The sequence below is a fragment of the Cherax quadricarinatus genome, chromosome 98, assembly GCF_038502225.1.
Source record: "Cherax quadricarinatus isolate ZL_2023a chromosome 98, ASM3850222v1, whole genome shotgun sequence".
Classification (NCBI taxonomy): domain Eukaryota; kingdom Metazoa; phylum Arthropoda; class Malacostraca; order Decapoda; family Parastacidae; genus Cherax; species Cherax quadricarinatus.
The window spans coordinates 4,759,683-5,006,768 of NC_091389.1; the positions used below are offsets into that span (position 1 = coordinate 4,759,683).

At 42.2% G+C, this 247,086-nt stretch overlaps 3 protein-coding genes across 11 annotated transcripts; 2 read left to right on the forward strand and 1 right to left on the reverse strand.

The window, feature by feature from the left end:
- The first annotated feature begins 3,462 nt into the window (after nucleotides 1–3,462).
- LOC128702549 (peroxisomal trans-2-enoyl-CoA reductase) lies at nucleotides 3,463–138,881 on the forward strand. Of its 9 annotated transcripts, none has more exons than XM_070105260.1 (10): nucleotides 3,488–3,572; nucleotides 21,117–21,219; nucleotides 23,938–24,050; nucleotides 50,251–50,355; nucleotides 78,157–78,280; nucleotides 89,741–89,901; nucleotides 90,415–90,539; nucleotides 102,089–102,250; nucleotides 118,685–118,799; nucleotides 137,319–138,866. In XM_070105260.1, the coding sequence occupies exons 4-10, from the start codon at nucleotides 50,253–50,255 to the stop codon at nucleotides 137,399–137,401; spliced, it is 873 nt and encodes a 290-aa protein (XP_069961361.1). In that variant the 5' UTR covers nucleotides 3,488–3,572; nucleotides 21,117–21,219; nucleotides 23,938–24,050; nucleotides 50,251–50,252; the 3' UTR covers nucleotides 137,402–138,866. The 9 variants fall into 9 exon arrangements, with proteins under 9 accessions (XP_069961356.1, XP_069961362.1, XP_069961354.1 ...); XM_070105258.1 differs by lacking the exon at nucleotides 23,938–24,050 and adding an exon at nucleotides 31,769–31,913; XM_070105259.1 differs by lacking the exon at nucleotides 23,938–24,050 and adding an exon at nucleotides 31,769–31,822.
- LOC138855515 (mucin-2-like) lies at nucleotides 96,847–99,715 on the reverse strand. Its single transcript, XM_070105231.1, has 2 exons — nucleotides 99,560–99,715; nucleotides 96,847–99,501 (listed from the first exon to the last, which is right to left on the reverse strand). Exons 1-2 carry the CDS (start codon nucleotides 99,713–99,715, stop codon nucleotides 96,847–96,849), a joined length of 2,811 nt encoding a protein of 936 aa, XP_069961332.1.
- Nucleotides 138,882–224,313: 85,432 nt separating the features above from the next.
- On the forward strand, nucleotides 224,314–231,777 carry LOC138855520 (zinc finger protein 271-like). Its single transcript, XM_070105262.1, has one exon. It carries the CDS (start codon nucleotides 226,288–226,290, stop codon nucleotides 227,377–227,379), a length of 1,092 nt encoding a protein of 363 aa, XP_069961363.1. The 5' UTR covers nucleotides 224,314–226,287; the 3' UTR covers nucleotides 227,380–231,777.
- The last annotated feature ends 15,309 nt before the right edge of the window (nucleotides 231,778–247,086 follow it).

Sequence of the window (247,086 nt, forward strand, 5' to 3'; positions counted from 1 at the left end):
TATTGGGCGAAATGCATTTTGTTGATTGGGCTTAGGAATTGGAATGATGAGGCTGTTGGTCCAAGATTGAGGGAGCTCCCCAGTTACATAGCTCATGTTATATAATTCAAGTAATGGATTACCTGGTACTCGACACAGCAATCTGAGTATGTTGTAAGTAATACCATCCTCACCAGGCGACGTGGAGTTGCCCTTAGTTAGTGCTGCATCAAGTTCATAATTAGTGAAAGGAATGTTGCAATCATCTGCCTTGCTGAGCATAAAGCAAACAAGTCTCTCCCTTGCATCATATTTGTCATTTAATTTCGCCTGTGTGGTACTGGGAAGATTGTCATAGCTAGATGTAGCAGCCCAAGCACTGACTAACTCATTCGCCCTATGCAAGGGATGAGGGTGCGCGATCTGCCCAGTTCTGTTACCCTTAATTCTATTTATGTCCCTCCATGCATTCAGTAGTATGGGAGTTTTGTGACTTTTGTGGAGGATCTGCAGATGGTCACTACTTAGTGTCGTTATATTATCTCCTTGTTCCTGATTCTGTGTCGCTGTTGCTTGTTATGTTGCTGTTCGGCTTACCATTCACTTTATTGCTCAAGCAAGCTGTTCTGATTGCCAGGTTGGTCAAGAAGTTAGTTTATGTGAAGACTTTTAGTCAGTCACTGGTTAAGTCTAGTCGAGTCTTGAGACATAGCAAACTACTTAGAGCACTTACACACACACACAAACTTACTTGTACATATATGTATTATGTTATTAAATTGTTAACAATGTACCAGACGGTACTTAAAAGACATAAAGATGTGATATGTGCCTTCAGCACAATACTACTGTACACGAGAGAAGTGTAGCAACTTGTATCCTATATTATTATTATTATAATCAAAAAAGAAGCGCTAAGCCACAAGGGCTATACAGCGTATCCTATATTATATTCAATTGATTACTATAATTTACTTTGATCTTATACGCCTAGACAACTTTATTGTTATAAATAAACTTATTAAAATTTTAATTTCTTTAGTTAGTAGCCTACCAGTTGTAATCCTGAAGCACTATTGAATCTTATTAAATTCTACTGGATAATTGGACCAGGATACTGACTTGTTACAAAAACCCAGTAACAGGCTGGATGCTAGAAGGGCAGTCCTTTCTAGTATTCACTGGAGATCTCTATGGTAATTAGATATCGCGTTTTTTTGTAACAATTGCCAAGTTACTATTTCCATCAGATTCACCCGAATTGCTATTAGGAATCCAAACAAGATCCTAGGATACGAGATCGGCAGATTACTCAACTCGACAACCCACATAACCAAAAAAGTAAACCTAGGGAAAGCCCACCTTGGCCAACTTTATGGATTCAAAGGAGCCCCTCCCCACATCAAACTACACCTGTACAAGATGATGGTCAGACCTCTGGGGGAATACCCCTGCATACCCATGTCGCTCACAACCAAAACCAACATGCTAAAACTCCAAAGAGTCCAAAACAAAGTCCTCTGCTTCATCACCAACACCAGACTCAGAGGACCGACACATACAACAGAGAATCCCCGCAATGTCCGGTTAGATAAACTCACGAAGAGACAACTATATGACATGCAGGAACTCTATGTGCCCGACAGAGAGAACCCTCATCAACCAGTGAACATGACCGACTGTACCATCAACACCCCTCCCCACAGAGAGAACCCTCATCAACCAGTGAACATGACCGACTGTACCATCACCACCCCTCCCCACAGAGAGAACCCTCATCAACCAGTGAACATGACCGACTGTACCATCACCACCCCTCCCCACAGAGAGAACCCTCATCAACCAGTGAACATGACCGACTATACCATCAACACCCCTCCCCACAGAGCCCAAAGAATGACCTTCCAACAAAGAGTTCGACGCTTCATCCACAAGAACTTCCCTCGACCGAAAATCTTAAGCGACCTCCCCGCAGAAGATGATTGGAAACCTCCGGAACCAATCTATGTCCAGTAACAGGGACTAACGCTCCCCATCTCCGGGTGACCCACTTCTATCAACCTACACCACACAACTAACCTTGTTGCACCTACAACTACCCTCTAGTAGGACACCACCTCAGTCACTGCCTCGCCGGCCAACTCCAGGTCAGCAACCTCCATTAAATGCCTGGCAACCTCCGCCTGCAGCTGCGCCCTTCTGACCAACCTCTTGCGAAAAAAACAACAATTGTAAGCAGTATGCTTCCTGCCAATTCATTGACGCACTGATATAACAACAATATAGGAGTGTGCAACTGATGGGTAGGAGGTATACCCCACTCACAAAACCAACCTCTTTACAAATTACTCATTATACTCACACGTATATTCAAATTACACCAAAGTGGATAGGCCACTACCCTTTTATAACCCCACCTACCCCTCCTCCCTCCCCTACCTTCCCTACATCCCATCCTTACCCATCCTTCTTCCTCCCATCTTACCAAAGCTCTGGTCAGATTATTATAATCAATGGGGAAGCGCTAAACCCGGAGGATTATATAGCGCCTTGGGGGGAGGGATGTGGAAGGCATTCAGGCTTAATTCGGGGAACTGGAGCACAGATCCAATTCCCTAAATCAAGAGCCCCCACCAACATCAAGGAATCTTCCTTGAGGGGAGCTCTGGTCAGAACCTCAGTTACCATGGCCAATATTTTTTTTTTTTTTTTATTCGCCGGTATTCTCCCGGCCCGGGTCTTTTCCAAGTAGTGGTGACCCGGCCTTGGCTCCCTATCTGGGGAGTGTCTCGAGACTTAAGTCTCCCATGGGAGGAGGTACAAGTACCTCCTCATCTTTGGGACCAAGTGTCCCCAGGCCTAGCCACATTCCCCGCCCTCACGGGGCTCGTAGGAAGAAGCTAGGCCTCTGGTCTGCCATCTACCCCGCCTCAAAAGGGGCTCGTGGGGATGGCAGCCTTATGAGCTGCAGATGGTAGCAAGCTCAGCCCTCTCTTGACCTTAGTAAGTAAGTAAGTAAGTAAGTTTATTCAGGTATACACAAATACAGTTACATAGAATTATCATACATAGCAGCATATGTGTAGAGAACCTGGGATAACCCAAAAAAGTCAGACAGAGTGACTTCAGAGTGACCTTCATGGCCAATACTGATTATCTTAGACTAGGGTCAGGTGACTGATTACATCAAACTATGTCTCTACGTTATCTGTCTTATCAACTTATCGGTAGTTTGTACCATTTATAAAGTATTTATTGAAGCTCTCTTTTACACTCCTTGCCATAAACTTAAAAAAAATATTATTGGAAAAATAATATTTTTTCGTTCAAATATTGCAAAAAAAATTTAAAAAAAAAAAAGAGAAAATACAAAATGCGTCTGTAATTGAACTACTGATGTATGAAGAAACATGAAATGTGTAATTTATGAAAAAAATAATGATAAAAATCACACTTGAAGTAGAAGTCGTGGACAGTTTGAGCATTCGGACACCGGCGCTGGTGGATGTAAACAAACCAGGTTTTGTTCTGGTTTCTGGTTTATATTTAGTACTTGTGTGGTTTTTTTTTGTTTTATTTGCTGCCCAGGCAAGGTAGGTGAAGCCTCACTTCACAAGGTACGTGAAGCCTCACCTCACAAGGTACGTGAAGCCTCTCCTCACAAGGTACGTGAAGCCTCACCTCACAAGGTACGTGAAGCCTCTCCTCACAAGGTACGTGAAGCCTCTCCTCACAAGGTACGTGAAGCCTCTCCTCACAAGGTACGTGAAGCCTCTCCTCACAAGGTACGTGAAGCCTCTCCTCACAAGGTACGTGAAGCCTCTCCTCACAAGGTACGTGAAGCCTCTCCTCACAAGGTACGTGAAGCCTCACCTCACAAGGTACGTGAAGCCTCACCTCACAAGTGAAGCCTCACCTCACAAGTTACGTGAGGCCTCACCTCACAAGGTACGTGAAGCCTCACCTCACAAGGTACGTGAAGCCTCACCTCACAAGGTACGTGAAGCCTCACCTCACAAGGTATGTGAAGCCTCACCTCACAAGGTACGTGAAGCCTCACCTCACAAGGTACGTGAAGCCTCTCCTCACAAGGTACGTGAAGCCTCACCTCACAAGGTACGTGAAGCCTCACCTCACAAGGTACGTGAAGCCTCACCTCACAAGGTACGTGAAGCCTCACCTCACAAGGTACGTGAAGCCTCTCCTCACAAGGTACGTGAAGCCTCTCCTCACAAGGTACGTGAAGCCTCTCCTCACAAGGTACGTGAAGCCTCTCCTCACAAGGTACGTGAAGCCTCACCTCACAAGGTACGTGAAGCCTCACCTCACAAGGTACGTGAAGCCTCACCTCATAAGGTACGTGAAGCCTCACCTCACAAGTGAAGCCTCACCTCACAAGTTACGTGAGGCCTCACCTCACAAGGTACGTGAAGCCTCACCTCACAAGGTACGTGAAGCCTCACCTCAAGGTACGTGAAGCCTCTCCTCACAAGGTACGTGAAGCCTCACCTCACAAGGTACGTGAAGCCTCACCTCACAAGGTACGTGAAGCCTCACCTCACAAGGTATGTGAAGCCTCACCTCACAAGGTACGTGAAGCCTCACCTCACAAGGTACGTGAAGCCTCTCCTCACAAGGTACGTGAAGCCTCACCTCACAAGGTACGTGAAGCCTCACCTCACAAGTGAAGCCTCACCTCACAAGTTACGTGAAGCCTCACCTCACAAAGTACGTGAAGCCTCTCCTCACAAGGTACGTGAAGCCTCTCCTCACAAGGTACGTGAAGCCTCATCTCACAAGGTACGTGAAGCCTCACCTCACAAGGTACGTGAAGCCTCACCTCACAAAGTACGTGAAGCCTCTCCTCACAAGGTACGTGAAGCCTCACCTCACAAGGTACGTGAAGCCTCACCTCACAAGGTACGTGAAGCCTCACCTCACAAGGTACGTGAAGCCTCACCTCACAAAGTAACCAGCAATATTAAGAGCTATTTAACTGGGTATAGTCAGTAGTTTATCTCTCGGAACTTGTTTAAGTGGGTAAATAGGTAAATTGGTATGTAAATAGGTAAGTAAATAGGTGAGTAGGTAAATAGGTAAGTAAATAGGTGAGTAGGTAAATGGGTGCGTAGGTAAATAGGTAAGTAAATAGGTGAGTAGGTAAATAAGTAGGTGAATGAGTACATGAGTAGGTAAATAGGTGAGTAGGTAAATAAGTAAATAGGCAAATGAGTAGGTAAATGGGTGAGTAGGTAAATAGGTGATTAGGTAAATGAGTAAATAGGTGAGTAGGTAAATAGGTAAGTAAATAGGTGAGTAGGTAAATGGGTGAGTAGGTAAATAGGCAAGTAAATAGGTGAGTAGGTAAATGGGTGAGTAGGTAAATAGGTGATTAGGTAAATGAGTAAATAGGTGAGTAGGTAAATAAGTAAATAGGCAAATGAGTAGGTAAATGGGTGAGTAGGTAAATAGGTAAGTAAATAGGTGAGTAGGTGAATGGGTGAGTAGGTAAATAGGTGATTAGGTAAATGAGTAAATAGGTGAGTAGGTAAATAGGTAAGTAAATAGGTGAGTAGGTGAATGGGTGAGTAGGTAAATAGGCAAGTAAATAGGTGAGTAGGTAAATGGGTAAGTAAATAGGTGATTAGGTAAATGAGTAAATAGGTGAGTAGGTAAATAGGTAAGTAAATAGGTGAGTAGGTAAATGGGTGAGTAGGTAAAAAGGTAAGTAAATAGGTGAGTAGGTAAATGAGTAAGTAGGTGAATGAGTACATGAGTAGGTAAATAGGTGAGTAGGTAAATAAGTAAATAGGCGAATTAGTAGGTAAATGGGTGAATAAGTGAGTAGGTATGTCAGGTAAATAGGTGAGTAGGTAAATAAGTGAATGAATAGTTAAAAGGTGAGTAGGTAAATAGGTGAGTGGGTAATATTATTTACTACCAGTACATGTACAAGGTACACATGTACAAGGTACACATGTACAAGGTACACATGTACAAGGTACACATGTACAAGGTACACATGTACAAGGTATACATGTACAAGGTACACATGTACAAGGTATACATGTACAAGGTATACATGTACAAGGTATACATGTACAAGGTATACATGTACAAGGTATACATGTACAAGGTACACATGTACAAGGTACACATGTACAAGGTACACATGTACAAGGTACACATGTACAAGGTATACATGTACAAGGTATACATGTACAAGGTACACATGTACAAGGTATACATGTACAAGGTATGCATGTACAAGGTACGCATGTACAAGGTACACATGTACAAGGTACACATGTACAAGGTATACATGTACAAGGTATACATGTACAAGGTATACATGTACAAGGTACACATGTACAAGGTATACATGTACAAGGTATACATGTACAAGGTATACATGTACAAGGTACACATGTACAAGGTACACATGTACAAGGTACACATGTACAAGGTACACATGTACAAGGTACACATGTACAAGGTATACATGTACAAGGTACACATGTACAAGGTACACATGTACAAGGTACACATGTACAAGGTATGCATGTACAAGGTATGCATGTACAAGGTACGCATGTACAAGGTACGCATGTACAAGGTACGCATGTACAAGGTATACATGTACAAGGTATACATGTACAAGGTATACATGTACAAGGTATACATGTACAAGGTACACATGTACAAGGTATACATGAACAAGGTATACATGTACAAGGTATACATGTACAAGGTATACATGTACAAGGTATACATGTACAAGGTATACATGTACAAGGTACACATGTACAAGGTATACATGTACAAGGTACACATGTACAAGGTATACATGTACAAGGTACACATGTACAAGGTATACATGTACAAGGTATACATGTACAAGGTACACATGTACAAGGTATTCATGTACAAGGTATACATGAACAAGGTATACATGTACAAGGTATACATGTACAAGGTATACATGTACAAGGTACACATGTACAAGGTATACATGTACAAGGTACACATGTACAAGGTATACATGTACAAGGTACACATGTACAAGGTATACATGTACAAGGTACACATGTACAAGGTATACATGTACAAGGTACACATGTACAAGGTATACATGTACAAGGTATGCATGTACAAGGTACACATGTACAAGGTACACATGTACAAGGTACACATGTACAAGGTATACATGTACAAGGTACACATGTACAAGGTATACATGTACAAGGTACACATGTACAAGGTACACATGTACAAGGTACACATGTACAAAGTATACATGTACAAGGTACACATGTACAAGGTATACATGTACAAGGTATACATGTACATTGTATACATGTACATGGTATACAGACCATAGTTGACATCAGTTTACCTGGAGAGAGTTCCGAGGGTCAACGCCCCCGTGGCCCGGTCTGTGACCAGGCCTCCTGACGTACTACTACATACAAAGTCCCTTGTTATGCTGAGCATTTCCCATAAATTAGGTCAGTTTTAACTTCTAAGGTTCAAATAAGATATTACAGGGACCGTAATGGAAATAAGTCAGTGACTTTCGGGTTATCCTTGATAATCTACACATGTGCTACTAGGTTTATTCAAGTATATGCAAATACAGTTACAAAGATTATCAATGGTCCTTGTGATAATTATTATTTATATTTAAAAGTTAAAAACAGGTAACTTAATTATGTAAAGGTACTTACAATAAAGAAAATATATTAGGGGAGAGGTAAAATTAGTTATTTTTGTACAAGAAATCACTCACCCTGGTTGCTTGGTGGCTAAAGCTCTCGCTTCACACACGAAGGGTCCAGGTTTGATTCCCAGTTGGGGTGGAAACATTTCAACGTGTTTCCTTACACCTGTTGTTATGTTTACCTAGCAGCAAATAGGTATCTGGGATGTTAGTCGATTGGTGTGGGTCGCATCCTGGGGGACAAGATTGAGGACCCCAATGGAAATATGACAGTCCTCGAAGATGAACTGACTTTCTTGGGTTATCCTGGGTGGCTAACCCTACAGGGTTAAAAATCCAAAGAATATCTTATCCTCCCTTTCTGTAGCCTTATTCATGGGGTAAATTTTGGCTCTCTTCTTGAGCTCGCTTATGCTATGACAGGCTTTGACATGTGCAGGAAGTCTATTCCACTCTTTAATTGCTGTATAGGAAAATGTCATTGTAGCCTGACCACTGACTCTAGGTGCTGCAGAATTGTTCTCAATGATGCAATCTCCTCAACAAGACCACTGGACACTCGTGTACCACAGGGTAGCATTCTTGGGCCGCCTCCCTTTCCTTTTATACATAAATTATCTTCCAAGCGTATCACAACAACTTACGCCTATTCTCTTTGCTGACAACACAACTTTGGTCATCTCCCACCCAAATCTAGCCTCACTCAACACTATTGTTAACCCGTAAACGGTCCAAGCAGATCTACGTTCACATGTGTAGCGCTACAAAAGTAGATCTACGTTTTTTTTACATATTTTCAAATATAACAAAAAAAAATATATCAAAGTTTTTTTTACACATTTTCAAATGTAAAAAAACAAAAAGAAGATCTAATTTTTTTACATACTTTCAAATGTTGAAAAAACGTATATATACGTTTGGACCGTTTACGGGTTAATGAAGAACATGCAAAAATGTCAACCTGGTTGACCATCAATAAACTTAACATTTAAAATAGACAAAACCTTTTACAGTGGACCCCCGACTTACGATATTAATCCGTTCCAGAGAACACATAGTAAGACGAAATTATCGTAAATCGAACTAATTCTCCCCTTAAGAAATAATGGAAATCAAATTAATCTGTTCAAGACACCCAAAAGTATGAAAAAAAAATTTCTACCACATGAAATATACATTTTCCTACACACAAAAAGAAGGATACATGCACAATATATATTATGCATGTACTAGTGTACTAAATGAAGAATAAATGACACTTACCTTTATTGAAGATGCAGCAATGACTGATGAGACACTGTGTCCTGGGAGTGCCTTTTCCTCCTGAGTACTGTAGGTCCTGTTTGGTATTTTCTTCCAGAATAGACCTTATCACACTGTGTATGCCACTATGATACTTAAATCTCTCAAACCAACCTTTGCTGGCCTTAACCCTTAAATGGTCCAAACGTATATACAGTGGACCCCCGCATAACGATTACCTCCGAATGTGACCAATTATGTAAGTGTATTTATGTAAGTGCGTTTGTACGTGTATGTTTGGGGGTCTGAAATGGACTAATCTACTTCACAATATTCCTTATGGGAACAAATTTGGTCAGTACTGGCACCTGAACATACTTCTGGAGTGAAAAAATATTGTTAACCGGGGGACCACTGTATATGTTTTTTCAACATCTGAAAGTATATGTAAAAAAATGTAGATCTTCTTTTTTGTTTTACATTTGAAAACTTGTAAAAAAAACTTTTATCTACATTTTTTTTGTTATATTTGAAAATATGTAAAAAAAAGTAGATCTACTTTTGTAGCTACGAATTTGAATGTCGATCTGATTGGACCGTTTAAGGGTTAAATTCACCAATATGAGCACTAGTTCCAGGCATTTTTTCCTGTTCACCTGGGTGTTAGTCGGCTGGTGTGGGTCGCATCCTGGGAGACAAGATTAAGGACCCCAATGGAAATACGTTAGACAGTCCTTGATGACGCACTGACTTTCTTGGGTTATCCTGGGTGGCTAACCCTCTGGGGTTAATTGTTTCTCGGTATTCTCGATAAGCCCATGGTGGCTTATTTAGCAGTTGCAAGCACTAAAAACACTGGAATAATACAAAATTTATTGAATGTATGCGTGCAACCATCCGCCCTGGCTTGTAAACAATGTCACACTAACTCAGCTGAGGCGCTCAGGCCAGACGGACCAGACGGCTGCGTTCAGGACGAATGATATAAGTCGAGTTTTTCAACAAAGATCGGGGTCAATTTTTACACTGACAAGCATCGTAAGTCAGTTTCTTCGTAGGTTGAGGCCATTGTAAGTCGGGGGTCCACTGTACATTATGTTTGAGAGTAGAGCAAGTGAGGTTCAACTAAACATTATGCTTAACAACACCATTATTATTAATCATAATGAGGGAAAATTCCTGGGTCAGCACCTTGACAGCAACCTGAAATTCAACACCCATATCCGACGCATAAAAGTTGATAAAACAGTTGGCATCCTCTCAAAGATACATTACTACGTACCACAGACAGCACTACTTACACTACGGTATTCACTGATCTACCCATACCTCACCTGTGCTATTTGTACCTGGGTTTCCACAATGAAAAACTATCTGAAACCAATAATAAAAACAAAAACCGCAGTGCGAATGATCTCACAATCTACTGCTAGGCAACCCTCCCCCCCCCCCTCTTCAAAGACTTAAACCTACTTACTATGCAAAACATTCACTCGTTCTCTTGTGAAACCTACATTTACAGAACAGTCAATTCTAATATAAATCCCGACCTGAAACGCTCTCTTGACAGTTGCAATAGGACTCATAAACACAACACTAGGCACAAAACCCTCTGTGATATTCCTCATGTAAGGCTAAACTTTTCAAAAATTCAGTGTACATAAAAGGACCCAAAATCTGGAACTCTCTGCAAGAAATCTCCAGAACCACTGACTCGTCTAGCATTTTTAAAACTACAGTTAAAAAACACCTTATCTCCTTAACCTATCCCAGCCCATCATCAATACATATGTAAAATCTATACTACATGTATTTGCTCAGTATCATGAACATAGGTAAAACTTTCTCATCAATATATACTTATTCTCAGTATCCGTATTCATCTCAAATATTAATCACTCCATTGTATCCGCCTATGGTTAATAATCAAAATTGTACGACTTCTCTACAAGACTTATTGAAGCCATATAGCATTACCTAATAGAATTCTCAATACTCTTGCATTCATTGTAACTCATCTAATGACTGTATGTACTGTTATTGCCTTATTAGTCTTAAGTTAATTATAAGTTTTCCCGAAATGCTCTGGATACAAAGTGGCTTTTGGCATGTACACTCACCTATTATATTCCTTTGTACAAACATGTTTCATGTCAAAATGACTTAATTATTATTATTCCCCTAGTTCTATAATTGCATTGGTTCTCACCTTTAACCCTTAAACTGTCCAAACATAGATCTATGTTTGCACGCGTAGCGCTCCGAACATAGATCTATGTTTGCACGCGTAGCGCTCCGAACATAGATCTATGTTTGCACGCGTAGCGCTCTGAACATAGATCTATGTTTGCACGCGTAGCGCTCCGAACATAGATCTATGGTTTTTTACATAAGAAACAATGTAAAATCGAACGTAGATCTATGTTTGGACAGTTTAAGGGTTAATATAAAGATTTATTAAAAAGTTAATCACACTTATCTTTTCTAGACTTAAGTAGTTATGTACTAGGATTAGTCTGACCACAGGTTCAAACCCCACCCGTGGTATGCTTTGGTTAGGATTAGTCTGACCGCGGGTTCAAACCCCACCCGTGGTATGCTTTGGTTAGGATTAGTCTGACCGCAGGTTCAAACCCCACCCGTGGTATGCTTTGGTTAGGATTACTCTGACCGCGGGTTCAAACCCCACCCGTGGTATGCTTTGGTTAGGATTAGTCTGACCGCGGGTTCAAACCCCACCCGTGGTATGCTTTGGTTAGGATTAGTCTGACCGCGGGTTCAAACCCCACCCGTGGTATGCTTTGGTTAGGATTAGTCTGACCGCGGGTTCAAACCCCACCCGTGGTATGCTTTGGTTAGGATTAGTCTGACCGCAGGTTCAAACTCCACCCGTGGTATGCTTTGGTTAGGATTAGTCTGACCGCAGGTTCAAACCCCACCTGTGGTATGCTTTGGTTAGGATTAGTCTGACCGCGGGTTCAAACCCCTCCACTGGTATGCTTTTGTTAGGATTAGTCTGACCGCAGGTTCAAACCCCACCCGTGGTATGCTTTGGTTAGGATTAGTCTGACCGCAGGTTCAAACCCCACCTGTGGTATGCTTTGGTTAGGATTAGTCTGACCGCGGGTTCAAACCCCACCCGTGGTATGCTTTTGTTAGGATTAGTCTGACCGCAGGTTCAAACCCCACCCGTGGTATGCTTTGGTTAGGATTAGTCTGACCGCAGGTTCAAACCCCACCTGTGGTATGCATTGGTTAGGATTAGTCTGACCGCGGGTTCAAACCCCACCCCTGGTATGCTTTGGTTAGGATTAGTCTGACCGCAGGTTCAAACCCCACCCGTGGTATGCTTTTGTTAGGATTAGTCTGACCGCAGGTTCAAACCCCACCCGTGGTATGCTTTGGTTAGGATTAGTCTGACCGCGGGTTCAAACCCCACCCCTGGTATGCTTTGGTTAGGATTAGTCTGACCGCAGGTTCAAACCCCACCCGTGGTATGCTTTTGTTAGGATTAGTCTGACCGCAGGTTCAAACCCCACCCGTGGTATGCTTTCGTTAGGATTAGTCTGACCGCAGGTTCAAACCCCACCCGTGGTATGCTTTGGTTAGGATTAGTATGCCCGAAATGCCCCAGCACGATAGTGTCTTTCTTTGTACTTAACTAATCAAAATTGTAAATACACATTGTAACCATGCAAAGAAATAAAATCTTTATCTTTTATCTTTATTGATGAAATGTTTCATCATCCAATTTCTTTATCTGTCTGTGAGGGAAAAGTTCAATAGATAGGAGTAGCGATATAGTAACAATAGTTTCATTGCCGGCTACTTGTTAAGGTAGGGTAAGTCCAGCTCCCGCTATCCCCCCCCTTTTTCCCCCTCCCCAAAAGTGATAGTTTGATTGCCGGTTGCTTATTAAGGTAGGGTAAGTCTAGCTCCTGCTATCCCTTCCCCTCCTTCCCCCCCCCCCCCCGAAAGGTGATGTGTGGGGCTCCGGTCCAAACAGTAATCACTAGACTCACAGCTCCCAGCACTACTGTAAGTACATGCCTGCCTTGTATTCTAGTGGATTTATTGGTTAAAAGCTCCACTTTTGACCAATAATAAACTTAGTCCTTTCAGTCTTGCTCTAAGTTGACTGTTGTAATAATCACCACATCTTTTAGGTATTGTACTTATCATGGAGAGTGATTTCTTAAGCAGTGGGTAACCTGTCTATCTTTCCAGCTTGGATGACAGAGAGGGTCACCTGCCAATCAACGAGTAGAATTGAAGGAGAAGGACTAACGTTCTGAGATGTCCCGAATTTTGATCCACTTACCTGTTTGTGTATGCAAGTAGCAGGATATAACCCCTCATCATTGCAGTGGAGAAAACCTGCTTTCCTGTCATCTGGAAGGATTATTGAAAGCTAGAAAATCTGTGAAGAACGAGCCGGTGGGTTGTCATCAACACCTGCGACCCCCCCCCCCATCATCAGCAACAGCTACGATTTCAACAACAATGCGTGTCACCAACACCAGACACCCACGTTTTATATTAGCGTTGAATTCAGTTATCATTTATATTTTTCATTTTCTTTAATGTAGGATTAATACTTCATATTTAAGTTTACCTGGAGTTTACCTGGAGAGAGTTCCGGGGGTCAACGCCCCCACGGCCCGGTCTGTGACCAGGCCTCCTGGTGGATCAGAGCCTGATCAACCAGGCTGTTGCTGCTGGCTGCACGCAAACCAACGTACGAGCCACAGCCCGGCTGATCCGGAACTGACTTTAGGTGCTTGTCCAGTGCCAGCTTGAAGACTGCCAGGGGTCTGTTGGTAATCCCCCTTATGTGTGCTGGGAGGCAGTTGAACAGTCTCGGGCCCCTGACACTTATTGTATGGTCTCTTAACGTGCTAGTGACACCCCTGCTTTTCATTGGGGGGATGGTGCATCGTCTGCCAAGTCTTTTGCTTTCGTAGTGAGTGATTTTCGTGTGCAAGTTCGGTACTAGTCCCTCTAGGATTTTCCAGGTGTATATAATCATGTATCTCTCCCTCCTGCGTTCCAGGGAATACAGGTTTAGGAACCTCAAGCGCTCCCAATAATTGAGGTGTTTTATCTCCGTTATGCGCGCCGTGAAAGTTCTCTGTACATTTTCTAGGTCGGCAATTTCACCTGCCTTGAAAGGTGCTGTTAGTGTGCAGCAATATTCCAGCCTAGATAGAACAAGTGACCTGAAGAGTGTCATCATGGGCTTGGCATCCCTAGTTTTGAAGGTTCTCATTATCCATCCTGTCATTTTTCTAGCAGATGCGATTGATACAATGTTATGGTCCTTGAAGGTGAGATCCTCCGACATAATCACTCCCAGGTCTTTGACGTTGGTGTTTTGCTCTATTTTGTGGCCAGAATTTGTTTTGTACTCTGATGAAGATTTAATTTCCTCATGTTTACCATATCTGAGTAATTGAAATTTCTCATCGTTGAACTTCATATTGTTTTCTGCAGCCCACTGAAAGATTTGGTTGATGTCTGCCTGGAGCTTTGCAGTGTCTGCAATGGAAGACACTGTCATGCAGATTCGGGTGTCATCTGCAAAGGAAGACACGGTGCTGTGGCTGACATCCTTGTCTATGTCGGATATGAGGATGAGGAACAAGATGGGAGCGAGTACTGTGCCTTGTGGAACAGAGCTTTTCACCGTAGCTGCCTTGGACTTTACTCTGTTGACGACTACTCTCTGTGTTCTGTTAGGAAATTATAGATCCATCGACCGACTTTTCCTGTTATTCCTTTAGCACGCATTTTGTGCGCTATTACGCCATGGTCACACTTGTCGAAGGCTTTTGCAAAGTCTGTATATATTACATCTGCATTCTTTTTGTCTTCTAGTGCATTTAGGACCTTGTTGTAGTGATCCAATAGTTGAGACAGACAGGAGCGACCTGTTCTAAACCCATGTTGCCCTGGGTTGTGTAACTGATGGGTTTCTAGATGGGTGGTGATCTTGCTTCTTAGGACCCTTTCAAAGATTTTTATGATATGGGATGTTAGTGCTATTGGTCTGTAGTTCTTTGTTGTTGCTTTACTGCCCCCTTTGTGGAGTGGGGCTATGTCTGTTGTTTTTAGTAACTGAGGGACGACCCCCGTGTCCATGCTCCCTCTCCATAGGATGGAAAAGGCTCGTGATAGGGGCTTCTTGCAGTTCTTGATGAACACAGAGTTCCATGAGTCTGGCCCTGGGGCAGAGTGCATGGGCATGTCATTTATCGCCTGTTCGAAGTCATTTGGTGTCAGGATAACATCGGATAGGCTTGTGTTAATCAAATTTTGTGGCGCTCTCATAAAAAATTCATTTTGATCTTCGACTCTCAGTCTGGTTAGCGGCTTGCTAAAAACTGAGTCATATTGGGACTTGAGTAGCTCACTCATTTCCTTGCTGTCATCTGTGTAGGACCCATCTTGTTTAAGTAGGGGCCCAATACTGGACGTTGTTCTCGATTTTGATTTGGCATAGGAGAAGAAATACTTTGGGTTTCTTTCGATTTCATTTATGGCTTTTAGTTCTTCCCGCGATTCCTGACTCCTAAAGGATTCTTTTAGCTTAAGTTCGATGCTTGCTATTTCTCTGACCAATGTCTCCCTACGCATTTCAGATTTATTGACTTCTTTTAGCCGCTCTGTTATTCTTTTCCGTCGCCTGTAAAGGGAGCGCCTGTCTCTTTCTGTTTTACATCTACTCCTCCTTTTTCTTAGAGGAATAAGCCTTGTGCATACATCGAGTGCCACCGAGTTAATCTGTTCTAGGCATAAGTTGGGGTCTGTGTTGCTTAGTATATCTTCCCAGGTTATATCGGTTAGGACTTGGTTTACTTGGTCCCACTTTATGTTTTTGTTATTGAAGTTGAATTTGGTGAATGCTCCCTCGTGACTAGTCTCATTATGTCGGTCTGGGGCTCCACGCATACATGACTGAACCTCAATTATGTTGTGATCTGAGTATATTGTTTTTGATATGGTGACATTTCTTATCAGATCATCATTGTTAGTGAAGATGAGGTCTAGTGTATTCTCCAGTCTAGTAGGCTCTATTATTTGCTGGTTTAAATTGAATTTTGTGCAGAGATTTAAAAGCTCGTGTGAGTGTGAGTTTTCATCAGAGCTGCCTCCTGGTGTTATTACTGCAACAATATTATTTGCTATATTCCTCCATTTTAGGTGCCTTAAGTTGAAATGTTTGTCAGTTTTTATTCTTTTTCTATACATTAATTTTCCTGAGGAGGAGCCAGCCTTGGTAATACTGGCTGAAGTTGTTACAGGGCTGAGTAAGCCTTCACACTGTCCAATACATAAAAGACTGGTGGAAGATGAGGAGGAGAACGAGGTAGCGAGTCCCTTAGTCTGGAAATGTGTTTCAGCCATTAATCTTGATAAAATTACAGTATATGCAGAGAAGGGGCATATACAGGTACCATCTGACTTACGACAAAGCTTGGTTCCGACCAACCGGTCGTAAGTCAAAATGAACATAAGTCGAACCTTACTACTGAATATCAACAACACTTGTAATACAGTGGACCCCCGGTTTACGATATTATTTCATTCCAGAATTATGTTCAGGTGCCAGTACTGACCGAATTTGTTCCCATAAGGAATATTGTGAATTAGATTAGTCCATTTCAGACCCCCAAACACACACATACAAACGCACTTACATAAATACGCTTACATAATTGGTTGCATTGGGAGCTCATCGTAAACCGGGGGTCCACTGTAATTTTATTTTATTGTTTTATTTTGGTATTTCATTTTTTGCTTTACTTTTTATGCTGTTAGTACTGTATTTTATACTTTAAGGTTTAGGATAAACACTGTGTACAAAACAAACAGTTGTTTATTTCCCAGAAATTTGGCATAAAAAACATGGTCGTAAGTCAAGTGGTCGTATGTCGAGCAGGTCGTAAGTCGGATGGTAGGTGTATACTGCAGACAGGCGAGGTGAACTAGTTGGAAGTGGCATTATGCTTGGACAAAATCCACTAGTGAAGTGGATCATGCCTGTAGGTTAGTCAAGTCTTGAAGATTTCCCTGTATGAAGATTCCAAGATATTGCTGTGTCTGACAGATATTATTATATAAATGATTTAGAAAACCAACAGGTTGATGAATGAGACACTTGGGCAACACTTGGGTATCTTATTGATGAAGCATCTGGCTGGCAACACATTTCCTCAGTAAAGATACCTAAGTGTTCCAGAAGTGTTTTACAAGTGTTCCAGAAGTGTTCTACAAGTGTTCCAGAAGTGTTCTACAAGTGTCTCATTCATCAAGATAAGTTTTATTCAGGGAGCTACAAATATTTTGCAGGCAGTAATGCAAATTTATACATTAGAACTGCGAGAAAATAGATATTTTAGACTTTTAACAATGGTATTATGTAGAGTTATGTAGATTCATTATGTAGATTTAGGCAAGTCAAATGGTATGGCTCATATTATGTAGATTATGTAAATTTAGGCGAGTCAGATGGTATGGCTCATATTATGTGGATTTATTATATAGATTTAGGCGAGTCAGATGGTATGGCTCATATTATGTAGATTTAGGCGAGTCAGATGATATGGCTCATATTATGTAGATTTAGGCGAGGCAGATGGTATGGCTCATATTATGTAGATTTAGGCGAGGCAGATGGTATGGCTCATATTATGTAGATTTAGGCGAGGCAGATGGTATGGCTCATATTATGTAGATTTAGGCGAGGCAGATGGTATGGCTCATATTATGTAGATTTAGGCGAGGCAGATGGTATGGCTCATATTATGTAGATTATGTAAATTTAGGCGAGTCAGATGGTATGGCTCATATTATGTAGATTTAGGCGAGTCAGATGGTATGGCTCATATTATGTAGATTTAGGCGAGTCAGATGGTATGGCTCATATTATGTAGATTTAGGCGAGGCAGATGGTATGGCTCATTTCCATATGATGAAAAGGGTGAATGTGTTGGTGAAACAGTGTTGGTAAAAGATTTTGTAATGCAGGTTGGCCATCACTAATCCGGCAATCAGTAATCCGGCACTAATTATGGCTAGCATAATTTCAAATTTCCGTGGTTGCCACACTAACCTGCCGCTACTGTTTGGTGGTGTTGCTTGCTGCATAAGTCAGTTTCTTTTTCTCCATTTATTGTTATAACCTGCTCACTTTTAGCCCTAGCCATGGTTCCAACGAATAAAAGAAATGCTTCTCGTTGTGTAAAGTACATATACTATGCATTGTCCAAGAAAGATAAAGTGGCTTTACAAAATACACAAGTAACCTGCACATAGAGAGGAGCTTACATATAAGAGAATAGGTCTGTGTGGTAAGTGTGCACTATACAGTGGACCCCCGCATAACGATCACCTCCAAATGCAACCAATTATGTAAGTGTATTTATGTAAGTGCGTTTGTACGTGTATGTTTGGGGGTCTGAAATGGACTAATCTACTTCACAATATTCCTTATGGGAAAAAATTCGGTCAGTACTGGCACCTGAACATACTTCTGGAATGAAAAAAGTTCGTTAACCGGGGGTCCACTGTATTAACCCTTAAACGGTCCAAACAGATCGACGTTCAAATTCGTATTGCTACAAAAGTAGATCTACTTATTTTTACATATTTTCAAATATAACGAAAAAAAAAAAAAAGTGGATAAAAGTTTTTTTTACACATTTTCAAATGTAAAACAAAAAAAAAAGATTACATTTTTTTACATACTTTCAGATGTTGAAAAAAACGTATATATACGTTTGGACCATTTAAGGGTTAAAAAATCCTGCAATACCCAGTAAATGAGAATAAAAGGAGACTGTGCTTTTGGTGTAAAACACCATTTTTGCAGTGTATTTTTATATGGTTTGTATGGTTGTATTCTCGGTTTTTTGGTTTCACTTGATAGAATGGAAGATATATTACAGAAATAGATATACAGTGGACCCCCGCATAACGATTACCTCCGAATGTGACCAATTATGTAAGTGTATTTATGTAAGTGCGTTTGTATGTGTATGTTTGGGGGTCTGAAATGGACTAATCTAATTCACAATATTCCTTATTTAAGGGAACAAATTCGGTCAGTACTGGCACCTGAACATACTTCTGGAGTGAAAAAATATCGTTAACCGGGGGTCCACTGTAATTTTAATTGGTTCCATGCTGGAAAGTACCTTAAATTGAGCTCAAAGTAGCGGAAATTCTACTTTTGCAGATTTTCAAGAGTAAACAAATGACGTGACCATCCAGTATGTGTCCGGCTAGCCAGTCTAATATGCAGTCACAAATGTGTTGACATTATTTATACAATTATTACTATAATGCAGTAGTCTGCATAACAATAAATCTTCTAATTTTTTGTGTGAATAAAAATTCAAAATGGAAAGCAAGAGTAATATAAGAGGGACCTGGAGACGTGATTAATGAACAGAGAAAATGTTACTTTAGTGCCAGGAATGTCTGCACTGTTTATTCTGGATCCTATTTTAAAATTGGCATCTCTTGAAATTTGTGTGAAATTGGCCAAATTACTGATTTCTGACCACTTTATTGGGTAGTTGAAATAGGTAAATGGGTGGTTTCTTGTACTCAGTCGACAGAAAGAATACTAGTGAAATAACTATGACTTGAGCTATGGAATGGGCCAAAAATAGGGCGTAAAGCAGTGGAAATTGCTGATGCATAAATATCGCCATTGGGTTAAGTGTATTCTAACCCAACCACTCTGTAACCCAGCAAAATAACTAATCTGGTATCCTACAGGTCCCGGTGATGCCAGATTAGTAATGGCCATCCTGTACTTCATTTCTCTCTTATTTCCATTAGTAATGGAAGCAGCATTTATTGTTTACATGCAGTCATCTACGTTCAAGCAAAACTTAACATTGCAGGACCTTGCCGAGTTATTATTTTTTTTATTATCACACTGGCCGATTCCCACCAAGGCAGGGTGGCCCGAAAAAGAAAAACTTTCACCATCATTCACTCCATCACTATCTTGCCAGAAGGGTGCTTTACACTACAGTTTTTAAACTGCAACATTAACACCCCTCCTTCAGAGTGCAGGCACTGTACTTCCCATCTCCAGGACTCAAGTCCGGCCTGCCGGTTTCCCTGAATCCCTTCATAAATGTTACTTTGCTCACACTCCAACAGCACGTCAAGTATTAAAAACCATTTGTCTCCATTCACTCCTATCAAACACGCTCACGCATGCCTGCTGGAAGTCCAAGCCCCTCACTCACAAAACCTCCTTTACCCCCTCTCTCCAACCTTTCCTAGGCCGACCCCTACCCCGCCTTCCTTCCACTACAGACTGATACACTCTTGAAGTTATTCTGTTTCGCTCCATTCTCTCTACATGTCCGAACCACCTCAACAACCCTTCCTCAGCCCTCTGGACAACAGTTTTGGTAATCCCGCACCCGCACCTTGCCGAGTTATTCTGTATAAACCACACGAGTTTAACCCTTAAACGGTCCAAACAGATCGACGTTCAAATTCGTAGCTACAAAAGTAATCTATTTTTTTTTTACATATTTTCAAATATAACAAAAAAAAAATGTAGATAAAAGTTTTTTTACAAGTTTTCACATGTAAAACAAAAAAGAAGATCTACATTTTTTACATACTTTCAGATGTTGAAAAAACGTATACAGTGGACCCCCGGTTAACGATATTTTTTCACTCCAGAAGTATGTTCAGGTGCCAGTACTGACCGAATTTGTTCCCATAAGGAATATTGTGAAGTAGATTAGTCCATTTCAGACCCCCAAACATACACGTACAAACGCACTTACATAAATACACTTACATAATTGGTCGCATTGGGAGGTGATCGTTAAGCGGGGGTCCACTGTATATACGTTTGGACCATTTAAGGGTTAAATATACATACTGTTACTCATTAAATTTACTCGTCAGACATAAAACAGTTTGCTTGTCTGTTTTTTTTTTTTTTAACACCAGCCATTGCTTACCGATGTTGAGCAACCCTGAAAAGAAGAAACACTTCTTTGCACATTTAGTACATAAGAGGCAACTAAAAGGCCTCAGGAAAGGTCACCGAAATGCTCCCAGCATTTTATTTGCCTCTTATGACAAGCATGACGTACGGAGGAAGGATTGATTATATAATTATATTTTACAGAACTGGACTATCACACGTGGAAAGAAGGCATCATCATCATCCTATCTGGATAGAAACTTTTAAACTTGTTAAGAGGACAACTTCAGGAAGCCAGATTTAGCTAGTAAGTTCTAACATTCTTGTAATCATTTACAGCCTCTCCTCACTTAATGACAAAGTTCCGTTCCTAAGGCCACATCAGCAAACAAATTTGTTGCTAAGTGAGGAGCATACTACAATGGTAATAGGTTTGTGTGAACCATCTTTGATATTGTTTTAATGTCACCTTTGCACTGTTTATAACATTTCTGGTACAGTGGTACCTCAAGTTACGAACTTAATTCGTTCCAGACGGCTGTTCGAGTGCCGATACCAAACGAATTTGTTCCCATAAGGAGTAATGTAAATTTAATTAGTCCGTTTCAGACCCCCAGAAATACACTTACAAAAGCACTTACAAAAATACACTTACATAATGGTTCGAGTTGGGAGCTGTACGAAACTCAAGGTACCACTGTATGTTATCAAATGTTTATACAGTAGTGTACTGTATATGTATCGAAATAAACAATAGAGCAGTGGTTCCCAACTCGTTTCAGCCCATGGATCAACCCAATTATAAAAATATCGTGGACCATTTAATTTTTTGAGTAATATGTAAAGGCAAGTTATGTAAAATAATAAATATCTAACATTTTGGTCTGAAATATATTTCATACAAACAATTTACTGGAAATAAATGAATATATATCTAACATTTTGCTGTGAAATTTATTTCTAACGAACATAATTTTGATATTATGAAGTACACAGCCAACATTTTTCTTTGAAATATGATTACAGTGGACCCCCGGTTAACGATATTTTTTCACTCCAGAAGTATGTTCAGGTGCCAGTACTGACCGAATTTGTTCCCATAAGGAATATTGTGAAGTAGATTAGTCCACTTCAGACCCCCAAACCTACATGTACAAACGCACTTACATAAATACACTTACATAATTGGTCGCATTTGGAGGTGATCGTTATGCGGGGGTCCACTGTATTTCACTTTTCGTTGCAACCAGACTTTTGGATTCTCTTCTCACTGACAAGCTTATCAATGTTTTGAGTGGTACTTGATAATGCACAATGAATATCGCTTTCAACTGCAAGCCGATTCCTCTGTTTGAACTTAATTTGCAACAAACATGAAAATCCACTCTCACACTGGCCCAAAATTTTTCCATGGTAGACCACTGGTACACGTCTTTAGCTGCCAGATCATTTTTCAGGTCCAAGAACTCCTCCTGCATAGTCTCTGAAACACCATGAACATCTGTTACGAATGGATTCCTGATGAAAGAAAACCATCCCTTTTCATGTCTACCTCCGGAAAGTATCGCTGAAATTCATCCCACAGCTTTTGTAAATGCTTGAGAATACAGTGGACCCCCGCATAACGATTACCTCCAAATGTGACCAATTATGTAAGTGTATTTATGTAAGTGCGTTTGTACGTGTATGTTTGGGGGTCTGAAATGGACTAATCTACTTCACAATATTTCTTATGGGAACAAATTCCGTCAGTACTGGCACCTGAACATACTTCTGGAGTGAAAAAATATCGTTAACCGGGGGTCCACTGTATGTACCTGAATGGCTCCCTTTTTCCCTAACATGACATCCACATAAGAAAATTGAACAAAATTTTTACCTTCGACTTCCGATCCAAAATTCTAATTTCTCAAGAAAAGCCTTGATGATTCCTTGGCGAGAGAACAGATTTGCTCCTTTCCCTTGCAGCTGAGGATTCAGTTTGTTAAAGATACCAAAAATATCGACAAGGTTTGCTAGTTCTAATTCTGACAGTTCTAGCATATTTGTAAAACCTTCTTTCCCTTAAGACTGGAGAAATAGAATAAATTTTTCTCTCAATTCAAACATTCTGTTGACTACATTCCCTGCTGACAACCACCATGCAGAAGCATAGAACAGCAACACCTCAAAGTCGGAACCCATGTCCTGGCATAATTTTCTGAACAGTCTGGTGTTTACTGCTGACAATTTGATGCAATTAACCACCTTCGCCAATCCTTTGAAAATGGTGTTTAGGTGATCAGGTAGTGTTTTTGATGCCATTGACTCTGTGAATGAAACAATGAGCTCCAGTTATCAATGGAGCACGCTGTTTCACCAATGCCTGAAAGCCTGATCTTGAGCCTAGCATCGCAGGTGCACCATCAGTGGTAACATCCACCAAATTTACCTAATCCAGACCATTTACCTCAAAGAAATTGTTAATAATTTCTAACTCATCCTGAGCCCGTGTGGTATCATGAGTCTTACAAAAGAGAATCTCGTCTTTGAAGTTTCCCTCATCCATGTATCATGCAAATACCAATAGCTGAGAAGACAGTTGATTCATCCAGGTGTATGGCAAACATGGCTAAACTGATGTTTAGTGAGATCTCATTTATCAGTCTCGACACTGCATCATTAGAAACTGATATCTTTCAGCTTCCGTGCTGTGTCCTCGCCAACAACAAGCTTCACCATTTCTTTTGCACAGGGTAGCACAAGCTTCTCTACAATCGTATGAGGCTTCTTGGCTTGTGTGACTTTGTATGCAACAATGTGTAGGAAGCGAGCACTGCACTGGTGGTTCTTCATGGAATGTACTTGTCTCATCAAGGCATATAAAGTGCTAACTGACGCTCGAAATAATCTTTATCCTTTTGCGACAAATTGGGGTGGCACTTTTTGAGATGGAGTTTAAGCTTAGCTGCTTCAGTGAGTCATTCCTCAAAACTTTGAAACAAATAACACTGTGGTAATTCCATGCCATCTTTTTTCTTGACAGGTGAAGCCGAATTTAGTGTAGTTCTGTGAATGCTTGCGCTTAACATTCATTCCTGCCATTGCCATATACAGTGGACCCCCGCATAACGATCACCTCCGAATGCGACCACTTATGTAAGTGTATTTATGTAAGTGCGTTTGTACGTGTATGTTTGGGGGTCTGAAATGGACTAATCTACTTCACAATATTCCTTATGGGAACAAATTCGGTCAATACTGGCACCTGAACATACTTCTGGAGTGAAAAAATATCGTTAACCGGGGGTCCACTGTATTTATATCTGTGGACAATATAACGAAATACATTTATTATATGTCGAGTTTGGGATTAATACTATATGAAAAAGCAGATGATAATACACATGCAATAATAAAACACCACCAGTTTCACAAACAGCATAAACCAGCACAACACAGCACACAGCAGCACAACACAGCACACAGCAGCACAGCACAGTACACAGTAGCACAACACAGCACACAGCAGCACAGCACACAGCAGCACAGCACAGCACACAGCAGCACAACACAGCACACAGCAGCACAGCACAGCACACAGTAGCACAACACAGCACACAGCAGCACAACACAGCACACAGCAGCACAACACAGCACACAGCAGCACAGCACAGCACACAGTAGCACAACACAGCACACAGCAGCACAACACAGCACACAGTAGCACAACACAGCACACAGCAGCATAACACAGCACACAGCAGCACAACACAGCACACAGCAGCACAACACAGCACACAGCAGCACAGCACAGCACACAGTAGCACAACACAGCACACAGCAGCACAACACAGCACACAGTAGCACAACACAGCACACAGCAGCACAACACAGCACACAGCAGCACAACACAGCACACAGCAGCACAGCACAGCACACAGTAGCACAGCACAGCACACAGCAGCACAACACAGCACACAGCAGCACAACACAGCATACAGCAGCACAACACAGCACACAGCAGCACAGCACAGCACACAGCAGCACAACACAGCACACAGCAGCACAGCACAGCACACAGTAGCACAGCACAGCACACAGCAGCACAACACAGCACACAGCAGCACAACACAGCATACAGCAGCACAACACAGCACACAGCAGCACAACACAGTACACAGTAGCACAACACAGCATACAGCAGCACAACACAGCATAAACCAGCACAACACAGCACACAGCAGCACAGCACAGCACACAGCAGCACAACACAGCATACAGCAGCACAACACAGCACACAGTAGCACAGCACAGCACACAGTAGCACAGCACAGTACACAGCACAACACAGCATACAGCAGCACAACACAGCATAAACCAGCACAACACAGCACACAGTAGCACAACACAGCACACAGCAGCATAACACAGCACACAGCAGCATAACACAGCACACAGCAGCACAACACAGTACACAGTAGCACAACATAGCACACAGCAGCACAACACAGTACACAGCACAACACAGTACACAGTAGCACAACACAGCACACAGCAGCATAACACAGCACACAGCAGCATAACACAGCACACAGCAGCACAACACAGCACACAGCAGCATAACGCAGCACACAACAGCACAACACAGCAGCATAACACAGCACACAGCAGCACAACACAGCAGCATTACACAGCACACAGCAGCACAACACAGCACACAGCAGCACAACACAGCACACAGCAGCATAACACAGCACACAGCAGCATAACACAGCACACAGCAGCATAACACAGCACACAGCAGCAGAACACAGCACACAGCAGCATAACACAGCACACAGCAGCATAACACAGCACACAGCAGCATAACACAGCACACAGCAGCATAACACAGCACACAGTAGCACAACACAGCACACAGCAGCACAACACAGCACACAGCAGCATAACACAGCACACAGCAGCAGAACACAGCACACAGCAGCATAACACAGCACACAGCAGCATAACACAGCACACATCACAACACAGCACACAACAGCACAACACAGCACACAGCATAACACAGCATACAGCAGTGCAACACAGCACATAGCAGCACAACACAGCACACAGTAGCCTAACACAGCACACAGTAGCCTAACACAGCACACAGCAGCACAACACAGCACACAGCAGCATAACACAGCACACAGCAGCACAACACAGCACACAGCAGAACACAGCACACAGCAGCATAACACAGCACACAACAGCACAACGCAGTACACAGCAGAACACAGCACAATGCAGTACACAGCAGAACACAGCACACAGCAGAACACAGCACACAGCAGCATAACACAGCACACAGCAGCACAACACAGCACACAGCAGAACACAGCACACAGCAGAACACAGCACACAGCAGTATAACACAGCACACAGCAGCACAACACAACACACAGCAGAACAACACAGCACACAGCAGCCTAACACAGCACACAGCAGCACAACACAACACAGCAGAACAACACAGCACACAGCAGCACAACACAACACACAGCAGAAAAACACAGCACACAACAGCACAACATAGCACACAACAGCACAACACAGCACACAGCAGCACAACACAGCACACAACAGCACAACACAGCACACAACAGCACGACACAGCAGCACAACACAGCACACAACAGCACAACACAGCACACAACAGCACAACACAGCACACAGCAGCACAACACAGCACACAACAGCACAACACTGCACACAACAGCACAACACAGCACACAGCAGCACAACACAGCACACAACAGCACAACACAGCACACAACAGCACAACACAGCACACAGCAGCACAACACAGCACACAACAGCACAACACAGCACACAGCAACACAACACAGCACACAACAGCACAACACAGCACACAGCAACACAACACAGCACACAACAGCACAACACAGCACACAGCAGCACAACACAGCACACAACAGCACAACACAGCACACAGCAGCACAACACAGCACACAACAGAACACAGCACACAGCAGCACAACACAGCATACAACAGCACAATACAACACACAGCAGCACAACACAGCACCCAACAGCACAACACAGCACAACACAGCACACAACAGAACACAGCACACAGCAGCACAACACAGCACACAACAGCACAACACAGCACACAGCAGCACAACACAGCACACAGCAGCATAACACAGCACACAGCAGCACAACACAGCACACAACAGCACAACACAGCACACAGCAGCACAACACAGCACACAACAGCACAACACAGCACACAACAGCACAACACAGCACACAGCACAACACAGCACACAGCACAACACAGCACACAGCAGCACAACACAGCACACAGCACAGCACAACACAGCACACAGCAGCACAACACAGCACACAACAGCACAACACAGCACACAGCAGCACAACACAGCAGCATAACACAGCACACACAACACAGCACACAGCAGCTTAACAACTGACCAGAAATATTTCACACTAAACTAATCCTCCTTCCAGCTTCCTTTTATATTACATTGTACAGCAGAAAAACAAATCAGCTTCCACCACACCTGTAAAACACTGCAGGACGAAAGACACAACTAATCAGCTCAGCAGTTCATGCCTACTGCACTAAACAACAGGAATGACCCGCGCTTTCATGCATGCACACAAACACACGTACACGACGTCACAAACCAATTGCCTCAACACTCAAGGTTTAAGTGATATCGCTTATGCATTTTGACTGTTGCTGCAGCTAACTCAGGCGAATCCATTATAATACCAGTCTCACCTGTTCATGCTGGTCAATGTGCATATTGCTGATCCACACTTTATTTTCAATAAATTTAAGACTGTATGCGCCAGTCTTCAGTTTATTACCAAATACAGTGGACCCACGGCTTATGATATTATTTCATTCCAGAAGTATGTTCAGGTGCCAGTACTGAACGAATTTGTTCCCATAAGGAATATTGTGAATTAGATTAGTCCATTTCAGACCCCCAAACATACACGTACAAACGCACTTACATAATTGGTCGCATTGGGAGCTGATCGTAAACCGGGGGTCCACTGTACGTATAGTGAATGTTCTGTGGACCACCCAAAATGTCACCATGGACCACCATTTGAGAACCACTGGAATAGAGGAAATCAGCTCTAATATACATTATTTAGGTATGCATACTGGTCAGAGAGCCTGTTGTAAGTCTGAGTCGTCGGTAAACAAGTACGTCGCTAAGTGAGGAGAGGCATTATTGTTCCTGCAATTTATGTAGATACAGTGGACCCCCGCCTTACGATCAGCTCCCAACTCGACCAATTATGTAAGTGTATTTTTGTAAGTGCGTACTTTTGTACGTGTATTTTTGGGGGTCTGAAACAGACTAATCTAATTCACAATATTCCTTATGGGAACAAATTCGGTCTATAACGGCACCCGAACAGGCCTCTGGAATGAAATAATATCGTATACTGGGGATCCACTGTATTTGGTTATTTTATAAATTACATAGTATCAAAAGAAAGAATGGTGTCCAGCAATATTCAGGGAACTCTGTAGACTACATTATTTTGAGCATCTTAAGATAAAATTACAGATATACAGTGGACCCCCGGTTAACGATATTTTTTCATTCCAGAAGTATGTTGAGGTGCCAGTACTGAACAAATTTGTTCCCATAAGAAATATTGTGAAGTAGATTAGTCCATTTCAGACCCCCAAACATACATGTACAAACGCATTTACATAAATACACTTACATAATTGGTCTCATTGGGAGGTGATCGTTATGCGGGGGTCCACTGTAGTATTATTTTCACTACCTTTGATATACCTTCGAAGAGTTTCAAGAGTTTCACTGCTCTCGGAGCCCAGCCATGGGCCATGCTTATCTGGTGCTTGCCTGGTCAACCAGGCTGTTGCTGCTGGAGGCCTGCTGCACCACATATCCATTACATATCCAGGTGCCAGATCAACCAGGCTGTACTCACTCTAATTAGGTGAGCACAGCCTGGTTGATCTAGCACCTGGTGAAGATTTTGTCCAGTTTCCTCTTAAAGGAATCTACACTTGTTCTAGCTGTGTTTCTGATATCTTCTCGTAAGATGTTGAATAGTTTGGCATGTACAGTGGACCCCCGCATAACGATTACCTCCGAATGCGACCACTTATGTAAGTGTATTTATGTAAGTGCGTTTGTACGTGTATGTTTGGGGGTCTGAAATGGACTAATCTACTTCACAATATTTCTTATGGGAACAAATTCGGTCAGTACTGGCACCTGAACATACTTCTGGAGTGAAAAAATATCGTTAACCGGGGGTCCACTGTACTTGCTGTACACCCATCTGTATGTGGTGGCTGGGGTCAAATTTCCACTACTGAGACCACTACCTCTGAGTAATTGAAGAAAGTTGTCATTGTGATACATTACCTCAGGATTGTACATTCGTGCAAGTGAAAATAGTACAAGCGGAAATTGCCGTAAAGTGAAACCCTTTTTTTCCCCTTATAAATGCATACAAACACTAGATAACAAGTTTACACTAACATATATTAAGTTAGCAATAGAACCAGACATCAAAACACAATAAAAATGTACAATACAGACATAGTGCACTCATTACTTACCTTAAAATATTTGTAGTCTTAATCTAGGATGAGACAAGTAGTATTTATTGTAAGAAATCAAGTGTGGTATGTATGGTAGTCAGCCGGGCTACCATACCAGGCCACCCCACCTACATATAATATTCTATTACATTTAAGCATCCCAGAGCGATAAAATGCATGTACAGTTCACTCATTACTTACCTTAAAATATTTGTATTCTTAATGTAGGGTCAGAGGTGAGCAAATGATATAAAACGAACAACTGAGAGAGAGAATGAATACGTGAGAGAGTACAGGCGCAGAGTTATGTAAACAAACCAGGCGAACGTAAGTTTTGTAAACAAAGTGTACACGTCTGGTTTGTGTACAAGTTACATTGTGTACAAGTTGTCTCTACATTGATACGGTAGAATAAATAAAGAACACTCCCATTCTCATGTAACACCATTATTACAATAACACCAATTGGTTTTACATTTGGTGTTGTAATATAAAAGTTCATGATACATCATACACATTAAAATAAATTAATCTTTAATATTATATAAAAACAATCTTTAATATTATATAAAAACAATCTTTAATATTATATAAAAACAATCTTTAATATTATATAAAAACAATCTTTAATATTATATAAAAACAATCTTTAATATTATATAAAAACAATCTTTAATATTATATAAAAACAATCTTTAATATTATATAAAAACAATCTTTAATATTTTATAAAAACAATCTTTAATATTATATAAAAACAATCTTTAATATTATATAAAAACAATCTTTAATATTATATAAAAACAATCTTTAATATTATATAAAAACAATCTTTAATATTATATAAAAACAATCTTTAATATTATATAAAAACAATCTTTAATATTATATAAAAACAATCTTTAATATTATATAAAAACAATCTTTAATATTATATAAAAACAATCTTTAATATTATATAAAAACAATCTTTAATATTATATAAAAACAATCTTTAATATTATATAAAAACAATCTTTAATATTATATAAAAACAATCTTTAATATTATATAAAAACAATCTTTAATATTATATAAAAACACAATCTTTGGTCTAGAGGTATTTTAACACATACTTCTTTCTTTCTTTCAACACACCAGCCATATCCCACCGAGGTGGGGTGGCCCAAAAGGAAAAACAAAAGTTTCTCCTTTCATATTTAGTAATATATACAGGAGAAGGGGTTACTAGCCCCTTGCTCCTGGCATTTTAGTCGCCTCTTACAACACGCATAGCTTACGGAGGAAGAATTCTGTTCCACTTCCCCATGGAGATAAGAGGAAATAAACAAGAACAAGAGCTAGTAAGAAAATAGAAGAAAACCCAGAGGGGTGTGTATACATATGCTTGTACATGTATGTGTAGTGTGACCTAAGTGTAAGCAGAAGTAGCAAGACGTACCTGAAACCTTGCATGTTTATGAGACAGAAAAAACACCAGCAATCCTACCATCGTGTAAAACAATTACAGGCTTACGTTTTACACTCACTTGGCAGGACGGTAGTACCTCCCTGGGCGGTTGCTGTCTACCAACCTACTACCTAGGTTTAACACATACATGTTACAATAATAAATTATTAGCATCTTAAAATAATAAATAATAATTAATGACCCTACACAGGGTACAACTTTCTTGACACTACTGTGTTACTATATATATCTATGCTAAAATAAGTATAAGTAACATTTGTACAATAATAAATTATAATCAACTCCGTGTCTCACGACACCCTAATGACGCTCTCTGTGTCACACGACACTTATCCGAGTTGTGACGCTCCTTCTCCACCATGTCACTTGACACCCTTTTCTCCGTGTAATGACGCTCTCTCTCAATCGTGTCACTTGACACCCTTTTCTCTGTGTCACACGACACTCCTGTTCTCCGTGTCACACGACACCCTTTTCTCTGCGTCATACACACTTTCTCGCCTGTGTCACACTTAACACCCTTGTCTCTGCGTCACACTCACTATCACCAGCATAGCGTCTTTCTTTCAGAGGCCAGTCACATGACACTATTCAGCGTACACTACAATCGTATCTTCTTCAGTGTCACACGACACCCTTTTCTTCTCAGTGCTCCACTACGGTCCTATAGCTTATTTCAGTGTTACACTCCGTCATACTTCCTTCAGTGTCACACTACGGTCCCAGCCCAGTTCAGTGTCACACTCCAACCTTTTCTTCATACAGTGTCACACTACAACAGCATCAGATGATTCGGCCCACAGTTGACCAGCGTAGGCGGTGAGTCCGCAGACATCACCTACAATTGTACAACCTGGTAGTCCTGTAAATACTCTCTAAGGCCAGTAGAAGTGCACCGTAAGATGGTCTGGTGAGTACTGTCTACCGCCTTCAAGAGTAGCTGACACACCGCAAGGTGGTCCGGTTAATTACTAGCAGAACACACTATGTTTCAAGTTCACTGAATGCAGCCGTCAAGTAACTGAGGCCATCAGACTAAGTGAACTGCAGTAAGCGCTTCTTCTAAAACCAGTAGAAGCCAGTAGAATACTCTCTACTGCCAGTAGATATGTACCGTGAGGTGTTCTGGTAATTACTGTTTCTATGGCCGGCTCAGCAGTCCCCACTCTGTCTGACTTTTTTGTGTTATCCCAGGTTCTCTACACACATGCTGTTATGTATGATAATCTATGTAACTGTATTTGTGTATACCTGAATAAACTTACATATGAAAGGAATAATTTTCTACAGTTTTTATTTATTTATTTATTTAATAATTTGAACATACAGAGGTACAAAGAAATACAGGTAAGAGCAGCATGCCAAAGCCACTTGTATGCATAGCATTATGGGCAGGCTTAAAATTAACTTAAGATTAACTAAGCAATGATGTAATCAGTGATAAAACATTATTGTAAACAGATACACCTACCATCCGACTCACGACCGAGTTCGGTTCCGAGAAACCGGTCGTAAGTCAAAATGGACCTAAGTCGCACTTTACTACTGAATATCAGCATCACATTTTTGTAATGACTTTATTTTATTGTTTTATTTAGGTATTTCATGTTTTACTTTACTTTTTATGTTGTTAGTACTGTATTTTATACTGTAAGGTTTAGGATAAACACTGTGTACAACACAAATAGTTGTTTATTTCCCAGAAATTTGGCATAAAAAACACGGTCATAAGTCGAGTGGTCGTAAGTCGAGCAGGTCGTAAGTCGGATGGTAGGTGTAACAATAAAGCACAAATGAGTATTACAAAGACAGGTCATATGGTTGCATGCACAAAGTTAGATTGGGTCTTAGGTTTAACATTTATATGATATAATTATGAGAAACATTTAAGATATACAATTTATAAGGTTCAGTTATTCAGTATTTATTTGGTTTTGAGTGAGTAAGTGATCTTTGAGAAGAGACTTGAATTTATAAACAGGTAGTGTTTCTTTTATATTTACAGGTAATGAATTCCAGATTTTAGGGCCTTTTATGTGCATTGAGTTTTTGCATAGCGTGAGATGGACACGAGGAACATCAAAGAGTGATCTGTGCCTTGTGTTATGGTCATGTGTTCTGTTGAGGTTGGCAAGGAGATGTTTGAGGGGAGGGTTAATATCAGAGTTAAGTGTTCTATGTATGTAGTAGGTGCAGTAATAAGTATGGATGTTTTGTATGGTGAGTAGGTTTAGTGTTTTGAATATTTGTGGAGTGTGCTGCCTGTAGTGGGAATTTGTTATCATTCTGACTGCAGCCTTTTGTTGGGTAATTAATGGTCTGAGATGGTTTATTGTTGTTGAGTCCCATGCACAAATTCCATAGGTGAGATAGGGGTAAATAAGTGAGTGATATAGGGCCAGGAGGGCTGACTGTGGAACATAGTACCGTATCTTCGATAGTATGCCTACGGTCTTGGAAATTTTCTTAGAAATTTGTTGTATGTGTGTATGAAATTTGAGTCTATTATCAAGGTGGATTCCTAAGAATTTTCCCTCTGTTAGCTTTGTGATAGGTGATCCGTTTATCATTATGTTAAGAGGGACATCTGTAGCTCTGTTACCAAACTGAATGAAGTAGGTTTAGTCAATGTTTAGTGTAAGTTTGTTAATCCTCATCCAGGCAGATATTTTCAGTACTTCGGTATTTACAGTATTGGCTAGCATGACTGGGCTCGGGTGAGAGAAGACGTATGTAGTGTCATCTGCAAATAGTGTGGGTTTGAGTAATTGCAAAGCATTTGGTAAGTCATTTATGTATAGGAGAAAGAGAAGAGGGCCAAGGATACTTCCCTGTGGGACACCAAATGTAATTGGTTGTGCGGAAGAGTTTGCCCCATTTGCGTACACATATTGGCTTCTGTTGCTGAGGTAAGACTTTAGGTAGTTGAGGGAGTGCCCTCTTATACCATAGTGTGACAATTTTACGTGGAGCAAGTCATGGTCAACTGTATCAAAAGCTTTACGTAAGTCTATGAAGATCCCCAGTGGGACTTCTTTTTTCTCTATTGCAGTATATATGTGTTCTAGCATGTGTATAATAGCATCATTAGTATTTTTATTAGGCCTGAATCCAAATTGGCAGGGGTTGAGTATGTTGTGGGAGATGAGGTAGGAGTAGATTCGTTTATGAATTAATTTTTCGAAGATTTTTGAGAGAAGGTGTAAGTTGGATATTGGCCTATAGTTATTCAACTCTGTTTGGTCTCCTCCTTTATGGATCGGGGTGACCCTTGCTATTTTGAGAACTGTAGGGAAGGTGGAGGATTCTATGGATTTGTTAAAGAGTGTTGCAATGATTGGTGATAGCACTTGTGACACTTTTTTGTATATAAAGGGTGGTAAGGTATTTAAATCTCCTGCCTTGTTTTTCAGTGCGTTGATAATAAGGAAGACTTCGTATGGGTTAGTCGGAGCTAGGAACAGTGTGCTCGGGTAGTTGCCAGTGAGGTAGTCATTTGGTGGGGTATCTGAGCTTGGGATTTTATTGGCAAGGTTTTTTCCTATAGTGGAGAAGAAATCATTGAGTCTGTTTGCTGTTTCTGTTGGTGGGAGTTGGGGTTAATCTGATTTTGCAAATTTAATTTCACTGTTTCCCACAGTAACACATTTTCTCTGATGTTGGACTAGAGAAAATGTTATTCTTGCCGTCACTCATAAAAGTCTGGCTCCCACATCTCACATTTATGTTTATTTATTCTATTGTGGGGTGTATTTATCATCTTTATATGTTATGTATCGTGTTTATATAATTTTGCAAAAAATATCATGGATGGATTAATGAAAATGTGCATATTAACATAATATACAACATTTAATGAGACTTGGTGATTATTATTATTATTATTTCTAATATGGCATCATTTGTGCAAGTCGTCTGGCTACCACATCTCATATTTATGTTTATTTATTCTACTGTGGGGTGTATTTATCATCATTATATGTTATTAATCGTATTTATTATATAATTTTGAAAAAATATCATAGATGGATTAATGAAAATATGTATACAGTGGACCCCCGAGTTTCGTGATTAATCCATTCCAGAGAGCCCGCCGAAGGTTGAAATTCACGAAACTCGAAACCATTTTCCCCCTAAGAAATAATGGAAATAAAATTAATCCGTTCCAGACACCCAAAAATATTAAAATAATTTTTTTTTTTTCAAATTAAATAAAGATTTACATAATGAAAACAATCAGAAATCAAGTACATGCAGTTAAAAACAATAATAATAACATTACACTTACCTTTACTGAAGACTTCTGCATGGATGGGAGACGGTAGGAGGGGATAGGAGGAAGGTGTACACTATTTTTTGGAAGGAGAATCTCCTTCCATTAGGACTTCAGGTATGAAGTCCATATCTGGGGTTACTTCCCTTCTTCTTTTAATGCCACTAGGACCAGCTTGAGAGTCACTGGACCCCTGTCGCACAAAATATCTGTCCAGAGAGGTCTGTTTCTGGCGTTTCTTTAAGATTTCCCTGAAGTGGGACACAACACTGTCATTGTACATGTTGCCAATACGGCCTGCAACAGCTTTGTTAGGGTGAAGTTCATCCATAAATGTTTGCAATTCAGTCCACTTTCCACAAATGTCCTTAATCTTTGAAGAAGGCACCTTCCTCCATCTCTCTTCCTCCTCCTCTGCAGCAGTTTCCTGAGCTGTGATCTCTTGCTGTTGCAGATGAAGGTCTTGCAGCTCTTCAGTGGTTAGCTCTTCCCTGTGGTCCCTCACCAACTCTTCCACATCCTCACCACTCACCTCCAACCCCCGGGACATCCCCAATGCCACAATAGTTTCCACAACTGGCATAGGTTCCTTAGGATCAGCCACAAACCCTTCAAAATTCCTCTCTTGTACACAATCTGGCCACAAATTTCTCCAAGCAGAGTTCAAAGTCCTGGAAGTCACTTCCTCCCAACACTTACCAATAAGGTTTATGCAATGCAGGATATTAAAGTGATCTTTCCAGAACTCTCTTAGGTTTCAATGATTTTCTTCTTGAATTTGATCGTGTTCCTCACTTTCTTTACCAAAGGGCTTGCACTAGCTTTCCTTGGGCCCATGGTGACTTATTTAGCAGCTTTAATCACAAAAAACAATGGATTATTACGTACGAACCCGCGGGGTGGTGGTCACGTGTTGGTAAACAATGGCACACTGAGCGTGAATGGCGTGGGAGACTGGCTTTGTGTGCATGGTGACGGGCGGACAGGTACCGGACGGTCGCCGAAACACGAGTTTTTTCACGAAACTCGAGGCCAAATTTTTCCAAAAAAGCTCGCCGAAGGTCGAATTTCGCGAAAGTCGAGGCCGCCGAAACTCCAGGGTCCACTGTATTAACGTAATATATGACATTTAATGAGACTCGGTGATTATTATCATTACTAATATGACGTCTCAAGACATAAGACACACTGATTTTAATGTGTACCTGCATGCCAACACAGTATGTATGTTTACTTAGGTACAGGTATGCATAAGTATAATTATCAGAGTATATATACAATATGAAATAACTTTTAAAAACACTGGAAATTTTGGAGTTTCCAGACTTAGTGCTTACGGATCTCACAGAGAATGTAAACAACCCGGGTGGGGCACGGTGACCGTATTAGAAAGTCAGGTGGGGGAGCCGTATAGCGTGTTTTGGTCATAATTTGAAAAGATTGTATTAGCGGAACGCCAAAGTTTAGAGGGACACACAGTTTCATATCTGCGCATCTTCGGCAAGGCAGTGATAGTGTAAATAATGGTGAAACTGTTTATTTTTTTGGGTCACACTTAATCGGTGGGAGATGGCCAGCAGATTTAAAAAAAAATTGCATTATCATATATCTCTAGCATGACTCCAGTCTGCAGTGATATATTAACCCTTAACCCTTTCAGGGTCCGTGCCGTAGATCTATGGCTTTACGTTGAGGGTCCAAGCCGTAGATCTACGCCATGAGCACGGCTCACTCTGATAAGCTGTGAGCAGTAAATTTGGGCCTAGATATGAGAGAAAACATCTATGTGGTATGTGTGCACCACATAAAACAAATCCTGCAGCACACAGTGCATGAGAGAAAAAACTGAGATCGTAATTTTCGATTAAAACAGCGACTTTGCAGTGTTTTTTCGTATGTTTTTTACAGTTATATTTGTGATTTCTTGGTCTCATTTGATAGAATGGAAGATATATTACAGAAATAGAGATGATTTTGATTGGTTTTAGCACCGGAAATGGCTTGAAACTGAGCTCAAATTAGCGGAAATGTTAAATTTTTGCCGATGTTCAAGAGTAAACAAATGACCTCACACGTCTAATACATGCCAGCTGGTGGGTCTAATATATGTTCACAAATGTGGTGATATTATTTATACAATTATTACAATATTGCATGACAGTAAATCTTCTATTTTTTGGTCTGAATAAAAAATCATTATGTGAATTAAAAATCAAAATGGAATTCATTTGTAAAGCCTGAAAACATAACTAATGAACAGAGGAAATATTAGTTTAGTGCCAGGAATGCCCGCATTGTTTATTCTGGATCCTATTTTGAAATTGGAATATTTTGAACTTTGCACTAAATTGGCCAAATTACCAATTTCCAATCACTTTATTTTGTAGTTGAAACAGTTGACTTGGCGATTTCTTGTGCTCAATTGATAGAATAGAAGTAGTACTAGTGAAATAGCTAAGAATTTGGTCGACTGGAATAATGTAATTGGCCTAAAATGGGAGCCAAATTTGGCAAAATCGCCGATTCATAAATATCACCGACACATTAAAATTCGCAAGAGCATAATTTCGTCAATTTTCCATCAAATTTCGTACTTTTTGTTTTATTACCTTCAGAAAAAGATTCTCTACCATTTCATAAGAAAAAATAACAAAATTATTTTGTGAAAATTCTTGGACACTGGTACGCACTTTGAAATTTGGCCTCTGGACCCTGAAAGGGTTAAAGTGTCCAAACGTAGATCGACATTCACGTGCATATCGCTCCGACCTTTATTTTCCCCATGTGAAAGTATATATAAAAAACGTAGATCTACATTCAGAGCCCCCCGCACATGAACGTAGATCTACATTCGGAGCCCCCGCATGTGATTGTAATCTACGTTTGAACAGTTTAAGGATTAAAAAGAATATTAATTCATCTGCAGTCTTTGAGGAAACTTTTAAGATAGTTCACCAGGATCAGTGAACTGTTTGGTTTTTATCAGTGTAGAATCCATTTTGCTAGTGACTATGTAATATTTTCCTCATGTTCTCTAAATGTATGAATTGCTTGAATTTCATTTGTACCTACCTGTGTAAAAAAGACAGTTTAATAAATGTTCATAACTGAATATATTCCCAGTCATTATGAACGAGTTGATGCAAGTTCTGTTGATCTGTCCTTTTCAGAATCTTAGACCTGCACATCTGGAAGAAATATGCAATGTTGAAGTAACCTTATATTTCCCTACAGTTTTAGCATTTTTTTCACTGTTGATTTATATTTACTGGTTCATAAGCCACCAGTAATTATCTTTTTCTCATTAAAGTTATGCTTTATTCTGTTTATACATTTAGTTATTGTAATATAAAATATTCCTGTGATGAATACATACTGTTTGGGAAGTGTAATGTATTGTAGTACTGTTAATCTTCTGTATTATTGTTTTTCAGAAGTGACTATTGCAGGAATAAGAGACTGGTCACCCCAGTGAACACTAGCTCAGTCAATTCCTTAATCCTAAACAAAACTCTGTATTTTTAACCTTACCTGTTAAAATTTTTCTAAAGTATTATTAATGGGAATTGTATTTTGGAGGAATTTTAAGGTTAAAATAATCATTGTACGTATTTTATATTAGGAAAGGAGATCAGTTACTTACTTACAATAAATATACAGTGGACCCTTAGCTAACGATAGTAATCCGTTCCTGAAAGCTCATCGTTGGCTGAAATTATCATTAGCCGAATTAATTTTCCCCATAAGAAATAATGGAAATCAAATTAATCCGTACAAGACACCCAAAAGTATGAAAAAAAAAAATTTTACCACGTGAAATATTAATATTAATATACACAAACTGACACTAACCTTTATTGAAGATCTGGTGATGATTGATGGGATGAGAGGAGGGGAGAGTGTGGAAGTTGTTAATGTTTAGAAGGGGAATCCCCTTCCATTAGGACTTGAGGTATCAAGTCCTTTTCCGGGGTTACTTTCCTTCTTCTTTTAATGCCACTAGGACCAGCTTCAGAGTCACTGGATCTCTGTCACACAACATATCTGTCCATAGAGGTCTGTACCTCTCGTTCCTTTATGACTTCCCTAAAGTGTTTCACAACATTGTCAGTGTACAGGTTGCCAACACAGCTTGCAGTAGCTGTCTGAGGGTGATTTTCATCCATGAAGGTTTGCACTTCAAGCCACGTTGCACATATTTCCTTAATCTTTGTAGTAGGCAACTTCTTCAATTTCTCTCTCCCCTCCTCCGAAGCAGTTTCCTCAGGTCTGGCCTCTTGCTGTTGAAGATGATCTAGCAGCTCATCAGTGGTTAGTTCTTCATTGTCCTCCTCCACCAAATCTTCCACATCATCCCCACTAACCTCCAACCCCAAAGACTTCCCCAATGCCACAATTGATTCCACAACTGGCATACACTTCTCAGGGTTAGCCTCAAATCCTTCAAAATTCCTTTTGTCTACACATTCTGGCCACATTTTCTTCCAAGCAGAGTTCAAGGTCCTCTTAGTCACTCCCTCCCAAGCCTTACCTATAATGTTTACACAATTGAGAATATTAAAGTGATCTCTCCAAAACTCTCTTAGAGTCAAATGAGTTTCTGTGGTCACTACAAAGCACCTTTGAAACATAGCTTTTGTGTAGAGTTTTTTGAAATTTGCAATAACCTGCTGGTCCATGGGCTGCAGGAGAGGAGTGGTATTAGGAGGCAAAAACTTGACCTTAATGAAGCCCATGTCCCCAGAAAGTCGCTCTGCCAAGTCTGAAGGATGACCAGGAGCATTGTCTAATACCAGAAGGCACTTAAGGTCTAATTTATTTTCCAGGAGGTAATGTTTCACAGTGGGGGCAAATGCATGGTGTAACCAGTCGTAGAAAAAGTCCCTAGTGACCCATGCCTTACTGTTTGCCCTCCACAGCACACACAAATTACCCTTGAGGACATTGTTTCTCCTGAACACTCTAGGAGTTTCAGAGTAATATACCAATAAAGGCTTCACTTTGCAATCACCACTAGCAATAGCACACATCAACAGAGTAAGCCTGTCTTTCACAGGCTTATGTCCTGGGAGTGCCTTTTCCTCCTGAGTAATGTAGGTCCTGCTTGGCATTTTCTTCCAAAACAGGCCTGTTTCGTCACAATTAAACACTTGTTCAGGTTTCAGTCCTTCACTGTCTATGTACTCCTTGAATTCATGCACATATTTTTCAGCCGCTTTTTTGGTCCAAACTGGCAGCCTCACCATGCCTTATCACACTATGTATGCCACTATGATTCTTAAATCTCTCAAACCAACCTTTGCTGGCCTTAAATTCACTCACATCACCACTAGTTGTAGGCATTTTTCGAATTAAATCCTCATGCAACTTCCTAGCCTTTTCACATATGATTGCTTGAGAGATCCTATCTCCTGCGATCTGTTTTTCGTTTATCCACACCAATAACAGTCTCTCAACATCTTCTATCACTTGCGATCTCTTATTCGAAAACAAAGTTGCACCTTTTGCAAGAACAGCTTCCTTGATTGCCGTTTTCTTGGCCACAATAGTAGCGATGGTTGATTGGGGTTTGGTATACAACCTGGCCAGCTCCGAGACATGCACTTCACTTTCGTACTTAGCAATTATCTCTTTCTTCATTTCCATAGTAATTCTCACCCTTTTTCCTGCAGGGTTGGCACTAGAAGCTTTCTTGGGGTCCCTGGTGACTTATTTTGCAGGTACAATCACTGAAAACGCTGTGATAATATGAAATGTTCCGATTGTATGCGTGGATATGACTGCACTCGCTGGCTTGTAAACACTGGCACCCACGGGACAACTGACGCACACTCAGGCCACACGTGGACGCGTCTCGAATGAATCACATTGGGCGAGTTCTTTAGCGTTAGCTAAGGCAAAATTTTTGCATTAACCCTTTGACTGTCGCGGTCGTATATATACGTCATGGGAGATACCGTGTTTTTGACATATCTATACGCATAAATTTTAGCGGCTTCAAATCAAGCGGGAGAGGGCTGGTAGGCCTACACGAGAGAGAATGGGTCTCAGTGGTTGGTGTGCACCCTGTGAAAAAAATCTGGGACTCAGCGGTGCATTGTGGGAACGCCATCTTGGTAGTCCATTTTCACCATGCCTCGCGGTAAGAAGTTCCTCACTCCTCGGCGGATTGGAGGTCTTTTGTTCCCAAGTGATAGCTCAAACAGTGATGATAGTGTCAGTGAAAGTGAATTTCCTGGTTTTGAAGCGGGTGTGACTGAAAAAATTACCCAGGATAACATAATTAGTGATGAAAACCCAGATGACACACAACCTTCCACCTCTGGTGCTGGGCCGGCTCGTTCATATTCACCTGTGCCAGGACGAAAGAGGAAACTATTTGCCCATGTACAAGACTCAGATGTGAGCAGTGCAAGTGATAGTGATAGTGATTTCAAGGTTATTGAAAGCAGTTCTAGTTGTGACAGTGAGGGTGAATATTCCCCAGTGAAGCGGCAGTATATACGACGTCGCATGCGGTCTGGTAGTGTGCCATATGCTCTACCAAGAGGAAGGAGTACATCTCGGAGCACATCCCGTGGCCCTACACCACGTCCTGATAGTGAAGATGACGATATTGTTACGATGGGTATGAATGATGCAAGTGAGGCAGCAGGCGGTGGTGGTGATAGTGATGGTGGCATGAGTCATGTGACACCAGCAGCAGGCCACGCTAGTGCCCGCGCTGCTGACTCTGCACAAATACAACCAGCCTCACCTGACCCCACACTCCCACAACCACAACCACAACCTGCACAACCACAACCACATTAGAATATCCAGAACGCACCAGCTGACCGCATCTGGGATTGGCAGCAAGATGACGAGTTTGTTCCCAATCCCCATGACTTTGATGGAGGACAAAGTGGAATACGGCCATCATGTACACTTGGGAACAATCCCACTGAACTGGAATGCTTTCAGTTGTTCTTCGATGAACCCCTGATGGACATTATTGTCAGGGAAAGCAATACATACTATGAGTACACCATGGCAAACACTATTCTGTCACCAAGATCACACCTACACCAGTGGAAGGACACAACTGTGGCAGAGATGTATCTGTTCTTTGCCACAATAATGCTTATGCCACATGTGTATAAGCATAGTGTCAGCACATACTGGGCGACAGACCGCCTGATTTCAACCCCTGCTTTCAGTGACATTATACCAGTGACATTATTTGTGTTACTGTTATGTATGTTACACTTTTCAGACAAAACCAGGCCTGACAGAAGCGACAGGTTATATAAGATCAGACGTGTGTTTATGTACCTGAAACAAAAGTGCTGTATGTATTTTTATCCCTTCAGGAAGCTTGTTATTGACGAGTCTTTGATTTTGTTCAAAGGAAGACTCTCATTCAAGCAGTATATACCAAGCAAGAGGAAACGCTTTGGTATAAAGTTATTTGTTCTGTGTGATTGCAAAACTGGTCTGGTTTTGGATATAATTGTGTACACTGGCGGTAAAAGAATGGAAGATACCGGAAAGTTACTGGGTATCTCTGGTGATGTGGTTAGAACAATGATGGAGCCATATCTTGGTAAGGGGCATATTTTATATACTGACAACTGGTACACAAGCCCTATACTCAGTGATTTCTTGCGAGTGAACATAACAGATGTGTGTGGCACAGTGTGTGGAAATCCTAAACATATGCCTAGGTTCGATGCTGGCAGTCGTAGAGGTGAAGTGCAGGTGTTTGCTGTCAATGACATCATGGCATTTCGGTGGCATGACAAACGTAATGTCACACTGCTGACATCAGTTCACCGACACGAAATGGTAGACACTGGCAAGCAGAATAGAGAGACCAATGAACCCATTGTAAAACCTGCAGCTGTGATGGATTACAACCTCAATATGCGCTTAGTGGACAAATGTGACATGCAGATTGGGTTTGCTGACTGTGTTCGCAAGAGTTATAAGTGGTACATAAAACTGTTTTTCCATCTTCTTGACATTTCCATGCTGAATGCTTATAATATGTATAAGTTGAAGACCAAGAAGAAACCCAAATATGGTGAATTTTGTTTGTCAGTCATCAGACAAATAATATTCAAGTACCAAGAAACAACACCTGCAATAGACCAGCGCCCATGAAATTATCAACACATGTCCTCTCGTCTGAGGCCTGGTGATCACTACCCCATACCACTGCCTGCTACTACTGCCAAGAAAAATGCTCAGAAGAGGTGTTTTGTCTGTGGACATACCACAAAACGCCCACAAAAACGCAGAGACACTCGTTTTATGTGTGAGGAGTGTAAGACACCATTGTGCTTATACCAATGTTTCAAAGAATTCCACAAGCTGCAGCAGTTCTAGAAAAGTGTCCAGTGATTGTACATATGTATATATATTATAAAACAATCGTAATAAACATTTGTTTACATTGTTTGTGTTTTACCAACATTATAATGATACGAGTGTTTTTGCTATAATTGTGTTACATTCAACGAGTGTATATTTGAACATTGCACAATAATTTGGTCTCACAGGCCACAAAAGTTATGTGAAAAAATAAAATAGTGAAAAAAAACAAGAAACCATCGAATACAAGTAAATCAAAGTTTACCGGGTGAGCGGCAGTCGCCGCTGTTGCCGCTCGCAGATCAATTTCGGCAAACTTCAGGACTCTATATCTCAGTAAGTACTGATGGGAATTTTTTTTTTTTGGGACTAAAATAATCAATAAAATAATCTTAACATTTTCATAAGAAAAAATAATTTTTTTTTTTTCGAATATTTTGCGACACCAGGAGACACTTCAGGATTGGGCTTTTCGACAGTCAAAGGGTTAAAATGTATCGTTGGCCGGATTTAATGTTAGCTGATGCCATCGTTAGCTAAGGGTCCACTGTATTCACCGCTCACTACAGGTCGGCCATCACTAATCCAGCATCATTGGGACCTGTAGTATGCCGGATTAGTGAGTTTGCCAGATTACAGAGTGGTTAGATTAGAATACACTTAATTAACCTATCAGCAGAGACTCCACTACACTTTCCTCATTTTCATCACTGCTTTCTCCTCCACTGGCTTGCTGCTGTGGATTTACAACCATCTGCACAATTTCTGAGTCAGTATAATGATGAAATTTGTGCTAATCGAAATTAGTGCTGGATTACTGATGGAACGGATAACTGATTGTCGGATTAGTGATGGCCAACCTGTATTAGCCAAGTATGAAAATATTTTAAAGCAAGTAGTGTGTGTACTGTACAATGGAACCTTAAAAATCGAACATATCACATATCGAATGTTTCGAAAATAGGACCATTTTTTCGGACAAACTGTGTCCCTATTATCGAACGCGCCCCTATTTTTGGACCGCTGGGTACGGGACCTGTCTGCCACCCGCTCTGTCCGCGTCCCCGCACAGGTGCCGTGAGCAGTCTAGCTTTGTTTATGCTTGAGTGAACACTAACCTGCGCTCTCATTCACACATTTTACAATTATTTCATTGTGTTTAGTGCTTGTGGGACTGTGAAATAAGCTGCCATGGGCCCAAAGAAACTTGCTAGTGGTACCCCTGTGGTAAAGAAAGTGAGAAACACCATAGATGTGAAAAAGGAAATAATACAGAAGTATGAGAGTGGTGTGAGACTTGTTGAGCTTGCCAGGATGTATGGGAAAAACAAGTCGACCATCGGTTCTATCCTGTCAAAGAAAGAACAAATCAAGGAAGCTGATGTTGTGAAAGGTGTTAATATAGGGAGTGGATGAGGTGCCTTCTTCAAAGATTAAGGAGATTTGTGCCAAGTGGAATGATGTCCAAATGTTTGTGCAGAAGTACCACCCTGAGCAAGCTGAAACAAGTCATCTTTGCAACAAGTTCAGTGACAGAACCATGTCCCATTTTAGGGAAATGTTAAAGAGGCGCCAGAAACAGAGGACTGTGGACAGTTATTTTGTGAGACAGGGGTCCAGTGACTCTCAAGCTGGTCCTAGTGGCATTAAAAGACAGAGAAGGGAAGTAACCCCAGAGAGGGCTTTACCTGAAGTCCTCATGGAGGGGGATTCTCCTTCCAAACACTAACCCCAACTCCCTCTCTCCTCCTCCCTATCTTCCAGATGCCATCACCAATCTTCAATAAAGGTAAGTAAAAATGTTATTTTATATGTATTACTATACATAATTAAAAACCTCAGTGGAACCTCAAAAATCGAACTGCTCCCAACACAACCAATTATGTAAGTGTATTTTTGTAAGTGCTTTTATAAGTGTATTTTTGAGGGTCTGAAATGGACTAATCTAATTTACATTATTCCTGATGGGAATAAATTCATTCGGTAAAGGCACTCGAACAGCCTTCTGGACTGAAGAAAGTTCGATATTTGAGGTTCCACTGTATTTGTTGTATGTAAAACTGTAATTAATCTCTATAAAATGTATTTTTTGTGTGAATATTTTTGGGTTTCAGGAACGGATTAATTGTATTTCCATTATTTCTTATGGGAAATATTGCTTCAAATTTAGAACTAACTTCTGGAACGGATTAAGTTCAATTTTTGAGGTTCCACTGTATGTATATATGCATTTTTTAGGCCTAGCTCTATTGCTCACTTAATACCTGGAGTTTACCTGGAGAGAGTGCAAATATATTATCAGGTTTTACATGCATTTGAAACTGAAAAAGGCTATTATTATTTCACTTTACAGCGATTTTTGCTTTACAGCAGCCATCCAGAACCTAACTTGCTGTATAAGCGAGACCCGCCTGTATTTGAGATTCACATTGTGCTTCATTTTTTAAGGTTGAAGTATGTATTGGTACTTAACCATTTAAATGTCCAATCATAAGTCTATGTTTTCACTGCTAGCACTCCAAATGATCACATTTTATTTTTCTTGCCTCCATATGTGGCACAATTAGCCTGAGATGCTGGGTCAGCATAGAATGGGATGGCAGCAAATAGGTACCTGGGTGTTAGTCGACTGGTGTGGGTCGCATCCTGGGGGACAAGATTAAGGACCCCAATGGAAATAAGTTAGACAGTCCTCGATGACGCACTGACTTTCTTGGGTTATCCTGGGTGGCTAACCCTCCGGGGTTAAAAATCCGAACGAAATCTTATCTTATCTTATCTTATCTTAACACTGGTGTGGGAGCACCAGTTCAATTGAGCACCAGCTAGAGCAAATAGTGTAGCAAACACCAGGGATTCACTGACATCATGCTATATTAACACTCCCCTTTTAACCCTTTCAGGGTTTCCGCCGTACTAGTACGGCTTACACCTCAGGGTTTTTGACGTACTAGTATGCCTAAATTCTAGCGCCCTCAGATCTAGTGAGAGAAAGCTGGTAGGCCTACATATGAAAGAATGGATCTATGCGGTCAGTGTGCGCAGTATAAAAAAATCCTGCAGCACACAGTGCGTAATGAGAAAAAAAAACTTTGACCGTGTTTTTGGATTAAAACAGCGACTTTGCACTGTATTTTCGTATGGTATTTATTGTTGTATTCTAGCTTTCCTGGTCTTATTTTATAGAATGGAAGACATATTACAGAAATTGAGATGATTTTGACTGGTTTTACAATGAAAGTTCCTTGAAATTGAGCTCAAAGTAGCAGAAATGTTCGATTTTTGCCAAAGTTCAAAAGTAAACAAATCATGCTAAGCGTCCAATACACGTCAACTGGTGAGTCTAATATTCTTTCACAAGTGTGCTAATATTATTTATACCATTTCTACACTAATGAAGTAGTCTGCATAACAGTAAATCTTCTATTTTTTGTAAGAATAAAAATTCAAAGTGGAAAGCCAAAGAAATATAAGAGGGGCCTGGGGATGTGACTAACGAACAGAGAACTTGTTATTTTAGTGCCAGGAATGTCTTTCTTGTTTATTCTGGACCCTATTCGGAAATTGGCATCTTTTGAAGTTTGCGTGAAATTGGCAAAACTGCTAAATTCTGACCACTTTATTGGATAATTGAAATCGGTAAATGGGTGATTTCTTGTACTCATTCGATAGAAAAAATGGAGTTCTAGCGAAATAGTTATTATTTTTGTCGACTAGTACACTGGAATTGGCCGAAAATAGAGCTCAAAGTGGGCAAAATCGCTGATGCATAAACATCGTCGAGACCGCTAACTTCGCGAGAGCATAATTCCGTAAGTTTTCCATCAAATTTCATACTTTTGGCGTCATTAGGATCAGGAAAAGATTATCTTTTCATAAGAAAAAATTTTTTTTTTTGTTTTTTGAAATCTGGGCGACCCTGAGAACAAGTCTCGGAGAGGGCCTGGCGACCCTGAAAGGGTTAAGAGGAAAAATGATGCTGAATCTGAGTTTAGTGACTTTGAGATGGCTGTGGCCACAAGTGGTCGAGGAAATGTAAAAAAACGCGATAATAACCCATGTGCAACACTTGTGCAACATCCTTTCAATTTTGATACTACTGGTAGTGTCATCCTGCCAGAATGTCCGGTAACCTATGCCCAGAGTAAAGAGAAATGATTCTGGAACGTGTGTAATACATGCTCGGCAGGCTGGATGGCTGATTGACTTTGGCTGTCTATCTCTGTTTCTGTCTGTCTCTCTGTCTCTGTATCTATCTCTGTCTCTGTTTCTATCTATCTCTGTCTCCGTCTTTCTCTGTCTATATCTCAGTCTCTCTGTCTGTCTCAGTCTATATCTGTCTGTCTCGATCTCTGTCTCTGTATCTCTGTCTATCTCGGTCTATATCTGTCTGTCTCGATCTCTATCTCTGTATCTCTGTATCTGTTTCTTTATCTCCATCTCTGTCTCTATCTCTGTCTCTGTCTATCTCTGTCTCTGTGATACACATAAGTACAGTTATCATACAGTGTAAATTACCTTGGAGATCCCAAAACTCCAGACAAAGTGTTGAACTGTGCTTGTAGATATAAGGTATAATAAGCATGACTGACAAGTAATATAGTACTTTGGGGGCCCAGTCCCTGGACCCATTACGTACCTCTGTAATCTGTAAATACCTTTGTAACTTGTCATGATTGTGACCAGACTTACCTGGAGTTCATTACCTTTGTAAATTGTGAGTTCATTACCTTTGTAAATTGTGAGTTCATTACCTTTGTAAATTGTGAGTTCATTACCTCTGTAACTTGCTCAGCTATCAAAACTTTGGAGTCCAGTCCCTGGACCAATTATGTACCTCTGTAATCTTTTGACTACCGCCCACAGGATGGGTATGGGGTGCATAATAAACATATTAAACTAAACATATAATATAATATAAGGTATAATAAGCATGACTGACAAGTTATATACATTTTCACTTATTCAGGAATCAGATGTGACAACTCTGCATCGTGTGCAACACCTTGTCTCTCTCTCTCTCTGAGACAGAGAGACAAGCAAACAGAGAGACAGGAAGACAAAGTTAAACAGAGACAGAGCTAGACAGACATGTTTCTGTGTAACATTGAGAACAAATAAAACCAAGGTTAACTGTTAAATCAGAGTGGTGCACTGGCAGCAGTGTAGTGGCACTCATCTCACACTGTGCTTCAAGGAGTTTCATATACTCCAGTGTGTCTAAAACCTTGCTGGGACTTTTAAATACCTTGTATATATTTCTACATAGTAGTAGGTACCTAGGGAAGGTGAGTTTGTTTACCTGTCAGTGTGTTTGTAACTACAGTGGACCCCCGCATAACGATTACCTCCAAATGTGACCAATTATGTAAGTGTATTTATGTAAGTGCGTTTGTACGTGTATGTTTGGCAGTCTGAAATGGACTAATCTGCTTCACAATATTCCTTATGGGAACAAATTCGGTCAGTACTGGCACCTGAACATACTTCTGGAGTGAAAAAATATTGTTAACCGGGGGTCCACTGTATTTGATTCCTATTTAAGTACCTAATATTAGTGTTAGAACAAATATTGGATATAAAATCACAAAAACTACCATAAATTGTAATTACCAGAACATAAAAATTTTATAAATTAAAAAAAAAAAAAAGAGAAAAAAAAGGCATATTGGCCACACTTCTGCAAGAGGCAGGATTCCATGTTGCTATCAGGTGAGCATCCAGCACCAACTTCACAGCCTTATATCTCGGTAATAACTGATCCTTAAATTTTTTTTTTGGTCTTATTGCACACAGTTAATTGCCCACTTTATTTGAAATTTTTTAAAAATATTTAGAGCGCTAGCAGTGAGAATGTAGATCTATGTTTGAACAGTTAAGGGGTTAAGGGTTAACTATAAATCGTATATGGTATATACACTCCCTATATTCACCAGGTAACATTCAGTACAGTGGACCCCCGCATAACGATTACCTCCGAATGCGACCAATTATGTAAATGTATTTATGTAAGTGCGTTTGTACGTGTATGTTTGGGGGTCTGAAATGGACTAATCTACTTCACAATATTTCTTATGGGAACAAATTCAGTCAGTACTGGCACCTGAACATACTTCTGGAGTGAAAAAAATATCGTTAACCGGGGGTCCACTGTATTTTGGAATGGATTTAAGTGAACATGTTAGTTGGACCAATTAAGACCTGGATGTTGTCAGTACAGTATCTGCACTTTAACCTTTAAGCTGTCCAAACGTAGATCTACATTTTCACGCGTAGCTCTCCAACCTCGATTTTCCCCATAAGGAAACGTGTAATAAAAAAGTGTAGATCTACGTTTGGAACGCTAGTGGTGCAAATGTAGATCTATGTTCCGAGCACTAGCGGTGCAAACATAGATCTACATTTGGACAGTTTAAGGGTTAATGTTAGAGTGGAAATATTACATTTCAGAGCATTATTTGAATTGTAATTTCTGCACACTTCTGACAAGACAGCTATTGAAGGTGTGATGGTAAATATGTTTCCATTTTTTGGGTCACCTCAGTCGGAGATGGACAGTGTTTGTGTGATGTATAAATTTTAAGATACATAAATTTACACAAGATTTTTCCTTTCCCAGATATGTCGATATTCAATCCAGTGTTGTTTAAGGGCAAGGTGGCCTTGGTGACTGGAGGAGCAACAGGTATAGGCCGAGCCATCACCCAGGAACTACTCACTCTAGGTAACCTGTGTGTTAATTTCGGTAATGTCGGTATTATATACCATTCTTGTGCTACTACTACTACTACCACCACCTCTTCCTGCCTATATATAGCCATCCTGCTCCACTTCTGGTTAGTGTGACTTTGTCGGACCGAAACGTCGTCATAGCTTCTCTCTTTTATGTGCGGGTTATTTGTGTATTATTATGTATATGTTAAAATCATTTACATATACATTGGTCTCTTGAGTTATGATATTAATCCATTCCAGAAGATGTATCATACCTCAAAACATAGTTGAAACCTCAAAATACACAGTTTTATGGTATTTAGTTCCAAAACCCCAGAAGTGCAATTTTTATTCTACATGTAATGAACAAAACCAACTCATCCAAATACTTACCATTTCTTTATAATCTCTTATAATCATTCAGTAACCTGAAATCATTGTGACAGGTGGACACTACTTAACAAATCCCAATTTACCTGAGATAACTAAATCAGTGTAAAGTAATAATACATGGCCAACGTGCACTAGCTCCTCTCATATCAGGGATAATCACAGACAACACTACTGACCACTGCCCCACCTTCCTCCTAACAAAGATTTCTGAGCAACAAGTGGAATATAGCAAGATTTCTTTTCAACTCCATGATGAGGCACCAATGAGTAACTTCAGTGCAGTGCCGAGCTCAGTTGACCGGCCTACAAAATTTTCCAATACCAATGGTATCAATGAATGGACCAACATTTTCCCACAAAAAAAATTCTGTATAAAGAACATTGTCCCTCTAAAACTAAACAGATCACTAATAAATTACTAGGTTGCCCATGGTTTAATAACAGCATTCTAAGATCCATTGATAAGAAATATCAACATGAAAGCAATATAGATGGGGCTTAATAACTTAAGAGTTTATTAAGCACTATATGTCAGTCCTTGCCGAACTAATAAGAAAGTTCAAGCAACTGTATTATTCTGAGGTTCACTAAAACAAGAGATATAAAAAAGACCTGGATGACAACTTTCTCAGATCCTGAGGAAAGCTGAACAAAACTAGAGATATTGTCCTAACTAGCCCAAACGAACTGCAACTCCAGCCTGTTGATACAGCTAACAAGATAAATGGCTTCTTTTCAACCATAGGATCAAGTCTGACCAGTAAAATTCCAGGCATCAATACCTGTGCGAGCAATTACTTGGAAGGAAACTTCCCAACATCCCTTTATCTTGCACCAACCGAGCCCACGGAAATCTCAACAATTATTAATTTACTAAAAAACAAATCAGGAAATCTAACTCATGTCCCACCACTATTGTTAGGTAAGACACATATGCAACAGTTAGGTATCTTTATTATGAAACGTTTCGCCTACACAGTAGGCTTCTTCAGTCAAGTACAGAAAAGTTAAGGGTGATCGTCTTCAAGTATCTTCTGCTTCTATCAACTTTTCTGTACTTGACTGAAGAAGCCTACTGTGTAGGCGAAACGTTTCATAATAAAGATACCTAACTGTTGCATATGTGTCTTACCTAACAACCTGTCGGTATTTTATACCATTTTAATGTTCAATCCCACCACTATTGCTCAAACGAGTGGCTCATGTCCTCTCGTCCACCATAACATTACTCTCAGAAAGTCACTAGAAACCAGCACTTTCCTGACATTACTGAAGATAACAAAGGTTACTCCAATAAATAAAAAGGCACAATACCATGACTGGAACAATACACAAGTACTCCAATATACAAAGGTGGGGACCTAACAGTTATAAGCAACAAAGGCCAATATCAAATTTGCCTTTACTATCCAAAATCATCCAGAAACTCCTACACAGGGGATTATACTCCTTCATAACATCGCAAAGCATTCTCAACACCTGGCAGTTTGGCTTCAGGAGAAACAAAATCACAAATAACGCAATTATAAAAATGCTAGACCTACTTTACACAGCACTGGAAAAAATGAATATCCACCTGGAATATACAGCTGGAAAATCCTAGAGGGACTAGTACCGAACTTGCACACGAAAATCACTCACTACGAAAGCAAAAGACTTGGCAGACGATGCACCATCCCCCCAATGAAAAGCAGGGGTGTCACTAGCACGTTAAGAGACCATACAATAAGTGTCAGGGGCCCGAGACTGTTCAACTGCCTCCCAGCACACATAAGGGGGATTACCAACAGATCCCTGGCAGTCTTCAAGCTGGCACTGGACAAGCACCTAAAGTCAGTTCCGGATCAGCCGGGCTGTGGCTCGTACGGTTTGCGTGCAGCCAGCAGCAACAGCCTGGTTGATCAGGCTCTGATCCACCAGGAGGCCTGGTCACAGACCGGGCCGCAGGGGCGTTGACCCCCGGAACTCTCTCCAGGTAAACTCCAGGTAAACTAGGACTCTTTATTGACCTAAGGAAAGCTTTTGACACAGTAGCCCACAGCATCCCTCTTCATAGACTTGATCATTACAGTACAGTGGTACTTCGGGATATGAACAGCTCAAGACTCGAACATTTATGTAAGTGTATTTATGTAAGTGCTTTTGTAAGTGTATTTTTGGGGGTCTGAAACAGATTAATCTAATTTACATTATTCCTTATGGGAACAGATTTGTTCGGTATCGGTACTCGAACAGCCTTCTGGAACGAAATAAGTTCGTATCCCAAGGTACCACTGTATAAGAGGCCACGCACTTGCATGGCCTCTCATACTGTAATGATCTAATAGACAGCAATACGTCTCTAAGGACACAACCTCCTCAACCAGACCCCTGGACATTGGCATTCCACAATGAAGCATTCTTTTCCTTTCATACATCAACAATCTTCCAAAGGTATCACAACAACTTAGACCTATTCTCTTTGCTGATGACTCAGCTTTTGTCATCTCCCACCCAAATATTATATCACTCAACAACACTGTTAACCCTTTGAGGGTCGCCAGGCCCTCTCAGAGACTTGTTCTCAGGGTCGCCAAAATTTAAAAAAAAAAAAAAAAATCTTATGAAAAGATAGAGAATCTTTTCCCGATCATAATGACACCAAAAGTATGATATTTGATGGAAAACTTACGGAGTTATGTGAAGTTAGCGGTCTCGACGATATTTACGCATTGGCGATTTTGCCCACTTTGAGCCCTATTTTTGGCCAATTCCAGTGTACTAGTCGACAAAAATCATAACAATTTGGCTAGAACTCCGTTTTTTCTATCGAATGAGCACAAGAAACCACCCATTTACCGATTTCAACTATCCGATAAAGTGGTCAGAATTTAGCAATTTTGCCAATTTCACACAAATTTCAAAAGATGCCAATTTCCAAATAGGGTCCAGAATAAACAAGAAAGACATTCCTGGCACTAAAATAACATATTCTCTGTTCATTAGTCACATCCCCATGCCCTTCTTACATTTCTTTTGCTTTCCACTTTGAATTTTTATTCTCACAAAAAACAGAAGATTTACTGTTATGCAGACTACTGTATTAGTGTAGAAATGGTATAAATAATATCAGCGCACTTGTGAAAGAATATTAGATTCACCAGTTGATGTGTATTGGATGCGTGGTATGATTTGTTTACTTTTGAACTTTGGCAAAAAACGAACATTTCTGCTACTTTGAGCTCAATTTCAAGGTACTTTTCATTGTGAAACCAATCAAAATCATCTCAATTTCTGTAATATGTCTTCCATTCTATAAAATAAGACCAGAAAAACTAGAATACAACCATAAATACCATACGAATATACAGTACAAAGTCGCTGTTTTAAACCAAAAACACGGTCAGTTCTTTTTTTCTCATTACGCACTGTGTGCTGCAGGATTTTTTTTATACTGCACACACTGACCACATAGACCCATTCTTTCATATGTAAGCCTACCAGCTTTCTCTTGCTAGATTTGAGGGCGCTAGAATTTATGCGTACTAGTACATCAAAAGCCCTGGCGCGTAAGCTGTACTAGTACGGCCGAAACCCCGAAAGGGTTAATGAAGAACTCTTAAAAATTTCAACCTTGATGACTACCAATTAATGTACACTTAACAATGACCTTCTATATTATGTTTGGGAGCAGAGCAAATGACATCCAACTAAACATTATGATTAACAATACTTTTATTGCTAAACGTAATGAGGGAAAATTTCCGGGGCTGCACTATGACAGTAACTTGAAATTCAACACCCATATCTAACAAAAAAAAAAAGTATTCAAAACAGTTGTTATTCTGTCAAAGATATGTTATTATGTACCACAAACAACACTTACAATACATGACTTAAGAAATCGTAATGACACGATGGTTTATTTGCAATCGTGTCATTACGATTTCTTAAGTCATGTTGACGGCAGTGAAGGGACTTGAGCTAGAGTTCGTCACGGCCACGCTAGCTGGAGATTCGTCTGTAAAAACTTGCATTTGTGGTGACAGAGGTGCCTGTGCTAACTTTCCTATGGTGTAGAAATATACCTAGTTGGATGAATCTTATTGTGGCTAGCTGGTCTAGTGGCTAACGCGACGGGCTGGAGTTTTGAGACTCTATGACCGCGGGTTCAATCCCGGCCGGGGGTATGGCTTACAATACATTATTCACTGATCTACCTCTACCTTACCTACACTGTTTGCATAAAAGAGAGAAGCTTACGACGACGTTTCGGTCCGACTTGGACCATTGACAAAGTCACACGGGTTATTTGTGTATCGTTCCAGTCACGGTATTGTGCCTTTTTGTTATTTATATACTGTTTGCATGTGGGATCCACAACAGCAAATCACTGTAAGCCAATAATAACCCAACAAAAAGTCCTAGTATGAATGATCACACAGTAACTGCTAGACAACACCCACATCCACTCTTCAAAGACTTAAATCTTCTCACTATACAGAACGTTCACTTTTACTACTGAACAACCTACGTTTATAGAATAATAAATTCTAGTATCAATCCTAACCTGAAGCACTTTCTTAATAGTTGCAGCAGGACCCATAGTTTTGTAATGCTAGGCACAAAAATCTCTATTACCCTGTGTCAGGCTAAATTTCTGTAAAAAGTTCAATGCACATAAAAGGGACCCAAAATCTGGAACTCGGCCAGAAATTTCCAGAGCCATTGTCTCAGCCGGCATGTTAAAAAATGCCTCCTCTCCCTAATATACCCTTCAACTCCCTAATATACCCCTCAAAGAAGGTTCCTTGATACTGGTGAGGGGCTCTTGATCCAGGGAATTTGATCTGTGCTCCAGTTCCCAGTAATAAGCTTGAATACCTTCCACGTATCCCCCACAGGTGCTGTATAGCCCTATGGGTTTAGCACTTCCCCTTGATTATAATAATAATAATAATCTCCCTAGCATATCCCAACTCTAGATAAATATGAAATAACTACATATCTATATTCTCAGTGTCACAATAATATGTAAGCAATATACAGTAGGGCCCCACTTATACGGCAGGTTAGGTTCCAGGCTACCGCCGTAAAGCGGAAATCGCCGTAAAGTGGAACACCCTTTTTTTCCTTTATAAATGCATACAAATACTAGATAACAAGTTTACACTAACATATATTAAGTTAGCAATAGAACCAGACATCAAAAAACAATAAAAAAGTACAATACACACATAGTGCACTCATTACTTACCTTAAAATATTTATAGTCTTAATCTAGGGTGAGACAAGTAGTATTTATTGTAAGAAATCAAGTGTGGTATGTATGGTAGTCAGCCAGGCTACCATACCAGGCCAACCCACCTACACATACAATTCTATGATATTTAAGCATCCCAGAGTGATAAAATGTATATACAGTTCACTCATTACTTACCTTAAAATATTTGTATTCTTAATGTAGGGTCAGAGGTGAGCAAATGATATAAAACGAACAACTGAGAGAGAGAATGAATACGTGAGAGAGTACAGGTGCAGAGTTATGTAAACAAAGGTTGGTTTGAGAGATTTAAGAAGCGTAGTGGCATACATAGTGTGATAAGGCATGGTGAGGCTGCCAGTTCAAACCACAAAGCAGCTGAAAAATATGTGCAGGAATTCAAGGAGTACATAGACAGTGAAGGACTCAAACCTGAACAAGTGTTTAATTGTGATGAAACAGGCCTGTTTTGGAAGAAAATGCCAAGCAGGACCTACATTACTCAGGAGGAAAAGGCACTCCCAGGACATAAGCCTATGAAAGACAGGCTTACTCTGTTGATGTGTTCCAATGCTAGTGGTGATTGCAAAGTGAAGCCTTTATTAGTGTATCACTCAGAAACTCCCAGAGCGTTCAGGCAAAAGAATATCCTCAAGGCTAATTTGTGTGTGCTGTGGAGGGCAAACAGTAAGGCATGGGTCACTAGGGACTTTTTCTATGACTGGTTACACCATGCATTTGCCCCCAATGTGAAAGATTACCTAACTGAAAAGAAATTAGACCTTAAGTGCCTCCTGGTGTTAGACAATGCTCCTGGTCATCCTACAGACGTGGCAGAGCGACTTTATGGGGACATGAGCTTCATTAAGGTGAAGTTTTTGCCTCCTAATACCACTCCTCTCCTACAGCCCATGGACCAGCAGGTTATTGCAAACTTCAAAAAACTGTTCACAAAAGCTCTGTTTGAAAGGTGCTTTGTAGTGACCTCAGAAACTCAACTGATTCTAAGAGAGTTTTGGAGAGATCACTTTAATATCCTCAATTGTGTAAACCTTATAGGTAAGGCTTGGGAGGGAGTGACTAAGAGGACCTTGAACTCTGCTTTGAAGAAACTGTGGCCAGAATGTGTAGACCAAAGGGATTTTGAAGGGTTTGAGGCTAACCCTAGGAATCCTATGCCAGTTGAGGAATCAGTTGTGGCATTGGGGAAGTCCTTGGGGTTGGAGGTTAGTGGGGATGATGTGGAAGAGTTGGTGGAGGAGGACAATGAAGAACTAACCACTTATGAGCTGCTAGATCAACTTCAACAGCAAGAGGCCAGACCTGAGGAAACTGGTTCGGAGGAGGGGAGAGAGAAATTGAAGAAGTTGCCTACTACAAAGATTAAGGAAATCTGTGCAATGTGGCTGAAAGTGCAAACCTTTATGGATGAAAATCACCCTCACACAGCTATTGCAAGCCGTGCTGGTGACTATTACACTGACAATGTTGTGAAACACTTTAGGGAAGTCATAAAGGAACGAGAGGTACAGGCCTCTATGGACAGATATGTTGTGCGACAGAAGTCCAGTGACTCTGAAGCTGGTCCTAGTGGCATTAAAAGAAGAAGGGAAGTAACCCCAGAAAAGGACTTGACACCTCAAGTCTTAATGGAAGGGGATTCCCCTTCTAAACACTAAGACTCTCTCCTCCTCCCATCCCATCAATCATCACCAGATCTTCAATAAAAGTAAGTGTCATGTAATTGTGCATGCCTTTTTCAGTTTGTGTGTATTAAAATTAATATTTCATGTGGTAAAAAAAATTTTTTTCATACTTTGGGGTGTCTTGCACGGATTAATTTGATTTCCATTATTTCTTATGGGGAAAATTCATTCGCATAACGATAATTTCGCATAACAATGAGCTCTCATGAACGGATTAATATCGTTATGCGGGGGTCCACTGTACATATAAAATATGAAATAACTTTTAACAACACTTGAAATTTTGGAGTTTACAGACATAATGGAGAGACTTAGTGCTTACAGATCTCACGGAGAATGTAAACAAACCGGGTGGGGTGCGGTGACCGTATTAGAAAGTCAGGTGGGGGGAGCTGTATAGCGAGTTTTGGTCATAATTTGAAATGACCGTATTAGCAGAACGCCGTAAAGCGGGGCCCTACTGTAATCTTATTCTCAATGTCTCTAAAATATGTATGCATCATAACCTTAGTCTTAACCCTTAAACTGTCCAAACGTAGATCTGCGTTTTTTCAACATTTGAAAATATGTAAAAAATGTAGATCTTTTTATTTTTACATTTGAAAGCGTTTAAAAAACTTTGCTCTACTTTTTTTTATATATATATTTGAAAATATGTAAAAAAAACATAGATCTACTTTTGGAGCACAATGCATGTGAATGTAGATCTATGTTTGGACAGTTTAAGGGTTAATATCTGTAATCCTCTCATCCTTGAAAACATTGATTGTATCTCAGTATGTTCAGTCTCTTAGTCTTGAAGAATTGATAGGTATCGAGTCTCGTAGGCTAAGAGACTGAACACATTAAAATCACCTCTGCATATGTGGCTTTACTGCCACAAAGGTGAGAGTGAAGCAGTGACAGAGTATTCGACTGATATCATTGATATCCCACATTATAAAATCTTTGAAAGGGTTATAGAAGTAAGATCACCAAGAACATGGATTACCAGCATTTGCACGATGGAGAGCAGCATGGGATTAGAGTAGGGCACTCACAACTACTGGACCACTATGACATGGTCTAGGCCTCTCACAACTACTGGACCACTATGACATGGTCTAGGCCTCTCACAACTGCTGGACGACTATGACATGGTCTAGGCCTGTCACAACTGCTGGACGACTATGACATGGTCTAGGCCTCTCACAACTACTGGACCACTATGACATGGTCTAGGCCTCTCACAACTACTGGACCACTATGACATGGTCTAGGCCTGTCACAACTGCTGGACGACTATGACATGGTCTAGGCCTGTCACAACTGCTGGACGACTATGACATGGTCTAGGCCTCTCACAACTACTGGACCACTATGACATGGTCTAGGCCTCTCACAACTACTGGACCACTATGACATGGTCTAGGCCTCTCACAACTACTGGACCACTATGACATGGTCTAGGCCTGTCACAACTGCTGGACGACTATGACATGGTCTAGGCCTGTCACAACTGCTGGACGACTATGACATGGTCTAGGCCTCTCACAACTACTGGACCACTATGACATGGTCTAGGCCTCTCACAACTACTGGACCACTATGACATGGTCTAGGCCTCTCACAACTACTGGACCACTATGACATGGTCTAGGCCTCTCACAACTACTGGACCACTATGACATGGTCTAGGCCTCTCACAACTACTGGACCACTATGACATGGTCTAGGCCTCTCACAACTACTGGACCACTATGACATGGTCTAGGCCTCTCACAACTACTGGACCACTATGACATGGTCTAGGCCTCTCACAACTACTGGACCACTATGACATGGTCTAGGCCTCTCACAACTACTGGACCACTATGACATGGTCTAGGCCTCTCACAACTACTGGACCACTATGACATGGTCTAGGCCTCTCACAACTACTGGACCACTATGACATGGTCTAGGCCTGTCACAACTGCTGGACGACTATGACATGGTCTAGGCCTGTCACAACTGCTGGACGACTATGACATGGTCTAGGCCTCTCACAACTACTGGACCACTATGACATGGTCTAGGCCTCTCACAACTACTGGACCACTATGACATGGTCTAGGCCTCTCACAACTACTGGACCACTATGACATGGTCTAGGCCTCTCACAACTACTGGACCACTATGACATGGTCTAGGCCTCTCACAACTACTGGACCACTATGACATGGTCTAGGCCTCTCACAACTACTGGACCACTATGACATGGTCTAGGCCTCTCACAACTACTGGACCACTATGACATGGTCTAGGCCTCTCACAACTACTGGACCACTATGACATGGTCTAGGCCTCTCACAACTACTGGACCACTATGACATGGTCTAGGCCTCTCACAACTACTGGACCACTATGACATGGTCTAGGCCTGTCACAACTGCTGGACGACTATGACATGGTCTAGGCCTGTCACAACTGCTGGACGACTATGACATGGTCTAGGCCTGTCACAACTGCTGGACGACTATGACATGGTCTAGGCCTGTCACAACTGCTGGACGACTATGACATGGTCTAGGCCTGTCACAACTGCTGGACGACTATGACATGGTCTAGGCCTCTCACAACTACTGGACCACTATGACATGGTCTAGGCCTCTCACAACTACTGGACCACTATGACATGGTCTAGGCCTCTCACAACTACTGGACCACTATGACATGGTCTAGGCCTGTCACAACTGCTGGACGACTATGACATGGTCTAGGCCTGTCACAACTGCTGGACGACTATGACATGGTCTAGGCCTGTCACAACTGCTGGACGACTATGACATGGTCTAGGCCTGTCACAACTGCTGGACGACTATGACATGGTCTAGGCCTGTCACAACTGCTGGACGACTATGACATGGTCTAGGCCTCTCACAACTACTGGACCACTATGACATGGTCTAGGCCTCTCACAACTGCTGGACGACTATGACATGGTCTAGGCCTGTCACAGCTGCTGGACGACTATGACATGGTCTAGGCCTCTCACAACTACTGGACCACTATGACATGGTCTAGGCCTCTCACAACTACTGGACCACTATGACATGGTCTAGGATGCACTGGAGGACAAACATACTGCAAAAGCCTCAACAACAGTCATGGTATAATACAATACAGTGGACCCCCGCATAACGATTACCTCCGAATGTGACCAATTATGTAAGTGTATTTATGTAAGTGCGTTTATATGTGTATGTTTGGGGGTCTGAAATGGACTAATCTACTTCACAATATTTCTTATGGGAACAAATTCGGTCAGTACTGGCACCTGAACATACTTCTGGAGTGAAAAAATATCGTTAACCGGGGGTCCACTGTACAGTAAAAGTTTTTTAACACGATGCAATGTTTATACATACAGAAATGGGTGACACTTGAGTGCACGTTGAAAGACCATGGTATGCAGAGCATTTTGGGTGAGCTTAAGCCTAACTTTGTACATGATTAGATGGGTTATAGTCTAGCAAGTTTATTATTATTATTATTATCACACTGGCCGATTCCCACCAAGGCAGGGTGGCCCAAAAAAGAAAAACTTTCACCATCATTCACTCCATCACTGTCTTGCCAGAAGGGTGCTTTACACTACAGTTTTTAAACTGCAACATTAACACCCCTCCTTCAGAGTGCAGGCACTGTACTTCCCATCTCCAGGACTCAAGTCCGGCCTGCCGGTTTCCCTGTACCCCTTCATAAATGTTACTTTGCTCACACTCCAACAGCACGTCAAGTATTAAAAACCATTTGTCTTCATTCACTCCTATCAAACACGCTCACGCATGCCTGCTGGAAGTCCAAGCCCCTCGCACACAAAACCTCCTTTACCCCCTCCCTCCAACCTTTCCTAGGCCGACCCCTACCCCGCCTTCCTTCCACTACAGACTGATACACTCTTGAAGTCATTCTGTTTCGCTCCATTCTCTCTACATGTCCGAACCACCTCAACAACCCTTCCTCAGCCCTCTGGACAACAGTTTATAGGTACAATTTTTTAAATTAGATGGGATTCTGTTCATGAGCTCGGATTCTCGAAGAAGCAATTATACATTAAACATTGGCTGACATTATAGGTACTGTTTTCGCATAAACCCATTGTTCTACAGGTTTAAAGTCAGATTCTGTGCTGTAGTACTATGTGATGAGCTTAGCTCACTCAAATAAGCTGTGAGCAGTAAATTTGGGCCTAGAGATGAGAGAATGTGGTAAGTGTGCACAATACAAAAAATATCCTGCAACACGCATTGCATAATAAGAAACAACTACGACCGTGTTATTCGTTTAAAATAACGATTGTGGTGTATTTTTGTATGTTTTTTATGAGTGTATTCACGGTTTCTTTGTCTCGTTTGATAGAATAGAAGATATATAGTACAGAAATAGAAATGATTTTGATTGATTATAGGATGGGAAATACCTTGAAATTGAGCTCAGAGTAACAGAAATGTTCGATTTTTGCCTATGTTCAAGAGTAAACAAATCACATCATGTGTCTAATACATGTCAACAGGTGGGTCTAGTAGCACGTTCATGGATACATTAATATTATTTATACAAAATTACAGAGGTACATAATGGGCCCAGGGACTGTACCTCAACATTAGAGGCATATAATGGATTCAGGTACTGTACCCCAACATTAGAGGCATATAATGGATCCAGGGACTGTACCTCAACATTAGAGGCATATAATGGATCCAGGGACTGTACCTCAACATTAGAGGCATATAATGGATCCAGGGACTGTACCCCAACATTAGAGGCATATAATGGATCCAGGGACTGTACCCCAACATTAGAGGCATATAATGGATTCAGGGACTGTACCCCAACATTAGAGGCATATAATGGATCCAGGGACTGTACCCCAACATTAGAGGCATATAATGGATTCAGGGACTGTACCCCAACATTAGAGGCATATAATGGATTCAGGGACTGTACCCCAACATTAGAGGCATATAATGGATCCAGAGACTGTACCCCAACATTAGAGGCATATAATGGATCCAGGGACTGTACCTGAACATTACAGAGGTACATAATGGGTCCTAGGACTGTACTTCAACATTAGAGATACATAATGGGTCCAGGGACTGTACCTTAACTCTTCACTGTCAGTGCCATATAGGTATGGCTTACAAGCCAGTATTGGTGTCATATTAATACACCAAAATTCTAGCAACTTCAAATCTTGCAGCATGCAGTGCAAAAAGAGAAAAAAAAACTGTGTTTTTGGATTAAAATGCCAACTTTGTGGTGTATTTTCTTATGGTATTTATGGCTGTATTCTCTTTTTCTTGGTCTCATTTAATAGAATGGAAGATATACAATAGAAACAGAGATGATTTTGATTGGTTTCATGATGAAAAGTACCTTGAAATTGAACTCGAAGTAGTGAAAATGTTCAATTTTTGCCAGTGTTCAAGAGTAAACAAATGACGTTACCGTCCAATATGTGTCCAGCTGGCCAGTCTAATACACAGTCACAAATGGGTTGACATTACTTATACAATTATTACAATAATGCAGTAGTCTCTATAACAGTAATTCTTCTATTTTTTGTGTGAATAAAAATTCAAAATGGAAAGCAAGAGTAATATAAGAGGGACCTGGAGACATGACTAATGAACAGAGAAAATGTTATTTTAGTGCCAGGAATGTCTGCATTATTTATTTGGGACCCTATTTTGAAATTGGCATCTTTTGAAATTTTTGTGAAGTTAGCCAAATTGCCAATTTCTGACCACTTTACTGGGTAGTTGAAATCAATAAATGGGCAGTTTCTTGTACTCAGTCGATAGAACAAATGGAGGTCTATCGAAATACTAGCTATGAGTTTGGTCGACTGGAACAATGGAATTAGCCCAAAATAGGGCTCAAAGTGGGCAAAAATTGCCGATGCGTATATCGCCAAGACCACTAACTTTGCAAGAGCATAATTCCGTAAGTTTTATATCAAATTTCATACTTTTGGTGTCATTACCATTGGAAAAAGATTCTCTATCATTTCATAAGATTTTCTTTTTTTTCGAATATTTTTCGACAGTGAGTTTGTGATCAGGGGTCTTGGCAGTGAAAGGGTTAACAATACAGAGGTACATAATGGGTCCAGGGACTGTACCTCAACATTACAGAGGCACATAATGGGTCCAGAGACTGTACCTCAGCATTACAGAGGCATATAATGGGTCCAGGGACTGTACCTCAATACTATTACAGAGGCATATACAGTGGTCCCTCAATAATCGACCGGCCTGAAAGTCGACCATTTCAGAAATCAACCGGTTTTTTCGACAAAATATTGACTCGGAAATTGACTGAAATTCGTTTATCGACCCGTCTCGACCCGTCGTCCCAGACGCGTATGCACGAGGTAAGCGGGCCTCGATCCGCCTCAGCCTTCCTTCCCAGCCAGTGTGCCATTGTTTACCAGTTAGCGGCGGTCCTCTCACGTGCTCCAGTGAAATATTTCATAATATTTAATTTATTTTAGTGCTTGCAAGTTATTTAAGTGCTAAATAAGCTACCATGGCTCCAAAGAAAGCTCCTAGTGCCAAACCTTTGGTAAAGAAGGTGAGAAATACCATTGAATTTAAGAAAAACATCATTGAACAATATGATAGTGGCGTACGTGTGGGCGAACTGGCGAGGATGTATAACAAAAATCATTCAACCATATCTTCCATCATAGCCATGAGAAAGGAAATCAAGGACGCTGTTGTTGCAAAGGGGGGTAAATATGCTGACAAAAATGAGATCACCAGTACTGGAAGAGGTTGAGAAGTTATTATTGGTGTGGATAAATGAGAAACAATTAGCAGGAGACAGTCTTATGACCTCGATTATTTGTGAAAAGGCTAGGCAGTTGCATAAAGATTTGGTAAATAAATTGCCTGCAAATAGTGGTGAAGCAAGTGATTTTAAGGCCAGCAAAGGCTGGTTTGAGAGATTTAAGAAGCGTACTGGCATACACAGTGTGGTAAGGCATGGTGAGGCTGCCAGTTCGGACCACAAGGCGGCTGAAAAATATGTGCATGAATTCCAGGAGTACATAGAGGCTGAAGGACTGAAACCTGAAAAAGTGTTCAATTGTGACGAAACAGGCCTCTTCTGGAAGAAAATGCCAAAGAGGACCTTCATTACACAAGAGGAAAAGTCAATGCCAGGACACAAGCCTATGAAAGACAGGCTGACGCTAATGTTCTGTGCTAATGCTAGTGGGGATTTCAAAGTGAAGCCGTTACTAGTGTACCATTCTGAAAATCCCAGAGCATTTAAGAAAAATAATGTTATGAAGAGTAAATTGTGTGTGTTTTGGAAATCTAATAATAAGGCATGGGTCACGAGGGAAATTTTTGTAGAGTGGTTCAACGAAGTGTTTGGCCCTAGTGTGAAGAATTACCTCCTGGAGAAGAAATTGGATCTCAAGTGCCTGCTAGTAATGGACAATGCACCTGCTCATCCACCAAACTTGGATGACCTAATTCTGAAGGAGTTTGGGTTCATCTCAGTAAAGTTCTTGCCCCCGAATACCACTCCTCTCCTCCAACCCATGGACCAGCAGGTCATTGCAAGCTTTAAAAAACTGTACACCAAAGCAATGTTTGAAAGGTGCTTCAATGTGACCTCAGACACTCACTTGACCCTACGAGATTTTTGGAAAGAACATTTTAGTATTTTCCATTGTGTAAGCCTTATAGGTAAGGCTTGGGAGGGAGTGTCTACCAGGACTTTGAACTCTGCTTGGAGAAAATTGTGGCCAGATTGTGTCGACAAGAGGGATTTGGAAGGGTTTGGGGCTGACCCTGATGAGCCTATGTCAGTTTTGAACTCTATTGTGGCACTGGGGAGTTCCATGGGGTTGGATGTGAGTTTGGAGGATGTGGAAGAGTTGGTGGAGGACCACAACGAAGAGCTAACCACTGAGGAGCTGCAAGAGCTTCAGCAAGAAGAGCAACAGATCGCAGCTCAGAATCTTGCTGCAGAGGAGGAGGAAGAGAGATGGAAGAAGGTGCCTTCTTCAGAAATTAAGGAGATTTTTACTATGTGAGGTAAGATGGAAAGATTTATGGAGAAACATCACCCAGAGAAGGATGTTGCAAGCCATATCGGCAACTTGTACAGTGACAGAGTCTTGGCCCATTTTAGGGAAGTTTTAAAGAGACGCCAGAAACAGAGCTCTCTGCACAGTTATTTTGCGAGACAGGACTCCAGTGACTCTCAAGGTGGTCCTAGTGGCATTAAGAAACAGAGAAAAGAAGCAACCCCAGAAAAGCAAATGGTACCTGAGGTGTTGCTGGAAGGGGATTCCCCTTCCAAACTATAAACAATCCACTCTCTCCTCCTCCTCCAGTCTCCCATACACTAAGAAGAATCTCCAATAAAGGTAAGTGTTATGCTGTTAATGTTTCATTCATCATTTCCCATTGTATTGTTTATGTACTACATGCATATTTCATGTAAAAAATTTTTTTGTTTTAATACTTCTGGGTGTCAAGAACGGATTAATTGAATTTATATTATTTCTTATGGGGAAAATTGATTCGTAAATCGACCATTTCAATAATCGACCGGCTTCCAGGAACGGATTACCGTCGATAATCGAGGGACCACTGTACATGTAATGGGTCCACGTACTGTACTTCATCATTACAGAGGTACATAATGGATCCAGGGATTGTACTTCAACATTACAGAGGTATATAATGGGTCCAGGGACTGTACCTCAACATTAGAGGTTGTTTATAAATGGTATACAGTACCACAATAGGTAGAATTCGACTCGTGCAGCATCTGGGTACCTTCATTTGTAGATGTTTTGCCCACCAGTGACTATCAATTCAAGCTATAATGTGAAGAACTGTATACAAAAGGTGAGGTAATCAGTCCCTCAGCCTTGGAGTTGGTGGAGGGCACAGTAGTCTTGAAAGTTCCTTCAAGACTACAGTGCCTTTTACTAACTCCAAGGCTGGGGACTGATTACCTGGATGGAAAAAATAAACACAAAAGCAATATAATGTCATCCCTTATTGACAACGCTTTGTCCACACAGTGGACTTTATCAAGGCACAAACAGATCTACTTGGATAAAGAGTACATGAGTATATATAGTGTGGAGAGTCAGGTGGAGAATGCTGGGTAGGTTGGATATGAGAGACTTGTATGGGATAGGTGAGTGTGTATGTTATTATGCAGGATAACCATGAATATAACCATGGCTCAGCTGTTATAGAAGCCATTCTGGTTGAAATTCTTAGATATACAGATAAGTGATGATTGTAGGATTCTGCGGTACCAAGTGTCTTCTTCCCCGGCAATAAGTCTTGTGTTTCTGTAGTTTACCTGGAGAGAGTTCCTGGAGAGAATTCCGGGGGTCAACGCCCCCGTGGCCCGGTCTGTGACCAGGCCTCCTGGTGGATCAGAGCCTGATCAACCAGGCTGTTGCTGCTGGCTGCACGCAAACCAACGTATGAGCCACAGCCCGGCTGATCAGGAACTGACTTTAGGTGCTTGTCCAGTGCCAGCTTGAAGACTGCCAGGGGTCTGTTGGTAATCCCCCTTATGTGTGCTGGGAGGCAGTTGAACAGTCTCGGGCCCCTGACACTTATTGTATGGTCTCTTAACGTGCTAGTGACACCCCTGCTTTTCATTGGGGGGATGCTGCATCGTCTGTCAAGTCTTTTGCTTTCGTAGTGAGTGATTTTCGTGTGCAAGTTCGGTACTAGTCCCTCTAGGATTTTCCAGGTGTATATAATCATGTATCTCTCCCTCCTGCGTTCCAGGGAATACAGGTTTAGGAACCTCAAGCGCTCCCAATAATTGAGGTGTTTTATCTCCGTTATGCGTGCCGTGAAAGTTCTCTGTACATTTTCTAGGTCGGCAATTTCACCTGCCTTGAAAGGTGCTGTTAGTGTGCAGCAATATTCCAGCCTAGATAGAACAAGTGACCTGAAGAGTGTCATCATGGGCTTGGCCTCCCTAGTTTTGAAGGTTCTCATTATTCATCCTGTCATTTTTCTAGCAGATGCGATTGATACAATGTTATGGTCCTTGAAGGTGAGATCCTCCGACATGATCACTCCCAGGTCTTTGACGTTGGTGTTTCGCTCTATTTTGTGGCCAGAATTTGTTTTGTACTCTGATGAAGATTTAATTTCCTCGTGTTTACCATATCTGAGTAATTGAAATTTCTCATCGTTGAACTTCATATTGTTTTCTGCAGCCCACTGAAAGATTTGGTTGATGTCTGCCTGGAGCTTTGCAGTGTCTGCAATGGAAGACACTGTCATGCAGATTCGGGTGTCATCTGCAAAGGAAGACACGGTGCTGTGGCTGACATCCTTGTCTATGTTGGATATAAGGATGAGGAACAAGATGGGAGCGAGTACTGTGCCTTGTGGAACAGAGCTTTTCACCGTAGCTGCCTCGGACTTTACTCTGTTGACGACTACTCTCTGTGTTCTGTTAGTGAGGAAATTATAGATCCATCGACCGACTTTTCCTGTTATTCCTTTAGCACGCATTTTGTGCACTATTACGCCATGGTCACACTTGTCGAAGGCTTTTGCAAAGTCTGTATATATTACATCTGCATTCTTTTTGTCTTCTAGTGCATTTAGGACCTTGTCGTAGTGGTCCAATAGTTGAGACAGACAGGAGCGACCTGTTCTAAACCCATGTTGCCCTGGGTTGTGTAACTGATGGGTTTCTAGATGGGTGGTGATTTTGCTTCTTAGGACCCTTTCAAAGATTTTTATGATATGGGATGTTAGTGCTATTGGTCTGTAGTTCTTTGCTGTTGCTTTACTGCCCCCTTTGTGGAGTGGGGCTATGTCTGTTGTTTTTAGTAACTGTGGGACGACCCCCGTGTCCATGCTCCCTCTCCATAGGATGGAAAAGGCTCGTGATAGGGGCTTCTTGGAGTTCTTGATGAACACAGAGTTCCATGAGTCTGGCCCTGGGGCAGAGTGCATGGGCATGTCATTTATCGCCTGTTCGAAGTCATTTGGCGTCAGGATAACATCAGATAGGCTTGTGTTAATCAAATTTTGTGGCTCTCTCATAAAAAATTCATTTTGATCTTCGACTCTCAGTCTGGTTAGCGGCTTGCTAAAAACTGAGTCATATTGAGACTTGAGTAGCTCACTCATTTCCTTGCTGTCATCTGTGTAGGACCCATCTTGTTTAAGTAGGGGCCCAATACTGGACGTTGTTCTCGATTTTGATTTGGCATAGGAGAAGAAATACTTTGGGTTTCTTTCGATTTCATTTATGGCTTTTAGTTCTTCCCGCGATTCCTGACTCCTAAAGGATTCTTTTAGCTTAAGTTCGATGCTTGCTATTTCTCTGACCAGTGTCTCCCTACGCATTTCAGATATATTGACCTCTTTTAGCCGCTCTGTTATTCTTTTCCGTTGCCTGTAAAGGGAGCGCCTGTCTCTTTCTGTTTTACATCTACTCCTCCTTTTTCTTAGAGGAATAAGCCTTGTGCATACATCGAGTGCCACCGAGTTAATCTGTTCTAGGCATAAGTTGGGGTCTGTGTTGCTTAGTATATCTTCCCAGCTTATATCGGTTAGGACTTGGTTTACTTGGTCCCACTTTATGTTTTTGTTATTGAAGTTGAATTTGGTGAATGCTCCCTTGTGACTAATCTCATTATGTCGGTCTGGGGCTCCGCTCATACATGACTGAACCTCAATTATGTTGTGATCTGAGTATATTGTTTTTGATATGGTGATATTTCTTATCAGATCATCATTGTTAGTGAAGATGAGGTCTAGTGTATTCTCCAGTCTAGTAGGCTCTATTATTTGCTGGTTTAAATTGAATTTTGTGCAGAGATTTAAAAGCTCGCGTGAGTGTGAGTTTTCATCAGAGCTGCCTCCTGGTGTTATTACTGCAACAATATTATTTGCTATATTCCTCCATTTTAGGTGCCTTAAGTTGAAATCCCCCAGGAGCAAGATGTTGGGTGCAGGAGCTGGAAGGTTTTCCAGACAGTGGTCAATTTTTAACAGCTGTTCCTGGAATTGCTGGGATGTTGCATCCGGAGGCTTGTAGACTATCACAATGACTAGGTTTTGGTTCTCGACCTTTACTGCTAAAACTTCCACTACATCATTTGAGGCATTTAGCAGTTCTGTGCAAACAAGTGACTCTGCAATGTACAGGTCAACCCCCCCCCCCCCTTTTGCCTGTTCACTCTGTCACATCTGTATAGGTTGTAACCTGGGATCCATATTTCGTTGTCCAAATGATCCTTTATGTGGGTCTCAGTGAAAGCCGCGAACATTGCCTTTGCCTCTGCAAGCAGTCCACGGATGAAAGGTATTTTGTTGTTTGTTGCTGGCTTTAGACCCTGTATATTTGCAAAGAAGAATGTTATCGGACTGGTGGTATTGTTGGTACTGGGGGGGGATTTTTTTCCGGCATTAGTATCTGTATCTGTTGGTTTGGAGTGGAGGCCATCGACTGTGGTTCCACTCCGGGAATGACTGGATTTGGTGTACGATTTCTGCCATTTCCTGTCAGTTTTTTTTCCTTCCTGGCACTAAAAAACCTCTCCCTCTTGAGTGGCTGTGGCTACCCAGGTTTTCCCATGGCCTGGATATTTTGTATCTTTTTGTCCCCTTTAGATGGTATGCCTGGCAATTTAAGTTATAGCACAGTCTTTCCTGTACTGAAGAGGTACACATTTCAGGGTGAAAAAGCTTACAGGAAGGGAGTTTGCATTTTCCTGTTGTCATATGGGCATGGCATTTCCTAGGGTGGTCATAGTTGCACGTCCCATCTGTTTTTCCAGATTTCCCATGCCAGCAGATACCGAGTGCATAGTATGTGCACAGGCTTGGTTTCCGTTTGCCTTGGGTTTCTGTGACTGTATTCCCTGTTGGTGCATGTTTCCCTGTCTTACTTCTATCCTCCCTAACACCAACAATGGAGCTCCCACCAGTTGTTTTTGGTAATATATCCTCACTATTGCTAGTGGAGTCCTCTTGTTTGCTATTTCCTGCGGTATTTCTAGTTTGCAATATTGGTTTTATCTTATCTTTGACTACACTTGTTTCCCTACTATGGCTCCTGTCCCCTATGAGGTCATTTATATGTATTCCTTCCTGTGTATAATTCCCGACTACCTGGACAAAATCTCCAGCTTCACCATTACTGTCTCCCAGGACAGCATCTCCAGCTTCCCCATTACTGTCTCCCAGGACAGCATCTCCAGCTTCACCATTACTGTCTCCCAGGACAGCACCTCCAGTTTCACCATTTTTTATTATTATTACAATCAAGGGGGAAGCGCTAAACCCGGAGGATTATACAGCGCCTGGGGGGGGATGTGGAAGGCATTCAGGCTTAATTTGGGGAACTGGAGCACAGATCCAATTCCCTAAATCAAGAGCCCCTCACCAACATCAAGGAACCTTCCTTGAGGGGAGTTTCACCATTACTGTCTCCCAGGACAGCACCTCCAGCTTCCCCATTACTGTCTCCCAGGACAGCACTATCAGCCCCCCATTTACTGACTACCAGGACATCATCTCCAGCCTTACAGTTTCTGACTACATGGCCAGTATCAAGGGCAGTACCATTCAGCCCGGACTTTTTATGTTCCCATCTGTTGTAGAAAGCTTCCAGGTTTTCTATGAAAGCAGCTTTGATGTTGACCTCTTTTAATACCCTTGTGATTTTAGTCCACAGATTTATCTCATTTGGGCATACCCAAAAACACTTCCCTGTTTTAATACTGCTTGTAGTTGATTAAAGGGTTGTGGAAATTTTGATGTTGAATGCCTGCTTACTGGTGTTACGAAATATGTGTTTGGAAATCTCTGGATGTCTTGCCCCATATATTGGTTGCAGTCATTGCAAAGGATTATGTATACCCCTGCAGAGGATTGAACCATGTCCTGTCTATTACTGGTGGTGGCCTTGCCAGTGGTGGATGTGGAGGTATATACTTGGAATGAGGTACTGGAAAAGATGTTGGAAAGTATTTGCCAACAAAGTTGTTAGAGAGGTTTATGTATCTCTTCTCTACAGTATCTTGTCAGTGAATGGTATAGTGTGGGACATAGTTATGTATCTTTCAGAGTATCCTGTTTTAGATATTTTCTTTGTTATGTGTTGGATATGGATGTTGAATTTCAAGTTGCTGTCAAAGTGCAGACACAGGAATTTTCCTTCGTTATATTTAACAATAAAGATGTTGTTAAGAATAATGTTTAGTTAGACCTCACTTGCTCTACTCCCAAACATAATGTAAAAGGTTTTGTCTATATTCACTGTAAGTTTGTTGACAGTTATGCTATTTTGCGAGCTCTTCATTAATAATAGTATTGAGTGAGGCTAGATTAGGGTGGGAGATGATAAAAGTAGTGTCATCAGCAAAGAGAATAAGCGTAAGTTGTTGTTACGTGTTGGAAGGTTGTTGATGTATAAAAGGAAAAAGAGAGGGCCAAGAATGCTTCCCTGTGGTACACCAGTGTCCAGGGGTCTTGTTGAGGAGGTTATGTCCTTGATAGAAACATTCTGCTTTCTTTTAGTAAAGTCTGCCCTGATATAGGAAAGTGCTTGGCCTCTTACACTGCAGTGATCAAGCTTGAGGAGTAGGATGCTGTGGTCTGCTGTATCAAAAGCTGTATCAAGAGTCCAAGCGGGTATTTGTTTTTTCAAGTGCTGTGTAAATTTGGTCTAGCATTTTTATTATTGATTTTGTTTTTCCTGAAGCCAAACTGGCAGGGGTTGAGGATGCTTTGTGTATGAGTTTCTCGAAGATTTTGGAAAGTAAAGGCAAGTTTGATACTGTCCTATACAGTGGACCCCCGCCTTACGATATTATTTCATTCCAGAAGTATGTTCAGGTGCCATTACTGAACGAATTTGTTCCCATAAGGAATATTGTGAATTAGATTAGTTCGTTTCAGACCCCCGAAAATACACGTACAAACGCACTTACATAAATACACTTACATAATTGGTCGCATTGAGAGCTGATCGTAAGGCAGGGGTCCACTGTAATTGTTTACATCTGTTGGGTCACCACCTTTGTGTATTGGTGTAATCCTTGCCTTGGTGGGAAGCGGCCGATGTGTTAATAAACAAAGAAAAACAACAGAAATAGGCTGAATGATTGATTCTGAGGAGTATACCAATGAGGATTTGGTCTGAGAAGTGGCAGATGAAGTTCAGTGTGGGCAAGTGTAAAGTCTTAGTCCTTGGGAATGAAAATAACCCTCGAAGTTATAAACTAGGTAAAGAGCTGGCATGGGAAATCTGGAAAAACAGATGGGACATGCAACTATGACCACCCTAGAAAATGCCATGCCCATATGACAACAGGAAAATGCAAACTCCCTTCCTGTAAGCTTTTTCACCCTGAAATGTGTACCTCTTCAGTACAGGAAAGACTGTGCTATAACTTAAATTGCCAGGCATACCATCTAAAGGGGACAAAAAGATACAAAACATCCAGGCCATGGGAAAACCTGGGTAGCCACAGCCACTCAAGAGGGAGAGGTTTTTTAGTGCCAGGAAGGAAAAAAAATTGGCAGGAAATGGCAGAAATCGTACACCAAATCCAGTCATTCCTGGAGTGGAACCACAGTCGATGGCATCCACTCCAAACCAACAGATACAGATACTAATGCCGGAAAAAAAATCCCCCCCCAGTACCAACAATACCACCAGTCCGATAACATTCTTCTTTGCAAATATACAGGGTCTAAAGCCACCAACAAACAACAAAATACCTTTCATCCGTGGACTGCTTGCAGAGGCAAAGGCAATGTTCGCGGCTTTCACTGAGACCCACATAAAGGATCATTTGGACACCGAAATATGGATCCCAGGTTACAACCTATACAGATGTGACAGAGTGAACAGGCAAAAGGGGGGGGGTTGGCCTGTACATTGCAGAGTCACTTGTTTGCACAGAACTGCTTAATGCCTCAAATGACGTAGTGGAAGTTTTAGCAGTAAAGGTCGAGAACCAAAACCTAGTCATTGTGGTAGTCTACAAGCCTCCGGATGCAACATCCCAGCAATTCCAGGAACAGCTATTAAAAATTGACCACTGTCTGGAAAAATCTTCCAGCTCCTGCACCCAACATCTTGCTCCTGGGGGATTTCAACTTAAGGCACCTAAAATGGAGGAATATAGCAAATAATATTGTTGCAGTAATAACACCAGGAGGCAGCTCTGATGAAAACTCACACTCACACGAGCTTTTAAATCTCTGCACAAAATTCAATTTAAACCAGCAAATAATAGAGCCTACTAGACTGGAGAATACACTAGACCTCATCTTCACTAACAATGATGATCTGATAAGAAATGTCACCATATCAAAAACAATATACTCAGATCACAACATAATTGAGGTTCAGACATGTATGCGTGGAGCCCCAGACCGACAAAATGAGACTAGTCACGAGGGAGCATTCACCAAATTCAACTTCAATAACAAAAACATAAAGTGGGACCAAGTAAACCAAGTCCTAACCGATATAAGCTGGGAAGATATACTAAGCAACACAGACCCCAACTTATGCCTAGAACAGATTAACTCGGTGGCACTCGATGTATGCACAAGGCTTATTCCTCTAAGAAAAAGGAGGAGTAGATGTAAAATAGAAAGAGACAGGCGCTCCCTTTACAGGTGACGGAAAAGAATAACAGAGCGGCTAAAAGAGGTCAATATATCTGAAATGCGTAGGGAGACACTGGTCAGAGAAATAGCAAGCATCGAACTTAAGCTAAAAGAATCCTTTAGGAGTCAGGAATCGCGGGAAGAACTAAAAGCTATAAATGAAATCGAAAGAAACCCAAAGTATTTCTTCTCCTATGCCAAATCAAAATCGAGAACAACGTCCAGTATTGGGCCCCTACTTAAACAAGATGGGTCCTACACAGATGACAGCAAGGAAATGAGTGAGCTACTCAAGTCCCAATATGACTCAGTTTTTAGCAAGCCGCTAACCAGACTGAGAGTCGAAGATCAAAATGAATTTTTTATGAGAGAGCCACAAAATTTGATTAACACAAGCCTATCCGATGTTATCCTGACGCCAAATGACTTCGAACAGGCGATAAATGACATGCCCATGCACTGTGCCCCAGGGCCAGACTCATGGAACTCTGTGTTCATCAAGAACTGCAAGAAGCCCCTATCACGAGCCTTTTCCATCCTATGGAGAGGGAGCATGGACACGGGGGTCGTCCCTCAGTTACTAAAAACAACAGACATAGCCCCACTCCACAAAGGGGGCAGTAAAGCAACAGCAAAGAACTACAGACCAATAGCACTAACATCCCATATCATAAAAATCTTTGAAAGGGTCCTAAGAAGCAAGATCACCACCCATCTAGAAACCCATCAGTTACACAACCCAGGGCAACATGGGTTTAGAACAGGTCGCTCCTGTCTGTCTCAACTACTGGATCACTACGACAAGGTCCTAAATGCACTAGAAGACAAAAAGAATGCAGATGTAATATATACAGACTTTGCAAAAGCCTTCGACAAGTGTGACCATGCCGTAATAGCGCACAAAATGCGCGCTAAAGGAATAACAGGAAAAGTCGGTCGATGGATCTATAATTTCCTCACTAACAGAACACAGAGAGTAGTCGTCAACAGAGTAAAGTCCGAGGCAGCTACGGTGAAAAGCTCTGTTCCACAAGGCACAGTACTAGCTCCCATCTTGTTCCTCATCCTCATATCCGACATAGACAAGGATGTCAGCCACAGCACCGTGTCTTCCTTTGCGGATGACACCCGAATCTGCATGACAGTGTCTTTCATTGCAGACACTGCAAGGCTCCAGGTGGACATCAACCAAATCTTTCAGTGGGCTGCAGAAAACAATATGAAGTTCAACGATGAGAAATTTCAATTACTCAGATATGGTAAACATGAGGAAATTAAATCTTCATCAGAGTACAAAACAAATTCTGGCCACAAAATAGAGCGAAACACCAATGTCAAAGACCTGGGAGTGATTATGTCGGAGGATCTCACCTTCAAGGACCATAACATTGTATCAATCGCATCTGCTAGAAAAATGACAGGATGGATAATAGAACCTTCAAAACTAGGGAGGCCAAGCCCATGATGACACTCTTCAGGTCACTTGTTCTATCTAGGCTGGAATATTGCTGCACTCTAACAGCACCTTTCAAGGCAGGTGAAATTGCCGACCTAGAAAATGTACAGAGAACTTTCACGGCGCGCATAACGGAGATAAAACACCTCAATTACTGGGAGCGCTTGAGGTTTCTAAACCTATATTCCCTGGAACGCAGGAGGGAGAGATACATGATTATATACACCTGGAAAATCCTAGAGGGACTAGTACCGAACTTGCACACGAAAATCACTCACAATTAAGCAAAAGACTTGGCAGACGATGCACCATCCCCCCAATGAAAAGCAGGGGTGTCACTAGCACGTTAAGAGACCATACAATAAGTGTCAGGGGCCCGAGACTGTTCAACTGCCTCCCAGCACACATAAGGGGGATTACCAACAGACCCCTGGCAGTCTTCAAGCTGGCACTGGACAAGCACCTAAAGTCAGTTCCTGATCAGCCGGGCTGTGGCTCGTACGTTGGTTTGCGTGCAGCCAGCAGCAACAGCCTGGTTGATCAGGCGCTGATCCACCAGGAGGCCTGGTCACAGACCGGGCCGCGGGGGCGTTGACCCCCGAAACTCTCTCTCTCTCCAGGTAAACACACTGTGGAAAGGACTTGGGAAACACGATAAGGAGAAACCTAAAGCCAAGACAGCAGTGCCTAAGTGTGCACAATAAGGTGCACACTTAGTGCCCACACTTAGTTCCTCTTTTTTTAACCCTTTCACTGTTGGTGCTGTATAGATACGTCTTACGAGCCAGTGTTGGTGATGTATAAATACCCCAAAATTCTAGCAGCTTCAAATCTAGCAGGAGAAAGCTGGTAGGCTTACATGTGAGAGAATAGGTCTGCATGGTCAGCGTGCACAGTATAAAAAAAATTCTGCAGCACTCGGTGCATAATGAGAAAAAAAAACTCCGACCATGTTTTTGTATTAAAACACTGGCTTTGAGGTGTATTTTCGTATGGTACTTATGGTTGCATTCTCGTTTTCTTGGTCATGTTTGATAAAATGGAAGATATATCACAGAAATAGAGATGATTTTGATTGGTTTCATGATGAAAAGTATCTTGAAATTGAGCTCAAAGTAGTGGAAATGTTCGATTTTTTGGCGATGTTCAAGAGTAAACAAATGATGTCGCCATCCAATATGTGTCCAACTGGCCATTCTGATATGCAGTCACAAGTGGGTTGACATTATTTATACAATTATATAATAATGCAGTAATCTGCATTACAGTAAATCTTATGTTTTTTGTGTGAATAAAAATTCAAAATGGAAAGCAAGAGTAATATAAGAGGGACCTGGAGATGTAACTAATGATACGAGAAAATTTTATTTTAGTGCCAGGAATGTCTGTCTTGTTTATTCGGGACCCTATTTTGAAATTGGCATCTTTTGAAATATGCATGAAATTAGCCAAATTGCCAATTTCTGACCACTTTATTGGGTAGTTGAAATCAGTAAATGGGCAGTTTCTTGTACTCAATCGATAGAACAACTGGAGTTCTAAAGAAGTAACTATGAGTTTGGTAGACTGAAACAATTAAATTGGCCAAAAATAAGACTCAAAGTGAGCGAAATTGCCGATCCGTATATATCGCCAAGGCTGCTAACTTTGCAAGAGTGTAATTCCATAAGTTTTCCATCAAATTTCATACTTTTTGTGTCATTACCATTGGGAAAAAAATCTCTCATTTCATAAGAATTTTTTTTTTTTTTTTTTTTTTTTTAAATCCTTTGACACTGAGAGTGAGTTCAGGATCAGGGGTCTCGACAGTGAAAGGGTTAATATGTGCACAGAGAGTGTCAAGACCCATTCTATACTGCATAGGTCTATCAGGCCTCTGATGTCAGATTTGAACACAGGAAAAATTGTGCATTAATCAACATCTGGAGCATGAGCAGTAACACATCGATCAACATCTGGAGCACGAGCAGTAACACATCGATCAACATCTGGAGCACGAGCAGTAACACATCGATCAACATCTGGAGCACGAGCAGTAACGCATTGATCAACATCTGGAGTGCGAGCAGTAATACATCGATCAACATCTGGAGCACGAGCAGTAACGCATTGATCAACATCTGGAGTGCGAGCAGTAATGCATTGATCAACGGTTTGACAGTCAGACGGTTAAATGACTTGATGGTCCACAATATCCCTTGTCCACCCTTCTGAGTAAAGGCAATGTTCAGTGATAATTTACTCAATAATAATCACATGTAGAGACATGACTAGAATTAAGCCTAATTACAAAAATTATATGTATTAACAAAGTCTTCATTGTTTGTAGGTTGTACAGTGGTAATTGCATCCAGGAAAGAAGATAGATTGAGAGAGGCAGTTCAAGAACTTTGTCCAAATGGAAGTCAACTTCGTGCCAAAGTTTGCAACATCAGGAAAGAAGATCAAGTTAAGTAAGTACTGAACTTAAAATTATTTTTAAATTAGTAATTACTATAGGTTGGTATACAGTAGACAATTATACATGTATTACACGGGTTTATTTGACACATTTTGGTTATTACACTTTTGAAAAAGTGTGGCATAATATTATACAACACATCATAAAATTAACTTAACATGGTTCAGTTTGTGAGACGGGGGGAAAAAATTTGAAGCATTGGCCGTGGGATATTTCCTTAGCTCAGGCCACCGCCTTGCTGTCGGTGAGACCACTATCTCCAGAGGAAGACATACCACCATCCCCTGCTACCCCCATCCCAGCCTTCCATTCAAACTATTCTAGGAACTAATTGTGTTTTGATATTTTAATTGCCATGTCTTGTGTCTGCGTATAAGTACGTGATCGACCCTGGCTGTTAAGACGTGCATGTACATGACCGACCCTCAAAGGGTTACTCTTGAACATCAGCAAAAACCAAATATTTCTGCTATTTTGAGTTCAATTTCAAGGTACTTTTCATCATGAAACCAATCAAAATCATCTCTATTTCTGTAATACGTCTTCCATTCTATCAAATGAGACCAAGAAAATGAGAATATAACCATAAATACCATTCAGATATACAGTGGACCCCCGCATAACGATTACCTCCGAATGCGACCAATTATGTAAGTGTATTTATGTAAGTGCGTTTGTACGTGTATGTTTGGAGGTCTGAAATGGACTAATCTACTTCACAATATTCCTTATGGGAACAAATTCGGTCAGTACTGGCACCTGAACATACTTCTGGAGTGAAAAAATATCGTTAACCAGGGGTCCACTGTACTCCTCAAAGCTGGCATTTTAAGCTGAAAACATGGTCAGTTTTTTCTCATACACTGTGCTTCAGGATTTTTTTTGTACTGTGTACACTGACCCTTTCTCTCAGATGTAGGTCATCGTAAGCTTCTCTCTGTTATGTGCGGGTTATTTGTGTTTAGGTCAACTAGCTTTCTCCCACTAGATTTGAAGCCACTAGAGTTTTGGCATAATACTATGGCACCAACACTGACTTGCAAGCCATAATACTATGGCACCTTCAGTGAAAGAGTTAATACAGTGGACCCCCGCTTAACGATCACCTCCAAATGCGACCAATTATGTAAGTATATTTATGTAAGTGCGTTTGTACGTGTATGTTTGGGGGGTCTGAAATGGACTAATCTACTTCACAATATTCCTTATGGGAAAAAATTCGGTCAGTACTGGCACCTGAACATACTACTGGAATTAAAAAAGTTGGTTAACCGGGGGTCCACTGTATTTGCATTGTTATCATGTTTAAGTTTACGAACTCTGTATAGTAGGTTCTGCCACCTTCTAGTTACACTCATTTACATACACATAACACTTCTGCATGATGGAATAATTTATTAGGTCAGTGGAATAGAATATCAACATAACACTTTGCTTTTGACCCGGTCTGCCTAGCAGTTGGTCCGTCCTCATTGATATGGCTAGTTTCAGTGTTAAACTGCATCTCATCATTTATTAGCTAAAGTGCTTTGTTGGTGCAGTTGTCCTGGTTTATATCTGCTGGTAAGCTAAGGCTCTTTTAAATTACAGAATCTTGGAGCTTATCTTGTTCAATCAGGTCCCTTTGATACTGGAGGCATGCACTTCAGTGGGAGTCCATGTTTAACCTCCAGTCTTGTGCAGCCTTTGACAGTTTGGTGTTAAGGGCTACAGTTTGCAGGTTTAAGTGTTACTTGGTTGTTTATGTTAACCCTTAAACTGTCCAAATGTAAATCTACGTTTTTCACTGTCAGTGCTCTGAATATTTTGAAAAAAAAATAAAAATTAATTAAAGATGGCAATTTTCTGTGTGTAATAAGACCAAAAAAAAAAATTAGGGTCAGTACTTACCAACATATAAGACTGCAAAGTTGGCACTGGATGCTCACCTGATGGCAACATGGAGTCCTGCTGCTCGTAGATGTTGCCGATATACATATATACATATATACAAAGTATTTATAGGTCCCAGCAATGTTTTAGACACGCTGAAGTATATATGAAACTCCTTGAAGCATGGTGTATTATTACTATAAGACGAGTGTCACTCCACCCCCGACAGTGCAGCAGTAGAGTGACTCTTGATTGTGCACTGCTCCAGGGAACCCTGGCTTTATTTGTTTTCAGTGTTACATACAAACATGTCTGTCTGTCTGTCTAGCTCTGCTTATCTGTCTTTCTGTCTGCCTGTGCGTGTCTGTGCAGGTCGAACCGAAACGTCATCGTAAGCTACTCTCTTCTATGTGCGGGTTATTTGTGTAACTAAGGCAACATATGCACTTCCTGCTCCATGGGATATTGTAATAAAGTTGGTAGAATTACCGACAATATGTAAAGTAAAAGGACACAAGTGCAACTAATGTGACATTTATTGTGGCAATGTTTCGTAATGGCTTGATAAAGCTCCTGGAGAGCGAAACGTTGCCACAATAAAATGTCACATTAGTTGCACTTGTGTCCTTTTACTTTCCATGAGATATTACCCCATTCAAAACTACCATCCCTCCATTTCCTCCAAAAAACTTTTTAAATCACAACCAAAGCTTTGCTGTGAAGCCAAACAGGATGCCATAAGCTGCACTGATAACTTAGTCACTATACACACACTTTCACAAATTATTTACGACGATGGTTCTGTTCACCAGTCCACTGGTGCAGCTGGTAGTGCTGCTGTTGTCATACAGAGTGATGGCTCTCATAAAGAATTTAGAACATGCATAATAACTGGGTCTCTACCCTCCAAAAAACTGTTTGCTATACTACTTGCACTCAAATGCATCCATGTATTGAAGGATGACACTTTAACCCGTAAACGGTCCAAGCAGATCTACGTTCACATGTGTAGCGCTACAAAAGTAGATCTATGTTTTTTTTTTACATATTTTCAAATATAACAAAAAAAAAAGTAGATCAGAGTTGTTTTACACGTTTTCAAGTGTAAAAAAAAAAAGATGATCTACTTTTTTTACGTACTATCAAATGTTGAGAAAATGTATACACCTACCACCCGACTTACAACCGAGTTCGGTTCCGAGAAACTGGTCATAAGCCAAAATGGACGCAAGTCGAACTTTACTACTGAATATCAACACCCAGGGAAGTACTACCGTCCTGCCAGATGACTGTGAAACAGAAACCTGTAACTGTTTTGCATGATGGTGGGATTGCTGGTTTCTTTTTCTGTCTCATAAACATGCTAGATAACAGGGATATCTTGCTACTCCTACTTACACTTTGGTCACACTTCACAGACACGCACATGCATATATATATATACATACATCTAGGTTTTTCTCCTTTTTCTAAATAGCTTTTGTTCTTTATTTCTTCTATTGTCCATGGGGAAGTGGAAAAGAATCTTTCCTCCGTAAGCCATGCGTGTCGTATGAGGCGACTAAAATGCCAGGAGCAATGGGCTAGTAAATCCTTCTCCTGTAGACATTTACTAAAAAAGAGAAGAAGAAAAACTTTGTAAAACTGGGATGCTTGAATGTGCGTGGATGTAGTGCGGATGACAAGAAACAGATGATTGCTGATGTTATGAATGAAAAGAAGTTGGATGTTCTGGCCCTAAGCGAAACAAAGCTGAAGGGGGTAGGGGAGTTTCGGTGGGGGGAAATAAATGGAATTAAATCTGGAGTATCTGAGAAAGTTAGAGCAAAGGAAGGGGTAGCAGTAATGTTGAAGGATCAGTTATGGAAGGAGAAAAGAGAATATGAATGTGTAAATTCAAGAATGATGTGGATTAAAGTAAAGGTTGGATGCGAAAAGTGGGTCATAATAAGCGTGTATGCACCTGGAGAAGAGAGGAATGTAGAGGAGAGAGAGAGATTTTGGGAGATGTTAAGTGAATGTATAGGAGCCTTTGAACCAAGTGAGAGAGTAATTGTGGTAGGGGACCTGAATGCTAAAGTAGGAGAAACTTTTAGAGAGGGTGTGGTAGGTAAGTTTGGGGTGCCAGGTGTAAATGATAATGGGAGCCCTTTGATTGAACTTTGTATAGAAAGGGGTTTAGTTATAGGTAATACATATTTTAAGAAAAAGAGGATAAATAAGTACAGTGGACCCCCGCATACCGATTTTAATCCGTGCAAGAGGGGTAATTGTTATGCGAAATAATCGGTATGTGAATGAATTTTCCCCATAAGAAATAATGGAAATAAAATTAATCCGTGCAAGACACCCAAAAGTATGAAAAAAAAATTTTTTTTACCACATGAAATGTTAATTTTAGTACACACAAACTGAAAAAGGCATGCACACTTACATGACACTTACTTTTATTGAAGATCTGGTGATGATTGATGGGATGGGAGGAGGGGAGAGAGAGTGTTAGTGTTTAGAAGGGGAATCCCCTTCCATTAAGACTTGAGGTGTCGAGTCCTTTTCTGGGGTTACTTCCCTTCTTCTTTTAATGCCACTAGGACCAGCTTCAGAGTCACTGTACTTCTTTCGCACAACATATCTGTCCATAGTGGCCTGTACCTCTCGTTCCTTTATGACTTCCCTAAAGTGTTTCACAACATTGTCAGTGTAATAATCACCAGCACGGCTTGCAATAGCTGTGTGAGGGTGATTTTCATCAAAAAAGGTTTGCACTTCAAGCCACTTTGCACACATTTCCTTAATCTTTGTAGTAGGCAACTTCTTCAATTTCTCTCTCCCCTCCTCTGAACCAGTTTTCTCAGGTCTGGCCTCTTGCTCTTGAAGTTGATCTATCAGCTCATCAGTGGTTAGTTCTTCATTGTCCTCCTCCACCAACTCTTCCAAATCCTCCCCACTAACCTCCAACCCCAAGGACTTTCCCAATGCCACAATGGATTCCTCAACTGGCATAATCCTCTCAGGGTTAGCCTCAAACCCTTCAAAATCCCTTTTGTCTACACATTCTGGCCACAGTTTCTTCCAAGCAGAGTTCAAGGTCTTCTTAGTCACTCCCTCCCAAGCCTTACCTATAAGGTTTACACAACTGAGGATATTAAAGTGCTCTCTCCAAAACTCTCTTAGAGTCAGTTGAGTTTCTGAGGTCACTACAAAGCACCTTTCAAACAGAGCTTTTGTGTACAGTTTTTTGAAGTTTGCAATAACCTGCTGGTCCATGGGCTGCAGGAGAGGAGTGGTATTAGGAGGCAAAAACTTCACCTTAATGAAGCTCATGTCCCCATAAAGTCGCTCTGCCACGTCTGTAGGATGACCAGGGGCATTGTCTAACACCAGGAGGCACTTAAGTTCTAATTTCTTTTCAGTTAGGTAATCTTTCACATTGGGGGCAAATGCATGATGTAACCAGTTATAGAAAAAGTCCCTAGTGACCCATGCCTTACTGTTTGCCCTCCACAGCACACACAAATTCTCCTTGAGGACATTCTTTTGCCTGAATGCTCTGGGAGTTTCAGAGTGATACACTAATAAAGGCTTAACTTTGCAATCACCACTAGCATTGGAACACATCAACAAAGTAAGCCTGTCTTTCATAGGCTTATGTCCTGGGAGTGCCTTTTCCTCCTGAGTAATGTAGGTCCTGCTTGGCATTTTCTTCCAAAACAGGCCTGTTTCATCACAATTAAACACTTGTTCAGGTTTCAGTCCTTCAGTCTCTATGTACTCCTTGAATTCATGCACATATTTTTCAGCCGCTTTGTGGTCCGAACTGGCAGCCTCACCATGCCTTATCACACTATGTATGCCACTACGCTTCTTAAATCTCTCAAACCAACCTTTGCTGGCCTTAAATTCACTCACATCAGCACTAGTTGCAGGCATTTTTTTAATTAAATCCTGATGCAACTTCCTAGCCTTTTCACTTATGATCACTTGAGAGATGCCATCTCCTGCTAGCTGTTTTTCATTTATCCACACCAATAAGAGTCTCTCAACATCTTCCATCACTTGCGATCTTTGTTTCGAAAACACAGTTAAACCTTTGGGAAGAACAGCTTCCTTGATTGCCTTTCTGGTGCCCACAATAGTAGCGATGGTTGATTGGGGTTTCTTGTACAACCTGACCAGGTCGGCGATACGCACTCCACTTTCATACTTATCAATGATCTCTTTCTTCATTTCTATTGGAATTCTCACCCTTATTGGTGTAGGGTTGGCACTAGAAGCTTTCTTGGGGCCCATGGTCACTTATTTTCCAGAAACAGCACCGAAAATACTGTAATAATACGAAATATTCCGATTGTATGCTTGGATGTTACCGCGGAGGCTGGCTGGTAAACAATGGCACGGGCGGCACATGTGAGGCTGGCTGAGGGCGCACATTGGACGCGTCTCGGACGAAAATCGGTGAGCGGGTTTTTAAGCGGTATGCGAGGCAAAATTTTTGCGATTAAAGCAAGCGGTATGCGGATTAATCGCTATGTGGTGCCATCGGTATGCGGGGGTCCACTGTATACAAGATATGATGTAGGGTGAAATGACAGTAGTTTGTTGGATTATGTATTGGTAGATAAAAGACTGTTGAGTAGACTTCAGGATGTACATGTTTACAGAGGGGCCACAGATATATCAGATCACTTTCTAGTTGTAGCTACACTAACAGTAAAAGGTAGATGGGATACAAGGAGAATAGAAGCATCAGGGAAGAGAGAGGTGAAGGTTTATAAACTAAAAGAGGAGGCAGTTAGGGTAAGATATAAACAGCTATTGGAGGATAGATGGGCTAATGAGAGCATAGGCAATGGGGTCGAAGAGGTATGGGGTAGGTTTAAAAATGTAGTGTTAGTGTGTTTAGCAGAAGTTTGTGGTTACAGGAAAGTGGGTGCAGGAGGGAAGAGGAGCGATTGGTGGAATGATGATGTAAAGAGAGTAGTAAGGGAGAAAAAGTTAGCATATGAGAAGTTTTTACAAAGTAGAAGTGATGCAAGGAGGGAAGAGTATATGGAGAAAAAGAGAGAGGTTAAGAGAGTGGTGAAGCAATGTAAAAAGAGAGCAAATGAGAGAGTGGGTGAGATGTTATCAACAAATTTTGTTGAAAATAAGAAAAAGTTTTGGAGTGAGATTAACAAGTTAAGGAAGCCTAGAGAACAAATGGATTTGTCAGTTAAAAATAGGAGAGGAGAGTTATTAAATGGAGAGTTAGAGGTATTGGGAAGATGGAAGGAATATTTTGAGGAATTGTTAAATGTTGATGAAGATAGGGAAGCTGTGATTTCGTGTATAGGGCAAGGAGGAATAACATCTTGTAGGAGTGAGGAAGAGCCAGTTGTGAGTGTGGGGGAAGTTCATGAGGCAGTAGGTAAAATGAAAGGGGGTAAGGCAGCCGGGATTGATGGGATAAAGATAGAAATGTTAAAAGCAGGTGGGGATATAGTTTTGGAGTGGTTGGTGCTATTATTTAATAAATGTATGGAAGAGGGTAAGGTACCTAGGGATTGGCAGAGAGCATGCATATTTCCTTTGTATAAAGGCAAAGGGGATAAAAGAGAGTGCAAAAATTATAGGGGGATAAGTCTGTTGAGTATACCTGGTAAAGTGTATGGTAGAGTTATTATTGAAAGAATTAAGAGTAAGACAGAGAATAGGATAGCAGATGAACAAGGAGGCTTTAGGAAAAATAGGGGGTGTGTGGACCAGGTGTTTACAGTGAAACATATAAGTGAACATTATTTAGATAAGGCTAAAGAGGTCTTTGTGGCATTTATGGATTTGGAAAAGGCGTATGACAGGGTGGATAGGGGGGCAATGTGGCAGATGTTGCAGGTGTATGGTGTAGGAGGTAGGTTACTGAAAGCAGTGAAGAGTTTTTACGAGGATAGTGAGGCTCAAGTTAGAGTATGTAGGAAAGAGGGAAATTATTTCCCAGTAAAAGTAGACCTTAGACAAGGATGTGTGATGTCGCCATGGTTGTTTAATATATTTATAGATGGGGTTGTAAGAGAAGTAAATGCGAGGGTCTTGGCAAGAGGCGTGGAGTTAAAAGATAAAGAATCACACATAAAGTGGGAGTTGTCACAGTTGCTCTTTGCTGATGACACTGTGCTCTTGGGAGATTCTGAAGAGAAGTTGCAGAGATTGGTGGATGAATTTGGTAGGGTGTGCAAAAGAAGAAAATTAAAAGTGAATACAGGAAAGAGTAAGGTTATGAGGATAACAAAAAGATTAGGTGATGAAAGATTGGATATCAGATTGGAGGGAGAGAGTATGGAGGAGGTGAATGTATTCAGATATTTGGGATTGGATGTGTCAGCGGATGGGTCTATGAAAGATGAGGTGAATCATAGAATTGATGAGGGGAAAAGGGTGGGTGGTGCACTTAGGAGTCTGTGGAAACAAAGAACTTTGTCCTTGGAGGTAAAGAGGGGAATGTATGAGAGTATAGTTTTACCAACGCTCTTATATGGGTGTGAAGCATGGGTGATGAACGTTGCAGCGAGGAGAAGGCTGGAGGCAGTGGAGATGTCATGTCTGAGGGCAATGTGTGGTGTGAATATAATGCAGAGAATTCATAGTTTGGAAGTTTGGAGGAGGTGCGGGATTACCAAAACTGTTGTCCAGAGGGCTGAGGAAGGGTTGTTGAGGTGGTTCGAACATGTAGAGAGAATGGAGCAAAACAGAGTGACTTCAAGAGTGTATCAGTCTGTAGTGGGAGGAAGGTGGGGTAGGGGTCGGCCTAGGAAAGGTTGGAGGGAGGGGGTAAAGGAGGTTTTGTGTGCGAGGGGCTTGGACTTCCAGCAGGCACGCGTGAGCGTGTTTGATAGGAGTGAATGGAGACAAATGGTTTTTAATACTTGACGTGCTGTTGGAGTGTGAGCAAAGTAACATTTATGAAAGGGTTCAGGGAAACCGGCAGGCCGGACTTGAGTCCTGGAGATGGGAAGTACAGTGCCTGCATTCTGTAGGAGGGGTGTTAATGTTGCAGTTTAAAAACTGTAGTGTAAAGCACCCTTCTGGCAAGACAGTGATGGAGTGAATGATGGTGAAAGTTTTTCTTTTTCGGGCCACCCTGCCTTGGTGGGAATCGGCCAGTGTGATAATAAAAAAAAAAAATAATTGAACCCTTTCAGTGTCGACAGGCCCTCTCAGAAACTTGTTCTCAGGGTCGGCCAAATTTCAAAAAAAAAAAATTATTTTTTCTTATGAAAAGATAGAGGATCTTTTCCTGATCATAATGACATGAAAAGTATAAAATTTGATGGAAAACTTACGGAATTTTGCTCTCGCGAAGTTAGCGGTCTTGACGATGTTTACGCATCAGCGATTTTGCCCACTTTGAGCCCTATTTTCAGCAAGTTCCAGTGTACTTGTCGACAAAAATCATAACTGTTTCGTTAGAACTCCATATTTTCTATCGAATGAGTACAAGAAACCACCCATTTACCGATTTCAACTATCCAATACTGTGGTCAGAATTTAGCAATTTTGCCAATTTCACACAAATTTCAAAAGATGCCTATTTCCGAATAGGGTTCAGAATAAACAAGAAAGACATTCCTGGCACTAAAATAACATTTCCTCTGTTCATTAGTCACGTCCCCATGCCCCTCTTACATTCTTTTGCTTTCCACTTTGAATTTTTATTCTCACAAAAAAATAGAAGATTTACTGTTATTCAGACTACTGCATTGGTGTAGAAATGGTATAAATAATATCAGCACACTTGTGAAAGAATATTAGACTCACCAGTTGGTGTGTATTGGACGCATAGCATGATTTGTTTACTTTTGAACTTTGGTAAAAATCGAACATTTCTGCTACTTTGAGCTCAATTTCAAGGTACTTTTCTTTGTAAAACCAGTCAAAATCATCTCAATTTCTGTAATATGTCTTCCATTCTATAAAATGAGACCAGGAAAACTAGAATACAACAATAAATACCATATGAAAATACAGTGCAAAGTCGCTGTTATAATCCAAAAACATGGTCAAAGTTTTTTTTTTCTCATTACGCACTGTGTGCTGCAGGGTTTTTTTTATACCACGCACACTGACCACATAGACTCATTCTTTCATATGTAGGCCTACCAGCCTTCTCTCACTAGATTTGAGGGCGCTAGAATTTAGGTGTACTAGTACGTCAAAAACCCTGGCTCGTAAGCCGTACTAGTACGGCCGAAACCCTGAAAGGGTTAAATGTTTATACAGTAGTGTACTGTATACTGTAATAAACAGAATAGAAGAAATCAGCTCTAATATACATTATTTAGGTATGCATACTGGTCAGAGAGCCCGTCGTAAGTCCGAGTCATCGGTAAACAAGTATGTCGCTAAGTGAAGAGAGGCTGTACTTAAAATTGTACCACTAAATACCTATGTCTAGTCCGAAGTAGTGTGTAAGCATTGAAATTAGTCTGCCTGAAATGTACACGCATGCTGGTGGCTCTCTCGTGTGCTTAACAATATTTTATTACACATAAACTACAGTTTTTATACTGCACAAGGAAATAAAATTTATTTTGCTTTTGTTTGCTTATTCGATTACATAAAGCAAGCAATCAAACCAAGGAAAGAGTAAAAGCTATGTACTTGTGTGAGCATTCAGGTAGGACCTGGTTGTGTCAGTTCCTTGAGAAAAATGTTGATATAACCACACCAAAAGCATATCAAGGGAAGCATAGAAAACATGCCCACTAATGTGAGCTGTATTAACATTCCTAGTAATGTTCTGTGATCATTTGCCCAAATGTTTCATACAGTGGGGTGCAAAGATTTTTATACAAGACCCTTCTTAATTGACTGGCTGGGAAATTCCCCAGACTTAAACCCAGTGAGAACCTTTGGGCTGTGATAAAGAAAGATTGAGGGAAAGGATTATATCAGTCCAGTCCTATATCTGGAGGTTGCCATCCACGAGTCTTGGGGTAATTTAATAAATGAAACCCTTAAGATTGTACGATAATCACTTCTTAGATATTTAAAGGATGTAATAAAGTGCAAGAGACAACTTATTTTGTGGTCATGGTTTGACAGGAGGTTGACATACTTCAATAGCAGGCACTGCATAATATAAACCACACCCCGGCCGGGATTGAACCCGCGGTCAGAGAGTCTCAAAACTCCAGCCCGTCGCGTTAGCCACTAGACCAGCTAGCCACAATAAGATTCGTTCAACTAGGTATATTTCTACACCATAGGAAGGTTAGCACAGCCACCACTGTGACCACAAATGCAAGTTTTTACAGACGAATCTCCAGCTAGCATGGCCGTGACGAACTCTAGCTCAAGTCCCTTCACTGCCGTCAACATGACTCACGAAATCGTAATGACCGCGGGTTCAATCCCGGCCGGGGTATGGTTTGTTTGCAATTATGTCATTACAATTTCGTGAGTCACTGCATAATATATGCGTCATGCAACCATTACTCCAAAGGGTTCCTACATACATTCTGAATCTGTTTATCAGTTTGTGTACAATATTTAGTTGCATATTCTATATTGTTATTAAACTGCAAAGACAATTTTCATTCAACAGGAATTTGGTTGTGTCAACACTGCGTGAACTTGGCAGAATAGACCATCTTGTAAATAATGGTGGCGGTCAGTTTCCGTCTCCAGTAGCACACATGAACCTCAAGGGCTGGAATGCTGTGGTGGAGACCAACCTTACTGGTACTTTTCTAATGTGCAAAGAAGGTATGTTTGTTTATTAATAACACTTTCAACTTACGTGCTACGTTGAAAAAAAATTATGATAATCAGAGTTTTGTACAGTGGACCCCCGCTTAACGATCACCTCCAAATGCGACCAATTATGTAAGTGTATTTATGTAAGTGCGTTTGTACGTGTATGTTTGGGAGTCTGAAATGGACTAATCTACTTCACAATATTCCTTATGGGAACAAATTCGGTCAGTACTGGCACCTGAACATACTACTGGAATGAAAAAAGTTCGTTAACCGGGGGTCCACTGTATATACCTCCAGTTTCAAGGATTACCATACTGAGGATGTGGATCCCGTCTAGGGAGGTTCCTTGATTCTAGTGAGGGATTTTGATCAAATGAATTTAATAATTTTTTCCCTTGGATTGATCCTGATTACCTCCCATTCCCCAGGTGCTACATGACCCCCTATTGATTTAGCACTTCCCACTAAATTTAGTAAAGAGAATAGATATTAATGGATCTAAACTGTTTGTTTCGTCAGTATATGACCAGTGGATGAAGGACAATGGTGGTGTTATTGTTAACATCATTGCTGACATGTTCCGTGGCCTCCCGATGATGGCTCATACAGGAGCAGCACGTGCAGGGGTTGACAACTTAACTAAGGTATTTCTCCTCAATATTTATCAAAAATGTTTTTATTGCTTCATTCTTTAACATCGGCTGTTTGCCACCGATGCAGGGTGATGCAAAAAAAAAAAAAGAAGAAGAAACATTTCCATCATCACTCACTCCATCACTATCTTGCCAGAGGCATGCAGATACTATAGTTAAAAAACCGCAACATTGCCCTCAGACATGACATCTCCACTACCTCCAGCCTTTTTCTTGATGCAACATTCACCACCCAATGTTCACACCCATATAAGAGTGTTGGTACCACTATACTCTTAAACATACTCCTCTCTGCTTCCATGGATAACATTCTTCATCTCCACAGACTCTTCAGTGTACCACTCACTTTTTTCCCCTTGTTAATTCTATGGTTCACCTTGTCTTTCATAGATCCATCTGCTGACAAGTTCACTTCCAAATATCTGAACACGTCACTTCCTTCATACTCCCTCTAATATGGTATCCGGTCTTTCATTTCCTAAAGTTTTGTTATCTTCATTACCATGCTCTTTCCTAGGTTCATTTTTAATTTCCTTCTTTTACATACTCTCCCAAATTCGTCCACCAAACTGTAACTTCTCTTCAGAATCTCCCAAAAGCACCGTGTCATCAGCAAAAAGCATATATGAGAATTCCTTCTTTGTGAAAGACTTTTTTTAATCCATCTCACACCTCTTGCCAACACCCGAACAGTCACTTCTCTTACAATCCTATCTATAAATATACTGAACAGCCATGGTGACATCACTCAGCCCTGCCTAAGGCCTACTTTTACTGGGAAATAATCTCCCTCTCTCCTACATACTCTAACCTGAGCCTCACTGTCCTTGTAAAAACTCTTAACTGCTTTCAGGAACCTACCACCTATTCCATACACTTACAACATCTGGTGTCACATTGCTTCCCTATCCACCCTATCATATGTCCTTTACAAATCCATAAATGCAACAGAACTCTACCCTATTCCAAATGCTGTTCACCTAAGTGCTTCACTATGTAAACATTTAGTCTACAAATCCCCTACCCTTCCTAAAGCCTTCTTCATCTGCAATCCTGCTCACTGTCTTACTCATAATTCTTTCAATAATTACCATACAGGTTGCCAGGTATATTCAACAGGCTTAGTTTTTGTAAAGTAAAAATATTTAGGCTTTTTTGCTAATGATTAACATTTAAGAATGTTACTGTAAGTGGATGGTAGACACCAACCACCCAGCACCCAGATGCATGTGAAACAGAAACCTGTAATTGTTTTACACAATGATAAAATTGTTGGCGTCATTTCTCACGAGCAAGAAAACAGGTGCGTCTTGCCAACTCTACTTACACCTACGTCACACCACACATGCATGTACAGTGGACCCTCAACCAGCGATATTAATCCGTTCCTGAGAGCTCATCGTTAATCGAAATAATCGTTAGTCAAGTTAATTTTCCCCATAAGAAATAATGGAAATCAAATTAATCCGTGCAAGACACCCCAAAGTATTGAAAACAAAAATTTTACCATATGAAATATTAATTTTAATACACACAAACTGAAGAAGACATGCACAGTTACATGGCACTTACCTTTATTGAAGATCTGGTGATGATTGATGGGATGGGAGGAGGGGAGAGCATTGATCTTCTTAGTGTTTAGAAGGGGAATCCCCTTCCATTAGCACTTGAGGTAGCAAGTCTTTTTCTGGGGTTAGTTTCCTTGTTCTTTTAATGCCACTAGGACCAGCTTCAGAGTCACTGGACTTCTGTTGCACAACATGTCTGTCCATAGAGACCTGTACCTCTCGTTCCTTTATGACTTTCCTAAAGTGGTTCACAACATTGTCAGTGTACAGGTTGCCAACACGGCTTGTAGTAGCTGTGTCAGGGTGATTTTCATCAATAAAGGTTTGCACTTCAAGCCACTTTGCACATATTTCCTTAATCTTAGAAGTAGGCAACTTCTTCAATTTCTCTCTTCCCTCCTCCGAAGCAGTTTCCTCAGGTCTGGCCTCTTGCTGTTGAAGATGATCTAGCAGCTCATCAGTGGTTAGTTCTTCATTGTCCTCCTCCACCAACTCTTCCACATCCTCCTCACTAACCTCCAACCCCAAGGACTTCCCCAATGCCACAATTGATTCCTCAACTGGCATAGGATTCTCAGGGTTAGCCTCAAACCGTTCAAAATCCCTTTTGTCTACACATTCTGGCCACAGTTTTTTCCAAGCAGAGTTCAAGGTCCTCTTAGTCACTCCCTCCCAAGCCTTACCTATAATGTTTACACAATTGAGGATATTAAAGTGATCCTTCCAAAACTCTCTTAGAGTCAGTTGAGTTTCTGAGGTCACTACAAAGCACCTTTCAAACATAGCTTTTGTGTACAGTTTCTTGAAGTTGGAAATGACCTGTTGGTCCATGGGCTGTAGGAGAGGAGTGGTATTAGGAGGCAAAAACTTCACCTTAATGAAGCTCATGTCCCTAGAAAGTCGCTCTGCCAAGTCTGAAGGATGACCAGGAGCATTGTCTAATACCAGGAGGCACTTAAGGTCTAATTTCTTTTCAATTAGGTAATTTTTCACATTGGGGGCAAATGCATGGTGTAACCAGTCATAGAAAAAGTCCCTAGTGACCCATGCCTTACTGTTTGCCCTCCACAGCACACACAAATTTGCCTTGACGACATTGTTTTTCCTGAACACACTGGGAGTTTCAGAGTGATACACCAATAAAGGTTTCACTTTGCAATCACCACTAGCATTGGCACACATCAACAGAGTAAGCCTGTCTTTCATAGGCTTATGTCCTGGGAGTGCCTTTTCCTCCTGAGTAATGTACGTCCTGCTTGGCACCCAGGGGACAAGTGGGGCGTGCTCAGGCCAAAGTGGACGCGTCTTGAACGGAACGAATAGCGTTGGTCAGGTTTTTAAGCGCTAGTCGAGGCAAAATTTTTGCGTTAAAATGTATCGCTAGTCAGATTTATCGTTAATCGATGCCATCGCTGGTTGAGGATCCACTGTACAAGCTTATATATATATACACGTGCCTCTAATTGTTGTTCTTGTTTATTTCCTCTCATCTCCATGGTGAAGTGGAACAGAATTCTTCTTCCGTAAGCCATGCGTTGTGTAAGAGGCAACTAAAATGCTGCGAGCAAGGGGCTAATAACCCCTTCTCCTGTATGTATTACTAAATTTAAAAGGAGAAACTTTTGGTTTTCCTTTTTTGTCACCCCGCCTTGGTGGGATACAGCCGCTTTATTGAAAGAAGTATAGGTATACACACCTGTCTAATTTTTCTTCTCTTTTTCTTAACCCTTTGATTGTTTCGGTCGTATATATATGTCTTATGAGCCACCGTGTTCGACGTATATGTACTCATAAATTCTAGCAGCTTCAAATCAAGCAGGAGAAAGCTGGTAGGCCCACATGTGAGAGAATGGGTCTGTGTATTCAGTGTGCACCATATAAAAAAAATCCTGCAGCACGCAGTGCATAATGAGGAAAAAAAACTCTGACCGTTTTTTTAATTAAAATGCCGACTTTGTGGTCTATTTTTGTATAGTATTTATGGTTGTATTTTCATTTTCTTGGTCTCATTTGATAGAATGGAAAACATATTATAGACATGGGGGTGATTTTCGTTGGTTTTACTATAAAAAGAACCTGGAAATGGAGCTCAAAGTAGGGGAAATGTTTGATTTTTGCCAATGTTCAAAAGTAAACAAATGATGTCATTGTCCAATAAATCTCCAACTAGCCATTCTAATATGCAGTCATGAATGGGTTGATGTTATTTATACAATTATTACAGTATTGCAGTAGTCTGCATAATAGTAAATCTTCTATTTTTTGTTTGAATAAAATTTCAAAATAGAAACCAAGAGTAATATCAGAGGGGCCTAGATGTGACTGATGAACAAAGAAAATGTTATTTTAGAGCCAGGAATGTCCATTGTTCATTCTGGACCCTATTTTGAAATTGTCATATGTTTCTAATTTTTGTGAAATTGGCCAAATTGCAAATTTCTGACGACGTTATTGGGTAGTTGAAATCGGTAAATGGGCAGTTTCTTGTACTCAGTCAATAGAAAAAATGGAGTTCTAAAGAAATAGCTATGAGTTTGGTCAACTGGAACAAAGGAATTAGCTGAAAACATGGCTCAAAGTGGGCGAAATCGCCAATTCGTAAATATCGCCGAGGCTGCTAACTTCACAAGAGCGTAATTCCATCAGTTTTCCTTCAAATTTAGTTCTTTTGGTGTCATTATAATCGGGAATAGATTCTCTATCATTTCATAAGAAATAATAATTTTTTTTTTAATTTTTGCGACACCAGGAGACACCTCCGGACTTGGGGTTGTGACAGACAAGGGTTCTTGTTCTTATCTATTTCCTTTTATCTCCATGGGGGAAGTGGAGAAAGGAACTTTCCTCTGTAAGCGTTTCATAAGTTTGGACTCAAATGTTGGGAGCAGTAGGCTAGTAACCCCTTTTTCTGCATAAATTTCTAAGTGTAAAGTAAAAGGACACTAGTGCAACTAATGTGACATTTTATTGTGGCAACGTTTCGCTCTCCAGGAGCTTTGTCAAGCCATTACGCTTGACAAAGCTCCTGGAGAGCGAAACGTTGCCACAATAAAATGTCACATTAGTTGCACTTGTGTCCTTTTACTTTACATGTTGTCGGTAACTCTACCAAAATATATACAATAAATTTCTATAAATAATAAGAACTTCATAAAACTGAGATGTAGCACAGATGATGAGAAAGAGATGATTGCTAATGTTATGGTGGATCACAGCCTGATCAACCAGGCTATTACTGCCAGCCCCACACAAACTGAAGTACGAATTACAGCCTGGTTGGTCAGGTACTGACTTTAGGTGCCTGTCCAGTGCCTTCTTGTAGACAGCCAGGGGTCTATTGGTAATCCCCCTCATGTATGCTGGGAGGCACTTGAGTCTTGGGCCCCAGACACTTATTGTGTTGTCTCTGAATGTACTCGTGGCGCCCCCGCTTTTCATCGGGGGAATGTTGCAGCTCCTGCCAAGTCTTTTGTTTTCATAAGAATTGATTTTCATGTGTAGGTTTGGTAGGAGAGTTTCATTGGGGAGAAATAAATGGGATTGGGTCAGGGGTAGCTGAGAGAGTTAGAGCTAAGGAAGGGGGCAGCAAGATAAGATAAGATTTCGTTCGGATTTTTAACCCCGGAGGATTAGCCACCCAGGATAACCCAAGAAAGTCAGTGCGTCATCGAGGACTGTCTAACTTATTTCCATTGGGGTCCTTAATCTTGTCCCCCAGGATGCGACCCACACCAGTCGACTAACACCCAGGTACCTATTTGCTGCTAGGTGAACAGGACAACAGGTGTAAGGAAACGTGTCAAAATGTTTCCACCCGCCGGGAATCGAACCCGGGCCCTCCGTGTGTGAAGCGGGAGCTTTAGCCACCAGGCCAGTTATGAAAGGAGAAGAGGGAATATAAATGAATAAATTCAAGGAATATGTAAATTAACCTTTTTAGTGTCAAGACCCATGCTCACAGACTTGCTCATAGTGTAAAGAATTTAAAAATAAAAAATATCATGAAATGATAATCTTCTGAAAGTAATGAAACTAAAAGTTCGAAATTTGATGGAAAACTTACAGAATTACGCTCTCACTAAGTTAATAGTCTCGGCAATATGTTTGCATTGGCGATTCGCCCACTTTGAGCCCTATTTTCGGCCAATTGCTTTGTTCCACTTGACCAAACTCATAGCTATTTCACTAGAACTCCTTTTATTCTATCGAATGAGTACAAGAAACTACCCATTTACCTATTTCAACTACACAAAAAAAGTGATCAGAAATTACTAATTTGGTCAGTTTCTCACAAAATTTAAGGAAGGCCAATTTCAAAGTTGGGTTTAGAATAAACAATGCAGACATTTCTGCCACTAAAATAACATTTTCTCAGTTCATCAGTAACATCTCCAGGCCCCTGTTATATTATTCTTGAGTTTCATTTTGAATTTTTATTCACACAAAAAATAGGTGATATACAGTTATTCAGACTACTGCATAATTGTAATAATTGTATAAATAATATCAGCGCATTTGTGAGTGCATGTTAGACCCGCCAGTTGATGTGTATTGGACACATGACGTGCTTTGTTTACTCTTCAACATTGTCAAAAATTGAACATTTCTGCTACTTTGAGTTCGATTTCAAGCTATTTTTAATCAGTAAACCATTCATAATTACCTCGTCTTCTGTATATAGTTCTGTCTCCAATTATGTCCTGGAATTTGTTTGACGTGCTAAAATGCCTTTAAACACATCTGTCATAAGAAACTGGTGTCACAGCTTGTGGTGTTACAGCTTGTGATGTCACAGCTTGTGGTGTCACAGCTTGTGGTGTTACAGCTTGTGGTGTCACAGCTTGTGGTGTCACAGCTTGTGGTGTTACAGCTTGTGGTGTCACAGCTTGTGGTGTCACAGCTTGTGGTGTTACAACTTGTGGTGTTACAGTTTGTGGTGTCACAGCTTGTGGTGTCACAGCTTGTGGTGTCACAGCTTGTGGTGTTACAACTTGTGGTGTTACAGCTTGTGGTGTCACAGCTTGTGGTGTTACAGCTTGTGATGTCACAGCTTGTGGTGTCACAGCTTGTGCCATTACAGCTTGTGGTGTTACAGCTTGTGGTGTCACAGCTTGTGGTGTCACAGCTTGTGGTGTTACAGCTTGTGGTGTTACAGCTTGTGGTGTCACAGCTTGTGGTGTCACAGCTTGTGGTGTTACAGCTTGTGGTGTCACAGCTTGTGGTGTCACAGCTTGTGGTGTTACAACTTGTGGTGTTACAGCTTGTGGTGTCACAGCTTGTGGTGTCACAGCTTGTGGTGTTACAACTTGTGGTGTCACAGCTTGTGGTGTCACAGCTTGTGGTGTTACAGCTTGTGATGTCACAGCTTGTGGTGTCACAGCTTGTGGTGTCACAGCTTGTGGCATTACAGCTTGTGGTGTTACAGCTTGTGGTGTCACAGCTTGTGGTGTCACAGCTTGTGGTGTTACAGCTTGTGGTGTCACAGCTTGTGGTGTTACAGCTTGTGGTGTCACAGCTTGTGGTGTCACAGCTTGTGGTGTCACAGCTTGTGGTGTCACAGCTTGTGGTGTTACAACTTGTGGTGTTACAGCTTGTGGTGTCACAGCTTGTGGTGTCACAGCTTCTGGTGTCACAGCTTGTGGTGTTACAACTTGTGGTGTCACAGCTTGTGGTGTCACAGCTTGTGGTGTTACAGCTTGTGATGTCACAGCTTGTGGTGTCACAGCTTGTGGTGTCACAGCTTGTGGCATTACAGCTTGTGGTGTTACAGCTTGTGGTGTCACAGCTTGTGGTGTCACAGCTTGTGGTGTTACAGCTTGTGGTGTCACAGCTTGTGGTGTTACAGCTTGTGGTGTCACAGCTCGTGGTGTTACAGCTTGTGGTGTCACAGCTTGTGGTGTCACAGCTTGTGGTGTTACAGCTTGTGGTGTCACAGCTTGTGGTGTTACAGCTTGTGATGTCACAGCTTGTGGTGTCACAGCTTGTGGTGTCACAGCTTGTGCCATTACAGCTTGTGGTGTTACAGCTTGTGGTGTCACAGCTTGTGGTGTCACAGCTTGTGGTGTTACAGCTTGTGGTGTTACAGCTTGTGGTGTCACAGCTTGTGGTGTCACAGCTTGTGGTGTTACAGCTTGTGGTGTCACAGCTTGTGGTGTCACAGCTTGTGGTGTTACAACTTGTGGTGTTACAGCTTGTGGTGTCACAGCTTGTGGTGTCACAGCTTGTGGTGTTACAACTTGTGGTGTCACAGCTTGTGGTGTCACAGCTTGTGGTGTTACAGCTTGTGATGTCACAGCTTGTGGTGTCACAGCTTGTGGTGTCACAGCTTGTGGCATTACAGCTTGTGGTGTTACAGCTTGTGGTGTCACAGCTTGTGGTGTCACAGCTTGTGGTGTTACAGCTTGTGGTGTCACAGCTTGTGGTGTTACAGCTTGTGGTGTCACAGCTTGTGGTGTCACAGCTTGTGGTGTCACAGCTTGTGGTGTTACAACTTGTGGTGTTACAGCTTGTGGTGTCACAGCTTGTGGTGTCACAGCTTGTGGTGTCACAGCTTGTGGTGTTACAACTTGTGGTGTCACAGCTTGTGGTGTCACAGCTTGTGGTGTTACAGCTTGTGATGTCACAGCTTGTGGTGTCACAGCTTGTGGCATTACAGCTTGTGGTGTTACAGCTTGTGGTGTCACAGCTTGTGGTGTCACAGCTTGTGGTGTTACAGCTTGTGGTGTCACAGCTTGTGGTGTTACAGCTTGTGGTGTCACAGCTCGTGGTGTTACAGCTTGTGGTGTCACAGCTTGTGGTGTCACAGCTTGTGGTGTTACAGCTTGTGGTGTCACAGCTTGTGGTGTTACAACTTGTGGTGTTAGAGCTTGTGGTGTCACAGCTTGTGGTGTCACAGCTTGTGGTGTCACAGCTTGTGGTGTTACAACTTGTGGTGTTACAGCTTGTGGTGTCACAGCTTGTGGTGTTACAGCTTGTGATGTCACAGCTTGTGGTGTCACAGCTTGTGGTGTCACAGCTTGTGGCATTACAGCTTGTGGTGTTACAGCTTGTGGTGTCACAGCTTGTGGTGTCACAGCTTGTGGTGTTACAGCTTGTGGTGTCACAGCTTGTGGTGTCACAGCTTGTGGTGTTACAGCTTGTGGTGTCACAGCTTGTGGTGTTACAGCTTGTGGTGTCACAGCTTGTGGCATTACAGCTTGTGGTGTTACAGCTTGTGATGTCACAGCTTGTGGCATTACAGCTTGTGGTGTTACAGCTTGTGGTGTCACAGCTTGTGGTGTCACAGCTTGTGGTGTTACAGCTTGTGGTGTTACAGCTTGTGGTGTCACAGCTTGTGTCACAGCTTGTGGTGTCACAGCTTGTGGTGTCACAGCTCGTGGTGCCAGCTTGTGGTGTTACAACTTGTGGTGTTACAGCTTGTGGTGTCACAGCTTGTGGTGTTACAGCTTGTGGTGTCACAGCTTGTGGTGTCACAGCTTGTGGTGTCACAGCTTGTGGTGTCACAGCTTGTGGTGTTACAGCTTGTGGTGTCACAGCTTGTGGTGTTACAGCTTGTGGTGTCACAGCTTGTGTCACAGCTTGTGGTGTTGTACAGCTCATGGTGTCACAGCTTGTGGTGTCACAGCTCGTGGTGCCAGCTTGTGGTGTCACAGCTTGTGGTGTCACAGCTCGTGGTGTCACAGCTCGTGGTGTCACAGCTTGTGGTGTTACAGCTTGTGGTGTCACAGCTCGTGGTGCCAGCTTGTGGTGTCACAGCTTGTGGTGTCACAGCTCGTGGTGTCACAGCTCGTGGTGTCACAGCTCGTGGTGCCAGCTTGTGGTGTTGTACAGCTCATGGTGTCACAGCTTGTGGTGTCACAGCTCGTGGTGTCACAGCTCGTGGTGCCAGCTTGTGGTGTCACAGCTTGTGGTGTCACAGCTCGTGGTGTCACAGCTCGTGGTGTCACAGCTTGTGTCACAGCTTGTGGTGTTGTACAGCTCATGGTGTCACAGCTTGTGGTGTCACAGCTCGTGGTGCCAGCTTGTGGTGTCACAGCTCGTGGTGTCACAGCTCGTGGTGCCAGCTCGTGGTGTCACAGCTCGTGGTGCCAGCTTGTGGTGTCACAGCTTGTGGTGTCACAGCTCGTGGTGCCAGCTTGTGGTGTTGTACAGCTCATGGTGTCACAGCTTGTGGTGTCACAGCTCGTGGTGTCACAGCTCGTGGTGCCAGCTTGTGGTGTCACAGCTCGTGGTGTCACAGCTCGTGGTGCCAGCTTGTGGTGTCACAGCTCGTGGTGTCACAGCTCGTGGTGCCAGCTTGTGGTGTTGTACAGCTCATGGTGTCACAGCTTGTGGTGTCACAGCTCGTGGTGCCAGCTTGTGGTGTCACAGCTCGTGGTGTCACAGCTCGTGGTGCCAGCTCGTGGTGTCACAGCTCGTGGTGCCAGCTTGTGGTGTCACAGCTTGTGGTGTCACAGCTCGTGGTGCCAGCTTGTGGTGTTGTACAGCTCATGGTGTCACAGCTTGTGGTGTCACAGCTCGTGGTGTCACAGCTCGTGGTGCCAGCTTGTGGTGTCACAGCTCGTGGTGTCACAGCTCGTGGTGCCAGCTTGTGGTGTCACAGCTTGTGGTGTCACAGCTCGTGGTGCCAGCTTGTGGTGTTGTACAGCTCATGGTGTCACAGCTTGTGGTGTCACAGCTCATGGTGTCACAGCTTGTGGTGTCACAGCTTGTGGTGTTACAGCTTGTGGTGTCACAGCTTGTGGTGTTACAGCTTGTGGTGTCACAGCTTGTGTCACAGCTTGTGGTGTTGTACAGCTCATGGTGTCACAGCTTGTGGTGTCACAGCTCGTGGTGTCACAGCTCGTGGTGCCAGCTTGTGGTGTCACAGCTCGTGGTGTCACAGCTCGTGATGCCAGCTTGTGGTGTTACTTACGATGTCACATGTTTGTAACAAAGTAGGTGGTGACACTACAGTATTTTCTACAATATTACTCATCTTCTACAGAATATCTTTAACTACCTTCTCCCGCATCACTAATATTTCTAGTTATGTCACCATAGAATATTTCAAGTACATACAGTGCATTACTAGACCCTTTGTGTGACATCGGATGCACAGAGGGTCAGCAGTGTCTCATAGTAATCCCATTCATGTTCCATTGCCATCACTCATATTGCTAATTTCACTATCACTTTGATGAATATAGACCTGTCCTTGTCTACCTAGGCCAGACGTGGACACCACTGCTAAATCTTGGGTTTCCACTGACGTTACTTACATTTCTGTTGTCATTTACTTCATTATCTTCAGAATCAGAGAAATTCTCTACAAAATTCTCTACAAAATTCTCTACAAAAATTCTCTACAAAAATTCTCTACAAAAATTCTCTACAAAAATTCTCTACAAAAATTCTCTACAAAAATTCTCTACAAAACACAATTCCTCTCTGTCACTGTTGTCTCCAGCATATGAAACATGTCAGTTTTCACTCCCAGTCAAGTTGTGTTGTACCCTTGCCACTGTTTCAAAACTTCTGCAGAGGCATTTATCCACAATGGCCTGGAACTCGTGGCAAACTCTTTTTTTGTTGATGTCCGAAGTGGGACATAAACAAATTGAAGGCAGGAAAAAATCAAGTACAGTGGACCCCTGGTTTACGATCAGCTCCCAATGCGACCAATTATGAAAGTGCGTTTGTATGTGTATGTGCGTTTGTATGTGTATGTTTGGGGGTCTGAAATGGACTAATCTAATTCACAATATTTCTTATGGGAACAAATTCGGTCAGTACTGGCACCTGAACATACTTCTGGAATGAAAAAATATCGTAAACTGGGAGTCCACTGTGTATGCTATACATCATACACATTGGTGTAACCAGACACATGCCATGTCATATACAATTTATTTCATGATGGTTTATTAGTTCTGTACATTTATAGTTCTTAATTTTAAAATGCATCAGATTCATTTTAACACCTTAATTCAGTCTCTTGCAGTAGAATGGGCTGCTGATGGAGTACGAATCAACTGTGTGGCTCCAGGAAGCTCCATATACTCTCCAACAGCAGCAGCGAACTATGGCGACGATAGCATCTTTGAAAGAGGTCGTGCTGGCATTCCAGCAAAAAGGCTTGGAACACCACAGGAAGTTAGTAATTTGGGTAATTTAACCATAATACATATCTTGAAAATGGTCTAACATTCATCAAAATTTATAGTTTTCACATTCATTTTGTGGCATCATAACTAGTATCTGGTGAAGTGTTCTAGATTCAAGGAACTGGAGCTACCCTCTCCTTCCTTGCATCAGGTTTGTTTACTCTCAGTTTCCCCACTTTCATGTGAATTATTTTTTTATTTTTTCGCTTCCATGGTATTCCGATATTTTTACTTGCTTCTCAAATATCCAACTGATTCACAAATACCCAGTTAAATTATGGTGATTCATGTCACTGATAGTGGTTCCAGTACCAACACTGGCAAACTGTGGTGATGCATCCAGTATCACAGGTGGTGGTTCCAGTACCAAAACTGGCTGACTGTGGTGATGCATCCAGTATCACAGGTGGTGGTTCCAGTACCAACACTGGCTGACTGTGGTGGTACATCCAGTATCACAGGTGGTGGTTCCAGTACCAACACTGGCTGACTGTGGTGATGCATCCAGTATCACAGGTGGTGGTTCCAGTACCAACACTGGCTGACTGTGGTGGTACATCCAGTATCACAGGTGGTGGTTCCAGTACCAACACTGGCTGACTGTGGTGATGCATCCAGTATCACAGGTGGTGGTTCCAGTACCAACACTGGCTAACTGTGGTGGTACATCCAGTATCACAGGTGGTGGTTCCAGTACCAACACTGGCTAACTGTGGTGATGCATCCAGTATCACAGGTGGTGGTTCCAGTACCAACACTGGCTGACTGTGGTGATGCATCCAGTATCACAGGTGGTGGTTCCAGTACCAACACTGGCTAACTGTGGTGGTGCATCCAGTATCACAGGTGGTGGTTCCAGTACCAACACTGGCTAACTGTGGTGATGCATCCAGTATCACAGGTGGTGGTTCCAGTACCAACACTGGCTGACTGTGGTGATACATCCAGTATCACAGGTGATGGTTCCAGTACCAACACTGGCTAACTGTGGTGGTACATCCAGTATCACAGGTTGTGGTTCCAGTACCAACACTGGCTAACTGTGGTGGTACATCCAGTATCACAGGTGGTGGTTCCAGTACCAACACTGGTTAACTGTGGCGATACATTTCATACCGTTGGTGTTACACAATGCGACATTTATTATTGAAGAGATCCCCAGAGAAAGCTAGAAGGTCAACTTATTGATCCCTCTCTAGCATCTAGTCTGTTTCTAATTTTTGCTACAGATTTGTCAGCTTTAATTCTAGTTCAGTTATCCCATATATTATGTGGGTTCTCAGTAGTGCCTTTGGCTTACAAGTGGATGAATACAAACCAACGAAATAAAAGTTGAGATGTTTAACCCGTAAACGGTCCAAACATATTTTTTTTTTTTTTTTTTTTTATTATCACACCGGCCGATTCCCACCAAGGCAGGGTGGCCCGAAAAAGAAAAACTTTCACCATCATTCACTCCATCACTGTCTTTCCAGAAGGGTGCTTTACACTACAGTTTTTAAACTGCAACATTAACACCCCTCCTTCAGAGTGCAGGCACTGTACTTCCCATCTCCAGGACTCAAGTCCGGCCTGCCGGTTTCCCTGAATCCCTTCATAAATGTTACTTTGCTCACACTCCAACAGCACGTCAAGTATTAAAAACCATTTGTCTCCATTCACTCCTATCAAACACGCTCACGCATGCCTGCTGGAAGTCCAAGCCCCTCGCACACAAAACCTCCTTTACCCCCTCCCTCCAACCCTTCCTAGGCCGACCCCTACCCCGCCTTCCTTCCACTACAGACTGATACACTCTTGAAGTCATTCTGTTTCGCTCCATTCTCTCTACATGTCCGAACCACCTCAACAACCCTTCCTCAGCCCTCTGGACAACAGTTTTGGTAATCCCGCACCTCCTCCTAACTTCCAAACTACGAATTCTCTGCATTATATTCACACCCCACATTGCCCTCAGACATGACATCTCCACTGCCTCCAGCCTTCTCCTCGCTGCAACATTCATCACCCACGCTTCACACCCATATAAGAGCGTTGGTAAAACTATACTCTCATACATTCCCCTCTTTGCCTCCAAGGACAAAGTTCTTTGTCTCCACAGACTCCTAAGTGCACCACTCACTCTTTTTCCCTCATCAATTCTATGATTCACCTCATCTTTCATAGACCCATCCGCTGACACGTCCACTCCCAAATATCTGAATACGTTCACCTCCTCCATACTCTCTCCCTCCAATCTGATATTCAATCTTTCATCACCTAATCTTTTTGTTATCCTCATAACCTTACTCTTTCCTGTATTCACCTTTAATTTTCTTCTTTTGCACACCCTACCAAATTCATCCACCAATCTCTGCAACTTCTCTTCAGAATCTCCCAAGAGCACAGTGTCATCAGCAAAGAGCAGCTGTGACAACTCCCACTTTGTGTGTGATTCTTTATCTTTCAACTCCACGCCTCTTGCCAAGACCCTCGCATTTACTTCTCTTACAACCCCATCTATAAATATATTAAACAACCACGGTGACATCACACATCCTTGTCTAAGGCCTACTTTTACTGGGAAAAAATTTCCCTCTTTCCTACATACTCTAACTTGAGCCTCACCATCCTCGTAAAAACTCTTCACTGCTTTCAGTAACCTACCTCCTACACCATACACTTGCAACATCTGCCACATTGCCCCCCTATCCACCCTGTCATACGCCTTTTCCAAATCCATAAATGCCACAAAGACCTCTTTAGCCTTATCTAAATACTGTTCACTTATATGTTTCACTGTAAACACCTGGTCCACACACCCCCTACCTTTCCTAAAGCCTCCTTGTTCATCTGCTATCCTATTCTCCGTCTTACTCTTAATTCTTTCAATTATAACTACCATACACTTTACCAGGTACACTCAACAGACTTATCCCCCTATAATTTTTGCACTCTCTTTTATCCCCTTTGCCTTTATACAAAGGAACTATGCATGCTCTCTGCCAATCCCTAGGTACCTTACCCTCTTCCATACATTTATTAAACAATTGCACCAACCACTCCAAAACTATATCCCCACCTGCTTTTAACATTTCTATCTTTATCCCATCAATCCCGGCTGCCTTACCCCCTTTCATTTTACCTACTGCCTCACGAACTTCCCCCACACTCACAACTGGCTCTTCCTCACTCCTACAAGATGTTATTCCTCCTTGCCCTATACACGAAATCACAGCTTCCCTATCTTCATCAACATTTAACAATTCCTCAAAATATTCCTTCCATCTTCCCAATACCTCTAACTCTCCATTTAATAACTCTCCTCTCCTATTTTTAACTGACAAATCCATTTGTTCTCTAGGCTTTCTTAACTTGTTAATCTCACTCCAAAACTTTTTCTTATTTTCAACAAAATTTGTTGATAACATCTCACCCACTCTCTCATTTGCTCTCTTTTTACATTGCTTCACCACTCTCTTAACCTCTCTCTTTTTCTCCATATACTCTTCCCTCCTTGCATCACTTCTACTTTGTAAAAACTTCTCATATGCTAACTTTTTCTCCCTTACTACGTTTTTTCAACATTTTAAAGTATGTAAAAAAAGTAGATTTTTATTTTTTTTACATTTGAAAATGTGTAAAAAAAACTTTGATTTCCTTTTTTTTTTTTTTTGTTATATTTGAAAATATGTCAAAAAAAACGTAGATCTACTTTTGTAGCACTACACATGTGAACGTAGATCTGCTGGGACCATTTATGGGTTAATAACAAAGGTGTCTAGGTGGTAATATTTAGTTCAATTTAACCCTTTCAGGGTCCAGAGGCCAAATTTCAAAGTGCACACCAGTGTCCAAGAATTTTCAAAAAATAATTTTATTTTTTTCTTATGAAATGGTAGAGAATCTTTTTCTGAAGGTAATAAAACAAAAAGTACGAAATTTGATGGAAAATTGACGAAATTATGCTCTCGCAAATTTTGATGTGTCAGCGATATTTATGCATCTGCAATTTTGCCAACTTAGACTCCCATTTTAGGCCAATTACATTATTCCAGTCAATCAAATTCTCAGCTTTTTCACTAGTATTACTTCTATTATATCGATTGAGCACAAGAAATCACCAAGTCAACTGTTTCAACTACAAAATAAAGTGATTAGAAATTGGTAATTTGGCCAATTTAGTGCAAAGTTCAAAATATTCCAATTTCAAAATAGGATCCAGAATAAACAATGTAGACATTCCTGGCACTAAACTAATATTTCCTCTGTTCATTAGTTAGGTTTTCAGTCTTTACAAATGAATTCCATTTTGATTTTTTATTCACATAATGATTTTTTATTCAGACCAAAAAATAGAAGATTTACTGTCATGCAATATTGTAATAATTGTATAAATAATATCAGCACATTTGTGAACATATATTAGACCCACCAGCTGGCGTGTATTAGACGTGTGAGGTCATTTGTTTACTCTTGAACATCGGAAAAAATTAAACATTTCCGCTACTTTGAGGTCAACTTCAAGCCATTTTCAGTACTAAAACCAATCAAAATCATCTCTATTTCTGTAATATGTCTTCCATTCTATCAAATGAGACCAAGAAATTGCAAATACAGTGGACCCCCGGTTTGCGATGGCATCGGTATCCGATAAATCCAGTAGTCGATACATTTTAACGCAAAAATTTTGCCTCGGTTCTCATTAAAAAACCCGGTATACGCGATTCGTCTGAGACATGTCCATGTGTGGCCTGAACTGCCCTGTGTGTGCCAGTGTTTACAAGCCAGCCAGTGTACTCACATCTAAGGATACATTCGGTACATTCCATATTATCACAGTGTTTTTGGTGCTTGTTTCTGCAAAATAAGTCACCATGGGCCCCAAGAAAGCTTCTAGTGCCAACCCTGTGGTAAAAAGGGTGAGAATTAGTATGGAAATTAAGAAAGATTTTGAAGGGAATGGGGCTAACCCTGAGAAGCCTATGCCAGTTGTGGAATCCATTGTGCCTACTTCAAAAATTAAGGAAATGTGTGCAAAGTGGGTTGAACTGCAAACCTTTATGGATGAAAATCACCCTAACACAGCTATTACAATGACAATGTTGTGGCCCATTTTAGACAAATCATAAAGGAACGGGAGGTACAGAGCTCTACGGACAGATTTGTTGTGCGACAGAGGTCCAGTGACTCTCAAGCTGGTCCTAGTGGCATTAAAAGAAGAAGGGAAGTAACCCCGGAAAAGGACTTGCTACCTCAAGTCCTAATGGAAGGGGATTCCCCTTCTAAACACTAAGTTCGACACTCTCCCCTCCTCCCATCCTATCAATCATCACCAGATCTTCATTAAAGGTAAGTGTCATGTATTCTATTGTTAGTAGAGTACTACAAACTGTGCATGTCTTCTTCAGTTTGTGTGCATTAAACTTAATATTTCATGTGGTAAAAAATTTTTTTTCATACTTTTGGGTGTCTTGCACGTATTAATTTGATTTCCATTATTTCTTATGGGGAAAATTGATTCGCTTTTCGATAATTTTGGTTTAGGATGAGCTCTAAGGAATGGATTAATATCGCAAACCGGGGGTCCACTGTACAACTATAAAAAACTTACAAAAAAACACTGCAAAGTTGCTGTTTTAATTGAAAATTACGGTCTCAGATTCTTTTTCTCTCGTTATCACTGTGTGCTGAAGGATTTGTTTTATGTGGTGCACACATACCACATAGATGTATTCTCTCATATCTAGGCCCAAATTTACCACTCACAGCTTATCAGAGTGAGCTGAGCTCATGGCGTAGATCTACGGTTTGGACCCTTACTGTAAAGCCATAGATCTACGGCACAGACCCTGAAAGGGTTAATAAATTAAGGAGTTAGACTCTTACACAATTCTTGGTGTTAAGCTGCTTATGCTTTTGTATTGTACCTTTCATTATTTATTTTGTACATAAATCATATACAGTGGACCCCCGCTTAACGATCACCTCCAAATGCGACCAATTATGTAAGTGTATTTATGTAAGTGCGTTTGTACGTGTATGTTTGGGGGTCTGAAATGGACTAATCTGCTTCACAATATTCCTTATGGGAACAAATTCAGTCAGTACTGGCACCTGAACATACTACTGGAATGAAAAAAGTTCGTTAACCGGGGGTCCACTGTATTGTACTATGGGAACTTTCGATGATATACTATACACCATAATACTCTTAAGGTATGTACTATTTGGTTCTTTGCTGTGATTAAGTGTACTCAAAGTGCAAGAGTAATATAGGCTTCTAAGTGCATGTGTTGTTGTGCTCGGTATTTGCTCAGTTAAACTCTACTCATCTTATAACGCCATTGACAAAAACAAGTCCCTAGATTGGCTAACTTATGAACCATAGAGGCAGTGTAACAGCTTGTTTGATCAGTCGGACAACCCAATTTCCCAAACAGCAATAATGCTCAAAGCAACCTTGAACAGCACAGTATAAAACAAGGAACAAGGAGGCCATGAAGACCCTAACTGAACCATCAGTCAATCCTCCAAGATTGAAAAAAAAAACACCCTTATTACTGAAACTGAGTTTAGCAATTCCAAATTCCCAATTTGGCACCAGAGATGTAGTGTCTGTTGAAACAACCTCTGGAAATATCAAATATCACTAAGTCTACATAATGCTCTGTGAACAGTTTCACAATTATGAGATGCATGTCTAAGCTCACCAATAGAGACATTACTGAAAACAGAGTCTAAACATGAACAGAGATGGACAGCATTTTTCCAGACAGAGCAGAGGAGGCTTTTCATCCACGGGGAGCAACAAGACAGCTAGGAAGGCTCTGCAGATACGTCAGGTGACTCCTGTTGGATTAACCCTTTCAGTGTCGAGACCCCTAATCCTTAACCCTTTGAGGGCCAAGACCCTCAATCCTGAACTCCCACTCAGGATCGAAAAGAAAAGAATTCTTATGAAATGATAGAGAAACATTTCCCGATGGTAATGACACCAAAAGTATGAAATTTGATGGAAAACGTACAGAACTATGCTCTCGCAAAGTTAGGTTTGACGATATTTACGCATCAGCGATATTGCCCACTTTGAGCTCTATTTTCAGCCAATTCCATTGTTCCAGTCGACTAACATCATAGCTATTTTGCTAGAACTCCATTTGTTCAGAAATTGGCAATTTGGCCAATTTCACACAAATTTCAAAAGATGCCAATTTCAAAATAGGGTCCAGAATAAACAACATAGACATTCCTGGCACTAAAATAACATTTATCCTGTTCATTAGCCACATCTCCAGGTCCCTCTTATGTTACCCTTGTTTTCCATTTTGAATTTTTATTCTCACAAAAAATAGAAGATTTACTGTTATGCAGACTACTGCATTAGTGTAAAAATGGTATAAATAATATCACCGCACTCGTGAAAGAATATTAGACTCACCAGTTGGGGTGCAGTGGGCACATGAAGTGATTTGTTCACTCTTGAACAGCGGCAAAAATCGAACATTTCCGCTAATTTCAGCCCAATTTAAAAGTGCTTTTCATAGTGAAACCAATCAAAATCGTCTCTATTTCTGTAATATATTTTCCATTCTATCAAACGAGACCAAGGAAATGAGAATACAACCATAAATACTATATGAAAATACACTGCAAAATCGCTATTTTAAACCAAAAAATGGTCAGTGTTTTTTTTCTTATTATGCACTGTGTGCTGCAGGATTTTTTTATGCTGTACACACTGACCATGCAGACCCATTCTTTCATATGTAGGCCTACCAGAACACCAGATTTAAAGGCACTAGAATTTTGGCATACATATACATGACTGACACTGGCTGTTTAGACGTTCATGCACATGATTGACCCTCAGAGGGTTAACTCACTCTGTGTCAAAAAATATTCGAAAAAACAAAAATTATTTTTCTTATCAAAATCTTAAGAATATTTTTCCGAGTGCCATAGTACAAAAATAAAAAAAATTGCGATCAATATTTACCAAGATGTAGAAGTGTGAAGTTAACAGACAGTGAACCGCTTATGGCAACATCGACGGCTGTCACTCATTCAGTAATATATTTACTTTTATTCTATTTTTTGCTTTTATTTTTTTAATATTTGATTTTTTCAAGTAATTTTTGTGGCCTGTGAGACCAATATAAAGTATACTGTATAAAATCTGGAACACCCTACCTGAGAACTCTAGAACTGCAGACACATTCATCACCTTCAAAACTACCATTAGAAAACATCTTATCTCCCTGATACACCCCGTCAACTAACTACACGAATACCACCTGGTGGTTCACACTTACACTCACTCACTCATTTGACCATAAACAGAAATATTAATCTCAGTCTTAAAATAATGAATCCTGTGATACTCCAATACTGAAACTATATACTGTGCCAAAACAAAAGCTTTCACATTGCTAAACTCACAAACTAGTATTTAGTCACTTAGCCATAAGACCAACTTACCTCATAATTTGTAATATTTTACAATTAAGAATAAAACTAAGTATGCCCGAAATGCCTAGCCATGCTAAGCGTTCTAGTGGTACACTCTGTAATACCTAGCCATGCTAAGCGTTCTAGTGGTACACTCTGTAATCACAATTTTACAACATGTAAACCAAACAATAACCAAATTTCTGTAAACTCAGCATTGTAATCCTTATAGAGAATAAACTTTGAATTGAATTTGAATTGAATTGAATTGAATATATTCACTCGTTGTAACACAATAACTGCACAAACATTATCATTATATTGTTGACAAAACCTGTTTACACAAGCCATCAATAAAAAAAGTTGTTTATTACTATTGTTCTGTAATACAGTGGACCCCCGCCTTACGATCAGCTCCCAACTCGATCAATAATGTAAGTGTATTTTTGTAAGTGTTTTTGTACATGTATTTTTGTGGGTCTGAAACGGACTAATCTAATTCACAATATTCCTTATGGGAACAAATTCGGTCTATAACGGCACCCAAACAGACCTCTGGAATGAAATAATATCGTAAGGCGGTGGTCCACTGCATATATACACATATGCGTGTAGTCACTGGACACGTTCTTAGAACTGCTACAGCTACTGGAAGCTTCTTCTTGTATGTGAGTGGCATTTGTTGTAAATGTGCTGAGTCGGCGGTGTGGCTGGTGCCACAGTGACGCAGTACACAACCAACACCACCACCAATTACCCACACCATCTTCCCCACTACTCACACTATCTTCCCCACCACCGACATGGAAATAAGTCACTTTTTCTGACATTTTTGGGGTTCTCCTAGGTATGTTGCTATGTTTACACAAACGCACCCTGCCTTCCCCACCACCGACGCTGCCTTCCCCACTACCCACACTGCCTTCCCCACTACCCACACTGCCTTCCCCACTACCCACATGGTTAGGTTAGAATACACTTAACCCAATGGTGATATTTATGCTTTGGCAATTTAACCCAATTTATGCCCTATTTATGGCCCATTCTGCTGAAATTCTGCTCTACCTGCAGCACCAAAGGACATGACAACTAGACCAACACAAGAAAACCACTGCTCAATCTACTACATATGCTATTACAAAACTTCAAGCAGATTTATTTATTTATTTATTTATTTATTTTAATTTGAGCACACATACAGAGGTACAAAAAAAAAAAAAAAATACAGATAAGAGCAGTATGCCAAAGCCACTTATACTATGCATAGCATTACGGGCTGGCTTAAAATTAACTTAAGATTAACTAAGCAATGATGACATCAGTGATAAAACATTAATGTAAACAGATTACTATAAAGCACAAGTGAGTATTACAAAGACAGGTCATATGGTTGCATTCAGTTTATTTATTTATTTATTTTATTTATTTATAATTTGAGCACACTTACAGAGGTACAAAAAAATACAGAAGAGCAGCATGCCAAAGCCACTTATACTATGCATAGCATTACGGGCTGGCTTAAAATTAACTTAAGATTAACTAAGCAATGATGAAATCAGTGAAAAACATTAATGTAAACAGATTACTATAAAGCACAAGTGAGTATTACAAAGACAGGTCATATGGTTGTATGCATTGTTGTACATTCAGTAGAATGGAGTATTCTGTTAGGTAGTGTATTTAAAAAATAATAAAGTTAGATTCTGTTTTAGGTTTAACATTTATGTGATATAATTGTGAGAAACATTTAAGATATACAATTTATAAGGTTCAGTTATTCAGTATTTATTTGGTTTTGGGTGAGTAAGTGATCTTTGAGAAGAGACTTGAATTTATAAACAGGTAGTGTTTCTTTTATATTTACAGGTAATGAATTCCAGATTTTAGGGCCTTTTATGTGCATTGAGTTTTTGCATAGTGTGAGATGGACACGAGGAACATCAAAGAGTGATCTGTGCCTTGTGTTATGGTCATGTGTTCTGTTGAGGTTGGCAAGGAGATGTTTGAGGGGAGGGTTAATATCAGAGTTAAGTGTTCTATGTATGTAATAGGTGCAGTAATAAGTATGGATGTTTTGTATGGTGAGTAGGTTTAGTGTATTGAATATTGGTGGAGTGTGCTGCCTGTAGTGAGAATTTGTTATCATTCTAACTGCAGCCTTTTGTTGAGTAATTAGTGGTCTGAGATGGTTAATTGTTGTTGAGCCCCATGCACAAATTCCATAGGTGAGATAGGGGTAAATAAGAGAGTGATATAGGGCCAGGAGGGCTGACTGTGGAACATAGTACCGTATCTTCGATAGTATGCCTACAGTCTTGGAAATTTTCTTAGAAATTTGTTGTATATGTGTATGAAATTTGAGTCTATTATCAAGGTGGATTCCTAAGAATTTTCCCTCTGTTAGTTTTGTGATAGGTGATCCGTTTATCATTATGTTAAGAGGGACATCTGTAGCTCTGTTACCAAACTGAATGAAGTAGGTTTTGTCAATGTTTAGTGTAAGTTTGTTAGTCCTCATCCAGGTAGATATTTTCTGTAATTCGGTATTAACAGTATTGGCTAGCGTGACTGGGCTCGGGTGAGAGAAGACGTATGTAGTGTCATCTGCAAATAGTGTGGGTTTGAGTAATTGCGAAGCATTTGGAAGGTCATTTATGTATAGGAGAAAGAGAAGAGGGCCAAGGACACTTCCCTGTGGGACACCAACTGTAATTGGTTGCGCAGAAGAGTTTGCCCCATTTGCGTACACATATTGGCTTCTGTTGCTGAGGTATGACTTGATGTAGTTGAGGGAGTGCCCTCTTATACCATAGTGTGACAATTTTACGTGGAGCAAGTCATGGTCAACTGTATCAAAAGCTTTACATAAGTCAATGAAGATCCCCAGTGGGACTTCTTTTTTCTCTATTGCAGTGTATATATGTTCTAGCATGTGTATAATAGCATCATTAGTATTTTTATTAGGCCTGAATCCAAATTGACAGGGGTTGAGTATGTTTTGGGAGATAAGGTAGGAGTAGATTAGTTTATGAATTAATTTTTCAAAGATTTTTGAGAGAGGGTGTAAGTTGGATATTGGCCTATAGTTATTCAACTCTGTTTGGTCTCCTCCTTTGTGGATCGGGGTGACCCTTGCTATTTTGAGTACTGTAGGGAAGGTGGAGGATTCAATGGATTTGTTAAAGAGTGTTGCAATGATTGGTGATAGCACTTGTGACACTTTTTTGTATATAAAGGGTGGTAAGGTATTTAAATCTCCTGCCTTGTTTTTTAGTGCGTTGATAATAAGGGAGACTTCGTATGGGTTAGTCGGAGCTAGGAACAGAGTGTTCGGATAGTTGCCGGTGAGGTAGTCATTTGGTGGGGTATCTGAGCTTGGGATTTTATTGGCAAGGTTTTGTCCTATAGTGGAGAAGAAATCATTGAGTCTGTTTGCTGTTTCTGTTGGTGGGAGTTGGGGTTCATCTGATTTTGCTAATTTTATTTCGCTATTTCGTGATATCTTTTTTGTTCCCAGAATTTCTGATAGGGTTTTCCAGGTCTTTTTTATATCACCTCGTAAGTTGGATAATCTGTTCTCATAATACAATTTTTTTGCCCTTCTTATCAGGCTGGTTAGGATTGACGAGTAACGTTTTGTTTGGTCTCTGGTTATGTGACCCATTCTCCAATCCACCCAAGCTGCGTCCTCCACCAGTATTGCATCACCACCACCTCCCGCTAACGACCCCACCAAAATTCTCCACTGTATTATGTACGCCCATGTACACAATGTAGCTGCACCTGGATCATTCAACACCACCATCAATGAACTCTTCAAACTCAACAACATGCCCAGCTTTACATTCCCTGCACCTCCACCTTCGACTGACATCATGAAGTCTGCCATAAATACTGTCAACATCGCCACTGCTCCATCACCACCACCTCCTGACATGGAGACAAACCAATCAGAGGCCATCAAATTGCCACCAGATCCCAACAATGAGAGACCACCACCAACCTCTCCCTCCACTCTCACTCTCAACCAATCACCAATCCCACCTACAATGGCAAGCTTACCTACAATGGTGTCACGTTCTACACCACGAAACAGCATAATTCAGTGCCTCGCCAAGAACTTGTCCAGCAACTCCAGGATGGGTCTGCCAAGTTCTCCTGTCACGACGATCCACCCAGTACCCTAGACACCACCTCAACACTTCTAGACCGGACCCCACAACTCCAGTCAGAGTGCAGCACCTCACAAGAACAAAGTTCAATACTCTGCAATGGCCCAGTTGCACAAATAGCTCCCCAATGAATCCACTGCCAAGCTGAAGTCCCCCAGCACTTTGCTATTTAGCTAAAGCTGGGGTGTGGCTCCAATTGATACCCTGATTTAGCTGTCATCTCTGCCCTTCCTGCCATCTTCTGCCTGCCTTCCGCAGTACACAGCTGTTCCCAGCAGTCCTCGTGCATCAACATCAACACCTCCAGTAAACCTGTACAACTTGCCCTGAGTGGATGGGCCACTCACCTTTATTATCCCTCCTCCTCAATCATCCCAACCCCTTTCCATGTTTCCATCCCTACGCATCCTTCTTCCTTCTCCATCTTACCGACTCTTAGGTCAGACCCTCGTACCTCATATGGCCCATTCTATTGTTCCAGTCTCCCAAACTCGGCTATTACGGTGGCCGTGTTTTGTGTGTAAACCCGAGTTTGCAGTGTATTTTCATATGGTTCCTATGGTTGTATTCTTATTTCTTGGTCTCATTTGATAGAATGGAAGATATATTACAGAAAAATATATAATTTTGATTGGTTTCATGTTTGAAAATACTTTAAAATTGAGCTCAAATTAGCAGAAGTGTTTGATTTTTGCCAATGTTCAAGAGTAAACAAATGACGTCACTGTCCAACTGGCCAGTCTAATGAGCAATCATAAATGGGTTGACATTATTTATAAAATTATTACAATAATGCAGTGGTCTGCATAATAGAAAATCTATTTTTTGTATGAATAAAACTTTAAAATGGAAAGCAGGCTTAATATAAGAGGGGTCTGGAGACATGACTAATGAACTGAGAAAATATTTTAGTGCTAGGAATATCTACATTGTTTATTCTGAACCCTATTTTGAAATTTGCATCTCTTGAAACTTGTGTGAAATTGGCCAAATTGCTGATTTCTTACCACTTTATTGGGTAGTTGAAATAGGTAAATGGTCGGTTTTTTGTACTCAGTCGACAGAATTGAAGGAATACAGTGGACCCCCGCTTAACGATCACCTCCCAATATGACCAATTATGTAAGTGCGTTTGTACGTGTATGTTTGGGGGTCTGAAATGGACTAATCTACTTCACAATATTCCTTATGGGAACAAATTCGGTCAGTACTGGCACCTGAACATACTTTTGGAATGAAAAAATATCGTTAACTGGGGGTCCACTGTACTAGCAAAATAGCTATGAATTTGGTAGACTGGAAAAATGGAATGGGCCAAAAATAGGGTGTGAAGTGGGTGATATTGCCGATGCGTTAATATCGCCATTGCCGGATTAGTGATGGGCAACCTGTACCAAGAAGATGAAAATTTGACACATTTTCAACATCAGGGCATCTTTATTGTAGACGTTTTGCCATCCAGTGGCTTTATCAATATAATTCACTGACATAATTTGAAGACAGTATAACCATATACAAAAGATGAGGTAATCATTCCCTCAGCTTAAATTCAGCACCCGAGGCTCCACTGTATAATAAACTGACGTAAGTAAAAGGTTAAAATATAAAATGTACTAAGTACAAGTTAGTAATATTGAACTAGAGGCAGTGATTTTACAAAGTAAGCTTGGTTAAAGTAAGCTTGGTTAAAAGATAATACACTGCTTTTAGAGGATAGAAATCATCTTAGCACACAGTAATTCTAATGGAAATGTATACAGTGGTACCCCGAATTTCATACATAATTCGTTCCAGAAGACTGTTCGAGTACTGTTACTGAATGAATTTGCTCAGATAAGGAATAACGTCAATTAACGTAAATAACATAAATTAGTCCGTTTCAGACCCCCAAAAATACACTTACATAATTGTTCAAGTTGGGAGCTGTACAAAACTCAGGGTATCACTGTACAGTGGACCCCCGGTTAACGATATTTTTTCATTCCAGAAGTATGTTCAGGTGCCAGTACTGACTGAATTTGTTCCCATAAGGAATATTGTGAAGTAGATTAGTCCATTTCAGACCCCCAAACATACACATACAAACGCACTTACATAAATACACTTACATAATTGGTCGCATTGGGAGGTGATCGTTAAGCGGGGGTCCACTGTATAGGAGTTGTGTAATACAGTGGACCCTTGGGTAACGATGACACCGGCTAGCGATAAAATTGGATATTGACGCGTCTTTGCGTAAAAACACTGGCTCAGCCAACAATGAAAAACTCGGTTAGGGACATTTGTCCCAAACGCATCCTCATGTCCGTCTGGCCTGAGTGCCTCAGCTGCCCTGCCTTCAGCTAGTGTGCCATTGTTTACAAGCCAGGGCGGATGGTTGCACGCATACATCCAATAAATTTTGTATTATTCCAGTGTTTTTAGTGCTTGTAACTGCTAAATAAGCCATCGTTGGCCCAAAGAAAGCTTCTAGTGCCAGCCCTGTGGTAAAAAGGGTGAGAAATACTATCGAAATACTATCGTATCACGGTCAGTTGCTGCTGCACCACCGTCAGCTGCTGCTGCACCACCGTCAGCTGCTGCTGTACCACGGTCAGCTGCTGCTGCACCACCGTCAGCTGTACTACTCGAAGATGTGGAGAGAATGTTGTTGGTGAGGCTTAACGAGAAACAATTACATGTACCGAGAAACAATTAACCCCAGAGGGTTAGCCACCCAGAATAACCCAAGAAAGTCAGCGCATCATCGAGGACTGTCTAACTTATTTCCATTGGGGTCCTTAATCTTGTCCCCCAGGATGCGACCCACCGCAGTCAACTAACACCCAGGTGAACAGAACAAAATGCCTGGAACTAGTGCTCATATTGGTGAATTTAAGTCCAGCAAAGGTTGGTTTGAGAGATTTAAGAATCATAGTGGCATACACAGTGTGATAAGGCATGGTGAAGATGAAAAATTCCAACCCCAACAAGTGTTCAACTGTAATGTAACAGGCCTGGAGTTTACCTGGAGAGAGTTCCGGGGGTCAACGCCCCCGCGGCCCGGTCTGTGACCAGGCCTCCTGGTGGATCAGAGCCTGATCAACCAGGCTGTTACTGCTGGCTGCACTCAAACCAACGTACGAGCCTATTCTGGAAGAAAATGCCAAACAGGACCTACATTACTCAGGAGGAAAAGGCACTCCCAGGACACAAGCCTATGAAAGACAGACTAACTCTCATGTTTTGTTGTAATGCTAGTGGGGATTGCAAAGTGAAGTCTTTACTGGTGTATCACTGTGAAAATCCCAGAGTGGTCAAAAAAAACATTGTCTCATCACTCATCAATACTCTTCAATGAAAGTCTCATTTTAGTATTTATGTATTTATTGTACATGTTTCATTGTTTTCTTTGTAGGGAAATGTATATTTCGTGTAAAAAATTATATTTTTTAACACTTTTGGCTGTATGGAACAGATTAATTGGATTTCCATTATTTCTTGTGGGGAAAATTAATTCGGCTAATGATAAAATCGGTTAAGGGCTCTCTGGAACGGATTAAAATCGTTACCCGAGGGTCCACTGTATTTGATAAGAAGAGCAAAATTAGCAAAATTAGCAAAATAAGTAAAATTAGCAAAATAAGCAAAATTTGTTGAAGAACCAAAAGAATATTTGACTAATATTTCTCCTTGTTAAGCAGCTACATTTGTAGAATAAATATTGAAGCTAAAGCTATTGAAAACATTTTACATCAATTATTTACTTTTTCGGTAAATACTATGTGAGAAAAAACTTGCATACTGTATTAACGTTTTCCTTAACTCTAATTATTTTAAAGGTGGCAAGTGCAGTTTGCTTCCTGTTATCCCCCGGAGCCTCGTACATTTCTGGTGAAACACTAAAAGTTGATGGAGGTGGCAGTCTTTATTCTTATCTCATGTTTGAGATCCCAGGTGAGTTTGTAAACAACTTATTTGAATATACTTGCTGTCTTGAATTATACTGTACTTATGCTGTACTTTTTTTCGAATATTTTTCGACACAGAGCAGTTTTGTGATCAGAGGTCTCGACAGTGAAAGGGTTAATAATGATAATATTAATAACAATAATAATCACTGAGGCGCATTCAACATCACATGTTACGTTAATATAGACATTCTGATTAATCCATCTATGATATTTTTTTCAAAATTACAGTGGACCTCCGCATAACGTTGGCATCGCATAGTGTTAAATCCGCATAGCGATATATTTTATCGCTAAAATTTTGCCTCGCATAGTGCTAAAAAATTCGCTCAACGTGATTCGTCTGAGACACATCCATGCAGCCTGAGCCAGCTTCACTTGTTCTGCCAGTGGCATTGTTTACAAGCCAGCCTCCGCGGTAACATTCAAGCATACAATCGGAACATTTCGTATTATTACAGCCTTTTTATAGTGATTTCACCTGAAAAATAAGTGACCATCGGCCCCAAGAAAGCTTCTAGTGCCAACCCTACAGAAATAAGGGTGAGAATTACTATGGAGATGAAGAAAGAGATCATTGCTAAGTATGAAAGTGCAATGCATGTCTCCAAGCTGGCCAGGTTGTATAGTAAACCCCAATCAACCATCGCTTCTATTGTGTCCAAGAGAACGGCAATCAAGGAAGCTGTTCTTGCCAAAGGTTTAACTGTGCTTTCAAAACAGAGATTGCAAGTGATAGAAGATGTTGACAGACTGTTATTGGTGTGGATAAATGAAAAACAGATAGCAGGCGATAGCATCTCTCAAGCAATCGTAAGTGAAAAGGCTAGGAAGTTGCACGAGGATTTAATTAGAAAAATGCCTACAACTAGTGGTGATGCGAGTGAATTTAAGGCCAGCAAAAGTTAGTTTGAGAGATTTAAGAGGCATAGTGGCATACATAGTGTGATAAGGCATGGTGAGGCTGCCAGTTCGGACCAAAAAGCAGCTGAAAAATATGTGCATGAATTCAAGGAGTACATAGACAGTGAAGGACTGAAACCTGAACAAGTGTTTAATTGTGATGAAACAGGCCTGTTTTGGAAGAAAATGCCAAGCAGGACCTACATTACTCAGGAGGAAAAGGCACTCCCAGGACATAAGCCTATGAAAGACAGGCTTACTCTTCTCATGTGTGCCAATACTAGTGGTGATTGCAAAGTGAAGCCTTTATTAGTGTATCACTCTGAAACTCCCAGAGCATTCAGGCAAAAGAATATCCTCAAGGCTAATTTGTGTGTGCTGTGGAGGGCAAACAATAAGGCATGGGCCACTAGGGACTTTTTCTATGACTGGTTACACCAAGCATTTGCCCCCACTGTGAAAAATTACCTAACTGAAAAGAAATTAGACCTTAAGTGCCTCATGGTGTTAGACAATGCCCCTGGTCATCCTACAGACTTGGCAGAGCGACTTTGTGGGGACATGAGCTTCATTAAGGTGAAGTTTTTGCCTCCTAATACCACTCCTCTCCTGCAGCCCATGGACCAGCAGGTTATTGCAAACTTCAAAAAACTGTACACAAAAGCTCTGTTTGAAAGGTGCTTTGTAGTGACCCCAGAAACTCAACTGACTCTAAGAGAGTTTTGGAGAGATCACTTTAACCCTTTGAGGGTCGACAGGCCCTCTCCGAAACTCGTTCTCAGGGTCGGCCAAATTTCAAAAAAAAAAAATTATTTTTTCTTATGAAAAAATAGAGTTTTTTTTTCTAAACATTATAGGATAAACAAAAAAAATTTACCATCAATACTTACGGAGATATGGATGCATGAAGTTTGCAGAAAATGAGCCGCGTATGGCAACAGCGGCGACTGCCGCTCACCCGGTAAACTTTAGTTTACTTGTATTTGAAGGTTTGTTGTTTTTTTCACCATTTTATTTTTTCACATAACTTATGTGGCCTATGAGACCAAAGTAAGGTGCAATGTACATATATACACTCGTTGTATACAACACAATAAGCACACAAACATAATTATCAATATATTGTTTACAAAACTTGTTTACAAAAACAAACAATACAAAACATTGTTTATTATTATTGTTCTATAATATATATACCAATATACAGTCACTGAACATATTCCTATTAGTTCTGCAGCTTGTGGAACTCTGAAACATGGTGTCATACACAATGGTGTTTTATCTTTCTCCCTCATTCTATCTCTTTCAATCTGTCTCTCTCTTTCTATCTGTCTGTCTACCTCTGTCTCACAGGTACACATAAATACAAGTATACATAGTATAAATTACCTAGGATAACCCAAGAAATCCAGACAAAGTGCTATACTCTGCTTGAAGATGTGAGTAAAAGTGATGACACAGTCTTGTGGCTCTCTGAGACAGAGAGCTAGATGGATAGACAGGGAGCTTGACAGACAGGCAAATAGACAGAAATGTTAGTGTACCAGTACCAGTGTACTAGTGTTCCACCCTCCTCCTCCTCTTCTTCCTCTTCCTCCTCTTCCCCCTACTCTTCCTCATACTCTTCCTCTTCCTCCTACTCCTCCTCCTCCTCTTCCTCCTCCTCCTCTTCTTCCTCTTCCTCCTACTCTTCCTCTTCCTCCTCCTCCTCTTCCTCCTCCTCTTCTTCCTCTTCCTCCTACTCTTCCTCTTCCTCCTACTCTTCCTCCTCCTCCTCCTCCTCCTCTTCTTCTTCCTCTTCCTCCTCTTCCCCCTAATCTTCCTCCTACTATTCCTCTTCCTCCTCCTCTTCCTCTTATTCCTCTTCCTCATACTCTTCCTCTTCCTCCTCCTCCTCTTCTTCCTCTTCCCCCTACTCTTCCTCCTTCTCCTTCTCCTCCTCGTCCATAGTGTAAATTACCAGGAGTTGGCAGCTGTCAAAATGACAGATTGTCTCATTACTCACTCCCCCCTCCTGCCTGTCAAAACAATGGGGTCAGATGCTGCTTCCCTTCCTCCATTCTATCTAATTATCTTTCTCCCTCATTCTATCTGTCTTTTTATCTCTGTCTCACAGGTACACATAAATACAAGTATACATAGTATAAATTACCTAGGATAACCCAAGAAACCCAGACAAAGTGCTATACTCTGCTTGAAGATGTGAGTAAAAGTGATGACGCAGTCTTGTGGCTCTCTGAGACAGAGAGCTAGATGGATAGACAGGGAGCTTGACAGACAGGCAAATAGACAGAAATGTTAGTGTACCAGTACCAGTGTACTAGTGTTCCACCCTCCTCCTCCTCTTCTTCCTCTTCCTCCTCTTCCCCCTACTCTTCCTCATACTCTTCCTCTTCCTCCTACTCCTCCTCCTCCTCTTCCTCCTCCTCCTCTTCTTCCTCTTCCTCCTACTCTTCCTCTTCCTCCTCCTCCTCTTCCTCCTCCTCTTCTTCCTCTTCCTCCTACTCTTCCTCTTCCTCCTACTCTTCCTCCTCCTCCTCCTCCTCCTCTTCTTCTTCCTCTTCCTCCTCTTCCCCCTAATCTTCCTCCTACTATTCCTCTTCCTCCTCCTCTTCCTCTTATTCCTCTTCCTCCTACTCTTCCTCTTCCTCCTCCTCCTCTTCTTCCTCTTCCCCCTACTCTTCCTCCTTCTCCTTCTCCTCCTCGTCCATAGTGTAAATTACCAGGAGTTGGCAGCTGTCAAAATGACAGATTGTCTCATTACTCACTCCCCCCTCCTGCCTGTCAAAACAATGGGGTCAGATGCTGCTTCCCTTCCTCCATTCTATCTAATTATCTTTCTCCCTCATTCTATCTGTCTTTTTATCTCTGTCTCACAGGTACACATAAATACAAGTATACATAGTATAAATTACCTAGGATAACCCAAGAAACCCAGACAAAGTGCTATACTCTGCTTGAAGATGTGAGTAAAAGTGATGACGCAGTCTTGTGGCTCTCTGAGACAGAGAGCTAGATGGATAGACAGGGAGCTTGACAGACAGGCAAATAGACAGACAGAAATGTTAGTATACCAGCAAAAACAAAGGGAGGGCGATGTTCATCTCATCTTTTGGCATCAGCTCTACCCTCATTTACCCTCATCAAACGTCAGCACTTATCAGATGTTATCTCCCCTTATCTTGTTACTGTCATGGGTGAACATTTATTATTACGTATTATTATTATTACCTATTATTATTATTATGTACTATTATTATTATTATTATTATTATTATTATTATTATTATTATGTATTATTATTATTATGTATTATTATTATTATGTATTATTATTATTATGTATTATTATTATTATTATGTATTATTATTATTATGTATTATTATTATTATGTATTATTATTATTATGTATTATTATTATTATTATGTATTATTATTATTATGTATTATTATTATTATGTATTATTATTATTATTATGTATTATTATTATTATTATGTATTATTATTATTATGTATTATTATTATGTATTATTGTTATCATTACGTATTCTTCTTCTTCCTCCTCCTCCTCTTCTTCTTCCTCCTCCTCCTCCTCTTCTTCTTCCTCCTCCTCCTCTTCCTCCTCCTCCTCCTCTTCTTCTTCCTCCTCCTCCTCCTCCTCCTCCTCCTCCTCCTCTGCCTCCTCCTCCTCTTGCCTCCTCCTCCTCTTGCCTCCTCCTCCTCTTGCCTCCTCCTCCTCTTGCCTCCTCCTCCTCTTGCCTCCTCCTCCTCTTGCCTCCTCCTCCTCTTGCCTCCTCCTCCTCTGCCTCCTCCTCATCCTCCATTCTTGGAACAAGTTTGAAGAGCTTGTAGTTCATAATCACTATCACTATCATCACCAATGCTCACATCTGAGTCTGGGATTTTGGAAAATAGGAGTTTCCTCTTTGATTCTGGTACAACTGAACGACGGCCCAGCACCAGAGGTGGAAGGCTGTGGGTTGTCTGGGTTTTCCTCACTATTACCCATATTATGGTCATTAGTTTCGGTCAAAACCTCACCAGAACCTTGAAACTCATCTTCACTGTCACTTCCATCTGTATTAGAACTGTCACTGGGGAACAAAAGTGTCCCAATTCGCCGAGGAGTGAGGAACTTCTTACCGCGAGGCACGGTGGAAATTGTGTACTATGATGGCATTCCCACAATGCACCACTGGGTGCCAGATTTTTTTCCTACTGCGCACACCCACCACACAGACCCATTCTCTCACATCTAGGCTTATCAGCCTTTTCCTGTGAGATTTGAGGCCGCTAGAATTTATGCGTACTAGTACGACAAAAACCCCTACGCGTAAGACGTACTAGTACGACCAAAACCCTCAAAGGATTAATATCCTCAGTTGTGTAAACCTTATAGGTAAGGCTTGGGAGGGAGTGACTAAGAGGACCTTGAACTCTGCTTGGAAGAAACTGTGGCCAGAATGTTTAGACAAAAGGGATTTTGAAGGGTTTGAGGCTAACCCTGAGAATCCTATGCCAGTTGAGGAATCAATTGTGGCATTGGGGAAGTCCTTAGGGTTGGAGGTTAGTGGGGAGGATGTGGAAGAGTTGGTGGTGGAGGACAATGAAGAACTAACCACTGATGAGCTGCTAGATCAACTTCAACAGCAAGAGGCCAGACCTGAGGAAATTGCTTCGGAGGATGGGATAGAGAAATTGAAGAAGTTGCCTACTTCAAAGATTAAGGAAATGTGTGCAATGTGGCTTAAAGTGCAAACCTTCATGGATGAAAATCACCCTCAGACAGCTATTGCAAGCCGTGCTGGTGACTATTACACTGACACTGTTGTGAAACACTTTAGGAAAGTCATAAAGGAAGGAGAGGTACAGGCCACTATGGACAGATATGTTGTGCGACAGAAGTCCAGTGACTCTGAAGCTGGTCCTAGTGGCATTAAAAGAAGAAGGGAAGTAACCCCGGAAAAGGACTTGACACCTCAAGTCCTAATGGAAGGGGATTCCCCTTCTAAACACTAAAACCATCCAGTCTCCCCTCCTCCCATCCCATCAATCATCACCACATTTTCAATAAAGGTAAGTGTCATGTAACTGTGCATGTTTTCTTAAGTTTGTGTGTATTCAAATTAATATTTCATGTGGTAAAAAATTTTTTTTTTCATACTTTTGGGTGTCTTTCATGGATTAATTTGATTTCCATTATTTCTTATGGGGAAAATTAATTCGCATAACGATAATTTCGCATAACATTGAGCTCTCAGGAATGAATTAATAGCGTTATGCGGGGGTCCACTGTATATAGTAAACATGCTACATAACATAAACATGATACATACACCCCAAAATAGAATAAATTAACATAAATATGAGATGTTTTTCCAGTTGGCTTGCCGGAGTGTCAAAAAGAATAATGATTTCTATAGTTCAACACCAAAGAAAATGCTGACACAATAGTATTACTGGCGGTAACTGTAGAAAATTGTTCTTTTTGTGCCTCCACTCAGAGCTCCATTCCTTCTAAAAATGGTGTGTTACTTGAGAATGGGAGTGTTGCTCTTTATATTACTTTACCAACATGAAAACTACTTGTACAGAATATAAGGTGTTTGTATTAGGGTATATGCTTCACAAGCATGGAAATGAATGTGTATGAACCATAACCAGACACGTTCATTTGCTTTTTTACACTCTCTGCGACTCTGTCCTCCCTCATTTACTCGTTCTTTTTCTCTCGTTTATTCATTTTTATCTCGTTGACTCACCTCTCACCCAACATTAAGACTACAAATATTTTAAGGTAAGTAATGAGTGTACTGTGTGTGTATTTTACTTTTAATTGTTCTTAATGCCTAGTTCTATTGCTAACATAATATATGTTAGTGTAAACTTGTTATCTGGCATTTATATGCATTTATAAGTGGAAAAAATGTGTTCTGCTTTCCGGCGATGTCTGCTTTCCAACATTAGCCTGGAACTTAACCTGCCATGTAAGTGGGGCTCTACTGTACATCTTGCAGCCTACCTCCCTCTTGCCTTAATTGTAATGAAGCTCGCCCAGCTTATTCTCATCATTGCCAAGTTTAACCAAACCAAACCATACCATGGGTGGGGTTTGAACCCGGCGTCAGAGAGTCTCAAAACTTCAGACTCTCTGACCACGGGTTCAAACCCCACCCATTGTATGGTTTGTTTGCAATCGTGTTATTACAATTTCGCGAGTCATTGCCAAGTTTACTTGAAAGAACAAGAAATCCACTGTCTCAAAGAGAAATAAGGCTTCACTTATGCCATGGCATTCTCTCATCTTCCCCTGAAAGAGAGACTTCCGTGACTTTCTTATTCTCGAGTTACTAAATGCCCTCCAGCCTCGGTGTTACCTACTTCCACAATCTGCTCTGTGATCACAACTTCCACAGTCACCTCTGTTTCTAACTCTTTTGCAGCCCTGGCCTCCGAGGTCCCTAACTCTTCACCTCAAACTGTCCTCGAGTCATCTCGTTCGAATGTATCTATGTCTACAAGACCTCGCACAACTACACATTCCCTTTGCCTCTCTACTTCCCCAAATTTCAAATCTCCTTTACCCCTCCTTCACTTAGACTTCCCAAACATTTTTCCTTCCTGGTCTTTTTGCCAAGTACTTTACCTCTTACTGTATCTGTTATGGGTGTGGAGGGTCATCCTCCCTCTCGTACAGTTCCCTCCTCTTCTGTCCCCCTCCCAAGCTTCTTCCTCTTCTGTCCCTTCCCAAGTTTCTTCCCAACTTTACTCTAACCTCTCATCCTCCACTCTTTGGTAACTTCCGTCATCTCTCCGATCTTAACTCACCCTCCTCCTCCTATCTCTGATGTGGAACTCTCTGCAACTTCCTTGTCTTCCAAAACTCTTGAAGCTACAGTATCTCTGAATATACAGTGGACCCCCGCATAACGATATTAATCCGTTCCTGAGAGCTCATTGTTATGCGAAATTATCATTATGCAAAATTATCTTTATGCGAATGAATTTTCCCCATAAGAAATAATGGAAATCAAATTAATCCGTGCAAGACACCCAAAAGTATGAAAAAAATTTTTTACCACATGAAATATACATTTTCCTACACACAAAGAGAAGGATACATGCACAATAGTAGAGTAGTACATGCACAGTATATATTGTGCATGTACTAGTCTACTAAATGAAGAATAAATGACACCTTTATTGAAGATGCAGCAATGACTGATGAGACACTGTGTCCTGGGAGTGCCTTTTCCTCCTGAGTACTGTAGGTCCTGTTTGGCATTTTCTTCCAGAACAGGCCTTATCACACTGTGTATGTCACTACGATTCTTAAATCTCTCAAACCAACCTTTGCTGGCTTTAAATTCACCAATATGAGCACTAGTTCCAGGCATTTTTCCCTGTTCACCTGGGTGTTAGTCGACTGGTGTGGGTTGCATCCTGGGAGACAAGATTAAGGACCCCAATGGAAATAAGTTAGACAGTCCTCGATGACACTGACTTTTTTGGGTTATCCTGGGTGGCTAACCCTCTGGGGTTAATTGTTTCTTGGTATTCTCAATAAGCCACACCAACAATGGTGCTACAGCAGCAGCAGCAGCTGACAGTGCTACAGCAGCAGCAGCAGCTGACAGTGCTACAGCAGCAGCTGACAGTGCTACAGCAGCAGCAGACAATGCTACAGCAGCAGCAGACAGTACTACAACAGCAGCAGCAGCAGCTGACAGTGGTACAGCAGCAGCAGCAGCTGACAGTGCTACAGCAGCAGCAGACAATGCTACAGCAGCAGCAGACAGTACTACAACAGCAGCAGCAGCAGCTGACGGTGGTACAGCAGCAGCAGCAGCAGCAGCTGACAGTGCTACAGCAGCAGCAGCTGACAGTGCAGCAGCAGCAGCAGCTGACAGTGCTACAGCAGCAGCAGACGATGCTACAGCAGCAGCAGATGATGCTACAGCAGCAGCAGACGGTACTACAGCAGCAGCAGCAGCAGACGGTACTACAGCAGCAGCAGCTGACGGTGGTACAGCAGCAGCAGCAGCAGCTGATGGTGCTACAGCAGCAGCAGCAGCTGACAGTGCTACAGCAGCAGCAGCATCAGCAGTTGACCATGGTACCACAGTATTTCGATAATATTTCTCACCCTTTTTACCACAGGGTTGGCACTAGAAGCTTTCTTGGGGCCCATGGTCACTTATTTTGCAGATAAAATCACCAAAAACACTGTAATAATATGAAATGTTACGATTGTATGCTTGGATGTTACCACGGAGGCTGGCTTGTAAACAATGCCACCGGCGGAACATGTGAGACTGGCTCAGGCTGCACATTAGACGCGTCTCGGACAAATAGTGTTGAGCGGGTTTTTTAGTGGTATGCGAGGCAAAATCTTAGTGATAAAATGTATCGGTATGCGGATTTAACGTTATGTGATGCCAACGGTATGCGGGGGTCCACTGTATTGACAAAACCAAAAATGGACACCAATCCACCTCCAGTCATTCCTCTTCCTCACTTGTACAGATTAAAATGGTTATAACGCTGACCATAATTTTTAACACTTTCACTGTCGAGAACATGCTCAAAAGCTCGCCCTCAGCATAGAAGAATATTAAAAAATAAAAATTCTTATGAAATGGTAGGGAATTTTTTTCCCTGATGGTAATGACACCAAAAGTATGAAATTTGATGGAAAAGTTACTGAATTACGCTCTTGCAAAGTTAGTGGTCTCAGTGATGTTTACGCATTGGCGATTTCACCCACTTTGAGCCCTATTTTTGGCCAATTTCATTGTTCCAGTCGACCAAACTCATAGCTATTGTGCTAGAACTCCATTATTCTATCAAATGAGTACAAGAAACTGCCCGTTTATGGATTTCAGCTACCCAGTAATCAGAAATTGCTAATTTGGACAATTTCATACATATTTCAGGTAAGACCAATTTCAAAATAGGGTCCAGAATTAACAATACAAGCATTCCTAGCACTAAAATAACATTTTCTTTGTTCATTAGTCACATCTCCCGGCCCCCCGTATATTGTACTTGCTTGCCATTTTGAATTTTATTCACACAAAAAATAGAAGATTTACTGTTATGCAGACTACTGCATTATTGTAAAATTGGTATAAATAATATCAGCGCATTTGTGAAAGGATATTAGACCCGCCAGTTGATGTGTATTGGAAGCATAACGTGATTTGTTTACTCTTGAGTAACAACAAAAATCAAACATTTCCGCTATTTTGAGATCAATTTCAAGGTACTTTTAGTCGGTAAACCATTCAAAATCATCTCTGTTTCTATAATACATCTTCCATTCTATCAAACAAGACCAAGAAAATGAGAATACAACCATAAATACCATACAAAAATACATTGTAAAGTCGGTGTTTTAAGCCAAAAACAATGTCAGAATTTTTTTTTATGCTGTGCACACTGACCACTCAGACCCATTCTCTCATATGTAGGCCTACCAGCTTTCTCCCACAAGATTTGAAGTCGCTAGAATTTTGCCATAATAGTACGGCACCGACAATGACTTCTAATCCATAATATTGTGGCACTTACAGTAAAAGGGTTAAAGGGGTGGACCAGTAAGCCAGCAGAAGGCCTGAGTCAGATGACCAAAAGCTCCAGCTGTGGGTCATCATATGACTAAAACCTGCATCAGGAAACACTTGTCCTGTTTCCTGACAAACCTTACCTAACCTTCTCACTTTTCTAAACCATCTACATGACTCTTTTTCTTTGTGGAATTCCAATCCATCACATTTACTTGTCTTCCACTACCTCCTAATGTCGATTTCACTAACCCCCCCCCCCCTAGTTCGTAGACACCTGCTGCTTCAAGTTACCAGTGTACTTTTCTTTGTAAATCATGACTTATTTACAGCAGGCCTCAGGGGTAATTGGGATGAGCTTCAGGTGTTGCTCTCTCTGTTTTTCCCTGTTTGTGTGTGCTTACAAGAACCTAAATTACGCTCTGCTGTTATCCATCCCATCTCGAGCTATAGTTTATTGCATTCATCGGATCCTTTTCCTGATAGATCTTTTAATGAAAGTGCGCTCTTTGTGCAAACAGGTATACCATCAGATCTTTGTTCATACTTCGCTACATTATACACATACTTGAACAGATGGTATATAATCTGCTCTTTGTATCTTTCTCTATCTTGAGCTTTATCTGTTCCAGATGTTGCATTTCTGGTTTCTTCCTTACCGTCACTTCTTCTCTTATTACGTGATTTGAATGCTCATCATTTCCTTTTGGGGCTCTCACTGTGACTTGTGGTGATCAGTTAGAGGCTTTTCCCCTTTCTCTTCCCCTCCATGTTTTAAATATGGGTATTCCCACCCATGTCGATCCTTGCACTCGATCTGTCTCTCGCATTGATTTTTCAGTTTGCTCCTCTTCAACTGCACCCGACTATACCTGGTCTTTGCTCCCAAATTTAAATGACACTGATCACTTTCCTACCCTCTTTACTTCCTGTTCAAAATCTCGTCCCCTCGAAGCCCACAGTGGAAATTTGAATGGACAGATTGTGTCCTGTACATGTGCCAAACTGCTTTTAGTGAGGACCCTTCTCCGTCCTCTACTGATGATCTGTTACACCTGTTTTCAACCTCAGTTTTAACCATGGCTTCACATGTTATACCTCAAACCTTGAGTAAGCATTTTCAGAAATGCATGCCTTGGTGGTCCTCTGTTTGTGCTTATGCAGTACATTTAAACGTGCTGCATGGGACCAATATCATTACAATAGGGCCACAGAGAAATTCTTTGATTTTAAATGGGTGAGAGCGGTTGCCTGATGTATCATCCATGAAGCTAAACGCAGCTGTTGGCGGGATTGTTTCTACCATCACTTCAGTTTCCTCTATGAGTGCAGTTTGGAAAAAATGTACAAAAATTGAGTGGCACGTACTCTCCAGACCTGGCTCCTGTTCTTCGGGTTGCCGGTGTCAGTGTTGCAAACCCTCTTGAAGTTGCACAGAGATTGGAAATCATTTTGTCAGTATCTCTAAAGGGTTCCATCTATGGCCCTTATTTCTTTCCTCCAAGCCTGCCAGAGAGTTACTGCCCATAGACTTTTCTTCTAGCAGAGAAGAGCCTTGTAATATGCCTTTTACACTTTGGAACTAAAGCCAACACTGTCTGTTTGCCGATCATTGGCAACTGGACCTGGTAGCATTGATATTCGTATGCTTCAGCATTTGCATTCATCAGCCCTTGCAGTCCTCTTATATCTTTTTAGTCTTATTTGGTTACAAGGAGTTCTTCCCCAGCTGTGGAAATCTGCCATTGTTCTGTCTTTTCATAAACCAGGTACTTCAGGACATGATATCTCACTTTGTCGTCCCAGTACTCTTACCAGTGCAGTATGCAAGGCGATGGAACGTCTGGTATAGACATTGGATGTGGTATTTGGAGACACACAAGAGTCTCCTCCCTCGTCAATATGGCTTTTGTAAGAGCCGCTCTGCTATTGACCACTTACTCAGCTTAGATATGTGTGTTCGTAATGTCTTTGCTAGTAACCATTCCATTATTGCAGCCTTCTTTGATCTAGAAAAGGCATATGACACTACTTGGAGATATGACATCTTGGCTCAAGCCCACTCCTTAAGCCTCTGAGGCAATCTCCCATTTTTTCCTTAAAAACTTCTTGTCTGAGAGACATTTCTGTGTTCAGGTTAATAATTTACTTTCCCAGGACTTTGTCCAAGCTGAAGGTGTCCCTCAGGGATGTATCCTTAGCACCATACAGTTTCTCTTTGCTATAAATGATACGTCATCTGTTCTTCCACCTAATACTTAGTCATCACTATGTTGATGACTTTGCTATAGCTTCTGCAGGCACTGACTGTCAGTTGCAGTCTCTCTCTAGAATGCTGTCAACCATGTTTACCTTTGGGTCACTACTCATAGGTGCAAAAACACACCAGATCACTTTCACCAGACATTCTATCATCCCTGATGTTCCATTGTACCTGCATGGCTCATGTGTCCCTGGATTATACCTGGAGAAGGTTTCGGGGGATGAATGCCCCCACAGCTCAACCTATGACCAGGCCTCATGGTGGATCAGGACCTGATCAACCAGGTTGTTACTGTTGGCTGCACATAAACCAACATACAAACCACAGCCCAGCTGATCAGGTACTGACTTTAGGTGCCTGCCCTTCTTGAAGACAACCAGTGGTCTATTGGTAATTCCTCTTATTTATGCACGTACGTATCCCTGAATGTGATACGGTCAGATTTCTCAGCCTGTTTGATAGCTGGTTGTATTGAAAACCTCACATTACTTCCCTGAAGTCAACTTGCCATAGCCAGCTGAGCCTCTTTAAGACCCTCATCCATCTTTCATGGGGACGGATTGCCAAACTCTCCTTTTGCTTTATTCAGCCCTAATTTTATCAAAACTGGAGTATGGTGACCAGATATATTCAGCAGCCTCTCCTCCAACTCTTAATAAACTTGATCCCATCCATCATCAGGGATTATGTTTATGTCCGAGTGCTTTTTGCTCCTCACCAGTCAGGAGCCAATATGCATTATTCATTCATTCATTAGGGATTTGCCGGTACTTCCGGCCCGGGTCTTCTCCAAATGGCGACCTGGCGGTGGCCCCCGGGTTGGAGGTGTCGTTCATCTTCTTCTTTCTTCTGTCTTTTTTCTTGGGCCCTCCGGCTGGAGGGTTGCCAATATGCATAGGTGAATGTTCCATCCTTGAATGATTGTCGTGATGCTCATTGCCTCTGCTATTTTGTCCACTCATGACCTTCACGATTCTTCTATATACAGGATAGTAACAAACTTTACTATCCTGTATATGAACGTTTCTCGTTCTCTGTTTCTTAATCACTTATGGTTTCATTCTCATGCTGTTGCAATATACACTGATAGTTCTAAATCCTCTGATGGTGTCGGGTTTGATTTGGTGTTCCCGGACAACATAGTGCAAGGACATTAGACTTGGCTAGCATTTTTACAGCTGAATTGTGTGCAATTCTCATTGCAATTATCCGTACTGCATCTGTGCCCACCTCAAGATTTGTAATCGTCTTAGACTCCTTTAGTGTTTTCCGAGCTATTAAAAAATTTGATTGACCTCATGACCTAGTTCTTCATATACAACTTTGGTTGTGCCTCATTACTAGCAAAAGCAAAGAAATAGTTTTCTGTTAGGTCATGTTGATGTCTAGGCCATTGAGCAGGCCAACTCTACTGTGTGGTCTGCAGTACATGACCTCCCATTTTCATAGAGGTATTCCAATCTCAGACTATTTTGCTGTAATCTTGAACCACCTTTGCAACCATTGACAAGAACATTGGTCCGATGTGCTTCATAACAAATTACGTTTTATCAAACCAAGTTTAGGTTTCTGGCCTTCTTGTCATTGATGCTGAGGTTGGGAGACAACACTCTCCCGTCTTTGCATCGGGCACATCTGTCTCACTCATGGGTAATGCTCTGCTCCACTGTGAGAATTGTCTAGTTCCAATTTCAGTTTCCCATACAGTGGTCCCCTGCTTTTCGTAGTTCCCGGCAATCGTAAAATTCGCCAATCATAGGGGTATTTTCGTATAAACATGGACTCGCTTTTCATAGGTTGAGTCGCGAGTCATAGTTTGTCTGGGATGCGTACCCATGGTGTGAGCCAGGGCGGCAGCCAGTCTGGCATTGTTTACCAGTGATTGAAGGTCCCCTCACGTGCTCCAGCGAAATATTTCATAATATTCCATTTATTTTAGTGCTTGCAAATACTAAATAAGCTACCATGGCTCCAAAGAAAGCTCCTAGTGCCAAGCCTGTGGTAAAGAAGGTGAGAAATACGATTGAATTTAAGAAAACCATCATTGAACAATATGAAAGTGGTACAAGTGTGGCCGAACTGTCCAGGATGTATAAGAAACCCTACACAACCTTATGTTCCATAGTGGCCAAGAAAAATTAAATCAAGGACGCTGTTGTTGCAAAGGGAGTAACTATACTGACAAAAATGAGATCACCAGTACTGGAAGAGGTTGAGAAGTTATTATTGGTGTGGATAAATGAGAAACAATTAGCAGGAGATACTCTTATGACTTCGTTTATTTGTGAAAAGGCTAGGCAGTTGCATGAAGATTTGGTAAAGAAATTGCCTGCAAATAGTGGTGAAGTGAGTGAATTTAAGGCCAGCAAAGGCTGGTTTGAGAGATTTAAGAACCGTACTGGCATACACAGTGTGGTAAGGCATGGTGAGGCTGCCAGTTCGGACCACAAGGCGGCTGAAAAATATGTGCATGAATTCCAAGAGTACATAGAGGCTGAAGGACTGAAACCTGAACAAGTGTTCAATTGTGACGAAACAGGCCTCTTTTGGAAGAAAATGCCAAAGAGGACCTACATTACACAAGAGGAAAAGGCAATGCCAGGACACAAGCCTATGAAAGACAGGCTGACACTAATGTTCTGTGCTAATGCTAGTGGGGATTTCAAAGTGAAGCCATTACTAGTGTACCATTCTGAAAATCCCAGAGTGTTCAGGAAAAACAATGTTATGAAGAGTAAATTGTGTGTGTTTTGGAAATCTAATAGTAAGGCATGGGTCACGAGGGAAATTTTCGTCGAGTGGTTCAATGAAGTGTTTGGCCCTAGTGTGAAGGAGTATCTTCTGGAAAAGAAATTGGATCTCAAGTGCCTGCTAGTAAAGGACAATGCACCTGCTCATCCTCCAAACTTGGATGACCTAATTTTCGAGGAGTTTGGGTTCATCACAGTAAAGTTCTTGCCCCTGAATACCACTCCTCTCCTCCAACCCATGGACCAGCAGGTCATTGCAAACTTTAAAAAACTCTACACAAAAGCAATGTTTCACAGGTGCTTGACTGTGACCACAGACACTCACTTGACCCTAAGGGAATTTTGGAGAGAACACTTCAGCATCCTCCATTGCATAACCCTTATAGGTATGGCTTGGGAGGGAGTGACTACCAGGACTTTGAACTCTGCCTGGAGAAAATTGTGGCCAGACTGTGTCGACAAGAGGGATTTTGAAGGATTTGGGACTGACCCTAATGAGCCTATGTCTGTTGTAAAATCAATTGTGGCACTGTGGAGTTCCATGGGGTTGGATGTGAGTTTGGAGGATGTGGAAGAATTGGTGGAAGACCACAATGAAGAGCTCACCACTGAGGAGCTGCAAGAGCTTCAGCAGGAAGAGCAACACATCGCAGCTCAGAATCTTGCTGCAGAGGAGGAGGAAGAGAGATGGAAGAAGGTGCCTTCTTCAGAAATTAAAGAGATTTTTACTGTGTGGGGTAAGATGGAAAGCTTTATGGAGAAACATCACCCTAACAAGATTGTTGCAAGCCAGGTTGGCAACATGTACAGTGACAAAGTCTTGGGCCATTTTAGGGAAGTGTTAAAGAGATGCCAGAAACAGAGCTCTCTCCACAGTTATTTTGTGAGACAGGACTCCAGTGACTCTCAAGGTGGTCCTAGTGGCATTAAGAAACAGAGAAGAGAAGCAACCCCAGAAAAGCAAATGGTACCTGAGGTGTTGCTGGAAGGGGATTCCCCTTCCAAACTATAAACAATCCAATCTCTCTCCTCCTCCAGTCTCCCATACACTAAGAAGAATCTCCAATAAAGGTAAGTGTTATGCTGTTAATGTTTCATTCATCATTTCCCATTGTATTGTTTATGTACTACATGTATATTTCATGTTAAAATTTTTTTTGTTTTAATACTTCTGGGTGTCAGGAACGGATTAATTGTATTTACATTATTTCTTATGGGGAAAATTGATTCGTAAATCGTAAATTTCGTTTATAGTAACGGCTCCAGGAACAGATTAATTACGAACGAGGGACCACTGTATTCTATTGGACCGTCCTGTCTGTCGACACACACGCAGAATTTTCCTCCGTCGTCGTCACTGCTCTAACTTCCCTCCTTGCTGATGGCCCCACCTTTGACACAGACTCCCTCTATGACTTTTTGACAGCAATCAGTTTATCGCACAAATTTTGATATTACAGTGGACCCCCGCATAACGATCAGCTCCCAACTCGGCCAATTATGTAAGTGTATTTTTGTAAGTGCTTTTGTAGGTGTATTTTTGGGGGTTTGAAATGGACTAATCTAATTCACAATATCTCTTATGGGAACAAATTCAGTCTATAACGGCACCCAAACAGACTTCTGGATTGAAATAATATCGTTATGCGGGGGTCTACTGTACTTCCTTTAGCACTCCTCACAGCTCTTCCTAACTTTACCTTTGCTGTCCTCTCCGCCCTTGCTTATCCTTAGATCCTGCATCACTCCCCGTCCTGCAGTCTGCATGACCCTAGTGGGTTTAACACCTCTTTTTTGACTATAATAATAATCCACTCACCTTTTTCCCATCATCAGTTTTATGATTCACCTCATCATTCATAGGCCAATCTGTAGAAATATGAAACATTTTTACTTGTGTTTGTTGATGTGTAAACAAATTTTCTAAATATATTGACATCAATATTCAGTGGACCCCTGCATAACGATCAGCTCTCAATGCGACCAATTATGTAAGTGTATTTATGTAAGTGCATTTGTATATGTATGTTTGGGGTCTGAAATGGACTAATCTAATTCACAATATTCCTTATGGGAACAAATTCGTTCAGTACTGGCACCTGAACATACTTTTGGAATGAAATAATATCGTAAACTGGGAGCCACTGTAGTAGTGTGGGTATTGTGTTGCATACAATGAATACACATTTGTACGTTGTGCATTATATGAGCCACAAAAGTTATTGGATAATATAAGATACTAGAAAACCATAATGCATGGCAATTGCCGATATTGCGGCAGCCAGTCATTGACTGTCAGGTTCACACCTCTGTATCCAATAAAGACCATATCAGCTGTATCTCCACAGTTCTATAGCAGCAAGGAATAGAAGGCAGGATCAAATTCTTGTCATTTTTACCCCATTTCAAACAAGCAAGTGTACAGTGAGAATATTATACATGAGAGTTGGTGGTTTTAAGGGTCAGTCATGCTCACACGTCCTACTTTCTGTAGAAGGAATATTCTGTTTCTAGATAACAAGCTTTATTGATTTGAAACTGAAATACAAGTTATTAAAACTTCTTCAAAATAAAGATATTGAGGTGTTGCACACTTGTTATTATTGCACCAACATTATTATAAAAGAAATAAAGCTTTAAACTGAGTCAATAACCAGCTTCCACAAGGTCTGGGGAGGTGTGAGGAGTGCTACTGAGTTAATAACCAGCTTCCACAAGGTCTGGGGAGGTGTGAGGAGTGCTACTGAGTCAATAACCAGCTTCCACAAGGTCTGGGGAGGTGTGAGGACTTCTAACCTCTTTATCTCATGTTATTCCCTCTATATGTTGCTGAAATAATTAGTAATAAAGTTAACAGGGATGTAACCCAACATGAACTGTCAGAATCCACTGTACTTTCTTGTCAGAGGTCATTAGTAATCTTCATTTATAATTTATTGATTATTTATATTACATGATATACCACTATATTAATCAATTTAAAAAATCATCTTTGTTTAATATTCTCCGTCTTCCTCAACAGAACACAAGAAATTGCCAGCATATACGTGGACCTACAAACCCCCAGAAGACGACGACGAAGAGCCACCTAAATCTAAGTTATAAGACTTGACGACTTCTCACATTTAGTATATACAGAGTAACTAGTGATTTAAATGTAAATATTGTTGTATTAATCGTGGGAAGAATTTGAGATCATGTAGCATCTGGGGAATGGAAGGTGTTTACGAGTCATCCAAAGGGCGGATAAATCCAATTCCTTCATTTTGACTGGAGGAATTGGATTTATCTGCCCTTGGAAAACAAACTTGCATGGAAATGCTTCTCATTGTTTTAAATTATATTCATGATGAAATGCTGAAATGATAGTATGTGAACATGTATATTCTGCATGTACAATGTTTACACTCTGAAAGAGAGGTGTTGATGTTCCAGTTTTATAACTACAGTGGACCCCCAGTTTACGATATTTTTTCATTCCAGAAGTATGTTCAGGTGCCGGTACTGAACAAATTTGTTCCCATAAGGAATACAGTGGACCCCCGGTTAACGAACTTTTTTCATTCCAGTAGTATGTTCAGGTGCCAGTACTGACCGAATTTTTTCCCCTAAGGAATATTGTGAAGTAGATTAGTCAATTTCAGACCCCCAAACATACACGTACAAACGCACTTACATAAATACACTTACATAATTGGTCGCATTGGGAGGTGATCGTTAAGCGGGGGTCCACTGTATGTTGTAAGAGCGCCTCTGGCAAGACAGTGATGGAGTGAATGATTTAAGCTTTCCTTTTTTGGGCCACCCTGCCTTGGTGGGAGACGGACGATGTGTTAATAATAATAATAAATAATGTGCAATCCATTGTATTTACTAAACTTGCAATTATTTTTCTATTAGTTACGTGTTCAGACATTAACAAATGTGATGAGAACATTTTCAAAGGTTTTAGTAAGGGTTTTTTATGTATAAGAATGTATTAACAAAATGTGTTAAGGTCATATTAGCACATTTATCTTTCTTGAAAACATATCAGTTTAAATAGCAATTTGTGAATAAAACATTAACGTAAAAACAAATACATTATACAAATTTGGAAATATTGATTTTGTTTGTCAGAGTGGTAAATGTTTTACTAAAATTGATCTCTTATTCAACCTTTATTTCAACGTTATTACCTTGGTGGTTTAACGTTTTGTATTGATTATAATAATCAGTATTCTCACTTATATTGGGAATAATAATGTGGGTAATGTTTGTTCTTCCATTAAACCTTTCAGGGTCCATGCCGTAGATCTACGGCTTTATGTTCAGGGTCCAAACTGTAGACCTACGCCATGAGCTCAGCTCACTCTGATAAGCTGTGAGTGGTAAATTTGGGCCTAGATATGAGAGAATACATCTTTGGTATGTGTTCACCACATAAAACAAATCCTGCAGCACACAGTGCATAATGAGAGAAAAAAACTGAAACCATGATTTTTTATTAAAACCGTCTTTGCAGTGTTTTTTCATATGTTTTTTATAGTTATATTTGCCATTTCTTGGTCTCAACTGATAGAATGGAAGATATATTACAGAAGTAGAGATGATTTTGATTGGTTTTAGCACTGGAAATAGCTTGAAACTGAGTTCAAAGTAGCGGAAATGTTAAATTTTTGTCGATGTTCAAGAGTAAACAAACGACCTCACACGTCTAATACACGCCAGCTGGTGGGTCTAATATACATTCACAAATGTGGTGATGATATTTATACAATTATTACAATATTGTATAACAGTAAATCTTCTATTTTTTGGTGTGAATAAAAATTCATTATGTGAATAAAAAATCAAAATGGGATTTATTAGTAAAGTCTGAAAACCTAACTAATGAACAGAGGAAATGTTAGTTTAGTGCCAGGAATGTCTGCATTGTTTATTCTGGACCCTATTTTGAAATTGGAATATTTTAAACTGTGTTAAATTGGCCAAATTACCAATTTTCGATCACTATTTTGTAGTTGAAACAGTTGACTTGGTGATTTCTTGTGCTCAATTGATAGAATAGAAGTAATACTAGTGAAATAGCTGAGAATTTGATTGACTGGAATAATGTAATTGGCCTAAAATGGGAGTCTGAGTTGGCAAAATCACCAATTCGTAAATATCGCTGACATATCAAAATTCAAGAGAACATAATTTCATAAATTTTCCATCAAATTTCGTACTTTTTGTTTTATTACCTTCACAAAAAGATTCTCTACCATTTCATAAGAAAAAATAACAATTTTTTTTTTAAATTCTTGGACACTGGTGCACACTTTGAAATTTGGCCTCTGGACCCTGAAAGGGTTAAAGTTGATATTAATAGTGTATGTGGACTGGAAAAACACAGCTTCCGAGTACAGTGGTACCTTGGGATACGAACCTAATTCATTCCAGTTGGCTGTTTGAGTACCGATACCGAACAAATTTGTTTTGATAAGGATTAATGTAAATTAGATTAGTCCATTTCCGACCCCCAAAAATACACTTACAAAATCACTTACAAAAATACACTTACAAAATCACTTACAAAAATACACTTACAAAATCACTTACAAAAATACACTTACAAAAATACACTTACAAAATCACTTACAAAGATACACTTACAAAAGCACTTAAGTTCATAACTCTAGGTACCATTGGATGCTGAAATACAGTAAACCCTTGATAAAACAGAGTAAAAAGTTTAGTTAGACAGAGGCACAACTTTTCAACTACATGGTTGATAAAATTATCAGTATAGTGAACTAAGTCCATTACAGTATTGGTCTGGTTTTACCATTAACTAATGAAGGAGAACAAATGTGTATCACTGCAAGTTTGCCATGTCCAGGTTTAGTCTAGTTTGATATTTATTATGACTGTGGGCAGCAGTCAAAAGTTCAGAGGTATATTATGGGCCCAGAAACTGGCTCGGAAGTTTTTATAAGTTACAGTGGTAATAAACCATTTACATGTGTGTATCTGGTTACAATTGTAATGATTTTTTTTATGTAGATATTAATTTAGAACTCTCTCCCTCCCTCTCCCCTCTTCCTCTCCCTACCTATCTCCTCCCTCTCTTCTCTCTCCCTCTCTCTCTACCTATCTCCTCCCTCTCTTCTCTCTCCCTCTCTCTCTACCTATCTCCTCCCTCTCTTCTCTCTCCCTCTCTCTCTACCTATCTCCTCCCTCTCTTCTCTCTCCCTCTCTCTCTACCTATCTCCTCCCTCTCTTCTCTCTCCCTCTCTCTCTACCTATATCCTCCCTCTCTTCTCTCTCCCTACCTATCTCCTCCCTCTCTTCTCTCTCCCTCTCTCTCTACCTATCTCCTCCCTCTCTTCTCTCTCCCTCTCTCTCTACCTATCTCCTCCCTCTCTTCTCTCTCCCTACCTATCTCCTCCCTCTCTTCTCTCTCCCTCTCTCTCTACCTATCTCCTCCCTCTCTTCTCTCTCCCTCTCTCTCTGCCTATCTCCTCCCTCTCTTCTCTCTCCCTCTCTCTCTCTACCTATCTCCTCCCTCTCTTCTCTCTCCCTCTCTTCTCTCTCCCTCTCTCTCTACCTATCTCCTCCCTCTCTTCTCTCTCCCTACCCATCTCCTCCCTCTCTTCTCTCTCCCTCTCTCTCTACCTATCTCCTCCCTCTCTTCTCTCTCCCTCTCTCTCTGCCTATCTCCTCCCTCTCTTCTCTCTCCCTCTACCTATCTCCTCCCTCTCTTCTCTCTCCCTCTCTCTCTACCTATCTCCTCCCTCTCTTCTCTCTCCCTCTCTCTCTACCTATCTCCTCCCTCTCTTCTCTCTCCCTCTCTCTCTACCTATCTCCTCCCTTTCTTCTCTCTCCCTCTCTACCTATCTCCTCCCTCTCTTCTCTCTCCCTCTCTCTCTACCTATCTCCTCCCTCTCTTCTCTCTCCCTCTCTCTCTACCTATCTCCTCCCTCTCTTCTCTCTCCCTCTCTCTCTACCTATCTCCTCCCTCTCTTCTCTCTCCCTCTCTCTCTGCCTATCTCCTCCCTCTCTTCTCTCTCCCTCTACCTATCTCCTCCCTCTCTTCTCTCTCCCTCTCTCTCTACCTATCTCCTCCCTCTCTTCTCTCTCCCTCTCTCTCTACCTATCTCCTCCCTCTCTTCTCTCTCCCTCTCTCTCTACCTATCTCCTCCCTTTCTTCTCTCTCCCTCTCTACCTATCTCCTCCCTCTCTTCTCTCTCCCTCTCTCTCTACCTATCTCCTCCCTCTCTTCTCTCTTTTTTTTTTTTTTTTTTTTTTTTTTTTTTTTTTACACAGGGTTTGACAAGGTTAAGGATCCCTAGCTTTATTGACAGCTATTTACAGGTTAAGGATTCCTAACTTTATTGGCAAGCTAAGAGCTGTTACCTACATCAGCTCATTTGAAAGCATTTTTGTTATGAGACATACAAGTAGGGAACAGGATGAAGTTGGAGCCATCTGTGGGCCAGCATTTTCATTTGATCAACTGACGTTATCTCGTTGACATCATTATGCTGTACGAATGTGTTCCATACTCGAGTCATCCTGGGTATGTATGATCTCAGATGGAGTGATGTTCTGGAGAAGGGTACAGCCAGAGTGAAGTTGCTGCTTTCTGCCCGTCTTGTGGCATAAAAGCTTGTTTCACGCTGTCCTCGAAGTGGATCCAAGTGTGGTATTTTGACAATATTGACAATCTCTCTCTCTCTCTCTCTCTCTCTCCCTATCTCCTCCCTCTCTTCTCTCTCTCTCTCTCTCTCTCTCTCTCTCTCTCTCTCTCTCTCTCCCTATCTCCTCCCTCTCTTCTCTCTCCCTCTCTCTCTACCTATCTCCTCCCTCTCTTCTCTCTCCCTCTCTCTCTACCTATCTCCTCCCTCTCTTCTCTCTCCCTCTCTCTCTACCTATCTCCTCCCTCTCTTCTCTCTCCCTCTCTCTCTACCTATCTCCTCCCTCTCTTCTCTCTCCCTCTCTCTCTGAATATCTCCTCCCTCTCTTCTCTCTCCCTCTCTTCTCTCTCCCTCTCTCTCTACCTATCTCCTCCCTTTCTTCTCTCTCCCTCTCTACCTATCTCCTCCCTCTCTTCTCTCTCCCTCTCTCTCTACCTATCTCCTCCCTCTCTTCTCTCTCCCTCTCTCTCTACCTATCTCCTCCCTCTCTTCTCTCTCTCTCTACCTATCTCCTCCCTCTCTTCTCTCTCCCTCTCTCTCTACCTATCTCCTCCCTCTCTTCTCTCTCCCTCTCTCTCTCTCTACCTATCTCCTCCCTCTCTCTCTACCTATCTCCTCCCTCTCTTCTCTCTCCCTCTCTCTCTACCTATCTCCTCCCTCTCTTCTCTCTCCCTCTCTCTCTACCTATCTCCTCCCTCTCTTCTCTCTCCCTCTCTCTCTGAATATCTCCTCCCTCTCTTCTCTCTCCCTCTCTTCTCTCTCCCTCTCTCTCTACCTATCTCCTCCCTCTATTCTCTCTCCCTCTCTCTCTACCTATCTCCTCCCTTTCTTCTCTCTCCCTCTCTACCTATCTCCTCCCTCTCTTCTCCCTCTCTCTCTCTCTCTACCTATCTCCTCCCTCTCTTCTCTCTCCCTCTCTCTCTACCTATCTCCTCCCTCTCTTCTCTCTCCCTCTCTCTCTACCTATCTCCTCCCTCTCTTCTCTCTCCCTCTCTCTCTACCTATCTCCTCCCTCTCTTCTCTCTCCCTCTCTCTCTGAATATCTCCTCCCTCTCTTCTCTCTCCCTCTCTTCTCTCTCCCTCTCTCTCTACCTATCTCCTCCCTCTATTCTCTCTCCCTCTCTCTCTACCTATCTCCTCCCTTTCTTCTCTCTCCCTCTCTACCTATCTCCTCCCTCTCTTCTCTCTCCCTCTCTCTCTACCTATCTCCTCCCTCTCTTCTCTCTCCCTCTCTCTCTACCTATCTCCTCCCTCTCTTCTCTCTCTCTCTACCTATCTCCTCCCTCTCTTCTCTCTCCCTCTCTCTCTACCTATCTCCTCCCTCTCTTCTCTCTCCCTCTCTCTCTACCTATCTCCTCCCTCTCTTCTCTCTCCCTCTCTTCTCTCTTCTCTCTCCCTCTCTCTCTCTACCTATCTCCTCCCTCTCCTCTCTCTCCCTCTCTCTCTACCTATCTCCTCCCTCTCTTCTCTCTCCCTCTCTCTCTACCTATCTCCTCTCTCTCCCTCTCTCTCTACCTATCTCCTCCCTCTCTTCTCTCTCCCTCTCTCCTCCCTCTCTTCTCTCTCCCTACCTATCTCCTCCCTCTCTTCTCTCTCCCTCTCTCTCTACCTATCTCCTCCCTCTCTTCTCTCTCCCTCTCTATCTACCTATCTCCTCCCTCTCTCCCTATCTCTCTACCTATCTCCTTCCTCTCTCCCTCTCTCTACCTATCTCCTCTCTCTCCCTCTCTACCTATCTCCTCCCTCTCCCTCTCTCTCTACCTATCTCCTCCCTCTCCCTCTACCTATCTCCTCCCTCTCTCTACCTATCTCTTCTCTCTCCCTCTCTCTCTACCTTTCTCCTCCCTCTCTCCCTCTACCTATCTCCTCTCTCTCCCTCTCTACCTATCTCCTCCCTCTCTCTCTCTCTACCTATCTCTTCCCTCTCCCTCTCTACCTATCTCTTCTCTCTCCCTCTCTCTCTACCTATCTCCTCTCTCTCCCTCTCTCTTTACCTATCTCCTCTCTCTCCCTCTCTCTCTACCTATCTCCCTCTCTCTCTACTTATCTCCTCCCTCTCCCTCTACCTATCTCTTCCCTCTCCCTCTCTACCTATCTCTTCTCTCTCCCTCTCTCTCTACCTATCTCCTCCCTCTCTCCCTCTCTACCTATCTCTTCTCTCTCCCTCTCTCTCTACCTATCTCCTCCCTCTCCCTACCTATCTCCTCCCTCTCCCTCTCTCTCTACCTATCTCCTCCCTCTCCCTCTCTCTCTACCTATCTCCTCCCTCTCCCTCTCTCTACGTATCTCCTCCCTCTCTCTCTACCTATCTCCTCCCTCTCTCCCTCTCTACCTATCTCCTCTCTCTCCCTCTCTCTCTACCTATCTCCTCCCTCTCCCTCTCTCTCTTCCTATCTCCTCCCTCCTCCTCCCTCTCTACCTATCTCTTCTCTCTCCCTCTCTCTCTACCTATCTCCTCCCTTTCTTCTCTCTCCCTCTCTCTCTACCTATCTCATCCCTCTCTTCTCTCTCCCTCTCTCTCTACCTATCTCCTCCCTCTCTCCCTCTCTCTACCTATCTACTCTCTCTCCTTCTCTACCTATCTCCTCTCTCTCCCTCTCTACCTATCTCCTCTCTCTCCATCTCTCTCTACCTATCTCCTCCCTCTCCCTCTCTCTTTACCTATCTCCTCCCTCTCCCTATCTCCTCTCTCTCCCTCTCTCCTCTCTCTCCCTCTCTCTCTACCTAACTCTTCCCTCTCCCTCTCTCTCTACCTATCTCTTCTCTCTCCCTCTCTCTCTACCTATCTCTTCTCTCTACCTATCTCCTCCCTCTCTTCTCTCTCCATCTCTCTCTACCTATCTCCTCTCTCTCCCTCTCTCTCTACCTATCTCCTCCCTCTCTCCCTTTCTCTCTACCTATCTCTTCTCTCTCTCTACCTATCTCCTCCCTCTCCCTCTCTACCTATCTCCTCCCTCTCCCTCTCTCTTTACCTATCTCCTCCCTCTCCCTCTCTCTCTACCTATCTCCTCCCTCTCCCTCTACCTATCTCCTCCCTCTCCCTCTACCTATATCTTCCCTCTCCCTCTCTCTCTACCTATCTCTTCTCTCTCCCTCTCTCTCTACCTATCTCTTCTCTCTCCCTATCTCCTCCCTCTCCCTCTACCTATCTCCTCCCTCTCTATCTCTCTACCTATCTCTTCTCTCTCCCTCTCTACCTATCTCCTCCCTCTCTTCTCTCTCCCTCTCTACCTATCTCCTCCTTCTCTCTCCCTCTCTACCTATCTCCTCCTTCTCTTCTCTCTCCCTCTCTACCTATCTCCTCCTTCTCTCTCCCTCTCTACCTATCTCCTCCTTCTCTTCTCTCTCCCTCTTTTTTTTTTTTTTTTCGTGTTTGTTTTTTTTTTTTTTTTTTTTTTTTTTTTTTTTTTTTTTTTTTTACACAGGGTTTGACAGGGTTAGGTTAAGGATTTCTAACTTCATGGACAAGCTATTGACAAGTTAATGATTCTTAACTTTATTAACAAGCTTTAAAAGCTGTTACCTATAGCAGCTCCTTTAAACGCCCCTTATTTATTATGAGACATACAAGTAAGGAACAGTGGGCCAGTATTTTCACTTGATCAACTCATTCTGTCTCATTGATATTATGTTGTACGAACATGTTCCAGACTCGAGTCATCCTGGGAATAAGTGATCTCAGATGAAGTGATGCTCTGGAGAAGGGTACAGAGTAAAGTCACTGCTGCCCATCTTGTGATGTAAAAGTTCACTTCTCACTATCCTCGAAGTGGAGCCAAGTGTGGTACTTTGACAGTGTTGGCAGTGTACATGACAGTGAAGCCTCCCACATCTCTCCAGTGTTGAAAGCTCTGCTGAAATGACAGATCTATCCAGACTGGGCCTCAAGGGGGGGCTCCTTTGTGTAATGAAGAGGCTCTTGGTCTGAGGACTTAGACCTTTTGGTCTTCCTCAGACTGAACCTAATTACCCCCAATCTTCCCTTCCCTATCCCATCCTCCCCACCCTGCCTTTTCCCTTTCCTGACCCCCCTCAATCCTCCCCTTTCCCTGCCCTGTTTGTAGCCTCTGGGGTCCTCCCCTCTGGCATTACGGTTTCTAGGTAGGGGAAAGTGCAGGGGGTTCATCCTACTCTGTGGGGTCCCTCAGGAGTAGTGTAGTTTGCCATGGAATCTGGATCATCTCCAGGTGCCCTGCTCCCTTCCCAGTTTCCCAAGAGGTAAGGCAGGGTGTCCTGTAGGTGACGAATGTCTCTCCGGAGGCTGCCTGTTGGTTCTGGGAGGTGGCAGCTGAGGGAGGTGTGCTTTGTGGCTGGTATCCAACTGCCCTCTCTTTTGTCCAGTGAGGTTGCTATCCTGGAGCGCTGGTCTACTGGTGTGAAGGGTAGGGTATGGCACAGGTTCCACACAGCAACTGCACTGCTGGCAGTTTTGAGGTTCTCTTGGATGAAGGGAGGAGCTTACGGCCCTTCCATGCCTTCTAGTAACTGTCCCTCTGCTGTCCCTTTCTTTGTTTTTTCCTTCTTAATTTTTTCTTAAAATAATATTAAGAAAGAAGTGCCACCATCATAGAGTCATCATTCCATGACCCCCTCCTCCACCCAGGCCCCTTTTTGTTACTGCATCCTGTTCTGTCCCAGCTTTGTTATTGGACCATTCTCCAGACTTTTCCCATACCCCTGTACCTTCTGCTGGCGATGCATTGTAACCTGCTCCACGTACTGAGGCTCTGCAGGTTTCTTCTAGTGCCTCTGCCCCTTGCATGCCTTTAACTATGCGTCCGGCCTCCTCACATACAGTGTGGCGGTTTTTGGATTGCCCACCTGCCTCAGGTTGGGCCACCCACGGTCCCTTGCTTAAACGTCCCAGACCCTTTGCTGATGATGGTCCTTCAATTTCTGTTCATCCCACCCAGAAATGACCTACACAACACCCACTTCCTTTACGCACCATGCTTACAAGTACACAGTGGACCAAATTCTTTTCCCTACACCCGACATCTCCAACTGATTATCTTTCAGACCATAGTATTGGTAAAGCTCTTTTACATTATTATTATTATTATTATTATTATCACACTGGCCGATTCCCACCAAGGCAGGGTGGCCCGAAAAAGAAAAACTTTCACCATCATTCACTCCATCACTGTCTTGCCAGAAGGGTGCTTTACACTACAGTTTTTAAACTGCAACATTAACACCCCTCCTTCAGAGTGCAGGCACTGTACTTCCCATCTCCAGGACTCAAGTCCGGCCTGCCGGTTTCCCTGAATCCCTTCATAAATGTTACTTTGCTCACACTCCAACAGCACGTCAAGTATTAAAAACCATTTGTCTCCATTCACTCCTATCAAACACGCTCACACATGCCTGCTGGAAGCCCAAGCCCCTCGCACACAAAACCTCCTTTACCCCCTCCCTCCAACCCTTCCTAGGCCGACCCCTACCCCGCCTTCCTTCCACTACAGACTGATACACTCTTGAAGTCATTCTGTTTCGCTCCATTCTCTCTACATGTCCGAACCACCTCAACAACCCTTCCTCAGCCCTCTGGACAACAGTTTTGGTAATCCCGCACCTCCTCCTAACTTCCAAACTACGAATTCTCTGCATTATATTCACACCACACATTGCCCTCAGACATGACATCTCCACTGCCTCCAGCCTTCTCCTCGCTGCAACATTCATCACCCATGCTTCACACCCATATAAGAGCGTTGGTAAAACTATACTCTCATACATTCCCCTCTTTGCCTCCAAGGACAAAGTTCTTTGTCTCCACAGACTCCTAAGTGCACCACTCACTCTTTTTCCCTCATCAATTCTATGATTCACCTCATCTTTCGTAGACCCATCCGCTGACACGTCCACTCCCAAATATCTGAATACGTTCACCTCCTCCATACTCTCTCCCTCCAATCTGATATTCAATCTTTCATCACCTAATCTTTTTGTTATCCTCATAACCTTACTCTTTCCTGTATTCACCTTTAATTTTCTTCTTTTGCACACCCTACCAAATTCATCCACCAATCTCTGCAGCTTCTCTTCAGAATCTCCCAAGAGCACAGTGTCATCAGCAAAGAGCAGCTGTGACAACTCCCACTTTGTGTGTGATTCTTTATCTTTTAACTCCACGCCTCTTGCCAAGACCCTCGCATTTACTTCTCTTACAACCCCATCTATAAATATATTAAACAACCACGGTGACATCACACATTCTTGTCTAAGGCCTACTTTTACTGGGAAAAAATTTCCCTCTTTCCTACATACTCTAACTTGAGCCTCACTATCCACGTAAAAACTCTTCACTGCTTTCAGTAACCTACCTCCTACACCATACACTTGCAACATCTGCCACATTGCCCCCCTATCCACCCTGTCATACGCCTTTTCCAAATCCATAAATGCCACAAAGACTTCTTTAGCCTTATCTAAATACTGTTCACTTATATGTTTCACTGTAAACACCTGGTCCACACACCCCCTACCTTTCCTAAAGCCTCCTTGTTCATCTGCTATCCTATTCTCCGTCTTACTCTTAATTCTTTCAATTATAACTCTACCATACACTTTACCATGTACACTCAACAGACTTATCCCCCTATAATTTTTGCACTCTCTTTTATCCCCTTTGCCTTTATACAAAGGAACTATGCATGCTCTCTGCCAATCCCTAGGTACCTTACCCTCTTCCATACATTTATTAAATAATTGCACCAACCACTCCAAAACTATATCCCCACCTGCTTTTAACATTTCTATCTTTATCCCATCAATCCCGGCTGCCTTACCCCCTTTCATTTTACCTACTGCCTCACGAACTTCCCCCACACTCACAACTGGCTCTTCCTCACTCCTACAAGATGTTATTCCTCCTTGCCCTATACACGAAATCACAGCTTCCCTATCTTCATCAACATTTAACAATTCCTCAAAATATTCCCTCCATCTTCCCAATACCTCTAACTCTCCATTTAATAACTCTCCTCTCCTATTTTTAACTGACAAATCCATTTGTTCTCTAGGCTTCCTTAACTTGTTAATCTCACTCCAAAACTTTTTCTTATTTTCAACAAAATTTGTTGATAACATCTCACCCACTCTCTCATTTGCTCTCTTTTTACATTGCTTCACCACTCTCTTAACCTCTCTCTTTTTCTCCATATACTCTTCCCTCCTTGCATCACTTCTACTTTGTAAAAACTTCTCATATGCTAACTTTTTCTCCCTTACTACTCTCTTTACATCATCATTCCACCAATCGCTCCTCTTCCCTCCTGCACCCACTTTCCTGTAACCACAAACTTCTGCTGAACACTCTAACACTACATTTTTAAACCTACCCCATTCCTCTTCGACCCCATTGCCTTTGCTCTCATTAGCCCATCTATCCTCCAATAGCTGTTTATATCTTACCCTAACTGCCTCCTCTTTTAATTTATAAACCTTCAGCTCTTTCTTCCCTGATGCTTCTATTCTCCTTGTATCCCATCTACCTTTTACTCTCAGTGTAGCTACAACTAGAAAGTGATCTGATATATCTGTGGCCCCTCTATAAACATGTACATCCTGAAGTCTACTCAACAGTCTTTTATCTACCAATACATAATCCAACAAACTACTGTCATTTCGCCCTACATCATATCGTGTATACTTATTTATCCTCTTTTTCTTAAAATATGTATTACCTATAACTAAACCCCTTTCTATACAAAGTTCAATCAAAGGGCTCCCATTATCATTTACACCTGGCACCCCAAACTTACCTACCACACCCTCTCTAAAAGTTTCTCCTACTTTAGCATTCAGGTCCCCTACCACAATTACTCTCTCACTTGGTTCAAAGGCTCCTATACATTCACTTAACATCTCCCAAAATCTCTCTCTCTCCTCTGCATTCCTCTCTTCTCCAGGTGCATACACGCTTATTATGACCCACTTCTCGCATCCAACCTTTACTTTAATCCACATAATTCTCGAATTTACACATTCATATTCTCTTTTCTCCTTCCATAACTGATCATTTAACATTAATGCTACCCCTTCCTTTGCTCTAACTCTCTCAGATATTCCAGATTTAATCCCATTCATTTCCCCCCACTGAAACTCTCCTACCCCCTTCAGCTTTGTTTCGCTTAGAGCCAGGACATCCAACTTCTTTTCATTCATAACATCAGCAATCATCTGTTTCTTGTCATCCGCACTACATCCACGCACATTTAAACAACCCAGTTTTATAAAGTTTTTCTTCTTCTCTTTTTTAGTAAATGTATACAGGAGAAGGGGTTACTAGCCCATTGCTCCCGGCATTTTAGTCGCCTCATACGACACGCATGGCTTACGGAGGAAAGATTCTTTTCCACTTCCCCATGGACAATAGAAGAAATAAAAAAGAACAAGAGCTATTTAGAAAAAGGAGAAAAACCTAGATGTATGTAAATATATATATGCATGTGCGTGTCTGTGAAGTGTGACCAAAGTGTAAGTAGGAGTAGCAAGATATCCCTGTTATCTAGCGTGTTTATGAGACAGAAAAAGAAAAACCAGCAATCCTACCATCATGCAAAACAGTTACAGGTTTTTGTTTCACAGTCATCTGGCAGGACGGTAGTACTTCCCTGGGTGGTTGCTGTCTACCAACCTACTACCTACTACTACTACTACAACTACAACTACTACAACCTACTACTCTTTTACATGTTAGCCAAAATAAACCCTTTCATGCTTTCAGAGTGGTGTCTGCATCATTGTAATTCAGAATTCAGATCAACCTCATAAACTTTACCATTTTCTATTAATAACGTTCCTATCACAGTTCACAAACATGCAACTCTGAAATCTTGCAGTGGTAAGGTGGTCTTACCACGTACCATTGTACAGTGTGATTTTCTGTCTTGCAGTGATAATACTTTAAAGCAATTAGCCCTTCAGGACCTTCTGATTCTCAAAGTGCATACAGAGGTGCTTTTTCATTATCATCGCCTGCTTAACCTTTGACTGCCGTGAACTCCCGTCCTCTATTTATATCGTGGGACATCACCTAAGGGGTCTGTCAAGTGGTCCCTGCACCCCAGTGTCAAAATTGTTGGCGCTTTGGACATCCTGTTAAATACTGCAGGTCTGCGGCAGAGTGCCTAGTCTGTGGTCCCACTTGTCTTAATTGCAATGACACTCATCTTTCTTTTTCCTGCCGATATCGGGTCCATCTTAATGAACGTGAAATCTGTTGTCTTAAGGAGAATGAAGGCCTTGTGCTATGACTATCTCTCAGCTCTGCCTTCAGGGGAATCTTCCTCATGTTCCTTATTCTTGAATAGCTAGACCTCCAACCTTGATGGACCCCCACCCCCCACCTACCAGCTTCTTTGGTACCATGTTTTCTGGGGTCTCCCCCATCTCTAATTCTTTTGCGGTTTTATCCTCTGAAACCCCCACCTGCATATCTTTACTACCTCTTCATCTCGCCCGCTAGTTTCTCAGTCTGCAAGGCCTCGCTTGCCTGCACCTTCTTCACGCCTGTCGCCTGCGAAACTGAACCTGTCTCCTAAGCCAAAGTCTCTTCACATTCCTCTGGTGCTTACAATTCCCCAACAGTTCTCCTTTTCGGCCTCGGTGCCTAGTTCTCACCCCCTTTCTAACTCTCACGTGAAGGTGGAGGTTCACCCCCTTCATGTGGTTCCTTCTTCTCCTGCGCCCCCCAGCCTCATTCCTCTCCTGTTCCTCTTCAGGACTCTTTTGTCCCTGCCGGCACATCTCCATATTTTCCCCGATCTCTACTTGCTCTACCTCACCTGTCTCTGAAGTCATGATAATGGCATCTTCCTTGCCTGCTGAAACAATTGATGCTCTCACTATACTGCGGAGACAAAACCCTCGATGGACACCAGTGCACCTCATTATGCAAATTCTTATTTTTCACAACCCTTGTAGTAATCTTTTTCTTCACAGCATTCCAGTTCCTGCTTGATTAAACGCTTTCCATTGCCTCCACATATTGACTTCACTGACCCTATTAGCCCGTAGATTTTATCACTTTTCATTGTTATCATACTTTGTGAATGATGACTTATTAACAATGGTATATTCGTGGCCTCAGAGGTAATCGGGGAGAGCTCCAGGTGTTGCTTTCCCAGTTTTTCCCAGTGTGTGTCAAGTTACAAGAGCCTAAAGTTCATTCAGCGGTTATCCGTCCCATTTCAGGCTTTGCACTGTTGCATCTTCTGATCCCTTTCCTGATGAAACTTTTATTGAGAGTGAGCTTCTTATGCACATTGGTATACTGTTTCAACTGGTCTTTGTTTGTTCTCAACTGCATTATACTGCAGCCCATATTTATTTGTACAGGTGGTATACAGTTTGCTCTCTCTGTCTCTCCCCTTCCCATGCATTCTGTATCTCGGATGTTGCGTTCTTGATCTCTTTTCTGCTGCCACCCATCTTGTTAGGTGATTTTAATGCTCGTCATCTTCAGGAGGGTCCCACTGTGACTCTCATGGCAATCAGTTGGAGGCTTCTCACTTCTCATCCTCTTCATGTTTTAAGTCTGGCTGCTCCCACCTATTTTGGCTCTCACTCAATCTCACTTTTTGCATCGATCTTTCTATCTGCTCCTCATCAATCACACTTAATTACACTTGGTCTGTTCTCCTGGAGTTGCACAACAGTGATCACTTTCTTATTATTCATCTACGTATTCCCGACTGCCTCGTAGCTCCCGTTGACAATTTGGAGGAACAAATTGGGACTTATACTCTCATCTCACTGCTTTTTGTGGGGACTTTTCTCTGTCCTCTATTGATGAGCTGGTGCACCAGTTTTCAACCTTAGTTTTGACTGTAGCATCATGTTCTATTCCTCAAAACTCAGGCAGGCATTTTCAGACATGTGTGCTTTGGTGGTCTCCGGCATGTGCCCGTGCAGTGTGTTTGAAACGTGCTGTGAGGGGTCGTTATCGATATAATTAGACCTCAGATCATCTTATGGATTTTAAATGGGCAGTCACTCACCGTGCCATACGTGATGCTAAATGCACTTATTGGCAAGACTACGTTTGTACTGTTACCTCGACTCCCCCTATGTATGCAGTATGGAAGTTGTGTGGCAAGTACACTCCAGACCCAGCTCCTGTTTTGCGGGATGCTGATGTTAGTGTTGTGGAACCTCTCGAATTTGCCATGTAAATCGGGAACTATCTTATCTGTGTCTCCCAAGGGCTTCACCTCTATCCCTTGTGTCTCGCTTCTAAGTCAGCCATGGAGCAATTGCCCTTGGATTTCTCTTCTAATGGGATGGAGCCATATAAAGTATCTTTTACTCTCTTAGAGCTAGAGTCCACGCTTTCCACTTGCTGGTCATCGGTAGCTGGGCCCAATGATATTCATATCCATATGCTACAACATTTTGCATCTTTTCAATCTTATTTTGATGCAAGGAGTTCTCCCTCAACAATGGAAATCTGCCATTGTACTACTGTTTCACAAACCAGGCACCTCGGGGCTTGATACCTCTCACTATCATCCCATTGCTCTGACCAGTATAGTCTACAAGGCGATGGAACAATTGGTGAACAGACGTCTGATATGGTATTTAGAGACTCGCAATAGACCTAGCAGTCTTGTTTTTATATCGAGAAGGCAAATGACACCACTTGGAGGTATAACACCTTAACCCAGACCCATTCCTTGGGCCTCTTGAGATAATCTACCAACCTTCCTTGCTGCTTTCTTATCTGAAAGACATTTTTGTGTTCACGTTGGTGCCTCACTTTCCTCAGACTTTGTTCAGGCCAAAGAGGTCCCACAAGATTGTGTCCTTAGCATTACCCTTTGGTAGTCACTTTATGTGAATGACTTCGCTATAGCTTACACAGGCACTGTCTGTCGCTTTGTAGCAGCCTTCCTTCAGGATGCGATTGACAGTGTTTCCCATTGGATCACTTCTCATGGATTTAAATTTTCTAGTGTGAAAGCCCATTTCATTACCTTCACTAGACATCCTCTTGTCCCAGACATTTCATTGTATTTACATGGTTCATGTATCTCAGAATGTGATACGGTCAGGTTTCTTGGCCTTATATTCGATCGCCGGTCGACATGGAAACCTCACATTTCCTCTTTGAAGGCAGCTTGCCAGTTTTGGATGAACCTTTAAAATTCTTGTGCATCATTCATGGGGAGCAAATCACCACTCTCCCCTTCATTTGCATTCCACCCTAGTCTTGTCTAAGCTGGATTATGGCAACCAAGTCTATTCTCTGGCTTCTAGAACTCTTTATACGTTAGATCCCTTTCATCATCAGGGTCTACTTTGATGTCTTGGTGCCTTTCATTCATTCTGTGTTGAAAGCCGCTATGCTGAGGCGAATGTTCCTTCCTTAGCAGATCGTAATGATGCTCATTGCCTTCGTTACTTTGTCTGCTCTCATGACCTCCATGTTCCTTTTACGTATAGGTTGGTCTCTGACATTAGTAGAAGCCTGTTATTTGTTTGGCATCCCTTCTTACTCTGACAGTTTTCTCTTCATCTTCACTTACTGTGGTCTTCTCTCCAGTTGCCTCCCTTGTATGTTCATGTAGCGTCTGCCTTTTTCCTTCTCCATTTAGAGGTTCTGACGGTTCATGTCTGTTCTCCCCTGCTACAGTGTGCTAAAGCTCTCCTACCCATGGCTGCTTCTCGCTCTCTTTCTTGATCACTTCTGGTCGCATGCGCAACACCTGCCATCGCTGTTTATACAGATGGTTCTAAATCTTCTGATGGTGGTGGGTTTGCAGCTGTGTTCTCTGATATTGTCCGGGGTCATTTGTTAGACTGCCAGTATTTTTACTGCCGAGTTGTATGCAATCTTCATAGTGCTTCTCTGTGTATTACATATATGTTTCCTATGGCGTTCGTGATCATTTCAGAGTTCCTCAGCATTTTACATGCCATTAAATAATTTGATTTCCCTCATCCATTGGTTCTTTGTATTCAACTTTGGTTGTGCCGTGTGGCTAGCAAAAACAAAGACGTCATTTTCTGTTGGGTCCCTGAACACAATGTTCGGGGCAATGAACAGGCGGATGCTGCTGCATGGTCAGCAGTACGTGACCTTCCGGTTTCCTATAGAGGTATTCCGTTCAGGGATTATTTTGCAGTTATCGCTGCCTGTCTTCACAGCCATTGGCAACTACAGTGGTCAGGCATGCACCATAACAGATTGCACTATTAAACTGCTTTTAGGTGTCTGGCCATCTTCTTACCATGATTGCTGTTCCCAGGAGACTGCGCCCTCATGTTTCCGCATCAGCCATACACGCCTTACCTATGGAACGACACCCTATTCCTCACTGTGAGACTTGTCAGGTCCCTATTTTGGTTCTTCACTTAATTGTGGATTGTCTGGTTTCCCAGTGAGCTCACAGGATTTACCTCTGACACTGCCACCCTACAACTCTTGCCTTATCTTCCTTTCTTGCAGACAACCCTACCTTTCACTTCAAATCACTTTTTGACTTTTTGTCAGCAACTGCTTAACTATACTAGCGTCCCTTCCAGTCTCTTTCTCCCCTTATCTCTGATCCCCTCTCCACTTAGCTGTCTATAGCCCCTGCACTATTTTCTGCCCCACAGTGCTGTATGAACCTTGTTGATTATAATAATACTGGGCTTCTACCCTTCAGACAGAACTGTTTGTCATACTCCTTGCACTCCAATGCATCTATGTGTCTAAGGTTGACACTTTAAATGTAACTGATTCTCTATCATCCATAAATACTCTCAGTTCATACATACTCTCAACTACCATACCAGACACAGGTATGGGAGGATTGTGTCATGCTTGTGTCAGAAGCCAGACACAGGTATTGTGAGATTGTGTCATGCTTGTGTCAGAAGCCAGACACAGGTATGGTAAGATTGTGTCATGCTTGTGTCAGAAGCCAGACACAGGTATGGTAAGATTGTGTCATGCTTGTGTCAGAAGCCAGACACAGGTATGGTAAGATTGTGTCATGCTTGTGTCAGAAGCCAGACACAGGTATGGTAAGATTGTGTCATGCTTGTGTCAGAAGTCAGACACAGGTATGGTAAGATTGTGGACAGTGGAGTCAGAGTGCACATGCTGTGGATTCCATCTCACAGTGGTTTTCAGATGCATGATAGAACTGATAAATTGGCTAAGCTGTATGCTTTCAAAGAGGGAGTAGATTACAATCTTGGCTTGTCAGGTAGTAGTTTGAGAACAATAATACGAAAAGAACTTAAACTGAATTTTATTGACTTTAGACTTAGGGAGATTGAAACTGCTCAGTCCATCTATCATCACTATCATGCAGGAGGAGCCACATGTCTACGGTGCATCCAACAAGATAAGCAGACTCTTGGATGTCACTACCGCCCGGCTCCGGCTGGGTTACAAGTATCTTTGGCAGGTTAAATCACCACCACCAGATGTAAACCAAACGAAATGTAAACTTTGCCAGATGGACTATTGTCACACCTTGCGTCATTATGTACTGGAGTGCGATAAAATTAATGAATGTAGAGACAACTATGTCTAGCCCTTATACAATGTCATATGGAATACACTTGCTCTCCATGGTACTCTGCCTTGACCAAAAAAAAAAAAATAAATAAAAACGAAACGAAAGACTACAAATCACCCAGAACAAAATGTGTACGTGTGTGTGTCCCAATTAATATTTGCACTAATAACTCGTTACAGTTGTGACTGGGTGTGGACGTGTGAATTGTTCATGATTATAACCATGCATAGACGTGTAGATAATTCATTACCTTTGTAACTTGCAATGACTGTGACCAGATTTACCTGGAGTTCATTACCTTTGCAACTAGTTCAGCTATCATAACTAAGTGATCCAGTCCCTGGACCCATTATGTACCTCTATAATCCTTTGACTACCACCCACAGGATGGGTATGGGGTACTTAATAAACATATTAAACATAGTTACCAGTCAGGTTTCAGATCTTATTCAACCAACACCTCATTAATTTGACGGACTACCTGAGAACAGAAATGCCATAGGAATGGTAACCGTAGACTTAGAAAAGGCCTTTGATACTGTCAACCAAAATGTATTATGTAAGATACCACAAGCTACTGGCATGAGTTATATAGACTTGTAAAAGGCCTACCTGAGCAACAGGAAATAAATTGTCAGGATCAACAATATAGAATCAGAACCCATTCTGATAACGTGGGGTTCCTCAAGGTAGTATCCTGGGTTCTTTCCTTTCTTGAATTATGTGAATGACATACCTATCAGTGTCAAATACAAGCTTCTACTGTATGCAGATGATAGTACTATGATAGTATAAGGTAAAGGCCCATAAGACATTGCTAATGTACTATCACTAGAGTCCTGTAACAAATGGTTGGTAGATAACAAATTATCACTACACCTCGGGAAAACAGAAACCATACTCTTTGGCACGAAACAACTTTAAGAGGGTAAATAATTTTAATATCCAGTGTAATGAGGAACTAATTATTACAGTAAATTCAGTGAAATACCTGGGAATTTCATTTGACCCATGAATGTCAGGAGAATTGATAGGGAACAGTGTAGTAAATAAAGCGAATGCCAGACTGAAGTTCCTCTATAGACAAGCACAGTATCTACCTACTGAGACACAGTGTCTACCTACTGAGACACAGTGTCTACCTACTGAGACACAGTGTCTACCTACTGAGACACAGTGTCTACCTACTGAGACACAGTGTCTACCTACTGAGACACAGTGTCTACCTACTGAGACACAGTGTCTACTTACTGAGACACAGTGTCTACTTACTGAGACACAATATCTACCTACTTAGGCACAGTGTCTGCCTACTGAGACACAGTGTCTACCTACTGAGACACAGTGTCTACCTACTGAGACACAGTGTCTACCTACTGAGACACAGTGTCTACCTACTGAGACACAGTGTCTACCTACTTAGGCACAGTGTCTACCTACTGAGACACAGTGTCTACCTACTGAGACACAGTGTCTACCTACTGAGACACAGTGTCTACCTACTGAGACACAGTGTCTACCTACTGAGACACAGTGTCTACCTACTGAGACACAGTGTCTACCTACTGAGACACAGTGTCTACCTACTGAGACACAGTGTCTACCTACTGAGACACAATATCTACCTACTTAGGCACAGTGTCTGCCTACTGAGACAGTGTATACCTACTGAGACACAGTGTCTACCTACTGAGACACAGTGTCTACCTACTGAGACACAGTGTCTACCTACTGAAACACAGTGTCTACCTACTGAGACAATATCTACCTACTTAGGCACAGTGTCTACCTACTGAGACAGTGTCTACCTACTGAGACACAGTGTCTACCTACTGAGACACAGTTTCTACCTACTGAGACACAGTGTCTACCTACTGAGACGGTGTCTACCTACTGAGACACAATATCTACCTACTTAGGCACAGTGTCTACCTACTTCCGTGTCTTCCTTTGCAGATGACACCCGAATCTGCATGACAGTGTCTTCCATTGCAGACACTGCAAGGCTCCAGGCGAACATCAACCAAATCTTTCAGTGGGCTGCAGAAAACAATATGAAGTTCAACGATGAGAAATTTCAATTACTCAGATATGGTAAACATGAGGAAATTAAATCTTCATCAGAGTACAAAACAAATTCTGGCCACAAAATAGAGCGAAACACCAACGTCAAAGACCTGGGAGTGATCATGTCGGAGGATCTCACCTTCAAGGACCATAACATTGTATCAATCGCATCTGCTAGAAAAATGACAGGATGGATAATGAGAACCTTCAAAACTAGGGAGGCCAAGCCCATGATGACACTCTTCAGGTCACTTGTTCTATCTAGGCTGGAATATTGCTGCACACTAACAGCACCTTTCAAGGCAGGTGAAATTGCCGACCTAGAAAATGTACAGAGAACTTTCACGGCGCGCATAATGGAGATAAAACACCTCAATTATTGGGAGCGCTTGAGGTTCCTAAACCTGTATTCCCTGGAACGCAGGAGGGAGAGATACATGATTATATACACCTGGAAAATCCTAGAGGGACTAGTACCGAACTTGCACACGAAAATCACTCACTATGAAAGCAAAAGACTTGGCAGACGATGCACCATCCCCCCAATGAAAAGCAGGGGTGTCACTAGCACGTTAAGAGACCTGGTGGCCTGGTGGGGTGACCCGGTGGCCTGGTGGCTAAAGCTCCTGCTTCACACACGGAGGGCCCGGGTTCGATTCCCGGCGGGTGGAAACATTTCGACACGTTTCCTTACACCTATTGTCCTGTTCACCTAGCAGCAAATAGGTACCTGGGTGTTAGTCGACTGGTGTGGGTCGCATCCTGGGGGACAAGATTAAGGACCCCAATGGAAATAAGTTAGACAGTCCTCGATGACGCACTGACTTTCTTGGGTTATCCTGGGTGGCTAACCCTCCGGGGTTAAAAATCCGAACGAAATCTTATCTTATCTTACAATAAGTGTCAGGGGCCCGAGACTGTTCAACTGCCTCCCAGCACACATAAGGGGGATTACCAACAGACCCCTGGCAGTCTTCAAGCTGGCACTGGACAAGCACCTAAAGTCAGTTCCGGATCAGCCGGGCTGTGGCTCGTACGTTGGTTTGCGTGCAGCCAGCAGCAACAGCCTGGTTGATCAGGCTCTGATCCACCAGGAGGCCTGGTCACAGACCGGGCCACGGGGGCGTTGACCCCCAGAACTCTCTCCAGGTAAACTCCAGGTAAACTGAGACACAGTGTCTGCCTATTGAGACACAGTGTCTGCCTACTGAGACAAAGTGTCTACCTACTGAGACATCTACCTACTTAGGAACAGTGTCTACTTACTGAGGCACAGCATCTACCTACTGAGGGACAATGTCTACCTACTGAGGATCGCAGGAGCCTATGTCTACCTGGAGTTTACCTGGAGGCTACATTTGCTCTTCCTGGTACTCTGCCTTAAGAAAAAATAATGAAAGATAGGCTACAAACCACCCAGAACAAAATCTTGAGATTCATTCTGGGTCCAAGAGAAAGAATGTAGGCCAGGATGAATTACAGGAACTGGACATGCTGAATGTTGCAGACAGAGTGAATCAACTAAAGCTAAATTACGTTTTTAAATTGCTTACAACCGGTGTTAGGGTGGCCCAGTGGTCTGGTGGCTGAAGCTCTCGCTTCACACGGTGAGTGTCCGGGTTCGATTCCCAGCGAGGGTAGAAACACTGGGGGTGTTTCCTTACACCAGTTGTCTATGTTCACCCATCAGTAAAATAGGTACCTGGGTGTTAGTGGACTGGTGTGGGTGGCATCCTGGGTGTTAGTGGACTGGTTTGGGTCACATCCTGGGTGTTAGTGGACTGGTGTGGGTCACATCCTGGGTGTTAGTGGACTGGTGTGGGTCACATCCTGGGTGTTAGTGAACTGGTGTGAGTCACATCCTGGGTGTTAGTGAACTGGTGTGGGTGGCATCCTGGGTGTTAGTGGACTGGTGTGGGTGGTATCCTGGGTGTTAGTGGACTGGTGTGGGTCACATCCTGGGTGTTAGTGGACTGGTGTGGGTCACATCCTGGGAGTTAGTGGACTGGTGTGGGTCACATCCTGGGTGTTAGTGGACTGGTGTGGGTCACATCCTGGGTGTTAGTGAACTGGTGTGAGTCACATCCTGGGTGTTAGTAGACTGGTGTGGGTGGCATCCTGGGTGTTAGTGGACTGGTGTGGGTCACATCCTGGGTGTTAGTGGACTGGTGTGGGTGGCATCCTGGGTGTTAGTGGACTGGTGTGGGTCACATCCTGGGTGTTAGTGGACTGGTGTGGGTCACATCCTGGGTGTTAGTGGACTGGTGTGGGTAACATCCTGGGTGTTAGTGGACTGGTGTGGGTCACATCCTGGGTGTTAGTGGACTGGTGTGGGTGGCATCCTGGGTGTTAGTGGAATGGTGTGGGTGACATCCTGGGTGTTAGTGGACTGGTGTGGGTGGCATCCTGGGTGTTAGTGGACTGGTGTGGGTGGCATCCTGGGTGTTAGTGGACTGGTGTGGGTGGCATCCTGGGTGTTTGTGGACTGGTGTGGGTCACATCCTGGGTGTTAGTGGACTGGTGTGGGTGGCATCCTGGGGGACAAGATTAAGGACCACAATGAAAATAAGTTAGACAGTCCTCGATGACACACTGACTTTCTTGTGTTATCCTGGGTGGCTAAAACTCCGGGGTTAAAAATCCGAGCGAAATCTTATCTTAAATTACCTCAACATTACAGAGGTACATAATGGGTCCAGAGACTGTACCTCAACATTACAGAGGTACATAAATGGTCCAGGGACTGTACGTCAACATTACAGAGGTACATAATGGGCCCAGGGACTGTACCTCAACATTACAGAGGTACATAATGGGTCCAGGGACTGTACCTCAACATTATAGACATACAAAATGGGTCCAGGGACTGTACCTCAACATTACAGAGGTACATAATGGGTCCAGGAACTGTATCTCAACATTACAGAGGTACATAATGGGTCCAGGGACTGTACCTCAACAATACAGAGGTACATAATGGGTCCAGGAACTGTATCTCAACATTACAGAGGTACATAATGGGTCCAGGGACTGTACCTCAACATTACAGAGGTACATAATGGGTCCAGGAACTGTACCTCAACATTACAGAGGTACATAATGGGTCCAGGAACTGTATCTCAACATTACAGAGGTACATAATGGGTCCAGGGACTATACCTCAACATTACAGAGGTACATAATGGGTCCAGGGACTGTACCTCTACATTACAGAGGCACATAATGGGTCCAGGAACTGTACCTCAACATTACAGAGGTACATAATGGGTCCAGGGACTGTATCTTAACATTACAGAGGTACATAATGGGTCCAGCGACTGTACCTCAACATTACAGAGGCCCGGTGGCTAAAGCTCCCGCTTCACACACGGAGGGCCCGGGTTCGATTCCCGGCGGGTGGAAACATTTCGACACGTTTCCTTACACCTGTTGTCCTGTTCACCTAGCAGCAAATAGGTACCTGGGTGTTAGTCGACTGGTGTGGGTCGCATCCTGGGGGACAAGATTAAGGACCCCAATGGAAATAAGTTAGACAGTCCTCGATGACGCACTGACTTTCTTGGGTTATCCTGGGTGGCTAACCCTCCGGGGTTAAAAATCCGAACGAAATCTTATCTTATCTTATAATGGGTCCATGGACTGTACCTCAACATTACAGAGGTACATAATGGGTCCATGGACTGTACCTCAACATTACAGAGGTACATAATGGGTCCAGGGACTGTACCTCAACATTACAGAGGTACATAATGGGTCCAGGGACTGTACCTCAACATTACAGAGGTACATAATGAGTCCAGGGATTGTACCTCAACATTACAGAGGTACATAATGGGTCCAGGAACTGTACCTCAACATTACAGAGGTACATAATGGGTCCAGGAACTGTACCTCAACATTACAGAGGTACATAATGGGTCCAGGAACTGTACCTCAACATTACAGAGGTACATAATGGGTCCAGGAACTGTACCTCAACATTACAGAGGTACATAATGGGTCCAGGAACTGTATCTCAACATTACAGAGGTACATAATGGGTCCAGGGACTATACCTCAACATTACAGAGGTACATAATGGGTCCAGGGACTGTACCTCTACATTACAGAGGCACATAATGGGTCCAGGAACTGTACCTCAACATTACAGAGGTACATAATGGGTCCAGGGACTGTATCTTAACATTACAGAGGTACATAATGGGTCCAGCGACTGTACCTCAACATTACAGAGGCCCGGTGGCTAAAGCTCCCGCTTCACACACGGAGGGCCCGGGTTCGATTCCCGGCGGGTGGAAACATTTCGACACGTTTCCTTACACCTGTTGTCCTGTTCACCTAGCAGCAAATAGGTACCTGGGTGTTAGTCGACTGGTGTGGGTCGCATCCTGGGGGACAAGATTAAGGACCCCAATGGAAATAAGTTAGACAGTCCTCGATGACGCACTGACTTTCTTGGGTTATCCTGGGTGGCTAACCCTCCGGGGTTAAAAATCCGAACGAAATCTTATCTTATAATGGGTCCATGGACTGTACCTCAACATTACAGAGGTACATAATGGGTCCATGGACTGTACCTCAACATTACAGAGGTACATAATGGGTCCAGGGACTGTACCTCAACATTACAGAGGTACATAATGAGTCCAGGGATTGTACCTCAACATTACAGAGGTACATAATGGGTCCAGGAACTGTACCTCAACATTACAGAGGTACATAATGGGTCCAGGAACTGTACCTCAACATTACAGAGGTACATAATGGGTCCAGGAACTGTACCTCAACATTACAGAGGTACATAATGGGTCCAGGAACTGTACCTCAACATTACAGAGGTACATAATGGGTCCAGGAACTGTACCTCAACATTACAGAGGTACATAATGGGTCCAGGGACTGTACCTCAACATTACAGAGGTACATAATGGGTCCAGGGACTGTGGAAAATTTGTGATTTTCCGAAGCTATAGCGGCTAATAGGTGTTTAATGTGTCGATACGAGTCAAAAATGTATTTGACAATAGGATAGAACCAAGAGTTCCCTTTGCGCGGATGTGCGGGGGTAGAGGTCGACTCGGGCCATGGGGGAGGCGGGAATGTTTTGAATGTGGTGAGGAGGCTGGGAAAGCATGGAACCAGGAAATTGGCATTCACGGCGGCCTAAGGATTAATATAGGCCTCATTTCATAATAGGAAGTGTCGTAACTGTTCCTGGTGAAGAGTGAGGGAACGTGATTTACAGGACCACCGTAAAAAGGTGGTAAAATTAGTGAATAATGGTTTGACTGGGTGACTGGTGCACGGCCATGGTGTGTGTCCAGGGGAAATACACGTGAGTTAATCCTCACTCATCGGTCTCAGATCTTAATGGAGTGGTCTCTAATGTGTATAATAATTATGAGACGTTAAATCGTCTTGTGAATGGTAATGTAATCAGTGATAATAACATTGAGTTAAGAGAATGCGGGATGTGAAATAGACCGCCCTGCTCCGAGTGAACGTGTGACTCTCGTACCGAGGATAGTGAAGTTTTATGGAATCACGACTTCTAAACCGGGACAAACCGACGGATACCTCGTCCTGCTGGAATAAGAACCATGTCGGTGTAGCAGGACATCGAAATGAGATGGTGAATGGAGGAAATAAGGAGTATCATTCACCCACAGTTAAGTAACCATTCTAGTTATAACAGACTGATACTGGCCAGTTAGGTTATGTTGTAATTGGATAGGTTAAGGGTGATCCAGCTACATCAAGTGACCACCAGAGAATATCTGATAAATGGTGAGATTATGTACAAGTGTTTTTCCTTGATGGATATATCCATGTGTAACCTACCCCCCCCCCTTCATTCAGCTACCTTAATATAATCTATACAGTCCACAATTAATTAGTAGCGCCGTACTTGAGGGTGCTATCCAATTTATACTGGTCTCGGATAGATATGGATAAGATAGTGTGGGTCGAGGGGCCACCTGTTGTGACCAGGGGTGGTTAAGTTTTCTCACATGTCTACACGGGGTGACTACGGTAAACAGTACAGGGGTGCAAAGCACGTCCGCACTCTACCTCATCCAGGCAGCGAATGCACAACACCTCCTCGTACCACTGCTGTCAGGTTACTGAGGAGCGTCAGGCAAGGGGGTCTGCACGGCCCAATAGCGATGCAGACAATGTGATGGATAAGATAGTGAGGGTCGAGGGGCCACCAGTAGTGACCAGAGGTGGTTAAGTTTTCTCACATGTCTACACGGGGTGACTACGGTAAACAATATGGTTGTCTCCCAAGGAGATTACTTGTATGTATATAATGTTGAGGTATGTACAAGTAATCACCCTAGAAAATTTTCCATAGGGACTGTACCTCAACATTACAGAGGTACATAATGGGTCCAGGAACTGTACCTCAACATTACAGAGGTACATAATGGGTCCAGGGACTGTACCTCAACATTACAGAGGTACATAATGGGTCCAGGAACTGTACCTCAACATTACAGAGGTACATAATGGGTCCAGGGACTGTACCTCAACATTACAGAGGTACATAATGGGTCCAGGGACTGTACCTCAACATTACAGAGGTACATAATGGGTCCAGGGACTGTACCTCAACATTACAGAGGTACATAATGAGTCCAGGGACTGTACCTCAACATTACAGAGGTACGTAATGGGTCCAGGGACTGTACCTCAACACTACAGAGGTACATAATGGGTCCAGAGACTGTACCTCAACATTACAGAGGTACATGATGGGTCCAGGGACTGTACCTCAACATTACAGAGGTACGTAATGGGTCCAGGGACTGTACCTCAACATTACAGAGGTACATAATGAGTCCAGGGACTGTACCTCAACATTACAGAGGTACATAATGGGTCCAGGGACTGTACCTGAAAATTGCAGAGGTACATAATGGGTCCAGGGACTTTACCTCAACATTACAGAGGTACATAATGGGTCCAGTGACTGTACCTCAACATTACAGAGGCACATGATGGGTCCAGGGACTGTACCTCAACATTACAGAGGTACATAATGGGTCCAGGGACTGTACATCTACATTACAGAGGCACATAATGGGTCCAGGAACTGTACCTCAACATTACAGAGGTACATAATGGGTCCAGGGACTGTATCTCAACATCACAGAGGTACATAATGGGTCCAGGGACTGTACCTCAACATTACAGAGGTACATAATGGGTCCAGGGACTGTACCTCAACATTACAGAGGTACATAATGGGTCCAGGGACTGTACCTCAACATTACAGAGGCACATAATGGGTCCAGGGACTGTACCTCAACATTACAGAGGTACATAATGGGTCCAGGGACTGTACCTCAACATTACAGAGGTACATAATAAGTCCAGGGTCTGTACCTCAACATTACAGAGGTACGTAATGGGTCCAGGGACTGTACCTCAACATTACAGAGGTACATAATGGGTCCAGAGACTGTACCTCAACATTACAGAGGTACATGATGGGTCCAGGGACTGTACCTCAACATTACAGAGGTACGTAATGGGTCCAGGGACTGTACATCAACATTACAGAGGTACATAATGAGTCCAGGGACTGTACCTCAACATTACAGAGGTACATAATGGGTCCAGTGACTGTACCTCAACATTACAGAGGCACATGATGGGTCCAGGGACTGTACCTCAACATTACAGAGGTACATAATGGGTCCAGTGACTGTACCTCAACATTACAGAGGCACATGATGGGTCCAGGGACTGTACCTCAACATTACAGAGGTACATAATGGGTCCAGGAACTGTACCTCAACATTACAGAGGTACATAATGGGTCCAGGGACTGTACCTCAACATTACAGAGGTACATGATGGGTCCAGGAACTGTACCTCAACATTACAGAGGTACATAATGGGTCCAGGGACTGTACCTCAACATTACAGAGGTACATGATGGGTCCAGGAACTGTACCTCAACATTACAGAGGTACATAATGGGTCCAGGGACTGTATCTCAACATTACAGAGGTACATAATGGGTCCAGGGACTGTACCTCAATAAAGATATTGCGTTCTCTGTGTTAATACTAAATAAAACCTAATAATTTATGGGTAACTATACAAGATGACTCGCGTCTCCCTCCTTCTATACCCTGTACAATCTCCTGCTCAGTTGCACTCCATGACCTAATAATAATCCGTTTTCCTCTTGCTACCCATTACTCTTGCACCCCTTTCTTGTGCTGTATGACCTTTGTTGGTTTAGCACTTTATTTTTTATTATTATAATCATATGTAATGATTCAAAAATAGGGAGATTTTCTCTATTTCTCCCCCCCCCCAAGTATGCGAGAATCCTGATCCAATCATAAGCCTAAACACCCTATCTGATCGACACCATGCCTAACCCTTCTAGGGTAGGGTAGGTGCCTGAGCTCGAGCCTTTAGCTCATAAGACTGTCATTCCCATTTGCCCCCTTGTGGCGGGGATGGCAGACCAGAGAGGCCTAGCTTGTGGCTAGGCCTGGGGACAGTTGGTCCCAAAGATGAGGAGGTACTTGTGCCTCCTCCCATGGGAGACTTAGGTCTCAGACACTCCCTAAAGAGGGAGCCAAGGCCGGGCCACCACTTGGAAAAGGCCCGGGCCGGGAGAATACCGGCTAATCTTTAACTAACTAACTAACACCCTATCTTCCACGCATCCTCTAAACTCTCCTTTTACTGTAAATGATGTTCACTCCTTACTAGCACACCTTCCAAAAAAAGCTCCAGGTGCTTCAGGTCTGTCACATTCAGTCCTTCGTCACCTTCCACTTTCTGTTGCTTCTGCTATCACTGACCTCTTGATCGATACCATGCCTAACTCTTCTAGGGTAGGGTAGGTGCCTGAGCCCGAGCTTTTAGCTCATAAGACTGTCATTCCCATTAGCCCCCTTGGGGCGGGGATGGCAGACCAGAGAGGCCTAGCTTGTGGCTAGGCCTGGGGACAGTTGGTCCCAAAGATGAGGAGGTACTTGTGCCTCCTCCCATGGGAGACTTAGGTCTCAGACACTCCCTAAAGAGGGAGCCAAGGCCGGGCCACCACTTGGACAAGGCCCGGGCCGGGAGAATACCGGCTAATCTTTAACTAACTAACTAACTGACCTCTTTAATGGCCTCTCTTGCATCTGGCTATTTCCCCCCATTCTTTCAATCTGCAACTGCATGTCTCATACCAAAACCTGGAAAAGATTTGACTGACCCCAAGAACTATAGACCTATTAGCCTCCTTGAAATTTTGGGTAAGACCTTTGAACGACTTGTAAATATGCGACTGAGGACTCACCTAGAGACAAATAACTTGCTTACTGAAAGACAATTCGGTTTCCGACAACAACGATCTACCCAAGACGTTTTGAATATAATCCTGAACTATGTACGTATTAATAAAGCCCAGAACTGTACCTCCGCCCTCGTCGCCAAAGATGTAGAGAAAGCTTTTGACACTGTTTGGCATGAAGGATTAAAATAAAAACTTTGCACATCCTTTGAATTAACTATAAATATGATGAAATTATGTCACTTTCTAGATGGCCGAACGATGCGTATACGGTTCAGAGATCATTATTCGGACTATTTCACATTAAAAGCGGGTGTACCCCAAGGCTCTGTCCTATCTCCCACCCTATATATACTCTACACGAATGATTTACCTGAACCTCTTTACCCAAACATACTTACCCTTTCTTACGCACACGACATCACTCAACTCACAACACATGAAAACTTTCGTTTCCTTGCACGCAGAACACAAAGAGAGGTCGACAGGATTACCGCCTGGAAATTATTATGGCGCATAAAAACCAACCCAAATAAGTCAAAAATCACTTACTTCCATAGAATGCGTGATGTCCCCACTCCTGTCGAACTCAAAACAAGCACCTCCCGTGCCCCCATCCCACGCTCCTTCACGACAGTTGTCCTTGGTATTACCCTCGACCACACACTGAACTTAAAATCTCACATTACTACAAAGACCATACTGGCGGGAACTGCACTCTCAAGGTTATATAAACTGCGAGAAACCAGTCCCAAGACAAAACTACATCGTTACAAAGCACTCATTCGTCCTCTACTCTCTTACTTTCCACTCGCTCTGACGTTAATCGCCAAGACAAACGCACTAAAATTTCAACGTATCCAGAATCGTGCATTACGTTGGGTGTTGGGAGTGAGGTGGGACGAATTTGCCACCAGTGAATCTCTCCACCTCACGACAAACATACCAGTTTTGAACGTATACTGGAAGACACTTAGTGACAAACAACTTGACAGACTTGAAGCATATCATGACTACTGGACTACATACTTAGCGGATACTCTCAGACGTCCTTACAATGATGTAAATCTTTTTCAATCGTTAAATGATCCGGCACCTCCACCACAATACAAATAAACTACCTGACTTTTGCTTAAAAATTCAAATAACTTAAAAGTGCCATTGTCGTATAGCTGTGTCTTTGTGCGTTTTCGGGCTGAAGTGCTTGCGATGTGCGTTTGCGTCGCCTTTGCAGCAATGTGTCCCTGAACCATATCCAGTCATTGCAAGTTGATATGCTTCCAGTCAGTTGCAGTCAGCACCCACAGAGTCCCTGTTGTCTTTATGTCGTCTTCGTTATTGTTTATCCAGGCTTAGCAGTTGGGTCTAGTCCTGACTCTTCTCTCTTCGACTCAAGACATTCCTCTCACCGTCTATTCTTCGCACTGTCCCCACTTGCCCCTCGCCCCTCGTGGGTACTTACCTGTGAGTCCTTGATTGATTGATTGATTGATGCGAGAGTTTCGTCCATTATCTGGGAAATTTTTTAGTTAGTCTAATATGTTTATTATGCACCCCATACCCATCCTGTGGGCGGTAGTCACACCATACCCATCCTGTGGGTGGTAGTCACCCCATACCCATCCTGTGGGCGGTAGTCACCCCATACCCATCCTGTGGGCGGTAGTCACCCCATACCCATCCTGTGGGTGGTAGTCACCCCATACCCATCCTGTGGGCAGTAGTCACCACATACCCATCCTGTGGGCGGTAGTCACCTCATACCCATCCTGTGGGCGGTAGTCACCCCATACCCATCCTGTGGGTGGTAGTCACCCCATACCCATCCTGTGGGCGGTAGTCACCACATACCCATCCTGTGGGCGGTAGTCACCTCATACCCATCCTGTGGGGGGTAGTCACCTCATACCGATCCTGTGGGCGGTAGTCACCTCTTACCCATCCTGTGGGTGGTAGTCACCTCATACCCATCCTGTGGGCGGTAGTCACACCATACCCATCCTGTGGGCGGTAGTCACCTCATACCCATCCTGTGGGCGGTAGTCACCTCATACCCATCCTGTGGGCGGTAGTTACACCATACCCATCCTGTGGGCGGTAGTCACCACATACCCATCCTGTGGGCGGTAGTCACCACATACCCATCCTGTGGGTGGTAGTCACCACATACCCATCCTGTGGGCGGTAGTCAAAAGATTACATAATTGGTCCAGGGACTGGACTCCAAAGTTTTGATAGCTGAGCAAGTTACAGAGGTAATGAATTCACAATTTACAAAGGTAATGAACTCACAATTTACAAAGGTAATGAACTCACAATTTACAAAGGTAATGAACTCACAATTTACAAAGGTAATGAACTCACAATTTACAAAGGTAATGAACTCACAATTTACAAAGGTAATGAACTCACAATTTACAAAGGTAATGAACTCACAATTTACAAAGGTAATAAACTCACAAGTTACAAAGGTAATGAACTCACAAGTTACAAAGGTAATGAACTCACAAGTTACAAAGGTAATGAACTCACAAGTTACAAAGGTAATGAACTCACAAGTTACAAAGGTAATGAACTCACAAGTTACAAAGGTAATAAACTCACAAGTTACAAAGGTAATGAACTCACAAGTTACAAAGGTAATGAACTCACAAGTTACAAAGGTAATGAACTCAAGTTACAAAGGTAATGAACTCAAGTTACAAAGGTAATAATCCTGTAAGCTCTTCCTTCACTATTCTGAAATAAGAAAATAAATTTTAGTTACCCAAAAATAATTAGCATTTTTTTAATTTTTAGTTTAAGAATTTATTTTTGTTAAGCATAATATTATTCGTGTTAAGTAATTATAATATTCTCTAAGTATAATTATATTTATTGATAGTTCTTCTAAAATTTACATAAATTTTGCTTATTTTTCTGAAAATTTTTATTTAACAATTAATATTGAAAAATATCATTTTTCTCATGGCCCAAATTTACCGAATCACAAGTTTAATTTTTTATACCCTTAAATTAAGGGTTTCTTAATCGTTTAAATAAAGGTTTACATATATATTTATTTGTTCTTGTCAGGTCTGAGGCCTCGTAAGACGCATCGCTTCGTCTACTTTACCTTTCCACAGTCATCGACCCCGCACACACCTGGAGTGTACATGGAGGGGGGTTTTGGGGGTCAATGCCCCCGCGGTCTGGTCCGTGACTAGGCCTCGTGGACTAGGACCTGATCAACCTAGCTCTTCTGGACGCACGAAGACCAACTCAGGTGCTGACTTTAGGTACTTGTCCAGTGCCTTCTTGAAAGCAACCAGGGGTCTTGAAGGCAGCCAGGGGTCTTGAAGACAACCAGGGGTCTTGAAGACAGCCAGGGGTCTTGAAGACAACCAGGGGTCTTGAAGGCAGCCAGGGGTCTTGAAGACAACCAGGGGTCTTGAAGACAACCAGGGGTCTTGAAAACAACCAGGGGTCTTGAAGACGACCAGGGGTCTTGAAGACAACCAGGGGTCTTGAAGGCAGCCAGGGGCCTTGAAGGCAGCCAGGAGTCTTGAAGGCAGCCAGGGGTCTTGAAAACAACCAGGGGTCTTGAAGGCAGCCAGGAGTCTTGAAGGCAGCCAGGGGTCTTGAAGGCAGCCAGGGGTCTTTAAGGCAACCAGGGGTCTTGAAGACAACCAGGGGTCTTGAAGACAACCAGGGGTCTTGAAGACAGCCAGGGGTCTTGAAGACAACCAGGGGTCTTGAAGGCAACCAGGGGCCTTGAAGACAACCAGGGGTCTTGAAGACAAACAGGGGTCTTGAAAACAAACAGGGGTCTTGAAGACAAACAGGGGTCTTGAAGACAACCAGGGGTCTTGAAGACAACCAGGGGTCTAGAAGACAACCAGGGGTCTTGAATACAACCAGGAGTCTTGAAGACAACCAGGGGTCTCGAAGACAACCAGGGGTCTTGAAGACAACCAGGGGTCTTGAAGACAACCAGGGGTCTTGAAGACAACCAGGGGTCTAGAAGACAACCAGGGGTCTTGAAGACAACCAGGGGTCTTGAAGACAACCAGGGGTCTTGAAGACAACCAAGGATCTTGAAGACAACCAGGGGTCTTGAAGACAACCAGTGGTCTTGAAGACAACCAGGGGTCTTGAAGACAACCAGGGGTCTTGAAGACAGCCTGGGGTCTTGAAGACAACCAGGAGTCTTGAAGACAACCAGGGGTCTAGAAGACAACCAGGGGTCTTGAAGACAACCAGGGGTCTTGAAGACAACCAGGGGTCTTGAAGACAACCAGGGGTCTTGAAGACAACCAGGGGTCTTGAAGACAACCAGGGGTCTAGAAGACAACCAGGGGTCTAGAAGACAACCAGGGGTCTTGAAGACAACCAGGGGTCTTGAAGACAACCAGGGGTCTTGAAGACAACCAGGGGTCTAGAAGACAACCAGGGGTCTTGAAGACAACCAGGGGTCTAGAAGACAACCAGGGGTCTTGAAGACAACCAGGGGTCTTGAAGACAACCAGGGGTCTTGAAGACAACCAGGGGTCTTGAAGACAACCAGGGGTCTTGAAGACAGCCTGGGGTCTTGAAGACAACCAGGAGTCTTGAAGACAACCAGGGGTCTAGAAGACAACCAGGGGTCTTGAAGACAACCAGGGGTCTTGAAGACAACCAGGGGTCTTGAAGACAACCAGGGGTCTTGAAGACAACCAGGGGTCTTGAAGACAACCAGGGGTCTAGAAGACAACCAGGGGTCTAGAAGACAACCAGGGGTCTTGAAGACAACCAGGGGTCTTGAAGACAACCAGGGGTCTTGAAGACAACCAGGGGTCTAGAAGACAACCAGGGGTCTTGAAGACAACCAGGGGTCTTGAAGACAACCAGGGGTCTTGAAGACAACCAGGGGTCTTGACAGCCAGGCGATACATGTATGACAAAACACAACCATGCATGATGCTTCTTTTCTTGGGTATTTCTGTACTGGCCGCTTGTGTGATGGTTTCCTGGATAATGCTGTGTTTATTTCAGAGACAGGTTTGTTGTTGTAATCGTAAGTTAGGTTGGTGTTATACTGCTTAAAAGTTTCCCAGTCAGCGTTCTTGTAGGCGAGTGAGGGTGTGGTGGGGATGTGGATTGGGCGTGAGATGTGTAGGATGACTGGGATGTGGTCTGAACCGGTGAGTGGTCCAGGACCGATGTGGTGTTGGATAAGAGATTAGCTCAGTTTGCAAGGTTAATATCAGGTTTTCCTTGGCCTAGGTGAAGGTGTTTATGGTTTGTAATTGTGTGCCTTGTTGATTGTTAGTAGAGTGGTGGAATGCCTGGTGTCTGGCGTTCATGTCTGCTAGGAGGTAGGATGGAGTGTTAGTGTGGTTGAAGACGAGAGATCATGGATGTTGAGAGTTGTTAGTTTAATATCTTTATTATGTACCCCATTCCCATCCTGTGGGCGAAAGTCTAAAGATTACAGAGGTACACAATTTTTCCAGGGACTGGATTCCAAAGTTTTGAGAGCAGTGTTGGGTCTTGCATAGGTAGTGAAGATGATGACAGGTCCCTGGTGAGTGTGTAGTCTTCAAGGCAGTGTTGATGGGTGAATGGGGGTGGGAGAAACTCGTGTTTGATAGTGGAATTGACGAGAATGGCAACTCCATCGTGTGGGTCATAAGGTGATTGTTGTGACGTGTTTACCTGGAGTTTACCTGGAGAGAGTTCCGGGGGTCAACGCCCCCGCGGCCCGGTCTGTGACCAGGCCTCCTGGTGGATCAGAGCCTGATCAACCAGGTTCTTGCTGCTGGCTGCACGCAAACCAACGTACGAGCCACAGCCCGGCTGGTCAGGAACCGACTTTAGGTGCTTGTCCAGTGCCAGCTTGAAGACTGCCAGGGGTCTGTTGGTAATCCCCCTTATGTATGCTGGGAGGCAGTTGAACAGTCTCGGGCCCCTGACACTTATTGTATGGTCTCTTAACGTGCTAGTGACACCCCTGCTTTTCATTGGGGGGATGTTGCATCGTCTGCCAAGTCTTTTGCTTACGTAGTGAGTGATTTTCGTGTGCAAGTTCGGTACTAGTCCCTCTAGGATTTTCCAGGTGTATATAATCATGAATCTCTCCCGCCTGTGTTCCAGGGAATACAGGTTCAGGAACCTCAAGCGCTCCCAGTAATTGAGGTGTTTTATCTCCGTTATGCGCGCCGTGAAAGTTCTCTGTACATTTTCTAGGTCGGCAATTTCACCTGCCTTGAAAGGTGCTGTTAGTGTGCAGCAATATTCCAGCCTAGATAGAACAAGTGACCTGAAGAGTGTCATCATGGGCTTCGCCTCCCTAGTTTTGAAGGTTCTCATTATCCACCCTGTCATTTTTCTAGCAGATACGATTGATACAATGTTATGGTCCTTGAAGGTGAGATCCTCCGATATGATCACTCCCAGGTCTTTGACGTTGGTGTTTCGCTCTATTTTGTGGCCAGAATTTGTTTTGTACTCTGATGAAGATTTAATTTCCTCGTGTCTACCATATCTGAGTAATTGAAATTTCTCATCGTTGAACTTCATATTGTTTTCTGCAGCCCACTGAAAGATTTGGTTGATGTCCGCCTGGAGCCTTGCAGTGTCTGCAATGGAAGACACTGTCATGCAGATTCGGGTGTCATCTGCAAAGGAAGACACGGTGCTGTGGCTGACATCCTTGTCTATGTCGGATATGAGGATGAGGAACAAGATGGGAGCGAGTACTGTGCCTTGTGGAACAGAGCTTTTCACCGTAGCTGCCTCGGACTTTACTCTGTTGACGACTACTCTCTGTGTTCTGTTAGTGAGGAAATTATAGATCCATCGACCGACTTTTCCTGTAATCCCTTTAGCACTCATTTTGTGCGCGATTACGCCATGGTCACACTTGTCGAAGGCTTTTGCAAAGTCTGTATGTATTACATCTGCATTCTTTTTATCTTCTAGTGCATTTAGGACCTTGTCGTAGTGGTCCAATAGTTGAGACAGACAGGAGCGACCTGTTCTAAACCCATGTTGCCCTGGGTTGTGTAACTGTTGGGTTTCTAGATGGGTGGTGATCTTGCTTCTTAGGACCCTTTCAAAGATTTTTATGATATGGGATGTTAGTGCTACTGGTCTGTAGTTCTTTGCTGTTGCTTTACTTTCCCCTTTGTGGAGTGGGGCTATGTCTGTTGTTTTTAGTAACTGTGGGACGACCCCCGTGTCCATGCTCCGTCTCCATAGGATGGAAAAGGCTTGTGATAGGGGCTTCTTGCAGTTCTTGATGAACACGGAGTTCCATGAGTCTGGCCCTGGGGCAGAGTGCATGGGCATGTCATTTATCGCCTGTTCGAAGTTATTTGGCGTCAGGATAACATCGGATAGGCTTGTGTTAACCAAATTTTGTGGCTCTCTCATAAAAAATTTGTTTTGATCTTCGACTCTCAGTCTGGTTAGCGGCTTGCTAAAAACTGAGTCATATTGGGACTTGAGTAGCTCACTCATTTCCTTGCTGTCATCTGTGTAGGACCCATCTTGTTTAAGTAGGGGCCCAATACTGGATGTTCTTCTCGACTTTGATTTGGCATAGAAGAAATACTTTGGGTTTCTTTCGATTTCATTTATGGCTTTTAGTTCTTCCCGCGATTCCTGACTCCTATAAGATTCCTTTAGCTTGAGTTCGATGCTTGCTACTTCTCTGACCAGTGTCTCCCTACGCATTTCAGATATATTGACCTCTTTTACCCGCTCTGTTATTCTTTTCCGTCGCCTGTAAAGGGAGCGCCTGTCTCTTTCTATTTTACATCTACTCCTCCTTTTTCTTAGAGGAATAAGCCTTGTGCATACATCGAGTGCCACCGAGTTAATCTGTTCTAGGCATAAGTTGGGGTCTGTGTTGCTTAGTATATCTTCCCAGCTTATATCGGTTAGGACTTGGTTTACTTGGTCCCACTTTATGTTTTTGTTATTGAAGTTGAATTTGGTGAATGCTCCCTCGTGACTAATCTCATTATGTCGGTCTGGGGCTCCACGCATACATGACTAAACCTCAATTATGTTGTGATCTGAGTATACTGTTTTTGATATGGTGATATTTCTTATCAGATCATCATTGTTAGTGAAGATGAGGTCTAGTGTATTCTCCAGTCTAGTAGGCTCTATTATTTGCTGGTTTAAATTGAATTTTGTGCAGAGATTTAAAAGCTCGTGTGAGTGTGAGTTTTCATCAGAGCTGCCTCCTGGTGTTATTACTGCAACAATATTATTTGCTATATTCCTCCATTTTAGGTGCCTTAAGTTGAAATCCCCCAGGAGCAAGATGTTGGGTGCAGGAGCTGGAAGATTTTCCAGACAGTGGTCAATTTTTAACAGCTGTTCCTGGAATTGCTGGGATGTTGCATCCGGAGGCTTGTAGACTACCACAATGACTAGGTTTTGGTTACCTGGAGTTTACCTGGAGAGACTTCCGGGGGTCAACGCCCCCGCTGCCCGCTCTGTGACCAGGCCTCCTGGTGGATCAGAGCCTGATCAACCAGGCTGTTGCTGCTGGCTGCACGCAAACCAACGTACGAGCCACAGCCCGGCTGATCCAGAACTGACTTTAGGTGCTTGTCCAGTGCCAGCTTGAAGACTGCCGGGGGTCTGTTGGTAATCCCCCTTATGTGTGCTGGGAGGCAGGTGAACAGTCTCGGGCCCCTGACACTTATTGTATGGTCTCTTAACGTGCTAGTGACACCCCTGCTTTTCATTGGGGGGATGGTGCATCGTCTGCCAAGGCTTTTGCTTTCGTAGTGAGTGATTTTCGTGTGCAAGTTCGGTACTAGTCCCTCTAGGATTTTCCAGGTGTATATAATCATGTATCTCTCCCTTCTGCGTTCCAGGGAATACAGGTTTAGGAACCTCAAGCGCTCCCAATAATTGAGGTGTTTTATCTCCGTTATGCGCGCCGTGAAAGTTCTCGACCTTTACTGCTAAAACTTCCACTACATCATTTGAGGCATTAAGCAGTTCTGTGCAAACAAGTGACTCTGCAATGTACAGGCCAACCCCCCCCCCCTTTTGCCTGTTCACTCTGTCACATCTGTATAGGTTGTAACCTGGGATCCATATTTCGTTGTCCAAGTGATCCTTTATGTGGGTCTCAGTGAAAGCCGCGAACATTGCCTTTGCCTCTGCAAGCAGTCCACGGATGAAAGGTATTTTGTTGTTTGTTGCTGGCTTTAGACCCTGTATATTTGCAAAGAAGAATGTCATCGGACTGGTGGTATTGTTGGTACTGGGGTGGGGATTTTTTTTCCGGCATTAGTATCTGTATCTGTTGGTTTGGAGTGGAGGCCATCGACTGTGGTTCCACTCCGGGAATGACTGGATTTGGTGTACGATTTCTGCCATTTCCTGTCAGTTTTTTTTCCTTCCTGGCACTAAAAAACCTCTCCCTCTTGAGTGGCTGTGGCTACCCAGGTTTTCCATTGGCCTGGATGTTTTGTATCTTTTTGTCCCCTTTAGATGGTGTGCCTGGCAATTTAAGTTATAGCACAGTCTTTCCTGTACTGAAGAGGTACACAGTTCAGGGTGAAAAAGCTTACAGGAAGGGAGTTTGCATTTTCCTGTTGTCATATGGACACGGCATTTTCTAGGGTGGTCATAGTTGCACGTCCCGTCTGTTTTTTCAGATTTCCCATGTCTGCAGATACCAAGTGCATAGTATGTGCACAGGCTTGGTTTCCGTTTGCCTTGGGTTTCTGTGACTGTATTCCCTGTTGGTGCATGTTTCCCTGTCTTATTCCTATCCTCCCTAGCACCAACAATGGAGCTCCCACCAGTTGTTTTTGGTAATATATCCTCACTATAGCTAGTGGAGTCTTCTTGTTTGCTATTTCCTGTGGTATTTCTAGTTTGCAATATTGGTTTTATCTTATCTTTGACTACACTTGTTTCCCTACTATGGCTCCTGTCCCCTATGAGGTCATTTATATGTATTCCTTCCTGCATATAATTCCCGACTACTTGGACAAAATCTCCAGCTTTACCATTACTGTCTCCCAGGACAGCATCTCCAGCTTCACCATTACTGTCTCCCAGGACAGTACCTCCAGCTTCACCATTACTGTCTCCCAGGACAGCACCTCCAGCTTCACCATTACTGTCTCCCAGGACAGCACTATCAGCCCCACATTTACTGACTACCAGGACATCACCTCCAGCCTTACAGTTTCTGCCTACATGGCCAGTATCAAGGGCAGTACCATTCAGCCCAGACTTTTTATGTTCCCATCTGTTGTAGAAAGCTTCCAGGTTGTCTATGATAGCAGCTTTGATGTTATCCTCTTTTAATACCCTTGTGATTTTAGTCCACAGATTTTCCTCATTTGGGCATACCCAAAAACACTTCCCTGTTTTAATACTGCTTGTAGCTAGTTCTTGGATATCTGCACAAGGGGCGTGACACCAATTTCCACAAAAATGACAATTTATCCATGTGGAAGCCCGTTTGTTTGATTGACTGCAGACTACACAGAGCTTCATAATGATTTGAGTGGCTGATTTACTGTAATTCTACTAGCAACTTCTTGAATACTCTATTAATAACCTCCTTACCTGGAGTTTACCCGGAGAGAGTTCCGGGGGTCAACGCCCCCGCGGCCCGGTCTGTGACCAGGCCTCCTGGTGGATTAGAGCCTGATCAACCAGGCTGTTGCTGCTGGCTGCACGCAAACAAACGTACGAGCCACAGCCCGGCTGATCAGGAACTGACTTTAGGTGCTTCTCCAGTGCCAGCTTGAAGACTGCCAGGGGTCTGTTGGTAATCCCCCTTATGTGTGCTGGGAGGCAGTTGAACAGTCTCGGGCCCCTGACACTTACTGTATGGTCTCTTAACGTGCTAGTGACACCCCTGCTTTTCATTGGGGGGATGGTGCATCGTCTGCCAAGTCTTTTGCTTTTGTAGTGAGTGGTTTTCGTGTGTAAGTTCGGTACTAGTCCCTCTAGGATTTTCCAGGTGTATATAATCATGTATCTCTCCCTCCTGCGTTCCAGGGAATACAGGTTTAGGAACCTCAAGCGCTCCCAGTAATTGAGGTGTTTTATCTCCGTTATGCGCGCCGTGAAAGTTCTCTGTACATTTTCTAGGTCGGCAATTTCACCTGCCTTGATTATTATTATAATCAAAAAGAAGCGCTAAGCCACAAGGGCTATACAGCTCACCTGCCTTGAAAGGTGCTGTTAGTGTGCAGCAATATTCCAGCCTAGATAGAACAAGTGACCTGAAGAGTGTCATCATGGGCTTGGCCTCCCTAGTTTTGAAGGTTCTCATTATCCATCCTGTCATTTTTCTAGCAGATGCGATTGATACAATGTTATGGTCCTTGAAGGTGAGATCCTCCGACATGATCACTCCCAGGTCTTTGACGTTGGTGTTTCGCTCTATTTTGTGGCCAGAATTTGTTTTGTACTCTGATGAAGATTTAGTTTCCTCGTGTTTACCATATCTGAGTAATTAAAATTTCTCATCGTTGAACTTCATATTGTTTTCTGCAGCCCACTGAAAGATTTGGTTGATGTCCGCCTGGAGCCTTGCAGTGTCTGCAATGGAAGACACTGTCATGCAGATTCGGGTGTCATCTGCAAAGGAAGACACGGTGCTGTGGCTGACATCCTTGTCTATGTCGGATATGAGGATGAGAAACAAGATGGGAGCGAGTACTGTGCCTTGTGGAACAGAGCTTTTCACCGTAGCTGCCTTGAACTTTACTCTGTTGAGGCAGTGTCTACCTACTGAGGCACAGTGTTTACCTACTGAGGCACAGTGTCTACCTACTGAGGCACAGTGTCTACCTACTGAGGCACAGTGTCTACCTATTGAGGCACAATGTCTACCTACTGAGGCACAGTGTCTACCTATTGTAGTGGAGGCGAAAAAAACTAGAAAAGCTAGATACAGCGATTGATAAACAAGGGTTGAGGCTCGACCGTTCATCATTGTAGGAGCTGCCAGAAATCACCGGTTTCTTCAACACGCAAGTTATACTTTTGTATCAATCAAATCACATATTACTCGGGTAGATAATTTCCAGTAGATCCTTCATGTGTTAGCCCAAATCACCGACCAGTATGTTTTAAATAAGTGACCCACTGATCAGATCGGATCGACTGGTCCGAACCCTCGACTGGTCCGAACCCTTGACTACTCCGAAGCCTTGACTGGTCCGAACCCTTGACTGGTTTCAAACAAATTCGTTGGACAATGAAACAGACTGTAAACGGATGGGATTATAGGCGCCCTTATCAAACACAAAGAATAAATATAAATCAGGAACATACACAGTAAGCTGTCCAATATACAAGTACAGTTAGAAATAGAAATACAAATAGCTAGAGCTACATTTAAGGAGGTTATTAATAGAATATTCAAGAGGTTGCTAGGAGAATTACAGTAAATTAACCATTCAAATCATTATGAAGCTCTGTATAGTCTGCAGTCAATCAAACAAACGGGCTTCGACATGGATAAATTGTCATTTTTGTGGAAATTGGTGTCACGCCCCTTGTGCAGATATCCAAGAACTAGCTACAAGCAGTATTAAAACAGGGAAGTGTTTTTGGGCATGCCCAAATGAGGAAAATCTGTGGACTAAAATCACAAGGGTATTAAAAGAGGATAACATCAAAGCTGCTTTCATAGACAACCTGGAAGCTTTCTACAACAGATGGGAACATAAAAAGTCTGGGCTGAATGGTACTGCCCTTGATACTGGCCATGTAGTCAGAAACTGTAAGGCTGGAGGTGATGTCCTGGTAGTCAGTAAATGTGGGGCCGATAGTGCTGTCCTGGGAGATAGTAATGGTGAAGCTGGAGGTGCAGTCCTGGGAGACAGTAAAGGTGACGCTGGAGGTGCTGTCCTGGGAGACAGTGATGGTGAAGCTGGAGATGCTGTCCTGGGAGACAGTAATGGTGAAGCTGGAGGTGCTGTCCTGGGAGACAGTAATGGTGAAGCTGGAGATTTTGTCCAGGTAGTCGGGAATTATATGCAGGAAGGAATACATATAAATGACCTCATAGGGGACACGAGCCATAGTGGGGAAACAAGTGTAGTCAAAGATAAGATAAAACCAATATTGCAAACTAGAAATACCACAGGAAATAGCAAACAAGAGGACTCCACTAGCAATAGTGAGGATATATTACCAAAAACAACTGGTGGGAGCTCCATTGTTGGTGCTAGGGAGGATAGGAATAAGACAGGGAAACATGCACCAACAGGGAATACAGTCACAGAAACCCAAGGCAAACGGAAACCAAGCCTGTGCACATACTATGCACTTGGTATCTGCAGACATGGGAAATCTGGAAAAACAGACGGGACGTGCAACTATGACCACTCTAGAAAATGCCATGCCCATATGACAACAGGAAAATGCAAACTCCCTTCCTGTAAGCTTTTTCACCCTGAAATGTGTACCTCTTCAGTACAGGAAAGACTGTGCTATAACTTAAATTGCCAGGCACACCATCTAAAGGGTACAAAAAGATACAAAACATCCAGGCCAATGGAAAACCTGGGTAGCCACAGCCACTCAAGAGGGAGAGGTTTTTTAGTGCCAGGAAGGAAAAAAAACTGACAGGAAATGGCAGAAATCGTACACCAAATCCAGTCATTCCTGGGGTGGAACCACAGTCGATGGCCTCCACTCCAAACCAACAGATACAGATACTAATGTCGGAAAAAAATCCCCCCCCCCCAGAACCAACAATACCACCAGTCCGATGACATTCTTCTTTGCAAATATACAATGTCTAAAGCCAGCAACAAACAACAAAATACCTTTCATCTGTGGACTGCTTGCAGAGGCAAAGGCAATGTTCGCAGCTTTCACTGAGACCCACATAAAGGATCACTTGGACAACGAAATATGGATCCCAGGTTATGACCTATATAGATGTGACAGAGTGAACAGGCAAAAGGTGGGGGGGGGGGGGGTTGGCCTGTACATTGCAGAGTCACTTGTTAGCACAGAACTGATAAATGACTCAAATGATGTAGTGGAAGTTTTAGCAGTAAAGGTCGAGAACCAAAACCTAGTCATTGTGGTAGTCTACAAGCCTCCAGATGCAACATCCCAGCAATTCCAGGAACAGCTGTTAAAAATTGACCACTGTCTTTAAAATCTTCCAGCTCCTGCGCCCAACATCTTGCTCCTGGGGGATTTCAACTTAAGGCACCTAAAATGGAGGAATATAGCAAATAATTTTGTTGCAGTAATAACACCAGGAGGCAGCTCTGATGAAAACTCACACTCACACGAGCTTTTAAATCTCTGCACAAAATTCAATTTAAACCAGCAAATAATAGAGCCTACTAGAATGGAGAATACACTAGACCTCATCTTCACTAACAATGATGATCTGATAAGAAATATCACCATATCAAAAACAATATACTCAGATCACAACATAATTGAGGTTCAGACATGTTTGCATGGAGCCCCAGACCGACATAATGAGACTAGTCACGAGGGAGCATTCACCAAATTCAACTTCAATAACAAAAACATAAAGTGGGACCAAGTAAACCAAGTCCTAACCGATATAAGCTGGGAAGATATACTAAGCAACACAGACCCCAACTTATGCCTAGAACAGATTAACTTGGTGGCACTCGATGTATGCACAAGGCTTATTCCTCTAAGAAAAAGGAGGAGTAGATGTAAAATAGAAAGAGACAGGCGCTCCCTGTACAGGCGATGGAAAAGAATAACAGTGCGGCTAAAAGAGGTCAATACATCTGAAATGCGTAGGGAGACACTGGTCAGAGAAATAGCAAGCATCGAACTTTAGCTAAAGGAATCTTATGGGAGTCAGGAATCGCGGGAAGAACTAAAAGCCATAAATGAAATCGAAAGAAACCCAAAGTATTTCTTCTCCTACGCCAAATCGAAGTCGAGAACAACGTCCAGTATTGGGCCCCTACTTAAACAAGATGGGTCCTACACAGATGACAGCAAGGAAATGAGTGAGCTACTCAAGTCCCAATGAGACTCAGTTTTTAGCAAGCGACTAACCAGACTGAGATTCGAAGATCAAAATGAATTTTTTATGAGCCACAAAATTTGGTTAACACAATCCTATCCGATGTTATCCTGACGCCAAATGACTTCGAACAGGCGATGAATGACATGCCCATGCACTCTGCCACACTGCCAAAATTTTAAATATGCGGAAAGAACTTAATATTCCAAGCATTAGAGATCGTGTTATTGGGGTCAATATGTTTAGGCTAGCCCATTCAAACCCCTGCACAGAAGCCCTCCAAACTTTCCTCAGCACTGGTGAACATCGTTCCAGATGGATCGAAAAAACTGGAACCGACCTCCGCATGAACCAGCTACATGATCTATATCAAGTTAGACAACAGAGACATTTCCCTGCTCCATGGGATATTACCCCATTCCAAACTACCATTCCTCCATTTCCCCCCAAAACTCTTCTTAAATCACAACCAAAGCTTCGTCTTGAAGCCAAACATGATGCCTTAAGCTGTATTGATAACTTAGTCACACAGCACACTCTTTCACAAATTATTTACGTCGATGGTTCTGTTCACCAGTCCACTGGTGCAGCTGGTAGTGCTGCTGTTGTCACACAGAGTGATGGCTCTCATAAAGAAATTGGAGCACGCATCAATAACTGGGCCTCTACCCTTCAAACAGAACTGTTTGCCATACTCCTTGCACTCAAATGTGTCCATGTATCTAAGGCTGACACTTTAATTGTAACTGATTCTCTGTCATCCATAAATGCTCTCAACTCATTAAGTATAAATTGTGGCATGCTTGTGTCAGAAGCCAAACATAGGTATGGTAAGATTGTGGACAGTGGAGTCAGAGTGCACATGCTGTGGATTCCATCTAACATTGGTCTTCAGATGCATGATAGAACTGATAAATTGGCTAAGCTGTATGCTTTCAAAGAGGGAGTAGATTACAATCTTGGCTTGTCAGGTAGTAGTTTGAGAACAATAATACGAAAAGAACTTCAGCTGAATTTTATGGACTTAAGGCTCAGGGAGATTGACACCAGTGAGTCCATCTATCATCACTCTATCATGCAGGAGGAGCCACATGTCTATGGTGCATCCAACAAAATAAGCAGACTCTTGGATGTCACTACTGCCCGGCTCCGGCTGTCACTACTGCCCGGCTCCGGCTGTCACTACTGCCCGGCTCCGGTTGTCACTACTGCCCGGCTCCGGCTGTCACTACTGCCCGGCTCCGGCTGGGTTACAAGTATCTTTGGCAGGTTAAATCACCACCACCAGATGTAGACCAAACGAAATGTAACTTTGACAGATGGACTATTGTCACACCTTGCGTCATTATGTACTGGAGTGTGATAAAATTAATGAATTTAGAAACAACTCACTCAGAAGTGTTCAAGAAATGGCTAAGTATTTTATCCACAGTGGTATATTGCAGACCATTCTGGAGAAATACCCTGACTTTGCTAGCTGTAAATAAAGCATTACCACATGTGTGCATGTGTGTGTGTGTGTGTGTGTGTGTGTGTGTGTGTGTGTGTGTGTGTGTGTGTGTGTGTGTGTGTGTGTGTGTGTGTGTGTGTGTGTGTGACTCAACAATCAATATTTGCACCAATAACTCATTACAGTTGTGACCGGGTGTGGAAGTGTGAATTGCTCATTACTCTATAATTTGTTCAAGACTGTAGCCATGTATAAACGTAAGTAACCATTCATACAGTATTCATTACCTTTGTAACTTGTGAGCTCATTACCTTTGTAACTTGTGAGTTCATTACCTTTGTAACTTGTGAGTTCATTACCTTTGTACCTAGTTCAGCTATCAAAACTTTGGGGGCCCAGTCCCTGGACCCATTACGTACCTCTGTAATCTGTTTACCTGGAGTTTACCTGGAGAGAGTTCCGGGGGTCAACGCCCCCGCGGCCCGGTCTGAGACCAGGCCTCCTGGTGGATCAGAGCCTGATCAACCAGGCTGTTGCTGCTGGCTGCACGCAAACCAACATACGAGCTACAGCCCGGCTGATCCGGAACTGACTTTAGGTGCTTGTCCAGTGCCAGCTTGAAGACTGCCAGGGGTCTGTTGGTAATCCCCCTTATGTGTGCTGGGAGGCAGTTGAACAGTCTCGGGCCCCTGACACTTATTGTATGGTCTCTTAACGTGCTAGTGACACCCCTGCTTTTCATTGGGGGGATGGTGCATCGTCTGCCAAGTCTTTTGCTTTCGTAATGAGTGATTTTCGTGTGCAAGTTCGGTACTAGTCCCTCTAGGATTTTCCAGGTGTATATAATCATGTATCTCTCCCTCCTGCGTTCCAGGGAATACAGGTTTAGGAACCTCAAGCGCTCCCAATAATTGAGGTGTTTTATCTCCGTTATGCGCGCCGTGAAAGTTCTCTGTACATTTTCTAGGTCGGCAATTTCACCTGCCTTGAAAGGTGCTGTAAGTGTGCAGCAATATTCCAGCCTAGATAGAACAAGTGACCTGAAGAGTGTCATCATGGGCTTGGCCTCCCTAGTTTTGAAGGTTCTCATTATCCATCCTGTCATTTTTCTAGCAGATGCGATTGATACAATGTTATGGTCCTTGAAGGTGAGATCCTCCGACATGATCACTCCCAGGTCTTTGACGTTGGTGTTTCGCTCTATTTTGTGGCCAGAATTTGTTTTGTACTCTGATGACGATTTAATTTCCTCATGTTTACCATATCTGAGTAATTGAAATTTCTCATCGTTGAACTTCATATTGTTTTCTGCAGCCCACTGAAAGATTTGGTTGATGTCTGCCTGGAGCTTTGCAGTGTCTGCAATGGAAGACACTGTCATGCAGATTCGGGTGTCATCTGCAAAGGAAGACACGGTGCTGTGGCTGACATCCTTGTCTATGTCGGATATAAGGATGAGGAACAAGATGGGAGCGAGTACTGTGCCTTGTGGAACAGAGCTTTTCACCGTAGCTGCCTCGGACTTTACTCTGTTGACGACTACTCTCTGTGTTCTGTTAGTGAGGAAAATATAGATCCATCGACCGACTTTTCCTGTTATTCCTTTAGCACGCATTTTGTGCGCTATTACGCCATGGTGACACTTGTCGAAGGCTTTTGCAAAGTCTGTATATATTACATCTGCATTCTTTTTGTCTTCTAGTGCATTTAGGACCTTGTCGTAGTGGTCCAATAGTTGAGACAGACAGGAGCGACCTGTTCTAAACCCATGTTGCCCTGGGTTGTGTAACTGATGGGTTTCTAGATGCGTGGTGATCTTGCTTCTTAGGACCCTTTCAAAGATTTTTATGATATGGGATGTTAGTGCTATTGGTCTGTAGTTCTTTGCTGTTGCTTTACTGCCCCCTTTGTGGAGTGGGGCTATGTCTGTTGTTTTTAGTAACTGTGGGACGACCCCCATGTCCATGCTCCCTCTCCATAGGATGGAAAAGGCTCGTGATAGGGGCTTCTTGCAGTTCTTGATGAACACAGAGTTCCATGAGTCTGGCCCTGGGGCAGAGTGCATGGGCATGTCATTTATCGCCTGTTCGAAGTCATTTGGCGTCAGGATAACATCGGATAGGCTTGTGTTAATCAAATTTTGTGGCTCTCTCATAAAAAATTCATTTTGATCTTCGACTCTCAGTCTGGTTAGCGGCTTGCTAAAAACTGAGTCATATTGGGACTTGAGTAGCTCACTCATTTCCTTGCTGTCATCTGTGTAGGACCCATCTTGTTTAAGTAGGGGCCCAATACTGGACGTTGTTCTCGATTTTGATTTGGCATAGGAGAAGAAATACTTTGGGTTTCTTTCGATTTCATTTATGGCTTTTAGTTCTTCCCGCGATTCCTGACTCCTAAAGGATTCTTTTAGCTTAAGTTCGATGCTTGCTATTTCTCTGACCAGTGTCTCCCTGCGCATTTCAGATATATTGACCTCTTTTAGCCGCTCTGTTATTCTTTTCCGTCGCCTGTAAAGGGAGCGCCTGTCTCTTTCTATTTTACATCTACTCCTCCTTTTTCTTAGAGGAATAAGCCTTGTGCATACATCGAGTGCCACCGAGTTAATCTGTTCTAGGCATAAGTTTGGGTCTGTGTTGCTTAGTATATCTTCCCAGCTTATATCGGTTAGGACTTGGTTTACTTGGTCCCACTTTATGTTTTTGTTATTGAAGTTGAATTTGGTGAATGCTCCCTCGTGACTAGTCTCATTTTGTCGGTCTGGGGCTCCACGCATACATGTCTGAACCTCAATTATGTTGTGATCTGAGTATATTGTTTTTGATATGGTGACATTTCTTATCAGATCATCATTGTTAGTGAATATGAGGTCTAGTGTATTCTCCAGTCTAGTAGGCTCTATTATTTGCTGGTTTAAATTGAATTTTGTGCAGAGATTTAAAAGCTCGTGTGAGTGTGAGTTTTCATCAGAGCTGCCTCCTGGTGTTATTACTGCAACAATATTATTTGCTATATTCCTCCATTTTAGGTGCCTTAAGTTGAAATCCCCCAGGAGCAAGATGTTGGGTGCAGGAGCTGGAAGATTTTCCAGACAGTGGTCAATTTTTAACAGCTGTTCCTGGAATTGCTGGGAAGTTGCATCCGGAGGCTTGTAGACTACCACAATGACTAGGTTTTGGTTCTCGACCTTTACTGCTAAAACTTCCACTACGTCATTTGAGGCATTAAGCAGTTCTGTGCAAACAAGTGACTCTGCAATGTACAGGCCAACCCCCCCCCTTTTGCCTGTTCACTCTGTCACATCTGTATAGGTTGTAACCTGGGATCCATATTTCATTGTCCAAGTGATCCTTTATGTGGGTCTCAGTGAAAGCCGCGAACATTGCCTTTGCCTCTGCAAGCAGTCCACGGATGAAAGGTATTTTGTTGTTTGTTGCTGGCTTTAGACCCTGTATATTTGCAAAGAAGAATGTTATCGGACTGGTGGTATTGTTGGTACTGGGGGGGGATTTTTTTTCCAGCATTAGTATCTGTATCTGTTGGTTTGGAGTGGAGGCCATCGACTGTGGTTCCACTCCAGGAATGACTGGATTTGGTGTACGATTTCTGCCATTTCCTGCCAGTTTTTTTTCCTTCCTGGCACTAAAAAACCTCTCCCTCTTGAGTGGCTGTGGCTACCCAGGTTTTCCCATGGCCTGGATGTTTTGTATCTTTTTGTCCCCTTTAGATGGTATGCCTGGCAATTTAAGTTATAGCACAGTCTTTCCTGTACTGAAGAGGTACACATTTCAGGGTGAAAAAGCTTACAGGAAGGGAGTTTGCATTTTCCTGTTGTCATATGGACATGACATTTTCTAGGGTGGTCATAGTTGCATGTCCCATCTGTTTTTCCAGATTTCCCATGCCAGCAGATACCAAGTGCATAGTATGTGCACAGGCTTGGTTTCCGTTTGCCTTGGGTTTCTGTGACTGTATTCCCTGTTGGTGCATGTTTCCCTGTCTTATTCCTATCCTCCCTAGCACCAACAATGGAGCTCCCACCAGTTGTTTTTGGTAATTTATCCTCACTATTGCTATTGGAGTCCTCTTGTTTGCTATTTCCTGCGGTATTTCTAGTTTGCAATATTGGTTTTATCTTATCTTTGACTACACTTGTTTCCCTACTATGGCTCCTGTCCTCTATGAGGTCATTTATATGTATTCCTTCCTGCGTATAATTCCCGACTACCTGGACAAAATCTCCAGCTTCACCATTACTGTCTCCCAGGACAGCATCTCCAGCTTCACCATTACTGTCTCCCAGGACAGTACCTCCAGCTTCACCATTTCTGTCTCCCAGGACAGCACCTCCAGCTTCACCATTACTGTCTCCCAGGACAGCACTATCAGCCCCACATTTACTGACTACCAGGACATCACCTCCAGCCTTACAGTTTGTGACTACATGGCCAGTATCAAGGGCAGTACCATTCAGCCCAGACTTTTTATGTTCCCATCTGTTGTAGAAAGCTTCCAGGTTTTCTATGAAAGCAGCTTTGATGTTGTCCTCTTTTAATACCCTTGTGATTTTAGTCCACAGATTTTCCTCATTTGGGCATACCCAAAAACACTTCTCTGTTTTAATACTGCTTGTAGCTAGTTCTGGGATATCTGCACAAGGAGCGTGACACCAATTTCCACAAAAATGACAATTTATCCTTGTGGAAGCCCGTTTGTTTGACTGACCACAGACTACACACAGCTTCATAATGATGTGAATGGTTGATTTACTGCAATTCTACTAGCAACCTCTTGAATATTATATTAATAACCTTAAATGAAGCTCTAGCTATTTGTATTTCTGTTTCTAACTCTTTTTGTATATTGGACAGCTTACCGTCACGTTCCTGATTTTTAATGTTTGTGTTTATAAGGGCGCCTACAAACCCATCCGTTTACAGTCTGCTTTATTGTCCAACGAAACTGTTTGAAACCAGTCCCGGGTTCGGACCAGTCAAGGGTTCGGACCAGTCAAGGGTTCGGACCAGTCGATCTGCTCTGATCAGTGGGTCACTTATTTAAAACATACTGGTCGGTGATTTGAGCTAACACATGAAGGATCTACTGGAAATTATCTACCCGAGTAATATGTGATTTGACTGATACAAAAGTATAACTTGCGTGTTGAAGAGCCGGTGATATCTGGCAGCTCCTACAATGACGTACAGTCGACCTCTTTGTTTATCAATCGCTGTATCTGGCTTTTCTATTTTTGTTTTTTCCGTCTCCACCACAATAAATGCTATATTATCACTATAGTTGACTGGTGCAAATTTTGGAGGAAGGACGCTTTTTCTGTAGTAATAATTGCTTCTCGTTGTGTATATTGCGACCGCTGGTAACTACAGGTTATATGAAATTCACAGTAACGTCTGGTATTTCAAGAAAAAGAAACTAATGAAAGTCACTCCACTCCACTAAGTACCATTATAATACTGGTTAGTTGCTACTACAACACTGTATTCTGCTATTTACTGGTATCACTAGATTATATGCGAGTACACTAGCAAGCCAGGAAGATTATTAAAAACAGCTGACCTGTGGTAAGTTTCTGGCGACTTCTGGCACCTGCCTCTATAGGCTTATCACTTCATTTACAAATTCACCTGTTTTCAAATGACACTTTAGCCTTTATCATCAATATACTAGGGAGCCACTGTAGTATACACTATACACTATGTATACTCAATGCTGTAAATACCTTTGTAACTTGTTATGATTGTGACCAGACCTACCTGGAGTTCATTACCTTTGTAAATTGTGAGTTCATTACCTTTGTAAATTGTGAGTTCATTACCTCTGTAACTTGCTCAGCTATCAAAACTTTGGAGTCCAGTCCCTGGACCAATTACGTACCTCTGTAATCTTTTGACTACCGCCCGCAGGATGGGTATGGGGTGCATAATAAACATATTAAACTAACTAAACTGCCCCAGGGCCAGACTCATGGAACTCCGTGTTCATCAAGAACTCGTGATAGGGGCTATCACGAGCTTTTTCCATCCTATGGAGAGGGAGCATGGACACGGGGGTCGTCCCACAGTTACTAAAAACAACAGACATAGCCCCACTCCACAAAGGGGGCAGTAAAGCAACAGCAAAGAACTACAGACCGATAGCACTAACATCCCATATCATAAAAATCTTTGAAAGGGTCCTAAGAAGCAAGATCACCACCCATCTAGAAACCCATCAGTTACACAACCCAGGGCAACATGGGTTTAGAACAGGTCGCTCCTGTCTGACTCAACTATTGGATAACTACGACAAGGTCCTAAATGCACTAGAAGATAAAAAGAATGCAGATGTAATATATACAGACTTTGCAAAAGCCTTCGACAAGTGTGACCATGGCATAATAGCGCACAAAATGCGTGCTAAAGGAATAACAGGAAAAGTCGGTCGATGGATCTATAATTACCTCACTAACAGAACACAGAGAGTAGTCGTCAACAGAGTAAAGTCCGAGGCAGCTACGGTGAAAAGCTCTGTTCCACAAGGCACAGTACTAGCTCCCATCTTGTTCCTCATCCTCATATCCGACATAGACAAGGATGTCAGCCACAGCACCGTGTCTTCCTTTGCAGATGACACCCGAATCTGCATGACAGTGTCTTCCATTGCAGACACTGCAAGGCTCCAGGCGGACATCAACCAAATCTTTCAGTGGGCTGCAGAAAACAATATGAAGTTCAACGATGAGAAATTTCAATTACTCAGATATGGTAAACACGAGGAAATTAAATCTTCATCAGAGTACAAAACAAATTCTGGACACAAAATAGAGCGAAACACCAACGTCAAAGACCTGGGAGTGATCATGTCAGAGGATCTCACCTTCAAGGACCATAACATTGTATCAATCGCATCTGCTAGAAAAATGACAGGATGGATAATGAGAACCTTCAAAACTAGGGAGGCCAAGCCCATGATGACACTCTTCAGGTCACTTGTTCTATCTCGGCTGGAATAATGCTGCACACTAACAGCACCTTTCAAGGCAGGTGAAATTGCTGACCTAGAAAATATACAGAGAACCTTCACGGCACGCATAACGGAGATAAAACACCTCAATTACTGGGAGCGCTTGAGTTTCCTAAAACTGTATTCCCTGGAATGCAGGCGGGAGAGATACATGATTATATACACCTGGAAAATCCTAGAGGGACTAGTACCGAACTTGCACACGAAAATCACTCACTACGAAAGCAAAAGACTTGGCAGACGATGCAACATCCCCCCAATGAAAAGCAGGGGTGTCACTACCACGTTAAGAGACCATACAATAAGTGTCAGGGGCCCGAGACTGTTCAACTGCCTCCCAGCATACATAACGGGGATTGCCAACGTACCCCTGGCAGTCTTCAAGCTGGCACTGGATAAGCACCTAAAGTCGGTTCCTGACCAGCCGGGCTGTGGCTCGTACGTTGGTTTGCGTGCATCCAGCAGCAACAGCCTGGTTGATCAGGCTCTGATCCACCAGCAGGCCTGGTCACAGACCGTTGACCCCCGGAACTCTCTCCAGGTAAACTCCAAGTATGTATGCTGGGAGGCAGTTGAACAGTCTCGGGCCCCTGACACTTATTGTATGGTCTCTTAACGTGCTAGTGACACCCCTGCTTTTCATTGGGGGGATGTTGCATCGTCTGCCAAGTCTTTTGCTTTCGTAGTGAGTGATTTTCGTGTGCAAGTTCGGTACTAGTCCCTCTAGGATTTTTCCAGATGTATATAATCATGTATCTCTCCCGCCTGCATTCCAGGGAATACAGGTTTAGGAACCTCAAGCGCTCCCAGTAATTGAGGTGTTTTATCTCCGTTATGCGCGCCGTGAAAGTTCTCTGTACATTTTCTAGGTCGGCAATTTCACCTGCCTTGAAAGGTGCTGTTAGTGTGCAGCAATATTCCAGCCTAGATAGAACAAGTGACCTGAAGAGTGTCATCATGGGCTTGGCCTCCCTAGTTTTGAAGGTTCTCATCATCCATCCTGTCATTTTTCTAGCAGATACGATTGATACAATGTTATGGTCCTTGAAGGTGAGATCCTCCGACATGATCACTCCCAGGTCTTTGACGTTGGTGTTTCGCTCTATTTTGTGGCCAGAATTTGTTTTGTACTCTGATGAAGATTTAATTTCCTCGTGTTTACCATATCTGAGTAATTGAAATTTCTCATCGTTGAACTTCATATTGTTTTCTGCAGCCCACTGAAAGATTTGGTTGATATCCGCCTGGAGCCTTGCAGTGTCTGCAATGGAAGACACTGTCATGCAGATTCGGGTGTCATCTGCAAAGGAAGACACGGTGCTGTGGCTGACATCCTTGTCAACGAACTGGGCAGATCGCGCACCCTCATCCCTTGCATAGGGCGAATGAGTTAGTCAGTGCTTGGGCTGCTACATCTAGCTATGACAATCTTCCCAGTACCACACAGGCAAAATTAAATGATAAATATGATGCAAGGGAGAGACTTGTTTGCTTTATGCTCAGTAAGGCAGATGATTGCAACATTCCTTTCACTAATTATGAACTTGATGCAGCGCTAACTAAGGGCAACTCCACGTCGCCTGGTGAGGATGGTATTACTTACAACATACTCAGATTGCTGTGTCGAGTACCAGGTAATCCATTACTTGAATTATATAACATGAGCTATGTAACTGGGGAGCTCCCTCAATCTTGGACCAACAGCCTCATCATTCCAATTCCTAAGCCCAATCAACAAAATGCATTTCGCCCAATATCTCTTACTAGCTGCTTGTGTAAAACATTTGAGAGAATGATTCTTAATCGTCTCATGTACAGAATCAAACAATTTTTGTCTCCCCGGTTACATGGTTTCATGCATGGAAGGAGCGTGCATCATTGCATAGCCACCTTTCTCACCCTGCACACTGACAGCTCCTACACTACCTTCCTTGACCTTAAATCCGCTTTCGATGTAGCCAACCGACATGTAATAATTAGTGAACTTGCCAGAATGGATGTTGGAGGATGGCTTCTCCGCTGGATTAAAGGCTACCTGTCCAACAGAAAATCGTCTGTGTTGTTCCAGGGACATAGAAGTGTAACTAAAGACTTTGAATTAGGAACCCCACAGGGAGGTGTGCTCAGTCCCACACTGTTCAATATTCTAATTAATGCATTACTTAATGCTATGCCTAGTCAGCCCCATAATTATGTGATTAGTTTTGCTGATGATATAATGATTCACACCACCGGATTCTCCAACACCCAAAACATTCTTAATCATGTACTAGCCTCGTGTCAGGACCTGGGGTTGATAATCTCTACTGATAAAACAAAGATACTCAATAGGCGTCCTCCTCGACAGAGAGGCACAGTTCGTCAGATCCAATTGCATGATGGGTCTCTTCTAGAATATGTAAGCAGATACAGGTATCTAGGCTTTGAGGTTCCACTACTTGGACCTGTTGTAACAAGACTTTGTCGCCAATACAAAGAACGACTAAGAGCACTTAGAGTTGTGGCAGGGCTTCACCCCAGGTATGGTGCTAATGTTAAAATTGTGAAAATGATGTATCTTGCTTATATTAGATCATTGGTTGATTATGCTGCGCCACTACTTGCTCTTGTGTCTGACTGGAAGCTTGGAGGGCTGGAAAAACTGTAGAACGAAGCAATGAGGATCATCCTAGGATGCCCTCGTACTGCCAAAATTTTAAATATGCAAAAAGAACTTGATATTCCAAGCATCAAAGATCGTGTTACTGAAAGAAATATCCTAATTGGGGTTAATATGCTCAGGCAAGCTCATTCAAACCCCTGCACAGAAGCCCTCCAAACTTTCCTCAGCACTGGTGAACACTCCTCCAGATGGATCGAAAAGACTGGAACCGACCTCCGCATGAATCAGATACATGATCTATGTCAAGTAAGGCAACAGCGGCACTTCTCCGCTCCATGGAATATTACCCCATTCCAAACTACCATTCCTCCATTTCCCCCCAAACTACTTCTTAAATCACAACCAAAACTTCGCCTTGAAGCCAAACATGATGCCTTAAGCTGTATTGATAACTTAGTCACACAGCACACACTCTCGCAAATTATTTACGTTGATGGTTTTGTTCACCAATCCACTGGTGCAGCTGGTAGTGCTGCTGTTGTCGTACAGTGATGGCTCTCTTAAAGAAATTGGAGCACGCATCAATAATTGGGCCTCTACCCTTCAGACAGAACTGTTTGCCATACTCCTTGCACTGAAATGCATCTATGTATCAAAGATTGACAGTTTAATTGTAACTGATTCTCTGTCATCCATAAATGTTCTCAACTCATTAAGCATAAATTGTGGCATGCTTGTGTCAGAAGCCAGACACAGGTATGGTAGGATTGTGGACAGTGGAGTCAGAGTGCACATGCTGTGGATTCCATCTCACATTGGTCTTCAGATGCATGATAGAACTGATAAATTGGCTAAGCTGTATGCTTTCAAAGAGGGAGTAGATTACAATCTTGGCTTGTCAGGTAGTAGTTTGAGAACAATAATACGAAAAGAACTTCAGCTGAATTTTATGGACTTAAGGCTCAGGGAGATTGACACCAGTGAGTCTATCTATCATCATTCTATCATGCAGGAGGAGCCACATGTCTATGGTGCATCCAACAAAATAAGCAGACTCTTGGATGTCACTACCGCCCGGCTCCGGCTGGGTTACAAGTATCTTTGGCAGGTTAAATCACCACCACCAGATGTAGACCAAACGAAATGTAAACTTTGCCAGATGGATTATTGTCACACCTTGCGTCATTATGTACTGGAGTGTGATAAAATTAATGAGTTTAGAAACAACTCACTCAGAAGTGTTCAAGAAATGGCTAAGTATTTTATCCACAATGGTATATTACAGACCATTCTGGAGAAATACCCTGACTTTGCTAGCTGTAAATAAACCATTACCACATATGTGCATGTGTGTGTGTGTGTGTGTGTGTGTGTGTGTGTGTGTGTGTGTGTGTGTGTGTGTGTGTGTGTGTACTCACCTAGTTGAGGTTGCGGGGGTCGAGTCCGAGTGTGTGTGTGTGTGTGTGTGTGTGTGTGTGTGTGTGTGTGTGTGTGGTGTGTATGTGTGAGTGTGTGTGAGTGTGTGTGTGTGTGTGTGTGTGTGTGTGTGTGTGTGTGTGTGTGTGTGTGTGTGTGTGTGTGTGTGTGTGTGTGTGTGTGTGTTTACCTGGAGTTTACCTGGAGAGAGTTTCCGGGGTCAACGCCCCCGCGGCCCGGTCTGTGACCAGGCCTCCTGGTGGATCAGCGCCTGATCAACCAGGCTGTTGCTGCTGGCTGCACGCAAACCAACGTACGAGCCACAGCCCGGCTGATCAGGAACTGACTTTAGGTGCTTGTCCAGTGCCAGCTTGAAGACTGCCAGGGGTCTGTTGGTAATCCCCCTTATGTGTGCTGGGAGGCAGTTGAACAGTCTCGGGCCCCTGTCACTTATTGTATGGTCTCTTAACGTGCTAGTGACACCCCTGCTTTTCATTGGGGGGATGGTGCATCGTCTGCCAAGTCTTTTGCTTTCGTAGTGAGTGATTTTCGTGTGCAAGTTCGGTACTAGTCCCTCTAGGATTTTCCAGGTGTATATAATCATGTATCTCTCCCTCCTGCGTTCCAGGGAATACAGGTTTAGAAACCTCAAGCGCTCCCAGTAATTGAGGTGTTTTATCTCCGTTATGCGCGCCGTGAAAGTTCTCTGTACATTTTCTAGGTCGGCAATTTCACCTGCCTTAAAAGGTGCTGTTAGAGTGCAGCAATATTCCAGCCTAGATAGAACAAGTGACCTGAAGAGTGTCATCATGGGCTTGGCCTCCCTAGTTTTGAAGGTTCTCATTATCCATCCTGTCATTTTTCTAGCAGATGCGATTGATACAATGTTATGGTCCTTGAAGGTGAGATCCTCCGACATAATCACTCCCAGGTCTTTGACGTTGGTGTTTCGCTCTATTTTGTGGCCAGAATTTGTTTTGTACTCTGATGAAGATTTAATTTCCTCATGTTTACCATATCTGAGTAATTGAAATTTCTCATCGTTGAACTTCATATTGTTTTCTGCAGCCCACTGAAAGATTTGGTTGATGTTCGCCTGGAGCCTTGCAGTGTCTGCAATGGAAGACACTGTCATGCAGATTCGGGTGTCATCCGCAAAGGAAGACACGGTGCTGTGGCTGACATCCTTGTCTATGTCGGATATGAGGATGAGGAACAAGATGGGAGCTAGTACTGTGCCTTGTGGAACAGAGCTTTTCACCGTAGCTGCCTCGAACTTTACTCTGTTGACGACTACTCTCTGTGTTCTGTTAGTGAGGAAATTATAGATCCATCGACCGACTTTTCCTGTTATTCCTTTAGCGCGCATTTTGTGCGCTATTACGCCATGGTCACACTTGTCGAAGGCTTTTGCAAAGTCTGTACATATTACATCTGCATTCTTTTTGTCTTCTAGTGCATTTAGGACCTTGTCGTAGTGATCCAGTAGTTGAGACAGACAGGAGCGACCTGTTCTAAACCCATGTTGCCCTGGGTTGTGTAACTGATGGGTTTCTAGATGGGTGGTGATCTTGCTTCTTAAGACCCTTTCAAAGATTTTTATGATATGGGATGTTAGTGCTATTGGTCTGTAGTTCTTTGCTGTTGCTTTACTGCCCCCTTTGTGGAGTGGGGCTGTTTGTTGTTTTTAGTAACTGAGGGACGACCCCCGTGTCCATGCTCCCTCTCCATAGGATGGAAAAGGCTCGTGATAGGGGCTTCTTGCAGTTCTTGATGAACACAGAGTTCCATGAGTCTGGCCCTGGGGCAGAGTGCATGGGCATGTCATTTATCGCCTGTTCGAAGTCATTTGGCGTCAGGATAACATCGGATAGGCTTGTGTTAATCAAATTTTGTGGCTCTCTTATGTGTGTGTGTGTATGAATTTGTATGTGTGTGTGTGTGTGTGTGTGTGTGTGTGTGTGTGTGTGTGTGTGTGTGTGTGTGTGAGAGAGAGAGAGACTCAGCAATCAACATTTGCACCAATAACTCACTACAGTTGTGACCGGGTGTGGAAGTGTGAATTGCTCATTACTCTAAAATTTTTTCATGATTGCAGCCATGTATAAACGTAAGTAACCATTCTTACAGTATTCATTACCTTTGTAACTTGTGAGTTCATTACCTTTGTAACTTGTGAGTTCATTACCTTGTACCTATTTCAGCCATCAAAACTTTGGAGCCCGGTCCCTGGACCCATTGTGTACCTCTGTAATCTGTAAATACCTTTGTAACTTGTAATGATTGTGACTAGACCTACCTGGAGTTCATTACCTTTGTAAATTGTGAGTTCATTACCTTTGTAAATTGTGAATTCATTACCTCTGTAACTTGCTCAGCTATCAAAACTTTGAGGCCCAGTCCCTGGACCCATTATGTACCTCTGTAATCTTTTGACTACCGCCCACAGGATGGGTATGGGGTGCATAATAAACATATTAAACTAAACTTGTCTATGTCGGATATGAGGATGAGGAACAAGATGGGAGCGAGTACTGTGCCTTGTGGAACAGAGCTTTTCACCGTAGCTGCCTCGGACTTAACTCTGTTGACGACTACTCTGTGTTCTGTTAGTGAGGAAATTATAGATCCATCGACCGACTTTTCCTGTTATTCCTTTAGCAGGCATTTTGTGCGCTATTACACCATGGTCACACTTGTCGAAGGCTTTTGCAAAGTCTGTATATATTACATCTGCATTCTTTTTGTCTTCTAGTGCATTTAGGACCTTGTCGTAGTGATCCAATAGTTGAGACAGAAAGGAGCGACCTGTTCTAAACCCATGTTGCCCTGGGTTGTGTAACTGATGGGTTTCTAGATGGGTGGTGATCTTGCTTCTTAGGACCCTTTCAAAGCTTTTTATGATATGGGATGTTAGTGTCAGTGGAACGCCTTCCTACTGAACAAAAGAAACTAATGGAAAAATAAATAAATAAAGAAATGATTTAGGAAAAACTAAGAAAAATGATTTTTGAGAATTTTACTTAAAATTTAAATATAATAAAAAAAATATGGCCTTCAGTTCTTGTAGTTGGGTAGGAGTAGGTATGGCCCTGGATAATTCCTCTGATGTTATTTATGTAGGTTATCCTGGGCAGATGGTAATCCGATGTTCTGGAATCTCCTACCACTTGGATGGAGCACAAGTAGAATAGGTAAGGGCCGGTAGTTGTAGAATAATGTTAATAAATATTATTAACACATGTCTTGCCCCTTTATCTGGCGTCTATCCTGGAAGACCACGCCAGGAACAGAGCTGACAAATAAGAGAAAATAAAACTGGTTACCCATAGTCATGATAATATAACATTTAAGAAAGGAAAAGAATGATAAATGCCAAAATCATTACTGGTAACCAGCAAACACTAGAAAAGAACAAACAGTAACACTCCTGGTAGATCACCCTACCTGATTAGGAGAAGAGTGGAGGCGAAGTGACTCTCCAAACTTCAATCCACACCAGGTAAGGTCAATATTACCAGGAGTAGAAACTTTAACAAATCGGACACCAGGAACTAGTTTTGCCCCAGCCCGCCAGAGAGGGGGGGTGTGTGCGCGCGCAACGTAACTCGCTAATGGTTCCTGGTTGCCCGAACAACCTTAACCCCACTTACACCTAGTTTTCCCTCACAGTTAGTGCTATCGGTCTGTAGTTCTTTGCTGTTGCTTTACTGCCCCCTTTGTGGAGTGGGGCTATGTCTGTTGTTTTTAGTAACTGTGGGACGACCCCCGTGTCCATGCTCCCTCTCCATAGGATGGAAAAGGCTCGTGATAAGGGCTTCTTGCAGTTCTTGATGAACACGGAGTTCCATGAGTCTGGCTCTGGGGCAGAGCATGGGCATGTCATTTATTGCCTGTTCGAAGTCATTTGGCGTGAGGATAACATCGGATAGGCTTGTGTTAATCAAATTTTTTGGCTCTCTCATAAAAAATTCATTTTGATCTTCGAATCTCAGTCTGGTTAGCGGCTTTCTAAAAACTGAGTCATATTGGGAATTGAGTAGCTCACTCATTTCCTTGCTGTCATCTGTGTAGGACCCATCTTGTTTAAGTAGGGGCCCAATACTGGACGTTGTTCTCGACTTTGATTTGGCATAGGAGAAGAAATACTTTGGGTTTCTTTCGATTTCATTTATGGCTTTTAGTTTTTCCCGCGATTCCTGACTCCTATAAGATTCTTTTAGCTTAAGTTCGATGCTTGCTATTTCTCTGACCAGTATCTCCCAACGCATTTCATATATATTGACCTCTTTTAGCCGCTCTGTTATTCTTTTCCGTCGCCTGTAAAGGGAGCGCCTGTCTCTTTCTATTTTACATCTACTCCTCCTTTTTCTTAGAGGAATAAGCCTTGTGCATACATCGAGTGCCATCAAGTTAATCTGTTCTAGGCATAAGTTGGGGTCTGTGTTGTTTAGTATATCTTCCCAGCTTATATCGGTTAGGACTTGGTTTACTTGGTCCCACTTTATGTTTTTGTTATTGAAGTTGAATTTGGTGAATGCTCCCTCGTGACTAATCTCATTTTGTCGGTCTGGGGCTCCACGCATACATGTCTGAACCTAAATTATGATGTTTCGCTGCCTGACCACGGTGGAGTGAGGTTGTCTCGGCACCCCTCTGCTGTCTCAGGCGAGCTACCTTAGTTCAGCAACAACCATTGAGTAGTGAGGACGTGCGCTGCTCATTGGGATATCAACATGGCGGAACATACAGTACGGAGAGTGAATACTATCTGCATAGAGCTGGTTCGTGGTACGTTAAGTGGAGATACGATGAACGTCCTTCTCCCTAACATCATCAGGGATACATATGGTATTCCCAACGAGGAACTGTATGGCGTCGCCCTTAATGGTTTAACAAGAATCTTTGTGAAATTTCTACGAGTCGATTACTACACAAGAATTGTCGAGCATTACCAGGAACAACGCATGAGTGTGAATTCAACGATGGATGTTGTTTTACATGACGTCTCTAAGTACTTCACATGGGTGAAGGTACGGAATGTACCCTTCGAGGCTACGGCTTATGGCCTGCAGGAGTTTTTTCGAAGTTATGGGACAGTGCATTCTGCAACAATGGGGGTGTGGAGGGATGGTCCATATGAAGGAATGCCGGAAGGTTCTTACACCCTTAAAATGACCTTAACAAGGCCTATACCATCCTATGTTACGATGATCGGTTGTAAAACACAGGTTTATGTGTACTATGCTGGGCAACGGAAAACATGTCGTCTATGTAGCTCTTATGAGCACATGGCAGCCCAGTGTCCTAGGAGGCGGGCTTCTCGAATTCTCGACACTCCAATTGTGATTCAACAGTCGTGTAATTTGGTGCCTGGCTCTGATGCCTCGGGAGGCCGGAGGAATGACCTATGGAGCGAAGAGGTCGACCGGGAGGTGGCGGCGGCGGAGACATGTGTCACTCTCCCAGGGGCGTCGGGGGAGTTGAAGGTGACATCTGAGGAGACTTTCGTCCAGGAAGCTTCAACCCAGGATGGGTTATTGGCAGATGTGATCAAGGATTTTTTGGATGAGGAGGAACCCTGTGCAAAAGGTGTCCTCAGTTCATGTGAAGCTGGAACTTTGGAGGGACAACAAATTGTTGAGGAAGACTTGAGTACGATTGGGCGGGAGCATGTGGTGGCCGTGGAGGTACACCAGGAGGATTTGTCTGAGGGTGATATGTGTGTAAGTGTGAGTTCTAGGAAACGAACTGCGGCATCAGAGATAGATGAGGTCATTACCCCAGGGCAGAGGCCGGGGAAGAAGTCATGGGCAGCGGTTGTGGAGCCGAGGACACATAGTGGTAGAGGTGTGCGCCTGAGTTGCAAATTGGGAAAGGGAGGGGGGAGGGGACTGCACAGGAAAACTCGAGTGGCAAAGGAACACGTAATATGAAAAGTGCAGTGGGTAAATCCCAGAGGCATAGGGGAAAGCCGCCCCTTCTGTAATTTTCAGATGTGTCACGCTTAATGTTAATGGACTTAAGACTGAGGTCAAGAAAGTTTGGTTGGAGTGGTTTTTAAGGCGGTTTGATGTTGACATATGCTTTTTGCAAGAGCATAATCACAGGGCTGGTAGTGTGTTGAGGGTGAAAGGATATCGGATGTATGTAACCAGTGGTTTGCAATTGAAAGGTGGGGTAGCAGTTGCGGTAAAGGAGACCAGCCCCTTGCGTGTCATCGGTTGGGAAGAGGGGGGGGGTGGGAGGATCGTGAGGGTGGATGGCGTCTGGGGTGAGAGTCGAGTTAGTTTCGTGGGAGTTTACATGCCAGCAACTAGTAATATCAGGGTAAAAGTAGATTTTGTCAGAGAGGTATTGCTGTATCACTTGAGAGGTTTGCCTGCTATAACAGTAATAGGAGGTGATTGGAATTGTGTGATTAGGAGTGGTGATGTCGAACCGAGAGGGGCGGGTTGTGTGCTGAGTGTGCTGAGGGATGTATTGCGAGATATTGGGGTTGTTGATGTATTGCGAGATATTGGGGTTGTTGATGTGGTGGGGAGGGGGGGTTACTTAGTGGAGCATACGTTCGTCCGTAGGGGATATGAAGCGCGATTAGACAGAATTTATATTAAGCAGGGTATAGATGTTGTGAGGGTGCAAACCTTCGATGTGGGGTTTTCTGATCACAGAGCGGTAATAGCAGATTTGATGTGGGATGGAGTGGTGCGTATTTATTCTGGGTACTGGAAATTAAATGTAAGGCTTCTTAAGGAGGAGGGGGAGGGGCCTTTTTTCAGTGATTGGTGGTTGCCTTTTTGGGAGGCTAGGAACAGGGAGATAGATCTGTTAGATTGGTGGGAAATGCAGGCAAAACCTGGAATAGCGAATTTTTTTAAGGCTAGGGGACGAGAGGAGGCGAGGTGGCGTTTTGGGTTGCAAAATTATCTGGAGGGACAGTTGCAAGATTGTTATGTTGGGGGAGGTGGTAGGAGGGATGATATGGACAGACTGCGGAGTAGAATAGCTGAATTACACAATGATAGGTTTGATGCAATTAGGGTTAGGGCGGGGTTAGAGGATGTTTTGTGGGGTGATAAGCCGTCTGGGTATGTTTTACGTAAATTTCGGGACCGACAGAGTGTAACCACCATTCTACAATTGGAGACAAGCCCTGGGGTGGGAGGGTATCCAGTGGGTCGAGTCCTATCCAATACGGAAAGTATGAGTCTCTATGCTGATAGTTGGTTTAGAGAGAAATGGAGTTGGAGGGAGGGGGGTTCCTGGGAGGGTATTTTTGAAGGGGGGTTTCATAGCGTTTTAAGTGAGCAGGATAGAGTGGGGTTGGAGGTTGGTATAAGTGAGGTTGAGGTGGAAGAGGCAGTTTTCGGGATGAGTACCGGGAAAACACCAGGGATAGACGGTATACCAAATGATTTTTATAGAGCACATTGGGGGTGTATTAGGCAGTGTTTTGTTAGGCTATTGGACCATATGTTAACTAGTGGGAAGTTGGGCATATCGCAAAGTACGGGTGTCATAGTTTTGGTGCCAAAGAAGGGGGGGGGTAGAGAGTTGAGTGCTTACCGTGCAATATCTTTGATGTGCGCTGATTACAAGGTTTTTGCGAAAATTTTGGGTAATAGACTGAAGAAGGTCATGGGGTCGGTGATACATGGGGGACAGTTTGGTATCCCGGGGAGGAGTATGCGGGTAGGTCATGGTCGTATTCGGGATTTCCTTGAGGGTAGTAATAAGGGAGGTATTCTAGGTCTGGATTGGGAGAAAGCTTATGATTATGTGGATAGGGAATTTTTGATTGAGAGTATGGTGAGAATGGGTTTTGGAGGGAGGGTGGTTGGATGGGTGAGGACTTTGTATGAGAATGCATCAATGAGAGTACAGGTAAATGGGAGGTTGGGTAGTTCAGTAAGCATGGGAAGGGGTTTAAGGCAGGGGTGTCCACTCTCCCAAATACTCTTTGCATGTATGCAGAATCCTTTCTATGTTCTGGTTGATGGTGGGATGGGAAGGTTGGGGGAGAGTGGAGGATATTGTGGGAATATTGTTGGTTATGTAGATGATACAACTGTTTTACTTAATGGGATTGAAGATTTAAGAAAAGTGGGAAGGGTAATTGAGATTTTTGGGAATGCTACTGGGATGAGGGTTAATAAGCAGAAATCACGGTTGTTGGAGGTAGGCGCTTGGGTAGGAGGGACCTTGGGGGAGGAGTTTGGTTGGATAACTGTAGATAGGCTAAAGATTTGTGGGATTTTGTTTTTGGCAGATGCACAGGAGAGCAGGAGGGTTAATTCAGAAATGGTAATGGACAGAGCTTTGAGTAGGCTGAGGGGTCTAAGGGCCGGGGATGTAACCTTGCATCAAAGGGTTGTGGTGGTAAATACGCTGATTTATAGTAAGGTGTGGGGAGTGGCGGAAATTTACCCATTAAGAAGTCAGGATATTATGGAAATGCAAAGAAGGGTCTTAAGGTATGTGTGGGGCTATGGGAGGGCGTGGTTGGGCAAAGATGTAGTAATGACTGCGGTAAGGCAGGGAGGACTGGGATTGATTGCATTAGGGTCTAGGGTGAAGGCGCTATATGTGAAGCAGAGGTATATTCGGGCAGCGGGGGAAAGGGGTCTTCGGGTGGGGGAGGTGATGGGGGATATCCGCAAATGGTGGGGTGGCAGGGACTTAGTGGAGTGTGAAGACATGTTGCGGTTTATGTTAAAGGTATGCAATGTTAAAAAACTCAAGGTAAAACGGTTAGTGGGTGTGGGTCGTCGTCAGGAATTAATGCAAGGGATGGCAGTGTATCCCACATATGATTGGAGAGGGATATGGGTGGAATTTAGTAAATTAAGAATACCGGCAAGAGCGAGGGAATTAGTATATAGATTTCTTATGGGGACGTTAGCATCGAAAGAGGTGCTAAGACGAATGGGTTTTGTGAAAGAGGCGTCATGCGCTTTTTGTGGGGAAGTTGAAACGGCTTTTCATGTAGTATATTTTTGTTCTGCATTGGAGGTGGTAAGATTGTGGTTGAAGAGGGTTTTCTTTTTATTGGGGGGGGGAAAGATATCACCCCTTAGGGCTTTAATGTTAGATATGGAAGGGGTACCCAAAGAGGTGGGAAGGGCTATCAGATATGTAATAGTTGATTACTTGTATGTTTCTTGGGGGATGAGGGAGGTGGAGGGGAACATTAGGATAAAAGCGTTGGCGGCGAGTTTTTATAGGACAGCATGTAGGAACAAACAATTATATGGGGGAAGGTGGGTAATTAGTTTTCCGGAGGGATATCGTGGACTTACTGTTGAACGTTTACTCCGTTTGAGTATGGGGTGAGAGGCAAGGGGTTGGTCTCTTCAGTGGTGCGCCCTCTTGGTGTGATTGGAAGCCTGGTGAGGTATGGTTGATTAGTTTGCATGGTGGTTGATGTGGGTAAAGTTTATTGTAGGAGTATGTAGACCTTATGAATTTTTGTAAAATCACACAGTCAAAAGTTGTATGTGATTTTCGGTTTTCCCTTATTGTTATAAGAATCATTTTATATAGGAAGGTTTATATTTATATGTATAATGTGAGGTTATGTCTTGTATATTTTTAATCTGAAGATAGATTTAGCCTTGTCATACACCTCTTTTTTTTATTATTGTATTGAATATGTACATTATGCACTATGTACGAAAATATATAAGTATTTGATGGGGTTTATATATCCCCTTATTTTGTATGGAAGGTCCTATTATATATTGAGTGTTAATCAGTAACATTAACTTTGTGTATGTAGGTGTGTTTGGGGGAACCAATGTCTTTGGTATAGTTCTATCATAGATTGTAATATTTAGTTTATTTGCAGACAAGTCATTTAGCGATTTATTTCTATGTATGATTTAGTTTGTTCTTATGAATAAGTGCACATACACGTATGTGTATATGCATGCGTATATGTATACATATATGATTGCAGGACTCGTTCCTACATGTCTTATAATGACCCTGACTGTTTTTGTTTGGAAGTCTGCTGGGTTGGGTTATTTTAGTAGAAATTGTTTTCAATGACCATTCATTAGGAAATTAATGTATGTTATTTAGAATGGGGACTGTACATACGGGGGGGGGGGGGGTAGAAGTGTCAGCTGTGTCGGCACTGGCAATAATGAGTATTGTAAAGGAGTTTGAAGATTATGTGGATTAATAATATATAAATAACAAAGTGGAAAAAATAATGCAGATTGTAGGTTTGGGTTTACCTTGGTTATAATAATAATGATGTAATCTTACTTAACATAGTTACATTGGATGTAATGTATATGGGATGAGGGACAGGTGTGACAACACAACGTTAATCGTCTGTGTTCATTTAGACAATGAGATTTATAATTTTGAGTAAGAACTGATACTGTGTTCTTTTATTTATTTAATGTATTGTGTTGTTTTAAATAAAAATATAAAAAAAAAAAATTATGTTGTGATCTGAGTATATTGTTTTTGATATGGTGACATTTCTTATCAGATCATCATTGTTAGTGAATATGAGGTCTAGTGTATTCTCCAGTCTAGTAGGCTCTATTATTTGCTGGTTTAAATTGAATTTTGTGCAGAGATTTAAAAGCTCGTGTGAGTGTGAGTTTTCATCAGAGCTGCCTCCTGGTGTTATTACTGCAACAATATTATTTGCTATATTCCTCCATTTTAGGTGCCTTAAGTTGAAATCCCCCAGGAGCAAGATGTTGTGTGCAGGAGCTGGAAGATTTTCCAGACAGTGGTCAATTTTTAACAGCTGTTCCTGGAATTGCTGGGATGTTGCATCCGGAGGCTTGTAGACTACCACAATGACTAGGTTTTGGTTCTCGACCTTTACTGCTAAAACTTCCACTACATCATTTGAGCATTAAGCAGTTCTGTGCAAACAAGCGACTCTGCAATGTACAGGCCAACCCCCTCCCCCCCTTTTGCCTGTTCACTCTGTCACATCTGTATAGGTTGTAACCTGGGATCCATATTTCGTTGTCCAAGTGATCCTTTATGTGGGTCTCAGTGAAAGCCGCGAACATTGCCTTTGCCTCTGCAAGCAGTCCACGGATGAAAGGTATTTTGTTGTTTGTTGCTGGCTTTAGACCCTGTATATTTGCCAAGAAGAATGTCATCAGACTGCAGATACCAAGTGCATAGTATGTGCATAGGCTTGGTTTCCGTTTGCCTTGGGTTGCAGTGACTGTATTCCCTGTTGGTGCATGTTTCCCTGTCTTATTCCTATCCTCCCTAGCACCAACAATGGATCTCACACCAGTTGTTTTTGGTAATATATCCTCACTATTGTTAGTGGAGTCCTCACTGATCATAACTCGCCCTCAAATAAGTCACTCTGTCTGACTTTTTTGGGTTATCCCAGGTTCTCTACACATATACCTGGAGTTTACCTGGAGAGAGTTCCGGGGGTCAACGCCCCCGCGGCCCGGTCTGAGACCAGGCCTCCTGGTGGATCACAGCCTGATCAACCAGGCTGTTGCTGCTGGCTGCACGCAAACCAACATACGAGCTACAGCCCGGCTGATCCGGAACTGACTTTAGGTGCTTGTCCAGTGCCAGCTTGAAGACTGCCAGGGGTCTGTTGGTAATCCCCCTTATGTGTGCTGGGAGGCAGTTGAACAGTCTCGGGCCCCTGACACTTATTGTATGGTCTCTTAACGTGCTAGTGACACCCCTGCTTTTCATTGGGGGGATGGTGCATCGTCTGCCAAGTCTTTTGCTTTCGTAATGAGTGATTTTCGTGTGCAAGTTCGGTACTAGTCCCTCTAGGATTTTCCAGGTGTATATAATCATGTATCTCTCCCTCCTGCGTTCCAGGGAATACAGGTTTAGGAACCTCAAGCGCTCCCAATAATTGAGGTGTTTTATCTCCGTTATGCGCGCCGTGAAAGTTCTCTGTACATTTTCTAGGTCGGCAATTTCACCTGCCTTGAAAGGTGCTGTTAGTGTGCAGCAATATTCCAGCCTAGATAGAACAAGTGACCTGAAGAGTGTCATCATGGGCTTGGCCTCCCTAGTTTTGAAGGTTCTCATTATCCATCCTGTCATTTTTCTAGCAGATGCGATTGATACAATGTTATGGTCCTTGAAGGTGAGATCCTCCGACATGATCACTCCCAGGTCTTTGACGTTGGTGTTTCGCTCTATTTTGTGGCCCGAATTTGTTTTGTACTCTGATGACGATTTAATTTCCTCATGTTTACCATATCTGAGTAATTGAAATTTCTCATCGTTGAACTTCATATTGTTTTCTGCAGCCCACTGAAAGATTTGGTTGATGTCTGCCTGGAGCTTTGCAGTGTCTGCAATGGAAGACACTGTCATGCAGATTCGGGTGTCATCTGCAAAGGAAGACACGGTGCTGTGGCTGACATCCTTGTCTATGTCGGATATAAGGATGAGGAACAAGATGGGAGCGAGTACTGTGCCTTGTGGAACAGAGCTTTTCACCGTAGCTGCCTCGGACTTTACTCTGTTGACGACTACTCTCTGTGTTCTGTTAGTGAGGAAAATATAGATCCATCGACCGACTTTTCCTGTTATTCCTTTAGCACGCATTTTGTGCGCTATTACGCCATGGTGACACTTGTCGAAGGCTTTTGCAAAGTCTGTATATATTACATCTGCATTCTTTTTGTCTTCTAGTGCATTTAGGACCTTGTCGTAGTGGTCCAATAGTTGAGACAGACAGGAGCGACCTGTTCTAAACCCATGTTGCCCTGGGTTGTGTAACTGATGGGTTTCTAGATGCGTGGTGATCTTGCTTCTTAGGACCCTTTCAAAGATTTTTATGATATGGGATGTTAGTGCTATTGGTCTGTAGTTCTTTGCTGTTGCTTTACTGCCCCCTTTGTGGAGTGGGGCTATGTCTGTTGTTTTTAGTAACTGTGGGACGACCCCCGTGTCCATGCTCCCTCTCCATAGGATGGAAAAGGCTCGTGATAGGGGCTTCTTGCAGTTCTTGATGAACACAGAGTTCCATGAGTCTGGCCCTGGGGCAGAGTGCATGGGCATGTCATTTATCGCCTGTTCGAAGTCATTTGGCGTCAGGATAACATCGGATAGGCTTGTGTTAATCAAATTTTGTGGCTCTCTCATAAAAAATTCATTTTGATCTTCGACTCTCAGTCTGGTTAGCGGCTTGCTAAAAACTGAGTCATATTGGGATTTGAGTAGCTCACTCATTTCCTTGCTGTCATCTGTGTAGGACCCATCTTGTTTAAGTAGGGGCCCAATACTGGACGTTGTTCTCGATTTTGATTTGGCATAGGAGAAGAAATACTTTGGGTTTCTTTCGATTTCATTTATGGCTTTTAGTTCTTCCCGCGATTCCTGACTCCTAAAGGATTCTTTTAGCTTAAGTTCGATGCTTGCTATTTCTCTGACCAGTGTCTCCCTGCGCATTTCAGATATATTGACCTCTTTTAGCCGCTCTGTTATTCTTTTCCGTCGCCTGTAAAGGGAGCGCCTGTCTCTTTCTATTTTACATCTACTCCTCCTTTTTCTTAGAGGAATAAGCCTTGTGCATACATCGAGTGCCACCGAGTTAATCTGTTCTAGGCATAAGTTTGGGTCTGTGTTGCTTAGTATATCTTCCCAGCTTATATCGGTTAGGACTTGGTTTACTTGGTCCCACTTTATGTTTTTGTTATTGAAGTTGAATTTGGTGAATGCTCCCTCGTGACTAGTCTCATTTTGTCGGTCTGGGGCTCCACGCATACATGTCTGAACCTCAATTATGTTGTGATCTGAGTATATTGTTTTTGATATGGTGACATTTCTTATCAGATCATCATTGTTAGTGAATATGAGGTCTAGTGTATTCTCCAGTCTAGTAGGCTATGTATGATGCTATGTATGATAATTCTATGTAACTGTATTTGTGTATACCTGAATAAACTTACTTACTTATTTACACTGAGCATAACTCGCCCTCAAACACTAACACTGAGCATAACTCACCCTCAAACACTAACACTGAGCATAACTCGCCCTCAAACACTAACACTGAGCATAACTCGCCCTCAAAACACTAACACTGAGCATAACTCGCCCTCAAACACTAACACTGAGCATAACTCGCCCTCAAACACTAACACTGAGCATAACTCGCCCTCAAAACACTAACACTGAGCATTACTCGCCCTCAAAGACTAACACTGAGCATAACTCGCCCTCAAACACTAACACTAAGCATAACTCGCCCTCAAACACTAACACTGAGCATAACTCGCCCTCAAAACCTCATATCAACAATAACAACTTCTCGTCTCCCGACTTATTAACCTTCATCAGTTATTAACCTGAATTAACACCAATAAATTAACATTAAAAGTTATATTCTGGATCCAGTGATGACTGAAGTTACTAACAATGTTGAAGTATTATTAGTGTAGAAAATTGTCCAAGTTTACCATGAAAATTGTAAGATAATGTTATTGTAAGATAATGTTATTGTAAGATAATGTTATTGTAAGATAATGTTATTGTAAGATAATGTTATTGTAAGATAATGTTATTGTAAGATAATGTTATTGTAAAATAATGTTATTGTAAGATAATGTTATTGTAAGATAATGTTATTGTAAGATAATGTTATTGTAAGATAATGTTATTGTAAGATAATGTTATTGTAAGATAATGTTATTGTAAGATAATGTTATTGTAAGATAATGTTATTGTAAGATAATGTTATTGTAAGATAATGTTATTGTAAGATAGTGTGATCGACACCATGCCTAACCCTTCTAGGGTAGGGTAGGTGCCTGAGCCCGAGCCTTTAGCTCATAAGACTGTCATTCCCATTTGCTCCCTTGGGGCGGGGATGACAGACCAGAGAGGCCTAGCTTGTGGCTAGGCCTGGGGACAGTTGGTCCCAAAGATGAGGAGGTACTTGTGCCTCCTCCCATGGGAGACTTAGGTCTCAGACACTCCCTAAAGAGGGAGCCAAGGCCGGGCCACCACTTGGAAAAGGCGCGGGCCGGGAGAATACCGGCTAATATTTAACTAACTAACTAAGATAATGTTATTGTAAGATAATCTTAACTAATGTTATTAACTGATATATACCTAGTATATCTCCTGATATATACCTAGTATATCTCCTGATATATACCTAGTATATCTCCTGATATATACCTGGTATATCTCCTGATATATACCTAGTATATCTCCTGATATATACCTAGTATATCTCCTGATATATACCTGGTATATCTCCTGATATATACCTAGTATATCTCCTGATATATACCTGGTATATCTCCTGATATATACCTAGTATATCTCCTGATATATACCTAGTATATCTCCTGATATATACCTGGTATATCTCCTGATATATACCTAGTATATCTGATATATACCTAGTATATCTCCTGATATATACCTGGTATATCTCCTGATATATACCTGGTATATCTCCTGATATATACCTAGTATATCTCCTGATATATACCTAGTATATCTCCCGATATATACCTGGTATATCTCCTGATATATACCTAGTATATCTCCTGATATATACCTGGTATATCTCCTGATATATACCTAGTATATCTCCTGATATATACCTAGTATATCTCCTGATATATACCTAGTATATCTCCTGATATATACCTAGTATATCTCCTGATATATACCTAGTATATCTCCTGATATATACCTAGTATATCTCCTGATATATACCTGGTATATCTCCTGATATATACCTGGTATATCTCCTGATATATACCTAGTATATCTCCTGATATATACCTGGTATATCTCCTGATATATACCTGGTATATCTCCTGATATATACCTGGTATATCTCCTGATATATACCTGGTATATCTCCTGATATATACCTGGTATATCTCCTGATATATACCTGGTATATCTCCTGATATATACCTGGTATATCTCCTGATATATACCTGGTATATCTCCTGATATATACCTAGTATATCTCCTGATATATACCTGGTATATCTCCTGATATATACCTGGTATATCTCCTGATATATACCTAGTATATCTCCTGATATATACCTGGTATATCTCCTGATATATACCTGGTATATCTCCTGATATATACCTGGTATATCTCCTGATATATACCTAGTATATCTCCTGATATATACCTGGTATATCTCCTGATATATACCTAGTATATCTCCTGATATATACCTGGTATATCTCCTGATATGTACCTAGTATATCTCCTGATATATACCTAGTATATCTCCTGATATATACCTAGTATATCTCCTGATATATACCTGGTATATCTCCTGATATATACCTAGTATATCTCCTGATATATACCTGGTATATCTCCTGATATATACCTAGTATATCTCCTGATATATACCTGGTATATCTGATATATACCTGGTATATCTCCTGATATATACCTAGTATATCTCCTGATATATGCCTAGTATATCTCCTGATATATACCTAGTATATCTCCTGATATATACCTGGTATATCTCCTGATATATACCTAGTATATCTCCTGATATATACCTAGTATATCTCCTGATATATACCTAGTATATCTCCTGATATATAAATAGTATATCTCCTGATATATACCTAGTATATCTCATCTCCTGATATATATCTGGTATATCTCCTGATATATACCTAGTATATCTCCTGATATATACCTAGTATATCTCCTGATATATACCTAGTATATCTCCTGATATATACCTGGTATATCTCCTGATATATACCTAGTATATCTCCTGATATATACCTGGTATATCTCCTGATATATACCTGGTATATCTCCTGATATATACCTTGTATATCTCCTGATATATACCTGGTATATCTCCTGATATATACCTGGTATATCTCCTGATATATACCTAGTATATCTCCTGATATATACCTGGTATATCTCCTGATATATACCTAGTATATCTCCTGATATATACCTAGTATATCTCCTGATATATACCTAGTATATCTCCTGATATATACCTAGTATATCTCCTGATATATACCTGGTATATCTCCTGATATATACCTAGTATATATCCTGATATATACCTGGTATATCTCCTGATATATACCTAGTATATCTCCTGATATATACCTGGTATATCTCCTGATATATACCTAGTATATCTCCTGATATATACCTAGTATATCTCCTGATATATACCTAGTATATCTCCTGATATATACCTGGTATATCTCCTGATATATACCTAGTATATCTCCTGATATATACCTAGTATATCTCCTGATATATACCTGGTATATCTCCTGATATATACCTGGATTACCTGGAGATTACCTGGAGAGAGTTTCGGGGGTCAACGCCCCCGCGGCCCGGTCTGTGACCAGGCCTCCTGGTGGATCAGCGCCTGATCAACCAGGCTGTTGCTGCTGGCTGCACGCAAACCAACGTACGAGCCACAGCCCGGCTGATCAGGAACTGACTTTAGGTGCTTGTCCAGTGCCAGCTTGAAGACTGCCAGGGGTCTGTTGGTAATCCCCCTTATGTGTGCTGGGAGGCAGTTGAACAGTCTCGGGCCCCTGACACTTATTGTATGGTCTCTTAACGTGCTAGTGACACCCCTGCTTTTCATTGGGGGGATGGTGCATCGTCTGCCAAGTCTTTTGCTTTCGTAGTGAGTGATTTTCGTGTGCAAGTTCGGTACTAGTCCCTCTAGGATTTTCCAGGTGTATATAATCATGTATCTCTCCCTCCTGCGTTCCAGGGAATACAGGTTTAGAAACCTCAAGCGCTCCCAGTAATTGAGGTGTTTTATCTCCGTTATGCGCGCCGTGAAAGTTCTCTGTACATTTTCTAGGTCGGCAATTTCACCAGCCTTGAAAGGTGCTGTTAGTGTGCAGCAATATTCCAGCCTAGATAGAACAAGTGACCTGAACAAGTGAACAAGTGACCTAGTATATCTCCTGATATATACCTAGTATATCTCCTGATATATACCTAGTATATCCTGATATATACCTGGTATATCTCTTGATATATACCTAATATATCTCCTGATATATACCTAGTATATCCTGATATATACCTGGTATATCTCCTGATATATACCTAGTATATCTCCTGATATATACCTAGTATATCTCCTGATATATACCTAGTATATCTCCTGATATATACCTAATATATCTCTTGATATATACTTAGTACATCTCCTGATATATACCTAGGATATCTCCTGATATATACCTAGTATATCTTCTGATATATACCTAGTATATCTCCTGATATATACCTAATATGTCTCTTCATATATCTAGTATATCTCTTCATATATACCTAGTATATCTCTTCATATATACCTAGTATATCTCTTCATATATTCCTAGTATATCTCTTCATATATACCTAGTATATCTCTTCATATATTCCTAGTATATCTCTTCATATATACCTGGTATATCTCTTCATATATACCTAGTATATCTCCTGACATATATCTAGTATATTTTCTGATATATGCCTAGTATATCTCCTGATATATACCTAGTAATGATAGGATGGATAATGAGAACCTTCAAAACTAGGGACACTAAGCCCATGATGATTGTCTTCAAATCGCTTGTGCTCTCTAGGCTGGAATACTGTGTACACTAACGGCCACCTTCAAGCCTGGCGACATTGTAGACCTGGAGAGTGTACAAAGAACTTTCACGGCACACATAAGTGTGATAAGGCACCTAAACTACTGGGAACAGTTGAAGGTCCTTGATCTGTATTCCCTGGAACGCAGGTGAGAGAGATACATGATAATATACACTTGGAAGGTCCTGGAGGGATTGGTACCAAACCTTCACACGAAAATCACTCCCTATGAAAGCAAAAGACTCAGCAGGAGATGCAACATTCCCCCGATGAAAAGCAGGGGTGCAACGAGTACACTGAGAGACAACACAATAAGTGTCCAGGACCCAAGACTGTTCAACTTTCTCCCAGCATACGTAAGGAGGATTGACAATAGACCCCTGGCTGTCTTTGAGAAGGCACTGTACAGTCAGTACCTGCTGGTCAGTACTTGACCAATCAGGCTGTGGTTCGTATGTCAGCTTGCATGCGGCCAGTAGTAACAGCCTGGTTGATCAGACCCTGATTCACTGTGAGACCTGGTCTCAGACCGAGCCACGGGGGTGTTGACCCCTGAAACCCTCTCGAGGTAAACTCCAGGTAATTTGTAAGTGGAAAAATTTTTATTCTGCTTTCTACTAATAATTAATATCTTAATGTGTATAACTACATGTACAAAATATACAGACCTAGCTGACACCAATGACATACTACTATGTAAAAAGCCGCTTGTTATGCAGAGCATTTTGGGCAAATTAGGTTAGTTTTGTCCCAGGATGCCACCCACACCAGTCCACTAACACCCAGGATGTGACCCACACCAGTCCACTAACACCCAGGATGTGACCCACACCAGTCCACTAGCACCCAGGATGTGACCCACACCAGTCCACTAACACCCAGGATGTGACCCACACCAGTCCACTAACACTCAGGATGTGACCCACACCAGTCCACCAACACCCAGGATGCCACACACACCAGTCCACTAACACCCAGGATGCAATCCACACCAGTCCACTAACACCCAGGATGCCACCCACACCAGTCCACTAATTCCCAGGTACTCATTTTACTGATGGGTGAACATAGACAACTGGTGTAAAGAAACATACCCCCGCTGGGAATCAAACCCGGACACTCGCCGTGTGAAGCGAGAGCTTTAGCCACCAGCCGGGCTGTGGCTCGTACGTTGGTTTGCGTGCAGCCAGCAGCAACAGCCTGGTTGATCAGGCTCTGACCCCCAGAACTCTCTCCAGGTAAACTCCAGGTATGCCAAGGGGCACCAGCAATGTCCGCTTACCGGTGTTAGCCTGGAACCTAACCTGCTGTATAAGTGCGGCCCTACTGTATATAGTCTCTAAAGGATTATGAACAATAAATTTGGGAAGTACACAGAGGACAGACAATCATATTAACATATTTAACATTTATCATGTTTAATTGTTGTAAGGGTAACAGCTTGGATTATGATTAAAGGTAATAAACAGTAAATTTAGGAATTACAAAGAATGATTGGCAAGTATCCATTGATAATTGAGGTTGATGTCTTCTCTTGTAAGTGTTGAGTGTGTGCTAATACCAGGGAGCTGCACTGGGTTTTATTGTTACCTCAATTTGATTTTTTTTTAATTTACAAATTTGTGAAGGAAAATATCATTGCATATATAACCACACACACATACATCAACAGCGAGGAGGCAGGGCCAGGTGAGTACACACATGCATATACATCCATACACACAGTGGATGAGGACTTGCCTTCACGGATGTAATCTAGCTTGCCGCTCACCCTCTCACCATGATTGGTTGAGCTTTCAAAGGGTAGTTATCGTCATGTGAATGGGCAGCCATGAATATGACGTATTTAGCACATTCCACAGTATTCTGCAAATTTCCAAGGCAGCTATCTATCTTTCCTATCTTTTTGTTGAATTTCTTTATTATTAATGATGGTTTGTACATGAGGATAATTACCAGTTTTTTGGTCTCCACTTTTATTTCAACTGTTTCTACCATATCATTTAATGATTTTATTGGTTCTGTGAAACCAAGTTGCATAGAAACCTACTTCTCCCTGTTATATAAATAGTATACAGTGGACCCTCCCCTAATGCTATTAATCCGTTCCTGAGAGCTCAATGTTAGGCAAAATTATCGTTAGGCGAATTAATTTTCCCCATAAGAAATAATGGAAATCAAATTAATCCGTGCAAGACACCCAAAAGTATGAAAAAAAAGAATTTTTGCCACATGAAATATTAATTTTAATACACACAAACTGAAGAAGACATGCACAGTTACATGACACTTACCTTTATTGAAGATCTGGTGATGATTGATGGGATGGGAGGAGGGGAGAGTGTGGATGGTCTTAGTCTTTAGAAGGGGAATCTCCTTCCATTAGGACTTGAGGTGTCAAGTCCTTTTCTAGGGTTACTTCCCTTCTTCTTATAATGCCACTAGGACCAGCTTGAGAGTCACTGGACCTCAGTCGCACAATATATCTGTCCATAGAGGCCTGTACCTCTCGTTCCTTTATGACTTTCCTAAAGTGTTTCACAACAGTGTCAGTGTAATAGTCACCAGCACGGCTTGCAATAGCTGTGTGAGGGTGATTTTCATCCATAAAGGTTTGCATTTCAAGCCACTTTGCACACATTTCCTTAATCTTTGAAGTAGGCAACTTCTTCAATTTCTCTCTCCCCTCCTCCGAAGCAGTTTCCTCAGGTCTGGCCTCTTGCTGTTGAAGATGATCTAGCAGCTCCTCAGTGGTTAGTTCTTCATTGTCCTCCTCCACCAACTCTTCCACATCCTCCCCACTAACCTCCAACTCCAAGGACTTCCCCAATGCCACAATGGATTCCTCAACTGGCATATGCTTCTCAGGGTTAGCCTCAAATCCTTCAAAATCCCTTTTGTCTACACATTGTGGCTACAGTTTCTTCCAAGCAGAGTTCAAGGTCCTCTTAGTCACTCCCTCCCAAGCCTTACTATAATGTTTACACAGTTGAGGATATTAAAGTGATCTCTCCAAAACTCTCTTAGAGTCAATTGAGTTTTTGAGGTCACTACAAAGCACCTTTCAAACAGAGCTTTTGTGTACAGCTTTTTGAAGTTTGCGATGACCTGCTGGTCCATGGGCTGCAGGAGAGGAGTGGTATTAGGAGGCAAAAACTTGACCTTAATGAAGCTCATGTCCCCACAAAGTCGCTCTGCCAAGCCTGAAGGATGACCAGGGGCATTGTCTAACACCAGGAGGCACTTAAGGTCTAATTTCTTTTCAATTAGGTAATTTTTCACAGTGGGGGCAAATGCATGGTGTAACCAGTCATAGAAAAAGTCCCTAGTGACCCATGCCTTACTGTGTTCGCATCGCTATTGGGCCGTGCGGACGTGCTGCGCAGTAGCTCCTGATTGAGTTGGCATTTGCGCAGTGTTGACGTGTACTTGGCTCTGTGAAGACCTGTTTGCGCGCTCTCTAGAATTGAAGCAAGATGCCCTCCATCGAGCAACTTTACCAACAGCTTAAGGAAGAATTGAGGTTGGCGAATTTGGAAATTCGGCGATTGACCGAGGAGAACAAGAAGATTCGTAGTAGTCCTCCTGTTTTGAGTCCTCAGGTCAAGAAGGGAAACTGGTCAGTGGCTGGACAGCAGGGAAAGAAGTTGACGATCAAGAAGACGAATGGAAAGGTAGAAACGATGAAGAAGAAAGAGACTGCCGTGGAAACTGTTGTGGAAACATCCAATACATTCTCAGTGCTACCCGACGAATGTGAGTTGACTACTGGGAACGACACGACGAAAGACATTAAGGAAGGTAAGAATATTGTTGTTGTTGGGGATAGCCAAGTTAGGTATATGGATAGGGCGTTCTGCTTGAAGGACAGGAGTAGGAGACAGAGAGTTTGCTTTCCTGGGGCTGGGATGGAGGATATTGTTAGCCGTCTGGATGACATCATGAGAGGTAATGGGAGCAATCCTATTATCTGTCTCAGTGCTGGAGGCAACGATGTTGGCAGACGTAGGAGTGTGGACCTGATTAGCAGGTATAGGTCAGCAATAGAAATAATTAGAAGTAAGGGTGGGAACCCTCTCATATGTGGTATTTTGCCAAGGAGGGGAGTTGGAAGTGAATGGTTGTCCAGGGCAATTGGTATCAATTGCTGGCTGGACAAATACTGTAAGGAAAATGCGGTAACATTCATTGACAACTGGGACCTCTTCTATGGCAGAAATGACATGTATGCTAGGGATGGGGTTCACTTATCTAGGTGTGGGGTGGGAGCACTGGCAACTGCAGTGGAGGGAGCAGTTAGGACTTTAAACTAGGAATAGTTAGTGGTATGGGTTCTGGCAGGAAAACAGTGAAGTCCCAGTGTAGTAATATTACGAGTTCCAGGGGAACTAGTAATAATAAGAACGAGATAGATATTGAAAAGCCAGGGACCTTGGGTGATAAGGACGGTAATAGGTTTAGTAGAAAAATAGAAATGAGCAGGAAGGGTAAAGAGAAAGGAGAGTCTTTCAATGTTTATTATGCTAATTGCCGTAGTGCTAGGAATAAGATGGACGAGTTGAGATTAGTTGCTAGTGTAGGTAACATTGATGTATTTGCCTTAACTGAGACGTGGTTTAATTCAAAAAGTCGGGACATGCCTGCGGAATGTCATATTCAGGGTTTTAAATTGTTCCAAGAAGATAGAAGTATTGGGAGGGGGGGTGGGGTGGCATTGTATGTCCGAGATCGCTTGAACTGTTGCATAAAAACGGGTATTAAGTCTGAAGTAACACATACAGAGTCTGTTTGGATAGAATTTTCAGAGGGGCATGAAAAACTTGATGAGGGAATTACTAGTGATATGAGCAAATTCGCCGATGACACAAAGATAGGTAGGATAATTGATTCAAACATAGATGTTAGGGAACTTCAGGAGGATTTAAACAAACTCTATTCTTGGTCAGAAAAGTGGCAGATGCAGTTCAATGTAGATAAGTGCAAGGTTCTGAAGCTTGGGAGTGCCCATAACCCTAGTACTTATAAATTAAATGATGTAGAACTTAGCCATACAGATTGCGAAAAGGACTTGGGGGTTATGGTGAGCAGCAACCTTAAACCAAGACAGCAATGCCTAAGCGTACGTAATAAGGCAAATAGATTACTGGGATTTATATCAAGAAGTGTAAGCAACAGAAGTCCAGAGGTCATACTGCAGCTTTATACATCATTAGTAAGGCCTCACCTTGATTATGCAGCTCAGTTCTGGTCTCCGTATTACAAAATGGACATAAATTCGTTAGAAAACATTCAGCGTAGGATGACTAAATTAATACATAGCATCAGAAATCTTCCTTATGAAGAAAGATTAAAGACTCTTAAGTTACATTCACTTGTTAGACGAAGAATGAGGGGAGACCTGATCGAAGTGTATAAGTGGAAGATAGGTATTAATAAAGGGGATATTAATAAGGTCTTGAGGATGTCTCTCCAAGAGAGAACCCGCAGTAATGGATTTAAATTAGATAAGTTTAGATTTAGAAAGGACATAGGAAAGTATTGGTTTGGAAATAGGGTAGTTGATGAGTGGAACAGTCTACCTAGTTGGGTTATTGAGGCTAGGACTTTGGGTAGTTTCAAATCTAGGTTGGATACGTACATGAGTGGGAAGGGTTGGATTTGAGTGGGACTTTCACATCAGAGCTTATTTCTTGGGTAGCATTGAAAATTGGGTTGGGTAAATGTTTTGTTAGTGGGATGAATTGTAAAGGACCTGCCTAGTATGGGCCAGCAGGCCTCCTGCAGTGTTCCTCCTTTCTTATGTACTTATGTTCTTATGTTTGCCCTCCACAGCACACACAAATTAGCCTTGAGGATATTCTTTTGCCTGAACTCTCTGGGAGTTTCAGAGTGATACACCAATAAAGGCTTCACTTTGCAATCACCACTAGCATTAGCACACATCAACAGAGTAAGCCTGTCTTTCATAGGCTTATGTCCTGGGAGTGCCTTTTCCTCCTGAGTAATGTAGGTCCTGCTTGGCATTTTCTTCCAAAACAGGCCTGTTTGTCACAATTAAACACTTGCTCAGGTTTCAGGCCTTCACTGTCTATGTACTCCTTGAATTCCTGCACATATTTTTCAGCTGCTTTGTGGTCCGAACTGGCAGCCTCACCATGCCTTATCACACTATGTATGCCACTACGCTTCTTAAATCTCTCAAACCAACCTTTGCTGGCCTTAAATTCACTCACATTATCACTAGTTGCTGGCATTTTTCTAATTAAATCGTCATGCAACTTCCTAGCCTTTTCACATAAGATCGCTTGAGAGATGCTATCTCCTGCTATCTGTTTTTCGTTTATCCACACCAATAACAGTCTCTCAACATCTTCTATCACTTGCGATCTCTGTTTTGAAAGCAAAGTTGCACCTTTGGCAAGAACAGCTTCCTTGATTGCTGTTTTCTTGGCCACAATAGTAGGGATGGTTGATTGGGGTTTACTATACAACCTGGCCAGCTCGGAGACACGCACTCCATTTTCATACTTAGCAATGATCTCTTTCTTCATCTCCATAGTAATTCTCACCCTTATTCCTGTAGGGTTGGCACTAGAAGCTTTCTTGGGGCCCATGGTCACTTATTTTGCAGGTGAAATCACTAATTTCACTAATTTCACCTCAATTACTGGGAGCTCTTGAGGTTCCTGAACCTGTGTTCCCTGGAACGCAGGCAGGAGAGATACATGATTATATACACCTGGAAAATCCTAGAGGGACTAGTACCGAACTTGCACACGAAAATCACTCACTACGAAAGCAAAAGACTTGGCAGACGATGCAACATCCCCCGAATGAAAAGCAGGGGTGTCACTGGCACATTAAGAGACCATACAATAAGTGTCAGGGGCCCGAGACTGTTCAACTGCCTCCCAGCATACATAAGGGGGATTACCAACAGACCCCTGGCAGTCTTCAAGCTGGCACTGGACAAGCACCTAAAGTCGGTACCTGACCAGCCGGGCTGTGGCTCATACGTTGGTTTGCGTGCAGCCAGCAGTAACAGCCTGGTTGATCAGGCTCTGATCCACCAGGAGGCCTGGTCACAGACCGGGCCGCGGGGGCGTTGACCCCCGGAACTCTCTCCAGGTAAACTCCAGGTAAACTAAAAACGCTGTGATAATACGAAATGTTCCGATTGTATGCTTGGATGTGACCGCAGAGGCTGGCTTGTAAACACTGCCACCCGCGGAACAAGTGAGGCTGGCTCAGGCCGCACGTGGACGCGTCTCGGACGAATCACGTCGAGCGAGTTTTTTAGTGCTAGGCGAGGCAAAATTTTTGTGTTAAAATGTATCGCTAGGCGGATTTAACGTTATGTGATGCATCGTTAGGCGAGGGTCCACTGTATACTATTGACAAATTGAAGAGTAAGGCACATGTGCAACACTAGAAATCTTTATTTAGGAATAAAGATTATCTAGCACCATGGGTGATGGACTGATTACGTCAAACTACAGTGGTACCTCTGGATATGAACAGCTCAAAACTCGAAGAATTATGTAAGTGTATTTATGTAAGTGCTTTTCTAAGTGTATTTTTGGGGGTCTGAAATGGATTAATCTAATTTACATTATTCCTTATGGGAACAAATTCGTTCGTTATCGCCACTCGAACAGCCTCCTGGAACGAATTAAGTTCGTATCCCGAGGTACCACTGTACCTCTCAACTTCATCTTCCATCAAAGCTGATCTGAGAAGTGCAGTCCATCTCTGTATTCAACTGATGAGGACAGCAGTGCAGGCAAAACATTTTGGCTATAAAGATTCCCAGTGTAGCATATGTGATGTGTCTTAATTTTTTATTTCCCCCTGTTAACCCTTAAACTGTCCAAACGTAGATTTAAGTTTACGCACATAGCGCTCCGACCATGATTTGCTCTATATGAAAGCATGTAAAAAATACATAGATCTACATTTGGAGCACTACGCGAGCGAATGTAGATCTACGTATGGACAGTTTAAGGGTTAAACAAATGATAAGATTCCAGAAATTTTGTGTACAAGTTTTCTAGATTAGCTCTTATTGGAGACTCCCATAACCATATTGAACTTCTTCCTACAGGAAATACGTATTGTTAAAGTGAATTTATTGAATTTTTAGCTTAGCTTAATTATGTCATCAGAGTCTTAGCTGAGGAGGGCAGGTTCATGTCAGAACTAATTTATCTGCAGTTGGAATAGCCTGGTCTGTGGGAACTTATATGAAGAGTGAGGTGACCTTACTAGCTAGTTGTTATATTTAAGTTTTCTAGTTTGCTGAGGTTTTTAAGTGACAAAGATGAGAATTATAGATGGAGGAAAACATTATTATTATTATTATTATTATTATTATTATTATTATTATTATTATTATTATTATTATAATAATCAAAAAGAAGCGTTAAACCAATAGAGGCAAACAGCTCTGATACGTATTTAGTGAAGATTCTTGCTTGTCAGTGCAGTACACTACCATTCCTGGATGTCAAGTGTCTTATGGGTATGTTAATTTGTGTTTTAGACAGAACATACATACTGGCCTGTTAAGAGTTGTTAGGGATGAGACGATATATCTTATCTTGACTGCCTGAGTCTACTCTGTGTGTCAGAGAAATTTAAGAATTTAATAACACCAGGATATTAGCTAGGTACATATCTTTCTTCCTTGTTCTGACTGCTGGAGTATCCACTGTTTATCAGAGAAACTGAAAAATAAACCGTGACAACTACACACATGAACCAGTCACATTTCCAGACTTGGAAAATGAAGCAAATTGTTTTTCTCAGATGGACAATGATTACTCAAGCAGATTGTTGTTGGTAAATATTATTTTATGTCTAATAATGAGTCAATTATTTTTTATTTGTTTTGCAGGTTATTTTTGCGCACGAGGAATCACACTTGATTTGCCAATACTCCTTATCATAAATCTCATGTAAGTGGCATAAATACTGAAATACATGTGTACTGTGTATGTGGTGAATGTGCTATGTAACTACAGTGTTAGAAATCCTTCATTTACAGTATCAATATTAGTGTCATAAACCTCTTGCACGTGGGGAAAATACTTTTATAAATTCACCCTTAACAACCAGTGTTGATATTCATTCTCATTATTCAGATTTGCTTATGTACAAAATTATCTCAGATTGTAATAACATCTTTTTCAAAAATATTATTACATATACAGTACGTACTATATTAGAATCAACATGGTGTGCTGAAGTTAATTTTTTCATTTAAAAAGCATATAATTTTATCAAAGTTTTTAGTATTGACTAATTATCCCTTAAACTGTCCAAACGTAGATCTATGTTTGTGTGCGTAGCGCTCCAACCTTGATTTTCTCCCTAAGAAAGAATGTAAAAAAAAAAACGTAGATCTATGTTCGGAGCACTACGCAAGCGAACGTAGATCTACGTTTGGACAGTTAGAGGGTTACGCAGCACGAGTGCTGCAAAATTTAAATGTATTACTGGTACTATATTGAAGATATTATATATGTTACCATTGTGCAGTAGTAACAAAAGTAACTATATCAAGTACCGTGTTTTGCAGGTTATTAGATGCATTTTTTCCATAAAATGTCTTCAAAAACCACCCTACATCCTATAAACTGAAGGTCAGTGACTGGAGATGTAAGTCTGGGGTGGGCTGTAGCTCTTCCAGTTATGTCCAATTCCGAGCCATTGAAACTAAAACAAGTCTTACAACCCACATCTTATAAGCTGCAAAATACTGTAAATTTCCCATCTGACTTACCCCCCCAATCTCATTTCATACCTGTGTTCTATCTCACTCTCAAATAACTATAACAACCTAATGCTCCAAATATAGCAGTTTGAATTAATCTCATTGTTCCTTTACAGTGTTGCTGCCCTCTGACATTAGTTAAACTCCAGTGTTGAATATGAAAAATATTAATTGTAATAATTGACAAAGATGTATGATTATTATGAGATCTTTAATTCACTCCTAAAATCACTGCACATTGTCACTGAAAATTTAAAATTAAATTACCTATATGTACATAAATAACAAAAAGGGCACAGTGCCATAACTGGAACAATACACAAATAACTGGAACAATACACAAATAACCCGCACAGAGAAGAGAAGAGCTTACGATGCTAAATACAAAAAACATTCATTGTGCTTGTCAGAAAAGAAGTTTACATAATGTTACATAATTGTAATAATATCTTCAGTAAATAGGAAGCGCCAAGACTGCAGCGGAGAGGAAACATTGTAATAACTTGAGTGAAGTGGCAGCATCAATCTTGCAGTGTTTGATACAGGTCGGCCATCACTAACCCAGCATCATTGGGTCCTGTAATGTGCCGGATTTTTAAGTGTGCTGAATTACAGAGTGGTTAGGTTAAAATACACTTAATTAACCTATCAACAGAGACTCTCATCTCATCTTCCTCATTTTCATCACTGCTTTTTTCTCCACTGGCTTGCTGCTGTGGATTTACAACCATCTGCACAATTTGAGTCAATATAATGATGAAATTTGAGTCAGTATAATGATTTGAGTCAGTATAATGATGCAAACGAAATTATGCTAGCCAAAATTAGTGCCGGATTACTGATGGATCCGAATAACTGATTGCCGGATTAGTGATGACCGATCTGTACTTGGCGATTAATATTATTTGTCTTTTATAACATGCCTGAGAGTTCTTATACTAAATCTGTCAATACATATTGTTTAAAAATTGTTATTAAGTACATATACAGTACTAGAGAGCCTTTCTAGGTACGTGAAAGGCTCTTGATCCAAGCAATTGCAGCTATTTTTCCAAGAACTGAAATCAACCCTCTTAGTTCCCAAGCACTGATGACCCTGCCGGGCTTAACACTTTCCCATAGGGAAGACGGGAAGCGATCATTAATCCTTTCACTGTCGAGACCCCAGCTCACAAACTTGCTCTCAGTGTTGAAGAATTTTCAAAACGAAAAAACATTTTTATGAAATGATAGAGAATCATTTCCCAATGGTAATGAAACCAAAACTACAAAATTTGATGGAAAATTTACAGAATTACACTCTTGTGAATTTAGCGATCTCAGCAATATTTACACATTTGTGATTTCACTCACTGTGAGCCCTATTTTGTACCAATTCCATTGTTCCAGTTGAATATATTCATAGCTATTTTGCTAGCGCTCCTTTTGTTCTATTGATCGAGTACAAGAAACTGCCCATTTACCTATTTCAACTACCCAATAAAGTGATCAGAAATTGCTAATTTGGCCAATTTCATACAAAATTCAAGGCCAATTTCAAAATAGGGTCCAGAATAAACAATGCAAACATTCCTGGCACTAAAATAACATTTTCTCTGTTCATTAGTCACGTCTCCACGCCTCTCTTACATTACGCTTGCTTCCCATTTTAAATTTTTATTCACACGCAAAAATAGAAGATTTACTGTTATGCAGACTACTGCTTTATTGTAATAATGGTATAAATAATATCAGCGCATTTGTGAATGCATATTAGACTCACCAGTTAACAAGTATTTGATGTGTGACGTGATCTGTTTACTCTTGAACATTGTCAAAAATCGAACATTTCCACTACTTTGAGCTCACTTTCAAGTTACTTTTAGTTTGTAAACCATTCTGTAATACATATCCCAGTCTATCAAATGAGACCAAGACAAAGAGAATACAACCATAAATACCATACAAAAATACACTGCAAAGTTGCTGTTTTAAACCAAAAACACAGTCGCTGTTATTTTTTCTCATGCACTGCATGCTGCAGGATTATATTTATACTGTGCACACTGACCACTGAAGATCCATTCTCTCATATGTAGGCCTACCAGCTATCCCCTGCAAGATTGGAGGCCGCTTGAATTTTATCCCATAATATTATGGGACTGACAGTGTGAAGGTTAATGCCCATTGTCTAAGAAAAATGAATGGCAAGACCATTTTTCACAATCGTAGCAGTAGCAGACAGTTCTGCATTTAAAAGATTTTTTCCATTAAATTTGAAATTGGTTTACCTTGTGGATCCAGTTTACAGACACCCCTTGGTTAAATGGACTCTCTTCATTAAATCCAAGAACACTTTACACAGCAATCTTTAAACAATTATGGTCAGTTTAAGATTTAATGATGTTTGTCCATTATTTCTGGACATTGTCTGGCTCTAGATATTGCTGTATTGGAGAAATATTAGTATTCATTTTTAACGAATATTCAGAAAAAATTATTGTGGATAAGAATTTAACAGTTTATATGGAAGATTATTAAGTCAGTGACAGATATGTCAAAAATAAATGAAGAATGTGCTGATGCAACACAAACTATAGAACACCCTGAAGACAAAATATATCAATATTCACAGTGTCTAAATGATTCACAAAACTCTAAGTGTGTATCACCTACTATAATGAAAAACAAAAAAATATTCGAGTGCTCAGTGTGTCTCAAACACTTTACACGTAAATCTGCTTTAAAAACACACACTAGAATTCATACTGGTGAAAAACCATATCAGTGTTCCGAATGTTTAAAAAAGTTTTCCCGAAAATGTCATTTAGAGTCACACCAGATAACTCATAGTGGAGAGAAACCGTATCAGTGTTCAGAGTGTCTTAAAGACTTTTCTCGTAAGTCTGATTTAATAATTCACATAAGAATTCATACTGGAGAGAAACCATATCAGTGTTCTGAGTGTCTAAAAAGCTTTAACCAAATATCTGACTTAATAAAACACAAAAGAATTCATACTAGAGAAAAACCATACGAGTGTTCAGAATGTCTAAAACACTTTTCTCATAAATCATATTTAACGAGGCATATAAAAATTCATTCTGGAGAGAAACCATATCAGTGTTCCGAATGTCTGAAAGACTTTTACCGGAAATCTCACTTACAATCACACAAGAAAATTCATACTGGGGAAAAACCACATCAGTGTTCAATATGTCTAAAATATTTTTCCCATAAATCTGACTTAATAATACACACAAGAACTCATACTGGAGAGAAGCCATATCAGTGTTCCGAGTGTCTTAAAGACTTCACCCAAAATTCTGATTTAATAAATCACAAAAGAATTCATACTGGGGAAAAACCATATCAATGTTTAGAATGTCTAAAATCTTTTACCCATAAATCTTATTTAATGAACCACATAAAAAGTCATACTGGAAAAAAACCGTATCAGTGTTCACAATGTTTAAAACACTTTTCTCGAAAATATAGTTTAATTCAACACGTGAGAATTCATACTGGTGAAAAGCCCTTTCAGTGTTTAGTGTGTCTAAAAGAGTTTTCCCGAAAACCTTATTTAGAAACACACATGAAAATTCATTCTGGAGAGAAACCTTTTCAGTGTTTCGAGTGTCTATAAGGTTTTTCCTCGAGTATAGTTTAGCAAAACACACGGGAATTCATATAAGCAAGAATTCATGTAAGTAATCAGTCACAAGTTTTCTTATAACTAAAACATATTAGAAGTCCTTTGAGAGAGAAATCTTGTCAATGTGCTGAGTGATTAGAAGAAATTGCTTTTTGTGATCTAGTAATACCTGTATAAGTTTTCCAGATATGTGAAACACCATTTACAAAAATATAAATTAACAATCCTTGTAAGTATTCTGTTTCTTTCTGCCTCATAAACATTGCTACACCTACCATCAGACTTACGACCTGCTCGACTTACAACCACTCGACTTACGACCGTGTTTTTTATGCCAAATTTCTGGGAAATAAACCAGTATTTGTGTTGTACACAGTGTTTATCCTAAACCTTACAGTATAAAATACAGTACTAACAACATAAAAAGTAAAGTAAAACATGAAATACCAAAATAAAACAATAAAATAAAGTCATTACAAAAATGTTTTGTTGATATTCAGTAGTAAAGTTCGACTTACGACCATTTCGACTTACGACCGGTTCCTCGGAACCGAACTCGGTCGTAAGTCGGATGATAGGTGTATATTGACATCCAGTTCTCATTATACGTACCTGCAGTTATGCAAATAAAGTAGTAAATGTATGTATATACTCACTCGTCTTGGATTCCTTCTAATCTGTAGTGTTTCCTTACATTTCCATGGGAAAGTGGACTGGAATTCTTCTGTAAGCATTGGTGTTGCAGAAGGCATATTGACTGCAGGAACAACGGGGCTTACCTGGAGACCTGGAGTTTACCTGGAGAGAGTTTCGGGGGTCAACGCCCCCGCGGCCCGGTCTGTGACCAGGCCTCCTGGTGGATCAGCGCCTGATCAACCAGGCTGTTGCTGCTGGCTGCACGCAAACCAACGTACGAGCCACAGCCCGGCTGATCAGGAACTGGCTAGTATCCTCTTCTGCATCAATTACTGAAAAGACAAGGAAGGAAATTTTAAACATGGGTTGTGTTAATGTATGTGGGTGTGGTACAGATGTAAAGAAAGAATTAATTGATGGTACTGTAAATAAAAAGAATCTGGATCTCCTTGCATTAAGTAAAATGTGCAGAGTACACGGAAAAAAAGATTTTGAGGGGTATTAAGTAAATATTTGGGAAGTGTTGTCCCAAGGACCCAAGGAAGAGAATTGTGGAGGACCTAAATGCAAAAGTGGGAAAGAATGGTATAGATGGCAGAGTAAATGCATATGGAGTACAGTGGTAAATAATAATGGGAGACCTCTCATTAAATTATGTATAGAAAGATCATCTTCTTCTTTCAATGTACCAGCCATATTCCACTGAGATGAGGTGACCCAAAAGGAAAAACGAAAGTTTCTCCTTTTAAATTTAGTAATATATACAGGAGAAGGGGTTACTAGCCCTTTGTTCCCGGAATTTTAGTTGCCTCTTACGACACGCATGGCTTACGGAGGAAGAATTCTGTTCCACTTCCCCATGGACAGAAAGATGTTTGATAATATTTACTTAAACAAAGATGAATAACTATAGGAGATACGAAACAGGGTGCAATGACAGCTGCTTTCTGCTAAGCTATGTATTACTGGGTGAAAGGTAGATTGATAGTCCTGTGCATTTTTTTAGGTAGTTGATGTATATTTCAGATTATTATTTTGTACCAATTGTATTGAGTGCAAAACTATTATTATTATAATCAAGGGGAAGCGCTAAACCCATAGGATTATACAGGACTTGTGGGGGGAATGTGGAAGGTATTCAGGCTAAATTCAGGGAACTGGAGCACAATCCAATTCTTAAGATCAAGAGCCCCTCACCAGTGTCAAGGAACCTCCCTTGAGGGGATTGAGTGTAAAAGGAAGTTGAAGTTTGAGTGAAATTGCATCTCTGGGTAAGAGACAAGTGAATGAACTAGAGAGTAACTCTTGGGAGAAAGGTGGGCTAGAGAGAGCCCAGGTAATAAGGGAGAGTTCAAAATGCAAATGGAAAATTTAAGAATCCAGTGCAGCAGAAGTTTGCTGGTATGGGAGGGTGGGTGTGAGTGGGATGAGGAAGGATTGGTGGAATGATGATTTAAAGTTGGTAGCAAGGGAGAAGTTAATACAGTGGACCCCCGGTTAACGATATTTTTTCACTCCAGAAGTATGTTCAGGTGCCAGTACTGACCGAATTTGTTCCCATAAGAAATATTGTGAAGTAGATTAGTCCATTTCAGACCCCCAAACATACACATACAAACGCACTTACATAAATACACTTACATAATTGGTCGCATTCGGAGGTAATCGTTATGCGGGGGTCCACTGTATATGAGAAGTTTACACAGTGTAAAGATAATAATATGGAAGGCAGAGTAGATTAATTGAGTTGTAAGGGAATGCAAAAGGAGCTTCAGTGAGAGAACATGTGAAGCTTTTTCAGCAGATTTTGCCGAGAATGAGTGACAGTTCTGGAGCGAGAAAAATAAGCTGGGAATTCCAGGAGAGTAAATGGCCTTGGTAGTTAAAACAAATGATTGAAGATATCAAACAGAAGATGGAAGTACTGGAAACATGGAGAGAATATTTAGAGGGTCTGTTATATATTGAAGAAGACAGAGAAGCAGTAAGGTCGTGCATACATTGTCCAATGAGGAGTAACTTCATATATAATTAAGAAAGAATCAGAGGCAGATGTGGGTGGGGAATGTGCATGAGGCAGTGGGTAGAATACAAGGGGAGGAATACAGCAACTTGGACAAGTGAGACTATATTTGGAGGGGTTTATGTAAGTTTATTTAGGTATACACAAATATAGTTACATTATCATACATAGCAGCATATGTGTAGAGAACCTGGGATAACCCAAAAAAGTCAGAGTGACTTATTTCCATTGTGTTCAATATATGTTTAAAAGAAGGGAAGGTACCTAAGGAATGGCAGATAGCATGTATAGTTCCACTGTATAAGGGAAAAGGGGACAATAAAGCATGAAAGAATTATAGAGGAATAATTCTATTGAGTATAATAAAGTAGGATTATTATTGAATATGTTTTGTCTAGGACAGAAATAAAATTGCAAAGAAATGAGGAGGATTTAGGAAGGGTTGGGTCAAATGTTTTCATTGACACATATAAGTGAACAATAGATAGATAAGGGTAAGCAACGGTTTACTGCATTTGTAGAAACAACACATGATAGAGTTGATAGGGTAACAATGTAGTTATTGTTGCAAACGCATAGAATAAGTAGTAAGTTACTAAAATGGTCGTCTTATATAAAGTGTGAGATTCTGGTTAGGGTATGTACATACATGTACATATGTATGTATATACATGATAATCCTGAATCTAAATATTTATATGCGTGTACTTTTTTCTCAGATACATTGGTACCCCAAGTTTCGCCCATGATTCGTTCCAGAAGGCTGTTCGAGTGCCGTTACCGAACGAATTTGTTCCCATGAGGAATAATGTAAATTAGATTAATCCGTTTCAAACCCCCAAAAATACACTTGCAATAATACACTTACACAACTGTTCGAGTTGCAAGCTGTACGAAACTCGGGGTACCACTGTACATCCAACTCTTAGACTAAACTATCAATAATATTATCTACTATCCTCTCACATTAACTTTGTTATTATAAAGAAAGTTTTGTTATCCTTAGACAAATAAGTAATGTCACCCTTAGCATTCTGACTCCAAATATGAGTCTTATTCACTGCTTGGCTCAGCTCTAGTGTATCCTCTTTGTTAAATTGTTAATACTGTTTTGTACTGAAGATTGAGACACTTATGCAACATATGGGAATCTTCAATAAAGATTCCCGTATGTTGCATAAGTGTCTCAATCGTCAACTTGTCGATTTTCAAAACCATTCATCACAGCTGTTTTGTATTACTGTTCACTAATACCACTGCTGTTATAAACAGACAATGCTGAGTTACTCAGAACAGTTAGACAGTATCTTTATTTATTTACTACAAGTACATGTACAAGGTATACAGTCCTAGCTGACAACAATGACATACTACTACATAGAAAGCCCCTTGTTATGCTCCGCATGTCGGACAAATTAGATCAGTGTCCCAGGATGCGACCCACACAAGTCGACTAACACCCAGGTACCCATTTTACTGATGGGGAACATAGACAACAGGTGGAAAGAAACACGCCCAATGTTTCTACTCTGGCTGGGAATCGAACCCAGACCCTCGCCGTGTGAAGCGAGAGCGTTAGCCACCAGGCCACCAGAGCACATCAGACAATCAGACAATTTAGCTCGAAGTTTACATTTGCCCAAAATTCATTGCATAACTAGGCACTTTTTCATGTAAGTCATTCTTGTAAAAATTATATGTCAACCTGTGAATAAAGACTTTCTTTGTTGTTTTATTAATTTTATTTCCCAACAAAAGCAGGACTTAGATGTGTGATGTCATGGTTGCTTAAATTAAAATATAATTTTATTATAATAAAAAAGAAGCACTAAGCCACAAGGGTCATACAGCACAGTAGGGCCAGGAAGGATTGGGTATTGGGAAGCAAGAGGGAGAGGGATGATTATTAGATTATGGGGTGCAGCGGGGCAGTGGTTAGTGCAGGGGTAGAGGGTAGCAAGAGATTGAGGTAGAAAGGACTGAGGAGAATGCTAAAGGTATCATCATCAGAGTTTGTGGAGTAAATCAGTTGCGGTCAAAAAATCAGTGAGAGAGTTTGGGTTAAAGAAGGGACCATTTGCAAGAAGGGAAGGTAAAGTAAGGGCAGTAGAGCGGAGACGACATTGGAGGTAAATTCTGTGAGCTCGCTGATAGAGTGGACAGTCCAACAGAATGTGGCTAACAGAAACTGGAACCTGACAATTCTCACAGAGCGGAACAGGGCGGCTCTCCATGAGATACCCGTGAGTAAGACGAGTGTGGCCGATGTGAAGACTGGAGAGAGCAGTCTCCCAACCTCGACACTGATGACAAGCAGACAGCCAGTTATGGTGCAGATCAGACCAACGTTGTTGCCAACAGATGTGAAGGTGGATAGGAATTACAGCATAATAGTCCATGAATGGAATACCTCTATATGAAACTGGGAGATCATATACTGCTGACTGCACAGCAGTGTCTGCCTGTTCATTGCCCTGTACGTCAACATGACCAGGAACCCAACAAAAAACAATATCTTTATGCTTGCTAGAGATACAGTGTAACCAAAGTTGGATACGAAGAACTAGGAGATGTATCAAATTTTCGTATAGCCTGTAAAGCACTATGGTAGTCTGAAACGACTACAAATGGTGAAACAGGTATAGATGCAATACAGTGGACCCTCTCCTAATGATGGCATCACATAACGTTAAATCTGCCTAGTGATACATTTTAACGCAAAAAATTTGCCTCGCCTAGTGCTAAAAAACTCGCTCAACGTGATTTGTCCGTGACAAGTCCATGTGCGGCCTGAGCCAGCCTCACTTGTTCCGTGGGTGGCATTGTTTACAAGCCAGCCTCCGCTGTCACATCCAAGCATACATTCGGAACATTTCGTATTATTACAGCGTTTTTAGTGATTTCACCTGCAAAATAAGTGACCATGGGCCCCAAGAAAGCTTCTAGTGCCAACCCTACAGGAATAAGGGTGAGAACTACTATGGATATGAAGAAAGAGATCATTGCTAAGTATGAAAGTGGAGTGCGTGTCTCCAAGCTGGCCAGGTTGTATAGTAAACCCCAATCAACCATCGCTACTATTCTGGCCAAGAAAACAGCAATCAAAGAAGCTGTTCTTGCCAAAGGTGCAACTTTGTTTTCGAAACAGAAATCGCAAGTGATAAGATAAGATAAGATTTCGTTCGGATTTTTAACCCCGGAGGGTTAGCCACCCAGGATAACCCAAGAAAGTCAGTGCGTCATCGAGGACTGTCTAACTTATTTCCATTGGGGTCCTTAATCTTGTCCCCCAGGAAGCAACCCACACCAGTCGACTAACACCCAGGTACCTATTTGCTGCTAGGTGAACAGGACAACAGGTGTAGGGAAACGTGTCGAATGTTTCCACCCGCCGGGAATCGAACCCGGGCCCTCCGTGTGTGAAGCGGGAGCTTTAGCCACCAGGCCACTGGGCCACCATAAAATTTGCCTCGCCTAGTGCTAAAAAACTCGCTCAACGCGATTTGTCTGAGACAAGTCCATGTGCGGCCTTAGCCAGCCTCACTTGTTCCGTGGGTGACATTGTTTACAAGCCAGCCTCCACTGTCACATCCAAGCATACATTCGGAACATTTCGTATTATTACAGCGTTTTTAGTGATTTCACCTGCAAAATAAGTGACCATGGGCCCCAAGAAAGCTTCTAGTGCCAACCCTACAGGAATAAGGGTGAGAATTACTATGGATATGAAGAAAGAGAGACTGTTATTGGTGTGGATGAACGAAAAACGGATAGCAGGAGTTAACATCTCTCAAGCGATAATAAGTGAAAAGGCTAGGAAGTTGCATGAGGATTTAATTAGAAAAATGCCTGCAACTAGTGATGATGTGAGTGAATTTAAGGCCAGCAAAGGTTGGTTTGAGAGAGTTAAGAAGCATAGTGGCATACTTAGTGTGATAAGGCATGGTGAGGCTGCCAGTTCGGACCACAAAGCAGCTGAAAAATATGTGCAGGAATTCAAGGAGTACATAGAGACTGAAGGACTAAATGTTGAATGCTGAATGTTGAAGACAGAGTAAAACAACTGAAGCTAAATCATGTTTATAAAATTGCTCACGAACAGTGTCCAGAATATCTTGCTGTCAATTTTGTCAAGGTTGGGAACCAAAGCAATCATAGTACTAGGGGGAGAGAGCACAACTTTGTAGTACCCACAGTCAGTGGCCAGGCTTCAAACACCTTTTATTGTACAGCAATAAAGGAATGGAACAGACTACCCACAAATGTCAAAGCCAGTCATAGCTTGAACCAGTTCAAGAAGACTGCCAAAAAGTGTCTGATGAATGAAGCAACAGAAAGGGAGGGGAATGATTTTCTATTTTTTAGCTAAAATACGTGTAAATTTTACCTTATCCCTAGTAATGACCCTAGTATTGTAGATAGTCGTAATGACCCTCGGGTAGTAGATAGTCTTAATGACCCTCGTATTGTTGATAGTCTTAATGACCCTCGTGTAGTAGATAGTCTTTTTAGTATGATAATAAGATGTTATCTTCATTATAGAATAATAAGAAAATATTATAACCTTTATATTATAATAATAAGGTAAAAGGACCCCAATGGAAATAAGTCACTCTGTCTGACTTTTTTGGGTTATCCCAGGTTCTCTACACATATGCTGCTATGTATGATAATTCTATGTAACTGTTTTTGTGTATACCTGAATAAATTTACTTACTTACTTACTTACTTAACAAGTGCTTAATTGTGACAAAACAGGCCTGTTTTGGAAGAAAATGCCAAGCAGGACCTACATTACTCAGGAGGAAAAGGCACTCCCAGGACATAAGCCTATGAAAGACAGGCTTACTCTGTTGATGTGTGCTAATGCTAGTGGTGATTGCAAAGTGAAGCCTTTATTAGTGTATCACTCAAACTCCCAGAGCATTCAGGCAAAAGAATATCCTTAAGGCTAATTTATGTGTGCTGTGGAGGGCAAACAGTAAGGCATGGGTCACTAGGGACTTTTTCTATGGCTGGTTACACCATGCATTTTCCCCCACTGTGAAAAATTACCTAATTGAAAAGAAATTAGACCTTAAGTGCCTCCCGGTGTTAGACAATGCCCCTGGTCATCCTTCAGACTTGGCAGAGTGACTTTGTGGGGACATGAGCTTCATTAAGGTGAAGTTTTTGCCTCCTAATACCACTCCTCTCCTGCAGCCCATGGATCAGCAGGTCATCGCAAACTTCAAAAAACTGTACACAAAAGCTCTGTTTGAAAGGTGCTTTGTAGTGACCTCAGAAACTCAACTGACTCTAAGAGAGTTTTGGAGAGATCACTTTAACATCCTCAACTGTGTAAACATTATAGGTAAGGCTTGGGAGGGAGTGACTAAGAGGACCTTGAACTCTGCTTGGAAGAAACTGTGGCGAGAATGTGTAGACCAAAGGGATTTTGAAGGATTTGAGGCTAACCCTGAGAAGCATATGCCAGTTGAGAAATCAGTTGTGGCATTTGGGAAGTCCTTGGGGTTGGAGGTTAGTGAGGAGGATGTGGAAGAGTTGGTGGAGGAGGACAATGAAGAACTAACCACTGATGAGCTGATAGATCAACTTCAACAGCAAGAGGCCACACCTGAGGAAACTGCTTCGGAGGAGGGGAGAGAGAAATTGAAGAAGTTGCCTACTTCAAAGATTAAGGAAATGTGTGCAAAGTGGCTTGAAGTGCAAACCTTCATGGATGAAAATCACCCTCACACTGCTATTGCAAGCCGTGCTGGTGACTATTACACTGACACTGTTGTGAAAACTTTAGGAAAGTCATAAAGGAAGGAGAGGTACAGGCCACTATGGACAGATATGTTGTGCGACAGAAGTCCAGTGACTCTGAAGCTGGTCCTAGTGGCATTAAAAGAAGAAGGGAAGTAACCCCAGAAAAGGACTTGACACCTCAAGTCCTAATGGAAGGGGATTCCCTTTCTAAACACTAAGACCGTCAACACTCTCCCCTCCTCCCATCCCATCAATTATCACCAGATCTTCAATAAAGGTAAGTGTCATGTAACTGTGCATGTCTTCTTCAGTTTGTGTGTATTAAAATTAATATTTCATATGGTAAAAAAAAAAATTTTCATACTTTTGGGTGTCTTGCACGGATTAATTTGATTTCCATTATTTCTTATGGGGAAAATTAATTCGCCTAACGATAATTTCGCGTAACATTGAGCTCTCAGGAATGGATTAATAGCGTTATGTGAGGGTCCACTGTAATTGGTAAGGGCTACAAGGATGGCATACAATTCAGCCATAAAAATGCTAGCTGAGGATAATAAATGCCCTCGCACAACGTTGTCCGGAAACACTGCTGCGACTCTGATGGTGTCAGAAGAAGACTTGGTACCATCGGTGTACACTGCAGTAGCATGAGAATGAGACTGGAAGTGGTTAAGAAAAAGAGAGCGAGAAGCCACCATAGGTTAGTTTACATGACTTATGAAATCATAATGACACGATTGCAAACAAACCGTACCATGGGCGGGGATAGAACCCACGATCAGAGAGTCTCAAAACTCCAGACTGTCGCGTTAGCCACTGGACCAGCTAGCCACAATAAGATTCGTCCAACTAGGTATATTTCTACACCATAGGAAGGTTAGCATAGGCACCACTGTTACCACAAATATAAGTTTTTACAGACGAATCTCCAACTAGCATGGCCGTGATGAACTCTAGCTCAAGTCCCCTTAAAGCCATCAACATGACTCATGAAATCATAATGACACGATTGCAAACAAACCATACCACGGGTGGAGATAGAACCCGCGGTGCCTGTGCTAACCTTCCTATGGTGTAGAAATATACCTAGTTGGACGAATTTTATTGTGGCTAGCTGGTCCAGTGGCTAACGCGACGGGCTGGAGTTTTGAGACTCTCTGATCGCGGGTTCTATCCCCGCCTGTGGTATGGTAGGTTAGTTTAATATGGGTGGCCTGGTGGCTAAAGCTCCCGCTTCACACGCGGAGGGCCCGGGTTCGATTCCCGGCGGGTGAAAACATTTCAACACGTTTCCTTACACCTGTTGTCCTGTTCACCTAGCAGCAAATAGGTACCTGGGTGTTAGTCGACTGGTGTGGGTCGCATCCTGGGGGACAAGATTAAGGACCCCAATGGAAATAAGTTAGACAGTCCTCGATGACGCACTGACTTTCTTGGGTTATCCTGGGTGGCTAACCCTCCGGGGTTAAAAATCCGAACGAAATCTTATCTTATCTTATCTCACCCCATACCTATCTTGTGGGTGGTAGTCAAAAGATTACAGAGATACATAATGGGTTCAGAGACTGTATCTCAACATTACAGATATACATAATGGGTTCAGGGACTGTATCTCAACATTACAGAGGTAAATAATGGGTTCAGGGACTATACCTCAACATTACAGAGTTACATAATGGGTCGAAGGACTGCACCTCAACATTACAGATACATAATGCGTTCAGGGACTGTACCTCAACATTTCACAGGTACATAATGGGTCCAGGGACTGTACCTCAACATTTCAGAGGTACATAATGGGTCCAGGGACTGTACCTCAACATTATAAAGGTACATAATGGGTCCAGTGACTGTACCTCAACATTACAAAGGTACATAATGGGTCCAGGGACTGTACCTCAACATTTCAGAGGTGCATAATGGGTCCAGGGACTGTACCTCAACATTACAAAGGTACATAATTGGTCCAGGGACTGTACCTCAACATTACAAAGGTACATAATGGGTCCAGGGACTGTACCTCAACATTACAGAGGTACATAATGGGTCCAGGGACTGTACCTCAACATTACAAAGGTACATAATGGGTCCAGGGACTGTACCTCAACATTACAGAGGTACATAATGGGTCCAGGGACTGTACCTCAACATTACAAACTTTTCAAGTGAGAAGGGTTGGATCTGAGAGGGACATGACCTCTCAGTTGCCTCTCACTACTACTACTACTACTACTACTACTACTACTACTACCCTGCACCTCTCCTTCCGACAGTATTTAAGTCTCCGCACTGTCGCTTGATCTTCAGATAGTTCCTGACTATGGAACTGAACTTCTCCAGGCCGAGGGACTGACAACCTCAAATTCTACGACTTTAAGGGTGATGGACTGATTACATCGTCTTCACATCTCTACTGTTCCTGCCTACTTTCTGTATTCGACTGAAGAAGCCTACTGTGTAGGCGAAACGTTTCGGAATAAAGTTGTCTAACTGTTGCATATGTGTCTTACCTAACAACATTACAAAGGTACATAATGGGTCCAGGAACTGTACCTCAACATTACAGAGGTACATAATGGGTCCAGGGACTGTACCTCAACATTACAAAGGTACATAATGGGTCCAGGGACTGTACCTCAACATTACAGAGGTACATAATGAGTCCAGGGACTGTACCTCAACATTACAAAGGTACATAATGGGTCCAGGGATTGTACCTCAACATTACAAAGGTACATAATGGGTCCAGGGACTGTACCTCAACATTACAGAGGTACATAATGGGCCCAGGGACTGTAACTCAACATTACAAAGGTACATAATGAGTCCAGGGACTGTACCTCAACATTACAAAGGTACATAATGGGTCCAGGAACTGTACCTCAACATTACAGAGGTACATAATGGGTTCAGGGACTGTACCTCAACATTACAGAGGTACATAATGAGTCCAGGGACTGAACCTCAACATTACAAAGGTACATAATGGGTCCAGGGATTGTACCTCAACATTACAAAGGTACATAATGGGTCCAGGGACTGTACCTCAACATTACAGAGGTACATAATGGGCCCAGGGACTGTACCTCAACATTTCAAAGGTACATAATGAGTCCAGGGACTATACCTCAACATTACAAAGGTACATAATGGGTCCAGGGACTGTACCTCAACATTACAAAGGTACAAAATGGGTCCAGGGACTGTACCTCAACATTACAGAGGTACATAATGGGTCCAGGGACTGTACCTCAACATTACAAAGGTACATAATGGGTCCATGGACTGTACCTCAACATTACAAAGGTACATAATGGGTCCAGGGACTGTACCTCAACATTACAAAGGTACATAATGGATCCAGGAACTGTACCTCAACATTACAAAGGTACATAATGGGTCCAGGAACTGTACCTCAATATTACAGAGGTACATAATGGGTCCAGGGACTGTACCTCAACATTACAAAGGTACATAATGGGTCCAGGGAATAGGCTCCAAAGTTTTGATAGCTGAGCAAATTACAAAGGTAATGAACTCCAGGTATATCTAGTCACAATCATGACAAGTTACAAAGGTATTTACTGATTACAGAGGTACATATTAAACCAACTCCCACCAGCAAAGGTAGACGCTGAGTCCAGAATAATTAAGTCTTCCTCCTGTAAACTCTCCCAGTTTGTTCTGAGACACTTATGCAACGTATGGGAATCTTTATTCAGGAAACGTTTCGCCCCACAGTGGCTTCATCAGCCCAATACAAAGCAGGAAGGTGTAAGGAGAGGAGGAGTTTGAGGTAATCAATCCCTCAGCCTGGAGTCGATGTGTTCAGTCCATCAATCTTGTAGAATGTACAGCATAGGGCCGTAGACGTGGCTTATATACTGTAGTGAGGTGAGGCGAAGCAGGCGGAGGCGGGGTCATAGTGGTACCATCCACTAGTCGAAGTTGGTCTTCGTCCAAATTCAAAATCAAAGTTTATTCTCTATAAGGATTACAATGCTGAGTTTACAGAATTTGGTTATTGTGTGGTTTACATGTAGTAAAATAATGATTACAGAGTGTACCACTAGAACACCTAGCATGGCTAGGTATTACAGAGTGTACCACTAGAACACCTAGCATGGCTAGGTATTACAGAGTGTACCACTAGAACACCTAGCATGGCTAGGTATTACAGAGTGTACCACTAGAACACCTAGCATGGCTAGGTATTACAGTGTACCACTAGAACACCTAGCATGGCTAGGTATTATAGAGTGTACCACTAGAACATCTAGCATGGCTAGGTATTACAGAGTGTACCACTAGAACACCTAGCATGGCTAGGTATTACAGAGTGTACCACTAGAACACCTAGCATGGCTAGGTATTACAGAGTGTACCACTAGAACACCTAGCATGGCTAGGTATTACAGAGTGTACCACTAGAACACCTAGCATGGCTAGGCATTTCGGGCAGACTTAGTTTAATTCTTAAGTTTAAAATATTACAAATTATGAGGTAAGTTGGTATTATGGCTAAGTGACTAAATACTAGTTTGTGAGTTTAGCAATGTGAATGGACAAGTGTTGAAGAATTCTTTGTATCAAGATCTCATGATGTTGCTGTGTCTGACAGATGTGATAGTTTAAAAAACCGACAAATTGAAGATTTAGACATGTATAAGTTTCTCAGTCTTCAACTTGTCGGTTTTTTAAACCATTTCTCACACACAGTTTGCTCTGGACTCGAGTCCCATCTAATGAGCCATCCAGACACCCTGGTCAAGGAAATGTTGGTCTAATTTCCAGTCTCCACTGTATGGACCTTGAAAGGCAAGAACTTAATGCTGGTCCATATGGTTTCGACACCATTTATCTTTAACCATCCTTAGCTATCTGGCCTTATCTGGGACGATCAATACACCAGTCCCTGCAGCAAAACATGTTCCGGATGCCTCGTTTTCAACACAAGTTCCCCTGGATTTAGTTTAATATGTTTATTATGCACCACATACCCATCCTGTGGGCGGTAGTCACCCTATACCCATCCTGTGGGCGGTAGTCACCCCATACCCATCCTGTGGGCGGTAGTCACCCCATACCCATCCTGTGGGCGGTAGTCACCCCATACCCATCCTGTGGGCGGTAGTCACCCCATACCCATCCTGTGGGCGGTAGTCACCCTATACCCATCCTGTGGGCGGTAGTCACCCCATACCCATCCTGTGGGCGGTAGTCACCCCATACCCATCCTGTGGGCGGTAGTCAAAAGATTACAGAGGTACATAATTGGTCCAGGGACTGGACTCCAAAGTTTTGATAGCTGAGCAAGTTACAGAGGTAATGAATTCACAATTTACAAAGGTAATGAACTCACAATTTACAAAGGTAATGAACTCACAATTTACAAAGGTAATGAACTCCAGTCCCCTGGATTCGATGTTACCTTATTTCCGTCTGAGTCTATTCCATGACAATGTTTATGCAGAGCTGGTTTCATTTGTCAAGCATATTCACAAGTTTATTATGATTCTCATGTAATTCTTCACTGGCGGGGGCCCTCAGAGCCATGGTAGTCCTAGTCCCCAGAAGATCGACTCAGCACTGCTGGGAAGGGCACAACCCTCCTTCCAAACAGCATATTTTAAGGGGTAAAGCTTCCTGCTGATCGATCCTTCCATTTTTGCATTTATATCAAAGGCCTGTTGTTAACTCTTGTCTCAGTTTTGGCCATTATTATTATTATTATAATCAAGGGGGAAGCGCTAAACCCGGAGGATTATACAGCGCCTGGGGGGGGGATGTGGAAGACATTCAGACTTAATTCGGGGAACTGGAGCACAGATCCAATTCCCTAAATCAAGAGCCTCTCACCAACATCAAGGAACCTTCCTTGAGGGGTCAGTTTTGGCCAGAACTGACCACAACTCATCTGTGTTCACCCTCTTATGTAAGACCTTCCGAATGCATTTCTTCTTGATAATAATAATAATAATAACAATAATAATAATAATAAATAATTCCGAGGCCCGGTGGCCTGGTGGCCTGGTGGGTAAAGCTCCCGCTTCACACACGGAGGGCCCGGGTTCGATTCCCGGCGGGTGGAAACATTTCGACACGTTTCCTTACACCTGTTGTCCTGTTCACCTAGCAGCAAATAGGTACCTGGGTGTTAGTCGACTGGTGTGGGTCGCATCCTGGGGGACAAGATTAAGGACCCCAATGGAAATAAGTTAGACAGTCCTCGATGACGCACTGACTTTCTTGGGTTATCCTGGGTGGCTAACCCTCCGGGGTTAAAAATCCGAACGAAATCTTATCTTATCTTATCTTATCTTAACTGTGCCCGCTACACACTCCCAGAAGCTCCCGGCCATGGTACCGGAGGTGCCTGGACTACCATTCATATTCTACCTTCCTCATGTATTACCTTTGTAAATTGTGAGTTCATTACCTCTGTAACTTGCTCAGTTATCAAAACTTTGGAGTCCAGTCCCTGGACCAATTATGTACCTCTGTAATCTTTTTACTACCGCCCACAGGATGGGTATGGGGTGCATAATAAACATATTAAACTAAAACTAACTCAAGCAGTCGCGCATCTCTTCTGCATCCACTGAGACAACTAGTTGTGGGAACGAAAATCGGGCAGCGAACCTGAACAACTTGACACATGTGTCAATGGGCATATTTGTATTGTTGCACAAGTGAACAGGCAGACATACACACTCTATGGGTCTACCTCCTCACCCTCAGGGTTCTTCAGGATGATAGCCCAAGTATAGTCTATACTTATAGTCTCAGAGGGTCTGTCTGTCTCTGCACCTGCTTCTGGGACAGCTGTGGTGGCTCTGGATACTATACCTGGAGTTTACCTGGAGAGAGTTCCGGGGGTCAACGCCCCCGCGGCCCGGTCTGAGACCAGGCCTCCTGGTGGATCAGAGCCTGATCAACCAGGCTGTTGCTGCTGGCTGCACGCAAACCAACATACGAGCCACAGCCCGGCTGATCCGGAACTGACTTTAGGTGCTTGTCCAGTGCCAGCTTGAAGACTGCCAGGGGTCTGTTGGTAATCCCCCTTATGTGTGCTGGGAGGCAGTTGAACAGTCTCGGGCCCCTGACACTTATTGTATGGTCTCTTAACGTGCTAGTGACACCCCTGCTTTTCATTGGGGGGATGGTGCATCGTCTGCCAAGTCTTTTGCTTTCGTAGTGGGTGATTTTCGTGTGCAAGTTCGGTACTAGTCCCTCTAGGATTTTCCAGGTATAGGGTCCTTCCCTCGTACAATTGACAGACGATTCAACTCTTTATCATCTCGACAGCAGCTCGACCTTTAAGTGCCCAGTAATTCTGACGAGTGTTGGTAAGGGGTATCTCCAAATTCCTCCATGCATAGTATTCAGGCCCTGATCCACCATGAGGCCTGGTCACAGGCCGGGCCGCGGGGGCTTTGACCCCCGGAACTCTCTCCAGGTAAACTCCAGGTAAACAAAGGCCCATCTTTATCCAGTAGCATTGGATGATAGCTCCATAACTGAGGTCGGCATTGTGTAGTCTTCCCCTACACTCTAATAATCTTGCACGATCTAGTAACTTATTATTATTATTAAAGATTAGCGGTATTCTCCCGGCCCGGGCCTTTTCCAAGTGGTGGCCCGGCCTTGGCTCCCTCTTTAGGGAGTGTCTGAGACCTAAGTCTCCCATGGGAGGAGGCACAAGTACCTCCTCATCTTTGGGACCAACTGTCCCCAGGCGTAGCTTCTGGGACCAACTGTCCCCAGGCCTAGCCACAAGCTAGGCCTCTCTGGTCTGCCATCCCCGCCCCAAGGGGGCAAATGGGAATGACAGTCTTATGAGCTAAAGGCTCGGACTCAGGCACCTACCCTACCCTAGAAGGGCTGGGCATGGTGTCGATCAAAAAAAAAAAAAACGATCTAGTAACAAACCCAACAAGTGAACCATTTAACGACACCCGGAGTTTCTGGTCAACCTAAGACTGAACGTTTCAACTGCTTGCCCGTTTGCCAGTACCTCCAGGATTCCTTGAAAATTCTCCCTTTGATACTGCTGGATCCAGTACTCTCTAGGACCAGGGGTTGTCAACTGGCATCCTTGGCCTACCCTGTCATTACCTTTGTAAATTGTGAGTTCATTACCTCTGTAACTTGCTCAGCTATCAAAACTTTGGAGTCCAGTCCCTGGACCAATTATGTACCTCTGTAATCTTTTGACTACCGCCCACAGGATGGGTATGGGGTGACTACCGCCCACAGGATGGGTATGGGGTGACTACCGCCCACAGGATGGGTATGGGGTGACTACCGCCCACAGGATGGGTATGGGGTGCATAATAAACATATTAAACTAACTAAACTAACCCTGTCATACAGATTACTCAAAGTAGAGCACCTTTTCGGTGACTCCGACCAGTTTCCTCAATGAGGAGGTACCTCGGTGTCTGATTTCCCTATGATCTGCACTGTGCAGCTAGCTACTTCCCTGATTTTCTGCTCTGGCCAGTCCTCTTCCACAAACCACTAGCTAGGACCTTGACTTACTGCACAGACATTTCCGAGTCTGTCCTTAGGTATGTACTTGCCACCCTTAAGTTACTCACCACATCTTTTACATTCGGGACTCTGGTGGCTAACGCTCTCGCTTCACACGGCGAGGGTCTGGGTTCGATTCCCAGCCAGAGTAGAAACAGTGGGCGTGCTTATTTGCATCTGTTGTCTATGTACACCCATAAGTAAAACAGGCACCTGGGTATTAGTCGACTGGTGCGGGTCGCATCCTGGGACACTAACCTAATGTGCCCGAAATGCTCAGCATAACAAGCGGCTTTCTATATAGTAGTATGTCAGCTATAGTCTGTATAACTTGTACATGTACTTGTAGTAAATAAGATATTATTATTATTATTATTATTATTATTATTATTATACCTCCCCAGTCTCGCTCCCAACATCATCACTTGCTTATTATGCCCGAAATGCCTAGCCATGCTAAGCGTTCTAGTGGTACACTCTGTAATCACAATTTTACTACATGTAAACCAAACAACAACCAAATTTCTGTAAACTCAGCATTGTAATCCTTATAGAGAATAAACTTTGAATTGAATTGAATTGAATTGAATCACTGCTAACTCTCATCTTGGAATGGAACACTACTTTAGGAGCATCACTCATGCTTGGCTAGTGACCAAATTATCCCTGCCACTAACTAAAGTACTTCCCCATACACCAAGGAGGAAGTGTCACAGAAGATATGCAATTCATAATCTTGTCCCGAACTTCCAATGGACTTTAGGAACCCAAACTCATGCAACTTTGTTAAATTATTGCTGACTAGATCCCACTCCTGAGAGAATGTTCCCGGCAGTGCATCATCCCAACCCAGGTTCAGTTCCCAGGTTCGTTGCACAAGCATCCTCTCCTCAGATGGTGATGGGTGTCAACATTCCCAAAGGATCAAAGGCTGTTTGCATTTTACTCTGGTTGGTTTCCCTTCCCCATCAAATTTCCTCTTTATCCTAAGTTTGTCTTCATCAATTTTCCACTCCAGCCTTCAAACAGATGTTGCTGCAGCCTATATAATCCTGTTCTGTCATGTCTCGCAATATATTATTGTTCGTTGCCCATTCTCTTAATGGCATGTTAGCTGAGAGCATCTTCTGATTCACAGTAAACATCCACTAATAGCCTCTCATTTGAGGTAGTACCCTACATATTGTTTACATCAAATAGGGTCTTCAGTAACATATTAAGGGAACCATTACAGTGAGCCAGGTCGTAGTCAACTAAAACTAAGTATGCCCGAAATGCCTAGCCATGCTAAGCGTTCTAGTGGTACACTCTGTAATCTCAATTCTACTACATGTAAACCAAACAATAACCAAATTTCTGTAAACTCAGCATTGTAATCCTTATAGAGAATGGTAGCCTGGAACAAGAACGGTGAACTGGAAGCAGCAAATAAGACAGCCTTGAATTCCTAAGTCTCGTAGCCTTGCTCAGGCATCTCGGTATTTGCCAACCATAAGAACCTCGTATTATATCTATCTTGTCCCTGCAATCACGTTAAGAGACCATGCAATAAGTGTCAGGGGCCCGAGACTGTTCAACTGCCTCCCAGCATACATAAGGGGGATTACCAACAGACCCCTGGCAGTCTTCAAGCTGGCACTGGACAAGCACCTAAAGTCGGTTCCTGACCAGCCGGGCTGTGGCTCGTACGTTGGTTTGCGTGCAGCCAGCAGCAACAGCCTGGTTGATCAGGCTCTGATCCACCAGGAGGCCTGGTCACAGACCGGGACGCGGGGGCGTTGACCCCCGGAACTCTCTCCAGGTAATCCAATCCACAGGAAAGCTTACTGATATTTGCTACATAAGCACACTGCTCTGTCCTGAACTTAAGTAACACATCTGGTGAAGGAACGTCGGAGAAACAAACTCAACTCAACTCAAACTCTCCCAGTTTCTGTGTCAGACACAGTCCTGTGAACAATCATTCAGTGACAGCTCATGATGACTAGACTGGGAACTGCAGTTGAGTACCACTCTCATAGGAGTAAAGAGTAGGCGCTGACTCCTTGGTGACTGCCATGCGAGGCAAATAATGGACTTTTTTCTCAGGTCTGGCATATCTGAAGTATACCTGGAGAGAGTTCTGGGGGTCAACGCCCCCGCAGTCGGGTCTGTGACTAGTACTTTCTCAATGAATCCTAGGGCTAACTGTTCCTTAATGATATACTTTCCAATGAGCCCTTTTGGACAGGTTCTTCACCAGGAAATTCAATCGGTCCCTTGCCTTCCTAAAATTAGTGAGCAATTTTGGATGCACTGGTTTCCAAGGCAGCCATAGGACCAGTCCAACGCGCACCAAAGGCTTAAGTTGCCGTAGAACAACTATACCTATACCTTCCTTAATAGTCCATATCGTGGACACAAGCTCATCCATATAGTCTGCTCCCACCAAAATACCCACAACCCTGTGTCTGTGGTAATATGTGGCTCTGCCATCCTCACGCCTAGCTCCCTCAAATGCTTACCTGCTGCAGCAAGATCATGGTGGTAATTGTCTCAGATAGTGTCTTCACTATCAAGGCAGTGACATGTCTGCGATGTATGCCTAATTTGACAGCAACAGTTAGAACCTAATAAGACCTGGGCGGGACTGGCCCTCCATACCTTTCCGATGTCGTGCTAACCTTCCTCTCTTTCCTCAGTTTCAACTTAGCTGCCAGCGTCTCTGTTATTAAGGATCTCTGTGCTCCAGTGACGATGAACAATCT

Excerpts from the sequence above, each read along its gene's own strand:
- LOC128702549 (XM_070105255.1), top strand. The coding sequence starts at position 50,253 with ATGTCGATATTCAATCCAGTGTTGTTTAAGGGCAAGGTGGCCTTGGTG. Across the intron at positions 50,356-78,156 it reads CCAGGAACTACTCACTCTAG|GTTGTACAGTGGTAATTGCA; the intron begins GTAACCTGTGTG and ends CATTGTTTGTAG. Across the intron at positions 118,800-137,318 it reads TCTCATGTTTGAGATCCCAG|AACACAAGAAATTGCCAGCA; the intron begins GTGAGTTTGTAA and ends CTTCCTCAACAG.
- LOC138855520 (XM_070105262.1), top strand. The coding sequence starts at position 226,288 with ATGTCAAAAATAAATGAAGAATGTGCTGATGCAACACAAACTATAGAA.
- LOC138855515 (XM_070105231.1), bottom strand. The coding sequence starts at position 99,715 with ATGAGCTGTACAACACCACAAGCTGTGACACAAGCTGTGACACCACAA. Across the intron at positions 99,502-99,559 it reads AAGCTGTGACACCACAAGCT|CTGGCACCACGAGCTGTGAC; the intron begins GTAACACCACAA and ends TAACACCACAAG.